The sequence below is a fragment of the Mustelus asterias genome, chromosome 7, assembly GCF_964213995.1.
Source record: "Mustelus asterias chromosome 7, sMusAst1.hap1.1, whole genome shotgun sequence".
Taxonomy (NCBI): Eukaryota; Metazoa; Chordata; class Chondrichthyes; order Carcharhiniformes; family Triakidae; genus Mustelus; species Mustelus asterias.
The window spans coordinates 42,956,878-43,231,117 of record NC_135807.1 but is presented as its reverse complement, the minus strand read 5'-3'; the positions used below and the strand labels follow the sequence as shown (position 1 = coordinate 43,231,117).

At 42.2% G+C, this 274,240-nt stretch overlaps 3 protein-coding genes and 2 long non-coding RNA genes across 9 annotated transcripts; 3 read left to right on the top strand and 2 right to left on the bottom strand.

Moving 5' to 3' along the window:
• The first annotated feature begins 14,315 nt into the window (after window positions 1-14,315).
• Window positions 14,316-99,394, top strand: esrp1 (epithelial splicing regulatory protein 1). Of its 4 annotated transcripts, none has more exons than XM_078215971.1 (16): window positions 14,379-14,637; window positions 14,767-14,895; window positions 16,232-16,345; window positions 16,598-16,712; window positions 20,621-20,719; window positions 20,798-20,852; window positions 26,317-26,427; window positions 35,361-35,493; window positions 38,850-38,892; window positions 40,689-40,990; window positions 46,051-46,269; window positions 56,577-56,775; window positions 63,993-64,167; window positions 74,293-74,434; window positions 95,929-96,054; window positions 97,426-99,394. In XM_078215971.1, exons 1-15 carry the CDS (start codon window positions 14,506-14,508, stop codon window positions 96,016-96,018), a joined length of 2,058 nt encoding a protein of 685 aa, XP_078072097.1. In that variant the 5' UTR covers window positions 14,379-14,505; the 3' UTR covers window positions 96,019-96,054; window positions 97,426-99,394. The 4 variants fall into 4 exon arrangements, with proteins under 4 accessions (XP_078072096.1, XP_078072097.1, XP_078072098.1 ...); XM_078215972.1 differs by having other exon boundaries at window positions 56,577-56,763; window positions 97,426-99,393; XM_078215970.1 differs by lacking the exon at window positions 95,929-96,054 and having other exon boundaries at window positions 14,316-14,637; window positions 56,577-56,763; window positions 97,426-99,393.
• Window positions 99,395-103,669: 4,275 nt separating this feature from the next.
• LOC144495675 (uncharacterized) lies at window positions 103,670-158,644 on the bottom strand. The gene is made up of 3 exons (XR_013498308.1): window positions 158,423-158,644; window positions 108,777-108,928; window positions 103,670-104,262 (listed from the first exon to the last, which is right to left on the bottom strand). It is a non-coding gene; the product is annotated as an uncharacterized LOC144495675 (long non-coding RNA).
• Window positions 151,674-172,713, top strand: LOC144495674 (uncharacterized). 2 transcript variants are annotated; one of them, XR_013498306.1, is made up of 3 exons: window positions 151,674-151,991; window positions 154,176-154,253; window positions 172,470-172,713. It is a non-coding gene; the product is annotated as an uncharacterized LOC144495674 (long non-coding RNA). The 2 variants fall into 2 exon arrangements; XR_013498307.1 differs by lacking the exon at window positions 172,470-172,713 and adding an exon at window positions 159,614-160,697.
• On the bottom strand, window positions 169,873-176,436 carry gbp (glycogen synthase kinase binding protein). Its single transcript, XM_078215967.1, has 2 exons — window positions 173,203-176,436; window positions 169,873-172,501 (listed from the first exon to the last, which is right to left on the bottom strand). The coding sequence occupies exon 2, from the start codon at window positions 171,230-171,232 to the stop codon at window positions 170,726-170,728; it is 507 nt and encodes a 168-aa protein (XP_078072093.1). The 5' UTR covers window positions 171,233-172,501; window positions 173,203-176,436; the 3' UTR covers window positions 169,873-170,725.
• Window positions 176,437-185,697: 9,261 nt separating this feature from the next.
• On the top strand, window positions 185,698-254,712 carry LOC144495672 (putative C-mannosyltransferase DPY19L4). The gene is made up of 19 exons (XM_078215966.1): window positions 185,698-185,798; window positions 192,221-192,466; window positions 195,119-195,240; window positions 204,610-204,700; window positions 205,284-205,405; window positions 206,719-206,864; window positions 209,763-209,886; window positions 219,096-219,230; window positions 222,057-222,188; window positions 224,560-224,661; window positions 229,833-229,906; window positions 232,147-232,305; window positions 237,339-237,458; window positions 239,627-239,747; window positions 239,849-239,905; window positions 243,346-243,428; window positions 247,313-247,445; window positions 248,884-249,042; window positions 252,320-254,712. The coding sequence occupies exons 2-19, from the start codon at window positions 192,226-192,228 to the stop codon at window positions 252,491-252,493; spliced, it is 2,295 nt and encodes a 764-aa protein (XP_078072092.1). The 5' UTR covers window positions 185,698-185,798; window positions 192,221-192,225; the 3' UTR covers window positions 252,494-254,712.
• Window positions 254,713-274,240: the final 19,528 nt, after the last annotated feature.

Sequence of the window (274,240 nt, the reverse complement as noted above, 5' to 3'; positions counted from 1 at the left end):
GCTGTGTTAATGGGACGATGCTTTCGTGTGTGTGATTATAGCTTCCAAACAGAGATTTTGTTACCATTGAAGATTGTGCTCTTTACACCTCAACGCTGGACTAGAAGGGGGCCCAGATTAAAGTTAGCACCCGGTTGAACTCTCAGGAAGCCTGATGAATCAAAAAAAAAAGGTCCCTCTATCCCTAATAGATAATTTTTTGGTCCTTTCTCATATCAAGCAAAACCCCCCCATAATACCACATTTTGATTTGATTTATTATTGTCACGTATTAACCTACAGTGAAAAGTATTGTTTCTTGCGTGCTACACAGACAAAGCATACCGTTCATAGAGAAGGAAAGGAGAGAATGCCGAATGCAGTGTTACAGTCATAGCTAGGGTGTAGAGAAAGATCCAACTTAATGCAAGGTAAGTCCATTCAAAAGTCTGACAGCAGCAGGGAAGAAACTGTTCTTCAGTCAATTGGTACGTGACCTCAGACTTTTGTATCTTTTTCCCAAAGGAAGAAGGTGGAAGAGAGAATATACGGTGTGTGGGGAGTCCTTAATTATGCTGGCTGCTTTGCCGTGGCATCAGGAAGTGTAGGCAGAGTCAATGGATGGGAGGCTGGTTTGCGTGATGGATTGGGCTACATTCATGACCTTTTGTAGTTCCTTGCAGTCTTGGGCAGAGCAGGAGCCATGCCAAGCTATGATACAACTGGAAAGAATGCTTTCTGTGGTGCATCTGTAAAAGTTGGTGAGAGTCATAGCTGACATGCCAAATTTCCTTGGTCTTCTGAGAAAGCAGAGGTGTTGGTGGGCTTTCGTAACGATCGTGTCGGCATGGGGGGACCAGGACAGGTTGTTAGTGATTTGGACACCTGAAACCTTGAAGCTCTCGACCCTTTCTACTTCATCCTCGTTGATGTAGACAGGGGCAGGTTTCCCTTTAGGCTTCCTGAAGTCGATGACAATCTCCTTCGTTTTGTTGACATCGAGGGAGAGATTATTGTTGCGGCACCAGTTCACAGATTCTCTATCTCCTTCCTGTACTATGTCTCAACATTGTTTGAGATCCGCCCCTCTATGGTGGTGTCGTCAGCAAACTTGAAAATCAAATTTGAGGGGAATTTGGCCACACAGTCATGGGTGTATAAGGAGTATAGTAGGGGGCTGAGAACACAAGCTTGTGGGGCACTGGTGTTGAGGATGATTGTGAAGGAGGTGTTGTTGCCTATCCTTATTGTGGTCTGTGAGTTAGGAAGTTCAGAATCCAGTTGCAGAGGGAGGTGCCGAGGCCCAAGACACAGAATTTGGAGATGAGTTTCGTGGGAATAATGGTGTTGAGCTGTAGTCAATAAATAGGAGTCTGACATAGGTGTCCTTGTTACCTAAGTGTTCCAGGGTTGAGTGCACAGTCTGCTGTGGACCTGTTGCGGCAGTAGGCAAACTGTAGTGGATCCAGATAGTCCAGGAGGCTGGAATTGATTCGTGCCATGACTAACCTTTCGAAGCACTTCATAATGATGGGGCATTTTCACCATATCTTACAGGTTATGCATGATGGATCAAGATGGTATGCTTAGAATACAATATCATCTGTGACAGGCATATTATATTCTTTCAACAATGTACATAATGGACAATAAAATGCCACACGATATCTTTGGCTTGCTGGGGCATTTCAGAAGGTTAAGAGTCTACCACATTTCTGTGGATCTGGAATAACGTGTAGGCCAGACCAGTTAAGGACCTTCCAGATTTCCTTCCCTAAAAGACAATTAGTGAACCAAAGGGTTTTTTTTTTAACCACAATTGATTAAAGTTTTATGGGCATTATTCCTGTGACTAGCTTTGTAATTTCAGAAACAAAAACAGAAAATGCTGGAAAAACTCAGAACGTCTGTCAGCATCGTGAGAAATAAAGTTAGTGTTCAAGTAGATTTCATGATAACCTCTGGCCACTTTGATCATAGAATCATAGAAACCCTACAGTACAGAAAGAGGCCATTCGGCCCATCGTGTCTGCACCGACCACAATCCCACCCAGGCCCTCCCCCCATATCCCTACATATTTAACCTCTAATCCCTCTAACCTACACATCTCAGGACACTAAGGGCAATTTTTAGCATGGCCAATCAACCTAACCTGCACATCTTTGGACTGTGGGAGGAAACCGGAGCACCCGGAGGAAACCCACGCAGACACGAGGAGAATGTGCAAACTCCACACTGACAGTGACCCAAGCCGGGAATCAAACCCAGGTCCCTGGAGCTGTGAAGCTGCTAACCACTGTGCTACCGTGCCACCATCAATTATGATAAAGAACATGCAACCCTCAAACACACCAGCAAAATCCACATACAATTGTTGCCATGGCCATTTTGGAGACAATGGCAGCGTATTTCTTATTCATGCACAGGATTGACACTCTCGCACTTTTTCTTCAATCTGAGCATCCAGACCCGGCCACGGAAAATACCTAAGCGCTAATTCCTTCCAGATTTCAAATAAGGATGTGGACAACGCATTCCAGCTATTGTTCCTTTCAATACCATATCCATCATCTTTCCCATCATGAGATCATTTTTGGTATGTCTCTGAACTTGAGAAGTTGTCACAGGCAAATGATCGACTGGCAAAAAATAAAGAATACTAGCAAAGTTAGTTGGTGGTATCTGTTCAATAGGCAAAGGTAAGAATGATAATGCATCAGCATTAACATGGTGCCCTGATTGACAATACTTTGTATCATAAGATTATGCAGATAAGATCAGTGACCATCTTTACACTTGGTGAGCAGCTGATGACGGTATGCCTTATATGGCCCAAAAATAGTAGTTAAAAGTCGATGATCAGTCAATAATGTGAAATGATGACCATATAAATAATTATGAAACCTTCTTAAGCTACAAATTATACTCAATGCTTCTTTCTCTCGCTGTACATATTTAGATTCAGCACTAGTAAAAGTATGCAAAGCAAATATATGGCCCCTACCCCATAAGGTGAAGTATCACAAACAAGCAATGTTAGCTTCAGGTTAAAATAAACCAATACTTCAGATTTCTGCAAATCATCTTTGACATCTTTGTATGCTTTCTCACATTCTGTTGTCAAGTCCCATGATTTTTTCACACAGTAAATTATGCAATGATTTCAATAATGTCACTAAGTTAGGAATAAATTTGCTATAATAATTTACTAATCTTGGAAAGGACCTCAATTACATCACATTTGTCGGACATTGCGTTTCTATAATAACGTTCATCTTTTTAGGTGCTTTATATAGGCCTTTACTATCAAGAATGTGAACCAAATGCTGGATTGGTGGCTTGAAAAAGTCACAGTTCTCTTTCGTGATATGCAGACCATGTGCTTGAAGATGTTCCAATGTTGCTTCTAAATTATTCAAATACTCTTGTTCACCGGAATCTGTAATTATGACATCCAGGTAACATTGTACACCAGAGAGACCACTTAAAATCTGATCTTTGGAAATGGGCTGGTGTAGATGTTATTCCAAAAGGCAATCTTTTATAACAAAAAAGACCTTCATGAGTAATGATGGTAAGCAATAGTTGTGATTCAGCAGTCACATGCATCTGTAAATATGCTTGTGAAAGATCAATCTTGCTGAATTCCTGCCCACCTGATAACCCAACAAACAAATCTTCAATGAAAGGTAGCAGATATGGATCAACACACAACGCTGGATTTATGGTTGTTTTAAAATCACCACAAATTCAAACTGAACCATCTGGTTTCATGAAACATAGAAAAACAGAGAAACTAGAAGCAAGAAGAGGCCATTTGGCCCTTCGAGCAAGCTCTACCATTCATTTTGATCATCAATATCCTGATCCCCCCCTCCCCTCTATATTCCTTGATCCCTTTTCCCCCAAGAGCTATATCTAATTTCTTGAAATCAGACAACATTTTGGCCTGAATTACTTTCTGTGGTTGTGAATTCCACACATTCACCAACCTCTGGGTGAAGAAATTTCTCCTCACCTCAATTCTAGAAGGTTTATCCCTTATCCTCAAACCATGACCCCTAGTTTTGGACTCCCCCACCATTGGGAACATTCTTTCTGAATTTACTCTGTCTGACCCTGCTATAATTTTATAAGTTTTTATGAGATCCCCTCTCACTCTTCTAAACCCCAGTGAATATAGTCCTAACCAACTTAGTCTCTTCTCATATGACAGACCTGCCATCCCAGGAATCAGCCTAGTAAACCTTTGCTGTACCCCCTCTATAGCAAGGACACTCTTCCTCAGTTAAGGACACCAAAATTGCACACAATACTCCAGGTGTGGCCTCACCAAAGCCCTATACAATTGCAGCAAAACATCCCTATCCTTGACTCAAATTCTCTCACTATGAAGGCCAACGCACCATTTGCCTTCTTTACTGCCTACTGAACCTGCGCACTTACTTTCAACAACTGAGGCACAAGGACACGAAGGTCTTGCTGAGTATTCACCTCTCTTAATTTGCACCCATTCAAGTAATAATTTGTCTTCCTATTATTGCTATCAAAGTGGATAACCTTCCATTTATCCATATTATACTGCATCTGCCATGCATATGCCCACACACTCAGTCTGTCCGGACCATGCTGAAGCATCTCTGCATCCTCCTCACAGCTCACCCTTCATTTGCAAATTTAGAGATAATACATTCAGTTTTCTCTTCCAAATCATTAATATATAATGTGAACACTCGGGGTCCTAGCACAGATCCCTGTGGAACCTCACTCGTCACTGACTGCCAATCAGAAAAAGACCCATTTATGCCAACTCTTTGCTTCCTATCGGCTAACCAGCATTCTATCCAACTCAAGTCATTACCTGCAATCTCATATGCTTTAACGTTACATAGTGGTCTGTTACATGAGACTTTGTCGAAAGTCTTCTAAAAGTCTAAATAAACCTCATCCACCGGTTCTCCTCAGTCAACTCTAATAGTTACATCCTCAAAGAATTCCAATAGATTTGTCAAGCATGATTTCCCTTTTGTAAATCCATGCTGACTTTGCCTGATTATATCACTGCTTTCCAAATGTTGAGTTATGAAATCCTTAAATGGGTGCAATGGGAGGAGCCCGGTCACTTATTGTAACCGGCTCTAACACATCAGCATTAACACGTCGTACTAACTCTTCTTCACCGTTGAAATGAAATGCATATAGCCCTGCATTTGCTTTGAGACTTTTTGGTTGCTGATTAGACTTTATCTTGAGTTTCACTTGAACTCCCTTCATTGAGCCCAGTGTCTCTTTGAGTACACTCTTGTACTTATCCAGAAGGTGCTGCAGGTCTGTTTGGACATTGACCAGCATTCCAGTTAAGCATTATTTTCTCCAACCATGATCTCCCAACTAGAGCTGGAAAATTACCATGGACCGCATGGAGAGACAACTCCACTGATTGGCTACTCAATCTATATTGACTCTGTTGTGCTTTTAACAGCACAATTTCTTCTGTGTGTGTCTTTAAAATCACATCAGCTGGTTTTAAAGGAATACGCTTCAGCTTATAAAAGCAAATTACTTGTGACATGCTTGATGCTGTTTTGACTGCTTGTGTGCAGTTCCCAGTTGTGGATTTTCATTCTTGCACCAAATTCTGAAGCTGCTTTAGCAACCAGGTCCATCGACACAGTGATTTCTACTGCTGTCTTGAAAGTCAAAGCATGTTCAGTAAACAATCTTCTTTGGATGGCCTTATTTTGGAGACCACAAACTAGACAATCACAAAGAGAATCTTCTAAGGATTCACCAAACTCACTATGTTGTGCCAGCCTTCTTACAGTTGCCACAAACTGAGCAATGCTTTCGCCTTCCACTTGATTCCTTTGGTGGAACCTGAACTGTTCTGTGATGATCAGTGGCTTTGGAGAATAATGATCTTCAAAGATCTTTATCAAGTCATCATAAGTTTTGGTTCCTGAATTTGCTGGATGAATCAAAGTTTGGCTTTACTTCCTACTGTACTGAAAAAAATTGGCATGAACAACCCGTTTGCAAATTTATTCCCTTGTACAAAGTACTGAAAACACTCTGTATCAGAACTCCATGATTCATTTTCTTCATTGAAAGGCCCCATGGATCCTAATTGACTTGTCACTTCTCTTCAAGGCACCAGCAAACCGAGATTGCTCAGTATTTTTTTTTACTGTCTTCTCACAACTCCCCTTTGTTTTACCCTTGGAACGTTGACTTGATATTTCTTTTTCAAATGACTCCAGCCATAGAGCAAAACTTCCCTCTTTTCAAATATGCCAGTTCATGCCTGGACTCTCGTCCTTCTCTGATTTGGAAAAAATACCTCTTTTAAAACCACAAAGTGAGTTTTTTTCTTACTTGTCTTCCTGCACTGGCACTTTCATCTTTAATCCCGTTGTTGCTTCTCCCCCAACCTTCTAAATGTGAAGTGTGAGGACCACAATTTTTTTCTTCCACTTAGCATCTTTTCTCGATGTTCTCAAAGAAACAAAATCCCAACTCGTCGCCAATTTTCTATCAAGCCATTCAGTTCAAGGGCAATTAGGAATGGGCAATACATTTTGGCTGAGCCAGTGATGCCCATTTCCCATAAGTTCTTTTTTTTAAGTGACAAATCAATACACTGAAGCACAGCGAGGTCACAAGGAATTAAACAATTGAAACCATCCTTTAAGATCGACTGCAAAAGGAGTACATAACTTTTCAGCACCAGGAAGAAATGAAGACTGCCTTGAATAGCAGAATGGAAGAACATCAGAATTAAACCGTGGAGACTATTGAATTACAATAAAACGCAAGACAAAGCATTTGAATTTCATAAAAAATGGAAAGCCTGTTTAAAGACCTTCCCATGCTACAAGAAGCGCTCAGGTCAAAATTTGTTACTCTGGAAAACTACGAAGAGAAATAAAATGAATTTAATATCACTCTGAACGAACTGAAGAACCAGTTGTCAGAGAGGACTCAGCAACGTTCTGTATTCCAGGAGGAAACAAAGAGGTACAATAAAGAGCTGAAGAAAAGAGGAAGCATTGAAAGGAAAATTAGAAATTGCCAAGCTGCGAATAGGTACTGAAGCCATCAGCAGCACAATTATAGAAGTGAAACAAATTAGGACATCACCAGAGAAAGACCTGTCTAATGGTGAAACAAAAATTAAGGACCTGCTGCAGGTGGAGAAAGAAAAGACCAGAGGTAGCACATAAAGGAAGATTGTATTATAAATAATATTGGGTAAGGACTTGGGGGAAGGTGCAGTATAAGGGTGTTTGGACAGAGCAAAGTTTAATGTGGGACTGGAGAACAGTACCACCCATAGTATGATATAGTGAGTCACAGGATAGCAGACTGTGTAGTAGTCTGGAAGGAGTCAGCGTAGAGACAGGACCCATGCAACAAATAACTGATTCAACCATATAATGCTCTAGACCTCTTAGTGAGACACCAAACAACCTTACAAGAGACCATTGCCCTTTTTTGATTGTATTAATAATGTTGCCTTGGGCATAGTGGACACAACTTCAACTTTTGCAAAAGACACAAGGTTGGAGGATCACTGTGAACTTCTTCAGACTAGTTTAATGGGCAGACACATGACAGGTGGAAATTAATGCAGGGAAGTATGAAGTGATGCATTTTGGAAAGAAGAATGAGGTGAGGCAATATGAACTAAGTGTTAGAATTTTTAAAGGGGTGCAGGAGCAGAGAGAACTGGGAGTTATATAAAAAATCAACTCTTCGAAGTCATTGCCATATACTTCCCTCCAGTCTGAAAAATAACTTCATTATTCTTCTGTCTCTGAACCAATTTCATATTCAAGCCCCTTTAATCCCATTGGCTTTAACTTTGCTATCAAGTCTATTATGTTCATCAAATGTCTTTTGAAAGTACATGTATATATTTCAAATTTCTTTCAGCTACAATATTTTGTTTTTGTCCGCAATCTGAACTACATATTTCTAACATGCGTGGAATCCAAATTGTCCTCACCATGATTCCCCATCTTGTGGACAGAAACTGTAACTGTGCTCAGGAGGACTGAGAAAATAAGTGTCAGGCAGAATCTTATTTACCAACCTCAAAAGGGCAGGACCAAGGTGACTCACTGGTTCCTGGCATCGCTTACAGGATTCTTGTCATCTCTTTTCTCACTTATGCTTTCAGAATTCAGAGTGAATTCCATTCATACCATGGCCCTATCATTTTCCAGGTGGCACAATGTGGAGTCTATTTCATCCAATTGAAATGGCTCATTGAGGCCTTCCATCTGTGTTGCACACTCCATTTGTTAATCTATCCCCTATGCAGTTGATCCTGCGACATCCTGTCAAGTCAGATGGCAACTTAATGTAATGCTATTTAAAAACACTGAAGATACTGTATCCTCATGAATTTATTGGAGAGAACAGACTTGGCAATCATTTCATTTGCCTCTTTTGATCATGAATGATTTGATCCACTGAAAAAATAATTTAGGATAGTTTTTGTGTGCTCGTGCGGTGCTGGAGATGAATGTAACCCACTCATCCTGATTCATGTCCTTCATGACCCTCTGCCTTCACAACAAGCTACATCATAAATTCCCTTCCAAGCAGCTCTTATTTCTTCTAAAGAGGCTCCAAGTATCACATTAAAGGCTGTTTGCTTGTGCCTGACACATCATCCTCCCTTTATATTATATTACTTAGCGCACACTATCTTCAGTTTATTAAGAGTTCATGTTTGGATGGTTGTTCTGCGGCACTAGGAATGTGCCAAGGCAATCCCTAATACTTGACAGTATACTTGTCTAGCAATTTATACATAGGGTGGGACAAAAATATTAGTTTTCATATGTTTGAAGCATTCCAATTTTTAAAAGCTCCCTGAGTGTCTATGAAACATTTCAATGCAGCAATGCGCCTGATATCAAAGAACATTATCACATTGTGAAATGAAATTGTATCATTTGAATGCAACATTATTCTTCATGAAATGCTACATGAACATTCTTCCTCCAAAGTTAACAAGTCCATGTCGCAATAACATTTGAACTTACAGCACAGTTTATAATTTGTCAAAATTCTAATGTATTGCATCTTATTTTTCTGTAATTTTCAGATGGGTATCAGATATATATTTGACAAGGAGAAAATTGCAGGGCTATGAGGAAAGAAGAGTGAGACTAACTGAATAACTCTTTAAAGACACAATAGCCTCTTTCTCTGCTGTATGGTTCTAATTTCAAAATCTCACACATCTTCTCAAAAACCACTTTCTGTAATCATGGAATAATTTGCACCAAAATTTAAAATTTGGTGCTACCATATTGTATATGAAAAAGTTAAGCCTAGAATAACAATATTGTGTTTAACAAAGGAAAATATCCGAAGGCACTTCACTGGAGAATAACCACACAAAAATTAACACACGGAGAAAGGAACTATTGCAATGGCTGATTCAAAGTGGTAGATTTTAAGGTGTGTATTAAAGGAGGAGGGAATTGGTCCATGAACAATTCAGCTGGAGAGAATCCATTAGCCAGGGACAAGGATCGATAATGCACCAGGTCTGAAGGACAATCTGGATTCTTGGACGTCAGATCCTTGATGGTCCTGACTTTTCACTCAGCCTCCCCATTGGCTTGAGGATGAAGAAGGGAGCTGGTAATGTGCATCATCCCATTTTTAGCAATGAACTTCCAGAAGTGGTCATTTGAAAGTTGCAGATCATAATCCAAAATGATTTCATCTGGGAAACCAGAAGTATAAAAGATGGTCTCTAGCACCCTGATTATGGCCTCCACTGTGGTTATATGGCGTCTGACCATTTATAGCCATCTATAGTAATCCACAGCCTCAAGATATGTCTTGCTGTGGTTATCAAAGAGGTCGAGCTCCAATTTCTGACATGGTCAGTGTGGAAATGTAGATGGCCCAGGGGTTCTGTGGGTGTCAGACTGTTAATGTGGCAGGATAGGATGAAATCTTGAACTGCCTGTGTGATGCCAGGCTATCACACAGATTGCAAAGCACATGTTCTGCACTTAGCAAGGCCTCCATGAAATCTGTGGAGGAATTTTTAAAATTGCTTATGGGATGTGGATGATACTGGCTAGGCCAGCATTTATTGTGCATCCCTAAATTTTCCTGAGAATGTGGTGATGTCTTGCATTCTTGAACCACTGCAGTCCATATGTTGTACAAAACATGCACAATGCATTAGGGAGGGAGTTGCAGGATTTTGACCCAGCGACAGTGAAGGAGCAGCGATATATTTTCAAGTCAGGATGTTGACGGTGGCACAGTGGTTAGCACTGCTGCCTCACAGTGCCAGGGACTTGGGTTCGATTCCCAGCTTGGGTCACTGTCTGTGCAGAGTTTGCACGTTCTCCCTGTGTCTGCGTGGGTTTCCTCCGGGTGCTCCGGTTTCCTCCTACAGTCTGGTTAGGTACATTGACCCGAACAGGTGCCGAAGTGTGGTGACTGGAGGCCTGTGACCAGTGGTGTGCCTCAGGGATCAGTGCTGGGTCCACTGTTATTTGTCATTTATATTAATGATTTGGATGAGAATATAGGAGGCATGGTAAGTTTGCAGATGACACTAAGATTGGTGGCGTAGTGGACAGTGAAGAAAGTTATCTCCAATTGCAACAGGATCTTGATCAATGAGGCCAGTGGGCTGACGAATGGCAGATGGAGTTTAATTTAGACAAATGCGAGGTGATGCATTTTGGTAGATTGAACCAGGGCAGGACTTACTCAGTTAATGGTAGGGCGTTGAGGAGAGATACAAAACAAAGAGATCTAGGGGTACATGTTCATAGCTCCTTGAAAGTGGAGTCACAGGTGGACAGAGTGGTGAAGAAAGCATTTGGCATGCTTGGTTTCATTGGTCAGAACATTGAATACAGGAGTTGGAATGTCTTGTTGAAGTTGTACAAGACATTGGTAAGGTCACACTTGGAATACTGTGTGCAATTCTGGTCACCCTATTATAGAAAAGATATTATTAAACTAGATAGAGTGCAGGAAAGATTTACTCGGATGCTACCGGGACTTGATGGATTGAGTTATAAGGAGAGGCTGGATAGACTGGGTCTTTTTTCTCTGGAGCGTAGGAGGCTGATGGGGTGATCTTATAGAGGTCTATAAAATAATGAGGGGCACAGATCAGCGAGACAGTCAATATCTTTTCCCAAAGGTAGGGGAGTCTAAAACTAGAGGGCATCGGTTTAAGGTGAGAGGGGAGAGATACAAAAGTGTCCAGAGGGGCAATTTTTTCACACAGGGTGGTGAGTGTCTGGAACAAGTTGCCAGAGGTAGTAGTAGAGACGGGTACAATTTTGTTTTTTAAAAAGCATTTAGATAGTTACATGGGTACAATGGGTATAGAGGGATATGGGCCAAATGCGGGCAATTGGGATTAGCTTAGGGATTTTTTTAAAAAAGGGTGGCATGGATAAGTTGGGCCGAAGGGCCTGTTTCCATGCTGTAAACCTCTATGATTCTATGACTCTATGACTCGGGGAATTTCACAGTAACTTCATTGCAGTGTTAATGTGACTAATGAATAAACTTTAATTTTAAAAACTTTAATTTGTGTGACTTGGAGAAGAACTTCTAAGTGGTGATGTTCCCAAACATTTGCTGCCCTTGTCCTTCCAGGTGGTAGCGATCATGGGTTTGGAAGGTGCTGTTGAAGAATCTTTGCTGCATTCTCTCTTGTAGATGGTTCACACTGCTGCCACTGTGCATCAGTGGTGGAGGGAGTGGATGTTTTAAGTGGTGGGCGGCGTGCAAATCAAGTGGCCAGGAGACTGAGAATAACTCCCATGCTCTTCTTCAAAATAATGTCATGGAATCGTTTAGGTCGATCTGAAAAGGTAGATGGGGTTATATGGTTCAACAAGAGATCATAATTTTAGGATAAGGGTCGCCAGATTTAAAAGAGACAAAAAGAAATTACTTCTCTCAAAGGGTCGTGAGTCTGTGGAATTCACTGCCCCGGAGTATGGGGGTGCCAGTACATTCAGTAAATTTAAGGAAGAGGTAGACAGATTTTTAATTAGTAAAGATCATAGAAACCCTACAGTGCAGAAGGAGGCCATTCGACCCATCGAGTCTGCACCGACCACAATCCCACCCAGGCCCTACCCCCACATATTTACCCGCTAATCCCTCTAACCTATGCATCCCAGGACTCTAAGGGGCAATTTTTAACCTGGCCAATCAACCTAACCCGCACATCTTTGGACTGTGGGAGGAAACCGGAGCACCCGGAGGAAACCCACGCAGACACGAGGAGAATGTGCAAACTCCACACAGACAGTGACCCAAGCCGGGAATCGAACCCGGGACCCTGGAGCTGTGAAGCAGCAGTGCTAACCACTGTGCTACCGTGCCGCCCAGTTTGAAAGTTTGAAGCGCTATGGTTATTAGATATGGGAATTAGATGTAGCTCTTGGGGCTAAAGGGATCAAGGGATATGGGGGAAAGGTGGGATCAGGATATTGATTTTGATAATCAGCCATGATCAAAATGAATGGTGGAACAGGCTCGAAGGGCTGAATGACCTACTCCTGCTTCTATTTTCTATGTGAACGGGCAGGAAAGTGAAGTTGAGGCCGTGATGAGATCAGCCATGATCATACTAAATGTTCAATTCCGGCCTCTGATTACTGTCTGTGTGGAGTTTGCACATTCTCCCCGTGTTTGCGTGGGTTTCCTCCGGGTGCTCCGGTTTCCTCCCACAGTCCAAAGATGTACGGGTTAGGTTGATTGGCTATGCTAAATTGACCCTCGTGTCAGGGGATTAACAAGGTAAATATGTGGGGTTGCAGGAATAGGGCCTGGAAGGGATTGTGGTCAGTGCAGACTCGATGGGCCGAATGGCCTCCTTCTACAATGTGGGGATTCTATGATTTAAGCTGGAGCTGGCTGCAGGGGTAAATTGCCAACTCCTGCTGCTGGTTCTTATGATTCTTATGATTTCACTTTGAAAGATGGCAACTCTGACAATACAAACATTCCCCTAGTATTGCACTGGAATGTCAGCCTCATTGTTGCGCTGGAGATCTGGAGTGGGATGCTGGAAATATTTTGTTAATTGTATATTTGTGTTGTTTCTTTTGTAAAATTCTGATAATTCGAGCAACCAGCAAAAACCCCAAATTGTTGCAGGTCAAAAGTCTACTGTTCAAAATAGCAAGGTTTTCCACCAAAATAGAGCGGGGAAAATTCAAAACATCCACATTTCATAATTAATTCTGTAATATCTCCCCCCCCCCCCCCCGGCATTTTAATATTCCTTTTCAGAGTTTACAAAGTGTGCCCAAGCCATCGCATATTTTGAAGTCGTACGTGTTGATTTTGCGGCTGTACTCGAGGATTTTGTGTAATACAGAAGCCTTTCTGCCCTTTATCGTGTGTTTTGCAATGGCCAAATGCTCCAGGGCGATCTCCGGGAAGTTGCGCAGCGTGGAGTTGGAAGTGTTCCAGATTTAGGTATTTGAAATGAGCAATTTTTTTCCCCCTTTATCCACGGATACTTCCGGTTGAGAGGAATTAACAGGAGTTCAAAACGCACCGGGTTTACTAACGTGACGAGCTCTGTACATTTAAAACGATGCTGCGTGCATGCTTGACTGTTGGCAGGCTCTGTTGATTTTGATGAATTAAGATCTGCCCGTCTCCTCCTGACCTTGAGGCGGTCGGCAAAGGTGTACAATGGACACACCTTTCCCCAGGATCCAGCCAGGAAAGGAAGCAGCAAGTCACAGCAGCCCCCGCCCCCCCTCCCTCCTCACCTAGTTACCTATCATCTCCGTGCAAGTCACATATTCATTCAACTTGATTTTTGGGATTCCTATCGTCTATGAATTTACTTTCGAACCTTTACCCTGATCCAAATCAGATTTCAAAACAACTTCAGGAGCTTTCTTTCACGCATTAAGCGAGCAGGTTAAATCTCATGATAAGAATTAACTCCATTGAAAAGGGTGCTCCCAAATTGCTAAGTGTAATAACATGGATTACAACGAAAACAATGATCAACTTTTGCCACAACTAAGTGAACTCGGACACTTTGGGACATGTTTAATTTATTTTAGACCTGAAATGTTAGTAACCAGTGAATGTTAGGCTCCAATTTGCGAATATCCAGTGCAGTATGCTGCTGTTGTTATGCTCGGTCACAGTGCCACGTACCTGCACAAAGCAGCCAATGGCTCTTGTTCTGTGGGAGCCAGGTATTTTTTTCAACTCACGTGGTTGTGGGCAGGTAAATGCAAAAAAATGAGCTCATTAAAGGAAGACCAGCTCATTTGCATGGGTTCTCACGCAAGCAAAAAAAAGGAAAAGCGACCTCCTTCCTAGTTTGGGCTTACCCCTGGTTTAGACGGTTGGAGGTGTATAGGGTGGCTTTCTCTCTGCTTTACTTTTCACTGGGAGGGGTGCTGAGCGATTTATTTGGGGGTCACTACTCGGCGCGGGGGTTAGTTTAGTGTCTTGTCTCTTTTCTTGTGAGCATGACGGCGTCTCTGGATTATTTGGTACTTTTATTTGGGGCAACAGCCGGGGCACATGGGAAAAAGCTGGGATCTGATGAGAAGGAGCTGGTGCTTTTGTTGTGGCAAGTGGTGGATTTGGCAAACGAAAAGGTACGAAGCGACTATGTTGTTTACACTTTTTTATGAAAAGTTTGGGGGGGGGTCGACTCCCCCCCCCCCCAAAAAAATTCTTCTGAGATGTCCCTTAGAACTGTTTTTGTATTTTCTTTCTTAATCTAGGCCGGGAAAGTGCACAAAGTATTTGTTAAACCGAATAATTTGGAACTAACAGAGCAATGCATCGAGCACACTGGTATTGCGGTGGAAAACCTGAGCACAGCAGAACCTCTGGATCAAGTTCTTGAACAGGTGAATGCACCGCCCTCGGTGTAGGACTTAACTTCATCGAGTTTCTGCTATCAGGAGGTGGAATTCGATCGGATTGGAACTTGTTTTTCTTTCCTCTCCTTGCCCCAATACTGTTTTTTTTAAACACACGTTTTCGTTCTACCTTGCCAATAGTTTGGATTAAGGAAACTTCAGGTTTTCTGTGGGTGGGAAGGAAAGGGTCAGGTCATTGGCAGTGATTGATTCGACCTCCAAGCTACAGGAATGTATATATAACTCGTATGACGATGTCAATGTATTTAACTCGATCTTTGGTTTTGTAAAAATATTGTTAATTTTAAAAAAGTCTTGTCTGGACAGGACAAATTTGATCTAGTTATGAAGTCGCCAGCTAGCACCAGGTATAAACAAATGCAAGTTGTTTCATTGTCTCTACAGTAGTTAACCAGATTGGAGAATTGACATCTAAATGACTTCAATGAAACCTGTGCGCTCCCAAAGCAAAGGCTATATAATGAACAGGCACGAAGTAAACATACATGATTAAGTGTTTTGGTCGACGCGGTGCCAAGTTATCATTCAAATGCAAATATTTATGTCTATAATACTGTTTTGGGGGAGGGGGGGGACTGAACAATTAAACGTTTGGAGCGGATAGATGCAGACTTGGAGTCTGTTGAATTGTGTGCGTTTGCAAGACCTGTCTACCCCACAACACAGCTGAATTGCACTGTTAGCCTGTATTAACAAGACCATAGCAAAGGGCTTCAGAGGCCTCGAGCAAAAGCAGCTATCCAAATTCCACTCAGCACATGGGAAACGGTACCTACCCTTTAACTGCTGATCCTGGCAACACGATCAGCGTCAATTTATTCTAAATCAACGCTGAAAAATAAACAGGTTTGGGGTCACAAGATGCAAAGCATGGCGTGAATGCACTTCGTGCCATTTTGAACATCGCTTTGTTTTAGGCATTGAATCGTTTGAGTCCAAGTAATTTAGCACAATGATACCAGTGTAATAAATCGTCATGTTATGTTGACGTTTTAAATAATGTACGGGTAAACTGAAATCAAACTGAATTCCTTTAGTGAACAGACTTAAATGACAGCCTTCCATTGCAAATTCTGATTCGGTTGTTGTTTTATAATGCTCCAGTGAAGGGCCTTGGAAAGTATGTTATGGTGCTGTGTAATGTAAGTTGTTATAATGAAGTTATATATTTGACATTTGTTTCAAATGGACTGGGAAGGGGCTTATGTTTGGGGAGGTCAGGGTGTGACTGTTTCATTATTTTATCTCTGAGATGAATGAATTCATAGGCAAGTGTTGATATTGATCACCTATTCTCTCTCAGTTTAATCGATCTGTGAGCAATGAGTTGAATATTGGAGTGGGCACTTCATTCTGCCTTTGTACAGATGGTCAACTGCTAATACGTCAAGTCTTCCACCCTGAATCTTCCAATAAGGTCTGTACCAAATTATGCTTAGAAATTTTTAAATTTGAAATAGATGGTTCTGATAATGGTTCCAAATGTGTTGTAATTTGAACAAGTGTAGCTATCTCGTTGTCCCAAATAATTTTACCATGATTGGTGTGTTGCTTCCCTTTGAAATTTATAATACACAAATACCAAGGGAATGCTGATAATTTGTTGTTGTGAACCTCTGTTTCCAAACAAAGAGTTGTGATTTACACTTCATCTTGCTTCCCTTGACAGAATGTCATATTACCAGAATGCTTCTATTCCTTTTTTGATCTGCAAAAAGAGTTTAAGAAATGCTGCCCAGATGCTCCTGATCTCCATGAACTTGATCTCAGTGTTATGGCCAAACGTATCCTTTGCCAAATATTTTTCCTCCTTGCGCTGCCACCCCGCCCCCTCCCCCTCCCCCAATGTCTCCTGATAGCTTCTGATTCAACACTATACCAAATCTGGAACACTTGCCATCCAAAAATGTGCCATGCAGTTTATGTATTTTTTTTTTAAATCTGCGGTAGTAACTGTGATCCTGGACATGTTGAAATTCTGTATTGCTGGAAACTAAATACACTTAAAGGGACACTGGGTTTGGCAAAACCTTTACTAAGAAAGAATGCAGTCATATAAAGAAACACATCACTGATCATTTACTGTGGGTGAAGTGACAGAGAGAAAAATAACCCTCTGATCTCCTGGCCGACTTCTCCAAAACAAAATCAGCCCCACTTTATTCTAGTTGTCCACTGTTGTTGAAATTGTAAGTAAGTGTTTCCTCTAAGACAATAATAACATGTTATGAAGTAGAGAAGTGTATGATAATGCTTGCTGAACATGCCATGTACAGTTTTGAGGGCATCAAAAACTTTATTGGGTGGCACATGTTGCAAACTGTAATGATTTTTCAACGAGGTTTTTTTATTAATCAGGCTTTGGCTATCTGCCCAAATATTTATTTGTGGTTTGCTGTCATATTTTGTTTTCTAATGTCCCTATGACGTGCCATAGAATGCTTTATTGCATTAAGGCACTGTACAAATACAAGCTGTTGAAATGACTTGTACAAGAAAATGTACTTGCATTCACATTCAGTGTAGATAGAATGAGGTTTGGCCATGATGTTTCCATAGTCACGAAGCCTATCAGTCATTGTCTAGTCTTAAACATGAAGACTGAACATGTAAAATGACCTCAGTGGTTCAAGGCATCATCTTGGGCTGCTGCCGGTTTGACCCCCAATCTAGTTGGATTTTCTGATGTGAACCATGGTTTCTGTAATTAATCTTGGTTTCCTGGACTGGGAAGGTGACAAATCAGCTGGGGTTTGCAATGCAGACTGCTATTCAGTGATCCTTGCTGGAAACTTCAATTGTGTGAATATTGTGTTGAGACCAGGATCATCAATGATGCTCTGTACCGTGCACTGCTACCATACCGCTTCACAGCTCCAGGGACCTGGGTTCAATTCCTGGCTTGGGTCACTGTCTGTGTGGAATTTGCACATTCGCCTTGTGTCTGTGTGGGTTTCCTCCGGGTGCTCCGGTTTCCTCCCACAGTCCAAAGATGTGCAGGTTAGGTTGATTAGCCATGCTAAAATTGCCCCTTAGTGTCCTGAGATGCGTAGGTTAGAGGGATTAGTGGGTAAATATGTAGGGATATGGGGGGAGGGCCTGGGTGGGATTGTGGTCGGTGCAGGCTCGATGGGCCCAATGGCCTCTTTCTGCACTGTAGCGTTTCTATGATTCTTCATGGTCAAATCTCCTGTTTAAACTCACTAAGTTCACACAAAAGGATGATCACCACAGTAAAGAACTGGAAGAAGGATCAGTGTCTGCAGAACTGTAGCCTAGCAAGAGTCAACAGCTTCAGGCAAAGAGTAGAAAAACACTTTATTGACACAAAAGTACCCAATGCAGATGACAAGATGCGAGATAACCTGATGCCAAGGTGTTTCCAAAGGTCAGTGTGTCCATCTCTCATGAGAGCAACCATATCCCATTGCAAGTTAGCAAAGAAGGCAAAAACTATAAATTATTTATAATTTTTCTTTAAGTTGGTGTATAAATATAATTGATTTCTGTTTGGCACATTCCCACATTAAAAGATGGATAAGGGTATGCACCTGTGATCTGATCACAGTAGCATTAGCAGGATCCAGTTTTACATTTTCAGTGTTCACTTGTTTATTTCTTTTCTGAAGACAAATAACTGGTCCTAGGATACAGTTCAAAGATGACACCAACCAAGATTGTAGTTCTGTAGATTTCATGCTCATTATTGCTAGCTTGCAGTGTGCCAAGACAAGCGTTTTAGCAAGCTGTTTGATTGTGGCAGCATAACGTAGACCTCATTTAATGTCAGCGTATTCACATTTCAACAACTAGGTGTCACTGGATCAAGAACAGGAATGTTGTTAATCTCATCTTCCCCAGCCAGGGGAGATGCTGACAAAATGTAATGCACACCATAGCTGAGCTAAATTAACCTAGTGCAAATAATGGATCTGGTTTACATGGTTCAATTCCACACCATGCAGTGTATTTCTCACCAGGGACACAAGTGGTAGGAGCAGGAGTTGACCAGGTGGCCTGTCAAGCTGCCTTTCCAGATGATCGTGGTTGATCTTGCTCTTCAGCTCCATTTTCCTGCCCATTCCCCATAATCCCTCGATTCCCTGAGATGCTAAACCTGTCCACCCCAATCTTAAATGTACTCCATGATGGATCATCCACCAATTCATTGAGTCAGCTATGAACAGCTACTTGGAAATCAACAATGGTTTTGAAAGTTAGTGGTCCTCAAGTAGAATCTGTTTCTCTTTGCACCACACATCTGACTGTGGGAGTGATTGGTGTGAAGTTAACCTTCAGAGGAGGTCTTTGGGTGGCATACAGTTTTTCAAATGTTTGAGTTTTCTTTGGGGATTCATTCAACTTTTTTCTGCAGTTAACCATTTAGCAGATCAATCGGCTAACTACTCGTAATGAATTTAGCTGCCAGTTATGAGAAGCATCTAACTTTTCTCAAGGGGTAGTCTTAAATTTGTCCACATAATAGGGAACATTAATCCCATATTAGCATGTATGAGATTTTTCAGCTTGTTGCCCTGTTGTTTTAAGTTCATGTGTCAGTCCTCTTCTGTTTTGTTGCAAAACAATATTGTTGTATTGTTGCTGAAGCCAAAAGAGATGCACTTTTCTGGATTTTACTAATTGTAGTGCTCCAAATAGATTTTACTTAATCTGAAAAAGGAATATGTTTTTCTCAAAGTGTCATGCTCCTGTGGTGGAGACCACCATAATGTGTTTGAGAGCAAGTCTTGGTTTGGGGAGTGGTATTCAAATTAACATGATATTTTTTCTTCACCTAAGGCTTAATGGCACCCACATTGTTTTGTTTGTTTAGAAATAGGGCGATGATATCCTATTCATACACAATATGACCAGTTGTGGAGTATGTCTATGAAACGTACATACGCATTTTCCAACTCTGTAAAGGGGGAAAACAACACTTGTTCAAGGAGAGTATCCCTTTAAGAGAAATTGTGGGATAACCACAGGATTGCACCGCACAGGATGTTTCACCACCCACCTGCCAAATGTTATACTCTCCTCTCTCTTCTCCCCCGCCCCAGGTGATATATACACCCCCCCCCCCCCCCCCCCCCCCCCCCCACAAAGTGATGATATATACTTGGATAATGGTATCACATTGTTGGCAATTTTTTTTTTGTTAGCTCATTAAAGTTGCTGTTAATGAGTGAATGAAGGCTTTGAGTGTCGGCATGCAAGAATGGTGTTAACTATTTCCAATGTTACTCGCACCTGAAGTCCAGGTACTGGCAGCAAGGGTCACTCAATAGACTGGTATTTATGCCACCAGTTCCTTTGCAGCCTGAGCAAACGCAATAAAAACTGGTTTCTTTCCACACTCTGGCTCAATCCCAGACCTGGAAGTGCAATAATATGTTGAAGTCGTGGGAGTAAACAACAGGTAGGGCAGCATGTATTACAGGTTGATATAAATTTCTTTCCACCCTATGTCATCCAATTTACCAGTACTTCCATGGTTTGCTGCAGATCAGGTGGATCATACAAAAATTCACAATCATTTGTTCTCATTACAGCCTTAATTTGATTTTTAATTTACACTTGATATTAAGGAAATTCTCAGATATCCAACGATATGAAACAAAATATTACATTATTGCTCTATTGGTATGCAATTATCATCAACATGTTTTTCCTTGATGAGTTTCTGCAGATCTACATCTTGAAGATGAATCAGCCACCTACCAGTTTGGTGCTTCAGATATTATGACTGCAAATGACATTATATTAACCATTATATCTGAACCTCTCAGTGAGTAACATCAGTTTAGTAGGCTTCTGTTTGTTTTAAAGTGAATGAATTGAGTTTATAACACTTCAATCTGTTTAGATCACAGGTTTACTGATCCTGAAAGAGTGAATCACAAATTTGAAACGGGGACCTGGTAAGTTACCTTAATCAAAATATCATAAAGCTCAGAGCTATACAACAATATTAGTGGGGATGATATGCATTTATTATTTGTTTAGTCTTTATTTTATCTGTCATGTTTTTACCCCCACCTACACAAGACTGTTAACAAAATTCAGAACACCTGGAACACTTGTTGACAGGGGTATCAAATTAGGAGATAGAGAGGAGGGCGAATGTGAATCTAATCCAATTGGCAGTGTGTGTCTAGTGGTGTCCTCCAGGGATCTGTATTGTGCCTCAGATTTCCATTATATTTATATTTAAAATTTACTTCAAAAGAATGTAAAACCTTCTAGTCATGTTGGGTAGTTTTTAGGTGGGAGAAGGAAGTTCTAATGTAAAAACAGGAGAAATAAGAGCAGGAGTAGACCATATGCACCTTTGAGCCTGCTTCGCCATTCAATATGTCATGACTGATCTTTGGCTTCAATTCCATTGTCACCATTTGACTCCGAGTCTAAAGATCTGTCTATTTCACCCTTAAATGTATCCTTAAATGGGCCATCTTCAACTCTCCGCAAAGTGACCATTGAACACCGCCCATCAATCTATCAATGTGGGAACATGTGAGGTCATCCACTTTAGACCCAAGAATAATGGATCAGAAAATTTTCATAATGGTGAGAAGCTGGGAACCAAGGCAGGACAGAGAGATTTGGAGGTCCAAGTATGGAAATCACTAAAAGCAGGATAGCTACACCAAATAACTAAAAAGGCTATTGAAATGTTGACACATCTTGAGGACTGAAATACAAAGTAATTCTGTTGCAAATACAAAGTGAAATGAATAAGATCATTAAAGCAATTCATAGGGCAGCTAAAGGCAAACTATATCCTAGGATGGGGTGTTGGTATTCTAAACAAATGCGCATAACCTGAACAGTGCTAGATCCTCCTCCACATGAGATAATGAAAATGTGAAGCACTCTGTCCCCCAAAACGTAGAAGCTAGAGCAATTGAAACTTTCAAAACCAAGTTTAATGAATAAGTTAAGCTAGGGTGTTATTGATTACCGAGCCTAGGTGGGTAGATGCAGATCGGCAATGATCTAACTGAATGATCGAACAGGCTTAAAGGGCTGAATAGACTCCTGACCCAAATGTGTTGACTCATTGCTCTGGTACACTCCACAGGGTGTTGGTGTCCTCCAAGTGATAGTCAATTAGTGTCCGCACACTGGCAATGGAGGGCGATCACAATTGACTCCATTCCTGTGCTTACCAGCTGCTTATACATGCACTTTCCAGCAGAGGCAGAAAGCTGGCTAGAGCATGATTGAATTTGCCCTTTTGTTGCATGCCCTTGTTTATTTCCTTTCTTCCACTTAAGAAAGCATTTAAAAGACACTCCACGTTTCTCCCATTGCTAAGATTGGAACTTTGCTTTGTGGGCTTTTGAATCCAAATGCAAGTTCAAGATGCTGGGTGGGTCTCTCTCTCTCTCTCTCTCTCCCCCCCCCCCCCCCCCCCCCCCACCCCCACCATGGGGGTTGTACATAGCTGTGCACCGCAATGGGTTCTCTTCACCTGGTTCATGTTGTTCCAGATCTGTTGTAAACCTCGCTAATGTGACATGATGTCAATTGGGGGGGGAATCAAAATATGGTGAGGATGATAAAGTGGGAAAGCCTGCTAATGTTGAAATGTATTTAAATGAGGTTTCCAACCTTCATGGGCATGAACCATGTTACGTCAATGGTGGGGGGTAGGGGGTTGTGGACAAAATCGCATCATGAGATCTTGCCAGCGTGAATCTCATTTTTGCACCCGCGACCAACCACGGTGCAAGCTCTCGACTGGTGTCACCATATTACATTGTCGGGACACAATCCCTACCAGTGTCATTATGTTACGTTATCAGACTGTATCCATTTACCACTTCACAAGAAGATTGTCATTTGAATTCCAATTTTTGATTCCACCTATAATGAATCATTTTCAAACATTACCTCTAGCTCCACCACCGGTTCCATATCATTGTCACAATCTCCATTTCCCCCTTTCCTACTCCTTTTCTGGTTTAACCCGGTATTTCCCATTTTTGAAGTGTTGTTCACCCTCTAGCTGAATTTCTGTTTTCATGAGCTCTCCAAAGTTGCCCATTTCCAATCTACATAACTTTGCCTGCATACACTCCTTTGCATGCATTGCTGCTGAAATCCTTTCAAGACTGGAGTAATAAAGGCATGAATAATTACTCCAGTGCTTTTCCTGCTGACTTCCCATTTGCCATCTTTCAAAGACCTGAGCTCATCCAAACCTTTGCTTGCTTGATTTCAATCCTGTCCTGTTCCAGGTTCTGTCACAAGGTTTCAGCTTTGAGTTTCACCCCAGGAAAAAACAAGAAAGGCTGACACTCGGCGCGGTACTGAGGAACTGCTGCACTGTTAGTGATGTCGGTGGCAATTCTCCCAGCCCGCTGTTCTGCACTAGCAGTGCAGTGGACCAGGAGACGACAGCGGAGACCTTTTAGTGGGCTTCCCACTGGACGCCACAGCCTCTGCGCATCTCCAGGGCCAGGATTTGTGGCGTTGTCAACTCTGCACTGGAAATGGCGCAGAGCTGATTTCCACATTACAATTTGTATTTAAATACCATTAGCGGGCCCAGGACTGAAGTCTCTGGGCCCGCTAGCCTCTCCCCTACCCCCTCCCCTGCCAGGAATGGTTCACTCTGGCAGGGTTTACAACAGCTCCCCACTAACAGGGAGCTGACCCCGCTGGAGTGAAGGGAGGCCATAGAGCCCCCTCCCCCTCCAGAATGTTGGGTTATGGGGGGGTGCCCCAGGCATTGCCAATCTGGCACCATGGCACTGCCCAAGGGGTGGAGAGGACATTGGGACTGTCCCGGGGATGTCCGGGAGGCCAGGGATCTGGGGGTGGGGGGGGGGGGAAATCGGAGGGGCAGTGATGCGGGGTTACTATGCTGACCAGCGATTGAGCTAGCAGCGATCAGGAGCCCGGCAGTGTGGGGCTACTGTGCATGCACTGATTTCCACCATGATAGATCACATGTGCTGTGGCCAGCTCAGCCCTATGCTGTCAGCCTCTCCAGCAGGAATAGACCCCACCCCCTGATTTTCAAAGTGTATCTCCCTGAGGCATTCTGCAGTGCACAGTGGAGGAGATTCATTTTGAAAATCCATCTAAAAAAAACCAGCGAGAGCTACTCCCATTTTTACGCGGATTTGGCACTTAGAATATTTTTGGGAGAATCCCGGCCATCAGCTTTCAGTTGAGATTTAAACCAATGCCCCATCTGACTGCTTGGTTGAATATAGAAGATTGTGTGGTGCTATTTCAAAGAAGAGCAGGGTTGTTAGTGACAGTATTTTGGCCAATGTTTATTGTTCAATTCATTTAACATATTATTGAATCATTATTATATTGTTGTTTGTGGGAGTTTGTTGTCCACATATTGGCTGCCACATTTCCTACATTACAATGACTTCAGCTCAAAAAGTAGTTCAATGGTTGCAAATTGTTTTGAAAAATCTGGCGGTCGTGAAAAGTGCTCTATAAATGCAAGCCTCCCTTGCTTTACCTTAGCTCTTGTTCTCCAATGCCTCCAGTTTAAAGCTCTCATCCTTGTGTTTAAATCCCTCTATGGCTTCTGTAATCTCTGAATGTTTACAACCACCTCTGCCTCGAACCCTGTCCTCTTATGCGTTCTCAATTCCCTTCATCCCACAGTTGGCAGCTCTGTCTTCAGCAGAGCAGACTCGCTTTCTTGAAATGAGCTGGATTCTTCAAAATTCCCACATTAAAAGGGAGCACTGATTTTACTGCCTTATGGAACTATTCACAGGGCACCAGGAAAATATCTTGATTGTGCTATGTGTTTTCCTGCACCCAAGCTTTGGAACGCTCCTGAAAACTCCTCTTCTTCTTCAGTTTTCTCGACTCTTTGATAACACCCATCTCTAGCCAAGCTTGAGGTTGCTTTTTCTGTTTTCACCTCCTTTGACTTGGTGTCCATTTTCTCTTGCTATATAAAATGTCTTGGAATGTGCAAACTGTTGTCCTAGTTAACATATTGAAAGTATAATGTGCACTCTTAGGATTTGATTCATAATTATTTGAGTAAATGATGAGATGTAAATGCTGAATGCTATGATCATTCTATTAAAATAATATTTTGTTGTCACCTGTTGTTCTCCTACCTGTACTCCCTAAAAGGTAGTGTAGAAGAAAAGAAAATGATTGTCAGTTAATTGGCACAAGTGCCTCAAAAATATAACTTGAACATTAGAATCCATTTAATGTTTTGCTGTTCTAATGAAGACGTGGGCCTTATTATAAATGGATTAAAGAAGCCTTAATTAAAATGGTTCAACAAAGGTGTGAAACCATGATAAGCTAACACTTGACAACTCAATTTCAATTTGATGTTTTAAACTTTTTTTGAGGTGGAGATGTCGGTGTTGGACTGGGGTGGGCACAGTAAGAAGTCTCTCGGGTTAAAGGTTAAACACCAGGTTAAAGTCCAACCAGTTTATTTGGAATCATGAACTTTCAGAACTCTGCTCCTCCATCACTCGAACCCGCGGCACGGTAGCACAGTGGTTAGCACTGCTGCTTCACAGCTCCAGGGTCCTGGGTTCGATTCCCAGCTCGGGTCACTGTCTGTGTGGAGTTTGCACATTCTCCTCGTGTTTGCGTGGGTTTCCTCCGGGTGCTCCGGTTTCCTCCCACAGTCCAAAGATGTGCGGGTTAGGTTGATTGGCCAGGTTAAAATTGCCCCTGAGATGCGTAGGTTAGAGGGATTAGCAGGTAAATATGTGGGGGTAGGGCCTGGGTGGGATTGTGGTCGGTGCAGACTCGATGGGCCGAATGGCCTCCTTCTGCACTGTAGGGTTTCTATGATTCTATGATCACTCACCTAATGAAGGAGCAGTGCTCCAAAAGCTCGTGATTCCAAATAAACCCATTGGACTTCAATTTTTTGAAACTTTAGCAACAGACAATATTCATGAATTTGGCGACTGGAATTATTTCTTCTGCCTTTTGAAATTACTCCCAATGGTGAATTATTCTGTTAGGATTATTTAATATTCATTTATGGGGGAAATTCAAGCTATTTATCTTACCTGGTAATGATTTATTTATTGTTGAATCTATTTCAACCTAGACCAAGCATGAGAGATCATTAATGCAAAAGCTAAAAAACTGCAGATGCTGTAAATCTGAAACAAAAACTGGAAATACTCAGCAAGTGTTCAGGTCAAAAAGCATCTGTGGAGCAAGAAAAAGGTGAAACATTAACTGTTTTCTCTCCGTGGATGCTGCCTGACTGGGGTATTTCCAGTATTTTCTGTTTTTATTGCATAAGAGGTGATTGTCTCTCGGCTGGTTGATTGGATAATAAGGCTTTAAAATATTCTTTACAGGAGTATTTTTAATTTACAAATATTTCTTGTCTTTTCTTACTAACAGCAGCAAGATGGAGATCATTGATGATAATACAGTAATCAGAGCGAGGGGGCTACCCTGGCAGTCATCTGACCAAGATATTGCTAGATTCTTCAGGGGTCTCAACATAGCTAAGTTAGTATTTAACAGGAAAAAAATCACTGTTATGTTAACATACACTATCGTAGAATTTTCAAAGAATTATTGTGTGATTATTGTTTTAAAAATCGATTTGTGGTTTTGTTTGGGTGGCTTTCCTCTTCCCTGTCAAGTTTCTTCATCTCCCTTATTAGGTGGGCAGGTGCACAAAAATCTGTTCCCACACCACCAATGCTACCAATTCCATAATGTTTAGTTTGGTGAGAGCTGGATAGTTTTTCAAAAAAGTAAGAAATTGGAGGGTATTTTAAAGAAAAAGCTTGCAGTTATCTTTTATGGTCCTATGATTCTAAAGGAAAACCATACTTGGGGAGCATAGATTCTTTTGATTTTTAGGCTTCCCCTTTATATCAAGAAAATATTTCTCGTGTCTACTTGAAACCTCAGCATAATAACATGGGTGGGATCATTGTTTAAAATTGGGATGCAAATCTATATAATTCCAATTTGCTTCTTTCTCCCATCATAGGTTTGTCTCAGTAATAATTTGAAAACTTGCTCCTCCTACATCCTTACCACTATTTGGTACCCTATATAATGCACGAAGTAGCATAATACTCGTTTTTTTGCCTCTAAATAGAGTTTTTGACTTTTCATTCTCTCTTCTAGGTCTAATATTTTCCTTTCCTATCTCTGCTGAATATCGTGTATCCAGGGACATTAACCATTGAATACAACCTATTTTTGACTTGGGACCCAGTTATAACCATTAAATCCTATTCCCAAGTGCTTGTTTACACTTGCAGCTCACAAAATGTATTAACCATTCTTCATACATTTCAACAGGTCCACTCCAAACATAACAGTGACCTCTATTCTTGTACTTTCTGATTTCACCTAATTCCATATGGTTTATAACTCTTAAATTGTTTCTCTCTGCACCTTGTTTCTACTTTTTAATACTGTGGTTGGAATTCTCCCAAGCCTCGGCAGGTGGGTTTAATGGTGGGCGTGGAGGAAGAATATGGCACAAGGCCCAGAAATCAAATTTTCATGCCAGCATGAGTCTCCAGCAGATCTTTTGCTGTTGCCCGCCATGGCGGTTCAGAAAATCCATCAGACACCAAAGTCTCCCTTATTTGCGTTCCGTTAATGGAATGCAGATGAAGGTCCAAATGTCATCTTACTCAAACGCCCAAGATGCTGGGAGGAAAACACGTCGGCGCGAAACACATTTGGAACACCGCGACTTGCAGATACCTACCTTTTTATAGGGACCTGCTCAGATCACAGACATCCAAGGAGGATGATGGAGGCCTGCAGATACAGGAAACTTGATGAACACATCGTACTGAACGGTGAGTCAATCTTCGTGCATATGGCACCAACGTGAAGCCACACTCGGGAAGTGGGGAATCCCCATGCAACAGCCCCCGCGTCCATAATGTTGAAGTGACTTCAAGACCTCTGTACACCAACATCTTCCATGATCTGCGCTGAGTTCTTTGAAATGCTGCAGAAAGTCTGGCTCTTTGCCAACTGCTAGTAGGTATATGGTGAGGAGGCGGGTAGTGGGGAGGTGCGCAAATCTCAGTGGAGTTAAGGCTGGGAGGGGGAAACTAGGACATTGAGTGGGGTGAGGCTTGGAAGGGTTGGGGAGGGCTGAGGGTATCCAGGGCAAAGGAGGAGTGGTGGGGGAAGATACTGTTGGGGAGAAAGGACTAAGGGATGGAGTCTGGAAGGGTGGGGTGGAGTTCGGAAGGCTTGGTGAGGGATTGCTGAGCACTCTGATGTCCAGAGAGAGTGAGGTGGAGGCTGCTCGTTTTGTGTGTCAATGCTGGCATCTTCCCCCACCCTCCCTCATTACATACCTCTCTCCTGACCATCTCCAATCCATGCAGCATCACATGTCTATTGAAAGGTAAAGGAGGCACAGTGGTCACTCCACCACATCATAGATGCACTGAAGTGGGCTGTGAGGCAGGGCATGTGATTGCCACTGGTCTTTGGACCCTGACATTTTGGAATCTGTGCGGATTGTGTGATCGTGCGTGGGACTTACCCTGGCATAGAAAATTAGCCATGACATGGAGATGCCGGCGTTGGACTGGGGTAAGCACAGTAAGAAGTCTCTCAACACCAGGTTAAAGTCCAACTGGTTTATTTGGCAGCAAAAGCTTTCGGAGTCTTGCTCCTTCTTCAGGTGAGTGAGGAGTTGTGTTCAAAAACAGGGAATATACAGACACAAACTCAATTTACAAGATAATGGTTGGATTGCGAGCCTTTACAGGGAATCAGGACTGGCTGGAGACAATACACACCTCTTTAACCTGTGCTTAACCCTCTCTCCACTCCCATTGTCTGTACCTTTAAGACCTGATTACCTGTAAAGACTCGCATTCCAACCATTATCTTGTAAATTGAGTTTGTGTCTATATATGCCCTGTTTGTGAACACAACTCCTCACTCACCTGATGAAAGAGCAGCGCTCTGAAAGCTTGTGCTGCCAAATAAACCTGTTGGACTTTAACCTGATGTTGTGAGACTTCTTACTGAAAAAATTAGGTCAATCATCTTCTTTCAGCACTCGGTTGCTGAGTTTCTTTGTACTCCATGGGTGCTGACTGCATTGGCTGCCTGTGCCACTGCTGGGATTGTCTCCTCCTGGGCCTCTTTAAGATGTCCCTCCTGATGTGAGAGGTCAGTAAACTTTGGCGTTTGATCCTGTCCTCCCCTTCCTGACATCTTGCGCAAATGCTGCTGACAGTGATGCCTTTTAAATAGGACATTCTGAGATGAAGGTGGATTACGTGCAATCGACTCCTGCCCCACCACTGCAGATGGTATAAAACACCCGGTTGCTTAATTAATGAGGTCAGGGGACCGGAAGATTTGGTGTGTTTTCCTGCCAGCCTTCGCAGTGGGAAACACTCGATATTCGCACTCCACCACAGCACTTAGTCTCAAAATGGGACAATTCCGCCCTATGTTTTGGTGCCTCTGTTCCTGCCAAAATAGATCAAACCCTTCCCCACAGCTTGCCTTTAAGCATATTGGTATCAGCTCTATTCAGATACAGGCAGTACATCTTGAACTGACATCTCACATCAGGAGGGACATCTTCCTCCAGCCATCAAGCTGATCTCAATGTCTCAGAAATCTGAATCCTATGTCTCTAAACTGCCATGTCCTAATTTAAACTCCCATTTGTTTGTGGCATCACAAATAAACCAGAGATTATCATATTTTAAGGTCCTGCTTTTTAATTTCTTCCTTGGCTTATTAAACTCTGGATGGTCTCAACCCTCGTCCACACAATGCCATTGGTTTTGTCATGGATCGTACCTATTACTCTGTCTCCCTTATAAAGTACCTCACGGAGAGGAAATGTACCATATGATTTTCACATCAACAGTAACAGAACTTCCTGTCCGTCCCTGGATGGTTGAATCTCAAATTGCCACTGTATTCCTATGCTTAGTCTTTTATCTCACTGTACACCTTCAAGGCATCATTGTCTTCATCAGTGTTCAATGCTAAATATTGTTTTGAGAGTCCCATGCTACCTGAGGATTCTTACCTCAAGTCTCTTCCTGCCTTTTTAGTTTGCCGCTCACTTAATACTGAATTATTTTTGGTTGTGGGCTGACTACCCCCTACAATGCTGGAAACTTTCAACCACGACATAATTCAGGAAAAGCACATATTTATCCCTGACAATGTGCAGTTGACGTGTATAACTGTGTAAATAAGTATTTGCACTTTGCAGCTGTTCAAAAATCCTCAGTTGGAGCTCAAGCAGCTGGTGGTGCTTCCTGCAAAGTGTTCAGGGGGAGAAACAGCATCCTGACGTTCCCATTGGGTGCAGGTTTTGCAGCCTGCAGGTCACAGCTGTCCCTTGATGGTAATTAGAAACATAAAATGAACTCCTTGGATATAAGGTGATAATGTATTTAATTGCAGTTCACTAGGACTGAGCTACACCATTTTTCTATTAACTTGTCAAAGCAAACTAATCAAATACTAAATTATATATCTCAACTTAACAAGAACCATTGAGACACAACACAAGGAACCTAACTATTGGACATCTAGATTCATAAGCTGAATACTTGTGTTTGATTAAAACATAACATGACGGATAAGCAGTGGCAGACATTTAAAGAGAGAATTCATAACTGTCAACAAAGATGTATCTCATTGAGAAAGAAAGACTGAGAGAAGGATGCACCATCTATGGTTAACTAAAGAAATTAAGGATGGCATCACTGTGGAAAAAAAAAAGATACAATCCTGCGAAGATTAGAGGTAGGCCAGAAGATTGGAATTTTTTTGAGAAATCAGCATTGGGTGATTTAAATATATAAAGGGGAAAAAATAAGAGAACTTGCAAGAAATTTAAAAGTAGTTTCCCCTTTTATATACGTATCCAGGAGGATCAGACTGGGGAAGTAATAATAGAAAACCTGGAAATGGCAAAGACTTTGAACAAGTATTTTCCAGCTTTCTTCACAATAGAAGACTCAAAGGATCCCAAGAATAGTAGAAAATAGAGGCAAAAGAAAGGGAGGAACTTAAATTATCACTATAGTGATATAAAATGTACTGGGGAGGCTGAAGGATTGATGGTTCTCCTGGACCTGATGGCTTGCATCTTAGTAGTCGCTGTGGAGATGGTGGGTGCACTGGTTGGAACCTTTCAAAGTTCCTGACATTCTGGAAAGGTCCAAAGAGATTGGAAAACTGCAAATGTATCACCCACTCAAGAAAGGAGGAAACTATAGGCAATTAGCCTAACATCTGTCTTTAGGAAAATGGTGGAATTAAGGAAGTAGTAGCTGGGCATTTAGAAAATCATTCGGGCGGAGTCAACGTGGTTTTGCAGAAGAGAAATAGTGTTTGACAAATTTATTCGAGTTCTTTGGGGATGTAGTAAGCAGGGTGGAGGAACCAGTGGATTTTCAAAGGCATTTGATAAGGTGCCACATGGAAATTTTCTACACAAGGTAAGAGGTCATGTTGGAATGATTCATTTGCGTGGATAGAGGATTGGCTAACTAACAGGAAACAGAGTTGAGGAGGAACTTCTTCTCCCAGAGGGTGGTGAATCTCTGGAATTCTCTGCCCACTGAGGTGGTGGAGGCTACCTCGCTGAATATGTTTAAAGCGCGGATGGATGGATTCCTGATCGGTAAGGGAATTAAGGGTTATGGGGATCAGGCGGGTAAGTGGTACTGATCCACGTCAGATCAGCCATGATCTTATTGAATGGCGGGGCAGGCTCGAGGGGCTAGATGGCCTACTCCTGCTCCTATTTCTTATGTTCTTATGTTCTTAAAGTGAAAGTTGGGGTAACTGGATTATTATCAACATGGCAAACTGTAACTAGTGGAGTGCCACAGGAGTCTGTACAATGTAGATAATATACAATTTATGTTATGACTTTGAAGTGACTGCATTGTAGCCGGATTTGCAAATTAGACAAAAGGGTTGTCAGGGAAAAAATCAGACCTCTCGGGGACAAAAGTGGGGAATTATGATTAGAGCCCAAAGAAGTAGGGGAGATCCTAAATGAATACTTTGCGTCGGTATTCACAAAGGAGAGGGATGTGTTGACTGGGAGAGTCTCGGAGGGGAGTGTTGAACCGTTAGAGAAAATCTCCATTACAAGGGAGGAAGTATTAGGTTTTTTTAGAGAATATAAAGACTGACAAATCCCCAGGACCAATCTATCCAAGGCTGCTCAGGGAGACGAGAGATGAAATCGCTGGGCCTCTGACACAAATCTTTGTCTCGTCACCGGACACAGGTGAGGTCCCAGAGGATTGGAGGATAGCTAATGTGGTCCCATTATTTAAGAAGGGTAGGAAGGATAACCCGGGTAATTATAGGCTGGTGAGCTTGACGTCCGTGGTAGGGAAGTTGTTGGAGAGGATTCTAAGAGATAGGATGTATGCGCATTTAGAAAGGAATAAACTCATTAACGATAGTCAGCATGGTTTTGTGAGAGGGAGGTCATGCCTCACTAACCTGGTGGAGTTTTTTGAAGAAGTGACCAGAATGGTTGACGAGGGAAGGGCCGTGGATGTCGTCTATATGGACTTTAGTAAAGCGCTTGACAAAGTCCCTCATGGTAGGTTGGTGCAAAAGGTTGGATTTCATGGGGTAAAGGGGGAGGTGGCTAGATGGGTGGAGAACTGGCTTGGTCACAGAAGACAGAGGGTGGTAGTGGAAGGGTCTTTTTCCGGCTGGATGCCTGTGACTAGTGGTGTTCCGCAGGGCTCTGTATTGGGACCTCTGCTGTTTGTGATTTATATAAACGATCTGGAAGAAGGTGTAACTAGGGTGATCAGTAAGTTTGCAGATGACACGAAATTGACTGGACTTGCAGATAGTGAGGAACATTGTCAGAGGCTACAGATGGATATAGATAGGCTGGAAATTTGGGCAAAGAAATGGCAGATGGAGTTCAATCCAGATAAATGCGAAGTGATGCATTTTGGTAGAGCTAATGTAGGGAGGAGCTATACAATAAATGGCAGAACCATAAAAGTGTAGATACGCAGAGGGACCTGGGTGTGCAAGTCCACAGATCCTTGAAGGTGACGTCACAGGTGGAGAAGGTGGTGAAGAAGGCATATGGCATGCTTGCCTTTATAGGACAGGGCATAGAGTATAAAAGTTGGGGTCTGATGTTGCAGATGTATAGAACATTGGTTCGGCCGCATTTGGAATACTGCGTCCAGAAGGGCGTGGAGGCTTTAGGGAGAGTGCAGAGGAGGTTTACCAGGATGTTGCCTGGTATGGAGGGTCTTAGCTATGAGGAGAGATTGGGTAAACTGGGGTTGTTCTCACTAGAAAGATGGAGGATGAGGGGAGACCTAATAGAGGTGTATAAAATTATGAAAGGCATAGATAGGGTGAACGGTGGGAGGCTTTTTCCCAGGTCAGTGGTGACGTTCACGAGGGGTCATAGGTTCAAGGTGAGGGGGAGCGGAGGTTTAACACTGATATCAGAAGGACACATTTTACACACAGGGTGGTGGGGGCCTGGAATGCGCTGCTGGGCAAGGTGGTGGAGGCGGACACACTGGGAACGTTTAAGACTTATCTAGATAACCACATGAATGGAGTGGGAATGGAGGGATACAAAAGAATGGTCTAGTTTGGACCAGGGAGCGGCGCGGGCTTGGAGGGCCGAAGGGCCTGTTCCTATGCTGTATTGTTCTTTGTATAGACACAAAACCCCATGGTAAGGAAGTGAACCGGCAAAAGTTCAGCAGATGGAGTATGATGTGGGAAGCTGTGAACCTGTCCACTTTGGCAGGAAGATTCGTAAAGTGGAATATTATTTAAATTGAGAGACTACAGAATGCTGCAGCACAGAGGAATCTGGGTGTCCTTGTACATGAATCGCAAAACATCATCATGTAGGCACAGCAAGTAATCAGGAAGACAAATGGGATGTTGGCCTTTGTTGCAAGAGGAATGGAGTATCAAAGTAGGGAAGTCTTTGCTACAAGTGGACAGGGTATTGATGAGAACACACCTAGAGAATTGTGTGTGAAGTGTTGGTCTCCTTACTTAAGAATATGTTTGTATTGGAGGCAATTCAGAGGAGTTTGTTAGGCTGATTCCTGGGATGGAGGGGTTGTTGTATGAGGAAAGGTTGATCAGCTTGAGCCTATATTCATTGGTGTTGAGATGATCATCTACGAACGTATAAGGTTCTGAGGGGGGCTTTTGCGGCTAGACACTGAGAGGGTGTTTCCCATTGTGGGGAATCTAGAACTAGGGGACATGGTTTAATAATGAGTCTCCCATTTAAGACTGATAGGAGGATGAATTTATTTTCTCAAAGGATCTTCAGAATTCTCTACCCCAGAGAACAATGGAGGTTGGTTCATTGTTGTATTTGTGCTTCGATTTTTCCATTTCTAAATTGTATATTAGTCAATAATTAAGCCATTGGTTATTGCACGTGCATTGTTATGGTATAAGTGTTGCAAATACCCAGTTGAAAATGGAGACTAATTTGCCACTAGCTCACTATCAAAATATGCAAATAATGTGGTTCCATTTGAAAAATTAATACCGGTTGTATTTCTACATTACAAATGATACATGTTGAATCCCAACATGATAGATTAAATGTCTCTTGAGGTATGATATTCTTGGAGATCCCACATGACATGGTCTCACCATTGTAAATACAACTAATTAAAACTACAGACATTGATTAAAGGAAAAGAAACACAAAATAGCTTGAGAAAGAATTACATGTTAATAAATGACTTTTTTATTATTATAATTGGGTATCTGCAATAAAACTGTAATCTAATCTTAAAGTTGACATGACAAAGATAAGCTTCTTGAACTTCTAACAATTATTGAACTCTTCTGAAGTATCCTATTAGGTGACTGTCCAGTAAATATCCAATATCCGCTTATACAGAGATCCATAGCAGCAGTTATATTGTTTGCACACTGTTTGAATGATAAGTTCACAAAAATCCTTTTGTTTTTTTTAAATATCCCTCTGGTAATGTTTTGAACAGAATTTGGCTTTCAAAAATGTACATTATCTTTTTAATGCTTAAGCTACAATTGTGTGTTCTGTTTTTGTGTGAATAACAATTTTATGTCAATGCAGTGCTGGTTGTGAAAGAGCTTTATTGGAAGAAATGAATAGTACTATTTTCATTTTGAGATTATTTTAATCAAATATCAGATTAAAATTTACACTTAATCAGTGCAAAATTTTATTTTTGATCATTAACTCAAGTGAAAAGCATCAGAATTATTACAAATTCTACACTTAACTATATGGAAGCTCTTTAAGTGCTTATATTGGGCACTTTCTTTTGGACAAAATTTATTAACTTCAAGTTCTGAAATTTGTAGAAGCATTTGTGTAATTGTCATTTTGCAGCCCTTAATGGTATGGATGGTGTTTTTTGTATTTGAAGGGGTGGTGCTGCACTCTGCCTAAATTCGCATGGAAGAAGGAATGGAGAAGCTCTTGTGAGATTCATTAATGACGAACACAGAGACCTGGCACTGCAAAGACACAAACATCACATGGGAAACCGATATATTGAGGTATATATTGTGTATTCCTTAAATCTAGAGTTGCTGGGCAATGGGTAAATTGTGCATTTGTATCTCGGTAAAATTTCTGCAAATTCCTAAAATCTTCCTGCGCTCCCATGTTGAGTATTATATTTTCAAGATATGTCAGTTACAATTATTTACAAGAGCACGTTAGCAGCTGAAACAGTTGAGATATGAAACACTGACATCAGCTAGAGTATATTCAAGTAATGAAATCAACTGCTTGATGAATATTCAGATAGCATTTTTGTAGATAAAAATGGGAAATATTAATTTTAAGTTAGTGTACCGTTTGTTGAATTCTAAATTTAAGTGACGATGAATGGTTTTTAGAATAGGAAAACAATCAAGGGAAAAGTTACACATTTTTTAAAATCGTACCATTTATGAAATACCTTCATTCCATATTAGTCCTCCCAAAGAGCACCACTTTATAGTCCTCCACATTGAACTCCATCTGCCATGCTTCTGTCCATCATCCTGAAGTCTACAGCTATCCTCCTCTCCATTTGGTAAAATTTTATTTAAATGCAAATTTCATTATGCTGCGCTCAGTATGGACCAAAAACTGACCTTTGAGGAACACCACTGCAAACCATCTCCTGGTCAGAAAAATGTCCATGTACCATCCTCTGCTTTATATAACTAAGTCAATTTTGCACTTTCTCCTTAATTCCATTGGCTTCAGTCTTCTTTACAAACATCTGTGGCACTTTGCATTCAACATATACTGCACCACCTTGATCAAGCTTCTTTTACCCCATTAAAGAATTCACTCAAGTTAGCCAAACACCATTTGCATTTAATAAATCCATTGGTTAATTGAATTTAAATCTAAACTCACCAGCCAGGGGAAGCATCTTATCTACATCCAGTCCATTGCACCTGCAAGAAGTTTCAATTAGATCAACTCTCATTTCTTGAAATTCCAAAAACAGTGGCCCAGTCTCCTCAATCTCTGAGATAAAAGCAAAATACTGTGGTTGCTGGAATCTGAAACAAAAACAGAAAATGCTGGAAAAACTCAGCAGATCTGACAGCATCTATGGAGAGAGAATAGAGCCAACATTTCAAGTCTGCGTGACCCTTCATCAGAGCGAAGAAAATCAGAAAAGATTTATACAATGAGGGTGGGGGAGCTGTAATAGAACAAAGGGAATGTAAATGAGGATGAAGAAGGCTGAGAGAGGTGCGGCACGGTAGCACAGTGGTTAGCACTGCTGCTTCACAGCTCCAGGGTCCCGGGTTCGATTCCCTGCTCGGGTCACTGTCTGTGTGGAGTTTGCACATTCTCCTCGTGTCTGCGTGGGTTTCCTCCGGGTGCTCCGGTTTCCTCCCACAGTCCAAAGATGTGCGGGTTAGGTTGATTGGCCAGGTTAAAAAAAAAAATTGCCCCTTAGAGTCCTGATTCGTAGGTTAGAAGGATTAGTGGGTAAAATATGTGGGGGTAGGGCCTGGGTGGGATTGTGGTCGGTGCAGACTCGATGGGCCGAATGGCCTCCTTCTGCACTGTAGGGTTTCTATAATTTCTATAATAAAAAAATAAAAGTGCCCATAAAGTGGTCAGAATGTGTGAATGGCAGAACCGAGGTACAGATGGTTAAGGCAGTTGCCCTGAAGGGCAACATTGCAAAAGGCCAAGGACGGATATATGGACAGGAGAGCAGGGTGGTGTGTTGAAGTGGCAAGCGACAGGAAGGTCTGGGTCCTGCTTGTGGATGGACCAAAGGTGTTCAGCAAGGCGGTCACCCAGTCTGCATTTGGTCTCTTCAATGTAGAGTAGACGTTGGGAGCAGCGAACGAAGGAGGTGCATGTGAAGCGCTGCTTTGCCTGAAAGGGGTGTTTAGGACCTGGGATGGTGAGCAGGGAGGAGGTAAAGGGGCAGACAATGTTTTAGTGAACCCCAATGCAAACTGGAGGAACAGCACGTCATCTTCCGATTGGGCACTTTACGTCCTTCCGGACTGTTCATTGAGTTCAACAACTTCAGAGCATGAACTCAGGGCGGCACGGTAGCACGGTGGTTAGCACTGCTGCTTCACAGCTCCAGGGACCTGGGTTCGATTCCTGGCTTGGGTCACTATCTGTGTGGAGTTTGCACATTCTCCCTGTGTCTGCGTGGGTTTCCTCCAGGTGCTCCGGTTTCCTCCCACAGTCCAAAGATGTGCGGGTTAGGTTGATTGGCCATGCTAAAAAATTGCCCCTTAGTGTCCTGAGATGCGTAGGTTAGAGGGATTAGCGGGTAAATGTGTAGGGATATGGGGGTAGGGCCTGGGTGGGATTGTGGTCGGTGCAGACACGATGGGCCAAATGGCCTCTGTCTGCACTGTAGGGTTTCTAGGATTCTCTCCCCTCCACCCCATGTCCAGCTGTTTTATTTCATTCTGTTTCTTCTTTTCATCTAATTCATTTTTTATCGTCCTTCTTTCTCACTCTCTGCTTCCCCCTTCCCCCCCCCCCCCACCCGCCATCCCAGCCCCCCGTTTCTCCCACCCCCCCCCACCTTCTACGTGCAACTGCCTTAACCATCTGTACCTCTGTTCCTCCATTCACACATTCTGATCACTTATAGTACTTCTCTCAGACGTCTTCACCTTCATTTACTTTCCCTTTGTCCTATTACAGCCCCCCACCCCTCATAGTATAAATCTCTTCTGATTTTCTTCGCTCTTAGCTCTGACGAAGAGTCATCCAGACTCCAAACGCTGGCTCTACTCTCTCTCTCCACAGATGCTATCAGACCTGCTGAGATTTAGCAGCATTTTCTGTTTTTGCTCCTCAATCTCTTCTCATAGGACAAACCTCCATCCCAGGGATTGGTCTGGTGAGCCTCCGTTGCACTCGATCAATGGCAAGATAATGGGTCACAAGCTTAACTGGTTAAATATAATTTTAATACTGATATTTCTAGCTAGAACAGTGGAAATGGAAACACTGGTATTATTTAAGAAACATAGATGCTGCAGTGGGGCAATATTCTGAATGCGAGAAATAAGATGGGCCAATTATATTGTGAACTGATGCCCCCTCTCAATCGAGCATGCACCCTCTTAGTTCCACTATTTTGAATTTTTAATACATTTTGAATGCAACATGTAGAATGCATTCCATGTGATGAATTAACTTGCACTTGAATATTAAACCTTTAATGCCTCTAAATTTTATAAAATCTTTATGCATCAATAAAAAACAACTTGCATTTATGTATTATCTTTTACAGCATGCTGCATGTTCCAAAGCACTTTACAGCCACTTAAGTACTTTTGAAATATAGCCAAGTTTATACTATAGGGAACACAACAGTGAATTTGTGCAATATTCTCATTGTTAAATCTTTTAACAGGTATACAAGGCAACAGGGGAAGATTTTTTGAAAATTGCTGGAGGTAAAGTAATTACTGAAGCATACATTTCTCTTAATGTGATATTACTTTGCCATCCAATAATGTAGAAATTCACATTTTATTACTCAAGATGAACAAGATATGCTCATAGCAAGGAGGATAAGATTGGCATCTTGCATGTGATGAAAATATTATTTTCCCAATATCACTGTGGTATACTGTGCAACAGGCTTGTGTGTTTTTGTATCGGTGTGACTAAATTAGACTGAAGACAGGCTACAAGGTTAAAAGCATCACAAAGGGGTTCGGCATGGAAGCAAGTATTTTGATGTGGAGATGAGCAGAGCTAAGATGGAATACCAGTGAGAGGCATGAATGGAAATTTGCATTAGGAAGCTAAGGGAAGTGACTTTAAGTTTAACTATTGTATTCCAAAAGAAAAATGTACAATTGGCAAAAACCATAAATGAATAAAGCAGAGTATTAAGTTTATTTTTATCCAAAAGTAGAATCCATAAAAATTACATGAAAGATCTGCATATTCTGGGAAAGGAGATTTTCACAGGGATGTAAAAGCAATAGATTTAAAGATGAAAGGGGGAAAACATATTTAAAGAGAGATTGAAGGCTACATAGGTAGGTGTGGCCATGAGATCCTGAAGAGGATGTGTGCTGAGTCGGACCTGTGAAGAAAGCAGCCACCCTCAGAGAAGACAAGGTTTGTGTCTGCAAGGTTTGATACAAGCCTTGGTTTTTCAGTATCGAGAGGGAGAAGCCTGAGAAATACTGTAGCACAGTAGATGTTTGTGGTAATCCTACTGAATTTTTTTTTTGTGATAATCCGAGGACTGTTGCCTAAAAGGGCTGTTTAGCTCGGAATTTAACTCTAGCAGAAATGTTTTCAGAAAAGTTTGGATGACTACTATTAGCTGTGTAAACATATTGTGTGTTTTAAGTTTTCTTAAATAAATGTTTAAACTCGTTGTTTAAAATCTGTGGTTTGAAATTTTTGTGTCTGCACATTGTTGTGATAGTTTGTTTAAATTTCCCTTTGGGATTTGGTTAGGCTGGCAGTTACCACAACGATGTCATATGTCAATGCTTTGGTACAATATCTCAGCGCAGAAATTGAATGCTGAATTTTGAGGAATCAAAAGGTACGGAAAAATAAGTGTTGTAACGAAATCTGACTGGGCAGTTCTGGTTTGAATTTCATTTTGGTTATTTGAATTTGACGACCGACCAGTCATCAAAACAAAAAAACAGATTTTCAGAATTAACTGGGAGCATAGCTGGTAGTCAGCCATATCAGTTATTAGCTTTTGATAAACAACAAAGCGATATATATCCTTATCTTTTAATCCTTCTCCGTTTTTTCCTGCTCTCCTGATGAAGTTGACTAGGGTACAGTTCCACAGGCATCTGCCATTCTCCATTTTCTCTCTTCATGCATGCCCCGAGTGATTGTTATCCGGCAGGAAAATCATCGGGACATTACAGTACCATCTTGGTCCCACATTCATCCTTGTGTGTGCACGTGTGGTGGTGTGGATGTAGGCTGGCGACCGGTCACTGATTTATTGCCTCAGATTAGACTCTAGGAAGATGAGTTTATAGCTTGAAAAATCATTGCATGCAAAGAATGAGAAATGCACCAACTGCAGACATCCACCAAAGTATCACTATCCATTTTAGATCCTATTGCTCACTTAATTCATTTGGCTAGTTTTTAGTCTGAAAGTCACTTTTGATTAGACCCTCACATGATGTGTTTTATTTGGACGCTAGTTTATTATTTTCCTATTATTATGCCTTAAACTCACATTGTATCTTTCTAGGTACCTCCAATGAAGTAGCTCAGTTCTTATCGAAGGAGAATCAGGTTATTATTCGTATGCGTGGTCTTCCATTCACAGCTACAGCAGAGGAAGTCTTGATGTTTTTTGGATCAAATTGCCCAGTAACAGGTGGAAAGGAGGGAATTCTTTTTGTCAAGTATCCTGATGAGAGGCCAACGGGTGATGCTTTTGTATTGTTTACCTGTGAGGAGTATGCCCAAAATGCACTCAAGAAACACAAGGATATGTTGGGAAAGCGGTACATTGAACTGTTCAGGAGTACAGCAGCTGAGGTACAACAGGTTAGTACTGTATACATTTCAAGTTCATTTCAATAATTCAAGGCATGAAATGAAAATGCTGTCACAGCATCTCTTTCAAACTTTACTTTTTCATAAAAAACACTCCTATTTAAATGTCGTCCACAGAATAGCAGGCACAGGTGATAACGTTTCTTTTATTTGGAGCATCATAATTAAGTGGAGCAGGAAACCTTAGGGAAGGTGTATGCTTTATTTTGATATTTCTTTGAAATCATTTGCCTTTTCATGCTCTCTTACTGCATTCCTGAAAAAGCCTTTTTCATTGACCATGCCTATGTACATGTGGTTTCATGTATGGTGTATAGTGTTAGGAGTATAAGGGATAGAGGAGGTTGTGATGGTCCACCTGGCCAGTTCCACAGTTAACAGATACTGCACTCTTCCTTAGTTTCTGTTCATTAAACGGATGGTAATCCACTTAAAATGAACTGGGTTACTATCAGTAATACAATTGGGAGAACCTAAGGTTCCTTTCTTTTAGGTAACGTTTAATTTACCTTTTTGGCTCCTAGTTTGGGTGCTCTGCCTAAGAAAACAAATGACAGTATGATAGGCACCAACCGATTTCAGCAATTGACCTGAAATAGGAGTTGATCTCCTAATCTGATGGGCAATGGGCATGCCACTGCATTATCCAATTTAATTATCTAGCTGTCCATACATTATAGAAAGAATAGCCATTTATTTAAAGTACTGGATAACTGACATTGTTTGTGGAATCTTACAAAGCATGAAGAAAAGAAGGGAGACTGGGTAACCTTTAACTAGATTCAGTTCACAGTGTGGGATTCTCTTGCCCCTGAGAAGGAAAAAAAGACCAATAACATCACCTGCGAAACACATGGTTGGCACAGAGTTTTCAGTAAAGCACAATGATGAGCAGAGTGGTCAAGTAATTGTTTTCCCAGTGTTTAGTGGTTTCACTGCTGATTAATTATGAATGGGAGCAGACACATGAGAACACAACCCTCGGAGCCACTCATCATCATTACTTTGAAGTGTATCACCGTTCCTCCACTTGTGCTGGGTCTAAATCCTGGAACACAGTGGGTGTACCTGCACCACATGGACTCTAGCAGTTCAACTTACCACCACCTTCTCAAGGGCAATTGGTGATGAGCGTCAAATGCTGATTTAGCCAGTGATGCCCACATCCCATGAATTTTTTTTTAATGGATTGGATGGATAGTTAACCTCAATATCAAACTACAACCGTTTCCCTTCCTATATGAATTTTCAGCCATTGTTGCAAGAGAAGCTATGAATTATCAGGAGTAGACTACATTGTTCGCAACATGAGAAATTAGTAGTGGTCAATTATGAGAAGCACAATAACGTAAGCGTGATATTTCCTGTAGTGTATTAGTAATAGTCGAATAAATACATCTGTTAACAATATTATCTACTTTGTCGTCTTGCATAGGAACATGAGCTAATATAGGGAAAAATGTAGATATAAAAGAACTGTGGCATATTGGAACTCCATAACATAATGGGGATAGTGCAGTATTGCTTCCTGCTGTAATAAAAATAGAATATATTTGATGAATGCAAATTAGAATTCATTCTGTGCCCAAGAATTTATGGTCATTGGGATAGCGCTTCTATTAGTTACATTTTGAGCTTTTTACTGGGGAAATTCAAATAACACTTGCTGATAAGCGATTGTCTCATAACTTTATAAGACAATGCTGTGTTAGTTGAGATACTCTTCAAAGATCTTGCCAGTGGGTTTGGTGATAATCTAACAATAATAATTAAACATCAGCGCAGTGACATTCATCAAGAGAGATACTTTAGGTCTCGTCATTAAAATTACAAATTGGCCTATTGCCCATTTTTAAAAGACCGTAGCCCCCTAACCACCCTGGGAGGTTAACATGCTCCAGGATGGTTAGGGGCTTACAGTGGGCAACATTCCAACTTCTCATTTAAATAAATGACCAAAATACTTTCAGGGGGTGGCTGTCCCTGCAGCGTTTTAAAGACAGTAAGAAGTCTCACAACACCCGGTTAAAGTCCAACAGGTTTATTTGGTAGTAAAAGCCACTAGCTTTCGGAGCGCTGCTCCTTCGTCAGGTAAGTGGGAGTTCTGTTCACAAACAGGGCATATAAAGACACAAACTCAATTTACAAAATAATGGTTGGAATGTGAGTCTTTACAGGTAATCAAATCTTAAAGGTACAGACAATGTGAATGGAGAGAGGGTTAAGCACAGGTTAAAGAGATGTGTATTGTCTCCTGCCAGGACAGTTAGTGAGATTTTGCAAGCCCAGGCAAGTCGTGGGGGTTACAGATAGTGTGACATGAACCCAAGATCCCGGTTGAGGCCGTCCTCATGTGTGCGGAACTTGGCTATCAGTCTCTGCTCAGCGACTCAGTCGTGTGTCGTGAAGCCCGCCTTGGAGAACGCCTACCTGAAGATCAGAGGCCGAACGCCTGTAACCGCTGAAGTGTTCCCCAACAGGAAGAGAACACTTTTGCCTGGTGATTGTCGAGCGGTGTTCATTCATCGTCTGCATGGTCTCCCTAATGTACCATGCCTCGGGACATTCTTTCCTTCAGCGTATCAGGTAGACAACGTTGGCCGAGTTGCAAGAGTATGTACCGTGTACCTGGCGGATGGTGTTCTCACGTGAGATGATGGCATCCATGTCGATGATCCGGCACGTCTTGCAGAAGTTGCTGTGGCAGGGTTGTGTGGTGTCGTAGTCAGTTCTCCTGAAGGCTGGTTAGTTTGCTGCGGACAATGGTCTGTTTGAGGTTGTGCAGTTGTTTGAAGGCAAGAAGTTGGGGTGTGGGGATGGCCTTGGCGAGATGTTCGTCTTCATCAATGACATGTTGAAGGCTCCGGAGAAGATGATGTAGCTTCTCCGCTCTGGGGAAGTACTGGACGACGAAGGGTACTCTGTCCACCGTGTCCCATGTTTGTCTTCTGAGGAGGTCGGTGCGGTTTTTCGCTGTGGCGCGTTGGAACTGTCGATCGATGAGTCGAGCACCATATCCTGTTCTTATGAGGGCATCTTTCAGCGTCTGGAGGTGTCTGTTGCGACCCTCCTCATCTGAGCAGATCCTGTGTATACGGAGGGCTTGTCCGTAGAGGATGGCTTCTTTAACGTATTTAGGGTGGAAGCTGGAGAAGTGGAGCATCGTGAGGTTATCCGTGGGCTTGTTGTACAGTGAGGTGCTGAGGTGACCGTCCTTAATGGAGATGCATGTGTCCAAGAATGCAACTGATCCCGGAGAGTAGTCCATGGTGAGTCTGATGGTGGGATGGAACTTGATGTCATCATATAGTTGTTTCAGTGATTGTTCACCATCAGTCCAAAGGAAGAAAATGTCATCGATGTATCTAGCGTATAGCATCGGTTGAAAGTCCTGTGCAGTGAAGAGGTCTTGTTTGAACCTGTGCATGAAGATGTTGGCATATTGAGGTGCAAATTTGGTCCCCATGGCTGTTCCGTGTGTCTGGATGAAGAACTGGGGGTTGTTGAAAGTGAAGACATTGTGGTCCAGGATGAAGTGGATGAGTTGTAAAATTGCATCTGGAGACTGGCAGTTGTCGGCGTTGAGTACTGAGGCAGTTGCAGCAATGCCATCGCCGTGGGGGATGCTGGTATAGAGTGCTGAGACATCCATTGTGACGAGTAGTGCTCCTAGTTCAACTACTCCAAGTGTGCTGAGTTTCTGTAGGAAGTCTGTAGTGTCGCAACAAAAGCTGGGGGTTCTTTGTATAATGGGTTTCAGGATGCCCTCTATGTGGGCAGAGAGATTCTCGCACAGGGTCCCATTGCCCGATACAATAGGACGGTCGGGTGTGTTTGCCTTGTGTATCTTCGGGAGGCAGTAGAGATCTCCAACGCGGGGAGTACGTGGGATGAGAGCACGGAGGGTGCTCTGAAGGTCCGAATCAAAGGTCTTGATCAGTCTGATTATCCTAATTTTTAGTTTTAACGCTATGGGAAATCCAGCAGCTGAAAGGAGACTTAGAAAGGCCGAATCCAGCAGGGAAGACCCTTTACAGCACTGCTGGTGAGCCAGGAGAAGCAGAATGCCTCCCTCTCAATCCACCAAGCTGCCTTCCATGCCAACAGGTCCATGCAGTGTCCGACTCCCACTTTCACAACTGATGGAAAATATCTTCTGAAAATACAACACATTGGTGAACTTCACCAAAATTCAAGGCCAGAGGGGAGGCGGTGGCATCGTGGTATTGTCACTGGACTAGTAATCCAGTGACCCAGATCAATGGTCTGAGGACCAGGGTTCAAATCCCACTATGGCAGATAGTGGAATTTAAATTGAATAAAAATTTGGAATTAAATGTCTAATGATGAGCATGAAACCATAAAACCCCACCTAGTTCTCTAATGCCCTTTAAGATGGAAATCTGCCATCCTTGCCTTGTCTGACCTACATGTGACTGCAGACCCACAGCAATGTGGTTGATTCTTATATGCCTTCTGAAATAGCCGAGCAAACTATCAGTTGCCTGGCAATTAGGGATGGGCAACAAATGCTGGTCCAACCAGCGACACCCACATCCCCTGAACAAATAATAAAAAACAAACGCAAGAAATCCAATGCGCAATATAGACAAAACCTCTTTATTCACACAGTGGTAAGAATGTGAACCTACTGCTGTAGGGAGTAGTAGAGATGAGTGACATAGATACATTCAAAGGGAAGCTATATTAACATATGAGGGGAAGATGGCATAGAAGGATATGCTGAATAGGTTAGGAGAGTTGGAATTGACAAATTATGCTAAATTACCTTTTTTAAACTGTATAAATTGCGTTACAAAGTACAGAGAATCACATCATAAAACAATGCTAAAATGTTTAATAGGAGGTGTAATAAAATCTATTTATTTGTGCAGGCTAGTAATATTTTAAGTTGAAGAACAAGATATGACTCAAGTTTTTGAGTTGCTAGTTGGTAGTTTCAGAAATTTGAAATCTAAGGAAACTGTCTTGGGGTTCTCCATCTTCTTAACCTAAATATCTAACTTTTTGGATGTTTGAATTCCATACAGGTCCTTAACCGGTATACTTCCACTTCCCTCATGCCCATCGCACCTGCTCCCATCATTCCTTTGCTCCCTCAGCCATTTGTGCCTTCAACTAATTTGCGAGACTGCATCCGTCTGCGAGGCCTACCCTATGCTGCCACCATTGAAGACATTCTAGAGTTCTTGGGTGAATTTACTTGTGATATACGACCTCATGGTGTTCACATGGTGTTAAACCAGCAGGTAAGAGATTAAATCAAATTTTCTCAAGAACCTCCAATCAGCTCTATAATGTCAATAGTATTGAGTGGTAAATGTGACGTTCAAGTTAAGAGGGAAAGCTGTTCCAAATTAGAATAACATTAATATTATTGGATTACTTCTGCAAATGTGATATAAAATTCATTTTCTAGTTGGCTTATTTTGGTTTATTTATTTATTGATGTGGTTATTGCCTGAAAATGATTGTTATTTGAAAGAACAAATTGTCTGACATTCGTTCCCATGATTTTTAGGGGCATTAACTCATTTGTTTGAAACTGTTCAATGCCTAAATTAGTGATAAAGCTGCCTTACTGATGTGTACAAATTCTACATGCTAATATCATGAATGGTGACTGAGTTTAAATGCTGTTTTGATCATCAGGGCTAGAATTTTCCAGCCATTCACACTGGCGGGATTCTCTGGTCTCGCTGCAATGAATGGAGATTTGGCTGAGTGCCAAATTCTTCCCCTACACTTGCGGTGGCACTGGGGCATGAATGGCCAGAGAATTCTGGCCCAGATATTTCTGTTTAGAATTTATGAATGTTTAATACACAACATTGGAAACAGTTTTTACTGTTGTTGGATAACTATGATGTGGAGATGCCGGCGTTGGACTGGGGTAAACACTAAGAGTTTTAACAACACCAGGTTAAAGTCCAACAGGTTTATTTGGTAGCACATGCCATTAGCTTTCGGAGCGCTGCTCCTTCGTCAGATGGAGTGGATATCTGCTCACAAACAAGGCATGCAGAGATACAAAATCAAGTTACAGAATATTGATTAGCATGCAAATCTTTACAGCTAATCAAGTCTTAAAGGTACAGACAATGTGAGTGGAGAGAGCATTAGGCACAGGTTAAAGAAATGTGTATTGTCTCCAGACAGGACAGCCAGTGAGATTCTGCAAGTCCAGGAGGCGAGCTGTGGGGGTTACCGATAGTGTGACATGAACCCAAGATCCCAGTTGAGGCTGTCCTCGTGTGCGGAACTTGGCTATCGGTTTCTGCTCAGCGACTCTGCGCTGTCGTGAAGGTCACCTTGGAGAACGTTTACCTGAATCAGAGGCTCGAATGCCCATGACTGCTGAAGTGCTCCCCCACAGGAAGAGAACAGTCTTGCCTGGTGATTGTCGAGTGGTGTTCATTCATCCGTTGTCGTAGCGTCTGCATGGTTTCCCCAATGTACCATGCCGCGGGACATCCTTTCCTGCAGCGTATCAGGTCGACAAGGTTGGCCAAGTTGCAAGAGTAGGTACCGTGTACCTGGTAGATGGTGTCCTCACGTGAGATGATGGCATCCGTGTCGATGATCTGGCACATCTTGCAGAGGTTGCTGTGGCAGGGTTGTGTGGTGTCGTGGTCACTGTTCTCCTGAAGGCTGGGTAGTTTGCTGCGGACAATGGTCTGTTTGAGGTTGTGCAGTTGTTTGAAGGCAAGAAGTGGGGGTGGGGGGATGGCCTTGGCGAGATGTTCGTCTTCTTCAATGACATGATGAAGGCTCCGGAGGAGATGCCGTACTTCTCCGCTCCGGGGTAGTACTGGACGACGAAGGGTACTCTGTCCACTGTGTCCCGTGTTTGTCTTTTTGAGGAGGTCTGCGGATTATCGCTGTGGCGCGTTGGAACTGTCGATAGATGAGTCGAGCGCCATATCCTGTTCTTATGAGGGCATCTTTCAGCGTCTGGAGGTGTCTGTTGCGATCCTCCTCATCTGAGCAGATCCTGTGTATACGGAGGGCTTGTCCGTAGGGGATGGCTTCTTTAATGTGTTTAGGGTGGAAGCTGGAGAAGTGGTGCATCGTGGGGTTATCCGTGGGCTTGCAGTACAGTGAGGTGCTGAGGAGATGCGTGTGTCCAAGAATGTAACTGATTCCGGAGAGTAGTCCATGGTGAGTCTGATGGTGGGATGGAACTTGTTGATGTCGTCATATAGTTGTTTCAGTGATTGTTCACCATGAGTCCAAAGGAAGAAAATGTCATCGATGTATCTAGCGTATAGCATCGGTTGAAGGTCCTGTGTGGTGAAGAAGTCTTTTTTGAACCTGTGAACGAAGATGTTGGCATATTGAGGTGCGAATTTGGTCCCCATGGCTGTTCTGTGTGTCTGGATGAAGAACTGGTTGTTGAAGGTGAAGACATTGTGGTCCAGGATGAAGCGGATGAGTTGTAAAATTGCATCTGGAAACTGGCAGTTGTCGGCATTGAGCACTGAGGCCGTTGCAGCAATGCCATCATCGTGGGGGATGCTGGTGTAGAGTGCCGAGACATCCATTGTGACGAGGAGTGCTCCTGGTTCAACTACTCCATGTGTGCTGAGTTTCTGTAGGAAGTCCGTAGTGTCGCGACAAAAGCTGGGGGTTCTTTGTACAATGGGTTTCAGGATGCCCTCGACATAGGAGAGGTTCTCGCACAGGGTCCCATTGCCCGATACGATGGGACGGCCGGATGTGTTTGCCTTATGTATCTTCGGGAGGCAGTAGAGATCTCCAATGTGGGGAGTATGTGGGATGAGAGCACAGAGGGTGCTCTGAAGGTCCGGATCAAAGGTCTTGATCAGAGTGTTGAGTTGACGGGTGTGTTCTTTGGTCGGATCTGTGGGTAACTGTAGTGTTCCTCATTGTTCAGTTGTCAGTACACTTCTTGGCAGTAATCCGTTCTGTTCAGTATGACGATGGCCCCTCCTTTGTCTGCTGGTTTGATGACAATGTTGCGGTTGGTCTTGAGAGCGTGGATGGCGTTGCGTTGTGCTTGGGTGATGTTCAGGGCTGTCTTGTGAGTGCGGCTGATGAGTTTGGTGTTGACGCACCTCCTGATGGCTTGGGCATACATGTCAAGTCGAGGGCAGCGGCCTTCCGGAGGAGTCCAATTCGACTCTTTCCTCTTCGGATGCACTGCGGATCTCTCTGTCGGCTGTTCCGGTTGATTGGCTGTCTCATTGTGTTCGCTGTTGGCCTCTTGGGGTTTGTGGAAGAACTCCCGCAGCCTCATTTGCTTGATGAATTCCTCTGTGTCTGCTGCGAGACTGATGGGGTCTATTTTGGTGGGGCAAAAACTGAGCCCTCGGCTGAGAACTTCGATTTCATCTGGTTGAAGTGTGTAGTCCGACAAGTTGACAATGGACTTCCCTCAATGACGGCCTCAACCGGGATCTTGGGTTCATGTCACACTATTGGTAACCCCCACAGCTTGCCTGGACCTGCAGAATCTCACTGGCTGTCCTGTCTGGAGACAATACACATTTCTTTAACCTGTGCCTGATGCTTTCTCCACTCACATTGTCTGTATCTTTAAGACTTGATTAGCTGTAAAGATTCGCATTCTAATCAGTATTCTGTAACTTGATTTTGTGTCTCTGTGTGTCTTGTTTGTGAGCAGTTATCCACTCCATCTGACGAAGGAGCAGCGCTCCGAAAGCTAAAGGCATTTGCTACCAAATAAACCTGTTGGACTTTAGCCTGGTGTTGTTAAAACTCTTAATGTTGGATAACTAACCAATTTTAAAGGAGTATTCCATCAATTTCTCAATCGGAGTCTTTATAGTAAAAGTTTGGTAGAAATAGGCGTCGAGAGATATTTCAGCTCTAACTGTGCCCAGATGTGGAAGGCCCAATTTTTAACCGTGCCTGGCAGGAAAAGGTGGTTAACGACACTTCCATGCAGGATTCCAAAATGTTTTGAGTCGTTCGCCATTTGTAACCCAATGGATTAGTCCTGGGAAGGACTTCTGCTCCTGGCAAGTGTTAGCCTCATCTGCAATTAAATGTTGGGATCTGATATTCCCTGAAAGTGATCATTCATGCTGCTGTACAGTGCCATAGGCCATGCAAGCCCCGTGTATCTTCTCCAAGTGGCTTCTCCTTCGGCATATATTCCATCAGGAGTCACCTGATATCAATCAAGAGTAGGAATTTTGGTGTTGAGTCTTAATTTCACACCTAGCAGAAATCTGAAGAAGTTTTGTTTAAATTGCATTCATTAGCTGTTAGTTTTATACACCTTAAAATTACTTTTTAGGGCATTTTACACACACCGGGCATAACGTATCAGCCATGTCATTGTTTTATTGGCACACTTTTTTTTGGTGAGGGAAATATTGAAAAATGGTGAGTTGGGTCAGCTATCTAACACATTCCCACCTCGAGCTGATCGTGTCAGAGAAGAGATGAGCAATGAAAGTGGCTTACCACTTAACTGGTGCCAATTAACTGGCATTTGGGGCTAGACTGGAGATGCTTCACTAGAGGTGGATTTGCTATGTTGGATCTGGGGCCAGTGAAGCCCCTACGTTCTCTACAATGATGGCCTGGAAACTGGGGCCACAAATAATTTTTGAAGTTTGCTAAACCTTCAGAGGATCCTTCCATCGTGAAGCATACTGCCTGCTTTAGCAGTGCCCAACGTTTCTGGTGGGGCTGCTGCAAGACAACTTGAGGGCCTGCAAATTGACCTATCCGCATTCATATCTTACCTGCTTTTCTTAATTGGATAAGGCGACCAAAGTCTAGGTTGCCTCCAGTAAGCTTGTGACCAGACACCATCAGTGGGTTTGGGGTACATTTTAGTACTGATGTTTGAAAATCTTTAAAGGTGGTAAATCTCCATCCAGTGAAAGTAGAAAAAGTTAAAGGCACTTTATCTGAATGAACACAATTGTTTTGAAGGCGCAGCAGGTAAATGGATTTAATTGAAGTTAAAGTTGTGGTTATAGGGTGACCAAGTCTGGGAACTAAATATTCAAGAATATTGATGATTTGGGAAGGACAGGCAAAATGTGGTATTGCTATTACCAAGGGATGAGATCAGTACGTTAAAGGGAGAGGATCTTCGTTCAAGGGAACAAGATGTCAAATCAGTTTGGGTGGAGCTAAGAAACAGCGAGGGGCAGCAAATGTTGGTGAGAGTTGTTTATAGGCCACAAAACCAGTGGTATCTTTGGGTGTGGTATAAATCAGGAAATTGGAGCTGCATGTAACATGGGTAATACATAATAATGGGCATCTTCAATTTGCATATAGACTGAGTAAATCTAATCAGCACGAATGCTGTGGAGAATGGATTCCTGCAGTATGTACGAGATGGGTTTCCGGAGCAGTACATTGAATAATCAACAAGGGATTGGGCTGTTTTAGATTTAATATTGTGCAATGAGAAAGGACTAATTAATAACCTTCTTGTAAAGGAGCCTTTGGGTAACAGTGACCATAATATGACAGAATTTCACATTAAGTTTGAATCTGACATAGTTCATTCTGAAACTGGGGTCTTAAACCTATGATGTGGAGATGCCGGCGTTGGACTGGGGTAAACACAGTAAGAAGTCCCACAACATCCGGTTAAAGTCCAACAGGTTTATTTGGTAGCAAAGACCACTAGCTTTCAGAGCGCTCGATGCTGCTTCATCAGGTGAGTCACCTGACCCACCTGACGAAGGAGCAGCGAGCGCTCCGAAAGCTAGTGGCTTTTGCTACCAAATAAACCTGTTGGACTTTAACCTGGTGTTGTGAGACTTCTTACTGTCTTAAATCTAAACAGAGGAAACTATGAAGGTATGAGTGGCAAGTTGGCTGTGATGCAGCGCAGCAGAGGCCCATTGAGTCTGCACCGGCACATAAGAAATGTCTGACCTCCCACCTAATCCCATTTACCAGCACTTGGCCCATAGCCTTGAATGTTATGATGTGCCAAGTGTTCAAGTATTCATCCAGGTACTTTTTGAAGGACATGAGGCAACTTGCTTCTACCACCCTCCCAGGCAGCACATTCCAGACCGTCACCACCCTCTGGGTTAAAATTTTCCCTCACATCCCATCTTCCACCACCCCCCCCCCCCCGCCCAAACCTCCTGCCCCTCACATTGAACCCATGTCTCCTTGTGATTGGGGAAATGCACAAAAACCTTGACAGTAGACTGGCAATGGCTAATATTTTAAGAGGTCTACAACAAAAATGAATTCCTCTAAGACACAAAAACCCAACTGGAAAGCTGAATCGACCGTGGCTAACAAAATAAGTTAGAAAGATTGCATTAGATCAAAGGATATGGCCTATAAGGTTGCCGGAAAAAGTTAAAGTAAAGTTTATTTATTAGTCACAAGTTCGGCTTACATTAACACTGCAATGAAGTTACTGTGAAATTCCCCTAGTCACCACACTTCGACGCCTGTTCGGGTCAATGTACCTAACCAGCACGTCTTTTAGAATGTGGGAGGAAACCAAAGTATCTGGAGGAAACCCACACAGACATGGGGAGAACATGCAAACTCCACACAGACAGTGACCCAAGCCAGGAATCGAACCGGGGTCCCTGGCACTGTGAGGCAGCAGTGCTAACCACTAAGCCACCGTGCCGCCCCATGGTAAGCCTGATGTTTGGGACCAATTTAGAATCTAGCAAAAAAGGATCGAGAAACTAATGAAGGGAAAAGAGAATATGAGTGTAAAAAGATGGGCTGTAAAAGCTTTTTTAAGTATAGGAAAAGATTAATAAGGAGAAATGGAGTCCATAACAGGTGCAGATAGGAAAATGTATAATGAGAAATGGTAGAGGAATTGAATAATTATTTTGTATCCACCTTCACGGAGAAAGATGCAGAAAATCTCCGAAAAATACTCCGGGGAAACGATGGGGTTTGTGAAAATTCAGAGCTGAAAGAAATTTAGTATTAATAAATTAATTGGATTGAAGGTCAACAAATCTCATGGACCTGATGAGCTACGTCCCAGGATGTTGAAGGAGGTGACTATAGAGATAATGGATGTGTTGATAGCAAATGTTACTCTATAATTTGAGAGAGAAAATAGAATAACAGACATATTAGTTTGACGGAAGTAGCAGGGAAAGTGAAAAAATAGATTATGAAAGATGCAGTAAGGGGACATTTAGAAAATAATGGTAAAGTTGAGCACAATCAATATAGATTTATGAAAGGGAAATCATGTTTGAAAAATGTGTTGGAGCTTTTTGAGGATGTTACTTGAAGCATGGGTGAAGGAGAACCAGTGTATGTAGTGCATTTGGATTTTCAGAAGGCCTCAGATAAGGTTCCACACAGGATGTTAGAGCACATGGGATTGGGGGTAAGATACCAATATAGTTTGAGAATTGGTTAACAGGCAGACAACAGTAGGAATAATGGGTCATTATTGTTACTAGTGGGGTTTTTCTGCAGAGTCGGTACTGGGGCCCCAACTATTCACAATCTATGTAAATGATTTGGATGTGGGGACCAATTATTATATTTCTAAATTTGCAAATGGCACAAAACTAGGTGGGAATGTAAGTTGTGTTCAGGATGTGAAAAGGCGTCAGGGGACCTGGATAGGCTAAGTGAATGGATACAAAGAACAAAGAAAATTACAGCATGGGAACAGGCCCTTCGGCCCTCCAAGTCAGCACCGACTTAAGTAAAACCCCCTACCCTTCCGGGGACCATATCCCTCTATTACCATCCTATTCATGTATTTGTCAAGATGCCCCTTAAAAGTCACTACCGTATCCGCTTCCACGATCTCCCTGGCAACGAGTTCCAGGCACCCACCACCCTCTGTAAAGAAAAATCTGCCTTGTAGATCTCCTTTAAACCTGTGCCCCCTAGCAATTGACTCTTCCACCCTGGGAAAAAGCTTCTGACTATCCACTCTGTCCATGCCTCTCAATCTTGCAGACCTCTATCAGGTCTCCCCTCAACCTCTGTCGCTCCAGTGAGAACAAACCAAGTTTCTCCACCCTCTCCTCCTTGCTAATGCCCTCCATACCAGGCAATATCCTGGTAAATCTTTTCTGTATCCTCTCCAAAGTCTCCACATCCTTCTGGTAGTGTGGCGACCAGAATTGAACACTATATTCCAAGTGCGGCCGAACTAAGATTCTATAAACTGCAACATGACTTGCCAATTTTTAAACTCCATGCCCCAGTTGATGAAGGCAAGCATGCCGTATGCCTTCCTGACTACCTTCTCCACCTGCGTTGCCACTTTCAGTGACCTGTGTACCTGTATACCCAGATCCCTTTGCCTATCAATACTCTTAAGGGTTCTGCCATTTATAGTATATTTCCTATCTTTATTAGACCTTCCAAAATGCATTACCTCATTGTAAGAACATTTGGAAAAAACAGCAAGGCAGAGTATTTCTTAAATGGTGGGAGGTTGGGAAGTGTTGATAGGACTTGATATCCTTGTTCATGAGTCACTATAAAAGCTAGCATGCAGGTGCAACAAACAATTAGGAAGGCAAATGGTTTGTTGGCCTTCATCGTAAGGGGATTTGAGTACAGGGGTAAAGATGTTTTGTTGCAATTGTCTGGAGCCTTGAATACCTAAAGTATTATGTACAGTTTGGTCATCTTATCCAAGAAGAGATATACTCGAGGGAATGCAATGGAGGTTCACCAGACTAATCCCTGGGATGACAGGATTGTTTTATGAGGAGAGATTGAGGAAATGGACCTGTATTCTCTAGTGTTTTGATGAATGTGAGGTGATCTTATTGAAACAGACAAAATTCTTACAGTAAGTGACATGGTGGATGTCGATAGGGTTTTTCTTCTGACTGGTGAGTCTCGGGGACACCTTTTCAAAATAAGAAACAAGCCATTTAAGACTGAGATGATGGGGAATTTTTTCAGTCACAGGGTGGTGAATCTTTGGATTCTCTATCCCAGAGGTCTGTGGAAGTTCAATCATTGAGCAAGACAGAAATTGCTAGATTCTGATCATGGATGGCTTTAGAAATATGGTGATAGCACAGGGCAGTGGCACCACGATTTAATTGAATGGCCGATCAGGCTCACCAGGCTGAATGACTTACTACTGCTCCTATGGGATATGTCCCCCACCTGAGTAAACTTTAGATTTGATTTATTATTGTCACATGTATTAGCGTACAGTGAAAAGTATTGTTTCTTGCATGCTATACAGACAAAGCATACCGTTCATAGAGAAGGAAACGAGAGATTGCAGAATGTAGTGTTACAGTCATAGCAAGGATGTACAGAAAGATCAACTTAATGCAGGGTAGGAGCATTCAAAAGTCTAATGGCAGTAGGGAAGAAGCTGTTCTTGAGTCGGATCTCAGACTTTTGTATCTTTTTCCCGAAGGAAGAAGGTGGAAGAGAGAATGCCCGGGGTGCATGGGGTCCTTAACTATGCTGGCTGCTTCACTGAAGCAGCGGGAAGTGTAGACGGAGTCAATGGAGGCTGCTTTGCGTGATGGATTGGGCTACATTCACGACCTCATAGAATCATAGAATACTACAGTGCAGAAAGAGGCCATTCGGCCCACCAAGTCTGCACCAACCACAATCCCACCCAGGCCCTATCCCCATTTCCCTACATATTTACCCAGTCATCCCTTTAACCTATGCATCCCGGGACACTAAGGGGCAATTTAGAATGGCCAATCAACCTAGCCCGCACATCTTTGGACTGTGGGAGGAAACCGGAGCACCCGGAGGAAACCCACGCAGACACAGGGAGAATGTGCAAACTCTACACAGACAGTGACTCGAGCCGGGATTCGTACCCAGGTCCCTGGAGCTGTGAAGCAGCAGTGCTGACCACTGTGCTACCGTGCCGACCTGTTGTAGTTTCTTGCGATCTTGGGCAGAGCAGGAGCCATACCAAGCTGTGATACAACCAGAAAGAACGATTTCTATGGTGCATCTGTAAAAGATAGAAAATGCAGACTGACAAATTGGCTGAAAGAGCAGCTTCCATGAAAAAGAACTATCTGCCCAGCAGAAATTGAGGGAAATGTCTAGTGAGGAATGACTCTGAGTTTATTAAGTTCCTTCAATTCACCTGGTATGTGTTAACAAAGCATAGTAAGAAGTCTCACAACACCAGGTTAAAGTCCAACAGGTTTATTTGGTAGCAAATACCATAAGCTTTCGGAGCGCTGCTCCTTCGTCAGATGGAGTGGAAATGTGCTCTCAAACAGTGCACAGAGACACAAAATCAAGTTACTGTAACTTGATTTTGTGTCTCTGTGCACTGTTTGAGAGCACATTTCCACTCCATCTGACGAAGGAGCAGCGCTCCGAAAGCTTATGGTATTTGCTACCAAATAAACCTGTTGGACTTTAACCCTGGTGTTGTGAGACTTCGTACTGTGTTCACCCCAGTCCAACGCTGGCATCTCCACATCTTAACAAAGCATGCCAGAGAAGGGAATTATTTCTGGGAAATGTTACCTTAAACAAATGTTTATATTGTATAGTAATGGAAATCTTGCTGTACTTGCTTACTTATTAACAGCATCATGTGCACAATTACCTTTTTTAGGGCCGTCCTTCAGGCGATGCCTTTATCCAAATGAAATCATCAGATCGAGCATTCCTGACTTCTCAAAAGCGTCACAAAAGAACAATGAAGGATAGATATGTTGAAGTGTTCCCGTGTTCAGCTGAGGAAATGAACTTTGTATTAATGGGTGGCATTTTAAATAGAAATGGCTTGTCACCACCGCCATGTAAGTTACCATGTAAGTTTGCTTGGCTCTTGATGGTGCTACGCTGCTCGCTGGTAGGTGCTGGAGCTTTTAGACTCTTATATTCCTGGTTCTTTGATTCAGAAGGTTTGGCACCATGTTCTGGGGGTTAATGGTCTAACTCGTATTTGTTTGTTGTGCCTTTGGTTGTGGTTCGCTGAATTTCAGAAAATGTTGATATAGGCTATCCATGGAATTAGACATAACTTGGCAAAATGGTGTTAAATAGAATGCATGTCCCTTCAGTTCATAAGTTTTTAAAGCACAACTGTTAAAGTTTGAATGAGGAATCTTTCTTGGATTGATAGCTACTTTCATGTAAATATAAATATGACAGTGAAAACTCAAAACAATGCAGAGTGCTGAGTAAAGACAAGTGCTTTCAGACAAGAGTTCATATGCAAACATTGCATTTACCAGAAGGTCTTTGATCTAATGGTGAATCTGTGCTGATGTAGCTGGTCTCAGCCAAGAAGGGTGGTACAGTGGTTAGCATTGCTGTCTCACAGTATGAGGAACCTGAGCTCGATTCTGACCTTGGGTGACTAATGCCCTTTAGGAAAGGAAATCCGCTGTCCTTGCCTGATCTGACCTGCATGTGACTCCAGAGCCAAAGTCAAGTGGTTGACTGTCAGCTGCCCTCCAAGGACGATTAGGATGTGCAATAAATGCTGGCCAGCCAGCGACACCTATGTCCCATGAATGAATAAATCAAAAGTGTGGAGTTTATGCTCTCCCAACGTCTGCATGAGTTTCCTCCAGGCGCTCTGGTTCCGTCCCACAGTCCAAAGATATGCAGGTTAGGTGGATTGGCCATGCTAGATTGCCCCTTAGTGTCCAAAGATGTGTAGATTAGATGGATTAGCCATGGTAAATACGCAGGGTTATGGGGAGAGGGCAGAAGGGAGGGCATTGGTGGGATGCTCTTTGAGAGTCAGTGCAGACTCGATGGGCCAGATGGCATCTTTGTACACTCTGGTTCTGAGATAGTAGTTGATTACTGCTTTTGTGCCCGGAGATAAAGAGGATAATATTTTCAACAGATAAAACTCAGATGGGTTAACGGACTACACTCACGAAAGATGGCCTCTTGGGGAAGTACCGGTTGGTAGCTAGTGAATGTGAGTCAGTGCCTTCAGGACAACAGGAGGAATTTGAGGGCAAGCAGGGGGGTATATGTGCTCCATACAAGGAGACACACCCCTGTATCTATTTTTAACTTGGCTGTTTTAGTTTTTCTTCCCCATATCTCTGTTCTCTACAAAGCTGTTAAATTTAGAAAGGTAGTGAATGAACAAGTGCAATGTGTTTATGTACCACTTTTGTGTTTCCTATTTTGTATCATAGCATGATTTGATTAGCACGGGCTCGACATTTAGTCTATGTCAGTGCCGATTGCATTATTTGTTCACGCCTTCATTTAGTATACTAACGACATGGGTACATTATTTTGCTAGGGGATACTGCACCTTGAAGAACAAGTTTTATTGGAAAATCCTGCTTGCCCTAAAGAGGAATTAATTATACTTAAACTTGGTATTATTAAACTTGCCAGGTGATGGAAACACCCATTCATTATAGCAATAGTGCATAATTAAGATAAATCGTTGAGCCTTGAACTTATAAATTACCATGGTAAAGGGGCAGAGCCCTTTTTTAAAATGGCAAAGCCATGAACATTATTTCTGCTGCATTCTGAATGCACAGGCATAGTAATATTCTGCAGTTAATCCCTTTATGACATCTGTTAAAATAGTTTTGGGGTGCTAATTTTTACTTTCACTATCATGAGTGATTTTTGAACAACTTTGTTTTGCACACAAGTAGTTTTGTGCTGTGGACTTAGCAGTCCAAATCGGTTGAAACCACCTACTCATTTTATACACTATGCAGTGGAGTTGCATCACCATATGTTGCCAAAGGAGATGGAATTGTGGAGTGGTGAGGGATGCGGGCAAGCAGGTTTAAATATCTTCTGTCCTTAATGATGCTAATTCCTTATTTATTCTATGTCATTTCGACGTAAAAGACAAAAGGAAATGATGTTAGACTTAGCATCAACTGCAACTGATATCTGCAGCATTGAGTACTGTAACACAACCAATAGATCAGCAACACGCCAGCAGTACAGAAGTAAAATACTAAAATATTATTAGAACTCCACTACCAGAGGTTAATGGTGAATATAAAACCAGCACTGCGGATCTTTTGGTGACAGACAACTCCCCTATAATTGTCTTGATTTTTATTCAGCAGTCTCATTGCTCTACTTGAGTGCAAGTTTTCATATTCCTAAGAAAGTTTTAAATTTCCTTGGTGAGATTTTTAACAGTTGTGCTTCACCTTCCAAATTGATTTTAATTTAAGTTTACAGACACCACTGCTTTAATCCCATGGCAAACCTATAACTTTTATCTTTTATTTCTCACTCGGCTTTTGCAATTCCATTTTTGAAACTATGGTAATTTTCTGAGGTAATGATTGTGGCGAGGATTAGGCTGGGTAGCTGTTTGTGAAACCGCATGAATTCAGTGTTTTGTTGAGGGAGTTTGGCGCAATTAGAAAGTGTGGTAATATTCCTCACTGCCGGCTGATTTGACGTTCAAGGGCTCTCGGGAATCTCGCGTATGTGATTTCAACAATAAACCCATCCATGAAATTACCAAGGTTAAAGAAATCACTTGCTCTTTGCCAATCAAACATAAGATGTTATTTCTTACCTACCTGATCCTAATTCCTGCATGATGTCCCGAGGCGATTTCATCCGAAAGCAGTAGTTTTCACATGTATGCAGGCAGCACCTGGCTCTACCTCACCAATACCTCTTTCAATTCCTTCGCTCTTGCTAAGTTATGAGACTGCTTATCCAACATCTCATGCTGGATGAGCAGAAATTTTCTCCAGTTAAATATTGGGAATGCTGAAAGCGTTATTTTCGATCCTTGCTCCAAACTCTGGTCACTAGCTACCAACTCCATTTCTTCCCCTGGTAACAGTCTGAGGTTAAACGGGTCTGATTGCAACCTAAGTGGCACATTTGATCCAAACATGATCTTTTTGATTTATTATTGTCATATGTATTAGTATACAGTGAAAAGTATTGGTTCTTGCATGTTATATAAACAAAGCATACCGTACAGAGGGAAGGAAAGGAGAGAGTGCAGAATATAGTGTTACAGTCATAGTTAGGGTGTAGAGAAAGATCAACTTAATGCGAGGTAGGTCCGTTCAAATGTCTGATGGCAGCAGGAAAGAAGCTGTTTTTGAGTAGGTTGGTATGTGATCCCAGACTTTTGTATCTTTTTCCCGACTGGAGAAGATGGAAGAGAGAATGTCCGGGGTGCGTGGGGTCCTTAATTATGCTTGCTGCTTTTCCAAGGCAGCGGGAAGTGTAGACAGTGTCAATGAATGGAAGGCTGGTTTGAGAGATGGATTGGGCTTCATTCACAACCCTTTGTAAGTTTCTTGTGGTCTTGGACAGAGCAGGAGCCATACCAAGCTGTGATACAACCGGAAAGAATGCTTTCTATGGTGCACCTGTAGAAGTTAGAGTTGTAGCGGACATGCCAAATTTCCTTAGATTCCTGAGAAAGTAGAGGCGTTGGTGGGCTTTCTTAACTATAGCGTCCTCATGGAGGGACCAGAACAGGTCATTGATGATCTGGACACCTAAAAACCTGAAGCTCTCGACCATTTATACTTCGTCCCCCATTGATATAGACAGGAGAATGTCCTCCACCATACTTCCTGAAGTCGATGACAATCTCCTTCGTTTTGTTGACATTGAGGAAGAGGTTATTGTCATCGCACCAGTTCACCAGATTCTCTGTCTCTTTCCTGTACTCAGTCTCGTCATTGTTTGAGATCTGACCCACTACAGCGGTGTCATCAGCAAACTTGAAAATCGATTTGGAGGGGAATTTGGCCACACAGTCATAGGTGTATAAGGGCTATAGTAAGGGGCTGAGGACACAGCCTAGCAGAGCACTGGTGTTGAGGATGATTGTGGAAGAGGCGTTGTTGCCCATCAATACTGATTGTGTTTATGCCACCATTAAAACTGCCTATTTCCATCCCCTCCATAATATTGTCTGACTTTGCCCCTGTCTCAGCTCATCAGCAGAAACCTTCATTGCTGCCTTGCTTATCTCCATCTATTCCAAAGCACCCCTGGATGGTCTCTCATATTCTACCTTCTGTAAACTTGAGGTCATCCAAAATCAGAGCTGCACATGTTTTAATTTACAGCAAGTCCTGCCGACTGACTTTGGCTGCAGGTCAAGCAACATCTTGATTTTAAAATTCTGCCGTTTTCAAATCTCTCCATGGCTTTCCCTTCTGTCTCCAAGTCATCTCCTGCAGCCTCACAATCCTCCCAGATGTATGTGCTCCTCTAACAACGGTCTCCAGAACATTTCTAATTCGAATGGCTCCATTATTGATGATTGTGCCTTCAGATGCCTAGGTCCCAAGCTCTGGAATGCTCTCCCTATACCTCTCTGCCTCACTTGCTTCCTTTAAGACACTTAAAACCTACTTCTCTGACCAAGCTGTGGGTTACCTGACCTGAATCATCTTATGTGGGTCAGTGTAACACTTAGTTTTTCTAATCCCCCCCCCCCCCCCCCCCCCCCCCCCCCCCCCCGCCCCTCTCTAGACCATAAGCAGCAGCAGTGGAATTGTATTCAACCATAAACTTATAGTCTCATGGCCTGGAATATCCCTCACTCTTACCATTGTGATTTAAGCCAGGGACAAACTTTGGTTCAATGAGGAGTGCAGAGCATGTCAGCAGTAGTACCAGGCATACCTATATTTGAGGTGCCTACCTATTAAACCCACACTAGATTGGGCACTAAATCCTGAAATGCATGCTGAACAATGGAAGCAGCTAACAATAGGCAAAGCAATCCTACAACTAAAGGATCAGATCAAAGCTCTGCAGTTATGAACAGTAGTGAACAAACAATTAACCAGAAGAGGATACTCCACCGACATCCCCATCCTCAATGATGATGGAACGCAGCACATCAGTGCCAAAGACAAGGTTGAAACATGAATTATGTTATTCAGTTGGGATCTGTGATTTCCAATCCATTTGAAAAGGGGTTTTCAATCCAGAATGTTTGAGAACCACTGATTTTAATCAAATTGAGAGAATTGGATTATTGTCTGAGAATGAAGAATATGAAGGGCTATGGGGAAAAGGCTGGGGAATGGCACAAGATGCATTGCAAAATCAGAGCCAGTGCAGACATAATGGGCCAAATGGCCTCCTGTGCTGTAACAAATCTGTGATTCTGTGAAGATGTATCAAAAGAGGTTCAGTGTATTCTGATGAAATGTGCATCCATCTTCGGAGCAACGTCAACATTTAAATTATACTAATGAATCTCTCGTGCCATTGATCACAGTGAGTCAAATGTAGCTTTTCTTGCCCCTCCACCAATGCTTTAAATTTAAAATATTCATCTTTTGTATTTAAATCCCTTCGTGCCCTCACTTCAATGTATTTCCTCAAAGATCCAGTGTTAGCCCTCAAGCTACTCTAATAATATCTACACCGAACTTCACTTTTCCCACCAATAGACATTCCAACTCATCCTCCAACATATTCTTTCCACCCATTATTTATAGAAAGCAATACTTTCAGACAGCATCCAATTATGCTTTTTCCAAAAAGGTTCTGTCTAACTTGAATAAGAATGTACCACCAAGTATAATTCTCTCCAATGACGCTTTTACTTTTTTATTCACCACCGAGTACATGTCTTCTGCTGCTGGTTGTGATGTGGTTGAGCTGATGATTAAAGATTTTAAGAAATAGAACCTAATTTTGTGACTTAGTTCACACGAAACTGTGAACTGTCTCAAAATGATTCCATTCGTTTGTGATTCAGTGGCGTGACAATCTCCAGAGGGCTTTGAACGTGGTGCAAACTATGTCAAATAAATACCGATAAGGTGTTGCCTTCATGAAGCACCACACTGCCTAACATGCACCTTAACTGAGTCACACTAGATTGGGCACTAAATCCTGAAAATGATTAATACTGTTTTGAGTTTGACTGTTTGTATTTACTCACTCGAGAGTAACCACTAAAGCGACAGTTTAACCCCAAGTGCTAAATGTGTCTTAAGGCTTTCAAGATGTACAGAAAATATTTCAAACATGTTTGTAAGATTGTTAAAAATAGAATTAGAAAGATATTTTAAGAATAAAATGTGCTTTTTAAAAATCGGGTAAAATGTTAACAAAATGTATAGGACAAAAGTTTTATTAAACATATTATATTTGATGTACCTATAACCATTGAAAGCATTTTTGCTTGGTAACAGATCCACCAATTCTTGCATTGAGTTATTTAAATCCGGAAGGTGTTAAGTGTTTATCTAGGTGGCCTTTGCTCAGTTGGTAATTTATCATCAGGGGAGCCTCGGTGTCACTGAAAAGAAATGTTTCCCGATTTTTGTGTTTGTCTTCCAGTGATCACCTGGTGAAAATGTGCCATTGAGTGATGTAATATGACAACAGGGTTAGGCTCAACTATGATGCTTCTGTTTTCCAAATAGGCCATTCACTTCCATAATGTAAAATAACAACAACTTGTATTTATATGGCACCATCAATATAGTAAAACATCCCGATTCACAGGAATATTACCAGACAAAATTTGAAGCCATATAAAGATGTTGGATGTTGGGACAGGTAACTGATAGCATGGTCAATGTGGTTGATTTTTAAGGAGGGCGTTCAAGGTTGAGAAAGTGGAGAGGTCTAGGGAGGAATTTCCAGCGATTGGGGCCTAATGGCTGAAGAACGCTTAGCAGGCATTTGTGGGTGAAGGAAAGAGTTTGTATAAGAGGCCAGAATTGGAGAAATGTCGAGTCCTTGGAGGATTGTAAGGTTGGAGACAGTTAAGAGATAATGAGGGCACAAAGGGAATTGAATGCAAGGATGAGAATTTTCAATCTAGACTCTTCCTTTTTTAAAAGAAAGCCAGTTAGTTCAAGCACCAGAGAAAGGTTGTTACCTGTGGACCTTACTGCTGTTGGGTAGCTGGGTGGGGAAGAAAATAATTGCTCCACCGATACTTGGGAGAGTTAGATAACTATCAATTTTGGACCAGGAGATCTCCTAGAAGATGGGTACTTCAAAGCTTTCTACACCTGAACAAATGTTATGATTTCTCTTTGTTTTTATTATCTAGGCTTGTCTCCCTCAACATACAATACATTTCCAACACAAGCAACTGTTATTTCAGCCGAATCTACAGCTCTTTATCAGCAACCTGTCTTCCTCAGTCCCCGGGCGCTCCCACCTTCAACAGCATACTACCCAGCTGGTGCCCAGTTCTACATGAACTATTCCACTTTCTATCCAAGGTGAGAATTTGTATGTCAATGTATGATGTCAATTTATTACTGGCCATTTAATTGAGTACTGTTGGATGGCTGTTGAGAGAACAGAAAAAAGTCAGGTGTTTTTGTTTTGATGTTACAACCTGTTCATAAAAAGCTGTTGGTTTGGCTCAGTTGACGCAATCTCTTGTGTCAGCAGTACATGGATTCAAGCCACATTCTAGAGACTTGGGAACATAATCTAGGCTAATATTTCAGTGCAGTACTGAGGAAGTACTACACTGTTGGGGATTCCATCTTTTGGCCCCTTGAATTGGTGTTTTAAAAAAAAACAACGCTACTCAAAAAGAGCTGGTATCCTAGCTAATATTTATCCCACAGCAACAAATGATCTGGACATTCCATTGCTGATTATAGGTGTTTGCTGTTTGTGAATTCAGTGCCATGTTCCATTCATTACGAGAGTGACTGCACTTCAGAAATCTTGCATTGACTATAAAGCACTTTGGAAAATTTGGAATTCATGCACGGTGTTAGATAAAAGCGAGATAGTTATTACATTCCTTTTAAGTAGCCTCATCTAGTTCTTTTCCAGCTTAATTTATAAAGTAACCAGTTTCAAGAGGAATTTTGTCCTGGCTATAGTCACAAAACAAAACATGAATTGGTTTAATAGTCTTTGTTCTTTTACTTTCTGTCTCTAATGTCTCCAAATTTTTTTCTCAAATCAGTGGAGAAATCTGATAGGGGAACATCGGGTTGTAATTCACTCTGAAAATAATGGCAAGGTGGTAGTTTATGCTCAAATAGTACAACAGTTGAAACAAAAACAGAGAGAGCTGGAAAATATTCAGCAGGTTTGGCAGCATCTGTAGGGAGAGAAAGTGGTTAATGTTTTGAGTCTGCGTGACCATTCTTCAAGACTTAAACAGAGGAAAAAATGTGATTTCATATATAGTGGGAGCTGGGAGAGGTTGCGACAATGCTATAGCAAAACTTATGAATAAGTGACAGATGGGCCAGTACGGCAGTGGGGGGAGGGTTGCATTGGATTAAGAAATGTTTTGGGTTTTAGAATAAAAAGATAGATGAGAAAGTTTGTTGAACTCAATGTTGAGTCCTGAAGGCTGTAACGTGCATAATCGGAAGATGAGATGCTGCTCCTCCAGTTTGTGTTGGGTTTCATTGGAGCATTGCAGCAGGTCCAGGATGGATATGTGGCATGAAAGCAAGATGCTGAGGTGAAATTTAACTTGATTTATTATTGTCACATGTATTAGTATACAGTGAAAAGTATTGTTTCTTGCGCGTTATACAGGCAAAGCATACCGTACATAGGGAAGGAAAGGAGAGAGTGCAGAATGTAGTGTTACAGTCATACCTAGGGTATAGAGCAAGATCAACTTAATGCGAGGTAGGTCCATTCAAAAGGTCGATGGCAGCAGGGAAGAAGCTGTTTTTGAGTTGGTTGGTACGTGACCTCAGCCTTTTGTATCTTTTTTCCCCCACAGAAGAAGGTGAAAGAGAGTATGTCTGGGGTGCGGGGGTCCTTGATTATGCTGGCTGCTTTTCCGAGATAGTGGGAAGTGTAGACAGTGTTGATGGATGGGACGCTGGTTTGAGTGATGGACTGGGCTTCATTCATGACCCTTTAGTAGTTTCTTGCGGTCTTGGACAGAGCAGGAGCCATACCAAGCTGTGGTGCAACCAGAAAGAATACTTTCTATAGTGCATCTGTAAAAGCTGGTGAGAGTCATAGCGGACATGCCAAATTTCCTGAGTCTCCTGAGAAAGTAGAGGCATTGGTGGGCTTTCTTAACTATAATGTCGGCATGGGGGGTCCAGGGCAGGTTGTTGGTGATCTGGACACCTAAAAGCTGGAAGCTCTCGACCATTTTTACTTTGTCCCCATTGAGGTAGTCAGGGGCATGTCTTCCACTACACTTCCTGAAGTCGATAACAATCTCCTTCATTTTGTTGACATTGAGGAAGAGACCACATTGTGAACAGTGAATACAGTAGACTAAATTGCAAGAAGTTCAAGTAAATCACAGCTTCATTTGGAGGGAATATTTTGGGCCTTTGCCCAACTATTGCAAGGGGAGGGGGAAGAAGTTGGGGCTGATAGAGAACTGGAGGTGTCACAGAGGGAATGGTCCTTCTGGAATGCTGACTGGAGGCGAGGGGAAGATGTGTTTAATGTATCTTGCTGGAGTTGGAGGAAATGATGGTGGATGATTATTTGAATATGGAGGCTGATGGTGGAAAGTAAGGATGACGGGAACCCTATCATGGTCCTGAAAGGGGTAGGGTATGGGATGGGTGTGACACTCAGAATACAATTTATTTTGCCTCCAAACCTGGATTTGAATCAAATTCAGACTGCTGCCTCTATACCCATGACTGCAACAGTTTGTGAAATATGTAGAGGGACAGGTAGTACTGAGGAAGCAGAGGGGCTGCAGAAGGACTTCAACAGGTTAGGAGAGTAGGCAAAGAAGTGGGAGATGGAATACAATGTGGAAAAGTGTGAGGTTATGCACTTTGGAAGGAGGAATGGAGGCATAGACTATTTTCTAAATGGGAAAATGCTTAGGACATCAGAAACACAAAGGGACTTGGGAGTCCTTGTTCAAGATTGTCTTAAGGTTAATATGCAGGTTCAGTCGGCAATTAAGAAGGCAAATGCAATGTTAACATTCATGTCGAGAGGACTAGAATACGAGGGCAGGGATGTACTTCTGAGGCTGTATAAGCCTCTGGTCAGACCCCATTTGGAGTATTGTGAGCAATTTTGGGCCTCGTATTTAAGGAAGGATGTGCTGGCCTTGGAAAGGGTCCAGAGGAGGTTCACAAGAATGATCCCTGGAATGAAGAGCTTGTCGTATGAAGAACGGTTGAGGACTCTGGGTCTGTACTCGTTGGAGTTTAGAAAGATGAGGTGGGATCTTATTGAAACTTACAGGATACTGCAAGGCCTGGATAGAGTGGACGTGGAGAGGATGTTTCCACTAGTAGGAAAAACTAGAACCAGAGGGCACAACCTCAGGCTAAAGGGACGATCCTTTAAAACAGAGATGAGGAGGAATTTCTTCAGCCAGAGAGTGGTGAATCTGTGGAACTCTTGCCACAGAAGCCTGTGGAGGCCAGGTTCTTGAGTGTCTTTAAGATTGAGATAGGTTCTTGATTAATAAGGGGATCGGGGTTATGGGGGAAAGGCACGAGAATGGGGATGAGAAAAATATCAGCCATGATTGAATGGCGGAGCAGAGTGGATGGGCCAAGTGGCCTAATTCTGCTCCTATGTCTTATGGTCTAATTAATTGGACTGTCTGCTGAGTTGGTTTGCACTTATTGGAAAATAATTTGTCCACCTTGCTTATTATGGATGGTAAGGAGTCGATAAATTCAGAGAGACGCATTTGTGGTGCTTTTTCTTTTGTACAATGGGTAACATTACCGTAATTACCAACTGATTACAGCTCTTGTGAGAACTCCTGTTGCCTCAATCCTGGGCTTTGATTTGTAGTGCTCTGTTAATGTAGAGGCGCAATTACTAGAGTTTTAATCCATGTTATATCTACCCTGAGAGTGCTTATTGTTGATATTGGATGAAATGAATAAAATGTTCTGTTCCACAATAGTTGTATGTTTTTAAAAACCTTTATGATTACAAGATGATTAGTTTGAATGAGGTGAATAAATGTTATTTGCAAATGTTTATCAGAAGAAATTAAGATTCTTTCAATTCTCTATTTCAATATGTTTAGCACCAAAACACAGGCCTACAAAGATGTGTACTTTTGAGGGTTTTTTTGGGAATGTTTCACTTGATGGACATGAGAGATTTCAGTGTCAATGAATGGCACACTTCCTATTCCAAGATTTGGGCCCAAGTTTTCATCTATGGGGCAAGAACTGAGCGTCAGGCCATTTCCCAGTGTCCTGATCTTACCTCCTGTGTGGAAGGGCAGAAAATGAAACTGGGGTTAGAAGGTTTGCATCATTCCATGAGACATTAGCCAGTTCAGTACTGGAGTGTCAGGCACCCTAGCCCTCAGCTGATGATGAGCCCCCCCATACCCCACATGCCTATTCACCAGTGTCCAATATGAACAGAACTCATGAACCTGATAATAACAATGGGAAGTCTTTAAAATGCTCATGAAACTGTCAAAAGAAACAAACATTCATTCAGTCTCCACTGAATTGAGGGGAGGGGGTGTGGGTTGGGGAATATTAAAACTTCCCTGAGGTTCATAAATCTGTCAATCAAACACAAGCATTCAAATTTGACTGGGGGGAACTTAATCATGTTAAGTGATCATGAAGCTGGCAAAATTAGTGGTCATTCAAGAAGCTCTTCAAAATGTTTAATCCTCTTAAGCATGGATACAAATGTTGATCAAAACAAACCTCACCAACCCCCTGACAGTTTTATCAAAAATCACTGCTGAACTCCATCCATTATTGCGGTTTAGAGCTCAGCCAAGCATTCATAATGAGATTGCATTGCACCACCATGTCAATTACTATCACCGAATTCTCCACATTCAACATCATGGGGGTTACCATTGACCTAGGATTAGCCATATAAATACTGTGGCTACAAGAACAGGTCAGAGACTAGGGCAGCAGATACCCGAGAATACACCTGAGAGTGCTTATTGTTGATATTGGATGAAATGAATAAAATGTTCTGTTCCACAATAGTTGGACATATATCACCGTTCCTTCACTATTGCTGGGTCAAAATCCTGGAATTCCCTCCCTAACAGCACGAGTATACCTACACCACAGGGACTGCAGCGGTTCAAGATGGCAGCTCACCACCACCTTCTCCAGGGCAATTGGGGATGAGCAATAAATGCTTGCCTAGCCAACAATGCCCACATCCCATGAATGATTTTTTAATACAGAACTTTGTATACAATTGATCATTTTCTCTAGTACATCTGAAGTATTTCACAATACTGGTCACTTACCTTTTCTATACAAAGCCCGATCAAAATTCATTCTATTAACATAATTACCTGGGCATACATATTGCATTATGACATGAGGTTGGCAACACCTTTTGAATTTATCTGTCAGTGTTCTTGACTCCAGACTAGTGTTTCCCCATGGTTTGCAACTCCTGAGATGCTGTGAACCATGCTACCTATGAAATCAGGCCTGACTGCATGAATATATTTGCAGGGTTGGGGGCTCTAAAACGCCCACTCTGACAATAGAGCTAACAAGATCAGGAGTGCTGCATGTGGACTTGCTGCTTGCCTCTTTATCACATACCACTAAAAATAGACAAAGACTCACACTATTATCCAAGTAATTTACTGTGATACGCCTATTAAATGAGCACACCATGCTGTAATACGAATGAAGAAAACAACCAGTTAACTGAATCAGCCCCTGGCTGAACCAATTAATGGTCACCATTATCTCAAGTTGCAATCTTAAAATTCATGAGCATGGAAAAGCAATAAAAATATTTGTAAAAATAGAGCAAGTTAATGACTAAACTGCAACCAATAAACTAGCCTTGTTAACTTTATCAAAATGTCAAGAATGTTTTGACCCATTGTACAGTTGTACACTACTTCTTGGTTCATGCTTACAAGGTCAGATATTACTGAGCAATGGTTCAGATAATCTTAAGCCCCTAAACAATGCAAACAGACAGACAGCTTTTCTCAGAAAATTGTTCGTACAGAGGACTGTTGGTTTAATTAGAAAGAACTTGAAAGTTGATTTGATATAGAGCTTCATTAAACCTGATGTAGTATGCTATGATATAGGTCGTCCCACAAAGTTTTGGTGTCGGGAAGCATCCAGTGGAAGCCGGATGTTTCCATAGGGGGCAATTCCAGAATTATACCTTCTGGAGGCCAATAATTTAACCAGATTGGGACATAACACCTGTTCAATCCCCAGTAAATTATGTTCATGAGGGGGTGATCAATACAAGGGAAGAAGAGAAAATGATGAATAGCACACAGAAATAAATAAGTTACAAGTATAGCTTGACGGTCCACATATAATTGATTATTTGTTTTTTGATGAAGAAAATAAATATCGCAAGTGTTAGAAATCCATCATAACAAAGATCTGATCTGGAAAAGTATTACATCTAAAATATTGACTTTTCACAGAGGCTGACTGACTGAAAATGATAGAATGATACAGCAGAAAAGGAGGTCATTGAGCCTGTGCGGGTTGTTTGGTGTAGCTATTAATTTGTCCCACTCCCAGGCTCTTTCTCTGTACCCCTTTTCCCCTTAATTACCAATTTGCTTTTGAATATTCCTTTTGAATTTATTGAATTTTTTTACCATCCTTTCAGGCAGTGTCTTCCAGATCTCTCAATGTTGTGTTTTTTTCCCAAAAACTCATGTCACCTCAGCTTCTATCAGTCATCTTAAACCTGTGCTCTGGTTACTGACCCTTCATCCACTAGAAACAATTTCTCATTATCTAATTGTGAATGATTTTGGCACCTATACAAAATCTCCTATTAACCTTGCCTACCCAAAAGTGCAAAATGCTAGCTTCTCCACATAACTGAAGTCCCTCATCTCTGATACCATTCTAGTAAATCTCCAAGGCCTTGACATCCTTCCTAGGTATGGTGCTCAGAATGGAATATAAAATTGCAGCTAAGGCCTAACTCATGTTTTATATAGGTTTAGCACAATTCACTGTCTCTTTCCAACATTTTCATTATTTGGAAAATTTAAATCAAAATAGAGAGGGGGAAGTAAGGTTTGCACTTGTACAATATCAAATAAAAATACAAAATGCTGGAAAAACTCAGTAGACCTACTGAGAGAGAGAGCGAAATGGAGTTAACGTTTCAAGTCTGTATGACTTCTTCAGAGCTAACATGAGATTTTCACTCTCTGGATTGCTTTCCACTGGAAGTCTGTTTGTTTGTGGACATCTGGTGAATATTGGTTTAAGCTGAGTTTTGATGCATTTGTTATCACTCATCATCAAGTTTACTCCCTGAACTCTTCAATGTGATAAAAACTACTAAGAAATAAGCTGATCCCTTCCATTATTGTTAAACCTCCTCACTACTAACTTGTGAGGAACTGCCAAATATCAAGACCTCCTCTTACTGAAACCAAAGCTCGGTTATTGACTATAAGAGCTTGGGAAATAAGGAACTTTTGTAATGGTGCAGAATTTGTTCTATGGTAAAATAATATACACAGTCAATGAACAATGGTCTGTTCACCCATGTGAAAATCCTATTGGTTAATTGTAATGTAAACTCTATGAACGCTTCAAATTGTACGCTTTTGACATTTCCACTGTGATATCTTGCCTTGAATAAATTCCAATGCATTATCGTTAAGACATCAACTAGCAGTTGAACTAGCAGTAATTGGGGAAAAGAATAGCTTTGCATGTACTCACTTGCATGCTGAATCTGGCACTGAACTGCACACAGCTTTCTTTCATACCCAAATTTTCCTCATTATTAATTTTTTGTCATTTGTTGTCTTTTGCATTCTGTCCAATCTTCCAACCTGCCGCTAATCTCAATGGGATTGTATGTTTATTCTTTCGATTTTATTCTATCTTTGACTTCCTTAGTTAGCCATGGATGGTACATCTTTCCCCAGTTTCTTTCACACTGGAATATTATGAAATGCCTCCATAAGTGTCCACTATTGCATCTCTACTGATTTATGAACTGGTAATTTGGTGAGGGATGAATAGTTCATTCATTTTCTTTTTGCATCATCCCAAATGTTGCTGCTCTCAGTGACTGCCTAGTGGGTCCAACCTGCCCCTTGCGTTAGGCCACAGTTGAGCAGCTTTCTGGGGTATAGAGAAAGCTACAATGATATCAAGACAAGTACATTTAGGGTTTCCACCTTTTACAAATTCAGTTATTTGACAGGATCCCCAAGTACAGACAGCCTCCCTATTACTGACACAGAGAGAGGTTTCCAAGGACGATGCAAAGTGCAATTGTGCCCTCAGGTTTCAAATCTGTGAAAGCCTATTACCACCTGCAGCACTAATATATCAGGCAGAGCCTGTCTCTCTGATTGTAATCTGGTGCCATGAGCAACAGACGTCATAGGTAAAACAAGTGGGGTGTTTTTAAAGACAAAACTTTTGGTGTGTGTTTATAATGAAGAAACCTTCCAAACTGCTTATATTATTAAAAACTAGAAGCATACTTGAAAGAATCACTGTGCAACAGGTTATGAACTTACATTACCAGTGTTTAGACTATTGCTTCCTGAACAAGCCATGTCTCTTTGGGTGAATAGTTAAGAGATTTTAAGTGTTGCTGGAGGTGTTGGGTGAATTCTCTGCAGTTTATGGGAGGAATTTTCCCAAAACGTTTGAGTGTCATAACAGAGTGAAAATGGGAGTCCTCCATGCCAATGTTTTGGACGAGTTTGGCACTGCAATCTTCTGGCACTCTGTTAGTTTTTCTGACAGCTGGGAGCTTTGTGCCAGGGGGGCATAGCCTAAGTAAGCCAGTTTCAGACTGCTTGGGCACCATTGCCCAACCAGGCACTGCCAGGGTGTCAGGTGGGCATTGCCCAGCTTTGCACCTGACCACCTGGAGGCTTCAATGGCCTCTGATATCTTTCTCCCCCCCCCCCCAACCACACACACAGCATGGCCATGGTGCCTGGTCTCCACTGCTGCGGGACAGTAGTGATTCCCACTGGCCTGATGCAAACATCTGGGAGGGTAGAAGAAGCCATGCCGAACCTGGTAACTACATTTAAATGTAGTCAATTCCATGTAAATAGGCTTCGCGCCCTTTCTGGACTTTTTTGGCGCTGCGCACTATCATCCCAGCTTGTCACGCTGATCGACCGGTAAGTTGAGCTGGTAAGATCGTGTCCTATATCATTCTGGTTATCATCTTATATCATTACCTTTTCCTAACTGAGCAGGAAATGCTCTTGTGATTTATACATCCACTAACATTGTGAAGCAAAAGGAAAACCACACATGCTGTTGTGATGTTCGTGTATCATTAAGAGATTTTTTTTCTTTTAAATCATGTTGTCTGCAGCTCTCATAGTCTCAGCTGCCACTGTTGCCGGGCTGTCTGTAGAAGTCCTTTTATTGCTACTTCAATGACTTAAATGGGGTTGTTTACTTTTACTCTGAGATTTTTTATGACCCTGCATGGTTCGGTGGAAGACTGGCACATGTGTTTTTGGACAGTTTATTTTTCCTTCCTAGTGAATTTAAGGTTTCATCTTTTTGGCTGACTGCAATTTTGGTTTTAGAAGGGACATCAAGCTGAAAAAAAGTGTTTCTCTGTCTTCCTGGTTTTGGAAATTCTGCTGGTTAGCTGAAAGCAAGGCTTATTGCCTTCCTGGAGTAGAAAAGCTGCTGTAGGTGGCTTGACCAGAGAGTCTTCCTGATGTTCTGGGAAGCTTTTCTGACTTCAGACTGTTCTGGGGGTACCCAGAGGGCTGCTAGAAGTTACAAGGCTGAGAAGTCAGGGTTTCAATTCTCCAACCAAAGGACTCAGTTCCAGCATCATGTGAGCATTAGTCTTTGCTGTGTTAAACCCGTGGAACGGGCTTTGTCTTTGGGAAGTTTTGTTTGATTGGAACATTTTAGATATATTTGTTAAAAGTTATATTTTGTTTTTGTTTGTAATTGATAAAAGTTATTGCTTCTTTTCTATCCATGTTAACTATATTCATAAATGATCTTTGTTTGATAAAAGCTCCCTAGTTGATCATTTGAATCATACCTGAAGTGAAACATCTCATGCTTACCCTAGCCAAATTCAAAGTGCAAAACTTATGATCCAGGCGGACTTTGTGAAACACTTTGGAGTTTCTGACCTGAATTATAACACCATGAACTTGAAATAGAAATAGAATATGCTGGAAATGGCACCACCTTGAAAAGGATATAAAATTTAGCATTTCAGACGTAATCTTTAAATAGAATTGACATCAAAGGGGTAAACAAGGAAAAAAATAAACTTGTTGCCTGTATGTTCTCCTGAAACATTTTACCTGAAATGTTAACCTATCTTTGAAATTTGAGTTACCTGAGATGCAGTCCAATCTTTTACATTTAATATAAATTTAGATGCTTCAGATACTTTCATGAGACTTTTTTTTGTGGTTTGTTTAATTGTAGTCCTTCTGGATCCCCGACCAGCATTGGCTATTTCCCAACACCTGCCACTGTTCCAACCCAGCCTGGCACCATCGTCAGGATGCAAGGACTGGCTTACAACACAGGAGTCAAGGAAATCCTTAATTTCTTCAGTGGCTATCAGGTCAGTAGCTTCCAGAAAAGCAATTTAAATTAGATTGTGGCACTCGTGGCCAATTAAGCAAGGGTAAATTTAATCTCTTCTGCAAAACAAAATTGCAAAACACCCAGAATCTCCATCATCTTTAGATCCATAATTCCGATTTTGCTATTTGTATAAATTGTGTTGGAAATATATTATTGGTTTGCCAGAATGTTGTATATTCAATCCTTTGTGTTGAGTTAACTGATCCCATCCCAGCTGACTACAGTATGCAATAAGACATCACCTGTACCTATGCAAGGATCACAATCTAGGGGTTCTTTGCCATTTAGAAGCATAGAAACTAGAAGCAGGAGTAGGCCATTCGGCCCTACGAGCCTGCTCCACCATTCATTATGATCACGGCTGACCATCAAATTCAATATCCTGATTTTCCACCCCCCCCCCCCCCCCCCACTCCATATCCCTTGATCCCTTTAGCCCCTAGAGCTATATCTAATTTGTTCTTGAAATCAGACAACGTTTTGGCTTCAACTACATTTAGCTTGACTAGGATATCTGCATAGTTGGGTGGAATGCTGACACTCTCAATCCTGGCTTACTCGTGATGAATGTCCAGTTGGGTAAGGTATTGGAGCATTCCCAGCACTTAGAATCATAGAATCGAATCCCTACAGTGCAGAAGGAGGCCACTCAGCCCATCGAATTTGCACCGACCACAATCCCACCATGCCCTATTCCCGTAATACCACATATTTACCCTGCTAAATCCCCTGACACTAGGGTCAATTTAGCATGGCCACCTAACCTGCACATGTTTGGACTGTGGGAGGAAACCGGAACGCTCGGAGGAAACCCACGCAGACACGGGGGGAACATGCAAACTCCACACAGTCAGTAACCCAAAGCCAGAATTGAACCCGGGTCCCTGGCGTAGTGAGGCTGCAGTGCTAACCACTGTGTCACCGTGCCGCCCACTTGTGAACAAATTATATTAAGATAAAGGGAAAAAATGGAGGGAGATAGAGAGTTGTTGAATAATATTTACATTTTAATGGGTAGTTCATTGGATTATGTGATGCAATGACTGGTTTATTCACAATTTAGCTGTCTGGCTCAGGAGCTCTTTTCACGGGCAGAATTTTTCCAAAAGGTCACTAAGTGCCACCCCGGGTGAGAAAATCGCTGCTCATTCTGGTTCCCACCCTTACCAGGTGGGAAGCAGATTACTTCTGGGAGCAGTGGATGGGAAGATAGGGTCAAGGTTTGGCACCAGCACAGAACGCACTAAACCACTCGCCTGTGAGTCTCTGGCCTCACTCAGCTGTAATATGCCCTGCGCCAGGCACAACACAGCCAGAAAATCACGGCCCAGATTCAAGATTTGATTGTAATAACCTTTTGTGTTTTCAATCTGTCAACAAATTTTGGAAACTAGTTGCTAAACTAATAACCAGATTTTTTTTTATTGGCAAATGTTTGCTGTTCGGTTTCCTGGATTCTTTCATATATACCAGATATTCTAGAAAATAAATTCTGAAACTTGCCAATATAAAACTGCATTGTAGCCAAACTGTAGTAAGAATGTATTTCCCCATTTGTGAATTGTTGGAATTCATCAAAAACTTAATGTGACTTGAAAGTAGATCGGTGACTGAATAGGACTGAGTTTTATGGGTGATTTAATATGCACAAAGACTGGTTTCATCAAATTGGCAAGGGTAGCCTCGAGGGAGAGCTCATTGAATATGTGGAACCAACCAGAGAGCAGGCTATTGTGGATTTGGTATTGTGCAATGAGCAGGGATTAATTAATGACGTCCTAGTTAGAATCCTGTAAGGAAGAATGATCATAGTTTGAAATTCAAAGAAACTGGATTCCCACACTCGCATTTGGAGTTAAGCAAAGGTAGTTATGTAAGATTGACAACAGACTTGGCCCTAATGGACTGGGCAGGAAGGCTGAATGGTAGGATAGTTGATGGACGATGGCAGTTGTTTAAAAAGATATTCAATTCTTCCCAACTAAAATATATTCCGGAGAGGAAGAAAAATCGTAAGAGGGGGATAAAACATCCATGGCTAAGCAAGATTGCATAAAGTCAAAAGCTAAGGCATATATTGGCAAGGCCAGTAGCAGCCAGGAAAATTGGGAAACTTTTAAAGATCAACAAAGGGTTACTAAAAAAGTAATAAAAGGGGCAAAGGTAAATTATGAAAGAAAACTAACACAAAATATAAAAAAGGATAGCAAAAGCTTCTATAGGTATATAAAAGGGAAGAGAGTAGCTCGAGTAAATGTTGGTCCCTTGGAGGATGAGACTGTGGAGTTAATAGTGGGGAACACAGAAATGGCAGAGATGCTAAATCAATATTTTGCCTCTGTTTTAATGGTGGAGGGAAATAGTATTCCCTAAACTATTGGGATTGAAGGCCAGGGCCCAGGTGCCCAGGGCAGACAAGTCCTCAAGTCTGCAGGTATTTAAGGAAGTGATAGTGGATCCATTGGTTATAATATTCCAATATTCCCTGATGTGGGAAAGGTTCCAGTTGATTGGGAAAAATGCTAATGTAACACCCTAATTCAAAAAGGGAGGAAGACAGAAAGTAGAAAACTATAGACCAGTTCATTTAACATCTCGTTAGAAAATTGTTAGAATCCATTATTAAAGAAGTAATAAGAGGACATTTGGAAAGTCAGAATGCAATCCATCAGAGTTTACTTTTATTCATTCATGGGACATGGGCGTCGCTGGCTGGCCAACATTTATTGCCCATCCCGAGTTTGCCTGAGGGCAGTTGAGAATCAACCACATTGCTGTGGCTCTGGAGTCACATGTCGCCCAGACCTGGTAAGGATGGCACATTTCCTTTCCTAAACGACATTAGTGAACCAGATGGGTTTTGCTGACAATCGACCATGGTTTCATGATCATCAGTGCACTCTTAATTCCAGATATTTTTTATGAAATTCAAATCCCACCATCTGCCATGGCAGAAATTCGAACGCAGATCCCCAGAACATTACTGAGTTTCTGGATCACTAGTCTAGTGATAATACCACTAAGCCATCGCCTGGTTTTCGTGGTTTTATAAAGTGTGAATCGTGTTTGACTAATTTGTTGGAGTTCTTTGAAGATGTAACAAGCAAAGTGGATAAAGGGGGTCCTGCAGATGTTGTGTGACTGGACTTCCAGAAGGCATTTGATAAGGGTGCCGCACAAAAGGTTAATGCACAAGCTTGGATCCTATGGGGTTGGGACTAATATATTAGCTTGGATAAAGGATTGGCTAACCAAGAGAAAGCAGAGAGTGGGGATAACTGGGTCTTTTCCTGGTTGGCAAGCTACTGTAACTAGGGGCATAGTACTGGGTCCTCAGGCCCCAACTATTTACAATCTGTATTAAGGACGTGAATACAGGGATAGAAGGTAGCCATCTTTTCTGATGACACTGAAGTAGGCGGGATAGTAAGTTGCAATGAGGAAATAAGAAATTTGCAAATAGATGTAGATGGATGGGTTAGGTGAGTGGGCTAAAATGTGGCAGATGGAGATTTAATGGGGAAAAGTGTGAGGTTATCCATTTTGGTCAGAAAAATGGAATGACAACTTATTATCTAAATGGAGAGAGATTTGGGGGTGCTTCATTGCAGACGGATTTGGGTGTCCTTGTGCATGAGTCACAGAAAACTGGTAATCGGGTACAGCAGATAATAAGGGAAGCAAATGGAATTTTGGCATTTATAACTCAAGGAATAGAGTATAAAAGTAAGTATTGCTGCAACTATACAAGGCCACACCTGGAGTTTTGGTCCCCTTATTTGGGGAAGGATGTATTGGCATTAAAGGCAGTTCAGAGGAGGTTCACTAGATTGATTTCAGAGATGAGGCATTTGTCTTATGAAGAGAGATTGAACAATTTAGGCCTATATTCTGGAGTTTAGAAGAATGAGAGGAGATTGAATTGAGCTTTCTAAGATAAGTAAACGTAGAGCAGATGTTTCCTCTTGTGGGGCAATCTGGAACAATAGGTCATAGTTTTAGGATAAGAGGTAGCAGATTTAACACAGATGAGGAGAAACTACTTCTCTCAAAGGGTGGTGAATCTGTAGTATTCACTACCCCAGAGTGTGGTGGATGCTGGGACTTTGAGTAAATTCAAGGAGCAGATAGACAGACAGATTTTTAATCCGTAATGTGTTGGAGGGTTATGGAGAGCAGGCAGGAAAGTGGATTTGAGGCTGAGACAAGATCAGCTTTGATCGTATTGAATGGCGTAGCAGGCTTGAAGGGCTGGATTACCTACTCCTGCACCTTGTTCTTATGTTTATACACTCCGAATTTGCCCATTTTATAAATAATATTTGATGTTTTGGAAAACATTTTTTTCAAAATACAATATCCATTTGAATTGGGAAAGAACAAGAAACATAATTATGACATCATATACAAAGGATAATCAGAGATTACCTTCAATGCTGCTCATATTCACTTAAATTTCTAATGACCTGTGGTATATGTTACATTAGCATGTGAAAACTTCAGCCAACAATAACAGTTGTAACACCATCCCTTTTAGCCTGTTTACAGAAATACGATAGTGGAATTAATATTTTCCATCCCAAGTCATATTTCATATTTACAGCATAATGCTACAGCTAACTGAAAATTTACGGCAGCATGACTTCAGGCATTAACTTTGTCTCTTTTTAAAGAACAAATGGAAACCTTAGGCTGCATTTTCCCAAACATTGCTCCTAACTGAAATGGGAAATGTATGCAAAGGGTAATTCCCAAACAGTGCCTCCTCGATCCACCATTTATTTGAAATAGCCATAAGACTATCTATTATTGCTACTAGTCTAAGTAGCCATTCTTTTCGGTCCTTCCCATACGGTGAGTATTAACTGTTGGGTCTGATATCAATAAATTTATTATTCAAACACATATTTCCAACAAGAGTCACTGGAAAATAAATAGAAGCAGGAACACCTGCTTGTTCTCTGATTTGAGGATTTTTGAGACCAGTCATCATATGCCTATTTCACCAAACAGATCAATTGACCTAGTTCAATGTAACGATTGAACCCAGATCCTTTCCAGTATGTAATATACAATGCCACTCCACACAGTGCACATGCTCACTGTTTGTGTCATTGCACCCACCGTTTTTAAGCAGGATAAAGTATTTTGAAATACTTCAATTATAGCACCCCATTACATACCTGGGAAGAATTATAATATATACCTTTTAGGGAGAGGAGTGGTCATGTCACTGAAGTACTAATCGAGAGGCCCAGGCTAATGTTCTGGGGATATGGGTTCAAATCTCACCAAGGCAGCTGGTGGAATTTAAATTTAATTAATAAAATCGGGAATAGAAAGCTAGTATCAGTAATGGTGATCATGAAAAGTAACATTGATTACTGTAAAAATCCATCTGGTTTGCTAATATCCTTTGAGGAAGGAAATCTACCAGCTTTACCTGGGCTAACTTGAATGTGACTCCAAACGCACAGCAATGTGGTTGACGCGAAACAGCCCTTGAAATGGCCTAGCAACCCACTCCACTCAAAGGCAGTTAGGAATAGGCAAAAGTGCTGGCCTTGTAAGTGATGCTCATATCCCATGAAAGGATATAAAGAGGAAAGCAGTGTCAGCCACATTGCCTGTGTTGGGTTGGTTTATGAAAGAATATAAAATTATTTGTTTATTTTATTTTATGCAACTATTTCAGCTATAACGTTGCAGCGACAACATTCTGAGTCTACTTGGTCCTGACTATCTACTTCTCTTTGTACAAGTGCCTCTCTGAAGTCTGCTTCAGGGTTTTGGAAAAGATGTACATTGCAACGTGTTTCAACTTGAGGCTGGCAATACTTCCACTGTGTGATCTTCAAATCATTACACTAATCATTACACTGTTCTAGAGGGGATCCCTCTTTATGAAATGTTGTTTGTGTGAATTGGGAACAGTGTCAGTGGTGCACAATTTGTTGCTATGCTGCAGTGTTAATCTTCTGTAAGGGTGCTATTATGAAGATAGAACAAGTTAATGCATCATTACAAATACCTTAGAGACCGAAAACTTTTTATGAGGAGAGTTGAGCTCCCAGTGATCAACTTGAAGGAATCGCACTACAGGATTTTGAGTTTCTACAAACTTTGCTCTAACAAGCTAAACTCACCAGAGATTAAGCATTACTTATTAGGCAACTACTTCACAAATTATATGTTGAAGCATGTTCTCTGCAGAATTACTGTCTTTGCAGGAATCAATGTTATTCTCAGTTTCCAGTGGTCCCACTTCTCCTTGTTTCACTGAGGCTATATACCAATGACTGTCAAAAGTCCTTTCGTTCAATCTTCTGACAAATCTCCAGAAGCTATTGTCTGGCTCCTGTGATTCCTTCCCCCATGAATCTTCCACATGAATCTTGCAGTGTCCTTCAATGTCTATAGGTGCACCTTCCTGGCAGCCAACAAAGAAACAACCTGTTTCCCCTCTGCTGACTGCAGCAGCTGCCCCTTTCTTTTTCTCCAAAACACTCTCGGTCATGCTCTGAGAGTCTGGGCAAAGCCAACTACTCTGACCTTTGTTGTCAGGTGTTAAAACTGGCATGTGGATTTCAATAGCACTTGACTAGGGTCACCAGTAACCAGGTCACACAAGTTTATCGTTGGGCAGAACTAATAGCAGGTCACATGTACCTTTTCATTATGCCATCTTATCTTTAATTAAAAGCGACGGTTTAAAATAACCATCTTTCGTAACTCCTCTCCCTGAAAAATAAAAAATATTACCATAGTTAATTTGTTTCTACAATACAATCAAAATGTAACATAGTAAACGCTTGAACAACAAATTGCATACACTACAGAACTCCTTCCAATTACGGGAATTGGAAGAAGAGATCGAGAAAGGTGTTGTTTATCAACAGTCCTCTTCAATATCTATGCAGAAGCAATGATTAAAGAAACGTTTGAAGACACAGTTGGTGTTAAGATGGGAGGCAGATAATTGCATCAGTTAGATTTGCAGATGACGAAGCACTTGCTGCAAGCACAGAAGGAGAATCACAAGAACTAGTGGATAGACTGGAAACAGCAGACATGAACTTTGGAATGAAAGTGAATATCGGCAATACTAAAGTGATGCATATCTCAAAATCACCAAAAATATTATATTCATTGAAGGACAAGAACTAGAACAGGTACAAGAATTTAAGTATTTGAGAAGCCTAATATCTGCAACTAGAAGGTGCAACAGATAAATAGGAGCAAGGATTGAAATGGGAAAGGCTGTATTTAGTAAGAAGAGACAGTTACTGAGTGGAAAACTGAATATAAGTCACTTGAGTTGTTTAAATAGTTTGATTTCGAGTGTTAATTTGTCTGGAAAGAGGAGACCAACGTGCTAACTAGCTTTGAAATGTTTGGATGAAAATGGAAAGGATCAGTTGGACAGAAAAGGTAACAAATACTGAAGTGCTGAGGAGATTGAATGAACAAAGAAGTTACTTGCACATTAATTAGGAAAAAACTGAGACTCGGCAGGGCATATTCAAGATAGAAACAGACTAGTAAGAGATGTTATGGAGAGAAGATTTCAAGGAAGAAGAGAACATCAGTGCTGGATGGCTTGAAAATTGAAGGAAATTATTGGGAAAACGAAAAGACTGGTACAGGAAATATAGACATGGGGAAGACCACGAGCCAAGGATCTGCTTTTGAGCAGTGCACCTGTAGTGCAGTACAGGTAATAGTCTCACACACACACGTGCGCGCACACACACACACACCCGTTATCACATTTCACCATTTAAACAGTCTGTCTTGGCAGCATTATAAGGCTTAACCCGTCACACCCATTAAAGTTAAGTTCATATGAGTTTTTAGAATTCCAACCCTGTTGCAAACAAGAGTTCATTTCTTCTGGTGCCTTCACTTTTTGTCTCTTGTTATAGCAAATCATCTTTTTTCATTTTGAGTACTTTACAGCTTTTCCATGACCTGAGTTAGAAAATTGTATATTTGATTTGATCTGCTTAATTTTGTTAAGACCAATACTGTTGCATTCTGATAATCCTTCGGGCTTTCTGGTACTAGCAGGTGTGAACTGTAAACCCAGAAAAAGTTCTGTGTCATAATGCTTCTTGCGCTCTGGATTCAGTCATTCCTTTTGTTGTTCTTCCAAACCAGACACATTGTCATCAGGGTGTTGACCTTTTAGTAGTGTTTGACCCACCTTGTTCAGGTTTTAACTCCTGATCTCCATTCTCTCCTGAGGCCAGGATTTTATGGCCCCTCCTGCCCAGCGAGATATTACAAACCTGCCAAAGTAAACAGCAATTTATGTGGTCCGCCGCATCCGCTGGTAGGAGATTCACCGTGACAGGTCTGTAAAATCCTGGTCATGTTTGCAGGTTTTTTAATGTCAAGTTTGGAAAGAGAATCTCAACCAACCAAATACCTGAACTGCCCTCCTCATGTTTAAACGTAGAATTGCTTTATATTTAAGTTTGTTTCCATGATTTAAACAAAAAAGCCCCAAGTATTTGTCAAATATGATTTCCCTTTTATAAATCCATTTTGACTCTGCCCAATCCTACTGTTATTTTTTTTTAAGTGCCCTGTTATCATTTCCTTTATGATGATTTCTAACATTTTCTTTACTTATCTGGCTAACAGGTCTGTAGTTCTCAGTTTCCTCTCTCCTTTCTTAAATAGTGGGATTACATTTGCTATTTTCCAATCTACAGGAATCATTGCATAATCTATGGAATTCTGGATGACCGCCAAAGCATCCACTATCTCTGCAACCACTTTTTTCAACACTCTGAGATATCATCACACCAAGGGGATTTATCAACTTTCAGTCCTATTAATTTCTCTAGTACTACTTTTTTACAGTTCTACAGTTCCTCAATCCTGCTAGTTACTTGGTGTTCTTTCGAGTATTCCTGTGGAATTTTTTATTTCTTCTTCTGTGAAGACTGACACAAATCTTTATTTTGTTTCTCTGCCTTTTCCCCATTATAAATTATTCTGTCTCTGCCTGTCATGTGCCCAAATATGTCATCTGAGAAACAGTTGAGGACTCTGAGTTTAGAAGGATGAGGGGGGGATCTTATTCAAAGTTACAAGATACTGTGAGGCCTGGATAAAGTGGACGTGGAGAGGATGTTTCCACTAGTAGAAAAAACTAGACCCAGAGGGCACCACCTCAGGCTAAAGGGATGATCCTTTAAAACAGAGATGAGGAGGAATTTCTTCAGCCAGAGAGTGGTGAATCCGTGGAACTCTTTGCCACAGAAGGCTGTGGAGGCCAGGTCACTGAGTGTCTTTAAGACAGAGATAGGTTTTTAATTAATAAGGGGATTAGGAGTTATGGGGATGAGAAAAATATCAGCCATGATTGAATGGTGGAGCAGACTCGATGGGCTGAGTGGCCTAATTCTGCTCCTATGTCTTAAGGTCTAATGGTTTTATGTCTTTGCTAACCTTCACATAGAACATAGAACATAGAACAGTACAGCACAGAACAGGCCCTTCGGCCCACGATGTTGTGCCGAGCTTTATCTGAAACCAAGATCAAGCTATCCCACTCCCTATCATCCTGGTGTGCTCCATGTGCCTATCCAATAACCGCTTAAATGTTTCTAAAGTGTCTGACTCCACTATCACTGCAGGCAGTCCATTCCACACCCCAACCACTCTCTGCGTAAAGAACCTACCTCTGATATCCGTCCTGTATCTCCCACCACGAACCCTATAGTTATGCCCCCTTGTAATAGCTCCATCCACCCGAGGAAATAGTCTTTGAACGTTCACTCTATCTATCCCCTTCATCATTTTATACACCTCTATTAAGTCTCCCCTCAGCCTCCTCCGCTCCAGAGAGAACAGCCCTAGCTCCCTCAACCTTTCCTCATATGACCTACCCTCCAAACCAGGCAGCATCCTGGTAAATCTCCTCTGCACTCTTTCCAGCGCTTCCACATCCTTATAGTGAGGTGACCAGAACTGCACACAATATTCCAAATGTGGTCTCACCAAGGTCCTGTACAGTTGCAGCATAACCCCACGGCTCTTAAACTCCAACCCCCTGTTAATAAAAGCTAACACACTATAGGCCTTCTTCACAGCTCTATCCACTTGACTGGCTACCTTTAGAGATCTGTGGATATGGACCCCAAGATCTCTCTGTTCCTCCACAGTCTTCAGAACCCTACCTTTGACCCTGTAATCCACATTTAAATTTGTCCTACCAAAATGAATCACCTCACATTTATCAGGGTTAAACTCCATTTGCCATTTTTCAGCCCAGCTTTGCATCCTATCTATGTCTCTTTGCAGCCTACAACAGCCCTCCACCTCATCCACTACTCCACCAATCTTGGTGTCATCAGCAAATTTACTGATCCACCCTTCAGCCCCCTCCTCTAAGTCATTAATAAAAATCACAAAGAGCAGAGGACCAAGCACTGATCCCTGCGGCACACCGCTAGCAACCTGCCTCCAATCCGAAAATTTTCCATCGACCACCACCCTCTGTCTTCGGTCAGACAGCCAGTTACCTATCCAATCGGCCAACTTTCCCTCTATCCCACACCTCCTCACTTTCATCATAAGCCTACCATGGGGGACCTTATCAAACGCCTTACTAAAATCCATGTATATGACATCAACTGCCCTACCTTCATCAACACACTTAGTTACCTCCTCAAAAAATTCTATCAAATTTGTGAGGCACGACTTGCCCTTCACGAATCCGTGCTGACTATCTCGGATTAATCCGCATCTTTCTAAATGGTCGTAAATCCCATCCCTAAGGACCCTTTCCATCAATTTACCAACCACCGAAGTAAGACTAACCGGTCTATAATTACCAGGGTCATTTCTATTCCCTTTCTTAAACAGAGGAACAACATTCGCCATTCTCCAGTCCTCTGGCACCATCCCCGTGGACAGCGAGGACCCAAAGATCAACGCCAAAGGCTCTGCAATCTCATCCCTTGCCTCCCACAGAATCCTAGGATACATTTCATCAGGCCCAGGGGACTTATCGACCTTCAGTTTATTCAAAACTGCCAAGACATCCTCCCTCCGAACATCTATTTCCTCCAGCCTATTAGCCTGTAACACCTTCTCTTCCTGAAAAACATGGCCCCTCTCCTTGGTGAACACTGAAGAAAAGTATTCATTCATCACCTCGCCTATCTCTACTGACTCCATACACAAGTTCCCACTACTGTCCTTGACCAGCCCTAACCTCACCCTGGTCATTCTTTTATTCCTCACATAAGAGTAAAAAGCCTTGGGGTTTTCCTTGATCCGACCCGCCAAGGACTTCTCATGTCCCCTCCTAGCTCTCCTAAGCCCCTTTTTCAGCTCATTCCTTGCTAACTTGTAACCCTCAATCGAGCCATCTGAACCTTGTTTCCTCATCCCTACATAAGCTTCCCTCTTCCTTTTCACAAGACATTCCACCTCTTTTGTGAACCATGGTTCCCTCACTCGGCCATTTCCTCCCTGCCTGACAGGAACATACCTATCAAGGGCATCCAGTATTTGTTCCTTGAAAAAGTTCCACTTTTCATTCGTTCCTTTCTCTGACAGTTTCTGTTCCCAACTTATGCCCCCTAATTCTTGCCTAATCGCATCATAATTACCCCTCCCCCAATTGTAAACCTTGCCCTGCCGTACGGCCCTATCCCTCTCCATTGCAATAACAAAAGACACCGAATTGTGGTCACTATCTCCAAATTGCTCTCCCACAACCAAATCTAACACTTGGCCCGGTTCATTTCCCAGTACCAAATCCAATGTGGCCTCACCTCTAGTCGGCCCATCCACATATTGTGTCAGGAAACCTTCCCGCACACACTGCACAAAAACTGCCCCATCCAAACTATTTGACCTACAAAGGTTCCAATCAATATTTGGAAAGTTAAAGTCCCCCATGACAACTACCCTGTGACCCCCACACCTTTTTACATATACTGGTAGAAATGTATACAGTTGGTTTTTGTATTTCTTGCTAGTTTACTTTCATATTCTATGTTCTCTATCAGTTTCTTGGTTCTCATTTCAATTCTAAAATGCTCCCAAACCTCAAGCTTAGCATTTTTTTGGCCTCTTGCTTATTGCTCTTGTTGATCTAATATGTCCTTAAATTCTCGAGCCATGATTGGATCACCTTTGCTGTTGGTTTTTTGTGCCTCAAAGGAATGTATATTTGTTGTAAACTATGTATTCTTTCAATGCTAGCCATTGCCTGTCTACTACCATAGCTTTTTAATGTAGTTTCCCAATCTACCACAGCTAATTTGCCCCTCATACCTTCATTATTTCCTTTGTTTAGATTTAAGACCCTAGTTTTGAATTGAACTACGTCACTTTTGAACTTAATGTAAAATTACATCATATTATGGTCGCTTTAACCTAAAGGCTCCTTTGTAACATTATTACTTGGCCCTTACCCATTACACAATAGAATAGTCCATTCTGTAATTGGTTCCTCAACATACTGTTCTAGAAAACAATTTCCTATACATTCCAGGAATTCATCCTGCATTGCATTAGTCCAGTCTATATGAAGATTGAAGTCCATGATTGTATTACCCTTGTTGCATGCATCTCTAGTTTCCTGAGTCATACTGTGCCCTACATTACCACTACTATTTGGTAGTCTATAAATATTAGGTGGCACAATGGTTAGTACTGTGCCAGGGACCTGAGTTCAATTCCGGCCTCGGGCGCCTCTGTGGAGTTTGCATGTTCTCCCTGTATGTGTGGGTTTCCTCCGGGAACAGCTTCACTGTCACTTGGTCAACATCATGGCACTCCCTCTCTAAAGCAGTGTGGGTGTATCTACACCTCGGGGACTGCAGCGGTTCAAGAAGGCAACTCACCATCACCTTCTGAGATTGTTCACAACATTTTTATTGTAGTTGCTGAGCTGTAAAAATCATGTTGGCCGTGCCTCTTGATGGTCTAAACCCATCTTCAAATGTAATAAGTCACATCAGAAGGGTTCTTGTCGTGATCTTCCCTGAATGGAAAGCAGGGTGATGCCTCTAATTTCCACATTGGATTTGTTCCCTTTCTTGAAAATTGTCAGGGCATGCTTGAGATCATTCCAGATCTTTGTTAAGGCATGGAGCTGCAATGTTCGTTTCGTTCCTCCAGCGGGGGTTCCATCACCACCTGCTGCTTTGTTGTTCATTTGCATTATAGTTTTCATCACCTGTTGGCAGAGTCCAAGCTCATCTCTAACTGGCTGTTCTGGGATGGAGTTGAAAACACTCCTGTCAAAAATTAATTCTTGATTGAACATCAATATACCACGGTGCACGTGGCACAGTGGTTAACACTGCTGCCCCACAGCGCCAGGGACCTGGGTTCAATTCTGGCCTCGGGTGACTGTGTGGAGTTTGCACATTTTTCCCGTGTCTACCTGGGTTTCCTCCGGGTGCTCCAGTTTCCTTCCACACTCCAAAAGTGTGCGAGTTATGTTGATTGGCCATGCTGAATTGCCCCTTGGTGTCCCAAGAAGTGTCGATTAGCGGGAATAGCAGGATAAATACGTGGGGTTACAGGGATGAGGGCTGGGTGGGATTTTTGTCAGTGGAGGCTCACTGGGCCGAATGGCCACCTTCTGCACTGTGGGAATTCTATTGCCTTCTATCAGTAGAGTTTTATATAAAGTGAACTTTCTGGAGAGAAATATTCTTCACCGGCTGCCATTAACTTTTGATCTGATCCTGTATCTCTAAGAATATTAACTTGTTTGCCTACTTTACCTGATAAAAGTGGGGACAAATCACCCTTGAACACAATTTTATAATCTTCTCTCCTTTGATCTATTCGCCTGGACAATGCATTTTGAGGGTACTGGTTTGCCATAAACTGCCCCTGCTAATACAGCATTTCCTAAAGACATGTTATGCATTGCCAGTTTTGGCTTTTAATATCTAACACTCGTGTCCTCTTGGGACAAAAATCGGTCGCCTCGAATCAAACTGGCCTCCATACTGCTTTTTTTTACTGTTCTGAGGAGTTTCCGCCTGTTCATTTCTGCTGTCCGTTAGCCGAGCCATGACTTCAGCTTGTCTGGTTTTGTAAACAAAATACTGCTGCTGGTCACATGTTTGTGAGGCAATTCATTAATCACCCAATATTGCAGCTGCCCTCCTCTCATCTATAGTCTTCTATGTGGGACCTTATTCCGAAAGGATACTATTTTAAAATTCTTCCATAAGCATTATCGCTTTTAAGGTTTTCAAAATCTTGTTCAATCTTCATTGATCTATACCACCCGTCAAATATAATTTCCTTTTCCTGAGCAAATCCCACAAGTCCAATTCTCTTTCTCTCATAAATTTCTAAGTTTTCGTCTGCAAGCTTCCGGAACTAACTTCTAGGCATCAAGAAAAGCAAAATGTGTTTTGTATTGAAACCACTGAACTTTTTTGCAGCCATTGCAACTTTGTAGCAATTTTCTCAGACACAAAATACATTTTAACTCTTCCCACACTGAATTTGGGCACCAGGCAAACATTCCTTGCCAAGTCAAAACCAAGAGTTAAATTTTAGTTATCCTGTTTGTGTAATCTAACCTTTACTTTAAGGTCAAATTTCCTCACTTTTTTTCTCTCTCTGGAGTTCATGGTTTTCCCATTGTAATTTTTCCTTTTTGGTTTCTTTTTCTCTTTAAGTTTTCCTTTTTATTTTGCTCTTTGGAATTGAGGTTCAGATATTTGCATTTCTCTCTTATCTTCCTAAATTTCCCTTTGGAATTCAAGTTTTATTTTTAATTTCCCTTTTCAAGATTTGTTTGCAACTGAATCTTGGCTAACTCAACTTGCATGCTATTGTAATTACTTTTCCCTTCCTCCGGTTCAGGTGATAATAATAATAATCTCTGCATTTTTAGGTCCTACTTTTAAATCTCTTTGTAATTTCTCTGCCAACAACTTCAAATTAATCTTTGTTAATTGTTGTAAGGCATCCATAGGTCCTTTCACTCCAAAAACACCTGAGCAATAGGTGCAGCCATGTTGACTGTTCAATGAATATAGCAAAAGTAACTGTGAACTCCTGTTTGTTTAAACTGGAAAATTACAGCGTATCTATTCCCAGCCTCTGGATTTGTAAACCTGCGGAGCCCTCAATTTGTTATTATTGCAGAGATCAATAACTTGAGAGATTCGAATTCCCACTGAAAAATAGAAAAGATCACGTGGCAGGATTTCAAATCTCAACTTTTACTGTAACAAACTAAAATCAACCTTGACTAAACATTATTTAGTAGGCAACTAATGCACCAAACTGCAGGAAAAACATTCAAATAAAAGCAAAATACTGGAGATAAAAACGGGATATGCTGGAAAAACGCAGCAAGTTTGGCAGCACCTGTCAAATCCACATGACCTCTCAGAACTGAAGAGGGATATAAATGTAATGAATTATATAATTGGAGAGGGGAGTGTAAGTGGCGGGGCAGGATGGAAAAATTAGTACTTTCTCACACAAACTCCATGCCTCATTTCTACATTTCAGTATGCTCTCCACAGAATTGCACTCTTTACAGGAACAAGTCCAAAGTTACTCGCAGCTTCCAGTTAGCTTGCTGCTCCCCACTTTGCTGAGTCATTATAGTCAGTGACTGCCAAAGGTTCTTTCATTTTTTTTCTAAGAAACCTCGAACCGACCTCCAGCAGCGTGGCTTACTCCCACGATTCCTTCCCTCGGCCACTTGCCTGAAAGAAAATCTGACCCAAGAGGGTAATAGATTATCGGTTGTCGGTATGTACTGTCTCATAGTTGATGACCAAATTAGCCGCCTTCGGCTCGCTATTTTTTGCTGTTCATTTGCAAAAGCTTCACGGGCAGTCCAGGCAAATTGGAACAGGGCAATAATTAACACCATTCAGTCTCAACTTTCCAGGGCTGGTACCATCGGGTGTTAAGTTTAGCTCAAACCTGCCTTTTCACAAAGTAAGAAAGTCTCACAACACCAGGTTAAAGTCCAACAGGTTTATTTGGAATCGTGAGCTTTCGGAGCGCTGCTCCTTCATCAAAAAAGCTGCCTATCAATATATTACATGAAGAAATATTCCCTGTAGAAACGGTGTGGCAGGTTGTGCCTAGTGGTGAAGCACTGCAAAGGTGTCAATTTACTGCAGGCAAGTACAGGAGAGAAACTATCAGCAAGCATCCATAATTAGTTGTCAACCCTGACTTGCAATAAACTATTGTAGCAACATTCAAATGTCATTGGAAACAAACTTAAATATGCAAATCCAGGTCTGACTGCAGAGTCTAAAATCTTAGTTTGAGTGGGGCTCCTGACTGACTGGCAGGCAGTAAGGTCTCATGCAATTTTTTTTCCAAAATAGGCCAGCAGTCATTAATCTGCTGTTTGAGTGATCATGTATTTTCAAAAGTATTTGTGGCACTTGCACTGTCACGCCCAGTAAAGCTAGATCTCCTTGATGCCGTTAACACTGTTTTCAATGCATCTCTGTCAGTATTGTTGACAATATAATTTACTCTCTGTTCATCCCTACAGAATTATCAAGTGCATAATTGTGCACATGATTGTGGAGTAGTGAGGGACTCTTGGAGTTCTCTGAACTTGAATATTCCAGTAGTGTAATTGTTAGAAAGCTGGCTTCTTATAGCTATGGTTGTTAGACAAAGGAATACTCGGAACAAAAGCTTACAATTACCTTGAATATTTATGGGAGAAAAGTTTTTCATAATGAAATCTCTCTCATTTCTGTTAGAGAGGAGTGGGTCAGTTCAAACAGCACTGTTTTCCTCTTTCCTCCTGTCTGTAAATGGAAGATATTTTGAATTAGTTTGTTTTAAAGAATAAGCAGTGGTGTATTATTTTAAACCCCTTGGTTTTTGTGACCCAATTTTACTAATAACCTTACAGCAAACTCTAGTTAGGGTTAACTCCATGTTATCTTTGAACATTTTGCAAACCTACGAAAAGGAGTGTTTGCAACTTCCCACTTGGCATTCGCACAATAAAGAGAAGGATAGAGAAAAGGCAGTTTACAGTACAGGGCACAGAAAAACTGAAGATAGTGATTCACATGTTTTTCAGAGTGTCAAAGCCATAATCTGATGAGGAAATCTTTCAAGGGGTTTCAATGGTTTGCCAGCTGGAGACGAGTGTTGTAAGATGTGCTTTCTCAGGTGGTGTTCATGATGTCACAAGGTGAAGTAGGTATGCAGAGTTGGCGTTCGGTCTGCAGGCGATGATATAAAATCTTCCACTAGTCAAGTTAGATGGGCTGGTGGACTAACCAGCCCAAGTGGGTGGCACAGTGGTTAGCACTGCTGCCTCCACAGCACTAGAGACCCAGGTTCAATTCCGGCCTCTGGTCACTGTCTGTCTGGAGTCTGCACTTTCTCCCCGTGTCTGTGTGGGTTTCCTCCGGTTTCCTCCCACAGTCCAAAGATGTGCAGGTCAGGTAGACTGGCCATGCTAAATTGACCCTAGTGTCAGGGGGATTAGCAGGGTAAATGTGTGGGGCTACGGGAATAGGGCCTGGGTCGGATTGTGGTCAGTACAGATTTGATGGGCCAAATAACAACCTCCCCCTGTACTGTAGGGACTCTACGATATTCTATGATAACCTGGACAGAGCTTGCTTCTGTGGGGCCTGCCAGTTTGATGTTAAACAGCAGACTGGCTGCACAGCTCTTGGATCCTCTGACCTTCCTTCTCTACAGTGACTTTGACAAGGGATGTTTATCCAACATTTGGAATTTGGCTTTATTTTCAGGATTGATAATGTCTTGGCCATTATGGTTTGAAAGGGGTGCCATTCATGTTGAGGGTCTGGGGTTTGGGAAGCCATTTTCTCAGCAGACCCCGTTATGAAGGTTGGCTTATCAAATGCAAATGGAATTCATGTGGCTCCGATTAGAAATAGACTTACAAACAATTAGAAACTAGCAGCTGATTCAAGTGAAATTAAACAGCACTTCTGGCACTCAGCATGGTATGAAATGTGTATCGGCAAGCATGGACTTAAAAATAAGCACTTGTAAAAACATAGTCACTCATTTTCTGGTGTTATCACTATAAACTTTAATTTTTCTCAACTGCGCTTGTGCCAGATGGTGCCATGTGTTGGAAGATAAACTTGGAATGAAGTGCACAGCCAGCTGATTACTAACCCTATTACTTAACCCGTTTACTGGTTAAGGGCACAGTTTGGGTAATATGTGACATGGAAAATATGGATTATTGTTTACTACTTCCTCTTCAATTTAAGCAAACTTCTTTCACACAGGTTAACCAGTTTTGGTCTTGGGTAGCTTAGTTGTTGTTCCAGGTCATATGCTTCTGTTTGAGCGAATTCATTAAAGGCAGGGCATTGTGCCCTGATGGATTTTACTCCCTCAGGTACCTAGTTTTTTTAAATTTCAGAGTGCCATTGTTTTTCAGAGCACACTGCCATTTCATTGAAGAAATTACTGCCTTGTGATTAGCCATAAAGCTGCCTTTTCCAAATTAGCCAATGACTACTTTTGTAGTTGCTCATCTGGAACACCAAAAATTGAATTGATTGATTGAGGGAGTGCTTAACTTCCAGTAATACAATCCTTTTGGTGCACCTTATGAACTAAATGAAATTCCATCAAATTTTGGAAGACATTTTAAAGCTTACTTATCCACCTTCTGTTACTGTCTGTAAAGTATCCTCCGGTTAGGAGGAAAACCTTGCCAGGGTTTCAAATTGCTGATTGCTATTCGGTGACTATGTTGGAATTTATAATGTGGGAATGTCTGTCAAGGATTAATATATTCAGCCCTAAGATCCCCTGCAGTAAAATAGGCTGTTTGCACTCATGTATGCATTCTGGTAAAATGGCCAAAGTTGATCAAAGGTGGCAGCACCTGTTGAACTGTGCATATGTAACCATCACCATAATGAGAAGAGCTGAATCAATTGATAAGTCCTTGTTGTATGTAGACAAAGCATTGTTCTTTTCAGCTGGATGCACCCAACTTGTGCAATTCTGATGTTATTTTGCTGGCTTCTCTCACACTGTGGAGATGCCGGCGTTGGACTGGGGTAAACACAGTAAGAAGTTTAACAACACCAGGTTAACAACACCAGGTAAACACAGTAAGAAGTTTAACAACACACGTTGTTTTGTTTCTTAAAGACTTGATTAGTTGTAAGTATTCGCATTCCAACCATTATTCATGTAAATTGAGTCTGTGTCTTTATATGCTCTGTTTGTGAACAGAATTCCCACTCACCTGAAGAAGGGGCTTGCAGCTCCGAAAGCTTGTGTGGCTTTTGCTACCAAATAAACCTGTTGGACTTTAACCTGGTGTTGTTAAACTTCTTACTGTGTTCTCTCACACTCTCATATTTGGGTTTTAGCAATGGGGGGGAGGGGGCGATTCACTCATATTGGTTGAAAAATGTGATTGCTTTGATGATAAATGCCATTTAAAAATATTCCCAATGTGGATAACTCTATGAATCATTGCGTATGTACCTCTACCCATTTACTTACATCAATCAATAAGTTAGAAATTCTAAGTGTCTGTGCCATCAAGTTTTAGGATCAATGTAAATGCAAATCAATGCAACATATTTCCATTAAATAGTTTGTTTCAGTGGCAGCTGGTGACATTTTTAACAGATGACACATAGCTGTACATGCCTAGCTAAACAAGAACATAGGACATAGAACATTACAGCGCAGTACAGGCCCTTCAGCCCTCGATGTTGCGCCGACCAGTGAAACCAATCTAAAGCCCACTGAACCTACACAATTCCAATATCATCCATATGTTTATCCAATGACCATTTAAATGCCCTTAATGTTGGTGAGTCCACTACTGTTGCAGGCAGGGTATTCCACGTCCTTATTAGCTTGTTAGCATGACAAACCCGTCCTGAGGAATTCTGCTTATAACCTTATACCAACCAACCTTATAATCTGCACTCGCTGATTTACCAGCGATTGATACTGTTAACAACCACAGGAAAATACTCGTTTGAGATTGTGCACTTTTCTAAAAAATGTATTTGTTATTCGGAGTGTATTTAAATAAGGACAACCAGCTACTTAGATTTTTCAAAGTCAAATTTCCTTTGTACATTCAGATCATGGTCAATGAATGGAAGTTATGATCCATTCTATTCCGTACTGATATGGCCTGTCCTCCTTGGTGGACTCCTGGCAATGCTGCAGTGTTCTTGTCAAGATGGGATCTTTGGTTGCAAATGGTCGATACTTATCTGAACACTCGCCCTTGTACTACTCCACCTCTTGATTATTGTAGCTAGGAATTTCATGGCAATGGCTGCTGCCTTACAGGGAAAGGAGCTACAGTTTCAACAAACAGCCTCCCCACTGTTCTGTCACTAACTGCTAAATCCTTCACCACCTTCATATTTTTAAACTGAAATCAGATTAAACTTTTTCATGTCAGCCTCGGATGCAAATGTCTAGGTAAGATATCCAGGATATGTGCCTGAAACAACTTTTAGATCCATTGCATGCAAATAGGGAGGCTTAGGGTCTATGACTCCTTCCCAAAATAGGCCTGCACTGAACACTGCTGCTGCTGCACTGGCTGCTTTCGGTTTACATATGGCTTAACCAGTGATCTGGAGGCCACCACCCCCAAAAAAGATAAGTATTGCAGAAAATACTTATTTGACTCTGAAACCTGGGGGGACATGCGCACACTATTAATAAAAGTGGCCAAGTTACTGGATGATAAAAACTCAACAATCCTTTAGGGCATGAAATCTACTATTCTTGTCCAGTTTGCCTTATTTGTGCCTCCAGTCCCACACCAATGTGATTTTATTCTTAACTGTTCGCTGAAATGGCCTAGCAGGCCAAAAGGGGCCAAGTAATTCAAGATGCAAGCTCACCACCACGATAGTAATTATGAATGAGCAGCAAATGCTGGCTTTTGCATGTTGTCCAATTGTCAAGGCTGCATTTTTAAAATCTAGCTAGGAAACTTGTGCTTTCTTTTTCAGGATGACATTCATATCTTGAATTATCTCAAAGTAATGTCCTCAATATTATTCAGGGTTGCTGTAATATCTTTTTTTTAAAAACAAAAACACTAGAACGTGCAGCAAATGTAAATCCAAAGACTTGGCTAATATTTGAATGAACTTCACTTTGCTGTGCAACTTTACAATGATCCGCTTCTGGACAGAGTGCTAGACAGCAGCAGAACATCAGGTTATGGAATATTCTTTAGAAGTCGAACCAGATACAACTCTCATCCTGATTCTGATAATCACTTTGAATGTTGTATCTCCACTCCAAGTCACTGCTTGAGTTTTAAGAATTAATGTACAATATAAATGTAAATGTTTGAGAGAAATCTAATAAGAGCCAACATCAAACTACTGCAACATGTGTTTTTTATTTGATAAGACCGAGATGGTGAGAGTTTAATAGATTTTTTATGTATGTTCAACCTTGCATCAGTATCCAGCTGAGGAATGCCAAGGACTTGTGCATGCTCACGACCAAGCCAGGACAGTGTTCACACATCCCAAAGAATGGGTCTGTATTTAAATGGCTCATGAGCTAGACCTCTTTAAGAGAAGGCAGGTAAGGAAGTGCTATGTCCACTTAACTGGGTCACTCGACCTGTATTAAGGATGCTTTCACAAATCATGTGGTGTTGGGAAAACTGATGGTGTACATGTGTGCAAAGCATTGTGGATCAGGTGTCCGCTTTATTCATCGTTCTGTGTGGGTTTAAGGTTTGTCAAATGCACTTGCATTGCTGCACTACCTTAGGACATGTGTCTAAGTATCTGTTTCAAAATGTATACAGTTCACTTTTGATATATTCTCTCTGGTTATGCAATTACCTGGAGTGTTAGGATAGACAAATAGGTTGCTTCAAGATCTCTGCCAGCTCCAAGGTTGCACAGGCAGCTGGCCTTCTTTTGCCTTCTCTCTCTAGAGAAGTGACATGCCTTGCTTTCCACTCAACAGCTTGCCATAACAGTATTTCTAGGACCAGAAGCATGACAAGCAAAAGTATTCATTATTTTAAAAATAGCTACCTGTGATGAAAATAAGCATAATAACTTGCATAGCAGTGGTATATATTACACACATGCTAAATAAACAGTCATTTGCTTACTTCCCTGCCCTGCCTTATCACTTGATACTCATTTAACAAAAAGTATCGCATTCTTGCAGACCTATGTTTCATCTGTATATATTTTTGACCTTGTAACCTAGCTAATCTTTCTTGCACATTCTCATGTTATTCAGACTTGAGGTTCTAAATGTTAAATGTACAGTTCAGTCATAAGTCACTACTAAAATTGTTTGGCTGATTTAATAGTGATTATTTTAGGGGATATTGGCCTGCATCACAAGACACCGGTCGGTGCCCAATTCCCCATATTGGGAATTCCTCATCTCATCCATGGTACAGTAGAGAGCACCAAATGATACCAGACAATTTCCTACAAAGAGGGGATGGTAAGTCATTCTGGGCTGCTCTCTTTATGGATGGTATAGAGCAGCATGAACAGAGCCTCCCATTATTGCCAGCAAGACTGAAGCTGTAGCTCAGTCTTGGGGATCTGACTGTGAGAACTGTTTGGAGCTGGTGTGTGTTTCTCTCTCTTTCTGCCACTCACAGCTTCTGACTATGCCTTTGAGTTTCACCCTGGAACACCTGTTGTTGATTCTCTGTATATCTTGCAGATACTTATCCATATGTAAATTGAGGTGCAACAGCACTTTGAAACAGAATAGGGTTGACTGATGTGGCTCTAAATTAGCAACACTCATATGGACAGTAGCAAAAATAAACCTTCCGGTGATGGGAATTGCAAGTAACTGAATAAAAGAAGCCTGCCTGGTGCTGGGTTTTTATCTGCAGAATGGAGCATGTTGCTGTGGGATATATCTCCAGTGACCTATTATTACATTCCTATTTTTATTTACTTGCTGCAGATTCCCCCCGAGTCTGTGCTGATCATGTCTAACTTGTATGGACAATCCAGTGGCGACGCTTTTGTGATATTTCCATCATTGGATGCTGCCAAGCAAGCTGTGGTAGAGAAGAACCACCAACACATTGGCAGTCGCTATGTGGATCTTTACTTGTTGTAAAATATGATGTGCTACTCAGTATGGAAACATAGGTAGCAAGCTTGTTTATGCAGAAGAAATAACATCCATAGCAAAAATTCAGAATGAAGATGTTTCTTACAATATCCTACCAACGAAATGAGAGTGATGCCATTTTCATTCCATCTTGGAGGATACCTGAAGCCGGACATTGAAAGAATATATACATCATCAAATATTAACTTGGTTTCATTAGCATAATCTGTAATGTTCCAGCTTTTATATGAACAATAAAACTTTGATACCATTGTAACACTTAGGCACAGGGTATTCCATAGCAATATTCATTGTAAAAGACATCTATAACATTGATCCATGCCACTCATTATTGTAACACATCAATGCAGGCCTTTTCCATGACAAACATTACAGTGATGCACTTGTACAGAGCACTTCCTCACCAATCATTATTGTAACACTCGACGGGGCATTCTTCTTGCAACTCTGTGTAGCATGTTCTTTTTATAGGTCTCCTCTACTCCAATCATTACATGCCTGTTCCGGGCTCATCAAAGCCAATCGTTACTATAACTTGTAAAGAGCTATTTATTTGGTATAACACACCTGTACAGGGAACTTCCATGCCAGCAATTGTTATAATATACATTTATAGGAATTTTCTATGTTACTCATTGTAGTAACACATCTGAACAGCACTTGCACATGCCAAACGTTAATATAATAAACGTGTACAGAGCACTTCTCTCATAAATGTTTAACACTTGTAGAAGCCTCTTCGCTGTCACTTTTTTTCTCTCTCACACCTGTACAGGGCTCTCCCATGTCTCCCATTTTAGAAAGGCTCATTTATTAAAACCATTCCTCTATCGTACCTGCACAAGACTCTCTTTGACTTCAATAATACATATACAGGATGCTTTCCTGACATTCATTATTCTACTAGATGACATTATCAGACAGTTCTTTATCACTGCTTTAATCCAAGACCAGTATGAGCCTCGTATCTGCCAGTTGTTGCTATGATACAGCACTATTCCATGCCAATCCTTTCTGCAGTTGAAAGTTTATTTATTCTGCTATTTAACATTGAAAATATTTAGTCTGAAGACTATTGCTTCCTTTTTTTCTAAGTTTCACAAATGTGTCTTTTAATAGAAAATCACAAATATAAATTTTATATGTATAAATTGTTTACAAGCATGTTAAGCGCTATTCAAAATGTATGCCTGCTATAATAATCAATATCAAGCACGGACTAAAAAAGTTGAAGTGTGCCTTTTATATTTTTAGACTATAGTGGCCAAAATTTTATATATTAACGTTCACATTTATCTGGCTGGAATATTATTTCTAGCTGCTCTCAAATCTGAACATAAGTGTCAGCACAGACAAGCAAACAGGCCAAAGACATGAGATAGAAAGTGTTAAAACACATTTAGTTCAACTGATCTGCAAATGACTCAATGTATATGCATGTTTAGATTATAGACCGCTAGGCTTTAACGGTTAAATATAACATATATAAAAATATTGAAAATCAGATACCACCAGTTTGATTGTAGCAGATAACTTTGATATGAAATATTAGAGATTTGTGACTGTGAGCATTAAAATGCAGAATATATTGTTTTAAGTGGCAAGAGTTAGCTCAAGGAGTGCAATACTTGAGGACAATTCTGAGACTTTATGTGCAACTGCTATCCTAATATTTGAACCCATAAATGTCAAAGGAATGATTTTTTAAAAGAAAAACTGTATATGCAGACAATTATATATTTGTCCATACATTTGTATATTAAATTCAGTGTTAAATAAAATACTGTTAAGTTTATTTTCAGTGCTCCTTGGTCTAATTTAGTCAATGTAGGTTTAGCAGTTAAGTTCAGGTTGATGTGAGGTTACTGGGCTTGAATCCTCCCATGGGGATGTGACAACGTTGATCCATTTCAGGTACTGTGGGTGGAGATTGCCGAGGGACATATACTGCCTGAAAAACAAACATTTCTATTTTGTTTCTGTCTTTATGGCTTTTTGAATAATTTCTTATTCGTGGAACTATCTAGGCGAAGTTACTGATAATTTAAGAAGCTGAATTAACATCAATCATTATCTCTAACTATGTATGTTAATTCAGTTTCATTAGGTCACTTCCAGTGACTTATGGAATCAGAATTTTATACAATAGAGGCCAGTCAGCCCATTGACTTCGAACAGCTCTCTGGTAGAGCTATCTACTTTCCTTTCATTCTCTCATCCTATTCTCCTTGCCCCATATTCTTTATAAATTTCCTTTTCCAATTACTTATCTGTTAAAACTGGTCGGTTGGGATCAGGTTAGAAATGTTTCAAATTTTAATTTCTAAAGATGTTCATTCTGGGGAGTGGGGGGGGAGTTTATCCCCCAAGTGTCTGTAGTCCAACACCGTAAGAAGCATTGATTTTTGTCCTGGGAAATGAGATAACACAAGGAATTAATGTCAAAGTCAGAAATCCATTGGGAAACAGTGATGACACTATAGTTGGCTTTAATGTAAGAATAGAAAAGAAAACTGAAGTGAAGGTAATTGGGTTGGAAAAATGCAGCGTTCAGCAAGATGAGGAATTGGTAAACTAGATGGAAAAAATTGGGAAACAGTTCAAACGATCGATAGTGAAAAACCTTCAATTATGAGATTGATTGAATGTACAATGTAGGGAGGCCATGATGTTATGGTATCATCTAGTACTAGTAATCCAGAGGCCAAGGTAATGCTTTGGGGACCAAGGGGTCGAATCCTACAATGGTATGCTTCTCCGTGTGAAGGATGTATCAGTTTGAAAGAAAAGGTATAGAATGCTGCAAAGATTAGTTTTTGGTGCAGAAACTGGGCAAGCTTAAGAAACCAGGCAAATGATTACTAAAAGGGAGAAATTGGATTGCATGAGAAAACCAACAATATATAAACAGTGAAAGGCTTTGCAAGTATATAAAACTGAAGAGAATAGCTAATATGAACATTGTTCCTTGAGAGTGGGCATTTAATAATGAGAAACAAAGAAATAGCAGAGGCATTGAATAAGTATTTTGTATTTGTCTTCACAGTAGACAACAGAAAAAGCACCCCAAGAATAGTTGAAAATCAAGAGGCTAAAAGATGGATGAAACTTAGGACAGCCATAATCACGAGAGAAAATGTAATGGGAAAACTCATGGAACTTGAGGCTGACAAGTCCCTTGGCCCTGATAGCCGGCATCCAAGAGTCATAAAAGAAATGGATAAAAATAGAGGTAGTGGATGCACCAATTGTCTTCCAAAATTCCCTAGATTCTGTAATAGTCGCAGCGAATTGGAAAATGCCAAACGTAGTTGTTCGGGAAAGGAGGAAGACAGAAAGCAGGAATCAGTCAGTTAGCCTAACATCTGTCACTGAGAAAATGACATTATTAAAGGGATAGTAGCAGGATATTTAAATAAAATATTATTTAAATAAAATATTTAAATGGAGAGAGACTGCAAAATGTTGCATGTTGCAGAGGGATCTGGGTGTCCTTGTACACTAATCACAAAAAGTCAGCATGCATGTACAGCAAGTAATTTGGAAGACAAATGTTGGCCTTTATTGCAAGAGGGATGGAGTATAAAACTAAGGAAATCTTGCTACAACTGTACAGGGCATTGGTGAGACTGTGTACAGTTTTGGTCTCCTTGCTTAAGATGGGACATACTTGAATTGAGAGCAATTCAGAAGATTCATTGGGCTGATTCTTAGGATGAAAGCTTTATGAGGAAAGCTTGAACAGGTTGGGCTTGTATTCATTGGAGTTTAGAAGAATGAGAGCTGACCTTACTGAAGTATATAAGATTCTGAGGGGGATTAATAGGGTGGATGCTGAGAGAATGTTTCCCTTGGTGAACAATGGGACACCATTTCAGAACAAGGGGTCTCCCATTTAAAATGGAGATGAGGAGGAATTTACTCTGAGGATCGTTGATCTGTGGATCTCTTCCTCAGAAGAGTAAAGTTGGGTCATTGTTGTTCTATTTGTGTTCAGATTAAATATCCATCTATCACATGACGATACCATCCCCCAGCAACAGGAACTCTCTGGTATCTCGCAATTTGCCTTGATGTGCACTGCCAACATGAAAAATAATTGTCTCAAGACATAATAAAACAACTCCCTACAAGCACTGACTATGTATATATTTTTCCCTCTTCTGAAAATGCTGTACTTACATCCTACTCATTGTTCGTAATGAAAGGACCTTCTATATGGTGCAATAGTGATAGTGTCTTTTGTTGACTTTAAAAAAATTGATAAAGCCTTTGTGTAGCTACTAAATGTGATCTACATTGCCAGAAGGCTACAGTAATGAGAGATCATATTAATTACAGCAAATGTTAAATCAACAGTACTTCTTGGCAGTAAAAATAGTGTGTTACTTCAGCCAGAAGCATTTGTTCAAACAAACTTTTATAAAGTCTTCACGGCAAATCAACAAGGATCCTGTGTAAGTAAGTCGGTGTTGAAAGGAATGGGTCGTGTTTACTTTTTGTCTAGGTTGGAGGGAGTGCCTTTCTGTTTTGTATTGTTGTTCTTGTGCAGGTGGTAAATACTGGCAGCGAGTGAAATGCACAGTGTTATGCTGGAGGCTTGCCTTTCACTCCACTTAAGACTATGCGGTGCAATGGTGTTGTCTAAAATCTCGGCTGCAATCAGTCAGCAAACATCAGTAGGTAAATTTGTGGAATGCTGCTTAGAACAGAAATTCATCAGTGTACTATTGTCAATTAGTGCATTTCAGCTAAGGTAACATGGGTTTGAATCATTCTAATATTGGCAAATAAGGTCATGTTTTGGCCCATTGTTTCTCACCTTGTGCTGGTTTCATATCAGGGTTTCGTACTCTAATCCCATTTCATACATTTTCCCTTCAAGCCATCAATTGTTTCTCTTATCCAGAGGGGGGACAATTAGCTGGGAATGCTCCTGATCAACTGCCTAATAAACCTTTACAGAGAGTGCACATGTGAATGTTGGAGACAGGGGAATAGGAGTTTGCCATTCAATCCCTCAAGCCTGTTTAATTATTCAATTAGTTCACAGTCGATCTGTCTTCACTTTATATCCTTGAAATGCTCTGATCTAATAAAAATCTATCGATCTCAGTATTGAAAAAGTCCCCTGATTAGTGTTTCAAACGTGTAGATTTGTGTTTGTTTTCTTTTCGTCTCTACTTATTTTACTATTTCTCAGCAATAAAGTCAGAACAGAGTACAATGCCATAAATTTGAATTGGCTGGAACCAAATACCAGATGAATTAGTGATTTGGTTGGAAGACTAATCAAAATATTTGTGCACCTCATATACATAAACTTCTGTGCCAATTAACTGTAAAATGTAAATCAATGCACAGTATTGTGATAAGTGTACAAGTACAGAAGGCCGTAACATTGATAAACATGGGAATGTTAGATTACTGGTCCATTTGAAATGCTGGATTTGTGATGTTGGATTGCATTCAAAAACAGCTTGAATATGTTTATCTCAAAACAGCTATTCCCTTCTCCGTTCCATTGCGCAACCATAGATTTATATGTGAAAGTTGATATGCAAAGGTTTCCACAATTGTGGAATGGAATGGAACAACACAAATTGGAACATGACTTCTATTCAGGCATTAGGTATAGTCATTCCAGCACCTAATCCTGTTAGTTTAATGCAAGTCTACTCTCCTCAAAACTTAATATGTTGATTGACGCTGATTCGCTTGAATCTTGAAAAATCCAAGAGAACATAGAGTCCCACCTCAAAATCATGGTACATTAAAATCAGCACTATTTTAACCGCTTATTAGCAATTTGCTAAGTACAGGTCTTAATCAAAAAATCATAAGTTGATGTCCATAATTGGAAGTGCCAACGAAGCGGGTATTTTCTCATTTACAACAACAACTTGCATTTTTAATTTAGTCAAATATCCCATGGTGCTTCGCATGAATATCATCAAAGAAAATTTGACAGTAAACCATGTAAGTAGTGTTACAATCCCTGAAGAAACTGAACTTTTAAAAAGCGATAAATTCCCCAGTGACCAACAGAAATAACCAAAGGACAAGATTTCATGTTTTAAGACTTTTACTATAACAAAAAAATGAAAACCACCATAGACTATATATTATCTAACAGGCAACCAATGCACCAAACTACATAAATGGTACTTCCCCACAAACTAACACAATTGAAATATACCTTGACACATTTTTGCTTTATATCATGATTTCAGCAAATACGTAGCCTTAAATATTAAGTTCCAAGCTGCTCCTGGCTATTTAACAGTCTTCCTTCTCCCTGCCATGCCTGGTCGTGTCTTCCAGTGTCCTTCAAAAATAGTTCCGCTCAGTCTTCTGAATATCCTCAAATCAACTTCTAGCAGTAAGACCCACTTAATTGATTCCTTGGTCGTTAAATCCTTCAAGTCCTTTTTAACAGATAGTCTGACTTCAGCAGCATCCTGTTTGGTTGCTGACATGAAACAGTCTTTTCCAATGTTCCTCACAGCAATAGCTGTTTCTGTCATCTTCTTCCTTCATGTCTCTGTGTTCCAGCCTTGAAACCTGTCACTTGGATTTTCAATAGGTTTCATTTGCAGATCATGTCGGCCTGACTCCAAACAGAATTAGTGTCCCCCTCTATCCAGCACATTCCATTTTCACCTTAATTTAATGGAGACATTTTATAACACATCCATCTTGTGAAATCTCACATTCAAAATGGAAGATATTAGGGCAGATGACCAAAAACAAAGTCATAGAGAGGGATTTTAATCACTCTTAAAGGAGGTGAGATAGAGGGGCAGAGAGGTTTAGAAATGCAATTCTAGAACAAGAGCCTACGCAGCTGAAGGCACAGCCGCCAGTGATGGAGCAATTAAAATTGCACGAGAGACCAGAATTGGAGGAGATTACAGAGATAGGAAGGGGGGGGGGGGGTGATTAAGCCATGGAAGAATTTGGAAGCAAGGTTGAAAATGTTAAAGCTGATTACCAGACCAAGAGTCAAATTAAATCTGTTCCAGTGAGGTGAACAGGGCTTGGTGCTGCTGCTCCCCTTTGTTTCATTTGGCACACTGTCTGACTGACTTGCAACACTGAATGAGCAGAAATTTCTTCCAATTAATTATTGGCAAGACTAAAACTATTGTCTTTGGTTCATACCACAAAGTCTATTCCCTGGCCATTGATTCCATCCCTCTTGCTCTATCTGAAACTTAACCCAGTAAGAGTTTTAACAACACCAGGTTAAAGTCCAACAGGTTTATTTGGTAGCAAATGCCATTAGCTTTCGGAGCGCTGCTCCTTCGTCAGATGGAGTGGAAATCTGCTCTCAAACAGGGCACAGAGACACAAAATCAAGTTACAGAATACTGATTAGAATGCAAATCTCTACAGCCAACCAGGTCTTAAAGATACAGACAATGTGAGTGGAGGGAGCATTAAGCACAGGTTAAAGAGATGTGTATGTGTCTCTGTGTGCCCTGTTTGAGAGCAGATTTCCACTCCCATCTGACGAAGGAGCAGTGCTCCGAAAGCTAATGGCATTTGCTACCAAATAAACCTGTTGGACTTTAACCTGGTGTTGTTAAAACTCTTACTGTGTTTACCCCAGTCCAATGCCAGCATCTCCACATCATGAAACTTAACCTCCATGGCATCTTACCTGACCCTGAGATGAACATCTAACAATAAGACCAACCACCTACTTCCTGGTGCTGATGAGGTAGGGTTAGTGTGATCAGTGTATATGTGGAATCAGCATGTAGATGGGAAATGAAAGATCCTTGGAGAACTCCAGAGATAATAGTGTGGGAGTGGAACGAGAAGCCATTGTTGGTAATTTTATAACTGTGACTGATTAGATTAGAATGGAATTTGGTGAGGGGGAGTCCCAACCAGCTGGACATCAGAGTGTGTTGGAGGGTGAGGTTGGGTGGAGCAGGGGGTGGGGAGGTGAGTGTTGGAGGAAGATTGTATGATCAACTTTGTCAACAAATGCACACAGGTCAAGAAGGAAGAGGAGGGAATGTTTATCAAAGACACAGTCCCATTGGTTGCAGTTGGACTTTGATAAGTGCTGTTTCAGTACCGTGGCAGGGGCTGAATCAAAAAAAGTTAGCATGCAGGCGCACTAAGTGATTAGGAAGGTAAATTGAATGTACAAACATAAATAGTCTACATCATCAAAGAATCACAGTGCCAAAGGAGGCCATTTGGCCCATTGTGTCTGTACTGGCATTTTGGAGGAGCATTCTACCTAGTCACACTCTCCTGTCTTATCTCCGTAAGCTTGCGTATTTTTTCTTTTCAGATAAGAATCCAATTCCCTTTTGAATAATTTGATCGAAACTATCTCTACCACCCTCTCAGGGTTCCAGATTCCAACCACTCTCTGGCTGAAAAAAGCTTTCCTCACATCACATTAACTCTTTGCCAATTATTTTGAATCAGTCCCTCTAGTTCTTGATGTATTCTTGAGTGGGAACAGTTTCTCACTATTTACCCCTCAGGATCTTGAATATCTCTATCAAATCTCAGCCTTCTTTTCTCCAAAGGATACCGTCATAACCTCTCCACTCTATCCTTGTAGCAACAGCCCTTTATCCCTGGAATCATTCCTGTGAATCTCCTTTGTACTCTTTCCAATGCCTTCACATCCTTCCTTTGGGTGGGAGGGTAAGCTGTGAGGAGAATGCAGAGATGCTTCAGCGTGATTTTGACATGCTGAGTGAGAGGGCATATGTATGCCAGACACAGTATAATGTGGATAAATGTAAAGTTATCCACTTCGGTAGCAAAAATAGGAAGACAGATTATTATTTGAATGGATGTAAATTAACTGCTCCTGACACCAGTTCTTCCACGACCCACTATTCAGTCAAGGTGACTGAGCCAGCTTCTCCCAGAATGCTCCCCTGCCACTTCTGTTGGATTACGTTATTAAATACAATTTGTAAAAACGTTTTACTCCCCTTTGAAATTTAGCAGCTGAATGAAAATTCCTCAACATATTTACTTATAAACTACTCGACTGTATCTTCTTTACAAATGCATGCTTTTAGCACCTTCACTCCTTTTACCGCAATCTTCCAGACAAATAATCCCCATTAACTTTTCCCAGCTACTTAAATAATGTACAAACACACCCACACAATCACCCAGCTTTCTTTACAGAATATATAATATTCTTCCAAAATATGGGGTAAAAACATCAATTCTCACAGGGACATGTCAGGCAATGAGGTTACAAATGGTGGTTGTATATAATTTTGCTGATGGCCCATAGCATCTCAAGGATGCTCAGAATGTCATGGACCAGGAAGATGCCATACCATCATCTATCAGCAGGGGCAACATGACACTGGAAGTTGTTGATAGCTTCACATATCTAGACTCCACAATCACCAGCAATCTGTTACTTGATGTTGAAATCCACACACACATCACAAAAGCTGCAGTTATTCTACCGAAGCTGAGAAAGAGTGTGTGAAACAAAAGCAATCTGACTGAAAAACCAAACTACAAGTGTACCAAGCCTGCATCCTCAGTGCACCCCTCCATAATACTGAGACCTGGACACCATCTGCTAGGCAGGAGAAAAGACTGAACAATTTTCATTTTCACTGTCTCAGACATATCCTTGGCATTCCTTGGCAGGACAAGATCATCAACATTTCTAGTCACTCTATTGTAGAAAGGATATTATTAAACTAGAAAGAGTGCAGAAAAGATTTACTAGGATGCTACCTGGACTTGATGGTTTGAGTTATAAGGAGAGACCGGATAGACTGGGACTTTTTTCTCTGCAGCGTAGATGGCTGGGGGGTGATCTTATAGAGGTCTATAAAATAATGAGGGGCATAGATCAGCTAGATAGTCAATATATTTTCCCGAAGGTAGGGGAGTCTAAAACTAGAGGGCATAGGTTTAAGGTGAGAGGGGAGAGATACAAAAGGGTCCAGAGGGGCAATTTTTTCACACAGAGGATGGTGAGTATCTGGAACAAGCTGCCAGAGGTAGTAGTAGAGTCGGGTATAATTTTGTCTTTTAAAAAGCATTTAGACAGTTACATAGGTAAGATTGGTATAGAGGAATAGGGGCCAAACATGGGCAATCAGGGCAAGCTTAATAGTACAAACTGGGCGACATGGACAAGTTGGGCCAAAGGGCCTATTTCCATGCTGTAAACCTCTATGACTCTATAACTCAGAGGTCCTGGAGTTTGCTAAATCTAACAGAATTATTTATTATAAAGCCAGTGACGTCTGCACTGGCTTGGCCCCATTCATTGAATGAATGCCAATGATGTATCCAAAGACCTTCCGCACAGTGAACTGGCTACAAGGCCATCTGCTGGACACCTATGCCTTTGCTACAAGGATACCTGCAAGAGAGATATAAAGATGGCAAACACTGGCACAGGCAGTTTGGAAAGAGTTGCCAATGACCATGACCTCTGAAGGCTGTCTGGAGAGGCATTGAAAGAGATGAGGCAAAATGGAAAGTTTAGCTGATCGAGAAGAGGGCCCAGAGAAAACAGAGACCAGTAAATCCTGCAACTCCTCATTCCACTGTCTTCATCAGCAGTGAATGTGGCAGAGACTGCCATTGCAGAGTTAGGTACTTGAGCCAAACGAGGTGAAATTCAACACACAGTTGACTACCAAGGCGCAAACCATTGTCTTACGACTTTAGGCTTCCAAAGAGACTCTTTATATTCCTGGAGAATATTTCTTGGGTTCCCTTTTTTGTTAAGTACCATTCAATTCTGAAATTCTCTCTTTGCCAGTCTTATTTCTCTCTTTATCTCCCCTCTCAATTGATTTGGCCTGGTTCTCACTTCAAGAATTCGCTTGACATGCATCGTCCCACGCTTTTTGTTTCATCATATTCCCTACCTCCTTTGTCAAGCAAGGAGTTCAGGCTTTGGTTCCCATACCTTTTGCCTTTGTAAGAATATATCTAGCCTGTACTTGAAACATCTCCTCCCTAAAGATCACCCATTGTTCAGTTACAGTTTTTCCTATCAACAGTTGGTTCCTTTTAACCCTGGCTAGATATCCACTCATCCCACTGAAGTTAACTCTCTTCCAAGTCAGAATATTCTGCTTTAGATTGTTTCTTATTCTGCTCCATTACTAATTTAGACATTATTATAAAAAGATCACTCGTACCCAAAGGTTTTCCCATAGACGTTTGGTCCATCTGGCTCACCTCAGTCCCACCGCAATACCTCCTTCACAAAATTCAACTAAAGTATTATGAATACTGAAAATCTGAAATAAAAACAGGAAGTCCTGGCAATTCTCAACATGTCTGGCAGCATCTGTGGAGAGAGAAACAGTGTTAATGTTTCAAGTCCAATAAGATTCTTCCTCAGAACTGGAACATTGACAATGTCTGAATGATGATGGTTACAGAAATGCCTGTCTGTTCCCCTATCTATAGAATCTCCAGTAACAATTGTATTTCTATAGAAGAAATTCTCAGCCTCCCTGATTCTCCAGTGATTTCACCTGCCCCTCAGACTAGGAATCCCTGAGCTCAAGTAGCTGGAGACTCTTCCAACAAATGTAGTTCCCCACACAAAAAGTGTCCAGAAGTTCCCACGCGGTGCAAGAATTGCCAGCAACAGGTCTCAGCAGAGTTCCAGCAGACAACCACAATCTGGATACCTATTCAAGCTATCCCTCAACACTCCTGGGAAACAGGCCTGACAGTGGAAGCACTCTAGAGCATGCTGACTTTCTACTCAATAATGTTCATGACAGAAGTTTAGGGTGTGTTTGTAGGCATGCCACTGCACCTGTGCCTGGATTTTTGACAGGCATCTTGAGCCAAGTTAAAGTGGATGGCCCTTGTCAGCCAGTACCCAGCCTGTAACAATGGTTTAGCTTGAACAAAGGCAACATAAGAACATAAGAAATAGGAGCAGGAGTAGGCCATCTAGCCCCTCGAGCCTGCTCCGCCATTCAATAAGATCATGGCTGATCTGAAGTGGATCAGTTCCACTTACCCGCCTGATCCCTATAACCCCTAATTCCCTTACCGATCAGGAATCCATCTATCCATGATTTAAACATATTCAACGAGGTAGCCTCCACCACTTCAGTGGGCAGAGAATTCCAGAGATTCACCACCCTCTGAGAGAAGAAGTTCCTCCTCAACTCTGTCCTAAACTGACCCCCCTTTATTTTGAGGCTGTGCCCTCTAGTTCTAGTTTCTTTTCTAAGTGGAAAGAATCTCTCCATCTCTACCCTATCCAGCCCCTTCATTATCTTATAGGTCTCTATAAGATCCCCCCTCAGCCTTCTAAATTCCAACGAGTACAAACCCAATCTGCTCAGTCTCCCCTCATAATCAACACTCCTCATCTCTGGTATCAACCTGGTGAACCTTCTCTGCACTCCCTCCAAGGCCAATATATCCTTCCGCAAATAAGGGGACCAATACTGCACACAGTATTCCAGCTGCGGCCTCACCAATGCCCTGTACAGATGCAGCAAGACATCTCTGCTTTTATATTCTATCCCCCTTGCGATATAGGCCAACATCCCATTTGCCTTCTTGATCACCTGTTGCACCTGCAGACTGGGTTTTTGCGTCTCATGCACAAGGACCCCCAGGTCCCTCTGCATAGCAGCATGTTGTAATTTCTTTCCATTTAGATAATAATCCAATTTGCTATTATTTCTTCCAAAGTGAATAACCTCGCATTTGTCAACGTTATACTCCATCTGCCAGATCCTCGCCCACTCACTCAGCCTGTCCAAACCTCTCTGCAGACCTTCTACGCCTTCCACACGATTCACTTTTCCACTTATCTTTGTGTCGTCTGCAAACTTTGTTACCCTACACTCAGTCCCCTCCTCCAGATCGTCTTTATAAATGGTAAATAGTTGAGGCCCCAGTACCGATCCCTGCGGCACGCCACTAGTTACCATCCGCCAACCAGAAAAGCACCCATTTATTCCGACTCTCTGCTTCCTGTCGGATAGCCAATCCCCAATCCACGATAACACCCTACCCCCAACTCCATGTGACCCAATCTTCTTCAGCAACCTTTTGTGAGGCAACTTATCAAACGCCTTTTGGAAATCCAAAAACACTGCATCCACCGGTTCCCCTCTGTCAACCGCACTAGTCACATCTTCATAAAAATCCAACAAGTTCGTCAAGCACGACTTTCCTCTCATGAATCCATGCGAACAACAAGAGAAGCAACAAGAGAAGATTGGTTAAGGTGGTAGAAAACTGAGCGTACACATGTTGCGCTGCCTGTGGTTAAAAACTAACAGCATTATGAGGGAGTGGTATCCTTTTCGATTAATAAAGATGCTATGCCGGTAATGGCAAGCACTCAAGGCAATTTGGATGCAGTCAGTGTGGTAATTAAGTGTGAGCTATTTTTAATTTTATGTAGGTTGTGAGCAACTCGTGCCCCTATAAATAAGAACAGACCAAAATTGTGGCTGGAGTTCAGAGGTGTAGGTCTGTAATAAATGCTTATAGAAGTGAAGAAAGATTTGTTCTAGTTCTATCTTTCACCACTTGGCTCTTTGGAATGTAACAGTCAATAGCATCTTGCACTCTGAGGAAGTCAGTCATGTGAGCAAAACCTGCTTCACTCTGGCCATGGGAAAAGTAACATAGATGGTGCTCCAAACAGTGTTAATGTTTCAAGTCCAATAAGATTCTTCCTCAGAACCTGACCTCCCTGATACAGGGATGAACTGAAAAATGTGAGATGTCACTGATGTAGCTTGCTGCCGCCCAGAAGGAGCCTACCGTAGAGAAGTTAAGAACCATGGTGACCTTAACTACCAGAGGCAGTGGTCCATGCCCTTGAGTTGCAGCTGCAGCAGCAGACATGGCTCAGTGAAGCAAAGGCGCCACAGATATTATTCCTCAGTGAAGTTGCGGTTGGAAATAAACTCGCCAAAGACTCACTATGGATATGGCTTTCTGCGCAGTGTCCTGCTCTTCCACTCTTCCATCTTCCTTGCTTCTTCCTTCCAGTCTGAAAGGTAGCCTTAACCTATCACTCATGGTGGCAGTACAACTGACATGAAAGAAGACAAAAATGGTATAGCACAACTGGACTTAGGCACCCATGAATCCAGCAGCCAAAATTAACGTTTGTAAGCCAGACTGGCCAAGGAACACCTAAACATTAACCAACAGCCTCAGCGGATAAGCCAATAACTAAACTGGCTTGTATCTGAGATGATGGGGTTGTCCAATGATGAGAGGCTGAATAAATTGGACCTATAATCTCTGGAAGGTGATCTCATTGAAACATACAAGATTCTGAAGGGGCTTGACAGGGTAGACACTGTGAGGTTGTTTCCCCAGGCTCGGGAAACTAAACCACGGGGGCACAACCTCAAGATAAGGGCCAAACCATTTAGGGCTGAAGTCCCTCTTCTTTAACAGGAGAGTGACAAATGGGTAACAACAGGGAGCATTTTCTGCAGTTGTTAGAAAGTTTTTAAAAATTCATTCATGGGACACGGGCGTCGCTGGCTGGCCAGTATTTATTGCCCATCCCTAGTTACCCTTGAGAAAGTTATGAAACAACAGTGGGATTTTTTTTTCCATGTCACAATGCATAGCCTCCATGTGAAAATAATTACAGTGAGAGTCAGTCAGCGATCAGGGTTTGACCCAATTAAAATCATAACTAACTTGCTGAAAGAAACCTGTGTGAGTCAGGACTAACCTGCTGTCCCACTTTAAACAGGAGTCTGCAGAACCTGTCTATCCACCCTCTGCTGTGAACAGGAATTATCTGACAAGTGGCAAGACTGAACTTGTTCACACTGCAGCTCCTCGCCTTGTTATTCTACTGCTCCGAAAGGAGTGCTTCAACGCCCTTGTGTAATGAGAGATTTGAGTCCATTATAGTTTATTTGGGAAATATTTATTCAGGCTGCTCCTTAGGAATGTTCATGTTCATGCTGTAAGAAGTTTAACAACACCAGGTTAAAGTCCAACAGGTTTATTTGGTAGCAAAAGCCACACAAGCTTTCGAAGCTCTAAGCCCCTTCTTCAGGTGAGTGGGAATTCTGTTCACAAACAGAGCTTATAAAGACACCACAGGACACTGTTGTAGTGTCTTTATAAGCTCTGTTTGTGAACAGAATTCCCACTCACCTGAAGAAGGGGCTTAGAGCTTCGAAAGCTTGTGTGGCTTTTGCTACCAAATAAACCTGTTGGACTTTAACCTGGTGTTGTTAAACTTCTTACTGTGTTTACCCCAGTCCAACGCCGGCATCTCCACATCATGTTCATGCTGCCATAGAACAGCAGCAAAATACTGAAGGTGTTGAAAATATGAAATAACAACAGGAAGTGCAGGAAATACTCAGCAGCCCAGGCAGCATTGGAGAGAAACAGAGTTAATGGCTGGAATTTTACCATCCCGCCCGCCACGGGAATTGGAGCGGGCAAGGGGTGGACCAAGGAAAGGTCCGTTGACCTCGGGTGGGATTTTATGGTTTCGGGATGAGTGACGCCGTAAAATGTTTCAGGTTGATGACCTTTCATCAGAATTAGAAAACATTAGAGATTAGCAGGTACTAAAGCAAGGTGGAAGGTCAGTGGGTGGGGTGGGTTTGGGGGGGGCGTGATGGGTGGGGGGGATGTTGCAGGGGACGAGAGGAAAGAACCAAAAGGAAAGGTCTCTGTAGGCCAGGAGGTGACGTCCTTCCAAAGTGACATGAATATGAAGGGCTGAATGATTTTCTTCATATCCAGATGGATGTGTGGTTACCAACTGTGATTCGTAAAACGGGTATGTTGCTGACAGTATTTGGGACCTCAGAAAGAGCTATCAAGCACTCCCTTCCATGGAGTGGGGGGAAGAATACAGGGTGAGTTATCCTGAGCTGCCAGCGATCGTTCAAGATTAGCCAGGGTTGCCAATCCTCCAGAATTAACCTGAAGTCTCCAGGAATTAAAGATTAATTTCCAGGACACTGTTGTGTGCAATCCTAGAGAAAAAAATCATTGGGGCATTTTTTCTGTCATTTGAACAGTTGTCACATTGATCAGTTCTCTTTACTGGGGAGGGGGTGCAGGGAAGGCTGTTCAGCAGACTGTCAAGCATCATCTGATTACCAAATGAGTTGTCTGCTTTCCAATTGACATTTGAAGACAGTACATCACTGGGGTGGATGTGATAGCCCACAATTGGCTGGAGCGTATGGAAAAGTGATGTTATGAACCTCCAGGAATACTTTTAATCACAGTTGACAAACCCAAGAAAAAAAAAACAAGGACTGCCTTCCTGCTGTCTTGTTTAGGCAATGTGCATTGACAAATGAGGCTATTTTTCTGGAATTAGATTATTCAGTAAAGTGAGGAGTGGATAATGGAAAATGTGTGAGTGGAAGAACCTGTCCTGGTCCTCTCACGCCGACGCTATAATTAAAAAGCCCACCAACGCTTCTACATTCTCAGGAGGCTAAAGAAATTTGGCATGTCCACTACAACCTCTCACCAACCTTTACAGGTACACCTTAGAAAGCATCCTTTCCAGATGTATCACAGCTTGGTATGGCTCCTGCTCTGTCCAAGACCGCAGGAAACTACAAAGGGTCGTGAACGAAGCCCAGACAATCACACAAACCAGCCTCCCATCCATTGGCTCTGTCTACACTTCCTGCTGCCTTGGAATTTGGCACCCAAAACTCATAAGTTTCCTTATGAGAGGTGGTTAGTGATTAAAGGATTGAAAAATGGTCAGAATCCTCCCAAAACACCCAGCTGGAGATTTTACCTTTTCTTATTTTGAGAATCGGGATATTGAGGCCCTGGTCAAGAAGAAGAAGGAGGCACATGACATGCATAAGCAACTGGGATCAAGTGAATCCCTTGAAGAGTATAGAGGGTGTAAGAGTAGAGTTAAGAGAAAAATCAGGAGGGCAAAAAGGAGACACGAGATTGTTTTGGCAGATAAGGCAAAGGAGAATCCAAAGAGCTTCTACAAATACATAAAGGCCAAAAGAGTAACTAGGGAGAGAGTAGAGCCTCTTAAGGATCACCAAGGTTATCTATGTGCAGATCCACAAGAGATGGGTGAGATCCTAAATGAATATTTCTCATCGGTATTTACTGTTGAGAAAAACATGGATATTAGGGAACTTGGGGAAATAAATAATGATGTCTTGAGGAGTGTACATATTACAGAGAAGGAAGTGCTGGAAGTCTGAAAGCGCATCAAGATAGATAAATCCCCAGGACCTGATGAAGTGTATCCTAGGACATTGTGGGAGGCTAGGGAGGAATTTGCGGGGCCCCTAGCAGAGATATTTGAATCATCGATAGTCACAGGTGAGGTGCCTGAAGATTGGAGGGTGGCAAATGTTGAGCCTTTGTTTAAAAAGGGCTGCAGGGAAAAGCCTGGGAACTACAGGCCGGTGAGCCTCACGAGTGTGGTGGATAAGTTGTTGGAAGGTATTTTGAGAGACAGGATCTACAGGCATTTTGAGATGCAAGGACTGATTAGGGACAGTCAGCATGGCTTTGTGAGTGGAAAATCATGTCTCAAATTTGATTGAGTTTTTTGAAGGGGTAACCAAGAAGGTAGATGAGGGCAGGGCAGTTGATGTTGTCTACATGGACTTTAGCAAGGCCTTTGGCAAGATACCGCATGGTAGGTTGTTGCATAAGGTTAAATCTCACAGGATCCAGGGTGAAGTAGCTAAATTGGTACAAAACTGGTTTGATGACAGAACGTGGAGATGCCGGCGTTGGACTGGGGTAAACACAGTAAGAAGTTTAACAACACCAGGTTAAAGTCCAACAGGTTTATTTGGTAGCAAAAGCCACACAAGCTTTCGGAGCTGCAAGCCCCTTCTTCAGGTGAGTGGGAATTCTGTTCACAAACAGAGCATATAAAGACACAAACTCAATTTATATGAATAATGGTTGGAATGCGAATACTTACAACTAATCAAGTCTTTAAGAAACAAAACAATGTGAGTGGAGAGAGCATCAAGACAGGCTAAAAAGATGTGTATTGTCTCCAGACAAGGCCTCAACCGGGATATTGGGTTCATGGCACACTATTTGTAACCCCCACAGAGTTTCACTGGCTGTCTTGTCTGGAGACAATACACATCTTTTTAGCCTGTCTTGATGCTCTCTCCACTCATATTGTTTTGTTTCTTAAAGACTTGATTAGTTGTAAGTATTCGCATTCCAACCATTATTCATGTAAATTGAGTCTGTGTCTTTATATGCTCTGTTTGTGAACAGAATTCCCACTCACCTGAAGAAGGGGCTTAGAGCTTCGAAAGCTTGTGTGGCTTTTGCTACCAAATAAACCTGTTGGACTTTAACCTGGTGTTGTTAAACTTCTTACGTTGATGACAGAAGTGGTTGTAGAGGGTTGTTTTTCAAACTGGAGACCTGTGACCAGCGCTGTGCACACTCGTGATGCATTTTGGTAGATTGAACCAGGGCAGGACTTACTTAGTTATTGGTAGGGCATTGGGGAGAGTTACAGAACAAAGGGATCTAGGGGTACAGGTTCATAGCTCCTTGAAAGTGGAGTCACAGGTGGACAGAGTGGTGAAGAAGGCATTCAGCATGCTTGGTTTCATTAGTCAGAACATTGAATACAGGAGTTGGGACATCTTGTTGAAGTTGTACAAGACATTGGTAAGGCCACACTTGGAATACTGTGTACAGTTCTGGTCACTCTATTATAGAAAGGATATTATTAAGCTAGAAAGAGTGCAGAAGAGATTTACGAGGATGCTACCTGGACTTGATGGTTTGCGTTATAAGGTGAGGATGGATAGACTGGGACTTTTTTCTCTGGAGCATAGGAGGCTGAGGGGTGATCTTATAGAGGTCTATAAAATAATGAGGGGCATAGGTCAGCTAGATAGTCAATATCTTTTCCCAAAGGTAGGGGAATCCAAAACTAGAGGGCATAGGTTTAAGGTGAGCGGGGAGAGATACAAAAGTGTCCAGAGGGGCAATTTTTTCACACAGAGGGTGTCTGGAACAAGCTGCCAGAGGTAGTAGTAGAGGCGGGTACAATTTTGTCTTTTAAAAAGTATTTAGATAGTTACATGGGTATGATGGGTAAAGAGGGATACGGGCCAAATGCAGGCAATTGGGACTAGCTTAAGGGTTTTTAAAAAAAAGGGCGGCATGGACAAGTTGGGCCGAAGGGCCTGTTTTCATGCTGTAAACCTCTATGACTCTATGAATGGGCTACCAGAAATTAGCAGAAAAAAACTGTCATTTTAAGACATCAGGATATTCAAAAACACTGAACAGCAAATTCATTTTTTTTAAAGTGGAGTTTCTATTGTAATGTCAGAAGCCTCACAACACCAGGTTAAAGTCCAACAGGTTTATTTGGTAGCACAAGCTTTCAGAGCGCTGCTCCTTCATCGGTTGAGTGGACTAGCGCTCCAAAAGCTTGTGCTACCAAATAAACCTGTTGGACTTTAACCTGGTGTTGTGAGACTTCTTACTGTGCCCCCCACCTGTCCAACTCCAGCATCTCCACATACTGTAATGTAACGCAAACAATCCAGACACAGTGAAACCCCACAAATAGCAACGTTATCATCTATTTCAATACTGTTGGTTGAGGGATAGACATTGACGTGGCATAGAACTCCCAGCTGTTCTTATCCAAAAAGAATGCAATGAGATCTTTTATGTCCACTCAAGGAAGGGCCTCGTTTCATCCGTAAACCACTGACAGTGCAATATGCACCCACCGCCCCCCGCCACCCCCCCCGACCCCGTAAGGCACTGTAATGTCAGCCTATATCAGGCACTCATGTTTCTGGAGTGGAAACTTTTGTCTCAGCTGACACTGAGACATGTGGTTGGCACCCAACAGTGACTGAGGCAGAATCTGTGTCAACATTTAAGAATAGGTCGAGGAGTTGGTTGAAGGAAATGGGGCTAAAGGGGCATAAGAACAAAGTGGACACATGACATTAGGACTACAGCTTGTTCAGAGCTTGAATCGGTTGTCCCAAGTTTAAGTTTATTTATTAGTGTCACAAGTAGGCTTACATTAACACTGCAGTGAAGTTACTATGAAAATCCCCAAGTCGCTATGCTCCGGCATCTGTTCAGGTACACTGAGGGAGAATTTAGCAAGGCCACTGCGCCTAACCAGCACGTCTTTTGGACTATGAGAGGAAACCTGATCACCCGAAGGAAACCCACGCAGTCAGGGGGAAGACATGCAAACTCCACCTAGAAGTCACCCAAGCCGGAAATCGAACCCAGGTCCCTGTCACTGTGGCGCAGCAGTGCTAACCACTGTGCCACTGTGCCACCCAAATGGTTTAGTGTTGCACTATGTAATTCTATTCTCGTGATTAAAGTAGATGAAAACTGACATTCTGCAATTACAACTAATTTGTTTACATACTTTCAGGTAAAGAAAAGAATGTGAATATTTTAGAAGCATTGATGTACAGTTCCACAACAAACAAAGTTAAAGTTTAAAGTTTATTTATTAGTGTCACAAGTAGGCACACATTAACACTGCAATGAAATTACTGTGAAAATCCGTTAGTCGTCACACTTCGGCGCCTGTTCAGGTACACTGAGGGAGAATTTAGTACGGCCAATGCACCTAACCAGCAAGTCTTTCAGACTGTGGGAGGAAACCAGAGCACCCGGAGGAAACACACACAGACACGGGGAGAATGTCCAGACTCCGCACAGACAGTGACCCAAACCGGGAATCAAACCCGGGTCCCTGGCGCTGTGAGATAGCAGTGCTAACCACTGTGTCACCCAATAAGTATTTCAGTGGGGTAAAGGAAAGGTAAAGGAAATATTATCAGAGTTAGAAACATAGAACATAGAAAAAAATACAGCACAAACAGGCCCTTCGGCCCACATGTTGCGCCGGTCATGTCCCTACCTACCTAGGCTTATAGTTTAAGAGATGCAAACACCTGTTCATATTGTTATGATTTTAAATGATTCAAATGACAGTTTTAAGTTGGTTAAAGAGTACACGAACAATGCAGTTTCGCAACTACCTTGCATGCTGCAACACATGGGAACATACAATATACACAGGTGGAAGAGAAACAAAGGACAAGGACTGCAAAGTGAATGAATAAAGGGAGGAGGAACTAGCTCTACCGCATCTTAGACCATTGTTTCTTCTTAAGGGCAACAAAAGAAAAGGGAAAGAAAAAAATTAAAGTTTCAGGTTGAGCAGATTAAAATTTAATTAAACTTGCATACGCAGTGTTATCTGTAAAAGGAGGAATTACAATAAAAAGCAACCCATTCTTAAATGGGTTTTTCTTAAAGGGTCCAGAGGAGGTTCACAAGAATGATCCCTGGAATGAAGGGCTTGTCGTATGAGGAACGGTTGAGGACTCTGGGTCTGTACTCATTGGAGTTTAGAAGAATGAGGGGGGATCATATTGAAACTTACAGGACACTGCCTGAATAGAGTGGATGTGGAGAGGATGCTTCTGCTAGTTGGAAAATCAATCATGATTGAATGGTGGAGTGGACTCGATGGGCCGAATGGCCTTACTTCCGTTCCTATGTCTTATGGTCTTATGGTCTAAAAACTAGAACCAGAGGGCACAATCTCAGGCTAAAGGGACGATCCTTTAAAACAGAGATGAGGAGGAATTTCTTCAGCCAGAGAGTGGTGAATCTATGGAACTCTTTGCTGCAGAAGGCTGTGGAGGCCAGGTCATTGAGTGTCTTTAAGACAGAGATAGATAGGTTCTTGATTAATAAGGGTATCAGGGTTTATGGAGAAAAGGCAGGAGAATGAGGATGAGAAAAATATCAGCCATGATTGAATGGCGGAGCAGACTCGATGGGCCAAGTGGCCTAATTCTGCTCCTATGTCTTATGGTCTGATGGTCTAAATGTACCTGCAGATTGCCTGAAAATAGACAAACTGGCTGTGACCTAAATTGAAAGCATTGTGGAATGAGTTTGTAGAAATTCAGAGCTCTTTGTTACACGGAATTATTAATTAATAGGATGTACCAGGATACAGCCCCATGCCTCAGTCAACACTGGTAATGAACCAGCTCTCTGAAGTGTGACTTGCCCTGTGATTTCCTTTGCAGTCACTCAGTGGAAGGAATGGGAATTGGGAAGAATATTTTAAGAGGTTTCACTGGACGGTGTTCTGCTCTAAGGCCTAGTGGTATTATCGCTAGACTATTAATCCAGAAACTCAACTAATTTTCTGGGGATCCGTGTTCGAATCCCGCCACGGCAGATGGTGAAATTTAAATTCAATAAAAAATATCTGGAATTAAGAATCTACTGATGACCACGACACCATTGTCGGAAAAACCCATCTGGTTTACTAATGTCCTTACCTGGTCTGGCCTACATGTGACTCCAGAGCCACAGCAAGGTGGTTGACTCTCAACTGCCTTCTGAAATGGCCTAGCAAGCCACTCAGTTCAAGGGCAACTGGGGATGGGCAATAAACGCCGGCCAGCCAGTGACGTCCATATCCCATAAATGAATAACAAAAAACAGATCCTCGGTAGATGGAGCTGAAAATGTGATGAGGAATCTGCACGCCCACACTGGTTGATTTGCTACTCACGACTCTTTGCGTGGATTTTTCCCATCCTGCCCATAACAGACGGGAGTGGAGAGTCTTGCAGCAGGCGAGAAAACTGCCAGCATAAAAACAGATTGCAATTCTCCCGATGACGGGTTAATGGCGTGTCAGTTATCCCGCCACCTAGTGGTGTAAACGCCATCTGTATTCATTTAAATCTCAATAAATGCGAAGTGATGCATTTTGGAAGAACTAATGTAGGGGGGAGTTATACAATAAATGGCAGAGCCATCAAGAGTATAGAAACGCAGAGGGACCTAGGTGTGCAAGTCCACAAATCCTTGAAGGTGGCAGCACAGGTGGAGAAGGTGGTGAAGAAGGCATATGGTATGCTTGCCTTTATAGGATGGGGTATAGAGTATAAAAGCTGGAGTCTGATGTTGCAGCTGTATAGAACACTGGTTAGGCCACATTTGGAGTACTGTGTCCAGTTCTGGTCGCCGCACTACCAGAAGGACGTGGAGGCTTTAGAGAGAGTGCAGAGAAGGTTTACCAGGATGTTGCCTGGTATGGAGGGTCTTAGCTATGAGGAGAGATTGGGTAAACTGGGGTTGTTCTCCCTGGAAAGACGGAGAATGAGGGGAGACCTAATAGAGGTGTACAAAATTATGAAGGGTATAGATAGGGTGAACAGTAGGAAGCTTTTTCCCAGGTCGGAGGTGACGATCACGAGGGGTCACGGGCTCAAGGTGAGAGGGGCGAGGTATAACTCAGATATCAGAGGGACCTTTTTTACACAGAGAGTGGTGGGGGCCTGGAATGCGCTGCCAAGTAGGGTAGTGGAGGCAGACACGCTGGCATCGTTTAAGACTTACCTGGATAGTCACATGAGCAGTCTGGGAATGGAGGGATACAAACGAATGGTCTAGTTGGACCAATGAGCGACACAGGCTTGGAGGGCCGAAGGGCCTGCTTCCTGTGCTGTACTGTTCTTTGTTCTTTGTTCTTTGTTCATGAATCTTCATTAAACAGCTGCTTTTCAGAATCTCTTGGTGCTTTCAAATCTTGGTTCACGCCAGCGATATAGATGTCTTCTACTCCCAATGCCTGACACCGTTGTTTGTAAGCACACCACAATGATGCAGTACTCATGTAGTATTCCACTTTTACTGATGGGCATTTTGACCAGGGGTGGGGTGTGAGGGAAAGGTGGGGATGATGAATAGAGGGTGAGGGTCAACAGGGGAGGAAGGCTATGCAAGGGCAATGGAGAAAGCGGTAAACACCAGGGGAGCAATGGAGAAACGTATACAAACATAGGAACATAGAAAATAGAAGCAGGAGTAGGCTATTTGGCCCTTCCAGCCTGCTCTGCTATTCATTTTAATCATGGCTGATCACGAAATTCAATATCCTGATTCCCGCTATATCCTTTGATCCCTTTAGCCCCAAGAGCTATATCTAATTCCTTCTTGAAATCACGCAATATTTTGGCCTCAACTACTTTCTGTGGTTGTGAATTCCACACAATCACCACCCACTGGGTGAAGAAATTTCTCCTCACCTCAGTCCTAAAAGGTTTACCACTTATCCTCAAACTGTGACCCCTAGTTCTGGACTCCCCCAACATCGGGAATATTCTTTCTGAATCCACCCTGTCTAAACCCTGTTAGAATTTTATAAGTTTCTATGAGATCCCCTTTCACTCTTCTAAACTCCAATGAATATAATCCTAACTGACTGAGTCTCTCCTCATATGACAGACCTGCCATCCCAAGAATCAGCCTGGAAAACCCTTGCTGCACTCTCTCTATAGGAAGGACATCCTTCTTCAGATAAGGACACCAAAACTGCACACATCTGCCGGCTGCAGATGCGCCTGCCCATTACAGTATCGGTTAGAATGACCACTTCACAATCCTTGTGGAGACGAAGTCCCACCTTCACATTGAGAATAACCTCCATCGTGTTGTGTGGCACTATCACCGTGCTAAATAGGACAGACTTCGAACCGATCTAGCAACTCAAGACTGGGCATCCATGAGGCGCTGTGGGCCATCAACAGCAGCGGAATTGTACTCCAGCACAATCTGCAACCTCATGGCCCGGCATATCCCCCACTCAACCATTACCATCAAGCCAGGGGATCAACCCTGGTTCAATGGAGAGTGCAGGAGGGCATGCCAGGAGCAGCGCCAGGCATACCTAAAAGTGAGGTGTCAACCTGGTGAAGCTACCAAACAGAACTACTTGCATGCCAAACAGCATAAACAACAAGTGATAGACAGAGCTAAGCGACCCCACAACCAACGGATCAGATCTAAGCTCTGCAGTCCTTTCACATCCAGTCGAGAATGGTGGTGGACAATTAAACAACTCACTGGAGGAGGAGGCTCCACAAATATCCCCATCCTCAATGATGGAGGAGCCCAGCACATCAGTGCAAACGATAAGGCTGAAATATTCGCAGCAATCTCCAGCCAGAAGTGCCAAGTGGATGATACATCTCGGCCTCCTCCAGTGGTCCCCAGCATCACAGATGCCAGTCTCCAGCTAATTTGATTCACTCCACGTAATATCAAGAAACGGTTGGAGGCACTGGATACTGCAAAGACAATGGGCCCTGATAATATTCCGGCAATAGTACTGAAGACTTGTGCTCCAGAACTTGCCGCTCCCCTAGCCAAGCTCTTCCACTAGTTACAACACTGGCGTCCACCGACAATGTGGAAAATTTGCCCAGGTATGTCTTTTTCACAAAAAGCAGACAAATCCAGCCTGGCCAATTACTGCCCAGCCTACTCTCAATCATCAGTAAAGTGATCATCAACAGTGCTGTCAAGCAGCACCTGCTCAGCAATAACCTGCTCAGTGATGCCCAGTTTGGGTTTCGCCAGGGTCACCCAGCTCCTGACCTCATTACAGCCTTGGTTCAAACATGGACAAAAGAGCTGAATTCCAGAGGTGAGGTGAGAGTGACAGTCCTTGATATCAAGGATGCATTTGACCAATTGTGGCATCAAGGAGCCCAAGTGAAACTGGAATCAATGGGTTAAAAGGAACAAGATCTGGACAATGTCCAAGCTTGGGCTGACAAGTGGCAAATTACATTCGCGCCACACAAATGCCAGGCAATGACCATCACCAATAAGAGACACTCTAACCACCGCCCCTTGACATTCAATGGTGAATCCCCCACTGTCAACATCCTTGGGGCTACCATTGACCAGAAACTCAGCCGGACTTGCCATAGTGGCTACAAGAGCAGGTCAGAGGCTAGGAATACTGTGGCGAGTAACTCACCTTCTGACTCCCCAAAGCCGATCCACCATCGACAAGGCACAAGTCAAGAGTGCGATGGAATACTCCCTACTTGCCTGGATGGATGCAGCTCAACAACACTCAGGAAGCTTGATACTATCCAAGATAAAATAGCCTGTTTGATTGGCACCACATCTATAAATATCCATTCCCTCCACCATCGATGCTCAGTAGCAGCAGTGTGTACTATCCACAAGATGCACTGAAGCAATTCACCAAAGATCCTGAGACAGCACCTTCCAAACCCACAACCACTTCCATCAAGAAGGACAAGGGCAGCAGATACATGGGAATAATACCACTTGCAAATTCCTCTCCAAGCCACTCACCATCCTGACTTGGAAATATATCACTGTTCCTTCGCAGTTGCTGGGTCAAAGAAATTCACTCCCTAACAGCATTGTGGGACTGCAGCAATTAGAGAAGGCAGCTCACCACCACCTTCTCGAGGGCAACTAGGGATGGCTAAAGTACAGCACAGGAACAGGCTCTTCGGCCCCCCAAGCCTGTGCCGATCATGATGCCTGCCTAAACTAAAACCGTATGCACTTACGGAGTCCGTATCCTTCCATTCCCATCCTATTCATGTATTTGTCTAGATGCCCCTTAAATGCCGCTATTGTACCTGTTCCCACCACCACCCTGGGCAGCGCATTCCAGACATTCACCATCCTCTGTGTGGAGTGATGTGAAGTGATGTGAAACTCTCATGGAGGGGTTCGCCTCAGTAGGTGTCTGTGCATAGAGCCTCCAGATGGATAAAAGCAAATTATTGCAGATGCTGGAATCTAAAACCGAAAGAGAAAATGCTGGAAAATCTCAGCAGGTCTGGTAGCATCTGTCAGGAGAGAAAAGAGCTGACGTTTCGAGTCCAGATGACCCTTTGTGACAAAGGTGACTTGCCCTTCACGGATTTGTGAAGGGCAAGTCGTGCCTCACAAATTTGATTGAATTTTTTGAGGAGGTAACTAAGTGTGTTGATGAAGGTAGGGCAGTTGATGTCATATACATGGATTTTAGTAAGGCGTTTATAAGGTCCCCCATGGTCGGCTTATGATGAAAGTAAGGAGGTGTGGGATAGAGGGAAAGTTGGCCGATTGGATAGGTAACTGGCTATCTGATCAAAGACAGAGGGAGGTGGTGGATGGAAAATTTTCGGACTGGAGGCAGGTTGCTAGCGGAGTGCCACAGGGATCAGTGCTTGGTCCTCTGCTCTTTGTGATTTTTATTAATGACTTGGAGGAGGGGGCTGAAGGGTAGATCAGTAAATTTGCTGATGACACCAAGATTCGTGGAGTAGTGGATGAGGTGGAGGGCTGTTGTAGGCTGCAAAGAGACATAGATTGGATGCAAAGCTGGGCTGAAAAATGGCAAATGGAGTTTAACCCTGATAAATGTGAGGTGATTCATTTTGGTAGGACTAATTTAAATGTGGATTACAGGGTCAAAGGTAGGGTTCTGAAGACTGTGGAGGAACAGAGAGATCTTGGGGTCCATATCCACAGATCTCTAAAGGTTGCCACTCAAGTGGATAGAGCTGTGAAGAAGGCCTATAGTGTGTTAGCTTTTATTAACAGGGGGTTGGAGTTTAAGAGCTGTGGGGTTATGCTGCAGCTGTACAGGACCTTGGTGAGACCACATTTGGAATATTGTGTGCAGTTCTGGTCACCTCACTATAAGAAGGATGTGGAAGCGCTGGAAAGAGTGCAGAGGAAATTTACCAGGATGCTGCCTGATTTGGAGGGTAGGTCTTATGAGGAAAGGTTGAGGGAGCTAGGGCTGTTCTCTCTGGAGCGGAGGAGGCTGAGGGGAGACTTAATAGAGGTTTATAAAATGATGAAGGGGATAGATAGAGTGAACGTTCAAAGACTATTTCCTCGGGTGGATGGAGCTATTACAAGGGGGCATAACTATAGGGTTCATGGTGGGAGATATAGGAAGGATATCAGAGGTAGGTTCTTTACGCAGAGAGTGGTTGGGGTGTGGAATGGACTGCCTGCAGTGATAGTGGAGTCAGACACTTTAGGAACATTTAAGCGGTTATTGGATAGGCACATGGAGCACACCAGGATGACAGGGAGTGGGATAGCTTGATCTTGGTTTCAGATAAAGCTCGGCACAACATCGTGGGCCGAAGGGCCTATTCTGTGCTGTACTGTTCTATGTTCTATGTTCTATGACTGATATCAGCAAGTTTTTTTCACGGACACAGAATTCAGCAAATATATTGGAACTTCTGGGTCAAATACTGGAGGTGAAGAAAGCGCGAATATTTTAAGAATCAATTGGATATTGTGACGGGGAAGAGGCACTGCAGAACCTTTGTGTGAGGATGAATTAAACTGGCCTGAATGTTCTTGACAATCCATGCTTACCTTGTAAACTAGTGAATGTACATTAGTTAACACAAGGCATTTTAAAAGCTTGTAGGGCCAATATTCCTGTGTCCTATCCAGAGTATAGTCCCCCTGCAATGATATGAATCTACCTGCATTTCCATTTTTCAGGATGCTTACCTAAGTCGACACTCCCTTAGCACAGTTCCACCTCCTGGCAAAGCATAGTGCTTGGAAGCAAGGCAGGTCTGAAGCAGCAAGACCTTCTGACTGATGTCCAAAAATAACAGCCTGACAGAATCTAGCTCTAATACATGATAAGCAGAACCAGTTCTGCTGCTCTTTGCTGCCTGCCCTTCTCTGATCCTGTGATCATAAAGAAGCTGAGAACAGGGTCTAAGACCCACATCACCTCCACACCCCCAGACACAGTAGGGGATTTACAGTTTGGGAGGCCCTGTGATCAGCTTCGTTTTTGGGACCTTCTTTCCCCATTCAGTCCGGGGACCCAAAGACCAGAGTCAAGAAAATTCACAAATTGATCTGTGCTTCTTCTTCTATGAGTAATTGTCTTGTTGAAATCCAAGTTTACCTTTTTTTCTGAATGATGGTAAATATTGTGACACGAGATGAACAAACTTTTTTTTTTAACTTTTCCAATTCAATCAAATCAAATCCAATTCAGAGTCTCAACAAGTTGAGACATTTCCGATCCAGGCTGACAAGACAGGGCAAGCGACCAAATCACCCTGTCCTGGGTCTGATCTACATGAGCCAAGCTGATTGGAGGAGGGAAAGCAATACCTCCTCCAAGACTTGAGCTCATTTGCATCTTAGCCAAAAGGCCGAGATGCCGCTTTTAAAAATTGCTTCATATGAAACATATGAAGCTTCAATGTAACCTAATGACCTCAACCAAGTGCAGCATCCGCATAACTACACTTGATCTTAGCCAAAAGGCACGAGATGAACAAACGATGAACTTGACTTTACTGGATGCAAATTTACCAACACAATTCAGGTCACAGGTATAGGTTGAGATGAGGAGGAACTACTTTTTGCAGAGGGTGGTGAATTTGTGGAACTTGCTGCCCCATAGCACAGTGGAGTCTGAATTGTTGAATGGTTTCAAGAGGGAGATATACATATTTCTAATAAAAAAGGGAAAGAGGGATATGGGGAACAGGTGTGGAGGTGGATTTGAGACCAGGGAGATCTGCCATGATCTGATTGAATGGCGGAGCAGGCTTGAAGGGCTGAATTTGCCTACCTCTGTTCCTACTGCTCCTAATTCCTATGTTCCTATGTTTGTGCCTTTTCTTTGGTTTCTTTTCTAATGTGATTCCCCCAAACCTACTCACTCAATATGATCCCCTCCAATCTGCTCACAGTGATTCCTCCATCCTCTTTCATCAATTCCTTTTGGACCTGCTTTCTCAATAATCCAGACCAATGCTCAGTAATCCCTTTAAACACAATATACTTCCCTCATTCATTCACTTAATGATAACTGTTTGGACCCAAACACTTAGTGAGCTGCTTTTTCGACACAGTCCCTGAGACTGACTCAATGATTGGGAACCCTCAGACGCCACTAAATGAGATCTCTCTCTCCCTCTCTCAGATCACTCACGTGAGATCTCTTGAGTAGTTCTGAAGAAGATCCCCTCTAAACTCTCTCTGAGACCGCCCCCTCAAATTCACTTTCTCAAAGAGAGCTCCTCAGACCCAATGCCAGAGTTTGCTATTTTTTTTCCAAAGAAAATACTAAACATAAGTAGTTTTCTAATAACGCAACTTGAGCAGAGACTTGTCTCAAAAGGATTTGTTTCCCTCCCAGACTTATTTCAGGGGATCTACTTATTATCATCATCCACCCCACAAATCTCTGTACTTGACAGATGATTCTTGGCCATTTCTGCTACTGCAATTCCACCATCAAACACATCCTTCCCTCCACTTCCTTTCAGCATTCCGAAATGACTATTCCCACCTCGACACCCTGGTCCACCGCTCCGTCACCTTTAACACCTGTTCCTTCTCCGTTTGCTTGCAGGTGAGACAACCCGTGACCTTTCGCCTCCTGCCTTTCCACCTTTCAGGGCCCCAAAAACCTTCTGGGTGAGACAGGGATTTACTTGTACTTCTCTCTATCCAGTATACTGAGCTTGCTGCTCAACATCAGGGAAGCCAAAGGTGGATTAGGGCAATCGCTTTGCTGGACATCTCTATTCTGTCTGTAAGAATGAAGATCCTGCCAGCGGGAAGGGCTGGAAGGGCCCACCCCCCTGTTTCTCAATGAGACGCCTGTAACGACTTCAATCAGACCATTGAGATTGGCCTATTGGAGTATGAACTCCCTGATTAAGGAACCAATTGATGGGCCAATCAGGGAGTCTTTGCCTTGTACTTAACTGGGAGTGTCAGTTCCTCTGACACCCCCGGAGGTAGACTGCTGACTACTAGCACCCTGTGTACTGCTGTTAGAGTTGGTAAATAAAGGGATTTTGGTGAAGGGACTTCTGCCTCCGAAGACTTATTACAACGCCCGCAATTTTACTCTCTCTCTTTTAGATCAGCCTTAAATAATCAGTCAGCGTGAACCGGGTTGTGCATTTACAGCGATAAACTTCAGGTTAAATTGAATTGCACTAAGTTCGTGGAAGAGCCTGGTTCCCAAACAGAGGGCTGATACAGATTCTCATCTCTTTAGCCCGTTTACTGTACAGAACACTATAGACTTTTTGCTGCTGCCTCCATCCTTTGTCAGCCCCTGGCCCTTGGAGGATCCAATGCTGCCTTGACTTTTGCTTGCCTTTCCAGTATCTCCAAATAAAGATAACTTTTGATTTTGCTTCATTTTTGATTGTTTCAATTTTGCATCAAATGTTCCAGCTCAAGCATCCAGTCCTCAAGTATTCTCGGCTGGAATATGGGACAAGGTGGGGAAATGGTCGAAGTCAAGATTCCCCATGGAAAAGAGTCACCGCAGCGTCACAGGCTCAGAGAGCTACTGCACTTTCCAACAAGTCTGCTCTTCGAAGAATGTGAGAGAAGTTATTCAGCCAATCACAGGCTGCTACCTCCCTAGTGAACCTATCAGCAGCTAATGCAGGAAGAAATCAGCCTGTGATTGGCTGATTAGCTCCACAGCATTCCCCAAACATCAGAGCAGTCAGCCGTGCCTGTGCGGGAAAGCCTGGAATGTTGGTCAAATTTGACACTCAGAGACCTCGCGCTCTTTTGCCGAAATCTCTCGGTCAGGTTCAGGAGGAGGGAATTCCATTCCATTCCGAGAATTAACAGAAGGGAATGTTTTGAAATATGTTCATTTTGGGAGCCCCCATCATTTAGTAGCCCAATGCCAGGGCACAGTGTGTTTCATTGCAAACATGCCCCTACCCAGACAACCATCTAGGGTTTGGGGAGGGAGTGAGACAGGAAGGCTGAGAATTCCCCTTCCTGTCTAACTCATGTGGCAAAACTTAACCTGCATTGACCCCAGGTAGTTTATCTCCTGGGAAATCCTGAAGCAACATTGCAGGAGCGGAGATCCTACACCGCAGGTATTTTCTTTAGCTCCCATGAAAAGTCATCCACGCTCCATATTAGATTTTGGTAAAAGTAAAATTCAGCTCCACTTCATGCTCCTCATCCATACTCAAAAAGCGATCTTGAGCCCACGCTCTCCGTCTGTGGGATCGGCAGTGGGGGGTCAGGATCCAGTGAAGCCTGGAAATTGCGAATGCCGCTGATGAGATCTCCGATGTCTGATTTTCGCCGCCCCTCGCTGATGATGTAATCAGGCTCACGCCCATAATGGGGGCCTTTTTTTGCCAGAGTCATAAGATCTGGAGAGAAAACTGGCCCGTTTCCCTGGCGGGAAACACACCAGTGTTCAGTCAGATCCTGACAGTTTGACGTTTTGTGGTAAGATTCCACCCGTTTGCTCTGTCCTCCCTCCACAGATGCTGACAGACCTGCTGAGATTTTCCAGCATTTTCTTTTTTTGTTTCAGATTCCAGCAGCTGCAGTAATTTGCTTTTATCACGGACACTATTCCCTTCTTCCTTTATTTTATGACCAAAGATTAAGTGCTCCCAGATACAAACACCCTCCCCCCAAAAAAACCTGTTGAGTATTCCCAATAATGAGGAGTTGACTGACAAAGTGGAAAACGAGCCAGGTTGGCCTGGTCTACAACAATTAAAACAGAGCCAATGTGGCCAATTGTTGCCTCATCAGTCCATTCTGAATCATCTGAAGGTATGGTTGACACAATCAAGCAGCAATTACTCAGCAATAACCTGATCGCTGATGTTCCGCTTGGGCTCCGCTTCGATCAGTTGGCTCCAGATCTCAGCCCTGGTCCAAACGTGGAGAGGAAGGAGAGCTCAAATCCAGCAGTGAGGTGAGAGTGGTTGCGCTTGGTGTCAAGGCAGCATTTGACCAAGTATGGCATCAAGGAGCCTAAATAAAACTGAAGTCAATGGAAATCAGGGGAATACTCTTCACTGGCTGGAGTCATTGTCCGCTCAAAGTAAGATAGTTGTGGTTGGAAGCCAATGATCTCAGTCCCAGGACATCGCTGCAGGAGTTCCTCATTCATCCTTAGCTGCTTCATCAAATACTTTTGTTCCATCATAGGGTGGGATTTTTTGGATGATGGGGTTTCCTGCCTAGCCGCTGATGAGGTACGCCAATGTAGGCAGGCCCACAGCCAGTGCTGGATTTAAACTTGGTGAGGCCCTAAGCTATATAAAGCTTGGAGGCCCCTTGTTAAAAAGTTACACCAAAAGGTCTCACAAAGGTGCGTACCAAAACAGGACCTTGGGTCGCCACAAAAAAATTGAAAACATAATTATGCCTTTTAATTATTTAATAGCAAGGTATTTAAAGTGAAAAATACAAATTATTTTCAAATGAATGCATTAACTGATTACATATTTATCATTTTGCCATTTTAAAATTATACATAAAAATTTGCTACACAAGCCATTTCAAAAACTACAGAACACATAAAAAGCCACGTGTAATTTTAAAACACCTCAAAAAAAATTCTGAAATTTTGTGAGGCCCCTGCGGAATGTGAGGCCCTAAGCTGTAGCTTGTTTAGCTTATGCCTAAATCCGGCACTGACCACTCTGATTGGAGAGTGGATTTTCACCCCTTGCTCAGAAGTACCAAGTATTTGTGGCCACTACTGAGGAAAGAAAGGGCCCTACGGCTACTGAAGGTAGGTTGATAATAAAAAGAATAATATCTTCTCTGATGGAGGAGGAGCCCCTCTAAGGAAAGTGCAAGGGCTGCAGAGGCTGGTTTCCCTTCCCGCAAACTGGATAACCCCCCCACCCCCATCCTAACTGCTGCTGGAAGGTGTCTCCATTTAGATGCAGCCTCCCCACCTGTCAGGAGACGAAGGGGGAGCGGGGTGGGGGGTGGGCGGGGTGCAGCTGGATCTGCAGTCAGCAAAATGCTGACAGCCTGGTCAAATTCATACAAAACATTTCAAAGAAGAGCCATGCTGGATTTAAAATGTTAACTCTGTTTCTCTCTCAGCAGATGCTGCCAGACCAGTTTCCAGCACTTTTTGTTTTTATTTCAGATTTCCTGCATCCATTGTATTTTGTTTTCACTTTACAAATAGGTATTCTGTCTCCTTGTTGTAGGTCACCTCTCCACTCCCTTAGCCACCATTGGTAAAAATCCCCAACAGCAGGACATGGTTGGGGAGCCTCTCTGCCATGGCTCCCCGGAATTTTACTGGCTACCCCTGTTTTGTTCCCATCTCATGCACGACAGTAAAACTTTCACTATAGGGTCACAAGAGGGGTATTTGCTGATGATCACAGATATCAGTCCCAGTCGCAACTTCTCAGATAAAGCACTCCATACTTGTCTGGACAAGATCTGGGCGGCATTCAGGCTTGGGCTGACAAGTGACAAGAAACATTCGCCACCTTGTTCCAAGCAATGAACATCTCCAAAAAAGTCAGAGTCTAACCATCTCCCCTTGACATTCAAAGGCATTCACCCCCATCAACATCCCGGAGTCACCAGTGACCTGAAGCTTCATTGGAACAGCCACATAAGTATTGCAGCCACTTTGTGTTCAGAGGCTGGGTATCGCGGACCTCGGTATTCTGAGTGACGTGTTCTCTTGTCTCCCCAAAGCCTTGCTACCATTCATAACAAACAGGTCAGGAGGGGAATATTCTCCATTCTTCTAGATTAGTGCTTCTCCAACAACACTCAAGATCCTTAACAGCAGCTAAGGCAAAGCAATCCATTTGATTGGCACCCCATCTATCGCTTTACATATTCATTCCATCCATCACCGACACAGTGGCAGGAGTGTTTACCAACACACCAAGCCTCCTTTGACAGCACTTCCCGAACACATGATCCCTTACCAGCTAGAAGGATAAAGGCAACAGACCCATGGGAACACTTCCACCTGCAAGTTAGTGTCCAATCACACACTATTCTTACTTGGAAATACATCAGCGTTCATTCTTCATTGCTGTCAATATCTTGGAATTCCCTCTCTAACATGAACTGTGGAAGTGCTTTATCTCGACTACAGTGATTCAAGGAGGTGGCTCACCACTGGCTTCTCAAAGGAACTTAAGGATGGGCAACAGATGCTCGCTCTGCCAGAGACGCTCACATGCCATAAGTGTGCAAAAAAATCTGTTTTATCCAGATTTCCAGCAGCTTCAGTATTTGGCTTTTGCAATCTGAAGCTCTCCACTGACCTCTAGTGTTGGTACAAATGACATGTACTCATAGAATCAGAACATTTTACCACGCGGTAAGTGGCCAATTGGCCTTTAAAAGAGCTTTCCAATTAGTTCCACTTCCTGTTCTTTCCCATAGCTCTGCAAGTTTTCCATTTCAAGTATATGTCTCATTACCTTTTGAAAATTATAAATTTTCTTCTGTTAAGGGTAAATACTAAATGCCGAGCTGTTCAAATCACAGAACGGAAACTTGAAACAACTGCCCCCGCGTTAGTGTTTGCAATTTGTACATCATGAGGAGAGATTTTGAAATCCAGAAATTATGTCCCGACTAATTGTGATGATTTTATAGCAAAGTAAATGCTTATTAAGAAATAGAAAAAGAATAAAACAAAATAGAATCACATTTAAATTTGACAATGGCTTCACACAGTACCAATACATTACAAACAGTTCCATACAATCTTAATTTAACTACCTTCAGAGCTAATCTTCCCCATCTGTTCAGTAACACCATAGGATTTTAAGATCCAATAACTTTTATCACACAATGGGCACAATTCTCCCATTTTCTAAGTGTGCTGTCCAGCAGGAAATATGGTGCGATTCCTGTTGGGTGGCTCAGCGTAATTCAGATCACAATCCACCCACACTTAGACAATTCTTTGGAGGTTGGGGTGATTTGCACTGTGAAAGGGATGTGTGGGACTGAAAGACGCCAGCAAGGTTGGCTCCTCAGAGATCAGGGCGCTATTTTTAAAGGATGCCCTGAACTCAAAATAAAGCTGAAGGTCCTCCTCAGAGTCATCGTGACCCCTGCAGAAATAGGGAAAAACCCCAATCCTTGAACCCGGAGAGGCAGCCTTCCCCCATCACTAAATTTCCAGGTCACCCCCCCTCTGCCCCCCACCCCCATCCATACTCACCGGCATCAAGACATTGGTCCCCCCAAGTGAGCAATACCGAGCTATGGGGTCACCGAAGACCACGCCTCCTTCAAGCATCCCCTTCAAACACACCTCCTTGAAGCACCTCATTCAGGCCCTGCCACTTGTCAGTGCTATAATTAAGAAAACCCATCAGCTTTTCTACCTTCTCAGGAGGCTAAGGACATTTGGCATGTCCACTACGACTCTCACCAATTTTTACAGATGCACCATAGAAAGCATCCTTTCCAGATGTATCATACTTGGTATGGCTTCTGCTCTGACCAAGACTGCAAGAAACTACAAAAGATCGTGAATGTAGCCCAGTCCATCACTCAAACCAGCCTCCCATCCATTGACACTGTCTACACTTCCCGCTGCTTCGAAAAAGCAGCCAACACAATCAAGGACTCCACACACCCCGGACATACTTTCTTCCATCTTCTTCCGTCGGGAAAATGGTATAAAAGTCTGAGATCACGTGCCAACCAACTCAAGAACACTTCTTTCCTGTTATCATCAGACTTTTGAATGGACCTACATTATATTAAGTTGATCTTTCTCTACACCCTAGCTATGATTGTGACACTACATTCTGCACTCTCTCCTTTTCTTCTCCTCTATGTACTCTATAAATGGTATGCTTTGTCTGTTTTGCGCACAAGAAACAATACTTTTCACTGTATACCAATACATGTGACAATAATAAGTCAACTCAAATCAGTGCTAGGTTGGCAGTGCCAGGGGCAATATGCAGCCATGTCCCTCACCATCCAACGGCTCCAATGGCCCAGAGTGGAGACCAGTAGTGATTCTGTCTGGCTTCCCATTGCATCAGTGAATTGGTGAATACCGGGAACTGGGTGAATCCTCCTAAAACCTGGAAATGCTTATTTAAACAAGTATTTAATTATGCTAATCTGATTGCATTTGGCCCCTCTCGCGTGATTCCTCTAACCAGAACGTGATTTCCACCTTGGAATCGGGGCCGGAGAATCGTCCCCAGTATCATTAATTCTTCCTTGGCGTGCTGAAACCTATGAGAGTTCTAGATCTCAGCAGTCAGCAGGAATAGCTGGTCAAACGCCCAGCAAACAGTGTAACGAAGCCAGATCTGAAAAGCCAACTGCTGTTAACCTCAGAGATTTGATTTGATTTATTATTGTCGCATGTATTAATATACAGTGAAAAGTATTGTTTCTGTATAGTGTGCAGAGATGTGTGCATTGATTGTGGCTGGGGCGGGGGAGTGATGCCAGATGTGATCGGCAGAGATGGGGGGAGCCCTTGAGATCTCTGTGGTGGGGTGGGGGAGAGGTTACTTCTTGGTCTGATCAGGGTTCCCTTTACTGCCGTATGTGCCCCCTCCCCCCTTCCCCCACCGCTCTTTTCTTTTGACAAAGTATCATAAGATCTGGAGAAAAAACCTGCAGAAAGATGACTGTTTTCAGTCAGATCCTGACACGTTGCCATTTTTTGTTGAGGTTCTGCTCTTTATGCTTGCAACTCTTTCACAAACTGCAACAGAGACTAGGTCAACTGTTAATTTTAAATCAGAGATTGACAACGGGTTATGGGGAAAAAGCAGGAATGTGTTAGATTGTAAATCAGCAATGTTGAATGTTGGAACAGGCTCAAGGTTTAAATGGCCAACCTTCTTCCTATCTTTGCTGGTGCTTACAATTATAGGAATGCTGTTGGGAACTTTGATTTAAGTTGTACATTAGCTTCTTACATCTCCTCCTCTTGGACTCCTAGAAGGAGATTAAATGTATATAAATCATAAGATGCCACTTAAAACAAATACTTGCATGGCAAGGTATGATCATCCTATTTCACAGGATGTAATGCGTTGATCACAATAGTGGATTCAACAGTGTTGTATTCTATCTGAAACGTTGGGCGGGATTTTATGGCCTTGCTCATCCCGAAACCATAAAATTTCCCCCGAGGTCAACGGATCTTTCCATGGTCCGCCCCTTGCCTGCTCCGATTCCCGTGGCAGGCGGAATGATAAAATTCCAGCCAATAACTATAGTTCTCTGTCCAAAGAAGCTGCAAGACCTGTTAAATATTTGCAGCATTTTCTTCTGTGACATATTTCTATAGTGTTGTAATATAACATCTTCGATTGGAAACTTCCTTGTCCTTGTTGAAAATTGGTTACCAATTTCTCGTTTCTCTCTCGTTTCCTTCTCCATGAACTTTCTCATTTCCTTCTCTATGCACGATATGCTTTGTCTGTACAGCGTACAAGAAACAATACTTTTCACTGTATACTAATACATGTGACAATAATAAATCAAATCAAATCAAATCAAATCAAATATTGGTAAGCAAATTGCAGTTTTTTTTATTTGATTTGACTTATTATTGTCACATGTATTAGTATACAATGAAAAGTATTGTTTCTTGCACGCTATACAAACAGCATACCATTCATAGAGAAAGAAATGAGACAGTGCAGAATGTAGTGTTATAACTAGGGTTTAGAGAAAGATCAACTTAATGCAAGGTAGGTCCATTAAAAAGTCTGATGGCAGTAGGGAAGAAGCTGTTCTTGAGTCAGATGGTACGCGACCTCAGACTTATGTATCTTTCGTATTAGGTCCTTTGTTTGGATGTGTCTGGAGAGGTTGTTCCGAGCCACCTTTATACAGATCAAAGATTCAGTCATTAAACTAAAGCAAAATACTGTGGGAGGCTAGATTCTAAAATTGAAGAAACAGAAAATGGTGCAAACAAACAGCAGGTCAGAGAGTATTTGTGGAGAGAGAAAAATAGTTAACTGACCATCAGAACCTGAAGATGTTAACAATGGACTGTTTTAAGCAAATACAGAGCCAGGATGGGTAGGCAAGGAGTGAAGTCTCTGAGAGGGTGGAGGGCAGAAGTCATTAAATGATAAATAGTGATGATGTAAATCAAAAGCTGGTGATGGTGATAGATTAGGAACAAAAGATGGATCCAAAGGAGGTGTAAATGGTTGCCGGACTACATTTGAGGGAGATGGGAACAAAAAGATCTGACAAAGCTAGCTTCCATATCCCAGGCGTTTGGTGGAAGAAAACCAGGTAAAAATGAATGAAATGCTGATGTGTCACAGTAGAATAAGTGACATAAGAAGTTTCAACATTAACACGCAGTATTTGTCACACTTATAGTTGTTAATATAAAAGAATTTATACTGTTCAAAGACCTACCATAAATCACCCCAATTCCAGTACTGTCACAATAAGCAGGATTTTCCGGCCCATCCCATTGGCGGAGTCTTCTGGTCCCGCCGAAGTCAATGTGGATTTAAATGGATCACGACATTCCCCACAGGAAAAACCACCACAGCAGGGCTGGAACTTCTGGGCGGATGAACTGGCAGTGGCATAGCTGAGAATGAATACGTTGGTGGGATAAAATTTTCAGTGCAAAAGTGGTTAGCACTGCTGCCTCACAGCGCCAGAGACCCGGGTTCAATTCCCGACTTCGGTGACTGTGCGGAGTCTGCACGTTCTCCCTGTGTCTGCGTGGGTTTCCTCCGGGCACTCCGGTTTCCTCCCACAACCCAAAAGATGTACTGGTTAGGTTGCATTGGCCATGGTAAATTCTCCCTCAGTGTACCTGAACAGGCACCAGAGTATGACAACTAGGGGATTTTCACAGTAACTTCATTGCAGTGTTAATGTAAGCCGAAGTGTGGCACTAATAAATAAATTTTAAACTTTAAACAAAATACGGCAGATACTGGAAATCTGAATTGATAATCCCTTAAGCAAACTGCAACAATCTTCAAAGACATGGCACTACAGTCAGCAATGTCAGACTATACAAAGTTTGAGAACAGTCCATGTTGCAGCATAATAAATGACATTACTTAGACAATAAAATGTTTGATGTTATAGCACAATGCAGAATGGCACAAGATAATAGTAACATTTGTGAAGTGACATTATAGATAATGGGCCAGAACCTCCATGCAGTGGCAATCAGCATTGATTACCATTTCGCTCCTTTTCACTCACCCTAGTCTGGAGCTGCATATTTCTCACCCAGACTTCTGAGCCAGAACTGGTTTGAAAGGTACAGTCGGTGGGTTGGGAGGGTAGTCAGTCAGGAGGTGGGGTTTGTATAGTTACCCAAGAGTTAGAAGTGGTTTTAATCCTTCTAACATTCCTTGGGTAACTTTTCTTTTATTCATTCATGGGACATGGGCGTCGCCGGCTGGCCAGCATTTTTTGCCCATCCCTAGTTGCCCTTGCTAAGCCTTTTCAGAGGGCAGTTGAGAGTCAACCACATTGCTGTGGCTCTGGAGTCACATGTAGGCCAGACTGGGTAAGGACGGCAGATTTCCTTCCCTAAAGGACATTAGTGAACCAGGTGGGTTTTTCCGACAATCGACAACGGTTTTCTGGTCATCAGTAGATTCTTAATTCCAGATATTTTTCATTGAATTCAAATTGCACCATCTGCTCTGGCGGGATTCAAAGCCGGGTCCCCAGAACATTAGCTGAGTTTTTAGATTAATAGCCTAGTGATAATAGTCTAGTGATAATAGTCTAACAGTGTCAGAACCATCCAAAGTCTCCAATTTCAATCAGTGTATCAGATGGTTCCATGTGCAGGGCGATTGCCCACTACATGTTTAAACTTCCCGTGGAATCTTTGCATGGGGACTTCAGAGAAGTCCAGCAGTGGATCTTCTGGGGTACCTCCAGACACAACCCTCTGGAAATCGGAAATCCAGCGCCCATGTTATAAACTAATGATGTTCAATAACATAAAGTTGTTTCAACATTCAATGATGGGGCGCTATACAAGCTATAATTATGTTCAACAAAATAGTATCATTCAAAAGTGTGACACTATTCACAGTAATAACATTCAATAATGGGGAACTATACATATTGCAATAGTATTCAGTGAGAGAAAACTATAGTATAGGTAATGATGTAAACCAATATAACTGTAGTACCATTCAATGATGTGGCACTATTCAAACTGAAGTGGCATTCACTGAAATGTAATTTTCCACAATGCTCCAAAATCCAATACAAATTAACCCACTGGGTTAGTCCCTTGTAACACAGCTACTCTACAGGGTACTGTAGTTTGCCACGGTACCTGTTCAACAGTCTAATCGTACATATACCCCGGAAGCATTGACCTGAGTCATTCACCCAGGGCAAGAACACAGGGAGGCCCTGAGACTGACTTGTTGCAGACTGAAAATAGATCAGATCACTGTCCTGCACTCCACATACCTGATCTCATGTAAATATAACAAATTCCAGTTGACTTTAGCGGCTAACAGCTGGCAGAACCATGGCCATCCGGGCACACAACTGCATATATTCTGGTCCTGTCTCATCCTCCAACATTTCCAGATGGAGGTCCTGAAGCTATGATCGGACCTGGCAAACCCTTCTAATCCAAGCCCTGGTAGACGTGGCCTGTTGTTAGCAGGGTAAAAACTGTGAACCTAGCACAGATTTACATGGACATCACTCGGCATCAAGGAAGTGCATTCCTGTACTGTGGACTGCAGAGCAATACCCAACAACAAATAAGTTAGAGGTGATTTTAACCCAACCCACCTGTATTAAGCAACTCAATGTGGCAACTAACTAACCAGAAGATTTAATAATGAAAAGAGTTATATACTACAAAGGGTTTTACAGCACAACTATGCAGGTTTGATTTGATTTGATTTATTATTGTCACATGTATTAGTGAGCACTGAAAAGAATTGTTTTTTGCGCGCTATACAGCCAAAGTATACCCGTTCATAGAAAAGGAAACGGAAGAGTGCAGAATGTAGTGTTACAGTCATAACTAGGGTGTAATGAAGTTTTAGAAGCATAGAACAAGAGTAAAAGATAGAATTAGAAGGTATGCTGGGCACAGCTTGCATGAAATCGCCTCGCTCCAGCGCCATCTTGGGATGGTCTACTACTAACAATGCCCTGACTCTAACAGAGCCCTCCAGCCCTGGGAATGCTCGCCCTTACTGATCCAAGTTCACACCCTCACGCTCCATTGGCTCCGACCCGGTAACACATCCCACAAAGCATCACCCCTTAAAGGGGTCACGCTACCACACCACCCATTGGGAAACTGATGGGATTTGATTGGCCATCCACTTAACATCCTGATCAATGAGTAGTGTAGCTTAAGAAGATAGCACAGCCATGCCCACTCTAATCCTCATAAAATATCTGAACTCACACATTTTACTTGGGGTTATTGGTTAATGATCTGGAATGGACAACTTGGTTTTTCCTGGGCTGCTGAGAATACTTTCAGTGTCCTGGTGCTATTCCAGCCAAGATCAGAATGGATTTAACCTGGGACCTCCTGGTCACCATGCCTGAAATCTACAATGAATCATAGAATCCTAACAATGCAGAAAGAGGCTATTTGGCCTATTGAGCCTGCACCTACAGCAATCCCACACAGGCCCTATCCCCTTAACCCCACATATTTACCCTGCAAATTCCCCTGATACTAAGGAGCAATTTAGCATGGCCAATCAACCTAACCCGCACATCTTTGGAGTGTGGGAGGAAACCAGAGCACCCGGAAGAAACACACAGACACGGGGAGAATGTGCAAACTCCATCCTAAGATTGGAATTGAATCCGGGTCCCTGGCATTGTGAAGCAACAGTGCTAACCATTGTGCCACTGTGCCGCCAATAAATCAAAGTGGAGAATGTGAGCATCGATCCCACTACCTCTCACATGCAAAGCGAGTGCTCTATCATTTAAGCTAATTCCCCCAACTTGGCCAGTGCATAACACAAATGATCTTAGTGCTTCAAAGTTTATTTAAAGTTTAAAGTTTATTTATTAGTCACAAGTAGGCTTACATTAACACTGAAGTGATGTTGCTATGAAAATCACCTTGTCACCACACTCCGGCGCCTGTTTGGGTACACTGAGGGAGAATTTAGCATGGCCAATGCACCTTACCAACATGTCTTTTGGAGTGTGGGAGGAAACCGGAGCATCCGGAGGAAACCCACACAGACACGGGGAGAACATGCAAACTCCACACAGACAGTGACCCAAGCCAGGAATCGGACCCAGGTCCCTGGCACTGTGAAGCCATGATGTGGAGATGCCGACGTTGGACTGGGGTAAGCATCAGTGAAGCATCTGTGAAGCAGCCTCTCAGGGACAAAAGTGGGGACTTATGCTTGGAGCCCAAAGAGGTAGGGGAGATCCTAAATGAATACTTTGCGTCGGTATTCACTAAGGAGAGGGATGTGTTGACTGGGAGTGTCTCGGAGGGGAGTGTTGAACCGTTGGAGAAAATCTCCATTACAAAGGAGGAAGTGTTAGGTTTGTTAGAGAATATAAAGACTGACAAATCCCCAGGGCCTGATGGAATCTATCCAAGGCTGCTCAGGGAGACGAGAGGTGAAATCGTTGGGCCTCTGAAGCAAATCTTTGTCTCGTCATTGGACACAGGTGAGGTCCCAGAGGATTGGAGGATAGCCAATGTGGTCCCGTTATTTAAGAAGGGTAGGAAGGATAACCCGGGTAATTATAGGCCGGTGAGCTTGACGTCCGTGGTGGGGAAGTTGTTGGAGAAGATTCTTAAAGATAGGATGTATGCGCATTTAGAAAGGAATAAACTCATTAACGATAGTCAACATGGTTTTGTGAGAGGGAGGTCATGCCTCACGAACCTGGTGGTGTTTTTTGAAGAAGTGACCAAAATGGTTGACGAAGGAAGGGCCGTAGATGTTGTCTATATGGACTTTAGTAAAGCATTTGACAAAGTCTCTCATGGTAGGCTAGTGTAAAAGGTTGGATCCCATGGGATAAAGGGGGAGGTGGCTAGATGGGTGGAGAACTGGCTTGGTCATAGAAGACAGAGGGTGGTAGTGGAAGGGTCTTTTTCCGGCTGGAGGCCTGTGACTAGTGGTGTACCGCAGGGCTCTGTATTGGGACCTCTGCTGTTTGTGATTTATATAAATTATCTGGAAGAAGGAGTAACTGGGGTGATCAGTAAGTTTGCGGACGACACAAAACTGGCAGGACTTGCAGATAGTGAGGAACATTGTCAGAGGCTACAGAAGGATATAGATAGGCTGGAAATTTGGGCAAGGAAATGGCAGATGGAGTTCAATCCTGATAAATGCGAAGTGATGCATTTTGGTGGGAATAATGTAGGGAGGAGCTACACGATAAATGGAAGAACCATAAAGGGTGTAGAGACGCAGAGGGACCTGGGTGTGCAAGTCCACAGATCTTTGAAGGTGACGTCACAGGTGGAGAAGGTGGTGAAGAAGGCATATGGCATGCTTGCCTTTATAGGACGGGGCATAGAGTATAAAAGTTGGGGTCTGATGTTGCAGATGTATAGAACGTTGGTTCGGCCGCATTTGGAATACTGCGTCCAGTTCTGGTCACCACACTACCAGAAGGACGTGGAGGCTTTGGAGAGAGTACAGAGGAGGTTTACCAGGATGTTGCCTGGTATGGAGGGGCTTGGTTATGAGGAGAGATTGGGGAAACTGGGGTTGTTCTCCTTGGAAAGACAGAGGATGAGGGGAGACTTAATAGAGGTGTATAAAATTATGAAAGGCATAGATAGGGTGAACGGTGGGAAGCTTTTCCCCGGGTCGGTGGTGACGTTCACGAGGGGTCATAGGTTCAAGGTGAAGGGGGGGAGGTTTAACACAGATATCAGAAGGACATATTTCACACAGAGGGTCGTGGGGGCCTGGAATGTGTTGCCGGGCAAGGTGGTGGAGGCGGACACACTGGGAACGTTTAAGACTTATCTAGACAGCTATATGAACGGAGTGGGAATGGAGGGATACAAAAGAGTGGTCTAGTTTGGACCAGGGAGCGGCGCGGGCTAATTGTTCCTGGTTTCTCGTTTCAAGGCTTCATTCTATGATCATCTTGCTGGTGCCAGTACAGAGTGAGACTGCGGATAGTTGGGAACCTGTCTCGGGGGCAGGGAATTCATATGGTGTTCGTGGAAGTGGAAATGACTAGGGTTGGGAAGCATTTTCCGATCGGGGCCATTGTGATCTCCTGGACTCGTTTCGATCGCCTCAGGGGGTCGGAGAGGAATTTCCCAGATTTTTTTTCCCCATATTGGCCCTGGGGTTTTTCACTCTGGGTTTTCGCCTCTCCCTGGAGATCACATGGTCTGGAATGGGGGGGTGGGGGTAAGTTAATAGGTTGTAATGAACAAAGCATCGTAGCTGTGAGGGACAGCTCGGTGGATAGGATATTGGTATGTAGATAGGCTGGAAAATTGGGCGGGGATCCTGGATTCAGGATTCAATCCTGGACCGGGGAGCGGCGCGGGCTTGGGGGGCCGAAGGGCCTGTTCCTGTGCTGTATTGTTCTTTGTTCTTTGTTCTTTGTTCAGCAGTGCTAACCACTGTGCCATCGTGTCGTCCCAATTTAGTGTATATGAGATTGTTTTCTGTTGGCTGGAAAATGGACCAGCAATAGCATGCTGCATAAATTTATGAGTAACCTGTTACAAACTATGCTGATGTCAGCTTCGATGAATGTCTGGTATCATGTACTATCTATAGTCAGAACATGATTAATATGAACACTGAAGTACTCAGTTTACAGCTGTAAGCAATGTGGCTGCAACTGTAAAGTAATGGTGAGTTGATCATTTCAAAAAGTGCATTTTGCTTCAATCATCTGGGATCATGATTCCAAGAGAACGTAGTCCGCCTTCATTTGTTGTCTGAACTGCAGGATTAATTATTCATTAAGAATGCCGGCTAACTAAACTATTCTGGGAAACTCAATATATAATCCTTTGCTTCTGTGCTTGACTGAAATAGAAAATTGTAATGTGTGAAACCAGAACAGAAATTGTGTCAAATAAAGAAAGGAACTATTACTAATATCATGAATGGAGCATCATGGTTTTGTGGCAAAAAAATGTGGGGGATCAAAAAAGTCCCTATATGCTGAAGATCGACGGAAGTGCGGTTAGTAGTTCAAGATTAAATGTTAAAACTGTCACAAATGTTTGCTGGGGGAGGGGTATGGAACTAATTAGACTGTGTTTCCTGCCAACACTGTGCATGTGGCTCTGTAATGTCATTTGAAGTGTCCAAGTAGGGAGCGACCAGTACCAAAGATGACACTGCTGTATTAATTTGCAGTCATCCACTGCAGATTATTTAAACTATAACATACATAGAGGACAGACACAGATATTTTAAAAATTCATTCACAGGATGTGGGCATCGCTGGCTGGGCCAGCATTTATTGCCCATCCCTAACTACCCATCATTTCAGAGGGCATTTGAAAATCAACCACATTTCTGTGGGTCTGGAGTCACATGTAGGCCAGACCAGCTAAGGACGGCAGATTTCCTTCCCTAAAGAACATTATTGAACGAGATGCGTTTTTACAACAACCGACAATGGTTTCATCATCATCAATAGACTTTTAATTGCAGATTTTTATTGAATTCGAGTTTCATCATCTGCCGTGGTGGGATTCAAAACCAGGTCCCCGGATCTTGCCCTGGCCCTCTGGATTATTAGTCCAGTGATAATACCACTATGCCATTGCCTCTAAGGTAAGACACTGCGTCCCCTCTGTCATGGATACTAGCAGGCTGGAATGAATCACAGCTGCTTGTAACCAGAAATTAAATAGCTAATTGGCTTGAGAAAAGTGCATTTTTTCAAGGAATAATTGCAGTTACCTATTGATCAAGGAGCAATAGTAAGGCATTGGGTTTCACAGTGAAAACTGTACAGCGTCTGCCATCCGTAAAGCCTGGGAAAATATATAGCGGTGGCACGTGCTTGATCACAATAGCCATTACATAACCATTGACAGGGTATTCCCTGAGTGTGTGAACTGCTGAATTTTGAAATTTGTGCATGCATGATCCTTCTGAGATCACCACGGTCCTGATTGCGCATGCGCAGACTTGCAGGGGCATGGACTGATATTGGCAAACTGGGCATTGTGGAATCACATAAGTAGATTTCGGCACATGTGTGGTCCAGTGCCCACACACAGACTGCCATCTTGTGTTGACAGGAGATACAGTGTACTACATAGGGTTGATCCAAACAGGCAGGAGAGTGGAGTTCAATGGGAGCTTCTTTAGAATTAGGCCCATGAAGGATCCACAGTTATGTTTTCAATGTAATTCTCCAATATGTTGTTCCTTTCAGTGTTCAAAAAAGAGAAGTCTCCTATTTCTCAGGCTGGTGATTAAATAACTAAATAGACCTGGTTGGCTGTAGAGATTCGCATTCTAATCAGTATTAAATAACACAACAGAATGATTTGGATCAAGTTGTGAACCAGCATATTTACAGGTGATAAACTTACTGACAGACAGGTTCAAAGTCCTTAATAGTTTATTGCGCAAAATAAGAAGTTTGGCAGTCGATCCCTAACTTATTTTCTTCCATTCATTAAAACAGTTGAGTCATTTTGCTTCTTCAACTTTTTGATGAATTAGCATTGTAGTGAAATCAGTAATACTGCGATATTACCATCAGCAAATTGGCAGTGAAGTAAATGTAGCTTTAGAACACCCTGAAGGCTCAGAGAGGAAATTCACTACACGTTACTGAGCCTGACAGATCAAGTGCAGGATCAATCTCTGATCTTTGTTAAGTGACCAGCTTTCTATTCGGGTGGTAGTAGTGGGGTTGTAAATGGCTTCAGTATTCTGAGTAATCAACTGAAGATCCTGCTTTCAGTCATTCTAAAAGTGGCCCTTTGTGAACAATGTGAATAAACATACTCTGGGCGAGGACAAATAATAGTCAGCTCTGTTCTGCACAGTTGAATAATTTACAGATTCTCGAGCCAGATTTTTTGATTGCTGTTTTTTTTAATGGATTGCCAACAGCTTTATTGAATGTAAAACCCAGCCTTCAACACGCATGAGAGACGAGTGGGAGTGACTGTGGAACAGGATGTGCACTGCACAATTTTAGACAAGTTGCGAGTGTACGAGCTTTGAATGTCAAGAGGCCAAAAAAGAGAGCGTTTGAATGGTAGAGGTCTGGGTGCGTTGCATATTCTGAGGTTGTTTTCTGCCTCTGCTCTGGGTACAACTTCATTCCAGTTGATAAGATTGCTAAATTTCATCTCTTGCTGCTGAAACTTTTTTAAAAATAAAATGAATTTTGGGGTATTTTGATCTAGTTCTTAATAGACACAAGTATAAAAATAAATCCTCCATTAATCAGTTAACATGGCATCTGCACTATAGATGCATCAATCATTTGGAAAATAGTCATTTAAAATTGGAAAGAAGTTCATTATCACTGACTCCCAGCATCATTCCAAAATTAATGGGATTCTATGATTCCTGTGGCGGCCGGGACGGGAGAATTCCCCCCTAAATTACCATGCAGGAACAAGCCCAAATTTTTTGCTGTTTCTGATGAAAACATAATTTTGGAGATTACGTAACAAAAGTGGTTAATGTGGTGTCTTCTTAGAAAATGAACTTCAAACTTGTGTTTGGCCGGATGTGTGCATGTGTTTCCTTGAAAAGTACCCAACAGAACTCCAGCAGATACTTAAAATGATTTTAATGTATTCAGTATAACCTCCACCTGTTTGGAAAGAGTGATACTTTCTGGATAGCTGTTGTGATGATGTGCTTGCTTCAAACTCTGGCCCACAATACTTAGTTTCAGTTTTGCCACTTGTTGTGGTTCTATAATATAAATTGTTGTGGAAAGCCTGATGCATGATTCTTATAATAAATGTGCTGAGGGGTGTCCATGTAGGGCGAGGGTGGAAATTCTGGTGGTGCCAGTGTAAGTCTGGAAGCATAATGTTATGGTCCTGTCCCAAGCCTGTGGAAGTTGCAGCATTAGGGATTGATACCAGTAGCAAGACTACAGAGACAACCATTTAGCAGAGCTAGTTGAATATTGAAGGACTCCTTGCTGCTCCATGGGAGAAAGTCAAAATGAAAAGAAGAATAAAACTTCTTACATGAATTTCCCTTGATGGAGGACCCACAATTCTAATGGTAACTGATGCTTGACATCATGGAGCCCATGTGCAACCCAGATGTTTGTCTTCTGCAGATCTGCATACATTATTGACTGCCTTGCCAAGGTGTCTAGAAGGATTTCCGGTGAAGAAGCATACAACATGTTATCAAGGGTAGAAGGCCAGCAGAGACAGATTCAAACACAATTCCTACTTGAGTTTTGCCCTTGAGAGAGTTTGAACCTAAGTTTCACCATCATTACCTATTTAACTTAGAGGGTCGAAACTCCAGTGTCGCTGTAGCGTCACCAGAAGCAGCAGGGCACAACTTTTACCTCACTGTGGTTCCATTCCAAATTCCAAGTATATTTATCATGGGATGTGAGCATTGTTGGATGGGTCAGCATTTATTGTCCATTCCTAATGGCCCTTGGAAATGTGGTGGAGAGCTGCCTTCTTGAATCACTACAGTCTATTTGGTGATAGCACAGGAAGGGAACGCCAGGATTTTGACCCATTAAAAGGAGATACCCATACTGATACGCAGTACGAGGTCACACATCCTGCTGACCAGACGGAACTTCAGAACGGCATTCTGCTTCTTTACAAGGAAAGCCATTGACATGTTGGACTGAAGTCTTGTTTTGTTCTTTTATGTGATGGCTAGGCCAGCATTTGTTGCCATCAGTAAAACTGAGAAGAATGTGATGAGCTGCTTTTATGAACTGCTATAGTCCATTTGGTAGAGGTACATCCACAGTGCTGTTAGGAAGGGTATTCCAGGATTTTGAGATAGTAACAGTGAAGGAGCAATGATTTGTTCCAAGTCAGGATGGTGTGTAGCTTGGAGATGAACATGCAGATTGTGGTGTTCCCATTCATCCATTGTCCTTGTTCTTCTTGGTGGTAGAGGTCTTGGGTTTGGAACACACTGTTGAAGGAACCTGAGCCATGAAGCCATCACAAAATTGTTTAAAGTTGCTCCTGCACTGACACACCTAGAATTATACAACTCATTCAATGGTGGACACCCCAAATCTAAAGAGAGATCAGTTGCCTGATTTCTTCTGACAGGGACAATGAAAGTCTGGGTAGGTTCACCTGGAAGGCCTGGAAACACTCCCAAGACATGCCCCCAAATTGCAGTTGGGACACAATAGGCTAGCATACGTTTTATTAGAATTCAGATATTTAGAATGTAATAAAATTTGTCTTGCAAGTACAAGACATTCTTTTAATGACACTTTGAATATCAATGTCATACTTAGGGCTGGATAATATGCTCTGGCTGGGAAGCCGGGACCTGTAACTGGAAGTTACCTTGTGCCAGTGTACTACAGGATGCCATTGTGAATGCAGGAGAAATCTGAGCAGCCTGCCATTGAAATGCAATCAGTAAGGCGCAATTTGAACCAATTAAGTTCAGAGGGTGGTTTGAGGCCCTGAGGAAATGACCAGCCTGCCCAATCACTGTTGGAGGGCAGAATGTCTGGTCGCTAAGGTCGCTAGTCATGCCCTAGAATGAGGTCACAGCCAGCAATCTCAAGGGTTCCCTGATGCAGGACAGTGTCAGGGGTCCCAGCAAATGTCAGGACTCATATCAGAGCTGTGCAGCTTATTGCAACTTCAGAGATTTAAGGTAACTGTGCATTTTTATGAGACCTAATGTGTCCAAACTTTGCCACTGAGCAGAGGTAGTATTTCCATATCTTTGCTTAGAGGAGTTGTCCAGTTTTTGCATGTTTTCTTCCAGCAGTGTCGGAGCCATTGGAGTGTGGGCAGGGGGGCGGGGGGGGGGGGGGGGGGGGGGGGGAGGCAGGGGAGAAAGACCAAACTAGCCCCTTGATTTAATGATGACTCCCTGAGAGCTCTCCTCTGTGCAGTCTCGAACCATGATGTGGAGATGCCGGCGTTGGACTGGGGTAAACACAGTAAGAAGTCTCACAACACCAGGTTAAAGTCCAACTGATTTATTTGGTGGCACAAGCTTTTGGAGTATCGCTCCTTCTTCAGGTGAACCAATATGAGAGTTCATGCCATCTGGTGGGAAGAGGAGGAACTCAACCCAAACATGTGCTGCCTGGGAGCAAGTAGCTGCAGAGGTCAGCAATGTTGTGCCAGGGTGAGTAAGGCCTCAGTATGTGTTACCTTGTGCCAGTGTGCTACAGGGTGCCATCGTGAATGCAGGAGAAATGTGAGATTTGTTGGAGCTCAAAGGCAGCTTGAAGCAAAAGGGGCATTGCTGTCAATGTCAATGTGCTCTTATAGTTTTACCCATTTGGAGGGTAGGGAGGTTGGCAGCCTGTGCAAATGAAGGATGTGCGCAGCATCTGTGCTGCCATATATTCTGTTAATAATGCTTGGGCAATGTGCCATTAAATATGCTGACAGTGCTAATGATTGCATCTTTTCAGGAGAATCATAGAACCCCTACCTTGCAGAGGGAGGCCATTCAGCCCATCAAGTCTGCACCAACACTCCAACAGAGCATCTTACCCAGGCCCTATCCCCGTAACTCCACGTATTTACTCCGCTTACATAGAAACAGAAGATAGGAGCAGGAGGAGGCCATTTGGCCCTGGTCTGCCATTCATTACAATCATGGTTGATCGTCCAACTCAGTAGCTAATTCTGCTTTTTCCCCATAACCTTTGAACCCATTTGCCACAAGTGCTATATCTAGCTGCCTCTTGAATACATTCAATGTTTTCGCAGCCTTACCCTTAACCTACACATCTATGGACACTTAGGGACAATTTAGCATGGCCAATCCACTTAACCTGCACATCTTTGGACTGTGGGAGGAAACCAGAGCACCCGGAGGAAACCCACGCAGACATGGGGAGAATGTGCAAACTCCACACGGACAGTCACCCAAGGCTGGAATTGAACCTGGGTCCCTGGAGCTGTGAGACAGGAGTGATATCCACTGTGCCACTGTGTCATTATGCTACTGAAGTCTCCACAGGCAGGCTGAAAAGAGCTTGTCATGAATAAGTTACCTCCTGAGCTACAGACATCGGGTGCCCCCCTACGTAGTTAGAAGAGATCTCCCCTGGAAGCATGTCACAGAATAATGTGACATCTGCAGATAGCTCTGTCTTTGCTGGTATATTCGAGGGGCTGCATAAGACCTTCTCCTCCTCCACTGAGGATGTCTGATGCCTTCATTACCCTCTGGGTCTGACACAGCCCTGGCCCCTCATGCACCATCTGTGCATCCTGGCAGGGCCAATCAGTTGGAAGAGGGGTGGAGGGGCATTTAGCCTGGGCTTCAAGCTCAAAGGGGCCTCAAATTTAGACACTTATTCACTTTTTGGCATTTGATAAGTTTTGCAACTTGGTTCTTATGTGCATAAGGATATAATATAGGAAAAGAAAGTAAATTTTGCTGTTCTATATTGTATATCAGGCAGCACCTGCACAACCTATTCTACCGTTGCATGATGGAGGGTGTAAGTATGTGCATACGTTGTGGCAGCAAAGCTAGCACATGGTTGAAGTTGTGGTATTATTTGTTCACAGTAACTCTTCATAATGGATAGCTGTTCAACATAAAGTCCAAAGCCAAACAAATTGTTTCATGAAATATTCGAACTTGGACTCTCTGGGTGTTTCCTAATATCACAATGACATTGCATATTTTTGTCAATTTATCTGCATCAGTGGCACCAGTCCACTTTCAACATATTGAAGCAGGTAAAGAACTACCATCGTTCAACTATGGCACAAGATTCTTTGAATGGTCACGCCAAGCTTAATATCAACTTTAACATTGCATAGAAGCTAGATTTTTCCTGCACTAATTAGGGCATGCGCACTGGAAAAGGGTAGAAAAGCATTTGTTAATTTTTTTAAATATTCAAGTTATGTCTCACGTTTTCTTTGGTTCCCTATTTTGTTTTCATGTATCTTCACTTTTTATAATGATCTCAAAATCTCTGGACCTCTGAGAAGGCCTGAATCCTGGATCTCACGCTCTGCCCTTCTTCCTTTCCTCCCCCCAATCCTCCTCACGGGAGGTTGTGTCTCCCACTGACACTGCACTACCCATCTCTCAACTACTCTAAAACCTGGGAAGATGGACAAGATGTGGAGATGCCGGCGTTGGACTGGGGTAAACACAGTAAGAAGTCTCACAACACCAGGTTAAAGTCCAACAGGTCTCTCCACTCACATTGTCTGTACATTTAAGACTTGATTACCTGTAAAGACTCGCATTCCAATAATTATTTTGTAAATTGAGTTTGTGTCTTTATATACCCTGTTTGTGAATAGAACTCCCACTCACCTGACGAAGGGGCAGCGCTCCGAAAGCTGGTGGCTTTTGCTACCAAATAAACCTGTTGGACTTTAACCTGGTGTTGTGAGACTTCTTAAGATGGACAAAGACAAGATGGGGCGGCAAGGTGGCACAGTGGTTAGCACTGCTGCCTCACAGTGCCAGGGACCTGGGTTCAATTCCGGCCTTGGGTCACTGTCTGTGCGGAGTCTGCACATTCTTCCTGTGTCTGCGTGGGTTTCTTCTGGGTGCTCTGGTTTCCTCCCACAGTCCAAAGATGTGCGGGTTAGATTAATTGGCCATACTAAATTGACCCTTAGTGTCAGGGGAATTAGTAGGGTAAATGTGTGGGATTACGGGAATAGGGTCTGGATGGGATTGTGGTCGGCACAGACGCAATAGGCCAAATGGCCTCCTTCTCTATTGTAGGGTTTCTATGGGTTCCGAGACTAAATGGAGTAATCAGCAGGAGGATAAAGGGTTTCCATAATTAATGTAAGTTTTTAAAAACTTTGCTTCTTGAATGAAGCACTCCCTTCAGTAACAGAACTCTGAACTGCTAAGATGAGAGACTCAGGGCTCAGCTGAACATTTTAAATCTGCCCTCACAGGCTGCCTTCTGGAAACCCCATATACGTCAAACAGACTCTGCAAAGTGCATTATTGCAGACATTATCTTATTCTAGTCATTTGGGTCATTGATGACCTTAAGAGTTCAAAGAACTCCTGAAATAAAATTTGGATAGCACGGGCAGACTTCTAATTGTTAATCCTGCCTCCCTGCCATGTTGTTCAAAACTGGCATGATGACATTGGGAATGTGACCCAATGTCATCACAAGGGTAATACACCAGGGCAGGCCTAACCTGTTCCTGATTTAGGGACATGTTATTCAGCCTGGTGTTTCAGGTTGCAAGTCACAAATATAGCATTAGATCTGAACACTCAATGTAGAGGATACTGGGAAGAAAAACTGTGGCTGGGAAGGAAGAGACACCCCTGGGACATGATCGGTCTAATGTTATTTCGTTTCACTTTATTTCAGTTGATACTTACTGAATCTGCCCTTTTATGGCAAGCTGGTTACTGAACTGTGCAGCTGAAGAAGGTTCCAGTCTTGGCCTTGGCCTTTTCCTTGATTCATTCATGGAACATTGCTGGCATTATTGCCCATTCCTAGTTGACCGAGGACAGTTGAGAGTCAACCACATTGTATGGCTCTGGAGTCACATGAGGCAAGACCAGGTAAGGACAAAAGATTTCCTTCCCAAAAGGGTATCAGTGAGCCAGATTGTTTTTTTTGACAATCGACAATGGTTTCATGGTCAACAGTAGATTCTTAATTCCAGATTTTTTTTTACTGAATTCAAATTCCACTATCTGCTAGGCAGGATTCGAAGCCGGATCCCCAGAACATTAGCTGAGTTTCTGGATTAACTGTCCAGTGATATTACCACTAGGCCATTGCCTCCCCTAAGAGAGATGGTTACTATCAGATTATAACGCATTATGGTGTTGGAATTGAATTTAAGACGGCTCGACTAAGAAAGAAGAGGTATCATCCTGATGTTCCACTCTTCACTACTTGCTGCTGATGGCTGCTTGAACACGTATGTGTGTGTATGTGTGTGTGTCTGTCTGTGTGCATCTTGGGTGAGGACAGTTCAGTTTTGACCTTTCCCCACATAACAGTGAATAGTCTGTCTGTGCTTATTGACTGAACCATCAAAGGAGTAATGTTGGAGGAGAGGAAAGGGAAGGAACATTATAGGTAGTAAATTGACATTTATCAGCCATTCTTATTCCATAAATTAATTCCATAATATTCCTGTCACATACGATCAGCCTGAAAGCTGATGATATTTCCAGTTTCGACCACATACAACATGTTCCGGAAACACTTAATAGAATGTTCTCTTGCAATGAGGGCCTCATGAGCCAAAAGGTTCATACTCTAACAAAACCACCCTCCCTAACTTGTCATTATGTTCCAGGGAACCAACTGTAAGTCACACACAATCTCTCCATTCAACAATACTATTTCTGATAGATTAAATAGTGCAGTTTTCCTACAGAAGTTTTACTAGAGCCTGGGGTGTCACTGATAACAGTTTAGCAAACTGTCACAAGATGTATTTCCCTCTTCCAGGAGATCATATGACTGTTGGGGGAGGAGGGGAGTTGGTGATTATCAATGGACAGGCTAGACCAATTTTCTGTTGCAACTGAATCATGTCAATTAAGAACTTCCTAAATTGTTACTTGCAGTTATTTTAAAATTGAATACAAAATGGTACTTTTCTTAAAAATATTTGAGGATATGCCCATTGTAGGCCTCATCTTGGAGTTATGCTTGAATATCTTTATTAAATTTAACCGCATTGTGAGATGAAGATGGGTAAAATTCTTACAATGAAAAACAGGCCAAATAGTGGTTTGGTATTCCAGAATTTGAGTACTGATGAAAAAAAGAGACACGCTGCCAAAGTTTTTTGTCTTGCACTCATCAGGACAGATGTAATAATCCCAAATTTCAAAGGGAACAATTTATACTGCATGAGAAAGAGGGTACTGATGAATTTTGATTGGTCAAGGCATTGCGATGGAGAATGCACCAGGGAATAGTTATCTCCAAGGTTTTATTTACATTCAAAAAAGGCAAGTCGACTCTGATTGGTCAAGGTGTTTTCGGGGGAATGCACCACGAAACAGTTGTCCACCAAGCACTTATACAATTGAAAAAGGTACAATGTCTGGACATGTTCTTTCTGCTTGCAGAGGACAAGGCCTTGCATGTGAATACATGTAGCTCTGATGGACGGTCACCCGGACTCTCTCCACAGATGCTGTCAGACCTGCTGACATTTTCCAGCATTTTCTGTTTTTGTTTCAGATTCCAACATCTGCAGTATTATGCTTTGATATTAATATATGTAGCTACTGGCCAGCGTAAGTAAGCCACGCTGATCAATAATCTTGAATTGGCTGTTAGTGTAATTCTTAGCAAACTCTAGATTGTTCAGTAAGTGCTATCCAATTGCAGAATCACATCTAAGGTTCGACACTATGTTTTAAGGTTTGCAAGCATAGGCTGGTTGAGGAAATAAAGATTGATTTATTTATGCTTCCTCAAATTTAATATGCTGCTCATGATGTGGTAAGACAATTGAGACCACACACAGACTGGGTGAACACTTTCCCTGAACAGGTCCATTCAGCCCATGAGTGTGACCCTGAACTTCCAGTCACTTGCTACTTTAATCCTCATCCCACTCTCACTCTTGATACTTCTGTTCTTGACCCCCTGAATTGTTGCAATAAAACTTGAAGGCCAACGTTCAACTTTCAATTAGACATGTTAGAGCTTTCTGATCTTAAGATTGCATTTAAGAACTTTAGATCTTAATTTCTGCTCCCATTTTCTTTCAGACAGTAGGTGCTAGTTATGCATAATGGTTGCGCCTATCGGAGTGGAGGAGGGATGGATTGGTGTTTGGCGATTCGCAGGTATACTTGTTTCATTATCATAGAGCTTTCAGTTTTATTTTCTTCCTCCCACACTCCTTTTCCCTGGTTCTGTATATGCTTAAAACTGTTAGTCACAATGAGCTTCTTGCTTCCAGTATGCAAGAAGGCAAAGACAACAGGGTGAATGAGCAATCTAATCATTGCACCTGGGTACAGGAAACCATAGAAGTGTGGGAGTGAAAAACAATGTGGTGGTGATAAGGACGGTATAGCCATCGCAGCCAGGAGTTCCAAAGCTTTTCTTAAAGTTTATTCATTAGTCTCGCAAGTAGGCTTACATTAACATTGCAATGAAGTTACTGTGAAAATCCCTTAGTCGCCACACTCCGGCGCCTGTTCGGGTACACTGAGGGAGAATTTAGCGTGGCCAATGCACCTAACCAGCATGTCTTTCGGACCGTGTGAGGAAACTTGAGCACCTGGAGAAAACCCATGTAGACACAGGGAGAACATGCAGACTTCGCACAGACAGTGACCCAAGCCAGGAATCGAACCCAGGTCCTGACGCTGTGAAGCAACAGTGCTAACCACTGTGCCACAGTGCCGCCCCTTGTGTTACCTGTTGGTGCCAGGGTTAAGTATATCTCCTCTTGGCTGGAGAAGTAGGAGATTATAGTCCAGAAACATTGGGCTGAATTTTACCATCCTCCAGGAGGCGAAGAGGGCAATAATAATTACATAAGCCAAGCAAAATATCCCAATGATGTGGTAAAGTGTGTTGCATCCCTTCTTTTTTTTTCATTACTCAAACAGAAGATCTACTGTTTGAATTAAACAAGTCAAATTATAACTGTCATCGTCTTACTATGCAATAAAGTAACGTTGATTTGTTTTGGTTTGTTTGGTTCACTTTGGAAGCAGCGCATGTGTAAAAGTCACGAATATCCAGTTCAGGTCACATGGGAATATTATTGCTGCAGCCCAGGTTACGTTATCATACAAGTATATGTGGGGTAGTGTGAGCCAATTTCTATAAGGGTAAGATACTCAGACCATTTACAGGAGCAACTGAGGCCACTGAACCCAAGAAAGTATCTATGTCAAACTTGAATGTCTAACAGATTTGGACCTCATCCAACATCTTAGATAAGCCTATATATGTTCACATATGTCACCAGGGAGCTGAGTGGTAACGATAGCTAAATATTCCTCTCGCTAGCTAGAGACCAATCGCAGTACACTCACCACATACCCCCACCCCGCCCCAGTTAAAATCAGACAACACAGATTGAAGATTAAACTTGGAAACTAACTGACATGTATGCTTTAGTAAGTTATCACCAGCTATGCAATTGTACTCGTGTCTTCTGAGAAGCAGTCTGAGTCAGCTGAAAGGAAGTTCTAAAGTCTAATCACCCGGGTTATCTACTTTGCTGGGGTGGGGGAAATCAAATTTACACAAATCACCTTTTAAACATTTTCAATCTTCAGATGAATTTTACATGAACCTTTGCAGTTAAAATCTGAACCCAGAGTAAATCTGAATCTGAAAGGTTCTACTTTATTAAATCAAAGGGCGGCATGGTGGCACAGTGGTTAGCACTGCTGCCTCACAGCACCAGGGACCCAGGTTCAATTCCGGCCTCGGGTCACTGTCTGTGTGGAGTTTGCACTTTCTCCCCGTGTCTGCGTGGGTTTCCTCCGGGTGCTCCGGTTTCCTCCCACAGTCCAAAGATGTGTGGGTTAGGTTGATTGGCCATACTGAATTGACCCTAGTGTCAGAGGGATTAGCAGGGTAAATGTGTGGGTTTACGGGAATAGGTCCTGGGTGGGAGTGTGATCGGTTCAGACTCGAAGGGCCGAATGGCCTCCTTCTGTACTGTAGGGATTCTTTGAAAGCCAAGGACATAGGCTATAAGAAATACAACACAATCTAAAAATGTGCTAGTTTGCAATATGCTCTCTGTCCTTTTTAAGTTATTGGTTTATGAGATTTGCAAAGCTGAACTTGTGATATAAACAATAACAAGGTATGAAGATTAAACATGAATTAATAGTAACTCTTATCTTTCCAGTAACATGACCTTGGATTAATAACAGACTGCATCATGTTGTTTGTCAGATATTTTTAATCACTGGTGACTAACAGGAAATCTGAGAGCTATCTACTGTGAAACTGATACCACCATTATACTTGTTTCTATTTTTTTGAAGTTCAAATCGGTGATGAATTATCTGATCTCAGCTAGTGCAGCCGCATGGCTGCTAAAATCGGTCTCAGCATCACAGAGGGAAAACAAAATCAGAGTTCCTACTCCCACAGTGGCACCTGCTGGGATGTGTGCTATGTACAGATTGTGTAAGAAGGGGATTTGCCTCTGCTATGATTCCCCCTCCCTTCAAATGGCTGCAGCACTCACAGTGTAAGGTTAAACATGGTAAACAGTCATTTGGCCAAGATAATCGGAATGTGTCCATACTCCAACACAAGTCAACATCTTCAGGAGAGGAGTGGGAAGTTTTCAAAATGCATGCACCATGCCTGGCCAAATTAGGTACAGGACTGGATGCCAGGGGGTTAAATTTGCCAGTGATCTAGTTTACCCTCGATCTGGCAAGGTTTCTGTGTGCAGTCTTGTGTTTAATACTGTTTTGAACTTGTTAAGCAAATACTGACTTTTTATACTTGTACCAGTGCTAAAGAATCAAACAAACTCTGGAAACATAGGAAAAGGGGTAGACCATTCAATCATAGAATCCCTACAGTGCAGAAGGAGGCCATTTGGCCCATTGAGTCTGCACCAACCACAACCCTACCCAGCCCCTATCCACATAGCGCCACGTATTTACCCTGCTATTCTCCTGATACTAAGGGCCAATTTAGCATGGCCAATGAACCTAACCCGCACATCTTTGGACTGTGGGAGGAAACCGGAGCACCCGGAGGAAACCCACGCAGACACGAGGAGAATGTGCAAACTCCACACAGACAGTGATCCAAGCCGGGAATCGAACCTGGGTCCCTGGTGCTGTGAGGCAGCAGTGCTAACCACTGTGCCACCAAGCCCTCAAGCCTAACTGAACAAAAATATGTTAATCTCAATTTTAAAATTTCCATTTAACCCAGCCTCAACAGCTTTTTGGTGCGGAGAGTTCCAGATCACTCGATTTACCCGACCTGTTATTTAATCTGCAGGCTTTTTTTTTTACCCTTTGGAATGAATTGAGAAATCACATTGATTTGTGGAGACTTTATCTAAAAATAGGAGTACTGTGCTGCGCTACTTTATTGGACATCTTATAGGAATCATCAGGAGGAATGGACACCACATCTTCCTTGGGGTTCCCCTTGGTCTGGAGGGGGCATTTAGGAAGCGATGAGGCCAGAAAAAGAAACATCAGGCTGCTGCAGGAGAAGGGACAGGAGGACCAAGTAAACAATTTCCTGCCCCTGCCCCCCCCTCACCCTGCGGATACAGGACATCCCATCTCCTTTGGACTTCCTCCACTTGGACTCAGAGTACTGCACAGAGGTTTTGCGCACCCTTTCACTCGCTCCCTGAAACAGGCAGGTCCTATTACACAGCACTTATTTAGAGCCTGTGCTTACCCTTTCATCAAAAGAAATTCCTGTCTATCTTTAAAGTGAGAGTCAAGTTATACCCTCACTCACTGGTGCAATTATCTCTCTGCCCTCAATCCCATTTCACCTTCAGTTGTTATTGACTCCATGTGGCATGTAAAATCGACTATATTACACGTTCAATATGTATTACTCCTCTAACTCACAGTAGATTTATCAGTTGCCATATATTTATTGCATAACAAGGACTTTTACAAGCTTTATTATTCCATCTCATATACAAGACCGCACTGAACTGGAGATGTAAGACAATGAGCATGCAAATTGATTGACAGATCTTTGGTCTTTCCCTGCAATAAATCATCCTGTCCTGGGTAGTATTCTTCATATATTGCAAAAGAACAGATCACCCTCACTGTGGTGTTTAAGTGCATTACAGCTGGAAAATTGGTTAATATAAAGAACAAAACAAAAGCATTTCCCCAGAAGCTATCCTTTCCTATAATTCCCATCTACAAACTGATTGTGCTGCACAGGATTACAAGATGATTGAACGGTTTAAATTGCCCTGCCATGCCACATAGCGTTCAATGCAACTCCTTAGCCAATTTGTAGAATACTACACCTGACAATGCGCATGAACATCGTAGCCTCATGGTAAAAAGTTCAGAAAACAGCAAGGGTGTTGTCAGTGAAATGAAGAATATGATGACATAGACACTATTCTGCATCGTTCTTTTCATTCTGAACAGGAACCTTCATTTGCAGGATGTTGAATGGCCTATATACTTCCTTCAACCAATGGCTTCCTTCAAGCATACTTCCTTCAACCAAAAGAGAAAACATACTGAAGGATTCACATCGTTAAAAGGGGGGGGGGGGGGGTTAGTTAAAAAATGTTTCATATCGAGCTGGATCCCCCCCTGTGGAGTTGTTGACTTACTAGGTATACCCTGGAATTTCCAGGAATCATGGAAATTTACAACTTGGAAGGAGGCCCAAGGTGTCTGTGCCAGGCAAAAATTAAAGATTACTCTCCAGGACACTCATGTGAGCAACCCCGAAGGAAAATCAGAGTAGAATTCCAGAAGTGCTTCTTTTCATTTTCCTTGAACATTTTTACCTTGTTAGTTTTAAAGCTGTCAAATGACTTTGGGAAAAGGCTTGGGCAGTTGCAAGCAGGGTATGAATACATCCAGAATTGGCAATCCTATTCCTATAGCATTGCTAACAAGTAGTATGGAACCTGGAGTATGGCTTATGACCTTTATCATGTCTCGCTGCAGACTAAATGTGACAGCTGTTTGCCTGTCACTGTAATAGAGTAACAGGAATATATCACCGCTGATTTAAGGTGAAAGTATGAAATACATTACTGATATTCAGACCAAACTTTAAGACGGCAAATTTGGTCTTTCTTCCCCAAAATGTTTTATTCCCAATGATATATGTGGCAAACATTTACACATTGCTGTGTCTGCCATGGAGGATTTCTAGCACTTGTTGAAGCTGTTGTTGGTGTAACAGGACACAAAGTGGGGGGGGGGGGGGGGCATAGCCGAGTCTCCAATGATGGGCATCTGAACCGGCGGTAATTTGCCATAATCTTTGAGTCTTGTTGACTTACTGACTGCAACGTCCAAGGTTAACATCAAACCACTTTGTAAACACTTTTTAGCTTCAGCACAGACACCTGCTCTCCTTATCAATGCAAAACAAATCTCATTTCAAGCTAGCACAAGAATTTTATTTAATCATCTAAACCACATAAAACATCAAAATATATTAATCCTTCACTTTTGATTTTTTTTTTCAGCTGATATTTGTAAATCTGATGCTGAGCACATGCCTGAGTGTTATTTTGCAACGAAAAACTACAATTCCCAAGATACATTTCCGTCTCATACACAATTTCTCGACAGGAACTCCCTGGTCCTGTTTTATTTGAGTGTTATGTGACATAGTGCACACTATTGCTGCTCTGTTTCCGGACTTTTTGACCATTTGTTTCCACAGACAGGATCTGGATATGATTTATTTTTTAAAAATTTGCTTTTAGGTTAAAGTTTGCATTAAGGGAATTTCTAAGGACAATCCCATATGTGATGCATGTCAGTAGTCGGACAGAATTTGGCTAAGATTCTCATCAGAAGTTAAAAAGATGCAATTTGATAGCTTGTCTGGGTAATTCAGGGGACACCTCTCACTCACCCTTTGATTTCACTAAGCGAGGATAAAGATGAAAGGGAAAAACATAGTTTTAAACATGGGGGGATAGCTGAAAAGACAGACAGAATTTCTCTACTTAAGGAAAGTGCTTTTGGAGCCCAAAAGAGAAAATGCTGGAAAATCTCAGCAGGTCTGGCAGCATCTGCAAGGAGAGAAAGGAGCTGATGTTGAGTCCAGATGACCCTTTGTCAAAACTAAAAAGGCATAGAAAGTGGAAGATATTTAGGGGGAGGGAATGAAAGATGAGTCAAAGCCACAGAAATCTGGGGAAAAGACTGCTAATAGCTGTCCACAGAGAGGATAAAGGGTGTGAATGGCCAAACGGCAGAGAAGCTGTAAGCTGTGACAGATGATGATGTTGGGGGGTGTTGAAGAGATGGGACAGAGGTAGAATGTAGAAAATTCACCTCCAATTCGATTTTCAAGTTTGCTGACGAGATCACCGTAGTGGGTCAGAACAATGACGAGACAGAGTACAGGAATGAGATAGAGAATCTGGTGAACTGGTGCGGCAACAATAATCTCTCCCTCAATGTCAACAAAATGAAGGAGATTGTCATCGACTTCAGGAAGCGTAAAGGAGAACATGCCCCTGTCTACATCAATGGGAGTCATGATGTGGAGATGCCGGCGTTGGACTGGGGTAAACACAGTAAGAAGTTTAACAACACCAGGTTAAAGTCCAACAGGTTTATTTGGTAGCAAAAGCCACACAAGCTTTCGGAGCTGCAAGCCCCTTCTTCAGGTGAGTGGGAATTCTGTTCACAAACAGAGCAGATAAAGACACAAACTCAATTTACATGAATAATGGTTGGAATGCGAATACTTACAACTAATCAAGTCTTTAAGAAACAAAACAACACGAGTGGAGAGAGCATCAAGACAGGCTAAAAAGATGTGTATTGTCTCCAGACAAGACAGCCAGTGAAACTCTGTGGGGGTTACAAATAGTGGGACATGAACCCAATATCGCGGTTGAGGCCGTCCTCGTGTGTGCGGAACTTGGCTATCAGTTTCTGCTCAGCGACTCTGCGCCGTCGTGTGTCGCAAAGGCCGCCTTGGAGAACGCTTACCCGAATATCAGAGGCCGAATGCCCGTGACCGCTGAAGTGCTCCCCAACAGGAAGAGAACAGTCTTGCCTGGTGATTGTCGAGCGGTGTTCATTCATCCGTTGTCGCAGCGTCTGCATAGTTTCCCCAATGTACCATGCCTCGGGACATCCTTTCTTGCAGCGTATCAGGTAGACAACGTTGGCCGAGTTGCAAGAGTATGTACCGTGTACCTGGTGAGAACGGTACATACTCTTGAACGGTGTTCTCACGTGAGAACACCATCCACCAGGTACACGGTACATACTCTTGCAACTCGGCCAACGTTGTCTACCTGATACGCTGCAAGAAAGGATGTCCCGAGGCATGGTACATTGGGGAAACTATGCAGACGCTGCGACAACGGATGAATGAACACCGCTCGACAATCACCAGGCAAGACTGTTCTCTTCCTGTTGGGGAGCACTTCAGCGGTCACGGGCATTCGGCCTCTGATATTCGGGTAAGCGTTCTCCAAGGCGGCCTTCGCGACACACGACGGCGCAGAGTCGCTGAGCAGAAACTGATAGCCAAGTTCCGCACACACGAGGACGGCCTCAACCGCGATATTGGGTTCATGTCCCACTATTTGTAACCCCCACAGAGTTTCACTGGCTGTCTTGTCTGGAGACAATACACATCTTTTTAGCCTGTCTTGATGCTCTCTCCACTCGTGTTGTTTTGTTTCTTAAAGACTTGATTAGTTGTAAGTATTCGCATTCCAACCATTATTCATGTAAATTGAGTTTGTGTCTTTATCTGCTCTGTTTGTGAACAGAATTCCCACTCACCTGAAGAAGGGGCTTGCAGCTCCGAAAGCTTGTGTGGCTTTTGCTACCAAATAAACCTGTTGGACTTTAACCTGGTGTTGTTAAACTTCTTACTACATCAATGGGGACAAAGGGTCGAGAGCTTCAAGTTTTTAGGTGTCCAGATCATCAACAAGCTGTCCTGGTCCCCCCATACCGACACTATAGTTAAGAAAGCCCACCAACTACTTTCTCAGAAGACTAAGGAAAATTGGCATGTCAGCTATGATTCTCGCCAACCTTTACAGATCCACCATAGAAAGCATTCTTTCTGGTTGTATCACAGCTTGGTATGGCTCCTGCTCTGCCCAAGACCGCAAGGAACTACAAAAAGTCGTGAATGTAGCCCAATCCATCACACAAACCAGCCTCCCATCCATTGACTCTGTCTACACTTCCCACTGCCTCGGCAAAGCAGCCAGCATAATTAAGGAGCCCACGTACCCCGGACATTCTCTCTTCCACCTTCTTCCGTTGAGAAAAAGATACAAAAGTCTGAGGTCGCACACCAACCGACTCAAGAACAGCTTCTTCCTTGTTGCTGTCAGACGTTTGAATGGACCTAACTGGCATTAAGTTGATCTTTCTCTACACCCTAGCTATGACTGTAACACTACATTCTGCACTCTCTCCTTTCCTTCTCTATGAATGGTATGCTTTGTCTGTATAGCGCGCAAGAAACAATACTTTTCACTATGTTAATACATGTGACAATAATAAATCAAATCAAAAGAGGAAGTGGGGGCGGGGGGGTGGGGGGAGGTAGAGAAAAGGTAAGGAAAGGGGGATGAAGTAGGGGTTTCAGGTTCCAGCATCCGCAGTAATTTGCTCTTATCAAGTGTTTTTAGAGCCTTCACTGAGGGATATTAGAGGTTAGAAGATCTCCTGCTTAAGTCAAGCCAGATGACCTGCTTACATAGAAATTAGAAGCAGGACTAGGCCATTCAGCCCTTTGAGCCTCATCTGTCATTCATTATGATCATGGCTGATCATCAAACTCAATACCCTGATCCTGTTTCCCCCCAATATCCCTTGATCCCTATACCCCCGAGAGCTATACCTAATTATTTCTTGAAATTTCAATGTTTTGGCCTCAACTAGTTTCTGTGGTCATGGATTCTACAAATTCACCACTCTCTGGGTGAAGAAATTACTCCTTGCCTCAGTCCTAAAGGTCCTTATCCTCAAACTATGACCATTAATTCTGGACTCCCCCAACATCAGGAACATTCTTTTTGAATCTACCCTGTTAGAATTTTAAAAGTTTCGATGAGATCCCCTCTCACCCTTTTAAACTCTAGTGCATATATTCCTAACTGACTTAGTCTCTCCTCATATGACAGACCTGCCATCCCAAGAATCAACCTGGTAAACCTTTGCTGCACTCGCTCTATAGCAAGAACACACTTCTTCAGATAAGGACACCAAAGATGCTCACAGTACTCCAGATGTGGCCTCACCAATGCCCTACACAATTACAGTAAAACATCCCTATTCCTATACTCAAGTCCTCTGACTATGAAGGCTAACATACCATTTGCCTTCTTTACTGCCTGCTGTCCGTGTGCTTACTTTCAGCGACTGATGCACAAGGACACCAAGGTCTCGCTGAGTATCCACCTCTCTCGATTTATGCCCATTCAAATAATAATCTGCTTTTTTATTTTAGCTACTGAAATGAATAACCTCATTTATCCACATTATACTGCATCTGCCATGCAAATGACCACTCACTCAGCCTGTTCAAATCATGCTGAAGCATCTCTGCATCCTCCTCATATTTCACCCTCCCACCCAACTTTCTATCATGTGCAAATTTTAACATTTAGTACACTCATCCAAATCATTTATAATCTGAGCAGTTGGGGTCCTAGCACAGATCCCTGTGGTACCTCACTAGTCACTTCCAGCCAATTGGAAACGAGTTTATTCCAACTCTTTGCTTCCTGTCTGCTAACCAGCTTTCTATCCATCTCAAGACACCACCCACAATCCAATGTGCTTTAACTTTACATAGTAGTCTACTATGTGAGACCTTTCAAAAGCCTTCTGAAAGTCTAAATTAACCACATTCACCGGTTCTCCCTGGTCAGCTCTGCTAGTTACATCCTCAAAGAATTCCAGTAGATTTGTCAAGCATGATTTCCCTTTCATAAATCCACACTGACTTTGTCTGATTATACCACTACTTTTCAAATGCTGTGCTATGAAATCCTTGATAACAGACTCTAGCAACTTCCCCAGTACTGACATTAGACCCGTGAGCCTATAGTTCCCTGTTTTCTCTCAAAGAGAACAAAGAACAAAGAACAAAGAACAATACAGCACAGGAACAGGCCCTTCGGCCCTCCAAGCCCGTGCCGCTCCCTGGTCCAAACTAGACCATTCTTTTGTAACCCTCCATTCCCACTCCGTTCATATGGCTGTCTAGATAAGTCTTAAACGTTCCCAGTGTGTCCACCTCCACCACCTTGCCTGGCAGCGCATTCCAGGCCCCCACCACCCTCTGTGTAAAATATGTCCTTCTGATATCTGTGTTAAACCTCCCCCCCTTCACCTTGAATCCATGACCCCTCGTGAACGTCACCACCGACCTGGGGAAAAGCTTCCCACCGTTCACCCTATCTATGCCTTTCATAATTTTATACACCTCTATTAAGTCTCCCCTCATCCTCCGTCTTTCCAGGGAGAACAACCCCAGTTTACCCAATCTCTCCTCATAACTAAGCCCCTCCATACCAGGCAACATCCTGGTAAACCTCCTCTGTATTCTCTCCAAGGCCTCCACGTCCTTCTGGTAGTGTGGCGACCAGAACTGGACGCAGTATTCCAAATGCGGCCGAACCAACGTTCTATACATCTGCAACATCAGACCCCAACTTTTATACTCTATGCCCCGTCCTATAAAGGCAAGCATGCCATATGCCTTCTTCACCACCTTCTCCACCTGTGACGTCACCTTCAAGGATCTGTGGACTTGCACACCCAGGTCCCTCTGCGTATCTACACCCTTTATGGTTCTGCCATTTATCGTATAGCTCCTCCCTACATTATTTCTACCAAAATGCATCACTTCGCATTTATCTGGATTGAACTCCATCTGCCATTTCTTTGCCCAAATTTCCAGCCTATCTATATCCTTCTGTAGCTTCTGACAATGCTCCTCACTATCTGCAAGTCCTGCCAATTTTGTGTCGTCCGCAAACTTACTGATCACCCCAGTTACACCTTCTTCCAGATCGTTTATATAAATCACAAACAGCAGAGGTCCCAATACAGAGCCCTGCGGAACACCACTAGTCACAGGCCTCCAGCCGGAAAAAGACCCTTCCACTACCACCCTCTGTCTTCTGTGACCAAGCCAGTTCTCCACCCATCCAGCCACCTCCCCCTTTATCCCATGAGATCCAACCTTTTTCACCAGCCTACCACGAGGGACTTTGTCAAACGCTTTACTAAAGTCCATATAGACGACATCCACAGCCCTTCCCTTGTCAACCATTCTGGTCACTTCTTCAAAAAACTCCACCAGGTTAGTGAGGCATGACCTCCCTCTCACAAAACCATGCTGACTATCGTTAATGAGTTTATTCCTTTCTAAATGCGCATATATCCTATCTCTTAAGAATCTTCTCCAACAACTTCCCCACCACGGACGTCAAGCTCACCGGCCTATAATTACCCGGGTTATCCTTCCTACCCTTCTTAAATAACGGGACCACATTAGCTATCCTCCAATCCTCTGGGACCTCACCTGCGTCCAGTGACGAGACAAAGATTTGCGTCAGAGGCCCAGCGATTTCATCTCTCGTCTCCCTGAGCAGCCTTGGATAGATTCCATCAGGCCCTGGGGATTTGTCAGTCTTTATATTCTCTAACAAACCTAACACTTCCTCCCTTGTAATGGAGATTTTCTCCAACGGTTCAACACTCCCCTCCGAGACACTCCCAGTCAACATATCCCTCTCCTTTGTGAATACCGACACAAAGTATTCATTTAGGATCTCCCCTACTTCTTTGGGCTCCAAGCATAATTCCCCACTTTTGTCCCTGAGAGGTCCGATTTTTTCCCTGACAAACCTTTTGTTCCTAACGTATGAATAAAATGCCTTGGGATTCTCCTTAATCCTGTCTGCCAAGGACATTTCGTGACCCCTTTTTGCCCTTCTAATTCCCCGTTTGAGTTCTTTCCTACTTTCTTTGTACTCCTCCAGAGCTCCCTCCATTTTTAGCTGCCTGGACCTAACATACGCCTCTTTTTTCTTTTTGACCAGTGCGTCTCTACCTCCCTTTTTGAATAGCGGGCTTACAGTAGCTACCTACCAATTTGTAGGAACCATTTCAGAGTCCAAAGAATTTTGGAAAATGACCAATGGCCATACAATTTCTAGGGCCACTTCCTTAAGTACTCTGGGATGAAGATTATCAGGTCCTGGCGATTAATCTGCTTTCAATCCCATTAAATTCCCCCAAACCATTTCTCTACTAATATTGACTTCCTTCAGCTCCATACCAAAATGCGTTTCTCAGAACTTCTAGTACATTATTCATGTCTTCCTTTGTGAACACAGTAAGAAGTTTAACAACACCAGGTTAAAGTCCAACAGGTTTATTTGGTAGCAAAAGCCACACAAGCTTTCGGAGCTCTAAGCCCCTTCTTCAGGTGAGTGGGAATTCTGTTCACAAACAGAGCTTATAAAGACACAGACTCAATTTACATGAATAATGGTTGGAATGCGAATACTTACAACTAATCAAGTCTTTAAGAAACGAAACAATGTGAGTGGAGAGAGCATCAAGACAGGCTAAAAAGATGTGTATTGTCTCCAGACAAGACAGCCAGTGAAACTCTGCAGGTCCACGCAACTGTGGGAGTTACAAATAGTGTGACATGAACCCAATATCCCGGTTGAGGCCGTCCTCGTGTGTGCGGAACTTGGCTATCAGTTTCTGCTCAGCGACTCTGCGCTGTCGTGTGTCGCGAAGGCCGCCTTGGAGAACGCTTACCCAAATATCAGAGGCCGAATGCCCGTGACCGCTGAAGTGCTCCCCAACAGGAAGAGAACAGTCTTGCCTGGTGATTGCGGTCACGGGCATTCGGCCTCTGATATTCGGGTAAGCGTTCTCCAAGGCGGCCTTCGCGACACACGACAGCGCAGAGTCGCTGAGCAGAAACTGATAGCCAAGTTCCGCACACACGAGGACGGCCTCAACCGGGATATTGGGTTCATGTCACACTATTTGTAACTCCCACAGTTGCGTGGACCTGCAGAGTTTCACTGGCTGTCTTGTCTGGAGACAATACACATCTTTTTAGCCTGTCTTGATGCTCTCTCCACTCACATTGTTTCGTTTCTTAAAGACTTGATTAGTTGTAAGTATTCGCATTCCAACCATTATTCATGTAAATTGAGTCTGTGTCTTTATAAGCTCTGTTTGTGAACAGAATTCCCACTCACCTGAAGAAGGGGCTTAGAGCTCCGAAAGCTTGTGTGGCTTTTGCTACCAAATAAACCTGTTGGACTTTAACCTGGTGTTGTTAAACTTCTTACTGTGTTTACCCCAGTCCAACGCCGGCATCTCCACATCATTCCTTTGTGAAGACAGAAGCAAATACAGACTTCATTCCTCAGCCATTTCTTTGTTCCCCATTATAAATGCCCCCATTTCTGATTGTAAGGGGCCTACATTTGTTTTTGTCAATCTTAAATCGGAGTGGCATGGAATAAAGCAGGTTCACGATTCAAACCAAGGTTTGCCCTACTGTTTGCTCAGTCTATCTTTACAGCGATTAAAGAAATTGCAAAATGTACAGAGCTCCAGTCCAGGTAATGGGTGTTTTCCTGTTACACCCTTGGGTCATATAATCATACAAATAGACTAAGGTTTTGTTTGCCGCTTGTATGCTCCTCATTAGGTTTATATTACTACATTTTGTGTGTTCACATTTCATAAATTTGAAATGGTAGATTCTTAGTTATTTGAATCAGCCATGATACTTTTGCCCCACAAACCAGTGGGATAAGACAAAGCACTATATTATTCAGCATGCAAGAACCTGCAACACATTAATAACTTATATCCTGAAACACGATTAAATATATACTAAATGTAGTATAGTTGATACAATAAAGATATATAAACACTGACAAATGTGAACAGGTTTGGGGCAACAAGCTCCTCCTCCATAGGAAGGGTTAGATGCTTTAAATTCCAGCTCCTGAAGCATAGGTAATCTACTACTATTATTCAGTCCTGAGAGGTGGGAACATTCAATGCAGGGTTGAGGCAAAAATACAAGGACATTTGGAATAAAATTTACTTTTACATGTTTCACTTGTGTTTTGTCATGAGTCTCTTCAATTTTACTTGTTGCAACTATACCATCTTAACTTTGGATACACTCATTATATCATTTAATGTCACATGTCTGTTGCATTATTTTCTCTTCTGACTTTATAAAATCCCCTCAACTAGTTTGACCATTTACCCGGTTATAAAAGAAAAATACTGCGGCTACTGGAATCAAACAAAAGCCAAAAATGCTGGAAAATCTCAGCAGGTCTGACAGTATCTGTGGGAAGAGAATAGAGCCAATGTTGAGACTAGATGACCCCACAGATGCTGTTAGACCTACTGAAATTTATCAACATTTACTGGTTTTGATTTACCCGATTTGTCTAATCTTCACTCATATATGCTTTCTATTTTTCTTCTGTCTTCCTGTGACCCATTAGTCATTTCTGTTTTTCAATAGCTAAGAATAGCTACATGGTCATCCTGGAACCAGCTATGTTTTCATGGTCTCATTGGGAATTCAGTTCCTTCCTTTTTCCTGATACTGACAGTTTAACTTCAGGGAATTGGACAAAGGACAAAACCATTCTCCCTGTACATATCCCGTTAACTAAAATTTACCAATTTCAATTGTACCGGAGTGTTGAAAAAGCAGTGATTTGTATTATTGCATTGAAATGGCAGACCCAGTCAGACTCATGAGCTACTTCAGCCTTTGAAACAGCAAAGGCCCATAGAAAGTTAGGAGGCAATGTAAAATTGGACTATTGTTTCCCCTCTAATTATTACATTCAATAATGCTTCTTTTGAGCTTTTTTGACAAATCTTTGAAACAAAAAGGAACTTATTTATCAAGTGCACAATTTTTCTTCAATATAAGTTATTAATTTATACAACTTATTCAGGATAACCTGATCATTGGTTTATGATTTAAACAAAATACCAATATAGCCCATCCTCCTAAGAAATGTGAACATTTGTTTGGGGGGGGGGGGGGAGGATTTCCAATAGGTCATTTGGACTTTAATTTTCAAGTTATGTGCTGCAATTAATGTTTAAAAATTCTATGAATTTTAATGTTTAAAGTATGCCAGGAGAATTGTAATATAATGTTTTAGTAAATTCCTAATCCATTAATGTACATTAAATTGTAGATTTATCTACCTAGAGTGCAACAACAACAAAAAATACATGTTTCAACCAGTCCAGCGTGAATTCTACTATTCAATAGACCACTGGAAATTTGCAGCAAATTATGCTTGCATAACATCCACCAAAAGCTTCAAGAAATGAAAAAAATATTTCAATATTTAAGGGGACGCATGTGGTCCATTAAAACAGCCAGTAGTTTTTTTTAAGCCTGAAGCTTTCCTCGATTTGCCAGGACATGACCCCTCTTCATGCAAATGTTCATCACAGCTAACAATGCCTTGTGGACCTGACCCAAATACAAATGGGTGAAGAGTGGTTCACACATCGGAATACATACTGCACTCTCAACTCTTTCACCGATTTCCTAATTAGTACAGAAAGCATCAGGAAGTTAAATCCCTGTGAGATCATGCACCAAACCACACAGTTTCTTTCTAACTGAATGAATCCATGCAAATGATAACTAATGTAAAAAACACATTCAAAAGAAAACAAAAACTGCGGTTTAACTGCATTATTTTATTCAAACACATCAATTCCTGTAAAACAGGAACAACAAAAAGTCCTCCGTTACGAAGTATACATTTTTATTTATTTGTAGCTAAAATTAAGTGGCTATTAAATAACAGCGAACTTAACCCTACTTCTCCATGAAACCTGGTCCCAAAGCCAGTGGAGGTACGACATGTACTGTAAACAGTTCGCGGAATTCCTGGTGTACTGTGTCTAAGAGTTGGAATGCGGGCTTGTATCGGCTCAGCTGCCATGTGTTACTCAGTTTCACCGCTGATAAAACGGTTTGGGGAATTCAAACATTTGTGGAAACAGTCAGTCAAAACACGGAGTCCAATGAGAAACAAAAAAACAACAAAAAAAAATCAAGGTCGACGTGATAACGACCTTGTGGTGTCCCGACTTCAAAAGAAAACAAGCACCAGGCGGTTTGATTGACTGCTGTAAACATGGTTGTTGTTGTGTAACCTCACCATTACCCGTTCAGAAAAATAATAAAAAGTCCAAAAGATTACCTTTTGCTTTTGCATCTCTCGTTTGTCTGAAAAAAATAACTGCAGTCGGAGGACTGGTGCAAAAGTGGATCCCTAAGGTTTTATTAACCTCCCTAAGAATATTGTACAACAGTGCGTTAAGACAAATAATCTCTTTAAAAAAATAAGCTTTTACATTTCACACGGTAGCCCGAGTGGTGATGGTTTCGATGTTTCCCCCCCGCGCCCCACACATACACAATCGGCCACCTATATATAATTAAAGATATTAGTGGAGTTGTCTTTTTGTCTTCATTCTTGTGTCTCTCTCCCCCTCTGTTGAACAAACTCAATGTCTCGCCGCTTTTACACAGTCAGCTTCTCGGAGTAGATGTGTGCATAGTGGTGGCGGCTGTGGAGGCGCCTCACTGCCTCTTTGATCAGGTTGCCGGAGGACAGGAGCTGCTCGAGTTTCTGGTGGGCGCATTCCGGGGACGGCCTCATCAGCAGCGGCTTGCTCTTGCTCAGGTTGCCCGGCTCCCGGCCGCGGCTCGGGACGCTGTAGGGCTTGTTGCGGCTGGGCACCTTCCAGCGCTCGATACAACACATTCCATATTTGGCCGACACTCGCGGTTCCTGCTGCTGCTGCTGTGGATATTGCTGCTGGAGCTGATATTGCAGCTGGTTGTGATGTTGCTGTTGTTGTTGCTGCTGCTGTTGCTGCTTCGTGTCTCCTGCTCCGCCGCTGCTGCCGCCGGGGATCCGCTGCAACTGCAAAGTCTCCCCAATTTTAGCCACCAGAGCGTCTATCTCCTTGGAGTCGACGGTGACGGCCTGTTCCAGCAGAAGGAAGCTCTCCCTCCGCCTCGGCATCTTTATCCCCCCCGCTTTTGTTTTCCTTCGGCTGCTGTTGGCGGTGTGTAATTCCGCCTCGCTCACTCACCCTGTCGTTTCTCTTGGGCAAGCTAGTTGGACACATTAGCTCATATCTGAAAACATTGTTTTTTTTGGGGGGGGGGGGTGGTGGGATTGGTAAACAAAAGTGTCAATCTGAAAGAAAAAGAATTGTAGAGGAAGGCACTGAGGCTGCGGGCAGGAAGGTGTTTGTGTTTAGCAGCAGGACAAACTCCACTCCGAGTCCCGAACCCACAAACACACACCCTGCCTTTCAGGTGTAAACAAAGGCTGACATCAACTCGGGAACACCCATTCCTCAGCGCAGGGGGGGGGGAGACAGCCAACTACCACCGGCTTCGTAAAGAGTCAATTCGATACAGTTGGTTGCCAATTAACTGTTACAATTGAATCCTCGACTTGTTCGGCTTGTCATTTAATTAAGGGGAGCTGCTGCTCTCGTCTTATTTCCGATTGAAGGATTTCTACTCGAGGTTTCTCCCTCTCTGTCGGGACGGCAGTGGATTCGGCTTCAGTGGAAGAGAATGAATGGCAGCCTACGTCAGTGGTTTTGAAACAATAATGTGCCACATGTTAGAGTGGAGTAGAGCATGGGGAGGCGCCGGGCTTCCTCAGTAACGCACACACAGCATCACTGGGAAATTACAACGAATGGGCTGCGACTGTATTCATTTGAAGATTTGGACCGTTGAGGTCCACATGGCGTGTTCCAGCCACAACATCAATATATGCATTTGGGTGCAGAAGAAGCCTTTATTCCCTTCTCTCTAATGCACACACATGTATAAATGTGAACTAAAATATAATTTTGAAAGCGTTTTGCAGACACAAGAAATAAATACTGCGATTAGCTGCAAGTTGGTCCAGTAGTTTACGCGATATTTGTGGTCAGTAGCCGGAACTGTCGCTTAGTCAGAAACAGATAGCGATCGGTTAAAGGTTTATTTTCTTTCTTACTTCCCGTAATTGGCCTCGGTGGTTCAATAAATAACTCAAATTGAAACTAGGCACCGCTAATTATCAATAAAATAACCGACCTAAATAAACAGATCAGAAGTCCTTCTTAGTCACAAAGAATTTCTGCCTATGACTCCTACTTTTCGAATGATTAACAAAACAATGTACAATCCCTGTAGTGCAGAAGGTGGCCAATCGGCCCATCCAGTCTCAACTGCTGTTTTATTTGTCCTTTCAGCCCTGACGAAGATTCGAAACGTTGGCTCTATCCTTTTCATGATGTGGAGATGCCGGCGTTGGACAATTTTATCCTGCCCACTCTATCTCTTCCCCTCATAATTTTGTACAAGTCACTCCTCAGCCTTCTTTGTTCCAAGGAAAATAACCCCAACCTATCCGATCTCACCTCCGAGCTACACTTTTCCAGCCCTGGCAACATTCTTGTGTGGTTTTTGCTACCAAATAAACCTGTTGGACTTTAACCTGGTGTTGTTAAACTTCTTACAACATTCTTGTAAACCTCCTCTGCACTCTCTTCAGAGCAATTACGTCCTTCCTGTAATATAGTGATCATTCCTACCTGCCAGACTCTCACCTTATAAACTTCATAGATTTCATAATTCTACTGGCTGCACTCTGAAACTCCATTCACTCATTGCCTCCCTGCTTGCCGACTCACAATGATTTGCGACCAAACAATACCTCAATTTTAAAACTCTGATATTTATTTTCAAATCTCTCTCTACCTTATCCCTTTTTATTGAATGATAACCTCCTCCAGTCCTAAACCTCCATGATCTCTGCCAATTCTGGCCTCATGTGCATTCCTAATTTTCTTTGCACAGCCATTGGTGGCCACACTTTCATATGGGCCCCAAACATAATTTCCATCCCTAAACCTCCCCAAAATTCCCCTCCTCTTTTAAAATGCTCATTAAAACCTAGCTCCTTGACAAATCCTTTATTGTCACTTTCTTTTCCCCACAGATGCTGTCAGACCTGCTGAGCTTTTCCAGCATTTTCTGTGTTTGTTATTTGTCCTATGTTTGGAAATGAATGCTATTTTATGAAATATCAACAAACGATTATCCTCCACTTTTCAGTGGTCTTGCTGTCCCTTGCTTTTGTTACCTCGAGACTTAGAACCATAGGAAAATTACAGCACAGAAGGAGGCCATTCAGCCTACCTTGCCTCCATGCCAGCCTGAGGACACCCAGGTGACCTTTCTAATCCCACCTCCCTGCACCCGGCCCATTGTAGTAGTTTACAGCACTTAAGGTGCAGATCCAAGTTTTTTTTTGAAAGAGTTTAGCATCTCTGCACCGCCCCCCCCCCCCCCCCCCCCCCACCGTCCCCCCACCAACTCAGGCACCGAATTACAGACATCCACCACCCTGTACGTAAAAAACGTTTCCCTCAAATGTTCCCTCTACACCTACTCCCACTTATCTTGAATCCATGTCCCCACGCATTCTCTACTAAGGGAAACAATTTTATCCTGCCCACTCTATCTCTTCCCCTCATAATTTTGTACAAGTCACTCCTCAGCCTTCTTTGTTCCAAGGAAAATAACCCCAACCTATCCGATCTCACCTCCGAGCTACACTTTTCCAGCCCTGGCAACATTCTTGTGTGGTTTTTGCTACCAAATAAACCTGTTGGACTTTAACCTGGTGTTGTTAAACTTCTTACAACATTCTTGTAAACCTCCTCTGCACTCTCTTCAGAGCAATTACGTCCTTCCTGTAATATAGTGATCATTCCTACCTGCCAGACTCTCACCTTATAAACTTCATAGATTTCATAATTCTACTGGCTGCACTCTGAAACTCCATTCACTCATTGCCTCCCTGCTTGCCGACTCACAATGATTTGCGACCAAACAATACCTCAATTTTAAAACTCTGATATTTATTTTCAAATCTCTCTCTACCTTATCCCTTTTTATTGAATGATAACCTCCTCCAGTCCTAAACCTCCATGATCTCTGCCAATTCTGGCCTCATGTGCATTCCTAATTTTCTTTGCACAGCCATTGGTGGCCACACTTTCATATGGGCCCCAAACATAATTTCCATCCCTAAACCTCCCCAAAATTCCCCTCCTCTTTTAAAATGCTCATTAAAACCTAGCTCCTTGACAAATCCTTTATTGTCACTTATTCTATTATCTGCTATGTGGCTTGGTGTCAAATTTTGTTTGATAATTGCTTTGTAAAACATATTTGGATATTTTACTACATGGAAACACCATCTATGTGCAAAGTGTTATTTCTTTTTTGTTTTATTTCTATGTCCAATAATCAATCATATAGCAAGAGGGAGCTTTTCTGACTGAAATAACCGTCTAATTCGTCTCACTTCCCTTTTTGTTCGCTATTTATTTTCTTTTTAAGCATCTACCCAAATTCTTTTCGAAAGTAACTGTTGCATTTTCATCTTCCTTTGGGTTTTTGCCAATGATCTTAACACACTGTCTCCTGGTGACAAACCTTCCAGCCAGTGAAAATAGTTTCTCCCTATGTACTCTATCAAAACCCATCATACATTTATTGAATCTCCTCTGACCATTCTTTAAGGAGATCAATCCCAGCTTCTCCAGTTCTTATTCATAACCAAATTCTCTCATCCCTGATCCCATTCTGGTGAATCTTGTATATACTCTCCCCAAACCTTGACATAATTCCTAAAAGTGTGGTGCCCATTGTACACATCAATGTAGTTGAGGTCCAACTAATGATTAATACAGTTTTAGCACAATTTATTTGCTTTTGTACTCAATGCCTCTTAATTGTAAAGCCAAGGATACCATATGTTTTTCTTAAATAGATTTATGAACTTGTCCTGCCACTTTCATAAAAATGTGAATGCATCCTCAGATTCTGCTTGCACCCTTCATACTTTCATAATTTGGTTTATGCTGCCTCTCCTAATTTGCCCTTCCAAAAAGCAAAACTTCACACTTCACTGTATTAAATGTCATCTGCCAAGTGTCTGTTCTTTTGAAATCATCATCACTGTTTTCTAATAGTTTCCATTGTATCTTTGAGTCTTTGTTTCCCTCTGACTCAAGATTTAAACGAAATGGAAGTCAGACAGCAAATAGTTGACACAAAATCAAAATACTGCAGATGCTTGAACTCTGATATAAAAACAGAAAATGCTGGAAATACTCAGCAGCTCTGGCAGCATCTGTAGAAAGGGAGATAGAGTTGACATTTCAGGTAAGGGATCTTTCTTCAGAACAGCAAATAAGCATTGCAATTTAGATCTGGGGAACAACATTTTTTCTAACTTGTTCTCTGTATATATAGAGGGGCTGGAGATTGTGAATTGGAATCTGACTGGGGATACATTTAGGAAGTAGTGAAAACTGGGGTATAAAAGATCCTAGGTTCTAGGTAGTGAGACTGAATGACTAACCTCATGATGGATTTGGAACTAAAAAAGATTTTACTCTTAAGTTGGGGATTTCCAGAGACACCAAAATGCAGAAGTATTGAGATTTATAGCCTCATTAAAAAAAAGGAAGCTTGTTGGAGGGTCCCTGGCAGGTAGTGCTTCTTCTCACTGCATAGTGTCTGGTAAGAAGCTCTCCAGGACTGGGGCCTGATCAATTCCCCTCAAAATGTACAGGATTCAATGAAGTCTGGTTCAGTGACAAGGAAAATATTCAGTACAAAGAACAGGATCAGCAAAGGTGCTTATGCTAACTCATGCCGAAGAACAGCAAAGATCTGAGACTGAGAGAGACAAAGACAGTGGAAACCAGCGAAATAAAGTGAATTTTGAACAAGACAAGAGATAGCATCTTGGGAAAATTTATTTGAAACTGACAAAAATGTTGCAACATAAATTGAGTCATGCTGTTTAATTATATGTACAGCAGGTAAAGATTAAAGGAAATAAACACTACATTACTTAACCAGAAAATTCCAATGTTCAAAGTAGACGCAATCTTGGGCTTCTTAATTCTCTCATAAACATTAACAACAACATGCAATTTATACAGGACCTTTAATGTAGAAAAATGCTTAAGGCAATCTGACTCAATGTTGCTGCAAAGATTAGTAAAGTGAGTGTGGAGTCGTATGAAAAAAAGGAAATCCAGAAATATTTCTATGTGATTAAAGGAGTTGGGGATCTCCTGCTTGTTATGGAGGGTGGAGAATTGTTTATAACAATGACAAATAAAAAGTTCTCTGTTGAGAAAGGGTGGATCTGTTATGCCATGCTGCTCACATCTCTGCAGAGAGAACCACAAATGATGTAGCCAAGGTGTGGTTACATATTGGAAAATTCCAAATGGGAAATGGATTAGTCTGGATATAGATAAAATTGTGTTGGAACGCAGTGGGTTAGGTGAAGTCATGGCTGATACTGCCTCTGAGGATTAAAACAAATAGATTTTACAGAAGGACACAGAGGAAATTTCAGATCAACAGAGTTAATAACAAGTTTTCCAAAACACACATGTTGTGAAAGAGATGTATTTTTAAAAATCCTCTGGCTTAATTGGATACGTGAAGTGCAGGGCTAGGAAAGAGAAAAGTTAAAGGCTCCATGGAAAAATTGAAATCATAGTGAGAAAGGAGTGGAACAGCTTTTTCAGTATTCATCTGAAAAGGCTGGTGTTTGTTTTCAGTCAAGCATGTGTGAATGTGTTTAGGTTTGCTGCTGGCTACATGATCTTGAAAGTTATCAACTGATAACTTGTTTGGCAAGAACTGGTTTTGAAATTATTGGGAGCAATTGACAAGTGTTTGATTAAATGATTGAATTCTGAAACTGGTTTCCTGTGGATGGCTACTACAGGCAGTTAGCATTGCAAATTATATGGATAAAATCTGGGCGCACAACTTGGGACTATCATGAAAAATCCGGCATTTGAGAGTTCTTAACTCTTTACAGGCCAGAACCAAGACGAACACAACTTCTGTCATCGAGCTGCAGTACGCAGACGACACTCGTACGTACACACACTCAGAGGCCAAGGTACAAACCACTGTCAATGCATTCACCAAGGCATATCAGAGTATGGGCCTCAGATTAAACATCCAGAAAATAAAGGTTCTCTACCAGCCCACTGCTGCCACACAGAACTGCCCCGACCATCAAGATCCGTGGTGAGCCCCTGGACAATGTGGATCATTTCCCATACCACAGGAGCCTCCTCTCAGCGTAGGCAGACATCAATGATGAAATCCAACATCGACTTCAACGCGCCAGTGCAGTCTTCAGGTGCCTGAGGAACAAGGTGTTCAAAGACCGGGACCTCAAATCCAGCACCTGGCTCATGGTCTACAGAGCAGCCATGGTCCCTGCCCTCCTGCATGCATCAGAAACATGGACAATGTACAGCAGACATGTCAAATCCCTGGAAAGGTATCACCAACGTTGCCTCTGCAAAATCCTGCAAATCCACTGGCAGGAAAGGCGTACCAATGTGGGCATCCTCTCTCAGGCCAACATAAGAACATAAGAAATAGGAGCAGGAGTAGGCCATCTAGCCCCTCGAGCCTGCCCCGCCATTCAATAAGATCATGGCTGATCTGACGTGGATCAGTACCACTTACCCGCCTGATCCCCATAACCCTTAATTCCCTTACCGCTCAGGAATCCATCCATCCGTGCTTTAAACATATTCAGCGAGGTAGCCTCCACCACCTCAGTGGGCAGAGAATTCCAGAGATTCACCACCCTCTGGGAGAAGAAGTTCCTCCTCAACTCTGTCTTAAACCGACCCCCCTTTATTTTGAGGCTGTGTCCTCTAGTTTTAACTTCCTTACTAAGTGGAAAGAATCTCTCCACCTCCACCCTATCCAGCCCCCGCATTATCTTATAAGTCTCCATAAGATCCCCCCTCATCCTTCTAAACTCCAACGAGTACAAACCCAATCTCCTCAGCCTCTCCTCATAATCCAAACCCCTCATCTCCGGTGTCAACCTGGTGAACCTTCTCTGCACTCCCTCCAATGCCAATATATCCTTCCTCATATAAGGGGACCAATACTGCACACAGTATTCCAGCTGCGGCCTCACCAATGCCCTGTACAGGTGCATCAAGACATCCCTGCTTTTATATTCTATCCCCCTCGCAATATAGGCCAACATCCCATTTGCCTTCTTGATCACCTGTTGTACCTGCAGACTGGGCTTTTGCGTCTCATGCACAAGGACCCCCAGGTCCCTTTGCACGGTAGCATGTTTTAATTTGTTTCCATTGAGATAGTAATCCCATTTGTTATTATTTCCTCCAAAGTGTATAACCTCGCATTTCTCAACGTTATACTCCATTTGCCATATCCTCGCCCACTCACTCAGCCTGTCCAAATCTCTCTGCAGATCTTCTCCGTCCTCCACACGATTCACTTTTCCACTTATCTTTGTGTCGTCTGCAAACTTCGTTACCCTACACTCCGTCCCCTCCTCCAGATCATCTATATAAATGGTAAACAGTTGCGGCCCGAGTACCGATCCCTGCGGCACGCCACTAGTTACCTTCCTCCAACCGGAAAAACACCCATTTATTCCGACTCTTTGCTTCCTGTCGGATAGCCAGTCCCCAATCCACTTTAACACACTACCCCCAACTCCGTGTGCCCTAATCTTCTTCAGCAGCCTTTTATGGGGCACCTTATCAAACGCCTTTTGGAAATCCAAAAACACCGCATCCACCGGTTCTCCTCCATCAACCGCCCTAGTCACATCTTCATAAAAATCCAACATGTTCGTCAAGCACGACTTTCCCCTCATGAATCCATGCTGCGTCTGATTGATCGAACCATTTCTATCCATCACCAATGTCAAGGCAGCGGTCACACTTGACCAGCTGCAATGGACAGGCCACATTGTCCGCATGCCTGATGCAAGACTCCTGAAACAACTGCTCTACTCTGTGCTCTGCAATGGCAAGTCATTACTCGGAGGGCAGAGGAAATGCTACAAGGACACTGTGAAAGCCTCCATAAATGTAACATCCCCATGGGAATCGCTTGCCTCAGAATGCATATACTGGAGAAGAAGCATTTGCAAAGACGCCAATCACCTTGAGCATCACCAGTTAGAGGACGCGGATACCAAGCGTAAACAGCGTAAAGAGAGCGCAGAATCCAGAGCGTCCCACCCCCCTCATCAAACACCACCTGCCAAACCTAAGTAGAGTCTGCAGCTCTGGGATTGGACTATTCAGCCACCACGGAACCCAACTCCCCGAAGTGGAAGCAAGTCATCCTTGACCCTGAGGGATTGCCAAAGAAGCAGGAAACATTTTTTGATGTGTGTGAAAATGTGAATGGCTATTGAATGTTCATTTCAATTTAGGATTGTGGCGCCAGAATAGAGGAGAGTTGTAGCGATTTTAGGGGGGAAAAAATGTCTGACAATTGGTTTTAGACATTTTTAATTGAATATGAGTCGTGGATTTATTTTGACTGAAATACTATTGTTAGATACACAGAGAAGTTTATAAAAAAAAAAGTTAAAAAGCAGTTTTGGAGAATCAAGTCAGGAAACTGTTGTTGGGTGATTCATTTCACACACACACATCCAACCCTCTCCAAATGATTTCCATAACAACCTTTACTACTGGTTACCAAATTTCCGAATGCATTCCTGAAGTTTTTTAGACTGTCAACTTTCCTAACATCACTCGACTCTGCCCTTGCCTCAGCTCACCTATTGCTGTGACACTCATCCATAAAAGAACAAAGAAAATTATAGCACAGGAACAGGCCCTTTGGCCCTCCAAGCCTGCACCAACCGCTGCCCAACTGAACTAAAACCCCCCTTCCAGGGGCCATATCCCTCTATTCTCATCATATTCATGTATTTGTCCAGACACCCTTTAAAAGTCACTATCGTATCTGCTTCCACTACCACCCCGATAGCAAGTTCCAGGCACCCACCACCCTCTGTGTAAAAAAAAACTTGCCTCGTACATCTCCTTTAAACCTTGTCCCTCACATCTTAAACCTATGCCCCCTAGTAATTCATTCTTCCCCCTGGGAAAAAGCTTCTATCTTTGTTGTTTCTAGTTTTGACTGTTCCAACCAACTCTTCGCCTGTCTCCTTAACCTCATTCAAAGCTCTGCTGATTTTATCCTAACTTGCACTCAGTCCTTTTCACCATGCACGCCTATGTTTGCTGACCTACATTAGCACCCAGTTAAGCAATGCATTGATTTTAAGATTCTCATCCTTATTTTCACATTTCTTCAGGACCTCATCTTTCCCAGCTCCAACCTTCCAGCTCTACAACCTCCAAGCTCTGTGGCTGGGAAGCCAGGCATTGCATACTGCAGATGGAACAAAAAGGTCACATGTAACCAATGTTCCCTTGTAGATGTACATATGCACGTGGCCAGAAAACTAACTTAAAGAGACTTGCAAGTGCAACAAACAGGCTGCATATGACAAAGAAATATTAGTAGGAATATTGTCGACAACCCTTTGAGATACCCTCGTATTCTGGACTCTTATGCATGTCCGAAATGTAATAGCTTCACCATTGGTAGCTGTATCTTCAACTGCATTGAAGATACAAGGTTGTGAGGCCATAAATTCTGATATACGTCTCAAAACTTTTTTACTTCTCTTTTCTTCTTTAAATTGTTCCTGAAGCCTACCTCTTTGATTACGTTTTTTCTCATCTGTCCCAGTACCACCTTACATGGCTTAGTGTCAGAATATTTTACTAACTAAAAGTGCTTTATAATGTATGCTTGATACCATAAACGCACACCCAGCTGGATCGGCTGCAATGTCCTCATCACTAACATCTGAGCAATGTGCCAAAATTGGTAGAGCTGTTATACAGAACATACAAGCAACAGCCTGACATGGTCAAAACACAGAATCAAGACTTTCAGCCAAACCCCCAGACTCCCCCATCACCATCCCTGAGTATGTCCCATACCACCCTCAGGACAGACTCACAGTGGTATGCAGTTAGTAGCGAGTGGCCCTGGGAGTCCTCAGCATTGATTCTGGAACTGATGAAGTCTCATGGCATAAGGTATAGAGGGATTGTCTTCTGAGGAAAGGTTAAACAGGTTAGGATTCTACTCATTGGAATTTAGAAGAATAAGAGGTGATCTTACTGAAATATATAGGATTCTTAAGGAGCTTGACAAGAATAAATGCTGAGAGGATGTTTCCCCTCATGGGAGAGTCTAGAACCAGAGGGCATAGTCTCAAAATAAAGGGGTGCCAATTTAAGACTGAGATTAGGGGGAATTTCTTCTCTCAGAGGGTTGTGAGTCTTTAGAACTCCTTTCCACAGAGAGCTGTGCGGGCAGAGTCATTGTGTATACTTCAGACTGAAACAGGTAGATTTTTGATTGGTAAGGGAATGAAGGTTTACATGGAAAGGGCAGGAAAGTGGACGTGAGGAATGATGGATCAGTCATGATCCTATTGAATGGCAGAGCAGGCTTGAGGGGTCGAAAGGGCTACTGCTGTTCCTATTTCCTATGGTCTTACAGCTCAAAGTAAGAAGTTTAACAACACCAGGTTAAAGTCCAACAGTTAAAGCCCAACAGCTAGTGGCATTTGCTACCAAATAAACCTGTTGGACTTAAAAAAAAAACCTGTTAGACTTTAACCTGGTGTTGTTAAACTTCTTACTGTGTTTATCCCAGTCCAACGCCGGCATCTCCACATCATTACAGCTCAAACACAGGGAAGGAAACCTCCTGCTGATTACCACTTACCACCCTCCCTCAGCTGATGAATCAGCACTCCTTCATGTTGAACACCACTTGGAAGAAGCATTGTGAGTAGAAAGGTCGCAGAATATACTCTGATGGGGATTTAGGTGTTCATCACCAAGAGTGGGTTGATAATACCAATGCTGGCTGAGTTAGCCAAGTACTGGAACTGCCTGCAGCAAGTGGGAGAGAACCAACACAAGGAAAAATGTTACTTGATGAAGTCACAACACAGGACTACAGGCATACTAACCAGTAGAAGCACTATGATGCGGATGTAATCACATGATCCTACCATCAATGGATGTGATCAGACCTGGATAGTCACATGAGCAGCCTGGGAATGGAGGGATACAAACGATTGGTCTAGTTGGACCAAGGAGCGGCACAGGCTTGGAGGGCCGAAGGGCCTGTTTCCTGTGCTGTACTATTCTTTGTTCTTTGTTCTCTGGTAGATAATTAGACTAACACTAACTGATTTTGTTATGGAAGAGTTCTTAGATTGCTATTAAGCAAAAACTAAAGACAAAACTAAATAGTCAACAATGAAAAATCTTATAATGTATGAAGTGTGTTTTGGAAAGAGTATACTGTATTCCTTGGAAAGATGCCAAGGCATATTAATGGATCAATCCCAGCCAGTAAGGTGGGATTATTGGCAGTTGAGACTGTAGTCCCCAATATTTGTTTGTCAAGGGATGTACAATGTTTCCAGAGTAATTGGACCTTCCTAAAAATCATGGCCTTATAACTGATAATGGATAACTCGAGGACATTTGATTTGACCATTCTGCCCCTCAAGAAGGTGAGAGAAAGGAACCAAGGAATTTTAAATCAGGTAGACTAACATCTGTTGTCAGCAAATTACTAGAGTCTTTAGCTAGGGATAGATGGACTGAACACCTTGAAAATTTTTAGCTGATCAGAAAGTCACATGGATTTGTAAAGAGTAAGTCATACCTAACAAACTTGATTGATTTTTTCTGAAGATGTGATTGACTCAGTGGACAGGGGAATGTCTGTAACATTTATATGAACTTCCAGAGGGTATTTGATAAAGTACAATTCTAGTTCACAATTGTGAATCCGTGTTATAGATAAGAAAGCCCACCAATGCCTCTACTTTCTCAGAAGGCTAAGGAAATTCGGCATGTCCATTATGACTCTTACCAATTTTTACAGATGAATCATAAAAAGCCTTCTATCCAGATGTATCACAGTGTGGTATGGGTCCTGCTTGGATCAAGACTGCAAGAAACTACACAGTGAACATAGTCCAGTCCATCACGCAAAACAGCCTCCCATCCATTGACTGTCTATACTTCCTACTGCCTTGGGAAAGCAGCCAGCAAAATCAAGGACCCCACGGATACTCCCTTCCACCTTCTTCAATCAGGAAAAAGATACGAAAGTCTGAGAACACGTACCAACCGACTCAAGAACAGCTTCTTCCCTGCTGTCATCAGACTTTTGAATGGACCTACCTTATATTAAGCTGATCTTTCTCTTCACCCTATCTTTAACTGCTACACAATATTCTGCACCCTATCCCTTTCCTTTTCCCCTATATACTTAATGAATGGTATGTTTTGCCTGTATAGCGTGCAAGAAACAATACTTTTTACTGTATCCCAGTATATGTGACAATAATAAATTAAATTAAAGTCAAATCAGTGACCTGGTTAGGAAATTGGCTGAGCGGTAGAAGACAGAGCAGGGAAAATAGGCCAGTTCTCTGTGACATGTGGTGTCCTGCAAAGATCTGTGTTGGATCCTCAACTATCCACTGTATTCATTAATGATTAGATGATGGGTGAGAAGGCTACATGTCAAAGTTTGTCAATGTCATAGTGATAGGCGGTATAAGCAGTGTAAATTGAAACATAAAATTAAGAGATATTAATGGATTAAGTGAATGAGCAAAAATATGGCAAATGGATTTCAATGTGAGGTGAAACACTTTGGACCAAAAAACTGTAGAAGTGTACTTTCCAAATGGTAAGAAAAACTGGAAGCAGTGGAGTGCTTAGAAACTTGAGGGTTCAGTACTGAGATGAGTAACATACCATGAAAAGCTACAGAATTAATAATAAAAAAATGGAATGCTGGCCTTTATATCTCAAGGGCAGAAGTTATGTTACAAAACCCTCTGAGATTATACCTGGAGTACTGAGAGCAGTTTTGGACACCACACATTAGGAAAAATGTATTGTCCTTGGAGGGTGTGCAGTGTAGCTTTATCAGAATGATCCCTTGACTCTAAATGTTAAATTACAAAGAGCAATTATTCAACCTAAGGTTTTATTCCATGGAAGTTACAAGATTGAGGAGTGATTTGATTGAGGTTTTCAAGATATTAAGGAGAATAGAGAGGACAGATAGTGAGAAACTACTTCCACTGGTTGGGGAGTCTTGGACTCAGAGGCATAATCTGAAAATTAGAGGCAGACTATTCAGGAGTGAAGTTACGAAAAGCTTGTACTCAGAACAGGTGACAGAAGTTTGGAACTCTCTTCTGCAAAGAGAAATTAATGCTAGATCAATATTATGTTTAAAACTGAGACTTGGAGATTTTAATTAACCAAAGGTATTAAAAGAATTGGGACAAAGATTTGTATATTAAATTAAATTGCATATCAGTCATGATCTAATTTAATGGTGGAACACTCTTAACCAGTTAAATGGCTCATCCATGTTCCTATGTTTCCTTGCGATGGTTAGAACTTGGCTGATCTGTACCTAAACTCCATTTATGTCCTTGCTCCATCTCCCTTGATACTTGTATGAAATAAAGGTTAAGGAATGAGCAGCATGGTGGTGCAGTGGTTAGCACTGCTGCCTCACAGCACCAGGAACCTGGGTTTGATTCCTGGCTTGGGTCACTGTCTGTGTGGAGTTTGCATGTTCTCCCTGTGTCTGTGTGGGTTTCCTCTGGGTGCTCTGGTTTCCTCCCACAGTCCAAAGATGTGTGGGTTAGGTGGGTTGGCTATGCTAAATTGCCCCTTAGTGTCAGGGCGACTAGCTAGGATAAATGCATGGGTTTATGGGGATAGGGCCTGGATGGGATTGTGGGCAGTGCAGACTTGATGGGCTGAATGGCCTTATTCTGCACTGTATGATTCTATGGAATCTCAGTCATGGAAATATCAAATGGCCCAGCATTCACCACCTTTTGAGGACAAGACTTTGTGATTTCTGCTACCTTGGTGTGAAAAAATGCTTCCTGATTTCACCCCTAAATAACCCAGCAATCATTTTTATTTTGCCTTCTTGTTCTGGGTTCCGCCACCCGCGTAATTAATTTCTCTGTGTCTATCCTATTAAGTAACATTATAATTTTAAGGATTTCAATATCAGCCTTCACCATTCCAAATGCAAGAGAATTATAAAGCAAGTTTATCTCATTTGCTCTCTCAATTTAACCCTTCATGCCCTGGTATCAATCTAGTGAATGGGTTATGTCCCACCTCCCTCTCAATGGGCAATATAGCCTTCCTCAGGATTGGTACTCAAAACAGAACCCATCACTCCAGCTGAAATCGGACTGAAGTTCTGCATGTTTGCACTGAAACTTATAAAACTTTTGAACATTTCTGTATTCCTGGAAATGAATGACAACCAACATGCTCTGGCCTTTTTAATGATTGTTGACTTACAAATGGTAAATTAAAGAACTGGGTGCTTACCCCCAAAACAGGAAATGAAAGATCATCATAGGTCTGAAACTTTTAAGAAAATTATAGGCGCTGTGTGGATGCCTGGGAACCATGTTTTAAACGAGTCGGACACAATTATTTGCAGCACCCGCGCGGGGAATTGTGGCTGGTGAGCGGGGTTGGCTGGTAATTTATTGATCGGTAATGTTAGCATTACAATTGCATTATTTTTTGTCTGTAACTATATAATACACAGTTGGTGTTCTTTCTCCAGCTGCTTTATCTGCAATTGTCCAGGCAGCGCGAGCACACACACACTGGCTGCTCGCGCTGGCCCGGGCTGTGAATGTATCAGGTTTGTATCTGTTTTCATGAATGTATCTTTCTCCAAAAAAAACCTGAATGACTGCAATATCACTTGGGTTGCATTTATTTCCTCTTTATTTTTAGTCGGATTGGCTGCACCCGCGCTTGAGACGTCGTCGTCGGGTTTCCATAGTTGCAAATGAAATCGGGGGGATGTTTAAAACAGGAAGACAAGACTGGTCCTAATACCATGTCCCCTTCCTGCCTTAGATGCATATAAATCTAGATTCAAGAGGCTTGGAGTGCGCGTTGCGACTGACTATTTAAAGGCATTGAGTGAGATCAGATGGGTTGTCTCTATAGATTAAGATTGACAATGCCTCAGTTCATCTATTTACGATTGGCATGATTAGGTTGGATCAATGTATCCTTTGCTGAGGTGTGTAACAACAATAGAAGCACAGAATTGGAAAAACTGCAAATACCAGAAGTATGAAATTAAAATGCTCAAAAAGGCCAATCAGCATTTGGAACAAAAGATACTTTCACATTTTGGTTGGGATAATTTTGAGCAAGTTGGAGAGGAGTGTGGCAATATAACATTAAACTCTGCAGAGCAAAACTTCCTGCTTTTCAATTACAAATCTGTACAGAGTTATCTGATCTCATTTAGGATCTTGTAATAGGCCTCAGCACCACTGAGCGAGAGAGAGGAAATCTGCAATGGTTTTCACTTAGTTTTAAGTGACCCTTGATTTCCGGCTTGGGTCACTGTCTGTGTGGAGTTTGCACATTCTCCCCGTGTCTGCGTGGGTTTCCTCCGGTTTCCCCCCACAGTCCAAAGATGTGCAGGCTAGGTTGATTGGCCGTGCTAAATTAGCCCTAGCGTCAGGGGGATTAGTGGCATAAATATGAGAGGTTATAGGAAAGGGCCTGGGTGGGATGGCAGTCTATGTTTTATGGTATATGATTTGGATTGCAGATGATACCATTACTCGGCCAAGTTGTGATGTCTTCCACAGTTAGGTTTCTGACATACCTTGTTAAAAATTAGGAAGACAGTAGTCATTGTCTTCAATCCCCATTGACTGCAGACCTCTTGGCCACTGCTTGAGAGTGAACAAGTGTGTTTGCAACACACTATCATATTTGATTCTGAGTTTGCTTTCCAAAGCTGTATTTTATTCGTTCAGGGGATGTGGGCGTTGCTGATTTGGTCAGCATTTATTGCCTTTGAGAAAGTGTTTCACAGAATCCCAACAGTGCAGAAGGAGGCCATTCACCCATCGAGACTGCACCGACCACCATCCCACCCAGGCCCTATTCCCGTAACCCCTCATATTTACGCCGCTAATTCCCCTGACACTAGAGTTAATTTAGCACGGCCAATCAACCTAACCCGCACATCTTTGGACTGTGGGAGGAAACTGGAGCACCCAGAGAAAACCCACACAGACACGGGGAGAATGTGCAAACTGCACACAGACAGTGACCCAAGCCGGAAATCAAATTTGGATCCCTGGTGCTGTGAGGCAGCAGTGCTAACCACTGTGCCACCATGAACTATTATTCTGCCAGAACCCTGAAATTTCTATCCTTCAGGTTTTGCTCCCAATTCCTTTTGAAAGTCACTCTTCCAGGCACTGCATTCCAGGTCATAACAGCTTGCTATGATTTAAAAAAAATCTTATCTCCTTGTTGGTTCTTTTGCCAATTAACTTAAATCTGCCTTCACTGGTTATTGACTTGTCCAGCCACCTTTCAAGAGTTCTGTACAGCTTCCTCTGTTTCAGCAGCTCCTTTAGAATTGTAACATTTAGTTTAAATTACCTCTCTTTCATCTTCATGAAAATAATCTTCCCTTTCGGAGGCCAGTGCTTTAAACTTGCCAGAGAGAATAATTTTCTCTGTGCATCCTTCCTTGCTTTCCCTGAGCTATCAGTAATCATCTGTCCCCCCCTCTACCATTGTCTGCTTCCTACCATTCAGTTAGGTGACTGCTGTCTGAAACACTTGATCCAAAATCCTCACTTGCTCCCTGGCCTGTAACATTGTCTTCTTGTCACCTCAGTTATGAAATCATGAGCTCAAACAATCTCCTTGGGACACACTTTCTTCAAACCTGCTTATCTCAGCTAATTTGTCAATTTCACCGAAATTTTTCAAGTACATAAATGTGCTTTTTATCCACTGCAGATAGGGAAATGGATACATTTTTATCTCCTGCGTATCAGATGGATCAATAAATATGTGTATTTAATGCAGTATAGTTAATAAGTGTTTCTCTTGTGCATTGCGGTTTAATAAGTAAATATATCTGTAATTAATTTCCTACCAGCCCCATACGAACTACAGTTAAATCTCTCCCTTGATTACCACTCCCAAAGTATGAGTCACTAATGCTCTGCTGAAATCACACTCCATTTGAAGTCATTTTGGTCTTCCACTCCGACCAGGATGACTGATTCAGTAAGTAGACTAAAGGCGGGATTCTCCAATCTTGTCGGTGCCTGCCCCACTGCAAGTGAGAACAGAGAATTTGGTGTTCCAGCCAAAACTCCATTCACTTCTAGTGGCACCAGAGAATCCCAGCCGCAAATGAGGATGGAGGTTTTGGTGTAAATTTTTTAAAAATTCATTCATGGGCCATGGGCGTCGCTGGCTGGCCAGCATTTATTGCACATCCCTAGTTGCCCTTGAGAAGGTGGTGGTGATGTATACATGGTATGGATACATTATCTTGAATCACTGCAGTCCATGTGCTGTGGGTTGACCCACAATGCCGTTAGGGAGAGAATTCCAGGATTTTGACCCAGCGACTGTGAAGGAACGGCGATATATTTCCAAGTCAGCATGGTGAGTGGCTTGGAGGGGAACTTTGCAGGTGGTGGTGTTCCCATGTATTTGCTGCCCTTGTCCTTCTAGATGGAACTGATCATGGGTTCGGAAGGTGTTGTCTAAGAATCTTTGGAGAATTGCTGCAGTGCATCTTATGGATAGTACACACTGCTGCTACTGAGTGTCGGGGGTGGAGGGAGTGATGTTTGTAGATGTGGTGCCAATCAAGTGGGCTAGATGGTGTCAAGCTTCTTGAGTGTTGTTGGAGCTGCACCCATCCAGGCAAGTGGGGAGTGTTCCATCACAGTCCTGACTTGTGCTTTGTAGGTGGTGGATAGGCTTTGGGGAGTCAGGAAGTGAGTTGCTTGCCACAGTATTCCTAGCCTCTGACCTGCTCTTGTAGCCACTGTGTTTATGTGGTGAGTCCAGTTGAGTTTTTGGTCAATGGTAACCCCAAGGATGTTGACAGTGGGGGATTCATCAGGTCTTTCATGACTGAACACTTGTGCCCTCGTATGTCGTAGGGACAATATTCCCACAGAGTTTCCTGCTCACTTTGGTGGAAAGCTGTAGAAACCCTGGAAAAAGGTTGCATTTTATGGAGCCTGATAGACATGTGTGAAATATTTTTGCCTCTTTGGACATTTTCCAGGTTCAATGTTGTACTTGCAAAATTGTAAAACTCAACTCATCCAGTGTTTGAATCTTTAGCCAGAACTAAATCTTCTGATATCAGGTCTGCTATTAATCCTTGATTAATGACACTGGTGGGGGATATTGCCAAGAACATAAGAAATAGGAGATAGGCAGGACCTTTAAGCTTTCTAATGAACATTTTGTTGCTCTCCCTAGAAGCCAAATATATCCTACCTTAGGTAAGGAAACTAAAACTGTACACACTATTCCAAGTGTGGTTTCAATAAAGCCCTGTGCAATTGCAGTATAAATCTATCACTCTAATCCCTTTGTGATAAAGGCTGATGTATACTTTTCTTGATGTACCTGCATGTTATCTTTTTATGGCTTCTGTACAATGGTGCCTAGGTCCCCAAAATACCAAATTTTCCCTGTCTCTTAACGTTTTCAAAAAAAAATTGTTTTTCTATTTTCCAAACAAAATGAATAACTTCACATTCCTGCACACTATATTCCAACTGCCTTGTTCTTGCCCAGTAGGTCTGTCCATATCCCTTTGTATTGTCTTTCTATCCTCTTACATTACAACAGTGATTACATTTCAAAAGTACTTCATTGGCTGTAAAGTGCTTTGGGATAGCTGTGATCATGAAAGGTGATAAATAAATGCAAACATTTTTTCCTCATTTCCTCACAGCTTACTTTGTTACCTTATATCGTTAGCAAATGTTGATACATTATGCTAGGTCCCTTCATCCAAGTCATTGATATAGATTATAAATGACAGGTTCGAGCACTGATCTTCATGGCATTGCACTAGTTATTGCCTGCAACCCGAAAATTACCTCTTTATTCCTACTTTCTCTTTTCTGTTCATTAGCCAATCCTGAATCCATACTAATATGATACTCAATCTCATGAGTCTTAATTTTGTGGGATAGTCTTCCATTTAGCACTTTATCAAATGTTTTTTGCGAGTGCAAATGTACTTTTACAATCTGTCTTGTGCCGCTTGCTCATTCACTCTCTTATTCTAATTCCTTTATCAAATTCTTTGTCATTCTTTGGTTAATCCTAAAATCCTCCCAATTCTCAAGTTTACCATTCTTTTTGACAATGTTATAAGTTTCTTTCTTTAATTACCTCTTGAGTCAGGAAACGCCACTTGTCTGGAAATGTTTTGAGCAGACCCATGGACTCGCCACTGGACTGTTTACATGGCACAAACAGTTCCAGCCCATGTTGTGCAGCCTACCTAAGAGCACAGAGGCAATCCCAAGAGCTTCCAATCAGCAAGCACATCTAACCAACTTGTCACTGCTGTAGAGTTTGACTTTCACTATGGCAGCATGTCTCTCGATGGTGGTGGCCACCAGACTGAGAACTAATGAAGGCATGTTTGCCTTCATTGGCTGGAGCATTGAGTTTAAAAATTGGCAAGTCATGTTGCAGCTTTATAGAACTTTAGTTAGGCCGCACTTGGAACATAGTGTTCAATTCTGGTCGTCACACTACCAGAAGGATGTGGAGACTTTGGAGAGGGTACAGAAAGGATTTACCAGGATGTTGCCTGGTATGGAGGACATTAGCCAAGAGGAGAGGTTGGAGAAACTTGGTTTGTTCTCACTGGAACAATGGAGGTTGAGGGGTGACCTGATAGAAGTCTACAAGATTATGAGGGGCATGGACAGAGTGGATAATCAGAAGCTTTTTCCCAGGGTGGAAAAGTCAATTACTAGGGGGCATAGGTTTAAGGTGTGAGGGGCAAGGTTTAAAGGAAATGTACGAAGCAAGTTTTTTACACAGAGGGTGGTGGGTGCCTGGAACGCGCTGCCGGGGGAGGTGGTGGAAGTGGATACGACAGTGAGTTTTAAGGGGCGTCTGGACAAATACATGAATAGAATGAGAAAAGAGGGATATGGCCCCCGAAAGGGTAGGGAGTTTTAGTTCAGTCGGACAGCATGGTCAGTGCAAGCTTGGAAGGCCGAAGGCTTGTTCCTGTGCTGTAATTTTCTTTGTTCTTCTTTGTTCTTTGATGCTGTCAGTGCTGCAAACATGGTGTCCTTGTGGAAAAGTCACTGCAGCAGGGTCTGTGTTATGGTCTGGGTCCAAACACAATGTTGAGGACGTAAGCAACATCCCAAAACAGGTCAGAGAGTGCCAAGTTTCCGTTGAAATAGAACATGGCCAAGTGGTGCTTCTATCTACAAATAACCACCAAAACCAGCAGGTTTTGAAGGATGATGAAAGAATGCGAAGTATAAAGAACACAGAGCTGATACTTGGGTGCTGGGATTTATACATGTGGTCTCCAGCTTTCTGGTTTGGTTATTTTGAAAACTTATTAAATACTTGTAGTAATTGTTGAACGAGCTCATGGCCACAGTGCATGTCATTTCCCATTTCTACAAAAGTATAAAGTCTATGGTATTTCCCGATTCATGCTTGTGGCTAAGCATTCTGATGTCATTCTATAATCCAGAAATTTCAGAAATGACTTTGTTCCATGCATTCCAGACTGGAGAGGTAATGGTGTACTACCTTTTACTTCTCTTAATAGCCCCACTTGGACCAGGTTTCCTTTGGGGCTTTTACTCTGCCAGGGACTGTAGATTTTGTGTAAATTCGTTCCTGAAATTTAAAATCTAAAGGTGGCATTTACTAAACATGTAATGTATGATATTTTCATAAATACCATTTACTGTGTACCTGTTGAATAGTCATCACTTTGTCAAAGTTACTTTTATGTCTGAGATGCCAATGGGGAATAATGGTAATTTTTAATTTTTCTGAAAGTGAACAAGCAATTTAACTTTATTAATGTTATAACTTTTAAACAATAGGTGAAATGACAGAACTGAGAAAGAGGACAGAGAAATGTCTAGAAGAGCCCGCCATTCAGGAAGAGGCCAAGTTGATGGCACCGGTAGAAGCAGGTGCAGAGTCTGTTTCGAAGGATGAGGGCGAACAAGTCTGTGCAGAGGAAATTGCCTCAAAGGAGGAGGAAGGAAATGAGGCGCAGCACCAGGAAAAGCTGATGCTGAAAGACAAAATGGTCAACACGGGAAGCAAGGATACAAAGAGTAAATGTGAGCACCTGTATTTTCCTCTTGTATTCAATCATGACATGTGGGTGTTGGCGAGGCCAGAATTTATTCCTCATCCCTGATTGTTCTTGGGAAAATAGTGGTGAGCTGCTTTCATGAATAGAACTGAGTGACCTGTTAGGGCATTTCGGAGGGCAGTTTAGAGTCAACCACTTTGCTCTGGGTCTGGAGAAACATACACGCTAGACTTGGTAAGGACAGCTTTCCTAAAACATGTTAGCGAACCAGATGTGTTCTTATGGCAATCTGGTAGTTTCATGGTCACCATCACTGATATCAGTAGAATTTAACTTTTTAAAAATTAAATGAATTAAGTTCTTAAGCTTTCATGGTGGAATTTGAATTTGTCTCCAGATAAATAATCCAGCTCTCTGGATTATTAGTTCAGTAACATAACCACTATACTTCCTGATTCCCTTTTCTTACTTTTACCTGAAATGACATTTAAAAGTATGCTGCCTTCACTCTGCTATAGTAACAATTGCTGTAAGTATTTTTTTTACACTAGACATGTATCAGATTTATTCCAAGCAGATGCTACTGCAAACAATCCAGAAATTATTCCATGGATTGAGAAGTACTTGGGAAGAACTGAATTTGAAATTCCATTAGGCTGTCATCACATAAACCAATTAACTTTGTTTAAATAAAGACTTGTCACAGCCAATCCTCCTCCTGATCACAGTCATCCAACATAGTAGCCTGTCTAACAACTTCAGAACCTCAAGGAGGTTCCCATAACATCACTATCCTGAGATGCTCTTTCCATTTCTTTTCTACGTTTCCTTTACCAGCTGATGGTGACCCACTTGCTAAGTTTTATTATTCTCCTTTTAGCTTTTAGTGGCATGAGTTATACACTAAAGGAAGCCTTCCTCTCCATTAACTGCACCGCCTCTCTGATCTTGAAGCAGATTGTCCACAGCCTTTGTGTGACATTTCACAGCGGGGTGAGCTTTCAAACCGTGCTAACAATAAGACCTCCTATTTCCACCTCCATGACAGTATCTGAGTCCATCCCACCTCAAATGTTCTATTGCTGAAACCTTCATCTATACCGTCTGCTACTTCAGATATGTCGATTCTAGCGCACTCGAGGCTGGCCTCCCATATTCTGTCCTCCGTAAACTGGAGATCATTCAAAACTCTATTGTCTGTGTCCTTATTTGCAATAAATCCTGTTCTCTCATCATTCTTGTGCTCGCTGATCTACACTGATTCCCAGAGATGTCCTTGTTTTAAATTCCTCTCATGGCATCTCCTGTCCCTATCTCTATAATCTCCTTTAGCCCAAAGATGCTCTACGATCTCTGTCCTCCTCTAATTCTGGGCTCTTGAGAATCCCTGATTTTAATCATTCCACCTTTGATTGCTGCACCTTCAGCTGTTGGACCTTAAGCTTTGCAATTCTGTACCTTTACCTCTCTGCCATGTCATCTTGCTTTCCTCCTTTAAGCCACTCTTTAAAACCTCCCTCTTTTACCAAACATTTAGTTGTCTGCTGTAATATCTCCTTATCAGTGTCATAGTTGGGTTTATAATGTCTCTGTGAAGCACGTCAGAATGTTTTGATACATTAAAGGTGCTATATAAATATAAGCTGTTATTGTTCCTTTTCTTGTAGAGTGTGGATTATCTCCACTGTTTCTCAAATGGAGGGGCCTGAACCTGGAGTCACATCTTAAGTTTTTGTCTGTCCTGGATACTTGTGATTTCCAGAAACACTCAAACGATGCCATTCCCTACATTAGTTTCAATTATTTTGCCGAATTAAATATGTTGGCCTTTTCCAGTTCCATGCTTTTCTCTGTCTAACTCCCTAGTTTCAGTACAGATCACAGCAATGAGACAACCTTGGCCAAATGCAGGAATGGTATTCTCTGATGTAATGTACTATTATTCATGAACCTCTCAGCTGTGAATCAATGCCACCATGTTTAGAGTTTCACAGAAATGTCTACATCACATAATTCAAACTCCATAAATACTTGTAAAGAATCATAGAATCCACACAGTGCAGAAGGAGGCCATTCGGGCCATCAAGCCTGCACCAAAAACAACAACCTCACCCTGTAACCCCATGTATTTACCCTGGAAATCTCCCTGACACTAAGGGGCAATTTAGCATGGCCAATCAACCTAACCCGCACATCTTTGAACTGTGGGAGGAAACCCATGCAGACACGGGGAGAATGTGACCTGAGGCCGGAATTGAACCCGAGACCCTGGCACTATGAAGCAGCAGTGCTAACCATTGTGCCACCGTGCCGTCCCACAGACATAGACCATGGTTTTATAAATAAACAGTCAAGCAGGACTGGTTGATCCTTTTGTTTAGTGTCAGATTAAAATTAAAGTAGACTGCTGAATGATGAATTAACGTGCCTCACTGAACTAAATTATACCCGTTTTCAGCTTAACTCTGAGGGAAAGAGGCACAACTAATTGTAAGTATTCACCATATTGATTGACACTGTTGTTTTCAGCAATTCCAATTGGGTATATTTATATATAGTACACTCAAATTATTGTATTTTGTAGTCTGTATTTAAAACTGTAAAAGTTTGTATGGAAAGTTTCCGTGTTTCATATTTGTTCATGAGTTGACCATTTAAAAAAATATATGTTTTGCAGCTGCATTTCATCAATGGGTAAAGGTTTTCTTTGGCAGCTGGGCAGCAATTGCAAGTGGAATGTTATATGCTGTGTACCTTTCTACCTTTCATGAAAGAAAATTCTGGTTTTCTAGCAAGCAGGTGAGATTGTTAGTATATTTTGAGTTTTGCCTAATTTGTTGTTGGCGATAATGCCAAAGGTATTTTGTTCTCCTCCTTCCCCTCCCAACCCCCCAATCCACCTTTTTTGGAAGTACAATTCACATGCTATTATAGGAACATAGGAATTGGGAGCAGAAACAGGCAAATTCAGCCCTTCGAGCCTGCTCCGCCATTCAATCAGATCATGGCTGGTCTCTTCCTTGTCTCAAATCTACCTCCCCACCTGTTCCTCTTTACCTTTTTTTAAAAATCAGAAATATATCTATCTGCCTCTTGAAACCATTAAACGAGTCAGACTCCACCGCGCTATGGGTCAGCGAGTTCCACAAATTCACCGCCCTCTGAGAGAAGTAGTTCCTCCCCTTCTCATTTTTAAATCTACCGCCTCTCAACCTATACCTGTGATATCTTGTTCTAGATTGTTCCATAAGAGGAAACATTTGGTCTACATCTATTTTATCAATCCCTTTTAAAATTTTATATACCTCGATCAGATCTCCTCTTATCCTTCTAAACTCCAGCGGATACAAGCCCAAACTGTTTAATCTCCTCATACGTCATCCCCTTCTTCCCTGGAATCAATCTGGTAAACCTCTGAACTGCCTCCGATGCCACCACGTCCTTCCTCAAATAAGGAGATCAAAATTGGACACAATACTCTAGATATGGTCTCACCAATGCCATTTACAATTGCAACAACACTTCTCTACTTTTATACTCCGTCCTTTTGCAATAAATGCCAACTTCCCATTTGCCTTTTTTATTACGTACTGCACCTGCATACCGACTTTCTGTGATTCAGGAACTTGGACACCTCTGCCTGGATGCATTTCAAATCTGCTTTCCATTTAGATAATCTTTTAACTTTTTCTGCCAAAATTGATAACCCTACACTTATCCACATTAACCTCCATCTGCCAAATTTTGGCCCATTCTCCTAGCCTATTTATATCCATCTGTAGAATCTTTATATCCTCTTCACTGCCTGCTTACCCACCTATTTTAGTGTTGTGGTTCTCTGGTACCTTGATCAATGGCTATACTTTAAATGCAAATAAAGGCAAGTGTCCAGGTCTGTGAATGATCTTTGAACCGGATGATTGCAAGTCCTGTTTAAAAGCACTTTGCGAGTACAGACTGTTCATTTGTTAATATTTAGAAGATTGAATTCTCAGGTCTGTGCTTGGCATCCAAGAAATGGCACTAACATGTGGATACATGCGGTGGTGGAGGCGGGAGGGGGCAGATGTTAGGAGGGGAATGATCAGATTCTTCAGACATGCATGATTGAGACAGAAAGGAGCAATAACAAAAATCCTTGCCTCAAAAATCCTCCAACAATGGTATTCTAATGTTGAGTTTTGCTTTGAACGTATGATCTAAAGTTCCAGTATAACGATTACCAACAGAAATTTGAGTTTTTTCAATGATTTAATATGTATCTTTCTGAAGCTGCATAGTGTCAGTAACTGTCCCCTAATACACACTGTCTTTCACATGGGTAGCCGCATATATCTTGCAAATGGTGCTTCATCATTTGGAGTCTATTGCAGAGGAGCCACTTATAATGTAGCATACTGAATCTTTCAGACAGTTCAACAAGTACTTACCATATTAAAAGCGTGCAATGGTTCTAACCACTTTCAGATTTACAAGTGTTTTCAATCCACTGCTCACACCTTGTTATTCTATTGCGTTAATGGACTGTGTTGATTTCAATGGACAGGTTTCCAGGGAATTTCAATGGGCCATTCACACCATATTAAAGTGTAATTTTATTCGTGATGAGATTCTGGATGCAATTGTTAACAGTTAGGATTTTCTGTTTTTAAAAAAAAATATGTCGGCACTGTAGTTTGTCAGCAGTTTTCAGTATTACCAGCCGCTGCGTGTCATAGAAAAATCACATTAACACCAATACAGCCATTACGGGTGATGTGCACCATACTTTTTTCCTCTTTGACTCTCCACATCATTCTTCTGTTCCTCTTTTGAAGGTTGTGGCTATTGCAACAATGACTACACTTCAAAAGTACCTAATTGGCCGTGAAGCAACTTGGTTTGTCCCGAGATTATGAAAGTGCTATATAAATGCAACTTTGCTCTTTAATTTAGTGTACATTTCAGATCCTCACACAGTCACTTTATCCAAATGTCAATCTGACACATTTTTGTCAGGCTCAAGGTGACCAACTGTGGGGGAAAAACAAAACAATAAGAGAGACTTTGACTTGGGGGGAGGGGGTGCTGCTGGTCAGACTATTGATGGGGGAGGGTTCTGGCAGGAAGAGGGGGCTGACAGAGCCAGAAAATCTGGGATGGTTGATTACCCTGTTCAATTATCATAGAATCATTGAATGCTTACTGCATAGTAGGAGGCCATTTGGCGCACCATGTTTGTGCCGCCCCTCTGATGTCCCATCTCATTCTAATTAAAGAACCATCACCCAAAAAGTGTAAACAGGATGAATCGGCTAAATGGAGCTGGGCTCCCCGGAATGACCCTGAGATATGGGGGGTCCACCCTCAACAACTCAGTCTGTTGTTGTGATAGGCACTGACTTCAAGGAAGGCACAGAGGAATGATAGGGAGAATGAAAGGCAAAAGAAGGGCAGTGCCCATTACTCGCATTTATGTTTTTCTGTTACAGGCAGTGACTGGCACATCTGAAAAGATAAATGCAGTGAAAACTGAAAAGATAAATTGCCAGCATAAAAAATAAAGTCTTAACTGTTAGCAGTTGCATCTAGAGTCTTATCAATCATAAAAAATTACTTTAACATGGTGCAAACAGCTGCTTGAAACTGCCTGAAGACATGACTTTACCTAATGTCAACACAATTTGGCATTACAAGCTAAATTTAGCATTTTATGAAAGTTTTTCTCTCCTTTGGTTCCTGTCATATTTAGAAGTGGGCATAAAATTTGTTTACAGTGCAGAACTTTATCCAAGATTTTGAGTCGCTTTTTCAAAAGGATTGTGCTTTGAAACCATTGTTGACTTGGAATAAGTAACAGCCATGAAACTTTTCTAACTCCCCCTTTTCCTCTCCAAAGAGCCCCATTTTCAAATAACAGATTTTTTTTAAAAAATAGGCATACATGCTGTTGAAATATTTTGATTTACATTTGCTAATTAATTTTGTGTGTCTTATATTACATCTCAGCAACTGACAATGAAACAGTAGAGGAAAGACCCTTCAGTAACTCAATTAATCATTAAGCGTAGGATTCAGAACCCTTCCAGGATGTATAATGGCTGTGTGTGCGCACATCTGTGTGTGTCACCACCATTCACTCAGAGTTGTTGTGGCAACATGCACTCTGACGTGCATGTTGCAGTCTGGAACTATGCATAAGGGTGGTAGGGGCTCCAACATTCCCTCCATCAGATGGCTCAGCAGCAATCGCTTCCCCTCTTACTGTCTGCCATTGGCGTGTGGTGGAAGGATTTTGATATGGAACCTGTTACCATGTTATAAATGCACCTTCCTTGGCCATCAAGTCCTGAGTGGGACTCGAACCTCAAGCTTCTGGCTCAGAGGCAGGGCATTACCCACTGAGCCACAAGACTCTCTAGAGCCTATACCGATGCATTTTAACAATATTTTGCTTTAGCGGTTATGAAACCTGGACTTCTGAAAACCTTGTAACTTGCTGATATGTTTACAAGCAGCCTAACAAACGATGGTCTCTGGTGCAAAGTATATGTCAAGATGGTCTGATGCAGGTTGAGCTGAGACATCAAAAAGTATTTTGCTGCTACTGGTGTGAAATATTTCCCACTTTCTAGCACAGCAGGAAATGTTTAATAGCTTTAGTCCATATATTCAATATGTTCGGATTTCATCAGCTCTGAACCTGTCCCACAACGTCCTTGCAGATCTATGGTGGTCAGGATTGTGGATTTTTTTTGTTAATGGTTGATTTTCAGAGACTGCACAATAAATACAGCAATGAATAAAATTGGAACAGCTGCAACCAGGATACTACACCTGGCCTTAGTAACCCTGAGAAAGGAGGAGGAGACGTATCAGCCAGATTCCAACTTCTGATCCCAATGGTAGAAAGTGTAGATCTCCAGGATCCGATTACACATGGGTCCAATGTCCAGCACCGTTGCTACAAGCATACCCAAACACTCATGTGTGAAGTTTGGAGAGGATTGGGACCTGTGAAACTGCCACAAACATCAGCACTCCCAGACACTTTAATGCAACTCGAGAAACATCCTTTTGAAAACCTCCGAGGGTCTTTCAATTGTCAGCCATCAGTTTGTACTGGACGAATTAACTGCAGTTTCCAAACAGATGTTAATGATTGAATTGGAAAAGTTACTGGATTTGCATAAAACCTTTGTTATGTTACTTAGGTAATTGCAAATCGAAGGTAACTTCAATATCTAATGGCTGATGAAGAGCACAGACAAGACTATTATTCTCCATCTCCAAGACTTAGCATGACTCACCCAGTGTTAAATTTATTTTTACTTACCCCCGTCCTCTGCACTCTGAGTGTTCAAAGGCAGATAATGAAACCTTACTTTTGATTAATCACTTTTAGACTCATTCTTAATTTCCATCACAGAACCTGCACACAAATGAAGTACGTATTTGTACAATTTTTAATATGTGGGCTTCAAGGCAAATAACAACCTCAGTATGTTATTAGTTTATCAGCACAAAGCATTTTTAAAGCATATTTGGCTTTGCAGCAGAAATTTAGTCATTCCGACTGTTAAATGATTAAGGTGCAGAAGAGGTGTAAGGTTATCTGTGTTCTCACGTTTCTTGTAACAAAGCATTATTTTGACACTGTTCCAAACATTGTACTTCTGAGTAAAGTATTTGAGTATCTTTTTCACAGTATTAATAAAGGACCTAACAGATGTGTAAGTGATTTTCACAGTTTTCGTGCAACAATGCATTTGAAGGCACTTGCTAGTTTACAGGAACTGTTCTTTAAAACTGCTTGCATTCTTGTAAAAACTTTGCTATTATGTTTGTGTGCCGCCACCCCCCAGAAGCGAAATAGAGATCAAATACTTATGCTGGACCATATTAATGCAGCTATTTTTGCCAGTTTAGTGCAAGATGGTAGTGCTAGGGAATCAGTGGCAGATTTAATAAAGTTAAACAATGGTGCATTATGTGAATCCGTTAGCCAGTGAACCTGATGTGCTCTGATCTTGAAAATGCATTAACTATGCTTCCAGTTCCTTATTTTTATATTATCCACCCCTGACTTGTCCCTTTTCTTTCTGGACATCTACTTCTTCATCTCTTGTGATTAGTTTTCTGTAGAAATCGAATAGACTGTCTCTCCTAACTCTGGTAATAATTTATTGCCTCAATGTCTTGTTACATCTCTAAGGCATTCTCCCAGTTTTTCTGCCTCTGTCACATTTATTGTAATTATCCCAATCTCCACAGCAGAGCTTCATCTAAACTCCCTCGAAATGATGATCGGCAGAATTTTTGAACAGGGTTTGCCCCTTTTCTTGTACATCTGCTTTTGTGACTCCCACCTCTTTTGCAGCAATGATGGAGTCCCCTTCTCTGCATTTTCCCATCATTTTTGCATTTAACACACATCATCTGCTATTTCGGTCACCTACTGCAAGATCCTGCCGCACAGCAGATCCCCAGTTTCCCTTTATTTCTCAGAGGCATTGCCTGGAGCACTTAACAATCCTCCCATGCGTGGCAGCAATTTATTTTCTCCAATCCACGAGACTGTATTTTGTTGCTCATGGTGTGGACTTTTCAACATTGGGAATCAATGACATCTTGGTTCTGCCTGTAAATTTAACCCTGACCTCCTTGGAGCTTGTCACGTAACTCCCCCTTCCACATGCACGTTGATCTCTCCATCCTTTTCCTTGTATATCATTTCAACTCCAGTTCAATGTAAGTTTTAAGTAAAGTCTCTTTGTCCTGGGTACTGAGCAGTCCACAAGAAAGAAACTATTAAGTTCAGAGCTGAACTATATTTTCATTTTCTTTCCAACAAGGGTTGCTGTTAATGTAGTGGTGAGTCTGTCAGCATTTCTAGAGAAGAAACAAGTTTTCTTTCTTTTATTCATTCATGAGCATTTTTGGCAGGGCCAATATTGATTGCCCATTCCCCAATTACCCTCGAGTAGGTGTTGGTGAGCTGCCATCTTCAACCATGGCAGTGATCTAATTCCAAGTCAGGATAGTGTGTGACTTGGAAGGGAATTTGCAGGTAGTGTGTTCCATGTGTCTGTAGCCCTTATTCTACCAGATGGTAGAGGTTACAGGTCTGGAAGGTGCTGAGTAGTAGCTTGGTGCGTAGATGCAGTGCATCTTGTAGAGGGTACACACTGATGGCACTATGTACTGAATGGAGTGAATATTTAAGGTGGTGCCAATCAAACAGGCTGTTTTGTCCTGGATAGTTTTGAGCTGCGTGTGTTGAACCTGCACTCATCCAGGCAAGTGAAAAGTATTTCATCACAACTCCTGCCGCCCACAAGCCTTGTAGCCTTGTGGGTGGCACGGTGGCACAGTGGTTAGCACTTCTGCCTCACAGCGCCGGGGATCTGGGTTCAATTCTGGCCTCGGGTCACTGTGTGGAGTTTGAACATTCTCCCCGTGTCAGTATGAATTTTTTCCGGGTGCTCCTGTTTCCTCCCACAGTCCAAAGATGTGCGGGTTAGGTTGATTGGCCATGCTAAATTGACCCTAGTGTCAGGGGGATTAGCAGGGTAAATATGTGGGGTTATGGGAATAGGGCCTGGTTGGGATTGTGGTCGATACAGACTCGATGGGCCGAATGGCCTCCTTCTGCACTGTAGGTATTGTATTGTATGATGGGCAAGTTTTGGGGAAGGTAACATGTTGGTATTGTTACTGGTAATCTAATAGCTTGAGCTAATGCTCTGGAGATATGATTTCAAATCCCACCTTACCAACTGGTGGAATTTAAAAGGGGTGGCACAGTAATATTAGCACTGCTGCCTTACAGCGTCAGGGACCCGGATTCAATTCCAGCCTTGGGTCACTATCTGCGTGGAGTTTGCACATTCTCCCAGTTTCTGCGTGAGTTTCCTCCGGGTGCTCCGATTTCCTCCCACAGTCCAAAGATGTACAGGTTATGTGGATTGGCCATGATCAGTGTGCAGGGTTATGGGTTAGGGCCTGCTATTGGGCATATGTAGAGTGCTCTTTTGGAGAGTTGGTGCAGACTCTGGGCCGAATGGCCTCTTCTGCACTGTAGGGATTCTGTGATTCTATGAATCTGGAGGTTAGTTCCTCCCCAGAAAATTCCTAGCCCCTGATCTGCTTTTGTAGCCACAGAATTTATAGGACATTTAATGCCTGGTCAGTGGTGACATTCAGGTTTTGATGGTGGGAATTTCAGCACGAGAGCATGGTTAGATTCTCTCTCGTTGGAAATAGTCATTACCTGGCACTTGTGTTACTTGCCATTTTTCTGTCCATGTCTTGCTGCATGCAGGCAGTAGTATCTGAGGAGTTGTGAATGTTACTGAAATTAACTAATCATCAGGAAACACCTCCACTTAGCCAATATGTTGGAAGAGGTCATTGATGAAGTGGTTGGGCCCAGGACACTAATCTGAGGAACTTATGCAGTGATCTCCTATGCTGAGATGATTGACCTCCAACCATCTTCCTTTGTGCCAGCCAACCTGTGGAGGGTTTTTGCTCTGATTCCCACTGATCTCATGACCTTTGCTGTATCCAGTGCCTTCAGTCATTTCTTGATATGATGTAGATTGAATCAGACTGGCATCTGTGATACTGCAGACCTCAGAAGGAGCACAAGATGGATTATTCACTTGCTCCTGGTTATAGGTGGTTGCAAGTGCTCCAGCTTTGCCTTTTGCACTGCTGTGCTTGGCTCGCTCATCATTGAAGATGGAAATGTTTGTGAAGTTTCCTGCTCCAGCTGATTGCTTAATTGTCCACCACCATTCATGGTGGGATGTGGCAGGACTGCAGAGCTTTGAGCTGATCTGGTTTTGGGATCGCTTAGTTCCGCTTTTTGTTTAGCATGTAGTGCTTTGTTGTAGCTTCACCAAATTGGCACCACATTTTCGGTATGTCTGGTGCTGCATCTGGCACATTCCCCTACATTCTTCATTAAATCACGTTTGGTCCCCTGGCTTGATAATGGTTGAGTGAGAGATGTGCCAACCCATGAGGTTACAGATTAACATTGATAAATTGTTATTTTGGTGTAATTCAAAGCTCCAGCAGGGTTTTGTGTCCAAAGCTTTTTTTGTCTCTTTATAGGAAAGCGTGGATCTAATATATATTTCTAATGATTTGTTTTCATTTTAAGTCTTCTACATCTGCAGGTTTTTTATTGAACCCTACTAAAATTCACTTATAACAAAGGTTTTAACCTCCTCAATGTTTTCTGCTGACATGCTGAGTAATCCATGTATTTCTAACATTATTTACTAATGTTCCATAGAAACATAGAAAATAGGAGCAAGAGTAGGCCATTCAGCCCATCACGCCTGCTCCGCCATTTAATTTGATCACAGCTAATCCTCGACATCAATGCCATACTCCTGCGCGCTCCCCATGCCCTTTGACACCTTCAGAGTCTCGATCAATTCCTTCTAAATACATTCAGTGACTTGACCTCCACAGCTTTCAGTGGTAAAGAATTCCACAGGTACACCACACTCTGGAGAGAAGAAATTTCTCCTTATCTTCATCCTGAATGACCTACCCCGTATCCTAAGACTGTGACTCCTTGTTCTAGACTCCCCAGCCGCAGGAAACAACATCACTGGTTCCAGGTTTCAATTGTTTGTCATTATTAAAATTAAATTAGTAACTTGCCACTTTCCCTAAGGTGGAGAAATATGGGAATGTAGGGGACATTTTCCTGAGTCTGTGCCTGTGTGGTGAATATTGAAACATCAGGTGGATAAGAGCACACTCCTGTAAATGAACCTGTGGGAAATTGAAGAAAATCGGGTGTGTGCTTGAAACTCCTTGATATCCTAATATTCACAGCACTCAGGTGATCAGTGCATCTGGATGCACACCTAGATATATCTTCCCTTGTATACTTCTGAATGAATGGAACCATTGCTCAATAGTATATAATATAAAATACACACATACATATATATAGTCTGCATCCTGCCTATTGCTAATGTTGGTACATCCTCAATAGATTTGCATATGTGTGTACGGTTTATTTTTGTTTGATGGTATGTAATGTTTTAACACACGAGTGCCGCTGAAACATACATTTTGGGTTTCTCAGTGTTAGATTTGTTGTTGCGTCGGAACAGGTAAAATGCCCTCCATAACTTTGCTTATTTCTGTGCCCTTTAGGACCTTGAACGAGAAATCTCTTTTCAAGAGGACAGTGGCTTGTACTACTACTATTATAAAAAGATGTTGCAGGCAACGTCAATCCAAGAAGGTATTTTAAAAAGCTTCCATGCATCTTAGTTTTTCCCCCTCCACAAGCTGAAATGACTTGAAGCCCCTCCTACCCTTCAGTAGTTCTTTTTATTTTACTATCGATAGATGCCATTTTGTCTTTTCTCTTTTGGTGTGCAGCATGACCAGACTTTTGCTTCACTATTGTCTCAATGTTTTAAAGCTTGTACCTGAAGTGTAAGTATTTGACTTGTGTGTTCTGTAATGTAACCTGCATTAGCTTACTTTGAGACATGTAGATTGCTTTATTGTATGTTTGCAACTCATTGCACTGTTGGACTACTGATATTTCACCCTTGTCATACTTCACTGCTGATGACCACCTCACTGGTGGATTATTTTCAGGTATAAACAAGTCACCTTTCTTGGAGAAAAGCCTGTTACCCAAGAAACTTAGTTACAACATAGTATTGTATAAAAGTGATTTACTCAGTATGGCTATATATATTATATATATATATATTATAATATATATAATATATGTGTGTGTTACTGGTTATATATGTTATTTATATAACTATTTCAATATTCTTCTTTAATGGAAAGTATTTTATTGCCATTAGGTCTTTTTGAATTGACACATGATAACAAGACTTTATCGTTAAGGACCCTTAATTCTGTGCAACAGATCAACCTGTATCCAGAAGTCTTCGCTGGCATACTATACCGCATTACTGGTAGTCAAGTATGTATGTACCGATAGACCATGTGCAGTGTATTTATAGACACTTCTTTTGAATGCAATTTATTTTAGCATTCTTATTCTGAAAATGAAGGCTGTAAGAGAGCTATGATTAAATGTGTGCCAGAAGAGTAAACCTTTAAAAGCAATAAAAACACTAAATTATAGGTGCTTGACAGAACCTTGATAATCTTCCGTAGCGGAGTCACAGCCCTTGTGGATAATTTCCTCATTACTGTTTGGTCTGCCTCTACTCACACAGCTGTGTCTGTCCAATACTGCAGTACACACCTCCAGTTTTCCTGTTGACTATATCTGTTGGCTTGTAGCTCTCCTGTGTCCCTGCCCATGACTCCAGTTCCTTCCTTAATCCATGAGACGCTGTCAAAAACACTGCCATTGGGCCAACCATCAGCCCCCAGCTAAAGAGGGCCAAGGGTCGTAAGTGTTCACCTCCACTGCTCCTATAAACAGCCTCTGCTGAAAGCACTGATCTCCGTGAAGTTGCTGACTTGAAAATCAATGTTGAATTTGGCTATTTAAATGTGCTTCTCATGAGTACAGGTTGAGAATCTAACAATGGCCTTGCCATCAAGATACTGATCAGAAAAAATAACTTGCCTTTTATGTTTTTCTTAAATTAAAGAATAAATGCACAGACATTTTCATGGATTTTCAGCAAGTTTTATCTTTGAATCAGGGCAAGTAAGGTTAACCATGAGGGCTGGGAAAAGCAGCACTGGTACACAAGACAACAGATTCACTTAAACCTACAGAAAACCATGCTCTTCACATCAAACACTGAATTTAATATCCTTTAAACCCATAATGTACATGTTGCTCTGCTGTTTTCTAATTGCAGTACCAGTCACCTCTGCACACTGCAATGGGTAAGGAAAGAAACATTGATTTCAGTACTAAGTCCCCAACAATAATAGATGCCTGTTGCAATGTGACTTATGGAGGAATTAAAGAATATTTAACAAGGTTATTGTATAATCATTCTGGAGTATTTTTTCTGACCTGTATTATGCTTGTTTGTGTCTTTGCTGTAACATTAACACCACCATTCTTCGTAACTTCCTAATTAATGTAAAATAAATCCCTTTGTAAAGTCTGGTCCCTTGGTACCCGGAAGGAAGCTCAGCTTTCAGGGAGCATTAGTCAAAGCTAGGGCTGCAACAAGGTCATGTAATTATCTAAAGGGGAATATTCTAGAGACTCTGCTTCATACACCTGTCCATTCTGTATAGACCTATTCAGCAGGAACTGGCATAATTAAGTATTATTTCCTTCCTTTTTCTTTTTTTCTGTAGGAAGCAATTGAGCCAGTGTATTTTTACATTGGTATAATATTTGGATTGCAAGCAGTTTATGTGACTGCGCTGTATGTCACAAGCTGGATGCTGAGTGGAACGTGGATGGCAGGCATGCTTACAGTAGTGTGGTACATTATCAACCGGTAAGCCTGGCTTAGTATAGAAATCCGATTTTCTTCCGTTGTACCTTCACAAACAAGGTATGTAACTGCACCTAGTGGAGTGTTCTTTAACTGTATGACAGGGCATTTCCGTGAATATCCACAGGGGTACAAATTATGCTAATTAGGATAGAATTACTCAACCACTTCCTGCTGAAATGTGACATGATGTAAACTCTTTCAAACAGGCTCATTTGCCCATTTATTTCCAACTACTGAGCGTCATTCTTCTCAAGCTACATAACTGCTTTGGGAGTGATGATAAGCTGGTGCTTTTCATTTTGTTTTGTTGCATTTTATTGCGTGCATGTTATTCCATTTTGTACTGAATCTTGGCTCAACATGCATTCTCCGATTAATTCATTTGAAACCTTTACTTTCATTGGGTACACATTTGTCTGGAAATTCTTCTTGCCTTTGGGGAGCTGGAGGATGAGTTGTGGAGAAATGCATGGAAGGTGCCCAAACCTGATTTATCCCACTCTTGCCTGCACAGGTGTCTATGGACCCTGTCAGAGTGCTTGGGCATGTCCAAACAAAAAAAATGATGCACCTCATCAGAGAAGCAGCCTCAGAACTTTGCCTTCTCCAAATCTGACCTTCAAACTCCATCCACAACTGGGATCGCTGGTGCTGAAAGTAACTAGTGTTTTTTAAACTTGAATGCAACTGGAATATGTTTTTTGAAGCTGTGGCAGGTGGCACCGGCAGATCAAATCACATGCATCAGGTTACTGATGTTTTATTTACCACAGTGAATGACTCTCACTTGCCTGAAGAAATGTGACCGGCAGCAGGAAGGGGCTTTGTTCTCTTCAAGGTGATGCAACTTGCAAGATATGTTTGTTAAACCTTCACACCATGATCATTTTAAAAATCCCTCCTATGCTGATAACTTCCTCAAGTGCAGCATAGCATTCATCTGTCTGGTTGCATCTTTCTTTGGAGCCCAAATTTCAGATTCCTTCGGCCTCAGCACCACTTTCCTGCCTGCTCGCCATATTTAGAAAGGAAAACTCTGCCATCTTGTTGCCCACTCGCTTAGCCAGTAAAAAACTGTCTATATCTCTTGCAGCTCTTTTATGTCCTCCTCACAGTTTGCATCCCCACCTACCATTTGTATTATCAAAAAAACCTTGATATGTTTTTCTCTGCACCTTTGTCTAAGTCATTAATATAAATTGTAAATAGCTGAGACCCCAACACTGATCTTTGCAGCACTCCACAAAGCACATAAGAACTAGGAATAGGAGTAGGCCAACTGGCCCCTCCAGCCTGCTCTGCCATTCAATAAGATCATGGCTGATCTTTTCGTGGACTCAGCTCCACTTACCCACTTGCTTAATTCCTTTACTGTTCAAAAATCTATCTATCTTTGCATTAAAAACATTCAATGAGGTAGCCTCAACTGCTTCACTGGGCAGGGAATTCCACAGACTCTCAACCCTTTGGGTGAAGAAACTCCTCCTCAACTCAGTCCTAAATCTTCTCCCCCTGCCAACTTGAAAATATCCCTATTCTCTGCGTCCTGTCCTTAGCTAACCCCCTCTACCCATGTAATATATTGTCCCACCCAACTCTACGAGCCCTTATCTTGCCTATTATGTGGCACCTTTTTTGAGGATGTAACTAGTCGGTGAAATAAACCTTCAGTAAAACCATGTTGACTTTGTCTGATCATACTATGATCGTTTAAGTGCATTATTAAGACTGCTTTAATAACAGATTCCAGCACTTTCCCGATGACCTGCCGTCAGGCTGATTGTCCTGAAGTTCCCTTTTTGTCCCACCCTCCTTTTTTTGAATAGTGTTACATTTGCTAACTTCTAACCCACTGAAACGGCTTTAGAATCTAGGTGCCAATCTAAAGTAGATATTTCACTCCATTAGTCATGACCAAACAGCTTCTTCAAGATGGTGAGGATTTCTTTCATAATATGAATGGTACAGGAATTCATGGTTTTAATACATTCGTAAGTTATTTTTCTTTAACTATTTGAACATGTATCAGTGGGCAGCATGGTGGCACATTATGCATGTGCCTCACAGCGCCAGGGACCCGGGTTCGATTCCCGGTTTGGGTCACTGTGTGGAGTTTGCACGTTCTCCCCGTGTCTGTGTGGGTTTCCTCCAGGTGCTCCAGTTTCCTCCCACACATCCAAAGATGTGCAGGTTAGGTGGATTGGCCATACTAAATTGCCCCTTAGTGTCAGGGGGACAAGCTAAGGTAAATACATGGGGTCGTGGGGATAGGCCTGGGTGGGTTTGTGGTCGGTGCAGACTCGATGGGCCGACTGGCTTCCTTCTGCACTGCAGGATTCTAAGATTATCATTACAGATGTTGATTTATTGTGACTATTTTATTGCAAGACCTTTCACCTGCAAACTTCCATAAGAATGGGATGGCCTAAAGTTTAATAGTTGTGCTTTTGAAGTCACTGGTGTAATGTAGCGATACACTGCAGCCAATTTGCACACAAGGTAAATGATGGAGAAGCTGTTTTTGTTGATGTTGATTCAGAAGTAAATATTAACCAAAACACTCTTGAAGTTCTTTGCTTTACTATCAATCATAAGAAATAGGTGTGGATTATTCGGCCCCTTGAGCCTGCTTTGACTGAGTTGAGGAGGAGTTTCTTCACCCAAATTTAAAAATTTTGATTCAGTTTAACTTTTTATCTAAAAGTTGGAGCTTGCAATAGTGTAAGACTCCCTCGGTGCTGCATTTGTGCATCTGCCTAGATTAGGTGCTCCAGTTTTTCGAGTGGGCCCGGAATCCAACCTTCTGACTGCAACTGAGCCAAGCCTGACACCTACACTTAGATTTCAGAATTGCATGTGCCCTATCTAATGCACTTCTTATTTAATTATCTATTTTAGGATCGATACAACCAGAGTGGAACATACCATTCCTTTAAGGGAAAATTGGGCATTACCATATTTTGCATTACAAGTTGGAGCACTCACAGGCTATCTGAAGACCAACGTTAATTCTACTATGGAAGTGAGTGTGGTGAAATACAGTAATCCAAATTTAGATGAAATGTTTTGTGTGATGCTCAATGTCTAAATGGAAAGCCTGCATACTCTTGCTGTCTATGTTTTCAACTTCTGTCTTTGACTTTCAGCTCCGAGTAGCACCAAATATAACGTTGATGTTGACTACTATATATATAGAATTTTTCAGCATTGCAACAGGCTGTTTGGCCCAGCAGGGCTATGCTGGTGTTTACGCTCCACATCTGCCTTCTCCAATCTGATTTCATCTCACCCTATCAAATATTCTTCCTTTCCCTTTTCCCTCATGTACTTATCTAACTTTCTTTTAAAAGCTACTTCTTGCATGGACAGAATAGGACAAATGAAAACAATGACCAGATTATCAATTCATATGGAACCTTAGAAAATTACAATTCCAAGAGGGCTATTTGCACTGGCTCTTTTAAAGAGCAGTCTTGCTTAACTTTGCATCCCTGCTTTTTATTCATGACCCTATAAGTTCCTCAACTTCTTTTTTAAAATTGTTCATGGAATCAGCTTCCACTCCCGTTTCAAGTCGAGCATTCCAGATCCTGACAACTCTGAATAATAATAAATTCTCATCACCTCCACTCCAGGTCTTCTGCTAATGAAGTTAGCAGGAGCGGCATGGTGACACAGTTGTTAGCACTGGTGACTCATAGCACCAGGGACCTGGGTTTGATTCCCGGTTTGGGTCACTGTCTGTGCGTAGTCTGCACGTTCTCCCCGTGTCTGCGTGGGTTTCCTCCGGGTGCTCCGGTTTCCTCCCGCAGTCTGAAAGATGTGCTGGTTAGGTGCAGTGGCCATGGTAAATTCTCCCTCAGTGTACCCGAACAGGTGCTGGAGTGTTGTGACTAGGGGACTTTCACAGTAACTTCATTGCAGTGTTAATGTAAGCCTACTTGTGACTCTAATAAATAAATAGAAATGAATCCACGACCTCTAGTTGTTGACCCACTTACTAAAGGGAATATTTTTACCCTTTAATTCCATCAAAACCTCTCATCATCTTGAAAGCCTCTATTGGGTACTCTGTTAAGCTTCCCTCTTCCAAGAGGAATTGTCCTAATTTTTATAACCTCCATTGATAACTGAAGTCCCTCATCCCTGGTAATATCCTGTTAAATTGTCACGGCACTCTAGTTGAAGCCTAACCAGTGATTAATAAAATTCTAGCTTGCTCACTTGGCTCTCATATTCCAATCCAAAGTTTATAAACATGAGCAACCATTGTACTTTTCTTAAACCCTTATTAACTTGTTCTGTGACCTTGAAGGATTTGTGTATATGAACATCAAACTCTCTGCACATCTACACTTTCCGAAGCGTGATATTTATAGTCTGAATGGCATGGGCAATATCAATCTAGGCTGGCTGGCGGATGGGAAAAAACATGGGCTTTAGCAGAGTAGCTGGTGTTTTCGGACGAATGTTAGGACAAATCTTGGTAAACCCTAGTGGCTGTTCTGGGGGGTGGGGTGTTTTCTTAATCAGGCACTCTGTGGCCCAAAGAGGTCATCTCCTGTGGCAGTGGCCACCTCGCAGCACAACCCACCCACCCTCACAAGCACCCTCCCATCCTCCTTCCCTTGTTGGGACCTGCCTAACTGGTTCTGATAACCCGAGAACCCTTTCATCTCATTGCAAAACAGTGTCCAGCGCTGCGCCCTCTCAGCTTGTGCAGTCTCAGCAGTGACCACAGCTCCCAGTGACCGCAGCTGAGACTGAAGAGCTGTTGGCTGTCCGATAGGCGGGCAGCTCTTAGAGGTGGACTCCCCTCTTTTAAAAGGACTGGCATCCCACCGGCAACCAATTAGTTACCAGATAGACTTAAAATGCAGCCGGGACTCCCTAAATGGCCACAATGGGGTTGCCCCTCTCTTTCTGGCCTGCTGTTGGAGCTACCTCTGCCAGTCTACTTAAATTCATCTTAGGTTTTGTTGCAGACTTGTCAGTGCACTGAGCTTTTCATTGTGCAAACCCATCAGACTTCTTATGTAGTGAAGGAGCAGTGGGGGTTTTGAAATCAGCTGGCTCCACTCGGGCCGCCAGTCGATTTGACTCAGGACTGATCTGCACTCTGTAGCCGTTGAGCGGCGTTCCCTATCACTGTAAACGAAAGGGTGATTGGTGACAGAAGACTGGCCTCGGTAAAATTATTACATTGGCGATGAGGAGTAAAGCGAGTTTTTTTTCGCCCCTCTGGACTATCTTCACTATTGAGACAAACAATCCTCCAGTAAGAAACATACCCCTTTTTGGGAAACTTGAAGCCTATGATGCAGGCATAGAAGACTGGGTCCAATACTCAGACCGCATGCGTTACTTTTTCAGGCCAACAGCATTGAGAGGGATGAGAAACAGAAAGTGATCCTGTTGACAGCATGCGGGGTCCCAACCTTCAGTGTAATCCTGACCTACCGGGATACCCAGAAAACAAGACCTTTAATGAATTGGTGGTCTTGGTTAAAAGCTGTTATGACCCTAAATCTTCCATAATACTTTAGCGATACTGTTTTAACACGGCAAGGTGAACCCCTGGGGAATCTGTGACCGAGTTGACCAGGCTGCAAAAATTAGCAAAGTGCATTGAGTTCGGGCCACCCCTAAACAAATGTTGCGAGATAGGCTGGTCTGTGGAATTACCGAGGTGACAGTCTAAAAACTAATTATTGGCGGAACTCAACTTGTACGTAACAAACGCCACTGTGAAACCTTTATCATTGGAGAATGCAGAGAAAGAAGCTGAGGAATTATAGGGAATGTCAGATAGCCTTGTCCTCAGATTGGAGGGAGTGGGTCTCATGCAATGTACATCCCTCAACTGAGAACGATGGTATCAGTAAAATATCCCAGTGTCTCTGGCAGCAATGGTGCATGAATTGCATCACCAAGCAGTCAAGGGAAGTCCTGGACAGCCTTCAGACTCCTAGGAAGCATATTCCAGAAGATTGTAGATGCCAGATGGCAGACTATTGCAAGCGCTGAAGAAGACCACAATCCAGGGTAAGAGATGGGGACAGTCACAACACGTGCTATTTCGAGAAAAGGCTAGTACCAGACCGTAGCTTGCAGAAAGACCCACAATGAGGGACAATGCAATTAAATTGCATCTCCAGGACAAAGGTTGCCCCCATAATGGTGGAGTTGTTAGTAAATGGCCACCCATTAAAAGTGGAAATGGATGTGAGGGCTGCAATCTCTGTTATCAGGGAGGAAACATATGATCACCTCTGGGTTGGTATTCAGCTCCTGAACTTAGAAACCACAAGGCCAGGCTGGCCACGTACACGGGAACTGTTGCAAATAAAGGGCGCCATGGTGACCCTAGTGACTTAAAGGCAGCAGCCTGCTCAACTTGCACTCATCATTGTTCGGGGATAAGGACCTAGCCTCATGGGGAGAGATTGGCTCCAACGCATCAGACTGAATCGGCTGGAGACCTTTTAAGCTAGGCGCTGCGGGACTGTACGAAGTCATCAATAAGTACTCTGAAGTCTTCCAAGAAGGGCTTGGAAAAATAAAGGGAGCCAAAGCTAAGATTTACATCAACCCTGATGCTACACCTAAGTATTTTGGAGCGAGATCAGTTCCATACTCCCATATTGGAAAAGGTAGTGTCAGAACTGGAATGCCTGGAAAACTGGGCATAATAAGACCCATTCAGTTTGCAGAGTGGGCCGCACCTGTTGTTCCTGTCCTTAAGTCGGATAAGTCAGTCCGACTTTGTGGAGACTATAAGCTTACAGTCTATAAAGATTTTAAACTTGACATTTATCCCATGCCCCGGATTGAAGACCTGTACATCCAGTTAATTGGGGGTCGAACATTTTCAAAATTGGACATGAGCCATGTGCATCTCCAACTTGAATCAGACGAGCCTTCCCGAAAGTACGTAACAATTAATACGCACAAAGGTCTATACGAGCACATTCACCTGCCTTTTGGGCTCTCGCCTGCATGCGCCATTTTTCAACGGGGTCGTGGAGAATATACTCCAAGGGTTACCTCAGAAAGTGTTATATTTGGACGATGTCTTAGTCATAGGAATTTTGGAATGCGAACACCTCGCAAACCCGGAAGAGGTCTTACTGCAATTTTCAGAGGTCGGGGTACACCTGAAAAGGGGAAAATGTGTCTTCCAAGTTAGTGCTGTGATCTATTTGGGCTATTGGGTGGATGGCAAGGATCTTCATCCCGGAAGACGAGGTGAGGGCCATTAAGGAGGAGCCAACTCCAAGGAACCCCATGGAATTGAAATCCTTCCTGGGGTTAGTGAATTATTACGGGAAGTTTATTGCTAATTTAGCTTCTTTGCTGACCCCCCTGCATGCCCTACAATGGAAATATCAAAGGTGGTCTGGGAGGGTGGGGAGGGGGGGCGGGGGGCTGCTGCAACTAGAGGCTTTCAACAGAATTGTGACGTTAGTGTATCTTTTAAGAAAGGTTTTTTAAAATCATGATCTCTGCAGCTCTCTCCGCTTCAGTGTTTCTCAGCTCACAGCCTCAGCTGATGTCATTTGTTACTGGCTTGACTGGAGATGTCCTTTTATTGTGACTTCAATAGCTTAAATGGGGGTTGTTCATGTTTACTCTGGGATTGGCTTCATGGCCCTGCATTGTTAGGAGGAAGGTCGTGGGTTCTGGTCAGGTTTTTTTTCCCTTCCCAGAGAATTCATTGTTTAATTTTTTGTTTTTGGCTGGCAACAGTGTTTTAGTTTAGAAGGGAGTGGACATCAGACTGAAAGCAGTGTCTCTCTCTCTCTCTCTCTCTCCTTGGTCTTGGGAAATTCTGCTGTTCAGTTGAAAGCCTTCCTGGAGTAGAAAATCTGCTGTTGGCAGATTACCTAGAGTCCCTGGTCTGGGAAACTATTCTGACTTCAAACTGTTCTGAGTCTATTCAGAGAACTGCAGATTTCATCCAAATGTCTCAAGTCCAGTATCACATGAGCATTCGTCTTTGCTGTGTTAAACTTGTGAAAAGGATTTTTGTCTATGGGATTGGTTTGATTGGAACACATTAAATATATTTGATGAGGGTTATACATTATAGTGGTTGTTCTGTTTCTTATTTGTAATTGATAAAAATTCTTGCTAATTTTCTTACTATACACGTTAACTATATTCTTAACTGAACTTTGTTTGATAAAAGCTCCCTAGTGGGTCATTTGAATCATACCTGAAGTGAAACATATCATGCTTATCCTAGACAAGTTCAAGAGGCAAAACTTATGATCCAGGAGGGCTCCATAAAGCACTTCAGAGTTTCTGACCTGAACCATAACAGAATTAATCAGGAACTTTTGTCCTTTAATTTAATGACGCACTTTGACCCCAAAATCAACCTTATCTTGGCATGCGATTGCCCCCTCTCCCTTACGGGGTTGGGGCAGTACTGGCACAACGCTGGAGAGCTGGGACAGAGAAGCCGATTGCGTGCACATCTAGGACCCTCTCGGACGCTAAGCAGAGGTATTCCCAGATCAAGAAAGGGGACTGGCAGTTGTTTTCAGTGTTTAAAAACCTCCATCAATATGTCTACGGTAGACATTTTTTCACAGTGACTGATCATAAACCACTGCTGGGACATTTTAAAGAAGACAGAGCAATTCCCCACACCCCCGCATTGCCTCTGCCTGGATGCCATATTGGGTCTTGTTACTGGTGGCTTATGAATACCTCCTAGAGCTTTCTTCTTCCCCCCCCCCCCCCCCCCCCCCCCCCCCCCCGGAGTTGGATAGCTAATGCATTGAGTCATTTGCCATTGCCCATAAGCCCAATTTCACTACCAGCTGTGGAAGAGGTCATGATGAGCCTCAAATGTTTTGGACACCTCGCTGATACTGTGTGGCAAATCAAGGCCTGGAAAGGACCTAGTCCTGGCTGAATACTATATTATAATACTATATGGGGGATTCAGAGGACAGCCTTCAGATTAAATGAAACATTACTGGACAAAGAAAGATGAGCTCAGTGTTGAGGATGGCCTTATCCTCTAGGGTTCCTGCATAGCTATCCCTTGCCCAGGTGATGTCAGATACTTATGGCATTATACCATAGCCACCCTGGGATTTCAAAGATGAAAATGCTAGCCAGGAGCTACGTACGGTGGCCCGGCCTTGATTCAAGAATTACTGACTTGGTTAGACAGCGTGAGTCGTGCCAAGAGAATCAAAAACTCCCCCTTTCAACCTCTGTATGGGAATGGCCTTGTAGTCCCTGGGGTTTTTTTTTGGATTTGATTTATTATTGTCATATGTATTAGTATACAGTGAAAAGTATTGTTTCTTGCATGCTATACAAATAAAGCATACTGTTCATAGAGAAGGAAACAAGAGAGTACAGAATGTAGTGTTGCAGTCATAGCTAGACTGTAGAGAATGATCAGCTTAGTGCGAGGTAGGTCCATTTAAAAGTCTGATGGCAGCAGGGAAGAAACTGTTCTTGAGTCAGTTGGCACATGACCTCAGACTTTTGAATCTTTTTCCCGACAGAAGAAAGTGGAAGAGAGAATGTCCAGGGTGCGTGGCGTCCTTAATTATGCTGGCTGCTTTGCCAAGGCAGTGGAAAGTGTAGACAGAGTCAATAGATGGTTTGCGTGATGGACTGGGCTTCATTCATGACCCTTTGTAGTTTCTTGCGGTCTTGGGCAGAGCAGGAACCATACCAAGTTGTGGTACAACCAGAGTGTGTGTAGACTCCACCGGGCGTTTTATGGGCTCCATGTTACTGATTATAGTTGACGTGCATTCCAAATGGTTGGAGATGCATCGGATGAATTCCACCACTTCCCATGCTGCCATTGAGAAACTATGACAAGGTTTCTACACGGATGGGATGTCTGAAATCTGGGTTTCTGACAATGGCACTGCCTTTATTAGCACCAAGTTTCAGACCTTCATGCTTTCCAATGGAATCAAACACATTAGGACAGCACCCATCATCGAATGGGTTGGCTGAATGAGTGGTGCAAACTTTTAAGCCCGGCACCCTGCCGCATCCATAGAGACCAAACTGGCGTATTTTTTATTCAACTACTGTACTCCCCCTCACACAACGATAGGAATCACCCCAGCAGAATTGTTAATGGAATGGAGGCTTTGGACAAGATTAAGCTTACTATCACTAAACCTGGTGGGGAGGGTGGAGTCCCAACAAGGGAACTAGAAGAAGAATCATGATTCTGTAAGGACAGACAGAACATTCAAAATTGGCCACCCGGTGCACATGAGGAACTTTGGGGACGGGCCTCGATTGGGTCCCTGGGATTGTAACGGAGAAAATGGGGCTCCATGTCATATGAAGTCCAAGTACAGGGCAGGATTGTCAGAAAACACCTGGATCATTCCCGGAATAGGGAGCCCATGCTGGTACAGGCATTATTAAGAAGTCTCACAACACCAGGTTAAAGTCCAACAGGTTTATTTGGTAGCAAAAGCCACTAGCTTTCGGAGCGCTGTCCCTTCGTCAGGTGAGTGGGAGTTCTATTCACAAACAGGGCACAAACTCAATTTACAAAATTTACAAAATTGACTTCATTCTGTCCTTTTTAAGTATACACTTCATTCTCCAGAAACCAGTGCAAAGATATTCCTAACTCCTGATGGCATGTTTCTATTTTCCTTTTTCAGCTGGATAACTTCTAATCCCCAAACTGATTTTCATGATGAGCGTTGAATTGGGGCTTCTTACCTCTAGCCAAGCTAGCGAATCTTCTAGTCTTGTTTAAATCCTCACAAAAATAGTCTTCTTAATCTTATCATGAGCTCACTAAAAAAACTGGCATCCAAGACCTGAGACACTGACTTATAAAATTCTAAGAATTCACTTTTGAAGAACTGAGATGCTTAAATAGTAAGATTATGTGTAGAGAAACAGTATAGTTCTTTCATTTCCCCACTGTTGTGTACCTAGCCATTTTGAAATGTCTGCTAGGATTCTGAGGAAAAATGTGATTTTGTAAATGTTTTTTGGCATTCATTTCAAGCTGGCATGGCTTTTCACATTCAATGTAGCGTGTACCTCATTGGATTTGCCAAGCATACCAAAATAGTGAACTCCCATCAACAACATTTCAGCTTCAACAATAGCAATTTGCATTTATATAGTACCTTTACCATAGTAAAACATCCCTGTGTGCTTCAGAGGAACATTATGAAACAAAATTTGAGCCACACAAGGAGATGGTAGGACAGATGACAAAAGCTTAGCCAAAGAGGATGGTTTTAATGAGGTTGAGAGGCAGAGAGGTTCAAGTAGTGTATTCAAAGAACAGTACAACACAGGAACAGGCCCTTCGGACCTCCAAGCCTGCGCCAATCATTTTGTCCTATCTAGACCAACCGCTTATATCGCTCTATTCCCCATTTGTTCATATGCCTATCAAGATAAGTCTTAAATGTGGCTAACATAACTGCCTCAACCACCTCACTTGGTGATGCATTCTAGGCCCCCACCACCCTCTGTTTAAAAAAAAAACTTCCACCGCACATCTTCACTGAACCTTTCCCCCTTATCTTGAACTTGTTCCAAAGCTTCAGACCTAAGCAGCTGATTCTGACTGCCACTGGAGGTTACTAAAATCAGGAACGTGTTCATGGAGCTGATGTAAAACTCTGTTGCCCATTACGTAACTCAGACCAATCCTGGTTACCCATCACCCCTGTGCATGCTGACCTAATTTGACATTCGGTCCAGCTATGCCTCCAATTGAAATTTCTCATCCTTGTGTTCAAATCCTTCCATGTCCTCACCCCACCCTATCTTGATAATCCCCTACAGCCCTCTGAAAGCTCACCATTCCTTCAATTCCGACGTCTAGCACATTCTTCACTCCTTTTGCTAACCAGAAACAGTTCCTCATCTCTGCTCTACCTCTGCCACCCATCCTTCCCCTCTGAAACGCTCTTCCTAAATCACTTCCATTTTAAGCTCTTAATTCTTATTTTCAAACGGTTTCTCGAACTTTTTTCAGCCACTCTTACAGCCTCATTCCCTAGTTCTATCTCGCAATATTTCCCTCACAACTGATAACTATATTTCTTCTTCCCATAAAAACATTGTACTGTGTAGTATTTTCCTAAAGTACTGTGTAGTATATAGTAAATTGTCTAATTATGTACAGCTTAAATTGAGATTTGTGTCTAGGACCTTGGGTAACAAAACTAATGTTGCTGTTTCTTCCTGTCCTAGATGTTTTCATATCTTCTGATGTCTGCATCTACTTTTGCCTTTATAATGATGTGGGAGATTAGCCATTATGTATTATTTGTACAAGCCTTCAGTATTTTCCTGTTGGATTGCCTGGATCTAATTCAAAGCCGCAAGGTATGTGGGAAATAGAATATAAATTCTCCTTGGGGAAGAAAGAGTGGGCAAAGACCAAATTAAGTTAATCGGAGCTGATCAGTACATATTGACCATGTTGCATTTTGGTAGCGGTGGTGGTCAAGGTTAAGTAATTTGCAAATTGTCACAAATGTACTGAAGGAAAATCTTGTAATTGTGGAATATGCTTGGTGATATCGAGGCTTGGCAGTCTGATTTTCTGTCACGATATTCCTCTGGTTGATGTAGAAACTGGCAGTAAAAAGTAACCGAATCAGACGGATTGTGCGACACTGACCCAGAACTGTACTTCCCAACCCAAGAAGTATTAATATTGCTGGGTCTAGTATGATTGCTCCAAAACCCAAAGCATGTCGATTGACCCTAGCTGGAAGCTTTTGCAAGCAAATGGGTTTATTGTTCGTATCACTGTGAAATGGACTGCCTACAGGGTGGCACGCTAGCACAGTGGTTAGCACTGCTGCCTCACAGCGCCAGGGGCTAGGGTTCGATTTCCGGCTTGGGTCACTATCTGTGTGGAGTCTGCACATTCTCCTCATGTCTGCGTGGGTTTCCTCCGGGTGCTCCGGTTTCCTCCCACAGTCCGAAAGACGTGCTGGTTAGGTGCATTGACCATGCTAAATTCTCCCTCAGTGTACCCGAACAGGTGCCGGAATGTGGTGACTGGGGGATTTTCACAGTAGCTTCATTGCAGTGTTCATGTAAGCCTACTTGTGACGCTAATAAATAAACTTAAAAAAAACATCAGACTCTCTGGCTTCATCTGAGATTCTTGGGTTGTGCAAAACAGGCACATAACAATAGTGCATATTTGCCTATATGCAATTGTGTGTACTGACTTGTAGAAGATAACACTTGATTAGAGGTTCTTTTGTGCCGGTTGGCTGGGAAGATACAAAATCAACAAAAGAGTGAACGAATTCAGTAATTGCATTCCTGAGCATTAGCAATAGCTTGGAACATTTAGTTGGGTACTGCATTATTTGCTATAGTGCAAATCGTGCCTCACAAATTTGATAGAATTTTTTGAGGAGGTAACTAGGTGTGTTGATGAAGGTAGGGCGGTTGATGTCATATACATGGATTTTAGTAAGGCGTTTGATAAGGTCCCCCATGGTCGGCTTATGATGAAAGTAAGGAGATGTGGGATAGAGGGAAAGTTGGCCGATTGGATAGGTAACTGGCTATCTGATCGAAGACAGAGGGTGGTGGTGGATGGAAAATTTTCGGACTGGAGGCAGGTTGCTAGCGGAGTGCCGCAGGGATCGGTGCTTGGTCCTCTGCTCTTTGTGATTTTTATTAATGACTTAGAGGAGGGGGCTGAAGGGTGGATCAGTAAATTTGCTGATGACACCAAGATTGGTGGAGTAGTGGATGAGGTGGAGGGCTGTTGTAGGCTGCAAAGAGACATAGATAGGATGCAAAGCTGGGCTGAAAAATGGCAAATGGAGTTTAACCCTGATAAATGTGAGGTGATTCATTTTGGTAGGACAAATTTAAATGTGGATTACAGGGTCAAAGGTAGGGTTCTGAAGACTGTGGAGGAACAGAGAGATCTTGGGGTCCATATCCACAGATCTCTAAAGGTTGCCACTCAAGTGGATAGAGCTGTGAAGAAGGCATATAGTGTGTTAGCTTTTATTAACAGGGGGTTGGAGTTTAAGAGCCGTGGGGTTATGCTGCAACTGTACAGGACCTTGGTGAGACCGCATTTGGAATATTGCGTGCAGTTCTGGTCACCTCACTATAAGAAGGATGTGGAAGCGCTGGAAAGAGTGCAGAGGAGATTTACCAGGATGCTGCCTGGTTTGGAGTGTCGGTCTTATGAGGAAAGGTTGAGGGAGCTGGGGCTGTTCTCTCTGGAGCGGAGGAGATTGAGGGGAGACTTAATAGAGGTTTATAAAATGATGAAGGGGATAGATCGAGTGAACGTTCAAAGACTATTTCCTCGGGTGGATGGAGCTATTACAAGGGGGCATAACTATAGGGTTCATGGTGGGAGATATAGGAAGGATATCAGAGGTAGGTTCTTCACGCAGAGAGTGGTTGGGGTGTGGAATGGACTGCCTGCAGTGATAGTGGAGTCAGACACTTTAGGAACATTTAAGCGGTTATTGGATAGGCACATGGAGCACACCAGGATGGTAGGGAGTGGGATAGCTTGATCTTGGTTTCAGATGAAGGTCGGCACAACATCGTGGGCCGAAGGGCCTGTTCTGTGCTGTACTGTTCTATGTTTCTATGTTCTATGTAGATATGACTGCAGGATTGTTAAATAGTTTTGAATGAAATTTTACAGCCCCTCCCGCCAACAGGATTTTCTGGTTCTGAATGGCTCTCCACGTTTTTCAGCCCCAGCTACACTGTGGCGGGGCCGTAACATTCTGCCCTGTGAAACAGAAGGCTAAAATGATGGACTTCATGATTCTCCGCAATCGGTCTGGATCATTAATGCAAGTTTTTGGAGAGTTTTCCATATTCATTTACAAGCTGAAATCTTCCAAATCCAACAAACCATATTCGTGAGGCTGTTTTTCTGATTCTGATTATCTTTATAAAGTGGGTGGCAGAAAGCAAAATACACATTTTATAAAAAATTCTAAAAACCAACGCAATGCACAATGATTATTTTTGTCACCTGCCTGAGTACAAATATTAAAATATACTGAACACAGAGTCTTTCTGCCGTGTCTGTGTGCGCGTGCGTGTGTGTGCTTGTGTAGTTTTTAAAAATCTTTTATTTTAGTGTAGGGATGCTGTTGCAGTTGTGAAATGGTTAAGGAGACTGTTGGTTTTCTCTTGTAGGTGACTGATGTCTACAGGATGTATTTAGTGTGCCTTGCACTGGGATATTTTATCCAGTTCAGAAACTCTGCCTTGTTGGCTTCCCCATTATTAAGCTTCATTGGTGGCTCTCACCTTGCAAAGTACATTCAGGTAATAGCTTTGGCTTTGAAACTTCTTCATTTAGTTTTAACATTTTGATTAGTGCTGACTTCATATTTGTCAATTTAATAAAAGCCAAATATAATAAAAATCAGCTTTGTTGCTCTTGATGGTTTGGCCCAGATTTTCACTGTAAAGGTTAGAATCTCAAGTTGGACTATTTTCCAATGTTGCTATCCTACCACCTGCCCGGCAGTGCCCATCCATGCTATTTTCATGGCAGCCGGGCGTGGATGGGCTGGAGTTGAGGCCATGTCTCCGGAAGCAGGCCTGAGGCAGGAATAGAGGTGGACAATGTCAAGGCAGTCAGGATAGAAAGTCCGCCTCCATTCACAGTGTCCTCGGCCCAGTTCTGTCCATGTGTTAGGCACCCTAGACCTCACCTCTTCTTACTCAGCCTCCACCCCTTCCCATGCCCTGTCCATACATGTTCATTCTCCCACTTATTTCCCATCCCATTCACATAGTATAGACAGAATTCATGATCTCTCTAGTAACATTGGGAAGACCTTGAAATGCTCATGAAACTGTCAGAATAAACAAATTTCCGTTCAAAAGATTTTTCATAAACATAACACTTTTAGGAGCTCATAAAGCTCAAAACAAAGATCACTGTAACTTTGACAGTTCCATCAACAACCCTAATTAGCTGAACCCTTTTGTGGGGTTTAGAGCACAGCCAAGTATTCATAATGCAATTCCGTTGCAGAACTGTGGCAACAATACCTCCAGAATGCATTAAAAATAATGGAACAGTTGGGCTGTCAATCAAAGAACTGAACCAGCTGTTCCACAGCTTCAAAGGTTGAGCAGGTGTCTGGGCTGTCAATCAGGTAAGTCCACCATCTGTCCAACTATTTCAAAGGCTGAACAATGGCTTCTTGGTCAATCAATATAAAAATCTAATCACAGGGCGCAGCTGACACATTGAAATCTGAATCTCGATACTGATTAATGTAGAGAAGCACTTTATCCACTAAATAAATTAATACATCTGAAGACTTTCTGCTTTCACATTGTTTGTCAATCTAATAATGGTCACTTACCTTCTCTAAACCAATCCCTATCATCAATCACTGCATTTAAAACATACCTAATTTATCACACAACATCTAGTTATGATATATGAAGTTGTCAACACCTTTTGAATTTTCCAGTCAAAAGGTTCCAACTCCAGACTAGGGTTCCCCAATGAGACCTCTGAGGTGCCATGAACCATGCTGACTACCATCACAAGCCTGGCTCCATGAAAATAGTGGGGGGTCTAAATGCCGACCCCCGCAATAGAATAGGCAAAGGCGAGATTACAAAGAAACATAGAAGACAGGAGGAGGCCCTTTGAGCCTATTCCGCCATTTATTACGATCATGGCTGATCGTCCAACTCAATAGCCTAATTCTGCTTTCTCCCCTTAACCTTTGATCCCATTCGCCCCAAGTGCTATATACAGCCGCCTCTTGAATACATTCAATGTTTTGGCATCAACTACTTCCTGTGGTAATGAATTCCACAGGCTCACCACTCTTTGGGTGAAGAAATGTCTCCTCACCTCCATCCTAAATGGCCTACCCTGAATCCTCAGGCTGTGACCCCTGATTCTGGACTCACCCATCATCGGGAATATCCTCCCTGCATCTCCCCTGTCTAGTCTTGTTAGAATTTTATAAGTCTCTGAGATCCCCCCTCATTTGTCTGAACTCCAGCAAAAACAACCCTAACCTAGTCAATCTCCTCATACATCAGTCTCGCCAACCCCGGAATCAGCCTGATAAACCTTCACTGCACTCCCCCGAGTGCAGGAACATCCTTCCTCAGAAAAGGAGACCAAAACTGCACACAATACTCTAGGTTTGGCCTCACCAAGGCCCTATATAATTGTAACAACACATCGCTGTTCCCGTACTCGAAACCTCTCTCAATGAAAGCCAACATGCCATTTGCCTTTTTTACCGCCTGTTGCACCTGCATGCTTACCTTCAGTGACTGGTGCACAAGGACACCCAGGTCCCGCTGCACACTCCTCTCTCCCAATTTATAGCCATTCAGGCAATAATCTGTCTTTGAGATTGTTACATGCAAGCTCATGACCCGCATTCTTATCCTACACCCTTAAAAATGCTAAACGGCAGAAATGGGGAAGGGAATCTTGCAATTGGGGCTCACCTGCCATTTTTATATTCTGCCCAACTCTGTTCTGACATGGCAGGGGCATGAAAATCCAACCCTGTATTTTGAGTAGCATTGATCATGGAAGCAGTCAAATTTGCTTTATGAAGGAGAATTAGTTGAAAATGTCATGAGCTGTGATGCAATCACGAGAGCTGTTTAAAACTAATTAATTTCCCCTCCTTTTATTTAACAGCAAAACCTGAAAAAAGGTCACTTTGCAGCCAGGCTGATGAAATTGTTGCTTCATTTCTACTTGGTGTTCACAGTTTCAGTCACTTTAAATCTTGTAATAAAGGTAAGTATGACCTCTTGCAGCCGGGCATGTAGTTTTGTCATTATTATTTTGCACTTCATTTGCTGAAGACCAGATTATTCTTTATTTCAGTGACACACACAGCCAAATAGCCTACTCTTGCCCCGAAGGCTTTGTTCTTCATGGCATGTCCCTCGTGCAGATAAAGACTTTCTGTTTATTTGTTTGCATGGCAAACTTTGAGTAACCTTGTCTTAAATATCTGGAATAAGCTTTATGTAAGGATGAAACCTTCACTATTGCACAATATTATGTTTACTCTATATTACATATTTCTAGACATTTAAAATTTTGAATTTGTCACATTTCTCTCCTGAGAAGAGGTCTATTTGTCATGACATTTACCTTTATTGAAGGAACCATTCTTTATTTGTGAGGCTAGACAATGAATATTGATATTCAGGTCTCCTTGGGTAGCAGCACAGCTAAGCCTAACGCCGCGCTCATTCAAAGTGCCTTCCAGTGAGTATGCCTAGTTAGCAGTCGGGATTATTTTTCTTTTTACCCCCTCTAATCCACTGCATTAAGATCAATTGTATCATCGCCAATCTTATCCTGGCTCAGACCATATCTCTCTGTTTTTGTTCTGTCATTCTCATTTTAACAGCCAACGCCATTCATTTCTTGAAGCTTCATGGTTGTATCTTAGAGTAGAAAGTTCTCCTGTTTTGTGGCATGTTAGTATGTTTCTGATTCTCGAGTTTGAGAGGAACTCAGCAAGCTCCTTGGGCAGCACCATCCAAACCCATGACTACAACCATCCAAGAGGACAAGGGCAGCAGATATCGGAGGTTTTCCTCCAAGTCACTCGCCATCCTGACTTGGAACTCCATCACTGTTGCTGGGTTAAAATCCAGGAACTCCCTCCCTACCAGCACTGTGGGTGTACCTACATCATAGGGACTGCAGCAGTTCAAGAAAGCAGCTTACCTCCATCTTTTCAAGGGCAACTTGGGATGGACAGTAAATGCTGGTCTAGCCAGTGATGCCCACATCCTGTAAATGAATGTTTGCAAAAATCTGAGTGCAGTTTTAAGTGACTTCATTCCCTATTTAGACATTCTTTCCTGAAAAAAGTTTGGTTGCATTCACTGGACTTGAATGCATGCAAAAAGCTTATTTTGTAAACTGCATGGGTTAAATAGAAGACCTGTTCTGTGTGAAGGTCCTTCACACAAGGATCATCTTGACATTGTGCTGGAATAATGGTTGACTTTCTTTGCACTCCCTATACTGAGACCAACAAATAACCTTGCCGCTCCTATCCTGATTGAGATCTTGTCTTGTACCTTTTCCGCTTATTGCTGGAGTAGGGTTTTGTGTACTTGTATACTGTGCCCATTATTTCTGGCTGGTCCTAGACCTAGAGGGTAAGCACTTAAAGGCTATTTCAACTGTGGAAGGCACCTCAGTCAAGCCCAGTCCCATCCTAATCCAATGTTTAAATTTACATACTTTCCAACAGACCGTAATCGTGAATAGAAACCTTGTCTGATTTTAGTTTCTATAGCCCAAGAGCCAGTTACAACAACCCAAATGATCTCCAGCCAAGATCAGCTAACTGAACACAAATGAGAAATTGAATCCTGGATTTCTGGTCTGTATGGTTCAGTATTTTGCTGATTAATAGGCAAAGTTCTACTTGAACTATTTTTCATCATTGAATATTTTCATTTTGTATTTGCAGCACCGTGATACTTTTGATTTTAAGACAACGGATTGTTCCCCATGTGTATTGATGACAGAAAATCTAACACAAAAGGGAGATGATTATGTACAAAGAGATTGTCTCATTTACCAGAAAGCTGTCTAAGTACTGAAGAAATGTGAATATTTCTGAGTGTAATTTCTGGCAAAAATTACTGAAATAGTGAAACATAAGGAAACAAATCTATTTCAGAATGGTGAAGCAAGAAGTCATCATATGAACCTCTTCTTTGATTGGATTATATATTCTTCCCAGTTAACTGAATCTCTTTTTAGAAGACAAATACCTTTTTTTTAATTCAAAGAACAAAGAACAGTACAGCACAGGAACAGGCTCTTTGGCCCACCAAGTCTGTGCCGACACAGATGCCTCTCTAATCTAATATATTCTTGCCTCCACATGGTCCATTTCCCTCTATTCCCTGCCTATATCCTCTTGAACGTTGCTATAGAATCTGCTTCCACCACCTCCTCTGGCAGCGCGTTCCAGGCATTCACCAACCTCTGTATGAAAAACCTGCCCCTTACATCTCTTTTAAACTTTCCCCTTCTCACTTTCAACCTACGCCCCCGAGTCATTGACTCTTCGACCCTGGGAAAAAGATTCTGACTATCCACTCTATCCAAGCCTGTCACAATCTTGTAAGCCTCTATCAGGTCCCCCGCTCATCCTCCAACGCTCTAATGAAAACAATCCAAGTTTGTTCAACCTTTCTTCATAGTCCATATCCTCCAAACCAGGCAACATCCTGGTAAATCTCTTCTGCACCCTTTCCAATGCACCAACATCCTTCCAGTAATGTGGTGACCAGAACTGTACACAATACTCCAAATGCGGCCTAACCAAAGTCTTATACAGATGCAACATGATTTTCCAATTCCTATATTCAACGCCCCGAACGATGAAGGCCAGCATGCCATATGCCTTCTTGACCACCTGAGTTGCCACCTTCGGGGAACTGTGGATTGCATGCCGAGATCCCTCTGTATGCTAATATTTCCAAGGGCTCTACTATTTACTGTATACTTTCTTTCTGCAGTAGATCTTCCAAATCGCATCACCTCACATTTGTCCGCTTTAAATTCCATCTACCATCTTTTGGCCCAGGTCTCCAGCCAATTTATATCCTGCTGTATCCTCTGACAATTCTCCTCACTATCCGCTACTCCCCCAATTTTTGTATTATCTGCAAATTTACTAATCAGACCACCCACATCTTCCTCCAAATATATATATCAACAGAGGCCCCAGCACTGATCCTTGTGGAACACCACTTGTCACAGATCTCCAGTTGGAAAAATACCCTTCCGCTGCTGCTCTCTGCTTACTATGCCCAAGCTGTAGAGATGCCGGCGTTGGACTGGGGTGAACACAGTAAGAAGTCTCACAACACCAGGTTAAAGTCCAACAGGTTTATTTGGTAGCAAATACCATAAGCTTTCGGAGCGCTGCTCCTTCGTCAGATGGAGTGGAAATGTGCTCTCAAACAGTGCACTGTTTGAGAGCACATTTCCACTCCATCTGACGAAGGAGCAGCGCTCCGAAAGCTTATGGTATTTGCTACCAAATAAACCTGTTGGACTTTAACCTGGTGTTGTGAGACTTCTTACTGTACTATGCCCAAGCCAGTTTTTGTATCCATTTTACCAGCTCAGTTCAGATCCCATATGACTTCATCTTCTGCATCAGCCTGTCTTGAGGGACCTTATTGAAGGCTTTACTGAAGTCCATGTATACAACATCCACTGCCTCGTCCTGGTCAATTTTTCTTGTCACTTCCTCAAAGGACTCAATCAAGTTTGTGAGACACGACCTCCCCTTCACAAATCCATGCTGCCTATCACCAATAAGCCTAATCTCTCCCAGATGTGAGTACATCCTATCCTAAGAATCTTCTCCAATAATTCCCCCACCACTGATGTAACGCTCACAGGCCTGCAATTTCCCGGATTGTCTCTTCTGCCCTTAAACAGAGGAACAATTCATTCAAGGGATGTGTGCTTTGCTGGCTAGGCCAGCATTCAGTGCCCATCCATAATTGTCCTTGTGAAGGTGGTGGTGAGCAGCCTTCTTGAGCCACTGCACTCCAAATGGCGTAGATACACCCATAGTGCTGTTAGGTAGGGTGTTCCAGGATTTAGGAACAGCAATATATTTCCAATCAGGATGGTGAGTGACTTGAAGGCGAACTTGCAGTTGTGTTCTCATGCATCTGCTGCCCTTGTCCTTCTAGATGGTACAGGCCGTGGGTTTGGAAGGTGCTATTTGAGGAACTTTGGTGAGTCCCTGTAGTGCATCTTGTACATGGCACACACTGTTGCTACTGTCCATCGGTGATGGAGGGAGTGAATATTTGTGGAAGGAGTGTCAACCAAGCTGGCTGCTTTGTCCTGGATGCTGTCAAGCTTCTTGAGTGTTATTGGAGCTGCACTCATCCAGGCAAGGGGCAAGTATTCCATCACACTCCTGATTTGTGCCTTGTAGATTGTGGACAGGCTTTGGGGAGTTGGGAGGTGGGTTGCTCACCACAGGATTCGTAACCTCTGACCTGCTCTTGCAACCACAGTATGTATATGGTTAGTCCAGTTAACTTTCTGGTCAGTGGTTACCTCCAGGATGTTGATAGTGGGGGATTCAGTGATGGTAATGCTATTGAATGTCAAAGGGCGATGATTGGATTGTCTCTTGTTGGAGATAATAATTGCTTGGCACTTGTTTAGCGTGAATATTACTTGCCACTTGTCAGCCCAAGCCTGGATATTGTCCAGGTCTTTCAGTATTTGAACATGGACTGCTTCAGTATCTGAGGATTCACAAATGGTGCTGAACATTGTGAACTCTTCTGACCTTATGATGGAAGGAAGGTCATTGACAAAGCAGCTGAAGGTGGCTGAGGCAAGGACACTGGTATACTTCTTTGAACCCATAACATATGAATGAAAACTGAAGCACATTAAATTAATATTGTATTTTATAGTATTCAACCCAACTGACAGCATTTTGCAGGTGCCATCCCCGTGATTTTATGGAACTGAAGTAAACACTACATTTGGCTGTACACTTATCCTTTTACACTGCAGTCCTGCTCATAGCAGTTATCTAAGTGGGAACCATACACTCTGCAAGAGCAAATCAATGTTAGAAAATTAAAGATAATTAAAGCCAGTTGAGGGGAAGTGGTCGGTAATTGCTCTGTCTGATACAAAGTAGATACCATGGGCGGGATTTTACAGCCTCACTCGAGCGAGACACAGAGATTCCAGCCTGAGTTCAACGGACGTATCTGTTGTCCGTCCCTCGCCCGCTCCGATTCTGTGACGCACGGGGCAGTAGAATTTTGGCGTATGTCTGTCTTGTCCTGTTTTTCATAGTTGTTTGTTTGCCATTATGGCTGTGACTTCAACCCTGGAATTCACAATTTCTTTTTTTAAAAAAATATTCACAGAAAATGGTCCCCCAAGAGGAAAATGAACACATAATAAAGTTTTTTGAAGCAAAATTTGACTTGAATACTACAAGGTATGTTTGAGCTTTTTTACTTTTTAAGGTTTCTTTTGGAACAATATATTGGTGCTGCAGAATAGATTCAGTAAGTTCTCCTTGGAAAGACGGAGAATGAGGGGAGATCTAATAGAGGTATACAAGATTATGAAGGGTATAGATAGGGTGAACAGTGGGAAGCTTTTTCCCAGGTCGGAGGTGACGATCACGAGGGGTCACGGGCTCAAGCTGAGAGGGGCGAAGTATAACTCAGACATCAGAGGGGCGTTTTTTACACAGAGGGTGGTGGGGGCCTGGAATGCGCTGCCAAGTATGGTGGTGGAGGCAGGCACGCTGACATCGTTTAAGACTTACCTGAATAGTCACATGAGCAGCCTGGGAATGGAGGGATACAAACGATTGGTCTAGTTGGACCAAGGAGTGGCACAGGCTTGGAGGGCCGAAGGGCCTGTTTCCTGTGCTGTACTGTTCTTTGTTCTTTGTTCTTTATCTGTAACCCCCATGACTTGCCTGGGCTTGCAAAATCTCACTAACTGTCCTGGCTGGAGACAATACACACCTCTTTAACCTGTGCTTAACCTTCTCTCCACTCACATTGTCTGTACCTTTAAGACTTGATTACCTGTAAAGACTCGCATTCCAACCATTATCTTGTAAATTGAGTTTGTGTCTATGTATGCCCTGTTTGTGAACACAACTCCCACTCACCTGAAGAAGGAGCAGCGCTCTGAAAGCTTGTGCTACCAAATAAACCTGTTGGACTTTAACCTGGTGTTGTGAGACTTCTTACTGTGCTTACCCCCAGTCCAATGCCAGCATCTCCACATCACTGCAGCAGTTTGACACTGGGAGCCATGTTAATTGCCTCTGAGCTAAAATTTTGCCCCAATCCCTGGATGAAGCTCCACCCGAGAGAGCTGAGAACCAGTCAGATGACCTGACCTGGGTGGGGGGGTGGCGGTGGGGGGGTGGGAATGGTTTCTCTGGACCAAGAGAGCACATAAAGGCGATCATTCCCCTCTTGTCCAGCTGGAGCTGGCAGGCTTCCCGCCTGGAATGGGTCTCGCTCTCTCTCCACCCTCCCTAGAATTTCAGACAGATCAGAGGTGGATTTTATGTAGCTCCAATCACCTTCGAACTCACCTGCAGCAGAGAGTAAAATCCAGCCCATGGTTTTCGCCCAGGATCTCCCAGGCAACAGCAGGTGTGTTACTTTGAGTCCTGCCTGAAGCGCACCTCCAAACTAGCCCCATCATAACCACTGGGAAAACTTGTAGGGTACTGTTAGGTTTACACAGACATCACTCGAAATGCAAACTCAATAGAAGAGAGAGAATAAAATCTGTGCCTTTTCACTCTGTTATGTATCATATGATGCTCCACATTCTATTCAGGAATGAAAGCTCAGACATATTTGATGAGGACTTTAAGAAACATTTGCGGTACCTAGAAGATACAAAAGAGCAAAATAAGAACTTTTATACTAAATAGCATCCTTAATGTAGAAAAATGTCCCAAGATGCTTAACAAAGGTGTAACCTTTTGAAGGGCAATGGCTAACAATGTAATAGATTTTAGGAAGCCCAGAAGTTGTGAACATGGAAAGTAATATAAATATTGGCATTTGTGCAACAATAAATTTTTGAAATGTCATTGGGCACCTAATGAAATCTTCCGTGCTGAAGACTTCTGCAATGAACTTCATGCAGGGATTGGGCATATTTGACACCATAGTGCCACAAGTGAACAGAACAGAAATGGTCCCCCAAAATTCCCATTCCATTTCTCGAAGCAGAAACAATTATTGAAATAATTGCTACTTTTGGAGGTTAACAGTGCTAAAATATTACGGGTATTTGGAGTTGGTGTATGTGTATTTCCCGATATAATAATGATACCTACTGTCCCCTTTAACCATTTTAGCAGAATTCTGGCCTCTTGTCTAACTTAACATGCATGTTGTGCAGTGACTATATTAATTGTATTGTAATGAGTGTTTTGGATAAAAATCTCGACTTGTACAAATCTTTTTTTATTGTAGTGTTAGTTTGTTTCTTTAGAGAATTTTAAAATTGATTTTATGTTTAAATTCTATTTTTATTGGAATACATGAATAGTGCAGTACGGTAGTAAACCCTTTCTGAAGTTGAGAATTTTAGATCACTAAAGTGAGCAGGCATGATCGGTAGTATGGTCTACTGCTGTTGTTGTGTTCCTTACTGTTCTAGTAATTTGCATTTTTTTCTTTTTTAACTTAGAGACTTCAACACAAATTTGCTGCTCTGTCAGGAAACCTTCCAGACCCCATCACAAGAATTCTTTATCCGACTGACTCAGACTTGTCTGCTCCCATTCTGTATGTCTGTGTTGCTTATCTGCCTTTTCTCAACCTTGGAAGTAGTTTCCAGGAAGTTTCGGTAAGGTGGGAAGTAAGAGTTGTTGTCTTTGCGTATTGCTGTGTGCATCCAAAAGATTTAGCCTAAATTCTAAAGAAATATTCCACAATTAATTTGGGGCGGCACAGTGGTTAGCACTGCTGCCTCACAGCACCAGGGACCTGGGTTCAATTCCCAGCTTGGGGTCACTGTCTGTGTGGAGTTTGTACATTCTCTCCATGTCCGTGCAAGTTTCCTCCGGGATCTCCGGTTTCCTCCCAGAGTCCAAAGATGTGCTGGTTAGGTGCATTGGCCATGCTGAATTACCCCTTAGTGTCAGGGGGAGTAAATGCGTGGGTTATGGGGATGGGGCCTGGATGGCAAACGAATGGCCTCCTTCTGCACTGTAGGATTCTATGAATATATAATTATTGTGGTCTCCCAGTGCACTTGCATTAAGTTTTATATGCATGAAATCACTTTAGAAAATATTTCATGCGACTGCAGGATTAGTTTATTGATTAGGATAAGCAGCGAATGGGAAAGAGTGAGTAATACTGCAAACATTTAACTGGATGCTAAGACAATGTGCCTCATCATTTGTTTGATGCATGCTATTAATTTGAGAGTTGATAGGGTTGAACAAACGAGCTTTAGTATTTCAGACATTTTGTTTTGGTGGTAAGTATTCCTAGGTATTGCTTTGTTTTCGGAAATGTTTTACCTGCAAGGCGTGCTAACAAGGAATGCCCAAGGCAGTTACACAGCCTTAGTCTGGCGTATTTCTTTAATGGAAAAGTAAAGGTCCAGTAATGTCTTGTTTGACTGACTACTTGCAGGATGAAACTCTGCCATCATCCATTGATGCCAAGAAATTGTGACAAAGCTCAACAACTTCGGGAGCTTTGCATTTGCGAGAACTACATGCTGTATTAGTGTTTCATTTCATTTCAGATGGTTGCAGCTATACTTTCAATGATGAATTGAAGCATTCAATCAATTGGCAACATAGCAAACCAGTCAGTTGGGGCAGGGCTTAACGGTGTTTAAAATTTGCCGTTACTAACATCACCAGCTCTGAATGGCTCGTTATAGCACTGTATTCATCTTTGAATTAAATTTTAGATTTAATCTACAATCGTAACCTTTTGTAAAAATAGAGCATTTATTCTGCATGAAGATAACTTTGTATTTGAGAGGCTTCTAATGGTGTGAAATTCCACCATGCGATATCTGTTTCGGCCTGAGACAATAAGTTCTAGTGAAGCCAATCTATTATTAATCAAATTGAAATAAGATGAAATCGTTGCAGTACAAATACTTCACAGTATCTACATTCTTTACGTTCATCAAGAATACGATAACCTGCTGATGACCAAAATTGGTAGCTTCGAGCTTCCGTATCTCATATAAATTGTGCTGTGTTTATACCCAGTCTAATTAACTAGATGACTAAGTAGTACATTTAAAAAAAAACTCAAGCTTTTCTAATACAAGTAAGTGTGAGAATATTTCTGCACACATCATCATATGTTATAATTCATTCCCTGGATGTAAACATCACACGGTGGCACAGTGGTTAGTACTGCTGCCTCACAGCGCCAGGGACCCAGGTTCAATTCCGGCCTCGGGTCACTCCCTGTGTGGAGTTTGCACGTTCTTCCCAAATCTGCATGGGTTTCCTCCGGGTGCTTCAGTTTCCTCCCACAGTCCAAAGATGTGTGGGTTAGGTGGATTGGCCATGCTAAATTGCCCCTTAGTATTGGGGGATTTGAAGGGTAAAATACGTGGGGTTGCGGGGATAGGGCCTGGGTGGGATTGTTGTCGATGCAGGCTTGATGGGCCAAATGGCCTCCTTCTGCACTATAGGGATTCAATGATAACCGCAATCTGATTGACAGTCTGTGGTTTTCGATTTGTAAAAGAATAAGTATCACTGACAGGACTGCATGTAATGCGCATCTCAAATTGCATTGACAAAGTAGATGAGAGCCGCCTTGAACCATGGTTCCACAATGCAAAAGGAAAAAAAAGAACTTTCACAACCACCAGACATCTCAAAAACGCTTTCAACAAGTGTTGTAATGTAAGAAATGCCACATTTTATTTATACTTTCACAGGATATGGCAATCACAGGCTAGGCTTGCATTTATTGTCTATGCTTAATTGCCCTTGAGAAGGTAGTGGTGAGCTGCCGCCTTGAACCTCTGCAATCCAGGTGGTTTAGGTACATGCATAGCAATGTTAAAAAGGGAGTTCCAGGATTTTGATCCAGCAGCAGTGAAGGAACAGCGAAATGGGTACAAGTCCGGCTGAAGTGTGACTTGGAGGACAACTTGTAGGTGGTAGTGTTCCCATGCACCTGCTGCTGTTCTTCCAGATAGTAAAGGTCACGGGTTTTGAAGTTTCTGAGTTGTTGCAGTGCAGTGGGGCGGCACGGTAGCACAGTGGTTAGCACTGCTGCTTCACAGCTCCAGGGACCTGGGTTCGATTCCCGGCTTGGGTCACTGTCTGTGTGGAGTTTGCACATTCTCCTCGTGTCTGCGTGGGTTTCCTCCGGGTGCTCCGGTTTCCTCCCACAGTCCAAAGATGTGCGGGTTAGGTTGATTGGCATGCTAAAAAAAAATTGCCCTTAGTGTTCTGAGATGCATAGGTTAGAGGGATTAGTGGGTAAATATGTAGGGATATAGGGGTAAGGCCTGGGTGGGTTTGTGGTCGGTGCAGACTCGATGGGCCGAATGGCCTCTTTCTGTACTGTAGGGTTTCTATGATTTCTATGATTCATCTAGTAAGAAGCACACACTGCTGCTACTGAACTTCAGCAGTGAAGAGATTCAACATCTAATTGATGGATGGGGTGCCAATAAAGCGGACTGCTTTGGCCTGGATGTTGTCAAACACCTTTTGAGTGTCGTTGGACCACATTCACCCAGGCAATTGGAGAGTGGGAATTTCACAGTATCTTCATTGCAGTGTTAATGTAAACCTTACTTGTAATAATAAATTACTGACTAATAATAATAAATAAATAAACACTCCTGACTTGTACCTCATAGGCAGGCTTTGGGAGTCAGGAGGTAAGTAACTTGTTGCAAAATTCCCAACCTCTGATCCATTCTTGTAGCCACAGTATTTTTATAGTTAGTATAGTTAAGCTTCTGGTCAATGGTAACCCTTGAGATGTTGATAGTGGGGCGTCGGTGATGGTAATGCCATTGAATGTCATGGGGAGATAGTTAGATGCTCTCTTTATTGGAGATGGTCATTGCTTGACACTTGTGCAACACAAATTTTACTTGCCACCTATCAGCCAAAGCTTAAATGTTGTTTGGGTCTTGCTGCATATGGGCATGAACAGTTCAGCTTTTGAGGAGTTGCGAATGGTACTTAATACTGTGCAATCATCAATGAACATATCCACTTTTGACCTTTTGATGGAAGGAAGGTTATTGATGAAGATGATTGGACCTAGGACATTACTACACTGAGGAACTTCAGCAGTGATGTCCTGAGGATAAGATAATTGGACTCCAACAATTCAGCATCTTCCTATGTGCTAAGTTTGGCTCCAACCACTGGAGAGTTTTTCCCCCCTTTTCCCAATTTTGCTCAGATTCCTTGATGCCGCACTTGGTTGAATGCTGCCTTGAGATCAAGTGCAATTACTTTCACCTCACTTCTTGAGTTCAGTTCTGTTGTCCATGTTTGGACCAAAATCGTAATGAGGTCAGTGGCCTTGGTGAAACCCAAACTGAGCATCGGCACGCCGCTTATTACTAAATGCTGCTTGATAGCACCGTTGACAACGACTTCCGTCACTTTGCTGATGATCAGGAGTAGTCTGGTGACTTGGTAATTGGTCGCATTAGATTTGTCCTACTTTTTGTAGAGGGGATGTATGTGGGTAATTTTCCACTCGGTCAGGTAGATGGCAGTGTTGTAGTTATAATGGAACAGCTTGGCTAGAAGCACAGCTGGTTCTGGAATTCAAGCATCAGTACTAATGCCTGGATGGTTTCCTGTATCCAGTGCCTTCAGCAATTGCACACAATGAACTCCATCAACCAGAATGTGATGATTTTTTGTTTTGGAGATGTTGGTATGTGGATAACTATTGGCCAAGACACCAGGGATAGCTCCTATGCTCTTCATCAAAACAACGCCATGGGATCTTTTGTGTCCAGTTAAGGGGTTCAATTTAGTATCGCATGTGAAAGACAGCACCTCCAGCAGTGCAGCTGTCCCTTGGTGCCGCACTGGAATGTCGAGTGATTTTTGTGCTCCTCCTGTAGTAAAACTTAAACTTCTGACTCAGATGTGAGAGTGCTGCCAAATGAGCCACAGCCATCGCAGTGCTATTCTTGTTATCCTTTCTGGTCCATTTAATATAACTAAGTGACTTCCGTGGCCACTTCAGAGGGCATATAAGAGTCAACCACATTGGTGTTGGAATGGAGTCAATTCTAGGTCCTGTTGATTAAGGATGACTGGTTTCTTTCCCTCGAGGACAGGAATAAACTAGTTGGGTTTTTAAGATAATCCAACAGCTCCATGGGACTGAATTTGTGGGTCAGGAATGGAGGTAAAAATATCTTGCTGGCCTGCGTGCATGCGCATGTGTGCGTGTCACCTTTAATACGACAAAAAACTTATCTCTATCACAATTAATCAAAATTCCAATGAGTAGGGTATAGTTGTATATACCTGTAGGGTATAGTTAGATATTGAATGATGTCAAAAGATGGGTGGAATTTAACATTGTATTCTAATTTGTTTAAACTTATTTTTAAACTTCAAGAATATATAGCCAGATCCTATATTGTAGCCTGTGTCTACAATGTGAAAGTAACATTTGTGTTTCACTCCTGTGGTACAGACATTGCACTTTCGGTAAAGAAGGTGGAAGAATTCTCTACTACATCTAAAATAAGTCAACAAGGGCCTTATTATCCAATGTTACAAATTTGTTTCACTGTACCCTCAATGCGCTAAAATGTTTTTTCGTTCCTTTTATTGAAGTTGTGTAGATTCCTCTATGGTAATTTGTCTTCTGAGTCTGTTTGTTTTGCTTTAGTGATGTGCCTCAAAAAAGTGATGGCTCGCTGGAGAATATGGTGATTGGTGAGAGGCCAGAGGTGGTTTACCACATGTTCCACATAGTGCTCTTTGGTTCATTGGCACTGATGTTCCAAGGGTAAGTGTGTCAATGGGATTGCAGGCGGTGTCTTGATATGGATAAAAAGCTGGTTAGTAGATAGGAAGCAAAGAGTTGGCATAAATGGGTCTTTTTCGGATGGGCAGTCAGTGACTAGTGGGGTTCCACAGGGATCTGTGCTAGGACTCCAACTATTCATGTTATATATTAATGATTTGGAAAAGGGAACTGAATGTATTATCTCCAAATTTGCAGATGATACAAAGTTGGGTGGGAGGGTGAGCTGTGAGGAGGGTGCAGAGATGCTTCAGCGTGATTAGGACAGGCGCAGTGTGTGGGCATATGCATGGCAGATGCAGTATCATGTGCATAAATGTGAGGTTACACTTTGGTAGCAATAATAGGAAGATATTCTTACTTGAATGAGTGTAAATTGAAAGAGGTGGCTACTCAGCAAGACCTTGGTGTCCTCGTGCATCAGTCGCTGAAAGTAAACGCACAGGTACAACAGGCAGTAAAGATAGCAAATGGCATGTTGGCCTTCATAGCGAGAGGATTTGAGTATAGGGATAGGGATGTTTTCCTGCAAATGTACAGGCCACACCTGGAGTATTGTGTGCAGTTTTGATGTTCCCAACAGAGGAAGGATGTCCTTGCTGTACAGAGGGAGTACAGCAAAGGTTTCCAGGTTGATTCCTGGGATGGCAGGTCTGTCATATGAGGAGAGACTAAGTTGGTTAGGATTGTATTCACTGGAGTTTAGAAGAATGAGAGGGGATCTCATAGAAACTTATAAAATTCTAACAGGGTTAGACAGAGTAGATTCAGAAAGAATGTTCCCAATGGTGGGTTTGTCCAGAACTCGGGGCCATTGTTTGAGGATAAGGGGTAAACCTTTTAGAACTGAGGTGAGGAGAAATTTCTTCACCCAGAGGGTGGTGAATGTGTGGAATTCACTATCACAGAATGTAATTGAGGCCAAAATGTTGTCTGATTTTCAAGAAGAAATTAGATATAGCACTAGGGGCTAAAGGGATCAAGGGATATGGGGGAGAAGGGGGGATCAGGATATTGAATTCGATGATCAGCCAGGATCAAAATGAATGACAGAGCAGGCTTTAAGGGCCGAATGGCCTACTCCTGCTTCTAGTTTCTAATGGAGATCCTATGGGCACCTTGTACAGTGATGCTGTAATAACTCAAGTTCTGGCAATCTCCATGGTGTTATGAGACGGATGGAAGAAATCTAGTAATCCATCGCTGGCCTCACTATGCCATTTTATAAAAAATTCACAGCTAATGAGGGCTGCACATGTTAATAAAATACAGCAGCTTTTTCCTCCTGTCTCAGTTCAATACTGAGTGGCGAGTAAGGTGAGGGAGTTAATTAATTTTCACTTTTTTGTTAAAGCTATGAGAAAGTTTTTAAAAGAAATAAAAGTTGTTTCCGCACTGATTGACTTTAAAATTACGGGACCTTAATTTTGTGACATGTGTAAAGGTGGAGATATTTCAGTCAGTCCCCCTGACATGGATACTTTCCAGTATCCATGGATAACGGTCTTTCTCTCTTTGCCCAGACCACTAGCAGCCAGTTGTAGCACTCCCACTTCTACCCTGGATCCGTAGATCTGTTATACGTTAACTTAGCACTGCCACGGATTGAAGCTGGGATCTTCATAAACCGACACTGAACAATGATTGTCCTGAAGAATCGTCACTTTATAAGAGATGTTGCTGTCTGAAAGGTTAGGTGGTACAGTTTGTGGTAGGGTTACATCTTTCTTCCTTGCGCACACAAAATTCCTGTTATCCTTTCCATATGTCACAAAATTAAGGTCCCGTAATTTTAAAGTCAATCAGTGTAGAAACAACTTTTATTTATTCCAAAAACTTTCTAAGAGGTTTTTAATTTTTCTTAATTAACTCATCAAAAGTGAGAGGAGGGGGGAGGGGGGAGTGGGGCAGAGATATATGTATCTAATGTGGTTAAAGTTTTCCCATTATTTATCCTTCTACGGTGGAGTTATTTCAGTCAGTCCCCAGGTGGTGGTGCTGTTGAGCTTCCTGTATGTAATTACACAGCTTTTGTTGACATTAGTGGAAATTCCCGGCCAAGTTAACCTGTCTAACTTCTATTTGTGATGCTTATTACAAAAACTTAAATGATTACTTACAATAACTCTTATCATACACTGTCTTCACAGCCTGAAGTATTTATGGACTCCTTATGCCTGTATGTTCACTGCCTTTGGTGTTTGCTCTCCTGAGATCTGGATGACTGTATTTAAGTGGTTGCGACTAAGAACAGTGCCTCCAGTGCTCCTGGTGAATTCAATATATTCCTTTAGATCATTGAAGACCACAAGATTTTTTAATTACTTTTTTTTCTACAGGAATAATATTCGTTGTATTTCTTTTTAATTTAGGCACTTATGTTGAGTACTGCAGTTCCAACAATAATAGGGTTTAGCATGTGGAAGGATGTGAGTACTTTTGCAAATTTCTTTTTCAGTGTTGTGATATATTAACAAACACCTTCATTAATCCGATGTGTTTTGAAATCACTTATGAAAAGTAGCTGGGCAGTTCAGACAGTGGGAAGGTGAGAGAAAGACATTTCTGGGCAGCTGATGAAAGTTTTCTCTTTCTGGCCAAGCTGATGATCTAGTTTACTTGATAGTTCAGGACTTGAGTGTGGCTAGAAAAAGAGACATGAGGTCGAAGCTTTTCACCTTGCACTCATCAAGACAGGGTGCTGATTGGTTGGCAAGTCAGCACCCTGATGTATTCTCCATGGCAATGCCTTGACCAATCATAACTGACTTGGGGGTGGCATGGTGGTGCACTGCTGCCTCACAGCTCCGAGGACACGGGTTCAATTCTTGCCTTGGGTGTCTCTGTGTGGAGTTTATACGTCCTTTCCGTGTCTGTGTGGGTTTCCTCCGGGTGCTCCGGTTTCCTCCCATAGTCCAAAGATGTGCAGGTTAGGTGGATTGAGAACCATGCCAAATTGCCCCTTAGTGTCCAAAGATGTGTAGGTTACATAGATTAGCCCTGGGGTAGATGCGTGGGGTGATTGGAATAGGGTGGGGGAGAGGGCCTGGGTAAGATACTCTGTCAGAGGGTCGTTGCAGACATGATGGGCCGAATGGCCTCTTCTGCACTGTAGGGATTCTATGATTTGCCAACCAAACAGCACCCTTTTCTCTGGCATTATGAATTATTGTTGGTATTCTTCCTTCTGTCCTGATGTGTGCAAGACAAAAAGCTTTCACAGTATGTCTCTTTTTTACAGCAATACTGATGGTATAGTCTGCCTTAATTCACTTAAATGTGACTACTTCTTGTTTGCTTTAAAGTATGATCATTGAAGGTTATGAATAAACCCAATGCCCTATGGTTTCAGAACAGTAAGAAATATAAAAAGGAAGTAATTCGGAGATTAGAAAGAGGGCTGTCAACATACAGAGAAAAAGCCAGAGTTTTTATAAGCACATATTGGGTAAAAGAATTGTCAAAGGACTGGGACTAAAAGGCGAAAGAAATCTAGTGTGCAAGGAATGAAGGAATGTGGAAATGTCTAAGTATTTGGGTTATGTTTATTATGATCATGTTCGAGACTGTTGATATTTAAATAGAAATCCGAATACCCAGTGATTAGTTGACAGAGCCACGTAACAAGATTTCACATTTTTAGACAAAAACAAATTTTTTTGCATATATAAAGAATTAAGCAAAACAAGCACTAGTAACTTTATGACTAATGTTATGAACTCAGTTCAATTTTTTACTTCACCCTCAAGAGTTTGCTCATACATTACAACAATCTTGAAGGGTCACTCACCTCCTTAGGGACCAACCCAAAGTATGCCACAGCCCTCCAGAATTTACTGCAATTCTCCTCAGTATTCCAGCTTTCTCCAATGTACGAGGTTTATGACGATCCTTCCATTAGATTTTGGCTAAGCAACCCTCCAATTTTTACTTGAGGACCACATACCTGTGGATTCCTCAGGTCCTTGTCCTAGCTGCCAGCAGATATAAAACTGCCTCCTCTCAGCCTTCAAGGTTATCTCTGCTGACTGCTTTCTGCCACAAGGCTCTGTTTATGACTACTGTAGATTTCTTCCTCTAACTCCAAACCACGCAAATCTTCCAGCTTCTTTCCCCCTTACAAATTTCAAACTGAGCTCAAGCCCCCATTTTGCACAGTGAATGATTAAGTTAACAATTTCTCTGCCTTGAGGTGTAGGCTGGGCTAGCATTCAATTTTGTTCGCTTTCCCATCTCAGTGAGTTGCAGCCAACCAAAAATCAAGTCAGCAGCTGCCTCTGTCTGTTCTCAAATTGAGCTGCTTACTTTTGTCAGCAAACACACAGATAAATTAAACAAAGGGACCTTCCAACCCCTATAGCTTATATGACAATGTGGCAGGCTTTGGGATGTTCCAAAACAGAAATGCAAACCAATTATGTTTTACCCTCAACACTACTCTTTGATCTTGTGACCCATTTGAATAATTTATATCTTAGGATATATTTTCCCTCTCTCCAGGCTAAGAGGTCCAGTTGCTGCTTAAATATTTTTTCACAATCAACGTTGACCTTATAAGATAAACACAGGTTAATTAAACTTAGGCTTGTTTGATTTGCCTTTACATTAGGTTGTTTATCAGATTCTCAACCAGGCTTTTTCATTTAGCGTGCACTTAACATTCAATTTACAATGTAAAAGTTATATTCCAAGCTTATGAATCATGAGCAAGATATTCTCAACATGTTTGTAGAGTGAATGGTGAAATAGGACTGTCTGAAGAAGCTGTAGAAGAAAAACACCCAAAGATAAACATTGAAAAGGAATCTATTTTTTAAAATAATTTTTAATAGTGGTAATGAGCCTAAAAGTAAAACAGAAGTCACAAGATTTAGATGGTACGCGCCTAGATTTCATAAGCAGATTGGGGAAAAGCTAGCAGAGGCACTCGCCATTATTTTCAAATATATTCAAATGTATTCATGTAACATGAAAAGACTGAAGGGTGTTCTATGTTATCCTGTTTAATAAAGGGGAACTAGATTAGCCAGGAAACTTCGGGTCACTAAATAGTCTTGGTTACAAGAACGTTTCTAGGGCCCATAGTTTAGGAAGAAATTAGTGCGTATATAGCAAAGCACAGACTGATCATCAGTTTGCAAAAAGCAGGTCATGCTTGACAAACCTAATTGATTTATTTTGAGGAAATCATAGGGGATCTATCTAATGGGAATGTGGTGAATGTTTTTTTTTGTATCTGGATATTCAGAAGTGTTTGATAAGGTGCTGCATAAGAGAATTCTTATAAATTAATGAACATGGTATCAAAGTAACACAGATAAAATGATGGGCTGAGGCTCAAAGCAAAGAGCAGGAATTAATTGATTGTTTCTGAGATTAATATGATAGGCTTACAGTGTGCTCTAGGGATCAGTGCTGGGGAAGGTCTCATTTGCCTAGAACAAAGAGAATCATATTGAAGTTAGTTGAAACTAAGAGAGGCTGGGAAACTGTCAGGAAGAATGCAGAAAATTAAATGAAAATGTTTACCATTTCTGGCTGAATATTCCCAAGTCAGCTGCAATCACGTTAATTACAAAGAGGCATCTCTGACCTGTCCCTCAAATGTATCTCCAGCCCAATCTCAAAGTGCCCTGCTGCTCAACTGTAATGCCTTCCATAGTTGAATTACCAATAAACTGGATTATACTTGAGAAATGGCCACTTCAGTGAGGTGCTGAAGGGTAGTTTGTGACTGGAACTGTATTATGGGATGTCATTGCATTCAGGAAGAAGGGACAAGGCAAATTTATTTATAATGGGACATTTCACTTGTTTATGTTAGTTTTGCTGGTCATGATGTATTTAACTTAAAGTACTTGCACATCAGTTCTTTCCAGATGTAATGGCCGAACTCTCTGAACTTCAGGAATTTTATGATTCTGATACTGTAGAGCTGATGAGCTGGATCAAGTAAGTTGTACCTTTGTGCGTGCGTGTCCATGTATTCATCTATGCAGTAGCTGGGAAATTGGTTTCATCATCAATGAAAAATGGGTTGGTGCAGCTGATAATGAAGACCTGAGGCTCACTGGGAATTTAGCCTGAGGTCTCATCTACAGGATCCCACATGCGAGCTTTGGTGCCAGTTAGGCAATTTGATGTAAAGCGTCAAATGATGCCCGAGACAATCCAGCCAACATCAACACAGAGAGCAGCCCAATGGTACTGTCTGGGGGGTAGGACAGAGGGAAGTGAGGCCGGAGGTATTAATTATTCTGGTAGCAGAAGGGGAACACTCTAATTAAAGCAGAAAAAAGATAGAGAGAGACAGCATTTAAAGAGGAGCAGAACAAAGAGAATGAGAGTAAGAAAGATGTGTACAGCTGTATGAGAGAGGGAGTTGGATGGCCTATCAAGTGTTTAAATGGAAAGCAAGATGGATGAAATAGGAAAGTGTTTCATTTCTCAGTGTTAATACCCCTCATCTTGAGGGAGAAAGAAATCACCCAACCACACTTATAAGGAATAATTTCTGTGATGCAATAGTATTTTACCACTGCAATATGAGATATATAGGCATATTTATATATACATAAAATATATGTGCATATAAATATTTACATTGCATGTGAACCAAATGCAGTCAATTCAACTCAATCGAAATGCTAATTTGATCTAGCTTTACTACTAATGTGCATTTAATTACCAGCTTTTGAGTGTAACTAGGGACTCTCAGTTTTAGCCTAATTCTCTCAGGGCAGATCATAACCTTCCATTTGTTATCAAATTTAGATGGAAAGCTGAACATGGTTGGATAAAGCGACAACAGTTGGTTGAGACAGAAACCAGATTATCTATCTGTACACTCTGGCACGTGTCATGCTAGAAGCTGTTTCATCAATCCGCACAATTGAACCTCTTCAGCAGATCCTACTCTGCATACAGCTGAGCCAGACAACTTTAGTTGAATACTCCAGCTTCATGCATAATAGCATTTTAATTTGCTGCCTGACATTCTACTTTGTTACGGAAGCTACACATCCGTGAACCTTCCAAATACATTACCTCACCTCAAACTGTATCTAAGAGGCAAAATAATTGCATGTTCATACTCTAAAGCCAGTAACAGCTGGACAGGTCAAGTGCAGCCCATTAAAACAGTATTCAACTCCATTCACTGTAGTTTCTCTTGTTCACAATATGACTATTTTCTTTTGTCTGGTGATGGAGATAGCTAAAGTAATTTGCAGGCGCTATTGAAAGCCATTTATAAACCTCAGGATTTTTCTTCTATCATGTTTCTGATTTGATTTCAAATACTTACTCTTTACTTTGGTTTTTCTGCTTTTATAGCGCCATTGCCGAGCACAGACCCATTTTTCCCATGTAGTAAGGGATTTTTAAAAATTATTTGATGGGGTGTAGGTGTTACTGCAAAGGCTAGCATTTGTTCCCTTCCCTAATGATCCTTTAACTGAGTGGCTTTCTCGGCCATTTCAGAGGTCAGTTAAGGGTCAACCACATTATGGATGTGGAATCACATGTAGGCCAGATGTAGGGTTTCCTTCCCTAAAAGACATTACTGAACCAGGTGGGTTTTTAAACAACAAAAAAAAAGATAGTTTTGTGGTCACAATTAGTGAGACTGGCTTTCAATTCCAGATTTTATTAATTGAACTTAAATTCTATTAGCTGCCATGCTGTCCTCTGGATTGTGAGTGAAGTTACCACTCTGCCACCATCTTTCCTGGTGCTGGTATTTAAAGTTTCTTTTAAGGAGCAAGTCCTCTGCCATAATATTTATTTTTAAAAAAAGTTGGGATCTGTCGGTAGATTCAGCTTTTCAACTAAGGTTTATTTTCAAGCTGGGGGAATTAGCTCACATGGTAGAGTGCTCGCTCGGTTGGCATGGTGGCACAATGGTTAGCACTGCTGCCTCACAATGGTTAGCACTGCTGCCTCACAATGGTTAGCACTGCTGCCTCACAGTGGTTAGCACTGCTGCCTCACAGTGGTCAGCACTGCTGCCTCACAGTGGTCAGCACTGCTGCCTCACAGTGGTCAGCACTGCTGCCTCACAGTGGTCAGCACTGCTGCCTCAGTGGTCAGCACTGCTGCCTCACAGTGGTCAGCACTGCTGCCTCACAGTGGTCAGCACTGCAGCCTCACAGTGGTCAGCACTGCAGCCTCACAGCGCCAGGAACTCTGGTTTGATTCCCAGTTTGGATCACTGTGTGGAGTCTGCACGTTCTCCTCCGGTTGCTCCGGTTTCCTTCCACAGTCTGAAAGATGTGCTGGTTAGATGCATTGGCTGTGCTAAAATTTCCCTCACTGTACCCAAACTAGGGGAGTTTTGCAATAACTTCATTGCAGTGTTAATGTTAGCCTACTTGTGACACTAATAAATAAACTTAAACTTAAAATTTAAAAAACTTGGAGAGGTAGTGGGATTGGTGCCTATTTAGCATACAAGACTACGGACAAAGTGCTGGAAAATGGGATAAGAATAGGTAGGTGTTTGGTGGCCGGTTCAGACACAATGGGCTGATGGGCCTCTTTCTGTGCTGTAAAACTCTATGGGGGCGATTCTCCCAAATAAATTCGAAGTGTTGAATTGGTGGGAAAAATGGTGTAATTCACAATTGTTTTTTCAGTGGGAGTTCAGACTCGAATCTCCCACACTCTGCAATGCAGAGGTCACAATCATGAATATCATTAAAAGCTCGGAGGGTGGGGCCTATTCACGCCAGAGTCTGACAGTTTGGGAACTCTGTGCATGAGCAGTGGCCCCGAACTGTCAGCCTGCAATTTGCCGGAGAGCAAAGGGCCAGCCTCGACCCTCCCCGTCCCCAACCTGGTGCCCTGATAACTGGCCGCCTTCCTGCCCCATTCGACCCCAATGCAGAGAGGCAGCGGGACCCCCCACCCCACAGATTTCCTGATGGGCAGTGCCAAGGTGCCCCCTGGGCATGAGCATTTTACCCCTTGGGCAGTGCCAGGGGGCACAGGCAGGGTGCCCATGCCCCCGGAGTACCACCACACTCCCGACTCCCTGTGGGGCCCCAATTGCCCCCTTCACTCCAGTGGAATCTCCCGCTAGTTCCTTGAAAGTGGGGAGCTACTCTAAACCCCGCCGGAGTTAAATTGTACTGGCGGAGTGGGAGATGCTATCGGGCCTGGAGAATTCAGTCCTGGACCCAATAATCACATTCAAATTACATTAAAAATAGATTAAAATGACTTACCTGGTCTTTCCGCCGGTTTCCAGTGTGGTCCCGACCGCTCCTGCTTTCCGGCAGTGGGAGACGAGCTTGCATCGGGAACGCATGCGCGAACCCCGCGTATCGGCGCCCGTGTGTGTCTCCCGTTCTGATCCACCATCGGAGTGGGAGAACCGCCCCCTATGACTCTATAATTTTGATCTTCATACCAATAAAAGACAAATCTTACCATTTTTGGAAATGGATGCTGGTGCCCTCTCTGCCTCTTTCACATATGCCACATATATAATTTTCCTGCTTCAGAAAATGGGCAAGGGATTGAGTGCTTTGTAACTTTGCACTTCATTGTGTGTGAAGTGCTTCAGGATGCCCTGACTGAAGTGATAAGGAGCTTTCTCGATGCAAATTTGTTCGCTCATTCTCTGCCTAAAGATATGAGGTTTTTCTACCCTCCACAAATGTCTGTCTCATTTCAGAAGCTTACAGTTTTGTGTAAACCTCCTTTTGTATACCAGTGAGCCAGATTATTGGTGCCTTTACCTTCATTTTAAACACATTTGTCATTTCTGTACTTTAAAGTTTGGAAGTTGTTTAAAAAAAACTATTTTGATTTTTATTGCTCTTGTCGCTTAGAAGACAAACCCCAGCTGCTGCTGTGTTTGCTGGAAGTATGCAACTTATGGGAACTGTGAAACTCTGTACTGGCCGAACAGTGACCACCCATCCACTCTATTCAGATAGAGACCTACGAAAACGGACAGAGGAGGTAAGTACCTCTTATTGGCTTGACAAAAAGTATTCTATGTTATATACTAGTTATACTGGTGAGGCATTGTATTAGTTTGGCACTGAAACGCAACCGAATCAGTTGTGCATTTTAGATGCTTGCTTCTGTACGGACCCACCCAATGATTCAATTGAAAGATGTGATATTCATTGTGGTACAGATAAATGGGGGGGGAGGTTTGATTGCATGCTCAGTTATCCCCTTAACTGGGATCCAGATGTAGGGCTCTTATGGTTGGTCTTAAGAACAAAGAACAATACAGCACAGGAACAGGCCCTTCGGCCCTCCAAGCCCGTGCCGCTCCCTGGTCCAAACTAGACCATTCTTTTGTATCCCTCCATTCCCACTCTGTTCATGTGGCTATCTAGATAAGTCTTAAACGTTCCCAGTGTGTCCGCCTCCACCACCTTGCCTGGCAGCGCATTCCAGGCCCCCACCACCCTCTGTGTAAAATATGTCCTTCTGATATCTGTGTTAAACCTCCCCCCCTTCACCTTGAACCTATGACCTCTCGTGAACGTCACCACCGACCTGGGGAAAAGCTTCCCACCGTTCACCCTATCTATGCCTTTCATAATTTTATACACCTCTATTAAGTCTCCCCTCATCCTCCGTCTTTCCAGGGAGAACAACCCCAGTTTACCCAATCTCTCCTCATAACTATGCCTCTCCATACCAGGCAACATCCTGGTAAACCTCCTCTGTACTCTCTCCAAAGCCTCCACGTCCTTCTGGTAGTGTGGCGACCAGAACTGGACGCAGTATTCCAAATGCGGCCGAACCGACGTTCTATACATCTGCAACATCAGACCCCAACTTTTATACTCTATGCCCCGTCCTTTAAAGGCAAGCATGCCATGTGCCTTCTTCACCACCTTCTCCACCTGTGACGTCACCTTCAAGGATCTGTGGACTTGCACACCCAGGTCCCTCTGCGTACCTACACCCTTTATGGTTCTGCCATGTCTTTGCACCACAGTCCAGGAAGTGGAGGGTAGGCCACTGACTGCTCCTGATTATTATGTTCTACTGAACCCTGCTGAACAGTGTCTGGCTGGATAGCTGGTTATTAGACGATGATCATGATCCACTGTGATGCTCACACATTTCCACTTTATGCCTACACTCTTTCTATGTTCATCCATGAAGAATGACCATTTGGCTAAAATACTGAGGGGCTAATGCCTTTGGAATCCTCTCCTCTCATGAATTAGCACCGTCTCCATAGAAGGCAAAAAGGGTTATGTTTTTGTTCTCGAGGTTAATGTTACTACAAGTGTAAATTTAAATACATTAATTTTTAGTGCGACGGGTTAAAGCAGGAACATTTCTTTTCATAGAGTGGCAAATCCATGGTTTGGGGCTTTTGATGCCACTTTGCTGCTTTGGTTTCAGAATTTTATTGTTTTGTCATTAGATCTACCAGGTATATTCTAGAAGATCTGCAGAAGATATTTATATGATTCTCATATCATATAAAGCTGATTATTTCATAATTGAAGAAGGAATTTGTAACGACATGGGACCAGTGAAAGGCTGCCGTGTAAAGGACTTGCTGGATGCTGCAAATGGCCATGTAAGTTTCATTAAAGATCTATTTTCCAATACTCATGCATTGGATTGGCAGGAAGAGTGAAATGGTATTTGGTTATGATGAAGCATAATATTGTAATGAAAAGCCCCTAATTGTTCCCTTGTTTTCTGAGACATTCTTGGCTTCTATTTTCTTCTCAGTTTGTATCTGCCTAACGCTAAGTCCTGTGGCTATATTGTAGGAATTAATATTTTTATCAAAATTTACCTCAGTGGTTGGGAGGAAGTTTCAGCCCAAGTTTCCCTCATTTGTCTTTAGACATATTAGATGATACATTTTGTGTGGTAAACGTCTTTTAGTTTTCCCTTTACCGAGAGAAGTGATTTGTATAGTTTATTGCCTCAGTGCAAGCACCCCAACCCCAGGCCCAGGCCATCAGTCTTTTGATGTTAAAGTTGCTACTTTTTGTTGCAAACTCTTCGAGTTCTAACACATTCTCGCTCCCTACAAAGAGTCAAAGATCTCAAAAGTTGTGAGTTTCTGGAATCTGTTCCTCAAAAGACAGTGGAAGCAGAGTGTTTGGATATTTTTAAGGCAGAGCTAGATAGGTCCTTGATTAACAAGGGGGTGAAAGGTTATCGGGGATATGCGGGAATGTGGGATTGAAGTCACAATCAGGTCAGCCATGATCTCATTGAATGGCGGAGCAGGTTTAAGAGGCTGAAAATCTGAAATATTTCCAGCACTTTTTATTTTTATGGTGGAAAATAGTTTCAGTTCTGATTTCAGCTTCCATTGCATAAAGATATACCCCACAAGATATAATTCTTTGTTTTACAACATTCTAAAGCTTTTAAAAATTTATTCATTTAAGGCACATGGGCATCTCTGGCAAAGCCAGCATTTATTGCCCATTCCCAATTACCCTCAACTGAGCAGATTACCAAACCATTTCAGAGGACAGATAAGAGTCAACCACATTGCTATGGATCTGGATTCGCAAAATCCAGACTGAGTAAGAGCAGTAACTTTCTTTCCCTAAAGCTCATTAGTGAACCAGATAGGTTTTTATACCAATATGGTGGTAAAAAAAATTAAGTGACAGTTTACAGTTCACATGGCAGATCACATCACATCAAAGATTTTCATAGACTTTTGTAGGTTAAGCAAATACTATAATTCTATAATTATATAATGGATATTAAAAGCTTTTCTATGTTGCCTTGAGGCACTTCAATCACATGTCTTTTATGTATCTGCATTATTAATGTGTACATAGAATATACAGCGCAGAAACAGGCCACTTGGCAAACTAGTCTATGTGTTGTTAATGCTCAATGAGCCTCCTCCCATCCCATCTGCCTTATCTCAGCTTATCAGCAGACCTTTCTATCCCTTTTCACCCTGTAGTTGTCTGTTTCCTGCTGAAAGCATCTAAACCATTTGTCTCGAACATTTTTTATGGTAGCACATTCCACATTCTAACCACTCTCTGAGTAAAGACTTTTCTCCTTATTTCTCTATTAGTTTATTAGTATTCATCTCATTTTAATGCCCCCTAGTTGAGGATTCCCCCACAAGTGAAAACATTCTCTTCACCTCTGAGTCTTCTACTTTCGTAAGAACCCCACGCTGTTCAATATTGCTTCATAGCTGTAATCTCTCAGTTCTGGCATCATCACTGTAAATCTTTTCTGAACTTTCTCCAGAACTTCTCTGTCCTTTTTTATGGTACAGAGGCTAGGACTCTACACAATAGTCTAAACCTGAGCAGGACCTGTACAAGTTTGACATAATTTCTCTGTTTTTAAATCCTGTACTGCTAGAAATGAATGCTAGTGCTTTGTTAGCATTTTAATTCATTTGCTTTTTTTTAAAGGTACTGTGTTTTAAATACCAGTTTAAAAATTAAACTTGTGTCCTTTTTAGCATTGAATGTATGTCCTTTTTTAGAAGTGGAAGAGAAAGTAAATCACCAATCCTGCTATCTGACAGTAGCATTGCATTTTTGTGCAGTATTTCTGATAAGTATATGCTGTAATTCTCCGACCTCATCCACAGCTGGGCTTCCCTGATGCTGCTGCAGTGAATGGAGTTTTGGCTGAGTGCCAAATTCTCCGTTTCTCGCTGGCAACACTGGCGGGGTGAATGAGAATCCTGCCCATAATGTAAGCCTTTTATCAATGAAGAGGGTTGTGCATCTGGAGCTAATCATTTCAAAGTGAGTTTAATCAGCAGTCGCAAAAGTAGTTCTTTCTTCTCTATAAATCAGAGAATTTTGTCTAAAGGCAACAGTTGGAGAGCAGAAAGTATGGAAAAATTCTTGCACTGGAAGAGTGTGATGAGCGGGGTGTTGCACAGTGGTCTTCGTCACTACTACGTACATAAATGGTTAGACGTAATGGAAAGAATTGAATGATCAATGTCAACATTTTCTGGTGAGGCTAAATTGACGAGTAAGACACATTGTGGTGCGATTGAAAGATTGCAAGGTAAGGTTGTAGGATGAAAATTAGTTTGCTCTGGGAAAGAGAAATGGCCAGGCGCGCAAATCAGTCTGTCAAGTTCCCGACTCAAAAATAGTCCCACCATTCCAGCAGGGACTAAGGTTAGAAAATTCTGGCCATTGAGTAGGCAAGGAGGTAATGTTGAACTTGTACAAGAACTTAGTTGGACTTCATCTAGATTATTGTGTACATTTTGGAGGCCCCATTAGAAGGAATAATGCAACATGTACACGTATTCATAGATGCACAGAACTATTATCTGGGATGATAGATTACAGTTATGAAAAACATTTGAGAATTGGCACTTTTTTGCTTTCGTTGAGGATAAATGTTAACCTGAAAAGTGTCCTTCAAAATGATGGAGTGACAATAAGATAAGTAATGATGGATTGTTTCCTGTAGTAGTTCAGAGAGCAATGAAAGGGCAGAAAGTTAAGATAATTGCAAACCAAAGGGGTTAGAAACAAAATATTTACACAGAGGCTGATTAGAGTGCGAAACTCTGCTACAAATTGCCAGAACAGATTTCATAGCACTTTTTAAGGGAAAGAAATGAAATTGCCCTTCTCGTGTATCTAAATGATAAGGGAAGTGAGCAGAGGATTGGCGTTATTCTTGGCTCATGCACAAAAACACAAGTGCAAACTTCAATGAGCTTAATTTTCCTGTACTATAAATAATTTGCAACTGAAACTCTTGAATAAACCCCTGTGCTTTAGCATGTGAAGGCCACTGTTTCTGACTGTTTTGATGTGCATACTCACTCTGTGTTGGCAACTGCAATTTTATTTATTTTTCTTTTCCTTTACCAGATACTTTATGGTGAAGGAGACAGCGATGCAAACTATGCATTTTCCCTGTATGGACGATTTTGCCATGAGATTAAGCTGGACTATTCTCCATATGTCAACTACTTCACTCGTGTTTACTGGAATAGGTCCTATCGCGTGTACAGAGTCAATACACTGATATCATTTCAATACTAATGAAGATTGAAACCTTCCCGGTCGCCATCCTCATTAGTGTTGCATATATTTAATTTTTGTGTTGAAGCAATGTCTCATTTTAAAATGGAACTTTGAAAAGCATATAAATAACATTGTTTTTTTTAAGTTATTTTTTACAAATTAGTCTGAAGTGAAAAGAGGGCAAATCTTGCTTTTTGGAATCACCCTCATGTGGTTCAGAATGGAGGTCTAAAACAAAATCTCGCATCAGGTTGAAATAAGTGGATTCGTATCTATTAATTCAGCTAGAGAACCGTATTGTATTTACTTCTTTGGATACGAAACAGACCTACTAAGCTACACGTAGTCTTAAATAAAAAACCACAGCACTCTAGGCAGAGCTTAAGCATTCTTGGCCATTGTGTGTACTGAGTCTACATGCCTGAGCTCTGCCCAAAGTTTAGCAACTTTTATGTCAGCTGTAAACATTTTTTTTAATAAAGTGTTATAGTGGGTAATGTATTTCATTCACTGTTTTTGGTTTCAGACACCTGAGAAACAGCTCCTTTGCATTGAATCTTTGAGGCCTTACTAAAAATTGTTATTGCGAATGACCAAGTTAATGCTGTTTTATTAAATTGCTAGCTTGGTAAATTGAAAGTGGAACATCTTTTAGAACAGCCTTGCTTATCATCCATGCAGTGCATGTGTACAGTAAATTATCTGTTCTTTCATCTTGTACATTACGAATGAATTGCATTTTGTATCTAATTATTAGGCACCACGTATTTTTAATTTTGAGTTGCAAGAAGGCCTAGCTTTCTAAGGAGTGATTTAACAAGGAAGAAGTTTGTTCTTTTACTTGTTTTATTTTGGAAGAAGTATATTTTGAGCCTCTCACTCCTGCTGCCATGAGCCGTCTTCCAGAACATCATACGAGGGGAAAAATGAAGATGAACTGGAAGGAGGCACTTCAAGATTATTCAGGCAATGCTGGTGATGTATTTTGCTGCTCAGTAATGTCCTTTTTTGGGGCCTATTTCTCAGGCCGGTATTAGGAAGGATACCACCATAGTCCCAAAGGTGGGAAGCAAGTGACTTGGCTTTTCCATTTCAGCACCTTTACTGAGAATAGAAAAATATAGAAGAGGAAAATAGAGAAAGAAAACACCAAATTCAACTTTAAAAAAAAAAAAATTTCAAGTGGAAAGAGCTGTTATATGTGAGGCACTTAACTCGAGGATCTATTTTGCAATCTAGACCAGATTGAATGGATAAATGCCTCTGCTTAGTGGCTGAAATGACCTTTGTAAATGAATTTGAATACAGTCTCAATCCAGTTCCATGTGTGCATGGCCTGCAACACAAATCTAATCTTACCCAGAAAAGCCACAGGATGCCGAGTGTGGAGAACAGAGGAGGCGAGTCACACTGGGGCAACAGGGAGTAATCTTTCGCAGGTGGAAGAGTAGAGATGGCTTTACTCTGCAATAAAAAAAAATGTTAGAGATACTCAGCAGGTCTGACAGCATCAGTGGAGAGAGAAAAGCTGAATTAATATTTCGAGTCCAATATGTCGACTCTTCATCTGGCGGTTCTATGCCTCACCCGAGAATACTTGATGCTATCACCAGCTGCCTCAAGTGGAAAGTGTTCCATTCCTAAGCACAGCACTCCTCCCCTTAATGAGCTGGAAAAGAAACTGAAGTTGTCCTTTTGATTTTGTGCATTTTTAAATGGTATTCTATAACTGCAAATTGGTGTCTCGTTAGGTGGGGGAAATAGTAGGGAAATGAAAGCAGAGTATCCACTTAAAATGCTTTGTAAAAAGAGGCCTGGGTATTGGAGAGTTTAGAAAAATGTCTTTTACAACTTGTGTTACATTTGTTAGATCGTAAAATACATTTTTATTTCAACTGTCATGTTTGTCAAAGAACATTCTGCATGGTGTGGATTAAAATAAATGAATATAGTGATGAGGCGTTTAAGAGGGAATTGACTGTTGAAAGTGAGAAAGTTAATCCTGATACATTGAAAAAGTAGTAAGGTGAAGGGGATAGTTTCTGGGATAGGGGTAGGCTAATTGTCCCCTCAAGCCTGTTGTGCCATTCAATTACAAATAGATCATGGTTGTTATGTACTTCAACCAAATTTATTCACTTTTGCTTGACCCACTTACCTATCAAACTTCCTGAAAATTTATCTTGACCCAACATCCATAGTGTTTGGAAAATTAAGTTCTGAAATTCACACCATCTTTTGAGGCGGGGGGGGGGGGGGGGGGGGGTGCAGAGAGTGTTTCATGATTTCACTCCTAAATAGTGAGCAAATTAGAGATTATGTCCCCTTGTTCTGGATTCTCATACCAGGGGAAATCTGCCTTTGTACACCTTTGATGCTTAAGTATCTCAATCAGATCACCCGTTCAACCTTTTAAACTCGATGAAATACAAACCAACTTTACGCAACCTTGCTTCACAATTTAACCCTTTTTAATCCCTGGTATAATTCTGGTGAATCTCCAGTGTACTCTCTCCAAGACCAGTTTATCTTTCCTGAGGTGCAATGCCCAAAACTGAATGCAGTTCTCCAAATGGAGTCTGCCCAAATCTCTGCACAACTGAAGCATCACTTCCTTCCCTTTATATCCCAGTCGCTTTAAGACAAAATGACATTCCATTAGCCTTTTTAAGGCTTTCTATCTGTGCACTATCTATTAATGATTTGTGTATATGAATAGCTCAAACTATTTGTTTCTCCATAGCTCTAAGACTCTCTTAACTTTGAAAATATCCCAAATTACCTTTCGTAACTGAATAACCTCATACTTCACTGCAGTTTAGCCCACTCTTTTAGTCTTTGTAACTTCCTACTCCCATCTATACAACTGCACCTCCAGCTTAGTGTTATGTGCAAACTTTAGATATAGATAGAACATAGAACAGTACAGCACAGAACAGGCCCTTCGGCCCACGATGTTGTGCCGAGCTTTATCTGAAACCAAGATCAAGCTATCCCACTCCCTATCATCCTGGTGTGCTCCATGTGCCTATCCAATAACCGCTTAAATGTTTCTAAAGTGTCTGACTCCACTATCACTGCAGGCAGTCCATTCCACACCCCAACCACTCTCTGCGTAAAGAACCTACCTCTGATATCCGTCCTGTATCTCCCACCACGAACCCTATAGTTATGCCCCCTTGTAATAGCTCCATCCACCCGAGGAAATAGTCTTTGAACGTTCACTCTATCTATCCCCTTCATCATTTTATACACCTCTATTAAGTCTCCCCTCAGCCTCCTCCGCTCCAGAGAGAACAGCCCTAGCTCCCTCAACCTTTCCTCATATGACCTACCCTCCAAACCAGGCAGCATCCTGGTAAATCTCCTCTGCACTCTTTCCAGCGCTTCCACATCCTTCTTATAGTGAGGTGACCAGAACTGCACACAATATTCCAAATGTGGTCTCACCAAGGTCCTGTACAGTTGCAGCATAATCCCACGGCTCTTAAACTCCAACCCCCTGTTAATAAAAGCTAATACACTATAGGCCTTCTTCACAGCTCTATCCACTTGACTGGCAACCTTTAGAGATCTGTGGATATGGACCCCAAGATCTCTCTGTTCCTCCACAGTCTTCAGAACCCTACCTTTGACCCCGTAATCCACATTTAAATTTGTCCTACCAAAATGAATCACCTCACATTTATCAGGGTTAAACTCCATTTGCCATTTTTCAGCCCAGCTTTGCATCCTATCTATGTCTCTTTGCAGCCTACAACAGCCCTCCACCTCATCCACTACTCCACCAATCTTGGTGTCATCAGCAAATTTACTGATCCACCCTTCAGCCCCCTCCTCTAAGTCATTAATAAAAATCACAAAGAGCAGAGGACCAAGCACTGATCCCTGCGGCACACCGCTAGCAACCTGCCTCCAATCCGAAAAATTTCCATCGACCACCACCCTCTGTCTTCGGTCAGACAGCCAGTTACCTATCCAATCGGCCAACTTTCCCTCTATCCCACACCTCCTCACTTTCATCATAAGCCGACCATGGGGGACCTTATCAAACGCCTTACTAAAATCCATTATATAACTCCTTCATCTAATATATTAATTTCTATGATGAAAAACCAAGACCCCCAATACGTTCTCTTTTCTATGGGATGTGGGTGTCGCTGGCTGGGCCAATATTTATTGCCCTTGAGATTTTTTCCTGGCCTTTGACTCAGTCAGGCTGAAATGACAGTCTTGACAATGTTTAGTCGAAGTCTACATTTTCTGAAGTAGGTTTCTAGGGAACAAAGATCTTTAGCGAGCGTTTCCTCAATGTCACAAAGTTCTTTAGCCTGGGCCAAGCCGTCAGCAAATGTGAAGAGCTGTGCCTTTTGTGGAACAAAGGTCACAGGTATAGATGTTGAAGAGGCAGTGCAAGGACTGATCCCTCTGGAAGCCCTTTGTTGGTTATACATGGGTGGCTGATTTGATCTCCGAGGTGCACATGGAACTGTCAGTTGCTGATCATGGAGTTGATTAGTTGTAGGGTCTTCACATAGCTAATGATTTTGAAACGTATCAACTACATCATAGGCACAGGATAAGTCTTCAGGCCTTTCTGGAAACTAGCCCCAGAATGAGGTCACTATCAGGACCTGCTTAGAGCATTACAACCTGTGTGAAAACCTGCCTGTTGGCTGCTGGCAATGGAGGTGGGGGCATTGCTGCTTCCAGGGTGGGACTCAATCTGATTGGCAATAGGTGATGGAGAACAAGGCAATATGGCAGCAGCTGCATGGGTCATCAAATGGTTTCCCTGGCTTGGCAATGGCCATTGTCTTGGATTGGCTTTAGATGTCTGGAATGGTGCCTGTGCTATGGATGTTGGTAAACAGCTTTGCTAACCACTTCCTTTCCTGTTTTTCAGGAATTCTGGGTAAATCCCATCAACTCTTGCTGCTTTGTCTGACTTGTTTGCCATCAGAGTGTTCTTCACTTCCGCTTATGTGTAAAATGGCAAGAAACAGGTGTAAAAAAAAAAACTCCGACTCAGCATTGTTCACTTTCTCTTTTGTGTAAAGACTTGAGAAGTCTGTCTGCTCTGGGGCACTCTTGAGAGACTGCATCACGACTGTTTTTACTGCTCACTCATCTTCACTGCTGGCCGGTAACTTTGAGTTTATTGGGAGTTGTGAAGCAACAGCATTAGTGTTGGTTCAGGGTCACTGATGTGGGAGCTGTTTAGGAGCTCCTAGGTAGCATAGGAATTTCCATTTGGCTTGCATGAAGTCAGTCTTTTCCACTGTTTCCTGCCTGCTTATGAAGCATCCTTCACGAAGGGACTGGAGGAGTGGTGTTCCTCAATTGGGGTCTTCACTTTTTCTGTATTCTTTCAGGAATCATTCGCTTTACGGATTCCAGTAGGGGCTGGAAGTTTTTCTGAAGCCCCTGGGGAACAAACTTAGTGGCTGCCAATTTCAGAAGTCAAGTGAAGGGGTTTTTGTTTTGTGCGTGGATGGGGTGGGGGGGTTGAGTGGTGGGATCCAGTTAACACTGGTTTCTAAGTATCTGCCGCAGGCATCCCTGTTGCCCTTCCACAGATTCCAGCTTGTGTTTGGCTTAGTCAACGGTTAATAGTTTAAGGCTGATTACCCAAGCCTTGCAGCAATGTTGGGAGTAGGAAAAGATGGGCAGCACTTGTCTTGAGCACATTGACGTTCAGCCTTTGTCCTTCATGGGTCGTGAATCAAAATCAGGTGAGTGATCCTTCTTCCACTGAGCGGAATGGATACACCAGGTTGCTTTACATTGTGCACAAGCTTTCTGTTATGCACGGAAGGGGCCTTGTGTGACAGTTTTTCTCCTGTAGTATTGTTGAGGTATCCCTTCATCTGATGTTGGAAGTTGAAAGTTGTCAATGTGGATGGCTGGATGTGCTGGATGTGTTGGGTCACAGGCCATTTGGTGGCTTATAGACATTTGTGATGGTCAGCTTAGCTATTTGGATGGAGTAGGGGATAGTCTGATTTTAGATCTTCATCTTTGGTGAGGGTTTCCTTGTTTTGGGTGGGTTTGTCTTGTTATCCCTGCTTACAGAGAGTTGGCAACCTAGAATGTGGGCTCAACAGTTGGCATGGTCTGCGAGGTGGGCTTCTTGCAATGTGATCATGTCCACATTCCTGTCAGAGTTCTTTTACAAGTAGCTCATGTTTTGCCCATGATTGGTGTTCAACATTGAGCTAGTATATTCTTCTTGCCTGTCCATTGTTGTCCCTGAGAGACTCCATTTTCCAGTGTGTATTTATTGCTTGGACCAGGAGCCTGACAGCCAAGGTTCAGTTGCCTTCTTGACAGCATTAGTTTGCAGGTTTTCAAATTTTTAAATTTGCTTTAATAGAAGATCCACAAGAATGTTGCTGCCTCCTTGGAGAACACTACCTGGAAAAATGCAGATTCCTGTGACAAAATTACTTGTCTTTCCGACCAATCAGAGAACACTCTCTTTATTCTCACCCTTTGTGTCCTACCCACCATTCAGTTACTGACATGTGTCATAGAAATCATAGAATCATAGAAACCCTACAGTGCAGAAAGAGGCCATTTGGCCCATCGAGTCTGCACCGACCACAATCCCACCCAGGCCCTACCCCCATATCCCTACATATTTTACCCACTAATCCTTCTAATCTACGCATCTCAGGACACTAAGGGGCAATTTTAGCATGGCCAATCAACCTAACCTGCACATCTTTGGACTGTGGGAGGAAACTGGAGCACCCGGAGGAAACCCACGCAGACACAAGGAGAATGTGCAAACTCCACACAGACAGTGACCCAAGCCGGGAATTGAACCCAGGTCCCTGGAGCTGTGAAGCAGCAGTGCTAACCACTGTGCTACCGTGCCGCCCTACTGTGCCGTACCGTGCCAAAGGTTACTTCCAATTCCATGCATTTTCATATTTACCAATAATCTCTTTTGGGGCTCTTTACAAAAGATTTCAAAAAGTCCATGTAGACAATATCTGTAGATGTCCCCTTGCCCACCATGCCAGTGCCTCCTCAAAAAATGCAGCTGGATTAACCAGATATGGCGTATCTTTCATAAATCCATACTGACTCCCTTGGATCAGCTTTCCCTTATCCAAGTACTCAGTCACTCTGTCTTTGATAGATTTCAGTAAATTCCACACAAGTGATGTTAAAATGATGGATCTATAGTTGTCTGGTTTCTCCCTTCCTTAATTAATGAAGTGACTTTTGCAGTTTTCCAATCCAAGCCTTGTAAAATTATAACTCCTGTATCTGCAATTTCCTCACTTATTTTCTATAATTCGCCAGGATGGGAAGCATCAGTTCCCAGAAGTTCGCCTGTCATGTGTTGGTCCATATTTAGGGAAAATGAAACATCATGATCCAGCTCAGCAAGTGTTGGATTTGGGTGGGAATGGTTGAAAAGAACAAAAGGGGCATTCGGATGATTTGTGTGCTTCATGACTATGTGCATTAGTTATATATTGGTAAACCTCTTTTAGATGTTGTGCCTTGTAATAGGTACATGGTTCCTGTAGGATTGTAGATTTAGGATTTATTGTACTGTAGATAGAATCCCATTCTAATTGAAGTATATTGCTAGGGTTACAATCATTTTGACTCGAAGTATAGACCCCAGCATGAAACTTCTGATTCCTTTTAGTACTTTATAAATGTTATATAGCACCGTTGCTTTCTTTTTCCTCTCAGTATTATGTTCTTTTCCTCCCCAGTGTTATATTCTTTCTGTTAGTCTGGAACTTTGAACCCTCCATGGGATGATGTAGCCTGTTATATTTTCATGACCACCATCAGTGTTGCTTTTATTGTTTCATGTGATAGTTTTCTGTCATGTCTAGTGATCTGGGCATTAGTTGCATTCAAATATTATATGTCACTAGAATTCCATCCCTTCTGCTGCATGCAGATACCTAACATTGTGTCTCTGCAACTGCTGGATTGTCTGAAGAGTTTAGCATTCTTTCAGAGCAATAATTCCTACATATGTAGCATGATTTTGGTAGCAAGATGTTGATGTGTAATGAAACCTATATGAAATTAAGAGATCACCTATCTTACTTTACACTATCAATGCCAATCTGACCCACTTATTCATTATACTTGAATCTCCGTGGGACTACTATCTGTAAAAACTAATTGACTGTTGAAGCATTTTCACTAGTTTCTCTATCCATTGTAATTTGTTATACCTATTTATTCACATTTTGTTTTCTCTATATAAACATTCCCAAAAGTCAGCATCCTGTCTAATAGTTATCATATTTAAGAAAAAGAAATATGAATTTGATTCAATCATTGTAATTGAGGCCTCGGGCTCATACGAATAAAAGTCCACCTGCTATCCTGTGAAATCGTAAGAGATATTTGCAGACAATTGTTTAAATGAGCTATCAAATGCTATGACTGTTTTCTCATTCCTGTTAATCTCACATGTTGAAAGAATATTTTTGAAATTAATTGCTTTGCTTTAATACATTTAGGTAGTGTGTATCTCAGAAACTTAGACCTGCAAATAAAATGTTTGCACTCAATGTGAAGGAATAAATAGTTAATTTTTAAACTTTATAAAACCTGGACACCCGCTGTTTAAAACCATACAGTATCATGCAGTGTCTGTTGTTAGATTGAAAACCTATTTCCCATGTTCAGAAGTGCTATTAACCATAAGCCATGCATAACTATAAGCTATGACAGCAAGATGCATTTACAGTACTCTCTAGATGAAAGATAAACACATTTATATGTGCCTGATGTGCATCTTTCAAAGACAGTACCCTGAGTACTTTGAATAACCTCAGTACCAATACTGAAATGATAGGTACAGTGGTGATTCCATTGCCAACTTTAGGTGCATGTGCCTATCTTGCCACTAAGGTAACGTTTGATGTGGTGTGGGTCAGTTGGATTATTTTTGGGATTGAAGGAGAAATACAGGAAAACGTTATCTGTAGGCATTCACCTTTGTGAGGAAATTGAATAAATTGAGAGTTCATAACCATGTCATTTCCAAATGCTCACTGAAAGATGTATGTGTGATGAAGAGAATGGCTTTTCTTTAAACAAAAGAAAAAACAAGAACAAGGAATAGCTACTTAGCCTGTTATTCTTCTGTACTTTATACTTTTTTCCATAATAGCATCCATCTGCATTTTAAATGCACTTAATCTTCTTTCTCTCCGCCCCGTTCCCCCAACTTCTGACCTGTCACATTATCCCAAAGATTGCACTCCTTAAATTCTTACTAATATTCGTTTCAGATTTTCACAATGCTCAACTTGTGAACTCTCATTTTCATTATCTCAATTTGTATTATTAATCTAGAATGATCATCCATATTGCTTTTCGAACCTAAAGAACTCATTATCACTTTTTTCTTTCAAAACTGTAGAGCTGCATGTTTTCCAGTCTTTCCTCATAATGTTTTTTACATTTGGATCAGTCATTTTTCTATTCTCTCATTGTTTAATTAAACATTGCACAGTGCATAAGTCAGACCACACTTAACTAAAGCACAACCTCCAGAAGTTAACTTGTTTATGTTTTAGTTCAGTATTTTGTGTTTTTAAAAATGCCATTGCCACATTATTTTGACATTTTCTTCTCCCTTTATTTGCTTATCTTCTGCACAAATGGAAGTATAACAAAACTGTGGTATTTGCACCATTTTACTTTTTGTGCTTTGTGATATCTCTAGATAACAAAGAACATTTCAGCAATTGCATAGGTGCATGGTTCACACACATCAGATTGATACCAAGTTCTACTTTTCTTCACTTAATAAATTTTAATTTTTAGCATTGCTACTCACTTCTGTTGAAATACTCCAAAATGTCCAGTGGGATGATCACGCATGAATTGTTGTAATTTTCTGTTGCAAAGCTTCAGTAGCTCCAAGAGAGGAGCTATTCAATGAATGCTATTCAGAGTGTCAGCTATGTTTTTATAGTGAGAAAAAATCTTTTATTTTGTGATTTGCTGTATTTCTCTAACTTGTACTATTGCACATTTTGTATTATTAAAATACCAAAGGGAAATTTTAATCTTGGTACTTCATTAAATGTGTTTTCTCTTGCTAACCCCCTCCCAACTTGCACAGAACTTGTTGAAACATTGCCATTAAAATGTTGTTGAGTAAATGAAATTGCGGTGCTAAAAATAAGAAAGAAGGTTCTCCACCCTTCAAAATAGCTCAGTTGGTCAACGCTCCTCATGGTCTTTAAGGTCATCAAAACTCTGGGTTTAATATTCTTTATCACATATAAGAAATATATATTTAATGTTGAGTACTTGGAGTGCGTGCTCCATTAGTTCCAGTAATCCTGTATTGGAAAGGAGCTTCCAAGGTTCTTGCTCTTGACTGCTATCCATTGATCTGTGTTGAAAATGTATAGATTAGAACAAGGTGAGGATTCAGCCATGGTGATCTTCATGCTTAAATAACCTCTCAGTACTCATTCGCTAGATTTTTTATATCAAATAATTGCTTCAATATTGTAGCAAACAGCCACGACCCAGGAACAGGACTCCAGTGAGAGTTGATGTATTCAGGAGATGAAGGGTAAAGGGGAGAAAATTAAAAGATTTATTTTCTAAAATTAAGTAATGGGTAAATATCAAATTCATATCAGTGATAAAGGCTCTCCTTACAGATCTTGTATCATCAACTCCAGAGACCTTTAGGATTATATTCTGTCAGCACCCCACAGGACTAGGTACTTTTTAACCACAAAATGTAATTCAAGTTACCATGTATTGCTGAGTAACCCTAATGAGATGGTTCATTATCCATATGTATGTTTCTGTAGTTTTTATTTTAAATGGTGTTTTGCTTTGGAAATGTTAGATATAACCTTCACACAAGTGCTGTTGCAAATAAAAGTTACGGCAAATTAACTTTGTATTGAGATTTATTTGTGATTTCCGGAAAAAAATGAAATCGTAAGATTCTCCCGAGTAATGCAATTTTCCTCAAGATATTGCCATTAAAATTTATGGTTGAAAGAATCTGATAAAACATGTTAAATTTGGCAAGATGCCATGGATGTAATCTTTTGAGATAGTTCAGCAGGTAATCTAACAAGTTGATAATTATACCCATAACTAAACATATTGCCCGATTATAAGGTTTGTCATTCCTGTGATCTAAAGTAATATATTGAATCTTCATGCAGGCTTAGTTGGTGTTACTTCATGCCTAGCTATGTAAGAATTTATGTGCATACATGCATTCCATAGCAAACTGTCTTAAGGGCAAGATTTGTAACTTTATAAAAAAGTAAAAGATGAAAGAAATAAAGGCATTTGTTTTTGTACAGATAAATTTAAGAACATCAATGTACTGAAGTCACAATGGCTGCAGGCTCTTCATTCCCATTCCAAAGCATCCGTGTTCCCATCTCCATACCAAATTTCCTTAGTCTTCTGAGAAAGTAGAGGAGCTGGTGGGCTTTCTTAACTATAGTGTCGGCATGAGGGACCAGGACAGGTTATTGGTGATCTGTACACCTAAAAACTTGAAGCTTTCAACCATTTCTACTTCTTCCCCATTGATGTAGACAGGGGCATGTCCTCCTCTGCGCTTCCTGAAGTCAATGACAATCTCATTCATTTTGTTGACATTGAGGAAAAGATTATTGTTGTCGCACCAGTTCACCAGATTCTCTATCACATTCCTGTACTCTGTCTCGTCATTGTTTGAGATCTGACCACTATGGTGGTGTCATCAGCAAACTTGAAAATTGAGTTGGAGGGGAATTTGGCCACACAGTTGTAGGTGTATAAGGAGTATAGTAGAGGGCTGAGGGCACAGCCTTGTGGGGCACCAGTGTTGAGGATGATTGTGGAAGAGGTGTTATTGCCTATCCTTACTGATTATGATCTGTGGGTTAGGGAAATTCAGGATCCAGTCGCAGAGGCCCAGGCCATGGAGTTTGGAGATGAGTTTCATAGGAATAATGGTGTTGAAGGCTGAGGCTGTAGTCAATAAATAGGAGTCTGACATAGGTGTCTTTGTTATCTAGGTGTTCCAGGGTTGAGTGCAGGGCCAGGGAAATGGCGTCTGCCGTGAACCTATTGCGGGAATAGGTGAACTGTAGTGGATCCAGGCAATCTGGAAGGCTGGAATTAATTTGTGCCATGACTAACCTTTCGAAGCACTTCATAATGATGGATGTCAGAATCACCGGACAATTGTCATTAAGGCACGCTGCTTGGCTTTTCTTTGGTACCGGGATGATGACCGTTGTCTTGAAGCAGATAGGGACCTCAGATTGTTGTAAAGAGAGGGATATGGCCTGTGCTTTCACATGATGCCTTTCTAAACTAGAGACCTTTTGCCTCTAAGTGGTCCATATCCCGCTATTCCTTGCCTATTCATGTGTCTGTCAAAGTGCTTCTTAAACATTGCTATTGTATCTGCTTCAACCACCTCCTCTGGCAGTGCATTCCAGGCACTTGCAACTTGCCTTTCACAGCACAGTGGTTAGCACTGTTGCCTCACAGCAACAGGGACCCGGGTTTGATTCCAGGCTTGGGTGACTGTGCAGAGTCTGGACTGACCCCGTGTCTGCGTGGGTTTCCTCCGGGTGCTCTGTTTTCCCCCTATAGTCTGAAAGATGTGCTAGTTAGGTGCATTGGACATGCTAAAATTCTTCCTCCCTGTACCTGAACAGGCGCTGGAGTGTGGCGACTGGAAGATTTTCACAGTAACTTCATTGCAGTGTTAATATAAGCCTACTTGTGACACTAATAAATAAACTTTAAAACCTTTTACCTTAAACCTACGTCCCCTAGTAATTGACATTTCTACAATGGGAAGAAGACTCCGACTGTCCATTCTATACATGCCTCTCATAATTTTATAAAGTTCTTTCAGGTCACCCCTCAGCCTCTGACGTTCAAGTGAAAACAAACCAAGTTTTTCCTATCTCTCCTCATAGCTAATACCTTCCAAACCATGCAACATCCTGGTAAACCTTTTCTATACCCTTCCAAAGTCTCCACATCCTTCTGGTAGTGTGACAACCAGAACTGTATACAATATTCCAAATGTGGCCTAACTAAAGTGCTGTACATCTGCAACATGACTTGCCAATTTTTATACTCTATGTCCTGACTGAAGGCAAATAAGCCATGTGCCTTCTTGACCACGTTATCCACTTGTGTTGTTACTTTCAGGGAACTATGGACCTGTATGCCTAGATCCCTCTGTATGTTCATGATTCTAAGGGTTCTGCCATTTACTCTATATTTCCTTCCTGCATTAGACCTTCCAAAATGATCACCATGCATTTGTCCAGATTAAGTTCCATCTGCCATTTCTCCGTCCAAATCTCCAGTTTATCTGGGGTGGCACAGTGATTTGCACTACTGCCTCACAGCGCAAGTGACCTGGGTTCAATACCGGCCTCGGGTGACTGTGTGGAGTTTGCACATTCTCCTTATGTCTGTGTGGGTTTCCTCCGTGTGCTCTGGTTTCCTCCCACACTCCAAAGATATGTGGATTAGGTTGATTGGCCATGCTAAATTGCCCATTAGTGTCAGGGGGATTAGCAAGGTAAATATGTAGGGTTAAGGGGATGGAGTCTGGCTCGATGGACCAAATGGCCTCCTTCTGCACTGTAGGGATTCTATGATTGTATCTGATTGCATCTGATTATATCTTCTGGCAATCCTCCTCACTATCCGCAGCTCCCCCATGTGTTTTTTATTTGTACATATGTAATAAAAAGCATCCATACACATTTGATGTTTTCACCGCATGATTCCCAGTTGCCAAATCTTTGTCTTTTTGTTTAAACAGTTTCATTGTAAACTGCTACGTTGTTTCCCATGTAAACTTGTCACAGTGTAATCACAAATTCTAACCACTGGGTGGCTCTGATCCTAATTCAGAACCATTTATACCAGTTCTGTGGCCGTACTGTTTTTTCTTGTAATTGGGTAAGTTTGCTGCACACTTTGATATATTAAAATTTATCTTAACAAAGCACTTCTTCCCTCCAGGTATTCAGACAAGAATCTGGCTGTTCACCCATCCCACCTCGCTACCTTTGGTCCTTGTACCCTATTGCAAGCCTGCTGATTCTCCTGTCTTATTCAGTGAGCCGCGTTTCCAGGCATTACTCTCCCATTCAGCCATTTTTGACACCAGTGATTCCTTTATGGCACTTTCACCACTCCTCTGCTGTTGGCGGATGCCTCCAATGCCAGGAAAATGTTCTCTGGATCAGGCCGTCACTCTATCCATATCTATATCCTCAGCATCGTTGGTCCTGTCTACACCTCAAAAGATTTTCCTGCATTCATGGTCATTCATGCATTAATGGACATTTATTTTTAAACGTAAGTATTTGGCCCCTTGGCTGAAATAGTAATCATCTTGTCAAATGACTTCCCTTATTGTCTAACTCCTTGTGTGTTTCAAATGTTTTATTTGTTAAAATAATGATGGGTCACTAAATGAAGTACAAGGTGTTGACTAGGGTATGCTGGCCCCTTCTCTTCTCCGCACCCCCCCCCCCCCGCCGAACCCCCTACTCTCCCCCTCCTTCTCCTCATCTTCCTTCCTTACCCTTTGTTCCTTCACCCTTCCTTTATTTATCCATGTCATACCACAACTCTATTATATAATTTTCCTCTAACATATTTAATAATTAATATCATTACAGATCTTGTCAGATTTCATTTTAATCTCCAAATCTTGTAAAACGCCCAAGTACTCTTCACATTGAGTCATTGTCACAGACTTTAGAAAACTTACAATACAGTTGAATTGTTTGATATGCATAATGAAGAAGATTCATGTTTATTCAAAGTGTGAGATCATTTTTACCAAGAAAAAGATGCTGCCTAAGTTGTAGTGAAAGACGACTGGTGAGTTGCAAGTGTTATACCCCGTTCAAACTAGGGTGTAAAGCCAATCATCATTCTGACTTGGAATTATATCACTGTTCCTTCGTAGTCGTTGGGTCAAAATTCTGGAATTCCCTCCTTAATGGCATTGTGGGTAAGCCCACAGCACGTGAACGGCAGCAATTCAAGAAGGCAGCTCAACACTACCTTTTCAAGGGCAACTAGGGATATGCAATAAATGCTGGCCAACCAGCATTGGGACACCCATGTCCCATAAATGAATGAAAAAAAAAGCCACAAGCCAGTCGGTTTAACCTTGACAGAGGTAAAAGCTTAGAAATAGCAATTCAAGACAAAATTGTAGTCATTTGGACAAATGTAAATTAATTACAGAAAGCCAGCACAATGTCATTAAGGCATGCCACATAACAGGTTTGTCAGTGAAATTGGAATGAAATAAAAAGGTCAGTGGCAGCGTGATCAAAGATGATCAAGTCCAAAGATGTGCGGGTTAGGTTGATTGGCCATGCTAAAATTGTCCCTTAGTGTCCTGGGATGCGTAGGTTAGAGGGATTAGTGGGTGGATATGGGGGTAGGGCCTGGGTGGGACTGTGGTCGGTGCAGACTCGATGGGCCGAATGGCCTCTTTCTGCACTGTAGGGCTTCTATTATTATGAATACAAATATGGCTGAGTAACAGGAAAGAGAGTACAAAGAACATTTCAGCATAGGAACAGGCTCTCCAGCCATCCAAGCCTTCGCTGATCATGTTGTCCTATCTAGACCAACCGCCTGTATCCCTCTATCCCCCATCGTTCATATGTCTATCAAGATAAGTCTTAAATGTCGCTAATGTGTCTGCCTCAACCATCTCATTTGGCAGTGCATTCCAGGCTTCCACCACTGTGTGTGTAAAAAAACTTCCCCTGCACATCTCCACTGAATCTCCCCTCACCCCTTTACCTTGAACTTGTGCCCCCTTGTAATTGTCATTTCTGCCCTGGAAAAAAAGCTTCCAACTGTTCACCCTATCTATACCTCTCATAATTTTATAAACTTCTTTCAAGTCACTGCTCAGTCTCTGTCTATCCAGACAGAACAATCGCAGTTTATTCAATCTCTCCTCTTAGCTAATACCCTCCATACCAGGCAACATCCTGGTAAATCTTTTCTGCACTCTCTCCAAAGCCTCCACATCCTTTTGGTTGTGTGGTGACCAGAATTGGACACAGTATTGCAAATGTGGCCTAACCAACATTTTATATAACTAACATAATTTGCCAACTTTTATACTCAATGCCCCGTCCAATGAAGGCAAGCATGCCATATGCTTTCTTCACCACCTTTTCCACCTATGCTGTCACTTTTAAGGATCTGTGGACCTGCACTCACAGATCTCTGTGTATCTATTCTCCTGATGGTTCTGCCATTTATTTTATAGCTCCCACCTGAATTGGATTTACCAAAATGCATCACCTCACATTTGTCTGGATTAAATTCCATCTGCCATTTCTCTGCCCAATTTTCCAGCCTAGTTATATTCTGCTGTATTCTCTGACAATCTCCATCATTATCCACAACTCCAGTAATCTTAGTATCATCCGCAAACTTGTTAATTGGATCAGCTGAGTTTTCTTCCAAGTCATTTATATATACTACAAACATCCGAAGTCCCAGCACTGACCCCTGTGGAACACCACTAGTCATGATGTGGAGATGCCGGCGTTGGACTGGGGTAAGCACAGTAAGAAGTCTCACAACACCAGGTTAAAGTCCAACAGGTTTATTTGGTAGCAAATACCATAAGCTTTCGGAGCGCTGCCCCTTCGTCAGATGGAGTGGAAATCTGTTCTCCAACAGTGCACAGAGACACAGAAATCAAGTTACAGAATACTAATTAGAATGCAAATCTCTACAGCCAGCCAGGTCTTAAAGGTACAGATAATGCGGGTGGAGGGAACATTAAACACAGGTTAAAGAGATGTGTATTGTCTCCAGACAGAACAGCCAGTAAGTTTCTGCAAGATCAGGGGGAAAGCTGTGGGGGTTACTGATAATGTGACATAATTCCAACGTCCCGGTTTAGGCCGTCCTCATGTGTGCAGAACTTGGCTATCAGTTTCTGCTCAGTGACTCTGCGCTGTCGTGTGTCGTGAAGGCCGCCTTGGAGAACGCTTACCTGAAGATCCAAGGCTGAATGCCCGTGACTGCTGAAGTGCTCCCCCACAGGAAGAGAACAGTCTTGCCTGGTGATTGTCGAGCGGTGTTCATTCATCCGTTGTCGTAGCGTCTGCATGGTTTCCCCAATGTACCATGCCTCGGGACATCTTTTCCTGCAGCGTATCAGGTAGACAACGTTGGCCGAGTTGAACACCGCTCGACAATCACCAGGCAAGACTGTTCTCTTCCTGTGGGGGAGCACTTCAGCAGTCACGGGCATTCAGCCTTGGATCTTCAGGTAAGCATTCTCCAAGGCGGCCTTCACGACACACGACAGCGCAGAGTCGCTGAGCAGAAACTGATAGCCAAGTTCCGCACACATGAGGATGGTCTAAACCGGGATGTTGGATTTATGTCACATTATCAGTAACCCCCACAGCTTTCCCCCTGATCTTGCAGAATCTTACTAGCTGTTCTGTCTGGAGACAATACACATCTCTTTAACCTGTGTTTAATGTTCCCTCCACCCACATTATCTGTACCTTTAAGACCTGGCTGGCTGTAGAGATTTGCATTCTAATTAGTATTCTGTAACTTGATTTCTGTGTCTCTGTGCACTGTTGGAGAACAGATTTCCACTCCATCTGACGAAGGGGCAGCGCTCCGAAAGCTTATGGTATTTGCTACCAAATAAACCTGTTGGACTTTAACCTGGTGTTGTGAGACTTCTTACTGTGAACACCACTAGTTACAGACCTCCATTCAGAAAAACACCCTTCCACCGCTACCCTCTGTCTTCTATGGGCAAGCCTGTTCTGAATCCATCTCGCTAGTTCACCCCTGATCCCATGATATTTAATCTTTTACACCAGCCTGCCATGAGGGACCTTGTCAAATGCTTTACTAAAGTCCATGTAGACAACATCCACAGCCCTTCCCTCGTCGTTGGTTAGGCCAGAGTCATTTTTGTCACCTCCTCAAAAAACTCAATTAAATTAGTGAGACATGACCTCCCTCATACAAAACCATGCTGTCTGTTGCTAATAAGACCATTCAGTTCCAAATGTGTACAGATCCTATCTCTAAGAATCTTCTCCAACAATGTCACTATCACTGGCATCAAGCTCACTGGCCTATAATTACCCGGGTTATCCTTGCTACCCTTCTTAAATAATGGGACAACATTGGCTATCCTCCAATCCTCTGGGACCTTATCTGTGGCCAATGAGGAAATAATGATTTCTGTTAGTGGTGAACTGTTGTTTTCTGGGCTGGAGGACAGTATATGGGAAAGTTCCATTTACCAGGTGTCAGTATTAAGACTACTTCTTTTCTTGATCGAATTGAATGACATAGACTTAGTGCACAGGTGCAATAAAATTTACAGATAACACAAAGCTTGGGGTTATTGTGAACTGTTGGAAGGATAACGATGGACTTCAAGAAGATATAGACAAGCTGGATGAATAGGCAGACATGTCGCAGATGAAATTTAATACAGAGGAGTGTTAACCTATACATTTTGGTTGGAAGAACAACAAAATCCAGTTTTAAAAAAACTAAATAATTCTAAGGAGCAAAGGAATCTAGGGGTATATGTCCACAAATCATTGAAGGTGGAAGCAGGTTGAGAAAGTGGTTAATAGGATATAAGAATCCTAGGCTTTACAAACAGAAACGTAAGTACAAAAGCAATAATTAATCATGTTTCATTGTTCATTGCCAGATCTGGAATAGCCTGCCCCCTGGTCGGCTCCAGAATGTACTGCACTAAGAAATTATCCTGCTTACATTCTATAAACTCATTTTCCAGGTTACCATTGTCAATCTGATTTGTCTAATCTACATGGAGATTAAAGTCACCCATGATTATTGCAGTTCCTTTCTTACACATCCTGTTTATTTCAGCCAGCGTATGCTGTCCTACAGTGTGACTGTTAGGAGGTCTATGAACTATTCCCACAAGTGACCCCTTACCTTTCTCATTTATTATCTCTACCCAAACAGATTCTGCATCTTGCTCTTCCAAACTAAGATCATCTCTCGCTACTGTACAAATGTCATCCTTAATTAACGGAGCTACCCCACCAACTTTTCCCAGCTTCCTAGCTTCTTGAAATGTCAAATGCTCTTTAATATTCGGGTCCCAGCCTTGTTTACCCTTCAAGCATCTCTGTGTGATAGCTATCAGGCCATATTTTAATTTCTTGCTGTGCCAACAATTAATCCGTTGTGTTACAAATTGTGTGTACATTCAGATAGTCTTTAATTCTCTTTTTGCCATTTTTGCAATTATTTTTGCCTTATCTACTGGTGAACTCTTAAAATTTGTATGCTCTCTCTTCCTGCCACACTCTGGTTATCTTTGTCCAAATCGCTAACTTCTTAGCTCGATGCTTCCCTTTGATTTACCACATCTCCACTGACATAATCCCTTCCCCCAAACCATTAGTTGAAAGCCCTCCCTAACACCCTAAGTTATGCCGGTTCCAGCACGGTTCAGGTGAAGCCCATTCCATGATACAGCTCCCTCTTTCCCCAGTACAGTTGCCAGTGCACCATGATTTTGGTGGAGGCAGATTGGTGACTTTCAAAAGGGATGAGGTTAATGATCTGAAGAGAATGGGTCTTCAGGGATACAGTGAAAAAGGTAGAGGAGTAATGCTCATGCAGAAAAGCTGGCATGGTAGATGGGCCGAAAGACCTCCTGTGCTGTAACCATTGATTCTTATGTGCCTTGTAAGCAAACTTCGGTTATATTATTCGTTTTAAATGCCATCCGTATCGCTTTAGGTTTTATTCTTCTAAATTAAATTATTAAATTATGGTTTAATTATCAATTTTGCAATTCAGCTGAAAGGTTTGGATTTATCTGCTGTAAATGTGTTTGTGGTGTATATTTAACAGCTTCTTCACCGCCGCAATGGACCGTTACTTAGATATTTCCAATTCCCAGTATAAACACATTAAGGAGAAATGTAGGTAGATAAATTAACACCTTCATAAAATTCTCCACTTTTAATGGGGCGTTTATCAAGCTGAGCAACTTGTGGTAAGACTGTTACACCACTTAATATTCTTACAAACCTACAGCATTTGGACAGGTTGCTCCAGTTTATTTATTTACAGAGCGGGTATTGCGAGTGCAATTTTGACACTTCGCAAACACGATTTGCAACAGCGATTATTTTTCAGCCACGGTTGAAGTAGCATGCAATGCAAAAACACAGAATTTCACAGTTCGTGTAACTCGAGATTATTATTTTAACTGGCGGCTAAACGTTTTATCCACACACTCCTCCGCCCCCCCCCCCCCCAAATATGTTAAAGGGACTTCGCCAGCTCTTCGGAAATACTTGCAGCAGGACAGGAGGAGGTCTGAGGGTAAGCGGCTTCCGTCAGTACACAAGCAAATGGATGTGGGATTTCATCTTGTCATGACTAGGACTTTGAGTTAAATGCAAGGAGACTGGATCGTGTTCTCACATCCTTCTCCATTTAAAATGGTAAATACTGTTTCTCTTCCTTCTCCCCTTCCCTCCTCCTTTGAATGGAGGTCTTGGTCAACAAAGGGAGAAATGAATAATCTTGCCAGAGTAAAGTTACAGCCTTTCGGTTCTTGCAGCAGATTACAGGGTTCCACTTTTCGACAAAGACATCGTCAGGGCATTTGAAACTTGAATTTGCATTCGCTGAAAATTATTTAGGTTTTAATCAATTAATTAATGAAATGCGGATATCCTCCGGATAAAGTCTAGAATTCTGAGATGCCATGGCATTTTGATTTGATTTATTATTGTCACATGTATTAGTATACAGTGAAAAGTATTGTTTCTTGCGAGCTATACAAGGCATACGTTCATAGAGAAGGAAAGGAGAGAGTTCAGAATGTAATGTTACAGTCATAGCTAGGGTGTAGAGAAAGATCAACTTAATGCGAGGTAGGTCCATTCAAAAGTCTGATGGCAGCAGAGCAGAAGCTGTTCTTGAATTGGTTGGTATGTGACCTCAGACTTTTGTGTCTTTTTCCCCACAGAAGAAGATGGAAGAGACTATGTCCAGGGTATGGTGGGGTCCTTGATTATGCTGGCTGCTTTGCCGAGGCAGCAGGAAGTGTAGACAGAGTGAATGGATGGGAGGCTGGTTTGCGTGATGGACTGGGCTTCATTTACAACCCCTTATAGTTTCTTGCAGTCTTGGGCAGAGCAGGAGCCATACCAAGCTGTGATGCATCCAGAAAGGATGCTTTCTATGGTGCATCTGTAAACGTTGGTGAGAGTCGTAGCGGACATGCCAAATTTCCTTAGCCTCCTGAGAAAGTAGAGGCATTGGTGAGCTCTCTTAACCAAAGCGTTGGTATGGAGGGACCAAGACAGGTTGTTGGTTATCTGGATACCTAGAAACTTGAAGCTCTCCTGAAGCTATGTACTAAGCGTCCAAACTGCCCCGGTCTGTCTCAGACTCTATGCTAAGTTCATGCAACTCATTACCAACCTTCACAAAAAGTTATTTAAAGTTTCTGATAACAGTAGCTAGACTCTTAACCGATTAGTCGCCAGCTGAAATGAGCAATTGCCTTTGTTAGGAATATGTTATCTTCATTGCAGTGATCGATCTAGATGGATTGGGATGTAACCTATTCGTTACAATTGTTTCCATGAATCATGAGAAACACTTGTGATTATTGTGGGGACCAGCAGTCATTTGACAGAATCGGTAGAT

Bases quoted from the DNA above. Each gene is read 5' to 3' on its own strand.
- esrp1 (XM_078215969.1), top strand. From the start codon at position 14,506: ATGACGGCGTCTCTGGATTATTTGGTACTTTTATTTGGGGCAACAGCC. The intron at 14,638-14,766 runs GTACGAAGCGAC...TTCTTAATCTAG, and splicing joins TGGATTTGGCAAACGAAAAG to GCCGGGAAAGTGCACAAAGT. The intron at 20,853-26,316 runs GTAAGTTACCTT...TCTTACTAACAG, and splicing joins AAATTTGAAACGGGGACCTG to CAGCAAGATGGAGATCATTG.
- gbp (XM_078215967.1), bottom strand. From the start codon at position 171,232: ATGCCGAGGCGGAGGGAGAGCTTCCTTCTGCTGGAACAGGCCGTCACC.
- LOC144495672 (XM_078215966.1), top strand. From the start codon at position 192,226: ATGACAGAACTGAGAAAGAGGACAGAGAAATGTCTAGAAGAGCCCGCC. The intron at 204,701-205,283 runs GTATTTTAAAAA...TATTGCCATTAG, and splicing joins GGCAACGTCAATCCAAGAAG to GTCTTTTTGAATTGACACAT. The intron at 243,429-247,312 runs GTAAGTTGTACC...CTTGTCGCTTAG, and splicing joins GAGCTGATGAGCTGGATCAA to AAGACAAACCCCAGCTGCTG.